We start from the raw sequence: 221584 nt of genomic DNA, 5'->3' as shown, positions 1-221584 counted from the left end.
TCTCCCCGTGTCTGCGTGGGTTTCACCCCCACAACCCAAAGATGCGCAGAGTAGGTGGATTGGCCACGCTAAATTGCCCCGTAATTGGAAAAAATAATTGGCTAATCTAAATTTATAAAAAAAAGAAAGTAACGTTAAAATGTAAAGTGCTGGATATTGAAGCATTGGAGGTGATTCTCCGTTAGTCCTACTTGGGATTCCCACTATCATGTCAAATCAGGTGTGAGGCCCAAAACAGGTTTCTTGCAGGGCTTCAAACTCATCGCAGGTCTCCTGGCTTGCACCCCTCACCCCTGGCAAAATCAGATTCTCACCCAGGAACAGTGAGAACCCAATCAGAACTCACCAGTATCCATTTCAATCTCAGATGTAGGAGTGTTGCGCTATCCCAGGATGCTCCTGCCTGCTCCCCCCCTCCCCAGCTAGGTGTAGATGGATTGTGATCTGGATCATGCTGATCCACCCAGCAGGGATTATACCCAATTTCCCAGTGGAGACCACACTAAGACCTGTTTTGGGAGGATTCCGCCCAATGGCTGCAACGGACAGGCCCAACCAAAATACGGGATGGGTGAAGTATCATAGGCCAGTCTGCAACCACTGCAGATAAATTGCAAGTGACAGAGGGAGTGTCAAGAACATTTTCAGCCGAGGAAATGGGCTGAAAAGCTGGGCTCTCTTTCCTGTCTCTCATTTGGAAACAGTATGTGTCACTCGGTTCAAGAAGTCAACTATCAGAAACCGATCAGCGAACTGAGATCTCGTATATTAATTACAAGATCTTCTACATCTGACTGCATCCACAAAACCAGCTAATCCAAATTGACCGAAATGTTTAACAATCTATGCCTCAAGGACAGGCAAAGGATATTTAACTGTACTCTTTTATTTTTAATTGGACTCTAACTTCACTTATTCTGCTTTTCTTGCATTTAGTAGTTAATAAATTTACCTTGTTTGATTGGTTCCTTATTGCTCACTGCATAAGCTGTTACTTTTACTCTTACTATACCCTTAATATCCAGAATTAACAGGCAAATTGTGTGAAATATAAACTACAAATTGCACATTAATTGGGAAATACAACTAAGATTGATCTTACTAATTGGCTCAGCAGTCCATTCAGATATTGGTGATTATTCTCAGTCACAAAGTCCTTCAAACTCTGCCTTCTTCACAAAGAATTTCACCTCTTCTCCTTCTAGGAGCTAGTTTGATCTCCAGCTGATGACAGTGCATAACCAACTGAGTTCCACAGGCAGGGTCTTCATCACAAATGGCACTTGTCTGCTCAACTCAGTCTGGATAGGATAGACCCACCAATGTTATCTTCTGCTAACAAAAGTAACTGCAGCGACTTGCTCTTAGCTCCTGAATTTGGATTCTGTCTTGTCCGGTTCGGCATCACTGCACTTACCAACTGATACTGCTCAGGATGGACTGATATGCACCCTTTGATATTTTTCAACCAGGGTCAGTTTGCCCAAACCTCAGTTTGTTTTTGTGTCCTTAGAAACTGGGTGGGTCAATTTTCCTTCGATGGTTACCTATTCTGTTTCCCTTTACCATGCAGATTCTGTTTTCGTTAGGGTCTGCCGCAGAAAATAACAAATTACATTTAAAAACAAAGATTCCCTCACAACATGCTTTTCACAGTAACTTCATTGTGGTGTTGATGTAAGCCTACTTGTGACAATAAAGATTATTAACATGCAGGATATGGGCTCCCCCAAAGGCTGAAAACTCGGAGAGCTCTGAGACATTGTATAAAACCATCCCAGACAGAATTTAATTCAGGAGATTTGGTGCATCAGAAATGGTCATAGGTTATAAATGACCATCGGGAGCAGCACGGTGGTGCAGTGGTGAGCACTGCAGTCTCATGGAGCCGAGGTCCCAGGTTCAATCCCGGCTCTGGATCACTGTCCGTGTGGAGTTTGCGCATTCTCCCCGTGTTTGCGTGGGTTTTGACCCCAAAAGATGTGCGGGGTAGGTGGATTGGCCAAGCTAAATTGCCCCTTAATTGGAAAAATGAATTGGGTACTCTAAATTTATATTTTTTTAAAAATGACCATCAGGAACGGAAAGGCCATGGTAAGTCATGGGTCATGATGGTAAGGCAGTACTGATCAAGCATGCGATTAATTGTCATTAATTAATTAATCTTGGGCCCAGAGCAGCTTATAAAAATAATCAAGGCACCTTGTGCCACAAATAATTATGTGCTTTAAGATAGAGGTCCATAGGAACAGAATATGCTTGATAAAGGCCCAGCGGGTCAAATGATTGGAGGGATGCAACAACAGTGGGATGTGCTGGAAAATATGTTGAAAGGTTTAAATATCGGTTGAACGTTCAGGATGATGGCCAAGAAATGGAGAAAGATCTTCAAAAGTGTGATAGGATGAGATAAAAGTGCAAGTAGAGATGATAGGTTGAATAGCTTGAACAATAAATAAAAGCTAAACTAGAAGCAAAAATCCTCATGATCGTGCAGTTTTGGAGGTTAAAGTAATAAGAGAGGTAAGACAAAAGGATTGGATGATAGGTGAGAGTTTGGGTTTATTCTGGAGTAGCTGTTATGGGTAGTCCATCCACATAGACGGCACTGTAGCACAGTGGTTAGCACTATTGCTTCACAGCTCCGGGGTCCCAGGTTTGAATCCCGGCTTGGGTCATTGCCTGTGCGAGCCTGCATGTTCTCCCTGTGTCTGCGTGGGTTTTCTCCGGATGCTCCAGTTTCCTCCCACACTCCAAAGATGTGCAGGTTAGGTGGATTGGCCATGCTAAATTGCCCTTGGTGTCCCAAAAAAAGGTTAGGTGGGATTACTGAGTTTTGGGGATAGGGTGGAGGTGTGGGCTTGGGTTGGGTGCTCTTTCAGAGGGCCGATGCAGACCCGATGGGCCGAATGGCCTCCTTCTGCACTGCAAATTCTATGATTAGAATGAAAAATTATTTACAGATATGTATTAACTTGAGGGAAGAGCAGATAAACGTAACTTTTATTGCGAACACGCATTACGATGCTTGTTGCATCAAAGCCACATTTTTAGTGTTGCCTCCCTGGGTGATTGACAGGAGGTTGGGACAACTAATCCAATGACTACAAGGGACTTACAAGGCAAATAACTAGGGGTTTTGATGAGCCAATGGATGGATTCCAGGTTCGATTCCAAGTTTGGGTCACTGTCTGTGCAGAGTCTGCACGTTCTCCCCGTGTCTGTGGGTTTCCTTCGGGTGCTCCGGTTTCCTCCCACAAGTCCCGAAAGACGTGCTTGAAATTGGACATTCTGAATTCTCCCTCTGTGTACCCGAACGGGCGCCAGAGTGTGGCAACTAGGGGTTTTTCACAGTAACTTCATTGCAGTGTTAATGTAAGCCTACTTGGACTTCCGGTGGTGGCTATGAAGGAGTAGGTTGCAGATTTGGTGGCTCCCGCTCGGGTCAGACCTTTGAACGTTTTGCCTGATTTTTTCTCGGATTTTACTCGGTAAATTGATGGTGGACGTAATTGTAAGGAGGAATCCTACATCAGTGCATGGAAAGGCAGACCAGGAGAGCTCACAAAGGAAGAAATAGGCGAACAGAGAAGGCTTGGGCTGAGGCTACAGCGGGAGAAAGCATGGCAGACGACCGGGATCCTGGCTCGACGACCCAGCAGTCGACGGAGCAGCTGATGCAGTTCATACAGGAGGGTTTCGCCAAGCAGAAACAGGAAGCCGATTAAGGAATCGATCGCTCGGCTGGAACATAGACTGGATGCTCAAGATGGGGCGATCCAGAAATTGGAGAAGGCACTGACTGAGTAGGAGGAACATCAAACAGCAATGGTGGTGGAGGTGGGGATGTTGAGAGAGCGAAAGAAAAGGATCCAAGAGCAGGTGGAGGATCCAGAGAGTAGTTCCCGCCGGCAGAACTTGAGAATCGTTAGTCTCCCGGAGGAGTCCGAAGGAGGAGACGCAGGGACATATATAGCGGGCATGTTCAAGAAGTTAATGGGGGATTGGACGTTCACCCGACCCTTGGAGGTGGACAGGGCTCACAGAGTGCTCGCGAGGAAGGTGCATGTAGGGGACACCCAAGGGCGACGGAGATTCCACAGGTACCTGGACAAGGAGTGTATTTTACGGTGGGCCAGGCAGGCACGGTACTGTAAATGGGAGAATAGCGCCCTGCATATATACCAAAATCTGAGCGCGGACGTAGCCAGGAGAAGAGCAGGGTTCAACCAAATAAAGTCGACCCTTTTCAAGAAGAAGGTGAAGTTTGGACTGCTGTATCTGACCCGTCTTTGGGTCACTTATGAGGAGCAACATTTTTGCTTTGAGTCGCCCGAGGAAGCGATGGATTTTGCCAGAAGGAAAGGGCTGATAGCGGACTGAGGTGTCTGAACTTTGCTGCAGCGTTCATGTTAAAAAAGTTTTTGTTTTTGGACTTTATCTGTAATGCCTTCTGTACTGATCCTGGTGCTGCCACATATTTGTGTGAGTTAAAAAGTTTGCATTTGTACTGATGGGGGATGGAGGTGTGAATTTTTGATGTGGGGTTTTTGATTTTCTTTGTGTTTCTTTCGGTCAACTGGGGGCTGGGATTGTTTTCTTTTGCATATGTGTGGCCGAGCGGGGGAGGGGGAAACAATAGGTGGGAAAATGTCTGGCGCCATGGGCGGGGGCTGCCAAGCTAGCTGGGCAACTGGGTCACGGAAGCGCAGTGGTGAGCAGATGTTATGCTTGTTGAAGGGCGCCGAGGTCCCAGGTTTCGATCCCGGCTCTGGGTTACTGTCCGTGTGGAGTTTGCACATTCTCCTCGTGTCTGCGTGGGTTTCACCCCCACAACCCAAAGATGTGCAGGTTAGGTGGATTGGCCACACTAAATTGGAAAAAAAAGATAACTGGTTACTCTAAATTAAAAAAAAAAATGCTTGTTGAAGAAGGCGGTTTGCATAGTGCTATTATTCGGGGGGGGGGGGGGGGGGGGGGTATGCTCTGCTGACGGGGAGGGACTTTTGCTGAGGAACAAAAGGGAGGTCGCGGACGGAGGCTGCTGGGGGGTGGGCCTGCGGATGCGCGTGGCGCGGGCTGGAGACTGGCCCAAGAAAGGAGATGGCTGATCGGCGGGTGGGGGGGGGGGGGCAAGAAGCCCCCAACCAGGCTGATCACATGGAACATTAGAGGGCTAAATGGGCCGGTTAATAGGGCACGTGTATTTGCGTATTTGAGGGGATTGAAGGTGGACGTGGCAATGTTACAGGAGATGCACCTTTGGGTAACCAATCAGATTAGATTAAGGAAGGGATGGGTCGGACAGGTGTTTGACTGGGAACTGGACTCTAAGACTAGCAGGGTCGTGATCCTGATTAATAAGCGAGTTTCATTCGAGGCGGGAAGAATAGTTGCGGTTGGACGTTACATTATGGTTAGTGGGAAGCTGGAGGGGCTGCTGGTGGTACTCGTGAATGTGTACGCGCCAAATTCTGATGATGTGGAGTTCATAAGGAGGATGTTGGAGAAGATCCCGGCCCTGGATTCGCAGTAGTTGGTCATGTGGGGGGGGAGGAACTTCAACACAGTCATCAACCTAGGGTACACTGGTCTAGCTCAAGGCAGGGTGCCAGCAATGGCAAAGGAGCTAAAGGGGTTCATGGAGAAGATGGATGGGGTGTGATGTGACCATCAATTCACTAGAGATACGATTGGAAGTAAACCATGGTTTTAATAGTCTTACAACTGAGCCAGCCTGCGACCAGAGGAACTGAGAGCAGGGCTTACGGCTCCAGCACTTTATACTTCCGGTAGTGGGAGGGGCCATGGGCAGAGCCATGAGCGGGGCCAAGGGTGGAGCCCTGTACAAGCTCCTCATCTCCCCCTATGGGCAGAGCCACGCAACGGCTCACATACAGACCCCACAAGGACATAATACAATGTAATGCAATACAGTGTGAATTACAATACAGTATAATTCACCACATTCACCCCCTGAAAAAAAATCAAGTCCAGCGGGGGTGATGGGTCTACAAGTTGAGCCGGTCCGGTGGCCGAGTTGTCCTTTGGGATCGGCGGAGCACCGGGGTTGCAGCCTCTTCGGGTGGCTGGGTGGTGACGATCGGTATGGGTACGAGGGTGGACTCCGGGGGTGTTTCGGTCCGAGTTTCATACCTGACTGACGCGACGTGCAACGGGTGGGGGGGGGGGGGGGGGGGGGGGGGGGGAGGGGCAGGAAACCTATAGGCGCGGGGGCGCAGGGCGTGGGGGTTGGGTGGGGTGTAGTGTGAGGGGTACCTCGGCGGCCGTGGTAGTGGTGGATCCTGCAGGCGCCAGGTCCCGGAGGGAAACGGTATCCTGACAGCCGTCGGGGTATTCAATGAAGGCGTAGTGTGGGTTCGAGTGAAGCAGTAGCACTCTCTCCACTAGCGGGTCTGTTTTGTGTGTCCGGACGTGTTTCCGGAGGAGAACCGGGCCCGGTGTCCTCAACCAGGATGGGAGCTAAGCCCCCGTGGTAGTGCCCCTAGAGAAAACAAATAGTCGTTCGTGAGGGGTCTGGTTGGTGGCGGTGCATAGGAGGGACCTAATAGCATGGAGCGCGTCGGGGAGGACCTCCTGCCAGTGGGAGGTCGGGAGATTCCTGGACCGTAGGGTCAGTAGGACGGTCTTCCAGACCGTTGCGTTCTCCCTCTCCACCTGCCCGTTCCCCCTGGGGTTGTAGCTGGTAGTCCTGCTCGAGGCGATGCCCTTATCAAGCAGGTACTGACGCAGCTTGTCGCTCATAAGGGACGAACCCGTGTCACTGTGCACGTAGCTGGGGAAACCGAACAGGGTGAAGACACTGAACAGGGCTCTGATGACTGTATGAGAGGTCATATCGGGGCACGGGATGGCAAAGGGGAAGCAGGAGAACTCATCGATGACGTTAAGAAAGTACACATTTCGATTGGTCGAGGGGAGTGGCCCTTTGAAATCGATGCTCAGGCGTTCAAAGGGCCGGGATGCCTTTACCAGGTGGGCCTTGTCTGGTCTATAGAAGTGCGGTTTGCGCTCCGTGCAGATCAGGCAATCCCTGGTGATGGCTTTGATCTCCTCGGTGGAGAAAGGCAGATTTCGGGCTTTGACGTAGTGGGTGAGCCGGGTGACCCCCGGGTAGCAGAGGTCATTGTGGATAGCTTTCAGGCGGTCGTCTTGCGCGCTGGGGCATGTGCCGCGGGACAGGGCATCTGGGGCTTGTTGAGCTTCTTCGGTCGATATATGATGTCGGAATTATAGGTGGAGAGTTCGAATCTCCACCGCAAGATTTTATCATTTTTAATTTTGCCCCTTTGTGAGTTGGCAAACATGAAGGCAACCGATCTTTGGTCGGTGATGAGGGTAAACCTCCTACCTGCGAGGTAGTGCCTCCAGTGCCGTATGGCTTCCACAATGGCTTGAGCTTCCTTTTTGACTGAGGAGTGTCGAAGTTCCGAAGCGGAGAGGGCTCGGGAGAAGAATGCGACTGGTCTCCCTGCCTGATTCAGAGTGGCGACGAGAGCGACCTCTGAGGCGTCGCTCTCCACTTGAAAGGGGACGGATTCATCCACTGCCCACATGGCGGCTTTGACGATGTCCTCCTTAATGCAGTTGAAGGCCTGGCGGGCCTCAGCCGACAGTGGGAAGAGTGTGGTCTTAAATAGTGGGCGGGCTTTGTCCGCATACTGGGGGACCCACTCGGCATAATAATAGAAAAATCCCAGGCACCTCTTGAGGGCCCTGGGACAATGAGGGAGAGGGAGTTGTAAGAGCGGGCATACGGTCCGGGTCGGGGCCCAGGACTCCGTTTTCCACGACATAGCCAAGGATGACTAGTCTGGTAGTGTGGAAAATGCATTTCTCCGTATTATAGGTGAGATTGAGTTTCTGGGCGGTTTGGAGAAATCAGTGGAGGTTGGCGTCGTGGTCCTGCTGATCATGGCCGCAGATGGTGAAATTGTCCAAGTACGGAAACGTGGCCCGCAGCCCGTACTGGTCCACCATTCGGTCCATTGTTCGTTGGAACACCGAGACCCCATTCGTGACGCCAAAGGGAACCCGGAGGAAATGGAAGAGGCGGCCATCGGCCTCGAATGCCGTGTAGTGGCGGTCCTCCGGGCGGATTGAGAGCTGGTGGTATGCAGACTTCAGATTCACCGTGGAGAATATGCGGTACTGGGCGATCTGATTCACCATGTCTGCAATTCACCACAGGGTGGACCCATGGAGATTTGGGCTGCCGAGAGTGAAGGAGTTCTCCTTTTACTCACACGTGCATAAAGTGTACTCCCGGATCGACTTTTTCATCTTGAACAGGGCTTTACTGATGCGGGTAGTGGACACGGAGTATTCAGCGATCACGGTCTCGGATCATGCCCCGCACTGGGTGGACCTACAGGTGAGCAAGGAGGGTGGCCAACGCCCCCACTGGCGATTGGATGTCGGACTGTTAGCGGATGAGGAGGTGTGCGGGCAGGTGAGGAAATGCATCCAGAACTATCTGGAAGTTAATGACACGGGGGAAGTCTCGGCTGCAATGGTCTGGGAGGCTCTGAAGGCGGTGGTCAGGGGGGAGCTGATCTCGATACGGGCCCACAGGGAGAAGGTAGATGGAGCAGAGACGGACTGACTAATAAGGGGAATACTTCAGGTCGACAGGTGTTATGCGGAGACCCCAGAGGCAGGGCTTTTAAGGGAGTGACGGAGGCTACAGGCGGAGTTCAGCTTGTTAACTACAGGGAAGCTGGTGGAGCAGCTGAGGAAGGCGAGGGGGGTGATTTATGAACACGGAGAGAAGGCCAGCAGAATGCTTACACAGCAGCTCAGAAAGAGGGAGGCAGCCAGGGATATTGGGAAAGTAAGGGAAGGGGATGGGAACCTGGTCGTAGATTCAGCAGGGGTTAACAATGTGTTCAAGGAGTTTTACAGCAGGTTCTATGAGTCAGAACCCCCAGCTTGGTCGGAGGAGATGAGGCAATTCTTAGGGGGCTGAGGTTCCTGAAGGTGGACAAGGGGTTGGTAGAAGGGCTGGGGGCCCCGATCGGGTTGGAGGAAATAGCAGATGGGCTGAAGGCCATGCAGTCGGGTAAAGCCCTGGGACCGGACGGGTACCCAGTGGAGTTTTATTAAAGGTTCTCTGGGATACTGGGGTCGCTACTGATGAGGATATTTAATGAGGCAAGGGAGAGGGGGGGCTTCCCCCGACAATGTCACAGGCCACTATCTCACTGATCCTGAAGTGCGACAAGGACCCGGAGCTATGCGGGTCCTACAGACCGATCTCCATATTAAACGTAGACGCCAAGCTGATGGCCAAAATCTTGTCCTCTAGGATCGAAGACTGCATTTCGGATGTGATTGGGGAGGACCAGACGGAATTCGTTGAGGGCAGGCAGTTGGTGGCCAACGTTAGAAGGTTGCTGAATGTGATCGTGATGCCCCCAGAGGGTAGGGACGTGGAGATAGTGGTCGCAATGGACGCAGAGAAGGCCTTTGATTGGGTGGAATGGACCTATCTGTGGGAGGTGTTGGGGCGGTTTGGGTTTGGACAGGGCTTCATCGACTGGGTTCGGCTGCTGTATCAGGCTCCCGTGGCGAATACGTTGAAATTTTAGGCTGCACAGGGAGACGAGGCAGGGATGCCCCCTCTCCCCACTGCTATTTGCGCTGGCCATAGAGCCGCTGGCAATTGCACTGAGAGCCTCAAGGGGCTGGAAGGTGCTGGTTCGGGAAGGGGTGGAACAAAGAGTCTCGCTGTACGTAGATAGAACATAGAACAGTACAGCACAGAACAGGCCCCTCGGCCCTCGACGTTGTGCCGAGCAATGGTCACCCCACTCAAACCCACGTAACCCACAATCCCCCCATTAACCTTACACTACGGGCAATTTAGCATGGCCAATCCACCTAACCTGTGGACCTGCTCCTATATGTTTCGGACCTACTAGAGGGGATGGAAGCAATTATGAGCATTCTGGGGGAATTTGGCCGGGTTATAAATTGAACATGGGGAAACGTGAGATGTTTGTGACCCAGGCAACGGGGCAGGAGAGGCGAATGGAGGAGCTGCCATTTAGAGTGATAGGGGGAAGCTTTCGGTATCTAGGCATCCAGGTGGCACGGGAATGCGAACGGCTACATAAGTTAAATTTGACCTGACTAGTAGACCAAATGAAGGAAGATTTCCGAAGGTGGGACATGGTCCCGTTATCACTGGCAGAGTGGTGGGTACATACAAAAATGACGGTCCTCCCGAGATTCCTGTTTGTGTTTCAGTGTCTCCCCATCTTTATTCCACGGATCTTCTTTAAACGGGTCAACAAGGTGATCACTGGCTGTGTATGGGCGGGTAAGACGTCGCGAGTAAAAAAGGGGATGCTGGAGCGCCCAATTATTATTGGGTGGCAAATATAGCCATGATTAGGAAGTGGGTGGTGGAGGGGGGGGGGGGGGGGGGGGGGGTTCGATGTGGGAGCGAGTAGAGGCAGCATCATATAAGGGCACGAGTTTGGGGGCATTGGTAACGGTGTCTCTGCTGTTCCCGCCGGCATGGTACTCCACCAGCCCCGTGGTGGTGGCGATCCTGAGAGTCTGGGGGCAATGGAGGAAAACATGTGGGAGCATCGGGAGCATCGGTCTGGTCTCCAATCTGCAATAATCACCGGTTTGCCCCGGGGAGGCTAGATGGAGGGTTCCGGAGATGGCAAAGAGCAGGGAGCGAGAGGATGGGGGATCTGTTTATAGAGGGGAACTTTCCCAGCCTGAGGGAGTTGGAGGAGAAATTTGAACTGACGGGTGGAAATGAGTTTAGGTACCTGCAGGTGCGCGATTTCCTACGCAGGCAGGTCTCAACTTTCCCGCTCTTCCCACCAAGGGGAATACAGGACAGGGTATCTGTCAGAATGTGGGTGGGAGAAGGGAGCATTTCGGACATTTACAAGGAACCCATGGGGTCAGAGGAAACACAGGCTGAGGAGCTGAAACACACATGGGAAGAGGAGTTAGGTGGAGAGGTAGAGGATGGTCTCTGGGCGGATGCGTTGAGTAGAATCAACACGTCCATAACATGTGTCAGGCTCAGCCTGATACAGTTTAAGGTTGTTCACCGGGCTCACATGACAGTGGCCCGGATGAGCAGGTTTTTTGGGGTGGAAGACAGGTGCACAAGGTGTGCGGGAGAACCAGCGAACCATGTCCATATGTTCTGGACATGCCCAAAGCTGAGGGGACTTTGGCAGGGGTTTGCAGATGTCATGTCCAAGGTGTTAAAAACAAGGGTGGCGCTGAGTCCAGAGGTGGCGATTTCCAGGGTGTCGGAAGATCTGGGAATCCAGGAGGAGAAAGAGGCAGATGTTCTGGCCTTTGCTTCCCTGGTAGCCCGGAGACGGTTACTATTAGATGGAGGGACTCAAAGCCCCCGAAGTCGGAGACCTGGCTATCGGATATGGCTAGCTTTCTCTGTTTGGAGAAATCAAGTTCGCCCAAAGAGGGTCAATGTTAAGGTTCGTCTGGAGGCGGCAACCGTTCGTTGACTTCTTTGCGGAAAATTAACCATCAGCAGAAGGGGGGGGGGGGGGGGGGGGGGGTATGGTTGGCGTTTAGTTTAGTTTAGATTAGGGTGTAAGAAAGGTGGGACCTGTGAGGGAGGAAGACGGCCTTTGCACTATGTTTATATTTGTATGTACACTGTTTCTTCTGTTATTGTTATAAAACCATAAATACCTCAATAAAATGTTTATTAAAAAAATTGTAAGCCTACTTGTGATTATAATAAAGATTACTATTATTATGGATGGCGCCGAGCTTCTTGCATGTTGTTGGAGCTGCACTCAACTGTGTGGAGTTTGTACTTTCTCTCCGTGTCTGCTTGGGTTTCACCAGGGTGCTCTGATTTCCTCCCACAGTCCAAAGAAGTGGAGGTTAGGTGGGTTGGCCGTGCTAAATTGCCCCTTAATGTCCAAAAGATTAGGTGGGGTTACTGGGTTACAGGCTGGGAAAGCTATGGGCTTAAGTAGGGTGTTTTTTCCAAGGGCCAGTGCAGACTCGATGGGCTGAATGGCCTCCTTCTGCACTGTAGTGATTCTATGATTCATAAAAACATAAGAAAGAGGAGCAGGAGTAGGCCATCCGGCCCCCATGCCTGCTTTCTATACAGCTGCAAAATAACCTCCCTGTTTTTAAATTCCATTACTCTAGCAATGAAGGACACATTTCCATTTGCCGTCTCACTTACCTGCTGCACCTGCAAACCAACTTCTTGTGATTCATGCACAACGACACCCAGGTCCCTCTGCACAGCAGCATACTGCACTTTTTCACCATTTAACTGTTTTTTCAATAGATTTTTAACCATGGATTCATCCAGGCAAGTGGAGAATATTCCATCACCCGACTGACTTGTACCTTGTGGATGGTGGACAGGCTTTGGGGAGTCAGTCAGTTGGTTGTAAACATATTTAAATCCCACAAGGATTTACTCTACACTTTCAAAAAGAGCACCAGTGAAATTCAGAAGTCGGCTGGTTTCTGTTGGGTCCGTGATATGGTAGCATTTCTTTGCATCTCTAATTCCCCCAGATGTACTGACACTTCTTGTTCCCTAGCCTGTTTGCACCCACCACACCCCGCCCTCATATCCAGTCTTGAGCACAAAATCCAAGCTGATGCTCCAGTGCAGTACAGATTGGGTGCTGCACCACTGGAGATGCCATCTTTTGGTTGTGATGTTAAATCGAAGCTCTGTCTTACCTCTCGGGTGGATGTCAAGGATTATGTAGCACAATTTCAAAAAGAGAGCGAGGGAGATCTCCCTGGCATCCTGGCCACTGTGCATCCCCCAACCAACATAACTGAAACAGATTACCATGTTGCTGTTTGTGGGATCTTGCTGTGCAAAAATCAGCTGTGAAGTTTCCTACATTGCAACAGTGATTATGCTTCGAAGCACTTCGACTGTAAAATACATTAGACCTCACTGAACTTGTGAAAAGTGCTTTATAAATGTGTATTCTTTCTTTCAGCACTTCTGTGTTAGGACAGGGAGAAATTAGCCGAGCTTCTTAGTGGCTGTCCTGTGAGCATCTTGGCGGAGCGTGTGGACTTGGTTGTCACACTTCTGCAGCCCAATACTGTGGTAGCTCGAGGCAATACCAGGTAGACAGTAAAGAAGAATGAAGTGTTCAGTGGAAACTAACAAGACACAGAGTCTCTACTATAGGTGTTTTGTTAACACTCTGGTTCCATTAGAACAGCCAGAGCTACACATGGGGAAGAGGGCTGACGCCCGAGCTTTCACTTCCCTCATCGCACGCCGGAGAATCCTTCTCGCCAGGATCAGCAGCACCGCCCAAAGCTGCAGACTGACTAGCTGACCTTTCGGAACTTCTCCACCCGGAGAAGATTAAGTACACCATCCGAGGGTCGGAGGAAGGCTTCCTAAACACATAGGGGCAGTATGTCGGCCTGTTCCAAAACCTGTTAGAGGCCAGCAGCAACAAATAAGATGGGGAAACGGGAAAGATAGAAAGAAAAGGGAGAGAAAAATAAAAATAAAGATGGGGGAGAACCATTGGAACACACAATGGGGGGGGGGGGGGGGGGGGGGGAATGGGGGGGAAGAGGAGAAAAGGCTGGAGGGACAAAAAAGGGACAATGTGAGAGGGAGGGGGCAACCCCCCCTCCCCCAATCACAGGGGAAACACAGCCGAAATTGAATGGGGAAGAAAGGAAAGGGGAGAAGGAAGGAGAGAAAAAGGGGAGGGACACCTGTCCCCCAAATACCAACCGGTACCAAACTTTACACAAGGAGGGTGGGGCAAGGAGGGGCGGGCTGCGGGGCGGGGGGGGTGGGCAGGAGGGACCACACGCTGAGCCACAGGGCGGCAGAATGTAAATAGGGGAAACTAAGGGAAGGACAAGATAAACCTTTCTGTATAATACAGTAAATAATCACGGCCAACAATGTACAGAACTGTTTCTAAATTTTGAAAATGCCAAAAAAAATTTAAAAAAAACACTGGTCCCAGATTGACTCCGACTAGATCTTCGCTCCCCGGGAAGTGCGCTGATCCCTTATTGGTCAGAATTCACGCGCTCCAGTGCGATAGACCCCAAGCCAGTCACATGGACTGCAAGGTCACCCCCTTAAAGAGGCCGCGCTACCACAAATAGCCTGCAGCCATTTGCTGCGCGAACCACATTAATGATAAATGGGCCTCCTGGGCGATGAACTGGAGGGTTGTCCCTGCCATGAATTGGTATCTGTTGGTAATGCTTTTCAATTTGCTGAGCATTCTACGGCTGAACTGCTTCACAAAATCATCATTGAATCAGAGAGCAAAGAAGGAGCCCATTCACAGCCCATTGAACCTATGCTGACTCTTCAAAAGAGCTAGCTAATTAATCCTACCCTTTTCCCCTCTAAGATTTCCTTTTCCCCTCTAAGATTTCTTCTCTCGGTATTTATTTAATTCCCTTTTGAAAGTTACTATTGAATCTACTTCCACCACCCTTACAACCAGTGCATTTGAGGTCACAACTCATTGTATAAGAAGTATTCCCCCCAAATGATTCTCCAGTTTTCTTTATTACCTTAAATCTGGGACCTCTGGTTACTGATCTTTCTGTCTGCCTCTCTCCTTGTGTTCTCTCCCTCTCTCCCTTTCTCTCTCTGTCTCTCTGCCTGTCTCTCTCTTGTGTGTTATCCCTTGATGCATTGGAAACATTGATCTGTTTATTAAAGATTTCTGCCTCTTTGAACGATGGAAGAGGATTTATGGCTTTGATCTAAATTCATAAATCCTTTCGCAATCATTTCAATTGCTGCCCTGTTTGTCCTTTAGATTAGAACACTGCTGCGTGAGACAGACTTTATTTATGGTTCCCATAACACCACTAAATAAAAATTAAATCATCTGATGTAATGTTTCTGGGAAGAATAGGTCATTGTTGATGTCCCTTCCTTTGGAAATCTTGTCATGGTTTTTACCCTCACTGCAAAGATAAGCGAGCCATGACATCTTCAGAATGTCATTACTCGGACTCATCTGCATACCACATCAACATACAGGTATTTAAGATAGATGTACTCAGCGGACAGTGCTCCACTCAGAGTTTCTATCACCTGCAGCTATGAACATATTAATGTGATTTTTTTCCCCTAGAGATTGGGACACAACAAAGTGATGGAATCGTGACCTGGCTGTTGGCTTGTTTCATGTTTATTCTGGGTGTGCATGGAGAGGATCTGGCCATCAGCAAGTTTTTTTTTCCTTTATTCTTTCATGGGATGTGTGATTGCTGGTTCGACCAATGTTTATTGCCCATCCCTAATTGCCCTTGAACTCAGTGGCTTTCTGGGCCACTTTACAGGGCAGCTAAGAGTCAACCACAGTTTTCTGATTCTGGAGTTACATGTAGGTAAGGGCAGCAAACTGTGGTGCAGTGGTTAGCACTGCTGACTCACGACGCTGAGGATCTGGGTTCGATCCCGGCCCCAGGTCACTGTCTGTGTGGAGCTTCCGCATTCTTGCAGTGTCTGTGTGGGTTTCACCCCCACTGTTATATTACAGAAATGTAATATAGATATTACTCATTTGTCTTGCCGAGTTGTATTTAACTTGATGATAAACAGTCAAAGTCTTTCAGTTGATGACAAATTATTTATTGAGCAACAAAATAATAAACTTGTGAGTTCTTTCATTTTAATACTTTGACTAGTAATAGAATTAACTAAGATTAGATTAAACTAACAATTAGGATAATACACTCTGAGCTGGTCACGTCTATACTCTAGAGCTGCACTATCATTAACCTACAGAAAGAACGGGAAACTCCTTATATGGTTCATGTTAGTGTTGCCATCTAATGATCATCTGGCTGTACTGACTGCACATTAACTAATCATGTATTAACATACACAGAGATCACTACACCCACTACCCAAAAGATGTGCAGGGTAGGTTGATTGGTCATGCCAAATTGCCCCTGAATTGGAAAAAAATAATTGGGTACTCTAAATTTAACAAAAGGTAAGGACAGCAGATTCCCTTCCCTAAAGGGCATTTAGTGAACCAGCTGAATTTTTACAACAATTGAGTTGTAATAATTCCAAATTTATTAATTGAATTTAAATTAAATGGCAGATTTGAACCCATATCCCCAGTGCATTACCTTGGGCCTCTGGATTACTGATACCATTCTACCCCCCCCCCCCCTCTTACCATTGTTTCAAATGTACTTTTAATATGTTTGAAAAGTAGGAGAAGGAATTTGTTCCTCTTTTTCACAGGGCAGAAAGAGTGGCACGAAAATAGGAAAACACTGACAGGTAAATGGTTAGAAAACTGTGAATGCGACACACATGGAAAAATCAAACAATGTAATCGGACAGGCATGGAGAGAGCAACATACAGCACATTGAGAGAGGCAATGAGATACGTACATGGAAGGAAGAGGGGGACAGACACAGAAACTTCGACCAATCCATAATTAGGGCAAATGGGATGGGATATTTCATGTATGTGTGCTGTTTGTTCAGGTATTTCCTGTACCATTCAGCGCAATACAATTTGCATTATAAGTTGTTGGAAGCAGAAGCCTACAATGGTGAGGGCAATGGGGTATCAGGGACCTCAGTGAACAATGGGGCCAACCGTTTACCTCCTGAACCAAAAAGATTTCAGGATTGTTATAGTTCTTTGTTGCCGCAAAGAGAAAAGGTATGGAGGTGCTCCCACTCAGGATTCTTGGAAAACATGATTAAGCGGTGCTGCTCAATACAATCAAAGATGGAGAACTGCCTAAAACCCACACAAGCACTTTTCGGACATCACTACAAATCATTGATGTGTTGGCTAGTGTAGACTTGAGAGATGAACAGTCACTTCCAACACTGATGAAGGTTCAACTCAATTTTATTAACTACTTCGAACTAACTAACACACAATGACTGTTGGTCTAAATGATGCTAACTTAAACTAGAGACCTAAGCCTTGTCCAAATCAGTTGATTCTTTCAGCACGTGGTGTGAGTCTGTGCTGGGCTGGATGAGTTCTTGTTACACTGAGAGGCAGCACCCAGAATGAGTGGGAACCATGGTGCCCTCTGCCTTTATAATGTGTGTATTCTAACTGGTGATTGGCTGCGGTGTTTGTACACGTTGATTGGTCTCTGTGTGTGTCCATCAGTGTGTGTCTGCACCATGATATATTGGTGTATATTATGACAATCATGTGATGCTAAACCAACAGGCATGTGCTCTCTGATACATAACATCACTTCCCTTTCCTTCATTAGTGTAGCAACAATGATTAACATTTATACAACAGATCACCTTCTGTATTATTTTTATACATATATACAATTCAATAAAACAGTCTTGGTAATGGATGTCTATTCTTTTTTGGTGGAATTCAAGGTTCTGCAACTTGGCTACTTGAGACCTCGGAAGTGTCCTCATTCCCTTCTGTAGATGGTACTTCCTGGCTAATTATTCCAGTATCTGTCACTGTCGGTATTGAAAAGTCCATAAAAACAGAATCGGAACTCGTCACTGTGTCTGGCCTCTGTTACTGCTCTCTAGATTTGCCAAGGGAAGAGCCTCTTAAGAGGTTTCTGCGAACTCAGTTTGTGAAGCAAGTAGCTGATCTGCATAATGTCGCCAAACTCTTTCATCATCCGTCTATACGGTGTCTGATATTGGACCTGTTTTTGCTAGGATCACAGCAGGTACCCATTTCTCATTGGTTGTGTAGCTCCCAGTTAACATGTTCTCTCCCTGGTCAAAAACTCGCATTTTAGCGATTTTCTCCCTCCTAGCAATTTGTGTTTGTTGTTGTTTGACAATCTCTGAAGTATCTGATGGAGTTAACAAATCAAACTGTGTTTGTCGTTTCCTCTTGAACAACAGCATCATTGGTGAACTCTACGTTTGAGCATGTACAGTGTTCCAGCAAGACATTAGAAATTTGTTTACTCTTCTTGATAATGTCCCCCAGCCCTTTGACACTGGATAGAATGTTTAGATGATTGCACAAAACGTTCGCCAATCCATTTGCTGCAGGATGATATGGAGCTAACTTGATTATAGTGTATACTGTTTCCCTTCAAGTCATTCTCAAACACCTTTGAAGTAAACTTAATCACTGACAATCTGCTCTGGTGTTCCAAATCTTGTGAATATTTTGTTTAGTTTCTCAATGGTCTGCTTAGTCGCTGTTGACTTCATTATCACAACCATCCATCGTAGGATGAACTTCACTTCACATCCTGCACACAGCTCAGCCTGATTCAACTCAAGGAGGTACATTGAGTGATACATTATCTAACTAAGGCGAGGATGAGTGGGTTCTTCTTGTGAGTGGACGACAGGTGCGAGCGGTGGTCTCATAGGCCCCCTCACCACACCCACATATTCTGGTCATGTCAGGGGACAGCACAGTAGCGCAAGTGGCTAGCACTGCAGCTTCACAGAGCCAGGGTCCCAGGTTCAATTCCCCGCTGGGTCACTGTCTATGCGGAGTCTGCACGTTTTCCCCGTGTCTGCGTGGGTTTCCTCCGGGTACTCCGGTTTCCTCCCACAGTCCAAAGGCATGCGGGTTAGGTGGATTGGCCATGATAAATTGCTCTTAGTGACCAAAAAAAAGGTTAGGAGGGGATATTGGGTTACGGGAATAGGGTGGACATGAGGGCTTAAGTGGGTCGGTGCAGACCCAACGGGCCAAATAGCCTCCTTCTGCACTCTATGTTCTATGTTCTATGTGTCCAAGGATGGTAGGGTTTTGGGTCTCCTTCTTTAGCACAATGTCAGCGATTCTGAACATTGATCTGGATCCTTGTCCGTTGGTGGCCATTTACAGGGTGTCGGACCCACTGGGGCTGGACACCAAGGTGAAGGCAGATGTTTTTGCCTTTGCCTTGTTGATAGTCCGGACGTGAGTTCAGCTGGGATGGAGATCTTCCAGTGCCTTGGCCTGGTTGGGTGACCTCATGGAATTTTTAGATCTGGAAAAGGTCAAGTACGCCGTTAGGGGGTCGGTGGAGGAAATCTACCTGAGGTGGCAGCCATTAATTTCCTACTTTAAAGAGTTAGTCACCATCAGCTGTTAAGAGTGGGGGTGGGGGGGGGGGGGGTAGTTATTATTATTGGGGGCAAGTTATTTTTGTCTTTCTTTGGGAGGAATTTATATGATCAGTTGTGGGTTTTTCCCCCTTTTTTTGCGATATTGTACTGTGTAATATTAGTTTTCTGGGCTGTTTGATATTGATGTGGTGTTGGTTATAAAATATAAATTTCAATAAATTTATTTACTTTAAAAGAAAGCTTGTTACCATAAATACGCGCAAAGGCTTGTTCCAATATACAAGATTTCCCTTTGGTATTTCATCTCCCTGCACTATATTTCAGCGCACAATGGAGAGAACTTGCAGGGAATTCCGAAGGTTGTTGTGTATCCGGACAATGTCCTAATGGTGGGGGCAACACCAGAGGAACACAGAGAAAATTTGGAAGAAGTCCTCAAGAGGTTTAAAGAAGCTGGTATTCGGTTAAAGTGAGAGAAGTGCTCGTTTCAGGCTGATGAAGTGATGTCTTTAGGTTTCAGAATTGATGCAAAGGAATTACACCCACTTGAAGATAAGATAAAGGCAACAAAAGGTGTACCTGAACAAAGAAATACATCAGAACTGAAGTCCTTTTTAGGGAAGGTCAATTATTACTGCCGTTTCTTTACCAAATCTGACTACCGTTTTGGCACTCCGGTATCAACTGCTGAAGAAGCATCAATGTTGGAAGTGGGAAGATTCCCAGAGGAAATCTTTTGATCAGGTCAAACATTCCCTGCAGCTGTCGGCCTACTGGTCCATTTCAACCCAGATAAACCCATTGTAGTCACTTGCGATGCATCACCATATGGCATTGAGGTGGTATTCGCACACAAAATGGAAGATGGCATGGAAAGACCTGTCACTGTCAGATGCTGAGAGGAAATATTCCCAGATCGACAGAGAAAGTCTGGCGGTCATTGAACTGTCAAAAATGTCATCAATATATTTATGGCCGGAACTTCACCATCTTCTCGGACTATAAAGATCCTTTATTGCCACAAGTAGGCTTACATTAACACTGCAATAAAGTTACTGTGAAAAGCCCCTCGACGCCATATCCCGGCACGTGACATTAAAACATTACTTGATATTTTTTGTGAAGATAAACCCGTCCCGCCAATAGCATTGGTCTAAGTGCAAAGATGGGCACTGATCTTGGTTGGCTACCTGTATAGCTTTCAGCATGGACCAGGAACCCAGATATCAAAAGAGAATGCTTTGAGCAGGTTTGCACTGCCACAAACAATATTCGAGCATCTCACTCCACAGGAGATTGTCCTGACTAAATTTTCTTGACACTCTACCTATTTAATCCGGCCATATTAAGACATGGACCAACAGAGATCCTGCGTTGTCAAGAGTTAAAAGGGCTGGTATTTTGAGAAGTCAGAACACATCAGGCCCTATATGCAATGTAGGGTAAAATCAATTGTGAGGACAGTCACAGGTACATTATCCATGAGGGAGAAATACAAAATACTGGCAAAATATTCTTCAGAGCCATGCCTAACTTGTAATGGCAATTATGGCAAATCATCAACATTTGCATGCTGCTCTGACTTACGATATTGGATATCATAACTTTGTGCTGATAATATCAATGACCATCTTTGCAATCTACGAGTTGCCAAAGAAGGTATACTTTTATATAGCCCAAAGGTTGTAGTCAAGGGTCGATGATCTGTCAAAAGAGTAAAATGCCGGCCATAAAGGTGATAGTGAAGCCTTCTTATATTGAAACTCATGCTCGAACCCTCTTTTTCTAGTTGAGCGTAATTTATTTCTACACTAGTAAGAGTCCATGTAAGCAAATGCTATTGGTCGTTCCTCTCCTGAAGGCATAATGTGCTAGACAACTGCACCAACCCCTTAGGATGAGGCATCGCAAGAAGGCTGCAACTTCAGCTTTGGATTATAACTAACCAACAGCTCTGACTTCTGTAAGCTTCATTTACTTCATTATATGCATTTTCACTTTCTTCTGATCAGTGCCATGCCTGTTTGACACATAGCAAACTATGTAAAGGTTTAAATTTGTGTTGCTAAATTTGGTACAAATTTACCATAATAATTGATCAATCCTAAAAATAACCTTAATTGTGTCATAATTGAGGACTTGGTGCTTCTAAGGTTATTTACATTTTATTTGGCTCCTTGTGTGAACTATCTTTGTTGATAGTATGACCACGGTAATTCATGGATGGCTTGAAAAAGTTGTACTTTTACTTTTTAACTCTCAGATTGTGACTTTGTAATCACTTCAAGGTAGCTTCCAAATTCTCCAATTCTCGAACCGGAGATGAGTATGCCATCTAAATGACATTGCACTCTATTCAACCCACTTAGAATTTGGTCCATGGATAGTTGAAAAAGTGCATGTTCAGATGTTATTCCCAAAAGGAAGTTTTCTGTAATGAAACAGACCTTTGTGCGTCACAGTGCTGAGTGATGGCTGTGATTCAGCAGCCACATTCACCTGCAGATATGCCTGTGAACGATCAATTTTACTGAATTTCTGTCCTCCAGAAAATCCAGCAAACAAGTATTCAATAAGTGGCAGTGGATAATGATCTACGTATGAAACTGGGTTAATAGTTCTTTTAACATCTCCACAAATTCTCACTGAGCCATTGTGTTTTAATACAGGAACTATTGATGTTGCCAAGTCACTTGTAGCAACAGGTTCAATGACTTCTGTTCATACTAGACTTTCTAGTTCTTCTTCAACTTTTGGCCTGATGGTGTATAATACTGTTCTAGCTTTGACACATTTGGGTGTGTTGTCTGGCTTGAATTTTAGGTGTACCTCAACTCCAGTCATAGACCTGAGTGAATCTTCAAACACCTTCTCATACTTCATCGGAAGTTGTTGCAAGTTCCTTTTTGAATCCACCAGTTTATTTACTGCTTCCCAGTCAAGCCTAGTCTTAGCCAACCATGATCTGCCAAACAGAGTGGAAAATGTCCACGGACAACGTGAAGAGGTGTCTTAGCTGTCTCTCCATTTGCCTCTACTTTCACCATAATGCATCCTTTTAATGGTACTACATCTTCAGTGTACATTTTACAGATAGGATTTAAAGACAGGTACTTCAGCTTTTGATGATAAATTATCTCAGGTATTAGCGACACTGCTGTACCCATATCCATTTCCATTTTAATTTCATGACTTTGAGTTTTGGATATGCCCAAAAATGTTGTTGAATACCCTGCATTGACAAGACTCAGCTTTAGCTGTTGCAATAGCTCGGTTACACTGTGTTTTGAGCTATCTTGAACTTCATTCACTAATTGGCAGACACAACTACTCAGTAGCAGCAGTGTGTACCATCTAAGTGATATACTGCAGAAACTCACCAAGGCTCCTTAGGCAGCATCTTCTAAACCCATGACCACTACCATCTAAAAGGACAAGAGCAGAAAGTACATGGGAATACCACCTCCTGGACGTTCCCCTCCAAGTCACTCACCACCCTGATTTGAAACTATATCGCTGTTCCTTCACTGTTGGCGAAGCCCACATCCCATTGAAAAATTAATATGAAAACAACATTTTCTTCGTGCAATTTTTCTGCCTCAATCCTCGTCGCCGGTTTTCTCTTCTGCTCTATTTCTTTGTCACCGTAAAGAAAAAAAGTATGGAGGTGCTCACAATCTGGATTCTTGTAAAATACAATGAGAGGTTTATTAAGAGGCGTTACTCATACAATCAAAGATGGTGTACTGCCTAAACCCCACACAAACATTCTGCTGAAGTCACTACACATCGCATGATGGAAAACGGACAGAAATGCATTCCCAGATACTTGACAAAGATCAAGAAAGTAACAGGAACATATTTGAGTCTAATCAAGAGCCAAAGAGAAATAGAGACACCAAAATCTAAGACAAAAAACATTTAAATTTAAATTTACCTTTCAAAAAATATTTAAGAGTTTTAGACCTTAAGGAATGAGGTTTAACATTTTAAATTGTTCCCATTCCCTGCAGGAGAGAATGATTGGCATTGGATTAATAATTGTTACATCATTAAAAAGGTACTTACGCTGTTAAGTATAAGCCCTGTGGTGAGTTTAATGAGCAATTAATGTTGAATTAATTCAACAAGTACTTAAAAATAATGGGGCAACTGAGAGTCAGATGCCCTATCTTTAACAGGCAAACAACTGAGGAATGTACATTACCCAGCAAGTTCTAGAGATTTATAACTCACATTGTACCTCTTAAACACCTGGATTTGCTGGCTAATTTGCACATCAAAGTAGTGCATATCATGAACTCCCAGTTCTTTTTCCTGGAGGATTTGGCCTATTTCTGTGCCCACAGATGTAGGATTCTCATTAACTGGACTTATCTTTTCCTGGAGATGGTTAATGGTCAGCATCACCCTCACTAAAAATAGCACAGCTTTGTTGAAAAAAAAATGAGGCCAGTGGAGAGCAAAATGGATTTGGTCCTTCATTCATTTTGTTCAATGTCTGTTCCTTGTTATTCAATTCAACACAGCTATTGGAATATATGCCAGGCAGGACTAAAGATCATCTTCCTCCTGCCAGGTGCAGCACGACAATCATGAACTCGGAATTTCTATAAATAAAACCAAATCAACAATATCCTGTTGCAATTGATCTTTTTATTGATTTTTTTGTGTGGCAGAACAATATTGAGATATATGAGACCAAGATCGAAATAGGAAGTCAGTTTAAAAACAAGAGAGAACAGGAAATTCATTCCTTAATTCATTAATGTGGGCAATTTCAGCCACTCGCTTTGAGGACAGTACCAGATGGCACACAGCATCTTCTTTTATCTGGAAGCTGTAAACCATTTTTAAAAATCAGTTTTCATGACTAAAATTGAATTTGAGAAAATGACAGGCTTTCACTGATAGAGCAGCTTAAAGTAATTCAGGCAACAGCGCGCTGGGAATAAAAAAAAACACAAATCCCCAACAACATTTTAAGGGATTAGTAAACCAATCAAAAATATTAAGCTTACAGCAGTCCCAACTGGGTATTCTGGCACTTGCTGATAGAAAGGAGCAAGGAGAGGACATTGTCAGGCGGAAATCGAGGAACAGTCAGCAAAATCATGAACTTTGTATAGTGGAGATACTGATCCATTAATGTGTCTAAATTGCCAGATAGGGTGTTGAAAGCCTCGCGTTGGTAGGTGTTTAAATGCCTTTCGAAAACCCCTCCTCCCACTACCTTAAAGCAGCCGTATATGCTCAACAACTCGGGGGTCACAGGAATGGAGGAACCATACTCTCCCTGGATGTGAGATTCCCTGAACCCTCTGATCAACTGTTGATCAAGCATTGACCCACCATCCATCAAGAGGTGTTCAAGAGCTGTGTTTCGGGTAAGTGAGGAACTAACATGTTAGAGTTTACGGATCTGTCGTGATATGTGAAACCACTGAAAGTTGCCCTAGCTCCATTTTTCTTCATTGTGGTGCCTACATTATTGTACTGCCAGATGTAACCCCGGAGAACGTAGAGGACGCCTTAATTTTCTGCATGCCGTGAATGGCTCGGGCTGTAAGATTTTCCTAAGTTAGACGTGATATCACTGATGCTTGAGTGAGCTTTGAGAATTTATTTGCAACGAGAGTCTAAAAAAAGCTGAATCTTCAAGTGATATCTGTGAATGAAATGGCTGCACAACTGAGCTTTCTGTGCTGGTCATTGACTGCGTAAGAGCCTTGACCTCATCTTTCACATCTCTTTACTCACAGCATTGATGTTTATCTTTGTACCTTGTTGGGAAGTGACGAAAGTGAAAGCAGACAGATCAGAAACCTGGCTTGAGAGACCCCACCACAGGGTAACTCTTGTCCTCTCTGCCAAAGAATAGTGGCTCCAGGATTAGCCTGTTGAGCCACCTGAGGACACACGAATGGTGAAGCCTGGCAGATGATATCCTCATCTCCAGGGACTGATGGCTACGATGATGACCTCAGGAGCCCAGTGCCAATTGGTATATTGTTATGATCCCAATGGAGACCAATAACGTTTAAAAAGATATTTGAACTTCCAATGGCTGACTGAAGGGATTACATGACAAGATTTCTCTTGAGACTTTTACTGTAACAAATGAATCAAAAACAACATTGCAGGCAACATATACTTTAACCCAAAGAAAAGGAGGTGTGGGCTTAGGTAGGGTGCCCTTTTCAAGGGCCGGTGCAGGCTTGATGGGCCGAATGGCTTCTTTCCGCACTGTAAATTCTATGATTCTATGATTATAATATTTAAAACAACGAAAAATCCCATGTTACGTTCGTATTTTTCTCTCTTAAGTGTACACTCCTTTTACCTTTTCAAGCTAGGAAACTTTTAACCTCCAAACTGGAGATTAGCTGGAGACTCCTCCCTCTAGCCAAAGCTAGGCAAATCTTTCAGCCTTGTTTAAATCCCCACTAACTAGGGCATAATTCTCCAACTCCCTCGCAGTGAGTTTTACCACTACGGAGAAGCTCGCCATCAACTGCTGGTAGGATCTTCAGTTCCGTAAAAGTCGATGGCAATGTACATTTCATGCCTGTGCTGTCATTGGGGTACCCATGGTGAGGGTCAACTGCAACAGGACCGGAAGATCCTTTAATAAGGACACGGGGAGGATACACCAGATGAAAATAAGAATAATTTACAAGCGATATATAAATACTTCCTGGTTGACTCCTACCGAATTTCTGCTTGGTCGGTGCCTTATTGGCCAACCTTGTATACTTGAGGTAATTGGAATAATCCGTCTCTAGCGGGGGAGCTCCTACCCCGCAAGCAGTATGGGAAGACAAACATTCCCACCCCATAGGTCCCATGCGGATATTACATTCCTCCTCCCCCCCCCCCCCCCCCCCCAAAGTCCAAAGACCCCCTTGATGAGCGGTGAGACAATGAAGGAGGAGCAGGCAGAGGACATTTGAGCCTCTTCGGCTCTGGTGAGTCCTCATGAAGCTGATGCACTGGATCACCTGGTGTATACCGTGCTGGTGAATGCCGTCTCCGCAGGAATGACGTGGCGGATGATCGTCAGGAGGCGGTTGAACTACAGAGTTGGCATCCGAGACCTCCAAGGTCTGCATCTCCATCGTGGAGTTGGACAACACAACGTCGGATATTTCGATGTCAAGAGAGACCGGAGGCATTACAGCAGGCTTGTTCGTCAATGGAGCTGGAGGTTCCAGGGCAGGCCTCTTTCGAGACCCAGCACGAGGCAACCTCCGTGAGCGAATGTGATCCAGGTGTCATTTCAGTAATTGCCCCTGGACCAGAACATGGTAAGAGACTGGTCCCATTTGACAGCGGACAATGCCAACGAGCACTGTCGTTGAAGTTAGGAATGAACACGCATCGTTGGGTGCGAAGCATTGAAGAGGATGACGTTGAACTGGGCAACGCCCTTGCAAATTCTGGTCACGGCGCACTTTCACGCTGATGTCTGGTGGAATCAAACTCAGTCGTGTACGAAGTCTATGACCCATTAACATCTCAGCAGAGGCTACCCTAGTGACTGCATGTGGCATGGTCCTGTACGAGAACAAAAATCTTGCCAGTTTTGCGCCCATTGAGCCGGACGTCTGTTTCTTGAGTCCCCGTTTAACCGTCTGCACAACCGTCTCTGCCAAAACCATTCAATGCCGGATGGCATGGGGTGGTGCTGATGTGGCAAATCCCATTGCTCTTCACAAAAGTGGCAAACTCTTCACTCGTGAAAGAGGACCTCTGGGATTCTATGGGTAGAAAATAAAATGCACAATCGCTCGATGGTCACCCAGAAGGTGATCAATGCCATCTTGTGGACCTCCAGCCACTTGAGTGGGCTTCCACCAGGACAAGAAACATTGAACCCAAGAAGGGACCAGCAAAATCAGTGTGCATGCCGGCTCAAGAGTGCCCCGGACACTCCCAAGAATGTAGGGGTGCTGTCGCAAGGAGCTTCTGGTGCTCTTGACAGATGGAGAACTGTTGGGCCAATGTCTCATTATCTGTGTCCAAACCCGGCCATGAGACATAGCTTCTCACCAGCTTAATTTTGGACACTCCGGGATGTCTGTTGTGAAGAACCTTTGCCGGGACTACAAATCTGGTGTCCTACAGGAGGCTGCCGTCCTCCACAGTCAGCTCTGACAATTTTGTGGTGAACACTTTCAACTCCCCTGGTAGCTGCCCACTGTATTGCACAAATGACGCACCTTGGCAAGTACAAGGTTGGTTTGTGTCTAGTCGCGCGCACACGAGACAGTGATGGGCAAGAAGTCCAGCACGGTAGCATGGTGGTTAGCATAAATGCTTCACAGCTCCAGGGTCCCAGGTTCGATTCCCGGCTGGGTCACTGTCTGTGCGGAGTCTGCACGTCCTCCCCGTGTGTGCGTGGGTTTCCTCCGGGTGCTCCGGTTTCCTCCCACAGTCCAAAGATGTGCGGGTTAGGTGGATTGGCTATGCTAAATTGCCCTTAGTGTCCTTAAGGTTAATGGGGGGGTTGTTGGGTTACTGGTGTAGGGTGGATACGTTGACTTGAGTAGGGTGATCATTGCTCGGCACAACATCGAGGGCCGAAGGACCTGTTCTGTGCTGTACTGTTCTATATCTATATCTAAAGTCAGGACAGCAAAAATGTAGGAGAGTTTGTGGATTAGATCTGCAGGGGAAGACGGCTCAATGCATCAGCATGTGCAATCTGGGTCCCTGGGCGGTGAATGTCCAAATTACCTAACACACACCTTTCAGAACTTGTGGGAGGAAACAGGAGCAGACACAGGGAGAACGTGCAGACTCCACACAGGTAGTCACCCAAACCGGGAATCGAATCTCGGAACCAGGAGCTGTGAAGTAACAGTGATAACCACTGTGCTACCGTGCCGTCCAAAATCTAGCACAATTCGTTCAACCTATGTAACTTTGTCAAGAACGACACTTACTTGCTGACAGTTCGATTAGGTGAAAACTGTAACCTGAACATAGAACATAGAACATAGAACAGTACAGCACAGAACAGGCCCTTCGGCCCTCGATGTTGTGCCGAGCAATGATCACCCTACTTAAACCCACATAACCTGTGTACCCGTAACCCAACAATCCCCCCATTAACCTTACACTACGGGCAATTTAGCATGGCCAATCCACCTAACCCGCACATCTTTGGACTGTGGGAGGAAACCGGAGCACCCGGAGGAAACCCACGCACACACGGGGAGGACGTGCAGACTCCACACAGATAGTGACCCAGCCGGGAATCGAACCTGGGACCCTGGAGCTGTGAAGCATTGATGCTAACCACCATGCTACCGTGAGGCCCCTGAACAATGGTAAACCTCAAGAGATGAAACCTGAGATGAAACCTTCCATGACAACGTGTCTTTTGGCTTCAGTAGGTCTTTTTGTTCTTATTTAGAATACCTCTCCATTCACCTGAGGAAGGAGCTGCGCTCCGAAAGCTCGTGTTTGAAACAAACCTGTTGGACTTTAACCTGGTGTTGTAAGACTTCTTGCTGTATTTAGAATAAGGCATTGCCTTATCAACAGGGTGTTGAATTTAAATATAGCGTGCTCAGGGTTTCACTCTGGAGCTCTATTCACTTTCATGACTTGAGGTTTACCATTGTCCAGGTCGGTCAAAAAAGTGTCAGCAAGAGAAAGCAATTGAATTGTTCTCCTCCTGTTTAAATTCAGGATTATGGTTCGCTTGCTGCTTTAAGAATATGCTTAAAGTCATGTTGGTGATTGTTGTTCTGGTGGGGCCATGAAGTAAGCGGTCACATAAAAGGTGGTTCCCATCTGGAAACTCATTTTTTGCACCTTCTTAACCCGAGCAATGGACACCAAATCTGAAAAAAAACGTACTAACCTGACCCTCATTGATAGCTCGGCCAGTTTGGTGTGCCAGTGGCTACCAAGCGAGATGCAAAGGAAACAAAAACAGACAGAACGAAACCCCCGCATTGGAATCAGTAAACCCATGTGGCAGTGTGAATCTGAACATGTTGGATCTTGCTGAGTTGTTGATGCAATCCCAGTCTTTGATGGAGAGGCTGATGGAAATCATCATAGTGAACTCCCAGAGCACAGAAAGGTGAAGGAAACCTGTTGTCAGCAATGCAGTTGGCTATCGAGGCTGCAATGGCCCCTCTATGTGGGCAGATGGACAGGGTAGAGCAGCGGCTGGAAGCCCAACAGGCAATATCCAAGAAATGGGGAAACCGGTCATGGAGTAGGGCGAACAATGTTAGCGGCGAACTTAAAAATTCCTGAAGCACATAGTAAATGACCAGTAGAGCTGGTTGCGGCACCAGAACCTCCGGATCGTCAGGTTGCCCAAGAGCACAGAAGGTGAGAGCCCAACCAAGTATATCTCAAAGATGCTCGAGAAGCTGGTCAGGGAGGAGGGTTTATTGACCAGGCCCACAAGGCCCTCTGCCACAAGCCAGGGAACCATCGCAGACAGTAATTGTGAGACTGCACAGGTACCAAGACAAGGAATGTATCCTAGTTTGGGCGAAAACCACACAGACCTGTGACTGGGAGGAACACTCCATTCACGTCTACCTGGACATTGGGGCCGACCTAGCTAAACGGTGAGCGGAATTTGACAAAGCTAAGGTGGTTCTTTTCAAAAGCAAAGTACGATTTGGCATGCTGCGCTCGGTGAAAGTTTGGGTCACTTATAAAGACAGGGACCATTTCTTTAACACGCTGGAGGAGTCAAAAGACTTTGTACAAAAGAATAGATTGGAAATGGGAAAGAACAATGCGGAGGGGTGTGAAACCATGGATATTTCTCCATCCTGTTGTTTTCCTTTCACCTGTATTTGTTCTGGTTCCTTTCCTCTAGAGTCTAGATTGTGTTGTTTTTTGCTTTCTGAGGTTACAACTGAACCCTACAGTTATCAGCGCCAGTCCATCTGGGTGAAGGGGAGTCTGCCACTTCTGGAGTATTCCTCTGCCAACACAGAAAACCTTAAATGGCAAGAGAGGAGGTACGGGGCGGTTGGCGATCGACCAGGTTGGGGTGAATGGGCTTTGTTTCCAGGTGTGGGGGGGGGGGGGGGGGGGGGGGGGGCACCATGCGACCGAGCAAACTAGTAAACAGGAGTAATGTGTGAGGGAGGGGGAATGGTGGGGGGGGGGAAGTCAGTGGGTTGGGGCCTTTGGGAACTGGGGGGAGAAAGGAAGGGCCTGCACAGGGAGGGGTAATAGACTGTCTGATTGAAGGGGACAAGGGGGGGAGCGGTGTAGCTGAAGGGGGGTGAGGGTGGAAGGCTGGTCACACAGGTTTCGTGGCTGAACAGTGTGAATGCGGTCAGTGGCAGTGCCCATCTTGAATGGACCGAGGACAAAGGTGAGCCCGGGCATGCAGGGACAGGCCCACGAGGTGACCAGGGCTGACCCTAAAAGGAGGGATGCAGAGACAACCCCCCTGCCTCAGAATAGTCACCTGGAAAGTGAGGGAGCTCAACGGCCCAGTCAAAAGTTCCTGAGTCTTCTACCACCTGAAATACCTGAGAGCTGATGTAATCTTTCTGCAAGAGACACACATGAGTATCAAGGACCAGATGAGGGTCAGGAAGGGCTGGGCGGCACAGGCGTATAAATTGAATTTTCATGCGGGGGCAATCCTTTTTTAAAAAAGTAAATTTTGAGTATCCAATTCATTTTTTTTCCAATTAAGGAGCAATTCAGCATGGCCAATCTACCTACCCTGCACATCTTTGGGTTGTGGGGGTGAGACCCACGCAGACATGGGGAGAATGTGCAAACTCCACACGGACAGTGATCCGGGGCCGGGATCGAACCCGGGACCTCGGTGCCGTGAGGTAGCAGTGCTAACCACTGCGCCATTGTGGATAATCTTTACGGTGACCAATGTGGTGATGGACCCGTGGGTTGGGGGGATGGTACATAATGGTGAGTGCGGTTCTGGTGGGGTCTCCGGTGGTACTGGTGAATGTGTACCCCCTGAACAGGGAGGATACAGAGTTTATTCAGAACACACTGGCAATGATCCCCAACCTTAACTCCCACCAACTGATCATGGGGAGTGACTTTAACTGTGTCCTGGTCCCAAGGGTGGGATCCCAGGTCATTTGCAAGGTTGGGAATGGCGAACGAACTGACAGGCTTCATGGGACAGATGGGGAATGGTTAATCTTCAGGAAGTTCAGCCACCAAGGGAGAAGGAGTTCTTCTCACACGTCTGCAAACTCGCTCACCAATAGCCTTTTTTGTAGTGGGAAAATCAGTGCTTCCAGGGGTAGTAGGGATGGAATACTCAGTAATAGTGATCTCAGACCATGCACCACACTATGTGGATGGGAGGTTGGGCACAGGCCGCCCCCAGCTCCCCCCCCCCCCCCGTGGAGGTTGGACGCCATCCTTCTCGCTGACAAGGCATTTTGTGAAAAGATGGCACTGGCCATCGACAAATACGTGAGTTGCAACCAAAACGGGGAAGTATCACCCTCCACATTCTGAAGTGAGGCACTGAAGGCTGTGGTCAGGGGAGGGGGGGGGGGGGGGGGGGGGAGATAGTAGCTTACAGGATGCATAGGATGAGAGGAGAGGGCAACTAAACAGTGGTTGATCGACTCCATACTGGAGGTGGATTGGCAGCACTCTGCAGCACCGACGTTGGAGCTGCTAACGGAGAGGAAGTGTTCAAGATAATCTCAACCGGCAAGGCAGTGAACCAGCTCTGCCGGACACGGCGGGCATTTTATGAATATGGGACAAGGCCAGCCGTCTGCTGGCCAACCAGCTGCAGAAGCAGATGGCCGCATGGGAGGTAACATGGACAAGGGACGAGGGGGAACGGTTGGTCACAGCTCCAGAGGAGTTCAATGGTGCCTTTGGAACCTTCTATCGAGGGCTGTACACAACTGAGCCCCCGGAGGAGGAACTCGAAGATGATGCAATTTCTGGGTGGACTGGACTTCCCGGTGGTAGAGGAACATAGAACATAGAAAAATACAGCACAGAACAGGCCCTTCGGCCCACGATGTTGTGCCGAACCTTTGTCCTAGATTAATCATAGATTATCATAGAATTTACAGTGCAGAAGGAGGCCACTCGGCCCATCGAGTCTGCATCGGCTCTTGGAAAGAGCACCCTACTCGAGGTCAACACCTCCACCCTATCCCCATAACCCAGTAACCCCACCCAACACTAAGGGCAATTTTGGACACTAAGGGCAATTTATCATGGCCAATCCACCTAACCTGCACATCCTTGGACTGTGGGAGGAAACCGGAGCACCCGGAGGAAACCCACGCACACACGGGGAGGATGTGCAGACTCCGCACATACAGTGACCCAAGCCGGGAATCGAACCTGGGACCCTGGAGCTGTGAAGCAATTGTGCTATACACAATGCTACCGTGCTGCCCTTAAGAACAAATTAATCTACACTCCATTATTCTACCATAATCCATGTACCTATCCAATAGCCGCTTGAAGGTCCCTAATGTTTCCGACTCAACTACTTCCACAGGCAGTGCATTCCATGCCCCCACTACCCTCTGGGTAAAGAACCTACCTCTGACATCCCCCCTATATCTCCCACCATTCACCTTAAATTTATGTCCCCTTGTAATGGTTTGTTCCACCCGCGGAAAAAGTCTCTGACTGTCTACTCTATCTATTCCCCTGATCATCTTATAAACCTCTATTAAGTCACCCCTCATCCTTCTCCGTTCTAATGAGAAAAGGCTTAGCACCCTCAACCTTTCCTCGTAAGACCTACTCTCCATTCCAGGCAACATGCTGGTAAATCTCCTTTGCACCTTTTCCAAAGCTTCCACATCCTTCCTAAAATGAGGTGACCAGAACTGTACACAGTACTCCAAATGTGGCCTGACCAAGGTTTTGTACAGCTGCATCATCACTTCATGGCTCTTAAATTCAATTCCACTGCTAATGAACGCTAGCACACCATAGGCCTTCTTCACAGCTCTATCCACTTGAGTGGCAACTTTCAAAGATCTATGAACATAGACCCCAAGATCTCTCTGCTCCTCTACATTGCCAAGAACCCTACCGTTAACCCTGTATTCCACATTCATATTTGTCCTTCCAAAATGGACAACCTCACACTTGTCAGGGTTAAACTCCATCTGCCACTTCTCAGCCCAGCTCTGCATCCTATCTATGTCTCTTTGCAGCTGACAACAGCCCTCCTCACTATCCACAACTCCACCAATCTTCGTATCATCTGCAAATTTACTGACCCACCCTTCAACTCCCTCATCCAAGTCATTAATGAAAATCACAAACAGCAGAGGACTCAGAACTGATCCCTGCGGTACGCCACTGGCAACTGGGCTCCAGGCTGGAAACGGGGCAGGAACTGGAAGTACTGTTGGGTCTGGAGGAGGTCATGGAGTGCTTCAACTCCATGCAATCCAGGAAGGTGTCGGGAGCGGATGGGTTCCTGTTGAATATCTATCAAAGATTTGTGACGGTGCTGGCTCCACACCTGCTGGAGATGTTTTACGACTCGATGTCGAATGGGGCCTTGCCATCCACATTGGCACAGGCTTCAATCTCATTGATAACCAAAGGATGACAAAGACCTGATGGAGTGCGTGTGATACAGACTCATCTCACTCCTGAACACTGATGCTAAGGTTCCAGTGAAGGCTTTGGTGAGATGACTGGAGAGTTGCTTGTCAGAAGTGATTGTGGAGGATCTGACTGGGTTTGTCAAACGCTGCCAGCTGTAGGCTAACATCAGATGACTGCCGAACGTGGTCATGTCCCCACCCATGGAAGAGATACCTGAGGTGATCATCTCCTTGGACGCAGAAAAGGCCTTTGACTGGGTGGAGTGGAAATACCTCTTTGAGGTACTGGAACGGTCTGAGCCAATGTTCACCTTGTGGCTGAAACTGCAGCGATCCCAATGCAAGCGTCAGGATGAACGCCACAAGCTTAGAATACTTCCGGCTGCACAGAAGCACGTAACAAGGATGCCCGTTGTCCTCGCTGCTGTTCACTCTGACAATTGAGCCACCCGGCTACTGTGCTCATGTCATCAGGTGGCTGGATTGGCACTGATAGAGGAGACAGGGAGCATAGAGTCCCTGTATATGTGGATAACCTGCTGCTCTACATCTCAGACCCCCTAGCCAGCATGGAAAAGATAATGGACCTCCTGAGGGGGTTTGGAGCCTTCTCTGGATACAAACTAAACCTGAGTAATAGTGAAATTGTCCTGGTCAGCCCCCAGGGAGAGGAGGCTGAGCTGGGAGCACTGCCGTTCAAGTTGGCCCAACCTAAGTTTAGGTATCTGGGGATCCAGATAGCCCACAGCTGGACCTGGCTCAACAAATTAAACCTAACTAATTTGGTGGAAGGGGTGAACGGGGGTCTGTGAAGGTGGGACTCCCTCCCACTCTCCCTGATGGGGAGAGTGCAGACGATAAAAATGAACGTTCTGCTTTTGTTTCAGTCGCTCCCAATTTTCCTCCCCAAATTATTCTTTGCCAAGGTGGATAGACTGATCTTGGCCTTTGTGTGGGCGGGAAGAATCCCAGGATACATAGAACCATCTTGCAGAGGGGACAACGCTTGAGAGGTCTGGCACCACCAAACCTTCTGTATTACTATTGGGCTTCGAAAGTAGAAAAGGTGCGGGGTTGGCTTGCGGAGCTGGGGGCCGAATGGGTGCAGATGGAGGAAGCATCGTGTCTCGGGACCTCTCTGCGGGTATTGGTTACTGACCCTCTCTGGTTCTCTCTGACCAAGTTCTCAACGAGCCCGGTCGTGGTAGCATCACTAAAGGCCTGGAACCAACTCAGACACCACTTCAAGCTGAGGGGCATGTCCGTCTCAATCTGTAACAACCACAGATTGATAACAGCGGGAATGGATGCAACCTACAAAACCTGGAAGTGGGAGGTGCAATGATGAGGTTTAGGAACATATACATGGACGGCGTGTTGGCAAATCTGGTAAACTAACGGAAATGTTTCAACCGTGAAAGAAAGCGAGTTCAGATAACTCCAGATATGGGACTTTCGCCGCAGGGAGGCCCCTTCGTACCCTCAGCTGCCTAAGCACACCCTGCTGGGCAGATTGATGTCGCCGGATGAGATGGGAAAGGGAAGGAGCTCAGACATATATGGGTGACTGCTGGGCTGGTTTAGCACAGTGGGCTAAACAGCTGGCTTGTAATGCAGAATGATGCCAGCAGCACGGGTTCAATTCCCGTACAGGCCTCCCCAAACAGGCGCCGGAATGTGGCGACTAGGGGCTTTTCACAGTAACTTCATTGAAGCCTACTTGTGACAATAAGCGATTATTATTATTACTAAAGCCCTAACTGGACAAAACAAGGAAGAGGTGTGGAGGAGGAGGAAGGGGGGGAGGGGGGATACAAACTATTTGCACTACATGTACCTGTTTTATTGTTGCTCACGAGTTGTTTGGTGTGTGTTTGCCATGCTTAGAATAAAAATATATATAAAAAGAAATGTTGATGATAGTCAGAGAATCCTGAAGCTCTTTTCTATCATGCTCCCAAATTATTTTAAATTCTTTCTCCCACTCAGCATGAATTTTGTTCGATTCCTCCCTCACAGGAGCAACAGCTTCATCATTCTGAAGTTTTAATTTGAATTCTAGAGCTCTACTTTTTCCCTCGTAGTTCCACAGTATCAGCAATAGTTACAACCAAGTCATTTTGTTCAAAGCATGCCTTGCTTTGTTTATTATCAGCCTGGAGTGCCACTGTCACATTCTACCTTGAAACCTTTGACTTAGTTTCTACCAGCAAGCTGAATTCAGACAACGTCAATTCATTTCGAGCCCTTTTGAACCATTTGTTGTCTGTCTGAGGTTTCAGTGTCTTTTTAATCCCAGAAGTGGAATAGTGCCGGAAGACTGGAGGATAGCAAATGTTGGCCCCTTGTTCAAGAATGGGAGTAGAGACAACCCTGGTAATTATAGACCTGTGAGCCTTACTTCGGTTGTGGGTAAAATGTTGGAAAAGGTTATAAGAGATAGGGTTTATAATCATCTTGAAAAGAACAAGTTGATTAGCAATAGTCAACATGGTTTTGTGAAGGGTAGGTCATGCCTCACAAACCTTATTGAGTTTTTTGAGAGGGTGACCAAACAGGTGGATCAGGGTAAAGCTGTTGATGTGGTGTATGTGGATTCCAGTAAGGCGTTTGATAAGGTTCCCCACGGTAGGCTATTGCAGAAAATAAGGAAGTATGGGATTGAAGGTGATTTAGCGGTTTGGATCAGTAATTGGCTAGCTGAAAGAAGACAGAGGGTGGTGGTTGATGGCAAATGTTCATCCTGGAGTTCAGTTACTAGTGGTGTACCGCAAGGATCTGTTTTGGGGCCACTGCTGTTTGTCATTTTTATAAATGACCTGGAAGAGGGTGTAGAAGGATGGGTTAGTAAATTTGCAGATGACACGAAGGTCGGTGGAGTTGTGGATAGTGCTGAAGGATGTTATAGGTTACAGAGGGACATAGATAAGCTGCAGAGCTGGGCTGAGATATGGCAGATGGAGTTTAATGCGGAAAAGTGTGAGGTGGTTCACTTTGGAAGGAGTAACAGGAATGCAGAGTACTGGGCTAATGGCAAGATTTTTGGTAGTGTAGATGAACAGAGAGATCTCGGCATCCAGGTACATAACATAGAACATAGAACAGTACAGCACAGAACAGGCCCTTCGGCCCTCAATGTTGTGCCGAGCCATGATCACCCTACTCAAACCCACGTATCCACCCTATACCCGTAACCCAAACCCCCCCCCCCCCCCTTAACCTTACTTTTATTAGGACACTACGGGCAATTTAGCATGGCCAATCCACCTAACCCGCACATCTTTGGACTGTGGGAGGAAACCGGAGCACCCGGAGGAAACCCACGCACACAGGGGGAGGACGTGCAGACTCCACACAGACAGTGACCCAGCCGGGAATCGAACCTGGGACCCTGGAGCTGTGAAGCATTTATGCTAACCACCATGCTACCCTGCTGCCTCATAAATCCCTGAAAGTTGCCACCCAGGTTAATAGGGCTGTTAAGAAGGCATATGGTGTGCTAGCCTTCATCAGTAGGGGGATTGAGTTTCGGAACCACGAGGTCATGTTGCAGCTGTACAAAACTCTGGTGCGGCCGCACCTGGAGTACTGCATGCAGTTCTGGTCACCACATTATAGGAAGGATGTGGAAGCTTTGGAAAGGGTTCAGAGGAGATTTACTAGGATGTTGCCTGGTATGGAGGGAAGGTCTTACGAGGAAAGGCTCAGGGACTTGAGGTTGTTTTCGTTAGAGAGGAGAAGGCTGAGAGGTGACTTAATAGAGACATATAAGATAGTCAGAGGGTTAGATAGGGTGGACAGTGAGAGTCTTTTTCCTCGGATGGTGATGACCAACACGAGGGGACATAGCTTTAAATTGAGGGGTGGTAGATATAGGACAGATGTCAGAGGCAGTTTCTTTACTCAGAGAGTAGTAGGGGTGTGGAACGCCCTGCCTGCAACAGTAGTAGACTCGCCAACTTTACGGGCATTTAAGTGGTCACTGGATAGACATATGGATGAAAATGGAATAGTGTAGGTCAGATAGGTTTCTGATGGTTTCACAGGTCGGCGCAACATCGAGGGCCGAAGGGCCCGTACTGCGCTGTAATGTTCCATGTAAGTCTGATCTTTTGACTCTTTCGACATCTCTCCAGTCAAGCCATTGGTCTTCACATGAGATTCAAAGGCTGGCATATGTTTTTCCAAGTTCATTGATCCAGCTGAAACATCCTTATCTTTAACAATCTCAATGGATTTTGAGGAAATGCCCGGTGGCAGAAAGTCATTTTAGTTAGTTGGTTCATTAACTTAAGATCAACATCATTAATAAGCAGTTTTTAAAAAATGATTTTATTGAGCTTTCATATTTTATATCCAATAATTTATAAAATGAAAAACCGTGCCGAAAACCATCACATATATTCACAAGAAAGTATCTTCACTACAACTATGGCCGTGACCCACACTTTAGTCAACATACATATTATACATTGCCCAATATGGCTAAAACACTATTTACAAGCGTTTATTTACACTTTGGTTTGGGCCTTCGCTTGCCCTCGGACTAGTCCCTTGCGGCTTTGTCCCTCCCGCTTGTCCCTTGCGTTCTTTTATTAAATAGCAGTTGTGAAACCACTCGCACAATGACACAACCACTGACTAAAGCACAGTTTAAATTGACTAAATGGAACATACATCATATGAACAAGGAGCAGGAGTAGGCCACTCGGCCCCGTGAACCTGCTCCATCATTCAATAAGATCATGGCTAACCTTTCGCCCCTTTGTTAATCAAGAATGTATCTAACTCTACTTTAAAAATATTCAAAGATTCTGCTTCCACTGCCTTTTGAGGAAGAGAGTTCCAGAGGCTCACAACGCCCTGAGAGAAGACTACTACTTATCTCTGTCTTAAATAGATGACCCTTTATTTGTAAAGAGTGACTCCTCGTTCTAGGAAATCCTCTCCACATTCATCCTGTCATCCCCCTCAAGTTCTTGGGCGGAATTCTCTGCAAGGCCCGACGCCGTCATGAAACCCAGAGAGGTTCACGACGGCGTCGGAGGCCGCTCCTGGCCCCCCCCCCCCGGGGGGGGGGGGGGGGGGGGGCTAGGAGGGCCGTGCCGTGAATCTCGGCCGCGGGGCCTTGTCGCTGGCGTCAAAGCGCGGTACGCCGAGAATGACGGGGCCGGCGCGCCTAATGACGTCAGCCGCACATGTGCAAGTTGGCCGGCTCCAACCCGCGCATGCGCAGCTGACGTCACGACGGATGACGGCTCAAACCCGCGCATGCGCGGTTGCCGTCTTCCCGTCCGCTTCCCCGCAAGACGCGGCGGCTTGATCTTGCAGGGCAGCAGAGGGGAAAGAGTGCGTCCCGTTGAGACGTCGGCCCGACGATCGGTGGGCACCGATCACGGGCCAGTCCCCTCCCGAGTACGGTTGTGGTGCTCATTCCCCTCTCCGCCCCCCACAAGCCACAAAACAGCTGTTGGTGCCATGTTCACGCTGGCAGCGATCACGTGCGGTTGCCGCCGGCATGAACCGGTTGGGAATGGCTGGCCGCTCGGCCCATCCGGGTCGGAGAATTGGGATGGGTGGGTGCCAGAGCGGCCCTCCCACGTTTCTCCCACCCGGCGTGGGAGCGGAGAATCGCGCCCCTTATGTTTCAATCATAATCCGCCTTTTACGCTTCTAAACTCCAGCGGATATAAGCCTCTCTTGTCCAAACTTTCCTCATAAGATAACCCACCCATTCCAAGTGTTAGTCTAGTACTGGGCGCGATTCTCTGCCCCCCACGCCGGGTGGGAGAATAGCGGGAGGGCCTCCCGCCATTTTTCACGCCCTCCCGCTTTTCTCCCCCCCCCCACGCTCGACCCACGCCACGAATCGCCGCTCGCCGTTTTTTATGGCGAGCGGCGATTCTCCAAGGCCGATGGGCCGAGCGGCCGGGTCTTCACGCCCGTTTCAACACGGCAGCAAACACACCTGCTTGCTGCCGTCGTGAAACGGGCGCCAGATGTCCGTTTGGGGCATCTGGGGGCCCGATTACCACGGCCGTGCCAAGGGGGGCATAGGCCTGCGATCGCAGCCCACCGATCGCGGGCCATGCATCCGTAACGGACAAATTCTTTTCCCACCGCCGTCCCGCAAGATCAAGCCGCCACGTCTTGTGGGGCGGCTGAGGGAAAAGACGCCAACTGTGCATGTGCTGGTTGGCGTTGTCCAACCTGCGCATGCGCGGCTGATGTCATCGGCCGCGTCAGCCGGCGTGACGCTTGGCGTGCGGCCTTGACGGCTGTCGTCAAGGCCACGCCGCCGTGACGCACGGGGCCGCGCTCCTAGCCCCGCCCGGGGGGGAGAAACGGCCCCGGAAGTGGGCGTGGAGGCTGCCGTGGGTCACGGCCTGTCCCACGGCAGCCTTTACGATTCTCCACATTTGCGGAGAATCTCGCCCATTTTTACCAACCGGCCAAACTTCGGTTGATACAACCCGCCTGACCTTCGTGACCCACACTTGCAGACCTTCGCGACCCACGCCGGCCGACCTTCGTGACCCACCATTTTCTCTTACCTTGTTTGTTGCTGACAAAAATGGAGGAAATAGTTTTGGGTCCCTTTGGCCCCAATCCCAATGGTCCCTTTGTCCCTTTGGTCTCCTGGGCCCCCCAAACTTGAAAAAAAACGGTTGCGACCATATTAAAAAAAAATGCGGTCGCACAGCGCATGCGTGCCCGATCACCAGTGCGCATGCACAGATGATCGGGCACGCATGCGCAGTGCGGCTGAATTTTTTTACTCTGTTCCTGGGCATTTTTTGGCCACTCACAGCCTACATTATTAAAAGCTAGCTGCTGCGGTTGTTGCGCGCGGATTTGCACGATCGGGATCGCCACGATGGACGGCTCCACGACCCTCCCGACACCCGCCCACGACCCACCCGCGGGTCGCGCCCCTGAGTTTAACAATGCCTGGTCTATTAAACGTTCTCTGAACTGCTTCTAATGCATTTACATCTTTCCTAAAATAAGGAGAGTATATGGTACACCAAATGTGTTTTCACCAGTGCCCTGTACAACTGAAGGAGAACTTCACAACTTTTGTAATCAATTCCCTTCACAATAACTGATAACATTCTATTCACTTTCCTGATTACTTGCTGTATTTGCACACTGGCCTTTTGTGATTCACACACTAGGATGCCCAAATCTCTCTGCATCTCAGAATTCAGCAATTAGATATTATGCTTCATTTTTATTCTTCCTGCCAAAATGTCAAACCTCACATTTTCCCACATTATACGCCATTTGCCCGATCTTTGCACACTCACCTAACCTAACTATATCCTTTGTAACCTTCTTATATCCTCTTCATAACTTACTTTCTCATCTACCATTGTGCTATCAACAAATTTAGCAGCCATTCCTTCATTCCCAAGTCATTGTGTGTATTGTATAAAGTTGAGCTCCAGCACTGATCCCTATGGCATAACTCTCAACACCTTTTACCAACCATTAAACAACCCATTTATGCCTCCTCTCTGTTTCCTGTTAGTCAATCAACCTTCTATCCATGCTATTCCACCTTTGCATAATTATATGCTTCTTTCATGCCCTCATAACAACTCATATTTAAATTTAAAATATTAGTCTTGGATCCTTCTGAATGTAAAATTCAGTCATATTATGATCACTGTTACCTAGGGGCGTCTTCGCTATGATGAAATTAATTAATCATATCCCTTTGCACAATACCAGATCTCGTAGCCTGCTGTCTGGTTGTCTCCAGAATGTGCTGTTCTGAGAAACTATCCCCATGATAGTTCTATGAACTCCTCATCTAGGCTACCTTTGCTCATTTGAGTTTTCCAGCCTATATCTAGATTATCACCCCCATTATGTCTTCCTAGAATCATAGAATTTACAGTGCAGAGGAGGCCCTACAGCCCACTGAGTCTGCACTGGCCCTTGGAAAGAGCACCCTACCTAAGACCACACCTCCACCCTATCCCAGTAACCCCACCCAACCTTTTTGGACGCTAAAGGCAGTTTATCATGGCCAATTCACCTAACCTGCACATCTTTGGACTGTGGGAAGAAACTGAAACCGGGAGGAAACCCACGCAGATACGGGGAGAATGTGCAGACTCCACACAGACAGTGACCCAAGCGGGAATAATCGAACCTGGGACCCTGGAGCTGTGAAGCAACAGTGCGAACCACTGTACTATCGTACCGCCCATTCCGAACATGTGATTACTGTTAGTGGCCTGAACACCGCTCCCACAAGTGACTTCTTGCCTTTATTATTTCTCATCTCTGCCCAAATTGCTTCTCCATCCTGCTTTCCTGCACTAGGTCATACCACTCTATTACGCAAATACAATCATTATTTAACAGAGCCACCTTTTCCTAGCTTCCTGCTGTTCCTAAATGTCATATTCATTATTCAGATCCCAGTTGAAGTCATTCTGCAGTTTCTGTAATGGTTGTCAGATCGTACTTATTTATTTCAATTTGTTTAGTTCACTTATTTAGTTCACTTGTTTTCTTTCAAATGCAATGTGCATTCAGATACAGAGGGCGCAATTCTCCGCACTCACGACGGTGCGGAGAATAGCGGGGTTCGTAAAATTTTACGGCCACGCTAGTCTGACGCCCTCCCGCTATTCTCCCCCCCCCCCCCCACGCCCGACTCCCGATACGAATCGCTGCCGCCGTTTTTTTACGGCCAGCAGCGATTCTCAGCTGGCCGATGGGCTGAGTTCCAAGCCCTTTACGGCTGTTTTTACGAATGGCAAACACACCTGGTCTGGCCGTTCGTAAAAACGGCCGTAAAGTGCCAATTTTTAAAACCATGGCACCGATTGGCACGGCAGTACCACGGCCGTGCCAAGGGTGCCATGGGCCCGCGATCGGTGGGCACCGATCGCGGGCAGCGGGTCCGATACCCGCGCACTCTTTGTCCTTCCGCCGCCCCGCTGTATCACTTCGCGGGGCGGCTGAGGGGCATCCCGGCCCGCGCATGCGCGGGTTTCGCGCAAATGCGCGATGACGTCATCCGCGCATGCGCGGGTTGGAGTCTTCCAATCCGCGCATGCGCGGCTGACGTCATGTGACGCGTCAGCCGGCGCAAACTCTGGCAAGCGGGCTTAACGAAATTCGTTAAGCCCGCGATGCCGGAGTTTACGGCGGCGGCATGCTAGCCCCGACCGGGGACCAGAATCGGTTCCCGGTCGGGGAGGGGGAGGCTGGCGTCAAACCCGCCCGGATTTGATGCCAGCCTTACGATTTCTCCCTCTCTGGGAGAATCGCGCCCAGAGTCTTTAGTTCTTTCCTGTTATTATTTTTGTAACCTGCAGTCTTATCTGCTGATTTACTCAGATAAATAATTCCTATCAATGTCCTGTACTTAGCCCTTTTACTCAGCAAATATTCTGGGAAGAAATTCATATCTTTTGCTGACATCAAACATCGGCCCGAACCTGTATTTCTAAGAATAACGATCCCTTTGGTCCTATTATCAGACAAGAATAGAGTTACTTCACCCTCAAATATAAAACTCCCCAAATATTTTATGTTCTGATTTACACCCACTGACAAACATTAGATGATATTTCGTTTATCACACGCTTCACTCATTGCTACAACATTTTCTGGAAAAAACACCAAACATACCTAGAAACTTCACCAGCTTTGTCTTTAATTTATGGCAGTCTGCTTTTGCATGCCCTGTCCTCAGGCAAAAATAACATGCTGGTCCCATGAATACTTATCTCACATATTGCCCTTTTTTTACTACTCTGATGTCATTGATTATTCAGTTCTCTGTGAATTTGATCTGTGCAGCTCACAAGAGTTCATTATCTCTTGTCTCTCCAGCTTATGTGTGCGGGGGGTGGTTGCAAAATAATGGTTTTCTGCCACCTACGTGTTTGTTGGATAGTTCGTAACCATTAGTAACAACTGCAGCTTCTTTTATTTTAGAGGTTTTATAGACTTTTAGGCGGCATCTTATTTCTGAAGGAATACTGCTTTGAAATTCTTCCATTAACATCACAGGTGAAACTCCCCAGTCCCCCAGCGCATTTCTTGGTGGCGCACCGTTCGGCAATGGCGGGATTGTCTACTCCCACCGCTTGTCAATGGGATTTCCCATTGAAACCGCCCCACGCCACCAGGAAACCCACGGGCAGGGAGTTGTTGCCGGCGGGTAAAGAGAATCCCAAATGCCTGAGAATTCCGGCCCACACCTCTAAGTTTTCAAAATCTTGCTCAAGGTCCATAGCTCTGTACAATTTATCACATAGCATTTATTTTTCTCTCATAAATCCTTAGAGGTCTTCCTCAGAGTTCTAAAATTGTGGCTGTGGCCTTCTGGATTTCATACTTACCCATCAAGCACAACAGCCGCAAGCATATCATAATTGGTCAAGAAGGGATAAACCAGGAAACTGCAGGTCAGACAGTCTAACGTCAATGGTGGGGAATCTATTGGACACAATTCTGAGAGACAGAATGAATCTGTGTTTGGAGAGGCAAGGATTAATCGAGAGCAGTCAGCATGGTTTTGTTAGGGAGAGGTCCAGATTACAATCTTTTGGCAATTTTCTCAGATGATACAAACTAAATTTGAACTCCATCCTTACTGAAATTAGACACTAAACAAATATTCCTTGCCAAATTTTGTCCCAAGGTTACGGCTGACTCATCTTCCAGTCTGCCTCACTCATTCGCGTAATCAAAATCTGTCTCCATCCAGTCCAAATTTTTGACTTCCCTTTCTCTTTGAAATTCGACAACTTACTTTTCTAATTGTTCCTTTTCCCTTTATTTTTCTCTCTGAATTTTGCTCTTTGGAATTCTAATTCAAGTTTTTGCATCTCCCATTCTTTGTTGAGTTCCATTTTTAACTCAATCCTAGGCAGCGCAATCTGAGTGCTATCTGCATTAATCTTTTCCGCCTCAGGGTCCAGAAACTGAACCAATTATTGCCTTTTTGCACCCATTTTAAAATCTATTTTCAACTTCTCTGCAATTGCCTTCAAAATAACCTCTGTTAACAGTTGCAAGGAACTTGCAGAATTGTCTCTCTCTCAGAATGCAATAGATAGGGCAGCACGGTAGCATGGTGGTTAGCATAAATGCTTCACAGCTCCAGGGTCCCAGGTTCGATTCCCGGCTTGGGTCACTGTCTGTGCGGAGTCTGCACGTCCTCCCCGTGTGTTTGTGGGTTTCCTCCGGGTGCTCCGGTTTCCTCCCACAGTCCAAAGATGTGCGGGTTAGGTGGGTTGGCCATGCTAAATTGCCCGTAGTGTCCTTAAAAAAGTAAGGTTAAGGGGGCGGGGGGTTGTTGGGTTACAGGTATAGGGTAGATACATAGGTTTGAGTAGGGTGATCATTGCTCGGCACAACATCGAGGGCCGAAGGGCCTGTTCTGTGCTGTACTGTTCTATGTTCTGTGTTCTATGATAGCCTTTTGAACTTTTCAATACAGACAGCAATGTTCACTGTAAAATCTTGTTCGTTTAAACTCTGGAAAATTGCAGTGCACTCATCTCAGCCTGATTTGAGATCCCAACAAGTCTCCAATTTGTTGCGAGCCCCATTCAGACGGGGCAGCATGGTGGCACAGTGGTTAGCACTGTTGCCTCACAGCTTCAGGGACCTGGGTTCAATTCCAGCCTCAGGTGACTGTCTGTGGAGTTTGCACTTTCTCCCCGTGTCTGCGTGGGTTTCCTCCCACAGTTCAAAGATGTGCAGGTTAGGTGGATTGGCCATGCTAAATTGCCCTTAGTGTCCAAAAGATTAGTTGGGGTTACTGGATTATGGGGATAGGGTGGAAGCGTAGGCTTGGGTGGGGTGCTCTTTCCAAGGGCTGGTGCAGACCTGATGGGCTGAATGGCCTCCTTCTGCACAGTTACTTCTGTGAAATCTGTGAAAAGAAATTAGAACATCCAGTGACTGATTGACTGGAGCATACAACAAGATTTCAAGTCTTGAGACTTTTTACTGCAACAAAGAAATTAAAAGCAACATTGAATAAACACTATTTTCATAGGCAATTTATACACTAAACTACATTTAACTTTTAAAATGAGCAAAAAAATCCATGTTACAGTTGTACTTTGCACTATCACTTAGGTGAACACAGCAGTCTCCCGAAACCAGTCCAAAATGATTCTTAGCTCATGAGGGGTTACTTCTTTTTTTTCCTTTTCTAGCCAGGTAGCATTTAATCCACAAACTATCTTTCACAATAAGGGATTACCTGTAAATACCTCCCTCTCGCCAAAGGAAAATATTCCGGCCTCTTTTAAATCCTCACAAATTTGGTCTCTTCAATCCGAGTATGAGATTGACCTGCATTGCCTTGTGAATAATAGAGACTACTCTCTATTGCCTCTCTCTCTCCTTTTCTCTTTCTTTCTTGTTTTCTCTCTCTATCTGATGATTGCAGTTTGGCCATCTGCATGGCAACGTGAATTACATGCATCTTATATCCAGGTTCAAGTGCTAATTTATTATCACCGAAATCCACAATTCCATTTTACTCTGGAATTAAATAGGCAGTTTAAAGCTTAACCTTTTATAGAGCCTGGTATTCATAACATCTTTCTGTGAGACTTGAAGACTAACACTCTGCCTGGATGATACATAAATGACCTTGCTATTGTCTATTGATGGACAATAAAATGACCAGGGCCTCACCATTCCCAAAGCAACAAAGCCACTGAGGCAACTTGTTGGGCAGAATTCAGTACAGGTTACAGGTTCCTCCATTTTACCCTGAAATAAATACACTCCTAAAATACAACAATCTTACAAATTTCATATTTGTAAAAATAATCCAGGAGCACTTCCATTAATACCTTTGTTGGATTTGATTTAATCCAAAGACCACTCTATTGAATCAAAATTACTAGAAGCCCAGAGAAGCTCGTCAAATAAGAGCTTGGATTTCTGACAATGCTGCCAGGCGTACATCAATTAATAACCTTGCAACAACATTAACCCTGCATCAGCCCTGGCAGCTGAAGTTCCTGTAAGGGGACTAAGAACCTGTAAATTTAAAAAAAATAGACATTGATCCCCTCATATCTATTTCTAAAATTATAAAAATTGGTGAAAACCCTGTTAAAATGACCAAAGCTATGTCTGTCTGTGACTCTTGAATGAAAGGAGCTCCCCAGCAGTAGCGAAGAAACTTGCACCTCGTTATCTCTGAAGAGACACTAACGACCTCCCTGTGGGCTGCACAGACCAAATTCACAGAAAACTATAAAAAGGCCTTCTGCATTTCATAACCCAGGTTGGTCAATCAGAGTCTACCCATCTTCTAGGCAGAGGACCCCACCACCTGCCATTCTTAATGGTTGAGACATTTAACCATCTTGAGAACAGAGACGAGGGATACACATCCCTTGTCAAAGGCAATGTCTCATGCCCCTCATGTATGCCTAACCTGAGAACCTTTTGATAACGGTAAGAGAAATGCTATCACTGTTGTAACTTGGAGATCTGGGGCGGGATTCTCTCAGCCCGTGACCGGCGCGAATCGCGCAGAGTGGAGAATCGGCGCCGTTGGCGCTGGCGTGGTTGGCGTGGGGCCGGTCGTGGGCCACTCTATGCGTCTAGCCCGCAGATTCTCAGGCCGGGCTAGTCCAAGCGGCCGTCGTGAAAATGCAGAGTCCCGCCGCCGCCGGCTACACCTGCTCTCAGCCGGCAGGAACTCAGCATTGAAGGGTCTGGTGGTGGCATGTGGGGGGTGAGGGGGGTCCGGCTCCGGGTTGGGGGGGGGGCTCCGATGTGGCCTGGCCCGCGATCGGGGATCGGTGGGCCGGCCTCTCTGTCTCCCGGCCTCCTTTCTTCCACGCCGGCCCCTGTACTCCTGCATCATGTTGCGTCGGGCCGGGGCGGACAAGGGAGACCCCGTGCATATGCAGAAATAGCGCTGGTGGGACTGCACATGCACGGGTTCGCGCCGGATCTACTGCACATGCGCGCATCCCCCACTGCCCATTCCACGGCCGGATCAGCAGCTGGAGTGGTGTGAACCTCTCCAGTGCTGTGCTGGCCCCCTGTTGGGGCCAGAATTGCTGATCCGGGGGCCGTGTTGACGCAGTCGAGAAACGCGACAGCATATCCGACGGCGTCAACACTTAGCCTCAGGATCAGAGAATCCCGCCCCTGGAGATGCAGATAACTGATTAAATAGCCAGTGTTTATGTGCTTGTTGGAATTGGAATGACTTTTCACTTTGTGAACAAAATGCCATTTTGCAGTATTGATCAATTCTTGAATTTTTCTTGGATGCATTCAAAGCATAGCACGATTATGGTTATTTCTAGATAACTCAATGCTTAAGGTAAAAGAAGACCAGCTTTTAGGGCCAAATTGATCAAAATTGGCCAAAAGAGTCAATGAACATTCGTCTTGAAAGACGTGCTGTTAGGTAATTTGGACAGTCTGAGTTCTCCCTCAGTGTACTCGAATAGGCGGCAGAATGTGGCGACTCGGGACTTTTCACAGTAACTTCATTGCAGTGTTAATGTAAGCCTACTTGTGACAGTAAAGATTATTATTATCATAACATTTTTGATCACGAATTCCAACCACTGCCTAAAAGCTGATAGAAAATCATTTATACAATCCCACATGTAGCTGAAATGGGTGGGTATTCATATTATGGTGGAGGCGCAGGAAACAGAGAATATCTACGAAGGTTTTTTAAATAAATATTTTAATTCAAATTTTCAATGTACAAACATATAAAATATTCAACCAGCCCCGAACCCATACCCCCAATGAAGAAAATATTATTTTGATAACAATTTTCCAGAAAAACATCAATACTACCATTTATGTACAACAGTAAACAGTATTCCAACCTCTTCATCCACCCCCCCCCTCACAAACCCAAAACAGGCAGCAATCAATCCCCAAAGCCACCCCCCCCCCAACATCTGATGGTGACCAACTGTCTGAAAAATGAAATAAACGGCTGCCACCTGCGGAAGAATCCCTCACCCGACCCTCTCATTAGATACTTGATTCTTTACTAAGTGTTAAAATTCCATCAGGTCGCAGAGCCAAGCTGCTGTACTGGACGGGGATGAAGACCTCCAGCCAAACAAGATTCCCCAACGGGCTATCAAGGAAGCAAAAACAAGACCATCTGCCTTCACCCTGTCTGCAACTCAGGCAAGTTTGAGACAAAACTAGCCATCAAAGGGCCTGGCTCCAAGTCTACCCAGGAATACCTGACATGGTGCTGAAGAAACAGACCCAAAGGTTTCCGAGCCCAGGGCAGGACCAGAACATATACAACTCCACACGGACAGTGATCCAGAGCCAAGATTGAACCTGGGACCGTGGCACCATGAGGCAGCAGTGCTGGCCACTGTGCCATCGTGCTGCCGTACAAAGAGGGAGAGTTGACTCAATATAGAACCTCACTCCACTCCCCATCCTCAGGTTCCTGGCACAATTCCTCCTCCCATTTTCTTTTGATTTCGTCAAACAGGACCTGATCCGTCGACATCAGCTGACCACAGATCTCCGACACCCCTCCTTCCCCGACACGCTGCCGAAATAACTTCACCCATCAATGAGGGAGGGGGGCCAATGGGAAGGAAGCAACCTCCTTGCGGGCAACGTTTCTAACCTGGTAATATCAAAACTGGTTAGCCCTTGAGGGCTTGCCCCTCTCCAGCCACACCTCAAAACTCAGGAACTTACCACCAACAAACAGATCCCGAAAACCTTTCCGAACCCTCCTCCTTCCAAACCCCAACGGACGAATCCAAAATCGCCGGCACAAAACAATGGTTCCCGCAGATTGGGGCCAACATTGACACAGCACCCAGTTTGAAGTGCCGACTAAACTGTCCCCATATTTTCAAGATGCCCACTGGATTGGCAGTCCATTTCAATGGAGAAAATGGAAGGGGAGCCAAACCAATACCATCAGGCTGGTACCTTTATAGTCATTCCTCTCCATTCGCGCCCACATAGATTCTGTCCCTCTATCCCATTTTATAGAATTTACAGTGCAGGAGGCCATTCGGCCCATCGAGTCTACACCGGCTCTTGGAAAGAGCACCCTACCCAATGTCAACACCTCCACCCTATCCCCATAACCCAGTAACCCCACCCAACACTAAAGGCAATTTTGGACACTAAGGGCAATTTATCATGGCCAATCCACCTAACCTGCACATCTTTGGACTGTGGGAGGAAACCGGAGCACCCGGAGGAAACCCATGCACACATGGGGAGGATGTGCAGACTCCGCACAGACAGTGACCCAAGTCGGAATCGAACCTGGGACCCTGGAGCTGTGAAGCAATTGTGCTATCCACAATGCTATCGTGCTGCTATCCCTGCACCTTTTCAATATTCGCCACCCGATAATAATATAACAGGTTGTGTATTCCTTTATAAAAACCTCCTACGGTTCTGCAGGGGCCTACCCACCCAAATAAAAGTTAAAGTTATTAACTCCAGTAAAAAAAAACTTTGAAAGGAAAACTGGGAGGCACAAAAACAGAAATCTTGGAGGGATATTCATTTTAATCGATTGGATCCTTCCAGCCAGCCAGCAGGAGGCTATCCCATCTCTTCAGGGCCTCCTTCACGCTCTAACCAGGACCCTAAAATTTTGCTTTGTAATGAGGTCCAGTCGTGGACCACCTGGACCCCCCAGACAACGAAAGTTGGACCTGGCCAGGCGTAAAGGTAACTTTCTCATGTCAGTTCCACTTACTGAGGGAGTCACCGGAAAACATTCGCTTTTACCCAGATTCAGTCTGTATCCTGAAAAGGAGCTAAAGTTTCATTATTCCCCCTGCAAGGGAGTAAGGGTCCGGTACATACGGTAACAGGTCATCCGCATATAAAGACACCCTATTTCCTGTCCCCTCCATCTATTCCCCTCCACTTTGCGAACATCTGCAGGGGTTTAATTAATAAAACCAAAGTTAGTGGAAATTCTCAGCAGGTCAGGTCGCATCGATAGAGAGAGAAATAGTTTTAGAGTTGCCTGATATTTGCTGGATTTTCTGTTCTTATACCAGATTTACAGCATCCTCCATAATTTGTAACGAAGCAGGTTGGATTGTTGAGAGATATCTTGATCTGAAACGTATTGCTGAAAATGATGCAGACTATCTTTTCGTGCAAGCTGAAGCCATGGGAAAATTAGTCCAATTTTGAATGCTGTGCTCATTCAGAGTTTCTGACAGCCGTGTTGTGTGTGATGTGCAATTTGTGAACAGTTTTGACAGATGCGCTTTGCAATAAATCCCTAGGTAAAAGCTTTCTGATGGTGGCCTGTCTTGCTCCATGAACCATAATGGCACGTTGGTCGATCATTTGCAGTTGTGAAGTTCGCTTTAGTAATCATAATAAGGCGGCTGCCTGAAGGACTACTCCAGCTATCTGACGGCAGCGAGAACACGGTGGGCGTGAAGTAGTTCAAAGCTGGGATATTTTAGAGATAATAGGGGTCTGGTTTTCAGATCTGCTGAGTCGCTGAAATGGGTGTCGAGTAATAGAATGAAATATTGGCAGGGATCACTGATGCTTGTTCCCTGCCCGTGACCTAATTTCCCAAACAACAGCTGAATGCTTTGTGCAGGAAAATCATTTATTCTTTCATGGGATATGGGCATCCCTTCAACTGAGGTCAGTTTGCTAGGTCATTTCAGAGGGCAGTTAAGAGTAACCGCATGAAGTCACATGTAGGCCAGACCAGGTAAGGACGGCAGATTTCCTTCCCTAAAGGACCAGATGGGTTTTTGCACCAATCACCGATAGTTTCATGGTCATTATTATTGAGGCTAGCTTTCAATTCCAGACTTTATTTGAATTGAATTTCAATTCTACCAGCTGCCACGGTGGACAATGTGATGGATTTCACTCAGTGTTTGCATTGGAAGCTCCGTTGACATGGTAGATCGTGACTCAAGAGAACGCCCTGACTAGAGCGCCAACCTATAAGCCGCTGGAGTGGAATGGACAACCTGCTGACCAAAGGGTGAGAGTGATACCATTGAGCTGCGGCCGATATCATTATCATGGAGTACCCAGGAGGGAAAAGGCAATGATTAGCAGCCAAGAGATCATGTTGGCATAACAGGGTAGGCTGGAAGGGCAGCTGCAGAACTAGGGGCAAAAGAAGCTGGAGTTCTACAACACGTTCTTATTGAGTACACCTTCTCCTGTTTACCCCTTCAGTTCATTGCACTAGCTGTCCACCTTCAAAGCTCCTAATAAATATGCTTTTGTCTATGGCGTCTTCATCTCACGCAGAATACATCAGGGTTTGGCTCCATCGTCCTTTTTCACACTTGCCGGGCTAATGTGTTCTACCACCTAATCTTGCGTTTGTGCCTACCACATGTTCCACCAGAGGCAGGAGTGCATACAGCTGCTGGATTTGACTAAAAAGCACTTTCCAATGAAACATTAAAAGCAGGTTTCTTCATTGCTTCTTGAGTAAATGGTAAAGACCCCGTGGCAGCATTTTGAAGAAGAGTAAGGGAGTTCTCCAGAGTGAACCATTCAATATTTACCCCTCAACCTACAGATTGTTTGGTCGTTATCACAATGCTGACTGTGGGATCTTGCTGTGCACAAATTGGCTGCCGCATCTCGTACATTACAACAGTGACCACACTTTACAAATTCTTCAACTGGCTGACAAGCATTTTATGGTTGTCCTGAAGCTATGAAAGGTTCTATAGAAATGCAAGTTCACTCTCCTTTCAAACTTCCACCTTTTTGCAAGGAACATTCAAGCTGTTTGCTCGGAATTGCCAGGAACTCGATCTCAAATACCCAACCCTGTAATTTCAAGAGGAACTTTCTAGGCTACAGCAGCCATAGCCATCTGACACCAGAGACGAGGATTAGGACAAGTTAATCGATTATTTTTCCAAAGATAGCGTGCTGCAAGATTTACATGACATGAGGCAAACTTCACCACTTTCTCAAACAGGCACCAATATACAGATTAACAGATAGCATTAACATTTAGGAGACGTTGCCTTGTGATGCTCTTGGCGTAGTATAAGCTGCTTCCTTGATGTTCACTCTGACAAAGGAAGGTTCAGACGTGGAGATAGCTTCAACACGTTTATTAAACTATTTACAATTCTCCTACTCGGATTTGCCTCTACTGTTAATCCTTCTATAGCTACTCAGACTGACTAACCAGTCTGCTACAATCCACGTGGTGAGTGTGATATTGAATCAACCCTGTGTCTCTACTGACTGAGTGTCTCCACTGGAAAGAGGAAGATCATGTGTGCTGTGTCCTTTATATATGAGTTGGTGTAATGCCCCCCTGTGGTAGTGTCACCTCTGTGTGTATCGTGAATGCCCATTGGTCGTGTCCTATCTTACTGACCTATTGGTTGAGTGTCTGTGTGTCATGTCTCTGGTGCTCCCTCTAGTGTCTAGCTAGTTTACGTGTACTTACATTAACCCCTTATGTATCTACAGTGATGCATATCACCACAGACTTGACGTGCATTTACACAATAACTTTAATAAAGTAACGAGTCCCAAGATGCTGCACAGGAGTGATATCTGGCAGAATATGACACTAAGCTTGGTCAAAGAAATGGTTTAAAGGGTCATCTGAAAAACTGAGGGACTAAGAGCGGGATTTCCGGAACTTACGGCATGGACAGTTTGAAGACACGGCCGACAATTGTTTGATCGAGGCAATGGGAATGTGCAAAAGACCACAGGCTGGATTCTCTGTTTTGGGGACTGTGGACTTTCATGTCAGAAAAACTGCAGCCATGAGCAGCACGGTAACACAGTGGTTAGCACAGTTGCTTGACAGCTCCAGGGTCCCAGGTTCGATTCTCGGCTTGGGTCACTACCTGTGCGGAGTCTGCACGTTCTCTCCATGTCTGCGTGGGTTTCCTCCAGGTGCTCTGGTTTCCTCCCACAGTCCAAAGATGTGCTGGTTAGGTGGATTGGCCATGCTAAATTGCCTTCAATGTCCAAAAAAAAGGTTAGGTGGGGTTACTGGGTTACGGGGATAGGGTGAAGGTGTGGGCTTAGGTAGAGTGCGCTTTCCAAGGGCCGTGCAAACTCGATGGGCCGAATGGCCTCCTTCTGCACTGTAAATTCTATGATATTCCCAGCCCTACAGGGGGCTAGCAGGGACCCGGCGTAAATCTAGCAGCTTTTGCTGCAGATATGGGTCTCAACACTTCCGGGTCGGAGGCCACACATGCGCACAGCGGTGTGCATCCAGTACCTGCGCCGTGCTCCATGGCGGACTCAGACCGCGGAGCTGGACACTAAAAATAGACCCACCCCCATCGACCGCGTGCCCGACCCTGACTGCCCGGCCAAACATTCCCAGGCCGCATATAAGTCCCCCCCCCCTCCCCCCTCCCCCCCCCCTCCCCCCCCCCCGACCCTCCGATCGGCCTGCCCCCCCGACCCTCCGATCGGCCTGCCCCCTCCGACCAGGGAAACGCTAGTTTCCCGACCGGCAGGACCATGAGTGGTCCACGCCGGCGGGACTTCGGCTGATTGGGGGCGGGGAATGGCGGAGCCGGCCTCCAACAATGGCCGCAGGTAGGTGCGATGCCCGCAGAATTGGGAACCAGCACCGGTCCTGATTCCGTGCGGGGAATTGGATTCTCCGTCCCGGCGCCGGCATCAATTTCGGCATTGAGGGGCGGAGAATCCAGCCCCATCCATTTCCGAGGGTTCTGGGCTCCAGGAGACTACAAAGTAAAAGTAACGATGAAGCCATGGACAGATTGTATGGGAAGTTTAAAATTGAAATGCGGCTTTGTAGTAGAGGTTGATTTAAAATCTGATCGGTCTAAAAGAATAATAATACATTCTATAATGACTGTTGATATTAAAAGAGGACATCGCTGTCAGATTGAAAGTAGAAGTTACTTGAGACATATTAAATCCTCTAATATTGTTCTGTGTGCTATATGGGAAGTTTATATGATTAACCTGCTTCCTTTGTGCTGGGTATGACTCCAACCAGTGGAGAGTTTTCCCACTGATTCCCATTGACTCCAGTTTTGCTGGAGCTCCTTGATGCCACATTCGGTCAAATGCAGCCTTGATATCAAAGGGCAGTTACTCTGGCCTCACCTTTGGCTTCAGCTCTTCTGCCCATGTTTGAACCAAGGCTGTAATGAGACCAGGAGCTGAGTGATCCCGGCAGAACCCAAACTGAGCATCCGTGAGCAGGTTATTGCTGAGTAAGTGATGATGGACTGTAGACTGATGGGGCGGTAATTGACCGGGTTGGATTTGTCCTGCTTTTTCTGTACAGGGCACACCTGGGCAATTTTCCACATTGACGGGTAGATGCCAGATGTACTGGGACAGCTTGGCTAGGGGCATGGCAAATTCTGGAGCATGTCAGGAGGTGAGTTATTCACCACAGAATTCTCAGCCTCTGACCTCTCTGTGTTTTTCTCGCTGGTGCATGTCAGTTTCTGTTCTCCTTGGAGGGAAGGAGATTGAGGGGAGATTTGATAGAGGAGGACAAGATTCTAGCTGTCACCTTATAATGGCACAAGGGCTGGGAGGTGGGGAAAAGTGATTTGCAGTATGAGATGCAGAGGGAAGGTGAGGAAAACCTATTTTTACATGGCGTGTGGTAATGAGCTGGCGCTCGCTACCTACAAAGATGACGGAAGTGGACACAATCAATGATATCAAAAGGAAATTGGATGGGAACTTGAAGGAAATAAACTTACAGGGCGATAGGGAATTGGGATTATATCGATTGCTCCACAGAGAGCTGGCATGGATTCAAGAGGCTGAATGGCCTCCTTCTGTGCCATAAATGACTATCTGATCTAAATAATATCTGTTTGCATGAGCCCCGAAATGTAATTTGGTTGAAATCCAATCAACATTTCAGAGAAGGGACTTCACATATGATCAGAGTTAAGTGCTTTGTTTATGATTGTTGGATTGCTCTGTCACTTATCTGGACAGTAGGCAGATAAAAATTACACTCTGGATCAGAGGCCACACAAGGACATTTGTAGGAATGGCCGGCAATTGGAGCTCAAGCAAACACTTCATGTAAAAAGGTGATACTGATATAAAGTGCCCTTATTCCCAAATGTCTGAATGTGGGCGAAAGAGGATGAGAGGCAACTTAATAGAGGTTTATAAGATGATGAGAGGGATAGGTAGAGTGGACGTTCAGAGACTATTTCCTCGGGTGGATGTAGCTGTTACAAGGGGGCATAACTATAAGGTTCCGGGTGGGAGATATAGGAGGGATGTTCGAGGTAGGTTCTTTACTCAGAGAGTGGTTAGGGTGTGGAATGGACTGCCTGCTGTGATAGTGGAGTCGGACACTTTAGGAACTTTCAAGCGGTTATTGGATAGGCACATGGAGCACACCAGAATGACAGGGAGTGGGATAGCTTGATCTTGGTTTCGGACAATGCTAGGCATAACAGCGAGGGCTGAAGGGGTTGTTCTGTGCTGTACTGTTCTATGTTCTACATGTGTTGGCATCTCTGACCTTGTACCAATTCCTGTTTGTTCAGAGGCATAGCTGAAATGTTTTTGACTTTATAATCCTGAAGCCTGGACTAATAAATTGGAGGTATGGGTTCAAATACCATCATAGCTGGAGAATTTAAACTTGATGAATTAAAACTAAAGTCTTGCATAATTTTTAAAAACCCAGCCCGGGTAATGGTGACTGTCTCATGTAAAATGGCTACTTCCCTCAAAGCCTTTATTTACAAAAGATGACATTAATGGTCACATGAGTACGGCACGGTCAACGTGTACTAAGACATTTCTCCAAAAAGTGATCAGAAAATGTTTGGATTGGTGTAAAAACGCATCTGATTCACTGATGCTCTTCAGTGAAGAAAACGTGTTCTCCTTACCCATCCTGTATACAATATATAGGACATTCCAGCCCACAGCAAGAATAAGAAATGGAGAATCAGGAAGAATTCATTGGTGCTGTTCAGCTTTTTTTTTGATACAGCTGAGGATTTGGGAAAACAAAGACAAACAAAGATTCCACATCAAAATAGAACATAGAACATAGAACGATACAGCGTAGTACAGGCCCTTCGGCCCTCGATGTTGCACCGACATGGAAAAAATCTAAAGGCCATCTAACCTACACTATGCCCTTATCATCCATATGCTTATCCAATAAATTTTTAAATGCCCTCAATGTTGGCGAGTTCACTACTGTTGCAGGTAGGGCATTCCACGGCCTCACCACTCTTTGCGTAAAAAACCCACCTCTGACCTCTGTCCTATATCTATTACCCCTCAATTTAAGGCTATGTCCCCTCGTGCTAGCCACCTCCATCCGCGGGAGAAGGCTCTCGCTGTCCACCCTATCTAACCCTCTGATCATTTTGTATGCCTCTATTAAGTCACCTCTTAACCTTCTTCTCTCTAACGAAAACAACCTCAAGTCCATCAGCCTTTCCTCATAAGATTTTCCCTCCATACCAGGCAACATCCTGGTAAATCTCCTCTGCACCCGTTCCAAAGCTTCCACGTCCTTCCTATAATGGGGCGACCAGAACTGTACGCAATACTCCAAATGCGGCCGTACTAGAGTTTTGTACAACTGCAACATGACCTCATGGCTCCGGAACTCAATCCCTCTACCAATAAAGGCCAACACACCATAGGCCTTCTTCACAACCCTATCAACCTGGGTGGCAACTTTCAGGGATCTATGTACATGGACACCGAGATCCCTCTGCTCATCCACACTACCAAGAATTTTACCATTAGCCAAATATTCCGCATTTCTGTTATTCTTTCCAAAGTGAATCACCTCACACTTCTCCACATTAAACTCCATTTGCCACCTCTCAGCCCAGCTCTGCAGCTTATCTATGTCCCTCTGTAACCTGCAACATCCTTCCGCACTGTCTACAACTCCACCGACTTTAGTGTCGTCTGCAAATTTACTCACCCATCCTTCTGCGCCCTCCTCTAGGTCATTATAAAAATGACAAACAGCAACGGCCCCAGAACAGATCCTTGTGGTACGCCACTCGTAACTGAACTCCATTCTGAACATTTCCCATCAACTACCACTCTCTGTCTTCTTTCAACTAGCCAATTTCTGATCCACATCTCTAAATCACCCTCAATCCCCAGCCTCCGTATTTTCTGCAATAGACGACCGTGGGGAACCTTATCAAACGCTTTACTGAAATCCATATACACCACATCAACTGCTCTACCCTCGTCTACCTGTTCAGTCACCTTCTCAAAGAACTCGATAAGGTTTGTGAGGCATGACCTACCCTTCACAAAACCATGCTGACTGTCCCTAATCATATTATTCCTATCTAGATGATTATAAATCGTATCTTTTATAATCCTCTCCAAGACTTTACCCACCACAGACGTTAGGCTCACCGGCCTATAGTTACCGGGGTTATCTCTACTCCCCTTCTTGAACAAAGGGACCACATTTGCTATCCTCCAGTCCTCTGGCACTATTCCTGTAGCCAATGATGACCTAAAAATCAAAGCCAAAGGCTCAGCAATCTCTTCCCTGGCTTCCCAGAGAATCCTAGGATAAATCCCATCCGGCCCCGGGGACTTATCTATTTTCACCTTGTCCAGAATTGCCAACACTTCTTCCCTACGCACCTCAATGCCATCTATTCTAATAGCCTGGGTCTCAGCATTCTCCTCCACAATATTATCTTTTTCTTGAGTGAATACTGACGAAAAGTATTCATTTAGTATCTCGCTTATCTCCTCAGCCTCCACACACAACTTCCCACCACTGTCCTTGACTGGCCCTACTCTTACCCTAGTCATTCTTTTATTCCTGACATACCTATAGAAAGCTTTTGGGTTTTCCTTGATCCTACCTGCCAAAGACTTCTCATGTCCCCTCCTTGCTCGTCTCAGCTCTCTCTTTAGATCCTTCCTCGCTTCCTTGTAAATATCAAGCGCCCCAACTGAAACTTCACGCCTCATCTTCACATAGGCCTCCTTCTTCCTCTTAACAAGAGATTCCACTTCTTTGGTAAACCACGGTTCCCTCGCTCGACCCCTTCCTCCCTGCCTGACTGGTACGTACTTATCAAGAACATGCAATAGCTGTTCCTTGAACAAGCTCCACATATCCAGTGTGCCCAACCCTTGCAGCCTACTTCTCCAACCAACACATCCTAAGTCATGTCTAATGGCATCATAATTGCCCTTCCCCCAGCTATAACTCTTGCCCTGCGGGGTATACTTATCCCTTTCCATCACTAACGTAAAGGTCACCGAATTGTGGTCACTGTTTCCAAAGTGCTCACCTACCTCCAGATCTAACACCTGGCCTGGTTCATTACCCAAAACCAAATCCAATGTGGCCTCGCCTCTTGTTGGCCTGTCAACATATTGTGTCAGGAAACCCTCCTGCACACATTGTACAAAGAATGACCCATCTAATGTACTCGAACTATATCTTTTCCAGTCAATATTTGGAAAGTTAAAGTCTCCCATAACAACTACCCTGTTACTTTCGCTCTTTTCCAGAATCATCTTCGCCATCCTTCCTCCACATCCCTAGAACTATTAGGTGGCCTATAGAAAACTCCCAACAGGGTGACCTCTCCTTTCCTGTTTCTAACCTCAGCCCATACTACCTCAGAAGAAGAGTCCCCATCTAGCATCCTTTCCGCCACCGTAATACTGTCCTTGACTAGCAGCGCCACACCTCCCCTCTTTTGCCCCCTTCTCTGAGCTTACTAAAACACCTAAACCCCGGAACCTGCAACAACCATTCCTGTCCCTGCTCTATCCATGTCTCTGAAATGGCCACAACATCGAAGTCCCAGGTACCAACCCATGCTGCCAGTTCCCCCACCTTATTTCGTATACTCCTGGCATTGAAGTAGACACACTTCAAACCACCTACCTGAACACTGGCACCCTCCTGCGAAGTCAAATCTGTGCTCCTGACCTCTATACTCTCAATCTCCCGTACCCCAAAACTACAATCCAGGTTCCCATGCCCCTGCTGAATTAGTTTAAACCCCCCCAAAGAGCACTAACAAATCTCCCCCCCAGGATATTGGTGCCCCTCAGGTTCAGATGTAGACCATCCTGTCTATAGAGGTCCCACCTTCCCCAGAAAGAGCCCCAGTTATCCAGAAATCTGAATCCCTCCCGCCTGCACCATCCCTGTAGCCACGTGTTTAATTGCTCTCTCTCCCTATTCCTCATCTCACTATCACGTGGCACGGGCAACAACCCAGAGATAACAACTCTGTTTGTTCTCGCTCTGAGCTTCCATCCTAGCTCCCTAAAGGCCTGCCTGACATCCTTGTCCCCTTTCCTACCTATGTCGTTAGTGCCAATGTGGACTACGACTTGGGGCTGCTCCCCCTCCCCCTTAAGGACCCGGAAAACACGATCCGAGACATCACGTACCCTTGCACCTGGGAGGCAACATACCAAACGTGAGTCTCTCTCGCTCCCACAAAATCTCCTATCTGTGCCCCTGACTATTGAGTCCCCAATTACTAATGTTCTACTCCTTTCCCCCCTTCCCTTCTGAGCAACAGGACAGACTCCGTGCCAGAGGCCTGTACCCCATGGCTTACCCCTGGTAAGTCGTCCCCCCCACAAGTATCCAAAACGGTATACTTGTTACTCAGGGGAACGACCGCAGGGGGTCCCTGCACTGACTGCTTCTTCCCAGTCCCTCTTACAGTTACCCATCTATCTCCAGTCTTTGGTGTAACTATTTCCCTGAAGCTCCTATCTATGACCCCCTCTGCCTCCCGAATGATCCGAAGTTCATCCAGCTCAAGCTCCAGGTCCCTAACACGGTTTTTGAGGAGCTGGAGTTGGGTGCACTTCCCACAGATGAAATCAGCAGGGACACTGACGGCGTCCCTCACCTCAAACATTCTGCAGGAGGAGCATTGTACTGCCTTCCCTGACATCACCTCTAGATTTAAAAAATAACAAGAAAAAGAAAAAAGAAAGGAAGAGCTTACCTGATATTACCTCAAACCCTGCTCCCGCTCAAAGGTAAGCAAATTTAAAGGCACTCACTCACCTTCACGACAGGCCCCTGCTCCCGCTTCCCAACCACCGTGGGGTGGGGGGGTTGGTTGGAGGAGGAGGTAGGGTGGGAAACACTCACGAAGTGTTTCGGGTTTAACTGTCACTTGCCAACAGCCTCTCCACAAACCACCTTCAACTTAGGCTGACCGCACTGCACGTATGCAAATTTCCCCAGAACAGCTGATCAGTAGCTCTGCTCTGCTGCCCTCTGCTGGATGATTGCCTTCACTCAAACTCCTCGGGTCCCCTTCAACTTAGGCTGACCGCACTGCACGTATGCAAATTTCCCCAGAACAGCTGATCAGTAGCTCTGCTCTGCTGCCCTCTGCTGGATCCTGCTGCCCTCTGCTGGATGAATACAATGCTTGTATTTGAGAGACAAGCGAACTACTGTTGATGCTGGAAATCTGAAATAAAAACTCAGTCATGCGAACACGAAACGTTAATACTGCTTCCCTCTCTGCTGCCAGGCCCGCTGAGCTTTTCCTGCATATGAGAGGCTGTTCTGGCAGTCTGCTCTCTAGCTCCTACACCCTTGCTCAGTCACAGTCCTTCTTCTCTCTTACACAATGAATACCACTGGAATAAAACCATGGTGATGAATCTATTAAGTGGTTTGTAGTAAACCAGAAGACATGAAGATAAATAACAATACATCCCTACAGGGCAGAAGGAGGCCATTTGGCCCATTGAGTCTGCACCGACCCTCCGAAAGAGCAGCCTACCTGAGCCCACTCCCCTACCATATCCCCATAACCCACCTAACCTAACATCTTTAGATTGTGGGAGGAAACTGAAGCATCCGGAGGAAACCCACGTACACACAGGGAGAACAAACAAACTCCACACAGACAGTCATCCAAGATCAGAATTGAACCCGGGTCACTGGTGCTGTGGAGCAGCAGTGCTAACCACTGTGCCGCCGTGATGCTGTGAACCCAAATTTATTTTCACTCAAAAGGAAAGCCGCACTCGAGACATACAACACTAATGTCCCAGCCCGGGATTAACAGGAACTCCCAGTCAGGATCTGGGACCATGTTTGAAAGGCTCGATAACAAGTCCCAGCTGGGCAGGCCTCAGCCCGTTACCATGAAAACTCGTACCTAATGAGCCCCACAGAGAGACCAATGAGTGATTCTTCATGATGGTCATGAGGGTTATCACAAAGATCAACAGAGTTTAGTTTGGAGGAATGGTTTTATTCCAGTGGTATTCATTGTGTAAGAGAGAAGAAGGACTGTGACTGAGCAAGGGTGTAGGAGCTAGAGAGCAGACTGCCAGAACAGCCTCTCATATGCAGGAAAAGCTCAGCGGGCCTGGCAGCAGAGAGGGAAGCAGTATTAACGTTTCGTGTTCGCATGACTGAGTTTTTATTTCAGATTTCCAGCATCAACAGTAGTTCGCTTGTCTCTCAAATACAAGCATTGTATTCACTGGTTGCAGGGAAACTTCAAACATAGATCAGACTGGGACATAAATTGTCGAGCACGCAGCTGTTAAAATGAGATGTCTGTTTGTGTGATGGGTTATTCAGTGCACGGTGAAAAATACATTCATCACTGTCCATCTCATAACTTTGACCCACAGCATATTTCTCACTGATACATTGTGTGCCCTCCAGTACAACATAAATTAATATGTACTAAATCAAATGTTTGACATTCTGCTGTACTATCTCACAAACTTTGATACAACACAATTTCTATGGTTTCTTTTTAAATACAGTGATATTGAATGAATGAAAGAAGGGCCTTTCCTGTCACACAGACATTCCAAAGTTCTCCACAGCCAGCGAAATACTTTTGAAGTGCAGTGTCACTGTTCAGTGTGGGAAAAGCGAAAGGCACAATCCCACATAAGCAATGTGATAATGACCAGATAATTTGTTATAGTAATGTTGTTTGCCGGCACATTAGAAGAATCCACTTTGCCCTCATTGGGGATTCCTTCCGCCATGGTTTGACCCTTGATCATGTCTGTTCTGTTTCCCGCACGTGTATTCTCACCCCTTCCCCTCGCTCCCTGCCATGATAGGGTTCCGCCTATTCTCACCGTATTTAATGGACTATCCTCTGTCATTTCTATCACCTCCACTAAAATGAAAAACACACCTCGACTCCCCTTCCCTCTCAGGGACTGATCCCATTGCGACAACTCCAACATCGCCCCCGGCACCCCACCCCGCTCCTTCCAGCCGGATGATGGTGAAAGGCAAAAGGGGGATGATAATAGCACAAGTAAAGAAATGAAAGCTGTGGCTCTAGGTGGTGGCAATGGGAAAATCAGAATGAACACCGTTGTTGCCGCCCAAACTCACACAGTATAAAAAATAAATGGGGACAGAGATTACAGTCTGAAATTGTTGAACTCGATGATGAGTTTGCAACAATGTTAAAATGTCGAATTGAAAGATAAAGTATTGTTTATTGATTTTCATTGGAACAGCGTCACAGACTGAGGATAGAGAGGTCAGTGCGGGAGTGGGGTTGTGAAATAAAATGGCAGGTGATCAGAAGTTTCAATGGAGTGTATGGCGGTGTTTCGCAAAGTGGTCGCCCAATCTACATTTCGTCTCCCCCATGTGGAGGGGACCACATTGTGGGCAACGAGTTCAGTCCTCTTCACCCACCATGGCAGCCCTTCAATCCCTCCAGCCAGGGCAGCTTAGTTTGTGGGCTCCCCCTACCTTCTGCTGCTTTCTGAACTCCATGAACTGTGACCCCCCCAAACCCAGCTGCCACCATTAATGACACCAACCATGCTGTCTCCTTCTCTCCCTAATCTCTCCAGCCAGAGTAACTGTTGGACTCCCCTTACCCTCTTCTATTTTTCTCCATCAGCATCACTCCTCACATCACACATCATCATCAACCATTGGCAGCTGCCTCCCTGCGCCCCACATGGCTCCGTGTGTGCTGTCGCACAGACTGGAAAAAGAAATTGTGAACAAGGTAGTGTAGTATCATTGAAGGACAGAAAAGAGACTGTGTGTAACACAGGCGGCGGTAGTCTCCATTTCTGAGACTCTGTTGACGCCAACGCAGAATTTGTGGACTTTCATGACAGCACCTGGGCCAATTCCGCTACCTTTAAGGGGCTGGCCAGGCGTCACATGGAACACAATCGATTCTGATGAGAAACGGTACCAGATTCGCCAGGTTTAGGTTGACCCTCAGGAGGCTGACAAGCTGCAGCCGCATATTCACACTTCACTCCCCACACACACCATCCCAGCCAACAAGATGGCAGCAAGGAGAGCAGCTCCATGCTTCACCGACACCAAGCTGGAGACCCTCCTGGACACCGTGGAGGAGAGGCGGATGACCCTGTACCCCGGCCTGGGAAAGAGGCTGCCAACTGCCACCGTTTGTCGTGTCTGGACGCAGGTGGCAGAGGCGGTCACCACCACCAGCGCCACCAGCAATACCATCCGGACCGGCCAGCAGTGCCGGAAAAAACTGCACAACCTCCGCAGGGTGGCCAGGGTGAGGAGGCAGCACTGTGTCCCTGGCATTAACCCATGTCCCACACACCCGTAACCCTACCCTTCGCCCCCCGCCCAACCCGGAGGGTGGCCAAACGCCCACTCTGTCCCACTTGCGAATACCCATACCGGCCACCATGGCCGGGTGCCCTGGTCACTGAGGGCACCAGCTACCCACACCCTGGGCCGCATGAAACGGACTATCTAAAACTGCCCCCCCCCCCCCCCCCCCCCCCCCCCCAGGAGCAGGCCATGCACAACCGCCAGGAGCAGGAGAAGACAGGAGGGGGACCACTGGACCTGTGATCCCTCACCGTGGGCGAGCAGTGGGTCCTGGACGTTGTTGGTAGCCCAGAGGAAAGGGAGGTCACCGAGGTGGAGCTCGGCCGCAGGTGAGGAAGTGAGATCCCGCTTAGTTACGGTTCCCCATCACACGTGTGCCAACCCCTGCACCACCCTCACCCCAACACCACACTCACCCCAACACCACATTCACCCCCACACCACCACACCCCACCCCTACCCACGCGCCCACTACCACTCCCCGCCGGCCCGGGGTTTAATCTCGCGTCTTGTCTTGTATCTTACAGGACCAGCTAGAGATGGGGCGGGTCTATCTGGCGTCCCCCGCCCTCGCCAGTGCCACAGTTGGAGATTCCCTGTGAGCCGGGCACCATCGCTGAAAGCAGCTCGGACACGGCCTCCGCCCGAGACGCAGGACACCTCGGAGCTCGGGTCGGAGGATGACAATCACAGCTGTCCCGTCACAGCTGTCTCCAACACCCTCCACCAATCCAGAGTCATTTACCTCCATCTGGCACTTTAGTGAAGAGGCTCCTGGGACATTCTCTGGTGCACACCAGACAGCTGACCCGGTACAGCAGGTGGAGGTAGGAACACCTGGGGGGGGGGGGGGGGGGGCGGAGGGTCAGAGGGTGGGCTGACCCTAGGAACTAGCTGCCATACAGATGGGTCTCAAGCTTCTGGAACAACAGTCTCATCGATTGAGGAGATGCAGACGCAGAGCCAGGGACGACATGAGGGGTTGTCGGCGAGCATCCAGCACCTGCAGTTGGAGGAGTCCAGCCACGTGCAGGTGCAGGAGGTGGTGCCGACCATGCGTGCCACCAAACCAGCACCACACGGGTGGTGTCGGCGGTGGAGGTATTGGAGACAACGGTTTCGGCTATGGGTTAGCATGCCCGAGGCCTGGGGCATTCTGTGCAGGTGCTGGCCAAGGGCCAGGACATGTCCCACAGCCACCTGGACATCGCAGCGGCGCTTCTGAGCATGGCCCAGTCACAGTAGCCCATGGCTGGGAATGTCGGTGGCATTGCCCAGGTGCTGGCCAATGTGGCACAGATGCAGAGGGAGATGGCGCCACTTTGAAGGTGGTGGCACAGTCGCAGTGTGGTGTGGTGCAGTCCCAGACGGAGATGGCCCACTCCTGGTGCTCCATGGCCGTGAGTGTACAGACCCTGGTCATGACTAGAATGGGCCTCCAGGACTGACAGTGCCAGATGGCGGGGGAGCCCCAGGACATATCCCCCTCGCATCCCCCACCCCATGGAGTAGCCGGTGGACCATGGGGCACCCTGAAGGAGGAGAAGGTGATGGGGTCTGTGCCCAGTCTAGGCACCTGAACCGCATCTTCAGGAGGCAGAAGCACGATCACGCTCCTGGGCGCTCTATGGGCGCCGTTGTAGTGGGTCTCAGAGTTGGTCAGTGATGGATTTAACAATTCGGTTACCAGCAGCACTTTGCGATGACTGGAACTCAGTAGAAATTTAAGTTAAAACTTCTCAGGTGCAAATAAGAATTGTTTTATTTGTATTACAATTTGTAGACAATTTGAAGCTTTCAAAGAATCACAGAAATTATCTTCTTTGCTGAGGCAAACAGCTCGACAATAACTTTAAAAGTCAAAGTCTGAAACTGAAATATGAATACAGAGAGACAGTGAATAGTTCAGATCAAAGTATAGATGTCTATGTTCTATGTTCTATGATTCAAGAAAAAGAGAGAGAGAAAGAAATCCAGCTAATCTTCAGCTTCAAACCAACACCACCAACTAAAAATGGTTGAACGAAACTTATAGCTGTACTGTTTCATATCTGTCTTAAACCATCTAATCACACCCTAATATAATCCTAATTGGTTTGGGTTAGACTCAAACACATCTGATTTGACGGCAAGCCGTCCATCTTTAATATGCAACATTACTTCTAATTGTTTCGTATCTGCAGACTTGTGTATGTTAAAGAATGCGATATTGTGCTTTATCAAGGCCAGCAAAACCTGGTTTTCTGCTGGCTTAGCTGTTATAACAATGGAGCCTTCATGTCATCTTGTCGTGCAATGCTGTTGCTATGGGTCCTGCTCTATCCTTGGATACTGACTTGAAAAATGTATTCATTAAATCAGTTAAACTGCCTGTTTTCATCTAGTAAGTGAATTATGCTGCTTCTATGAAACTGTTACGTTTTGAGAGTGTTGAAATCCTTAATTTAAAATGGGTAAAACTGGGGTTTAATATTTATCCTAAATAACTATCCTCTACCTATTAGGTGTGTCAGGAAACAGTTGACTTCTACAGTCAGTGGCCTCTGGATTGATGTCATCAGCCACGACCACAGTGGATAACCCCTGTCACCCAGTAGCCACTCCTGGGTGGGTGTCTCGAATGTGTCAAGAATCATTGAGTGTGCCAGGATGAAGACTGCCCGGGTATCGAGCACAGACCTGCATGATGCGCAGCTGATGGTCACACATCAGCTGTATATTCATCGAGTGTAATCCCTTTCAGTTTGCGTAGAGCGGCCTGTCATCTGCTGGTGGCTCGTAGGGGGACATGCCTCCCGTCGATCTCCCCCTGGACCCGGGGCATCCCAATGGTGACAGTGAACCCCGCTGCCCGGGCAACCTGGTGGGCTCGATCCATATTGAAATGGATGTATTGATCCGCCTGGGCATATAGGGCCTCTGTGATGGTACGGATGCACCTGTGCACCGAGGCCTGTGAGGTCCTGGACAGGTCCCCACTTAGAACCTGGAAGGACCCTGTGGCGTAACGGTTCAGGGCGACTGTCATCTTGATGGCCACTGGGAGCGGGTGCCCTCCGCCATTCCCCCGCAGTGCCAGGTGTGCCATCATTTGGCAGCTATGTCGCACTGTCCTCCTGCTCAGCCGGAGTCTTAGATGGCATGCCCGGTCCAGCAGGTCTTCGAATGACAAGTGGTGCCGGTACACATGAGGCCTCCTTAGCACCTCCTCCTCATCGGCCTGTTGGGCGGCCGGCTCTCCAACCTGGGAGAATGCCACCTGTCCCTCTGCGGCAGGCTCCGCTGCTGCCGCTACCTCCTCCTCCTCGAGCAGCTCCAGCTTGTACAGCCTTAGGGCTGCGGCGACCAGCAGGAAGGCCTCCATTGCTGGTTATATTCCAATATCCATTGTCTGCAGGGGGTGAAAGGCTGAAGTATTCAGAGCTTGTGGTGTTGGTCTGAACGCTCACCTTGTGGACATTGTACAGACATTTTACCCACGAGGTGAACCCATCCCAAGCGCAAACCACTCCAGTACCTCTTCCATTGGACTCTGTCAAAGGCCTTTTCTGCGTCCAGGGGGACGATCACCTCTGGTGTTCTCTCCCCGGATGGGATCATCATTACATTCAGCAGTCGCCTGATGTTCGCTGTGAGCTGCCTACTCTTGACAGAGCCCGTTTGATCCTCTGCAACCACCTCTGCAGTCTCTCAGCCATGACTTTCGTGAGTAGTATTGGTCCACATTGAGCAGTGAAATGGGTCTATATGATTCTGTCAGGTCTTTGTCTTTTTCGAGTATCAGAAATATCGTGGCCTGTGTTAGTGTTGGAGGCAGGGTGCCCCTCGTTAGCGGTCTGCGGAATTCTCCCCCATGTGTAGGGAGGGTGCCGGTGCAAAACGTCGACCAGGATCTCATCGGGTCCCAGCGCCTTCCCCGCCTTCATGGAGCTGATGCTCTCCATGATCTCTTCCAGTCCTATTGGTGCTTCCAGCTCCCCCCCCCACCTATCCTTCCCCATGACTGGCATGTCCAGTCCATCGAGGAACCGTTTCTATCAGGTCCCCGTCGGGGGTCTCGGAGATGTACGGCCTCAAATGCTTGGTACACCTATTTTGGTTCGACTACCAGTCCGCCTCTGCTGAACGTTTCCTGGGCTATCTCCCTCGTGACTGCCTGCTTTCTCAGCTGGTGAGCCAGCAGGCGGCCAGCCTTGTCCCCGTGTTCTTAGAAGATCCCCCATGTTTGGTGGAGTTGGTGCACTGCCTTCCTGGTGGATAGTTGGTTAAAGTCCATTTATAGCTTGTTCCTCTCTGCCAGAAGCTCTATGTTCGGGGCCCCAGAGTATTTTCTGTCGACCTCCAGGATGGAATGGATCAGTTGTTGCCTGGTCGCCCTCTCTTCTCTACATGCCTTGTAGGCTATAATCTCTCCCCCAGCCACCGCCTTCAGTACCTCCCAGAACATGGAAGGCAAGACTTCCCTATTCAGGTTGTTAGTGATGTTCTCACCTATGGCCTGTGATGTTTTCTAGCAGAAGACCTTGTCTGCCAAGAGATCCATGCCCAACCTCCACGTGGGGTACTTGGCACGGCCAGCCTCCAACCTCACATCCATGTAATGTGGAGCGTGGATAGTCGGAGATGACTATCGTGGATTACTCCGCTCTGACTATTTCTGGAAGCACCGATTTCCCCACTGCAAAGAAGTTAATACAGGTACACACCTTGTGCATCTTTGAAAATAAAGAGAATTCCTTCTCACCGGGGTTTAGGAACCGCCATTGGTCCACTGCCCCATCTTCACTGGTTTATTCTAGTCTGACTGGGTATACATACACGCACAATTACCACAAGCGGGTGCTATTGCAAGTAGTTTTTTTTTATTGCAACAAGACTTCTTTATTTCCAGTTAATCTTTGATCAAAGAATTAACAGAATCAACCTTCTACACCTGGAAAATGCTACATAAAGCTGTACACATGAAAATATACTGTGTTTAAAATGACACCAAAATGTAAGCAAGCCTCAAATAGATAATACTCATATATCTCAGTTTATTGAATGCAATCAGGTTTAAAAACAAATTGAGGTTTTAAAATTGCAGTTAGCAACCACTTCACTTCACGTTTTTCACCTCCATCAGTTTGCCACATGAATCTAAGGTGATTTTACAGCTTTTGTACTCAGCTGGCCAGTCAGTGCCTTCCTTAGAAGATTCCTGGCAACATGAGAGGAAGTGTAATATGGAAAGGCCATTAATCCCCTGTAGTTTGCAGCGTTTCTAACTCTTCCTGAATACAAACTAGATTTGCATCTATCAGCATTCGCTCGTGACTTTCAATTGTTTCAAAGCACATAGTAATGATCAAATAGTAATTAGATAGCACGGTAGCACAGTGGTTAGCACTGTTGCCTCACAGCGCCAAGGGCCCGGGTTTGATTCCCAACTTGGGTCACTGTCTGTGCAGAGTTTGCACATCCTCCCAATGTCTGCATGGGTTTCCTCTGGGTGCTCCGGTTTCCTCCCACAAGTCCCAAAAGCCGTGCTTGTTCGGTGAATTGGACATTCTGAATTCTCCCTCTGTGTACCCAAACAGGCGCCGGAGTGTAGCGCCTAGGGGATTTTCACAGTAACTTCATTGTTTATGTAAGCCTACTTGTGACACTAATAAAGATTATTAGGCGACACTGTGGCACAGTGGTTAGCACTGCTGCCTCACAGCGGTGAGGACCCGGGTTTGATCTCGGCCCCAGGGCACATTCCGTGTGGAGTTTGCACATTCTCTCCGTGTATGCGTGGGTCTTACCCCCACAACACAAAGATATGCAGTGTTGGTGAATAAGCCATGCTAAATTTCTGCTTAACTGAAAAAAATTTTTTTTAAATGATCACATAGTAATTATTACATTGCTATTATCACATAGTATTTACCAGTACAGTTCTCGGAGTTAAAATGGTAACCTTGTTGTGCACAGCAAGATTCCACAAAACACAGTGAAGAGTTTTAAATGCTGCTGTCAGCAACCACCTCATGACTTGCATGGTGAGGATTTGCAGAGCTATACAGGGATTTAAGCAACAACACCTTCCAAATCCATGATCTCTACCATTTAGAAGGACAAGGGTAGCAGATACCTGGGAGCACCACCACCTGGAGGTTCCCCTCCAAGTCACTCACCATCCTGACTTGGAATATATCACCCTTCCTTCACTATCACTGGGTCAAAATCCTGGAGTTCACTCCCTAACAGCACTGTGGGTGTACCTACACCTTAGGGACTGCAGTGGTTTAAGAAGGGGGCTCACCACCACCTTCTGAATGGCAACTAGAGATAGGCAAGAAATGTTGGTCTTGCCAACGAGGCCCATATCCCGTAACTACATTTAAAAAAAACTTAAAGCAGAATTATTGCTGGAGCTGAGGAAATTGGAAGGGTCTTTGTGGTGGACACCACCAATCATTTCTAACAGGACACCGACAGGAGAATCTGCATTCTTCATCTACACTGTTTCACCCGTCCGCCCCTCCATAGACATCTGGCTGCTTCATCTGCTGGAAGGTGCGGGGGAGGGATGGGTGGTGCAGTGGAATTGTGGTTTCATTACTAAACTTGTAATCCAAATGCTCGGACGTAATGATCTGAACGTGTGAGTTCAAATCCTTCCTTATGAGCTGAGGAATTTAAATTCATTTAACTCAATTAATTTGAAATTAAAAAGCAGGTATCAGTAATAGTAACCATAAAATAGCCGGATTGTGGCCAAAATCCTATCTGGTTCACCATCGTCCATTTGGGGAAGAAATCTGTAGTCCAAACTTGGTCTGGTCTATATGTAATTCTGAACTGCCTTCTGAGATGGCCTGCCACGACATTGGCCGGAATTCTTTGACCGTTGGGATTCTCTTCCCCCCGGCAGCACACCCCCACCCGCAGGTTCCCCGGTGGAGTGGGGCGTCTTCAATGGGAAACCCATTGACAAGCGGTGGGAAATGGCGTGCCACCGAGAAATACATGGCTGGGGGACCGGAGAATGAGCCGTCCTGCTGTGTTCAACAAGCACCTGCTCAAGGACAATGAAGAATAGATGATGGTGTTGCCAGTCACACCCACACTGTCAGAATGAATTTAAAACATTCTCGTCCTGACCCCACCCCCTTAACTATCCCCGCCTCTCTTCCACCTGTCGGGTCAAGGTAATAACACCACGTTCTGTGTCCTATAAACATTTTTTAGCTCATTGTTTTTTTCTAGCTGGAGGTCATTTTGAATCTGAACAAAAGAATAAAATAATATTGATTTGGTTGAATGTTGCACATCATGCTTGACAAAAGAAATGAAAGCAGCCAAGTTGTATACTGGCCGTCTGAATCAATATCACCCATTTCACATTATTGTACAAAGTCCAATTTACTGCCTTCTGCACCTTCTGTTTTCTCATGTGCAGGTCACTACTGCCATTTAATCATTCCCTCCCGTCCATCTCAGTATTGTTCACGCCCCCACCACCCTTCCCCTTTATTCTTGTCCCTATTTAAGTCCCATTCATTGGCAGTATCTTCCAGTACGAGGGAGGGCCTCTTGTACCTAAATATTCTCCTTGCCCACACAGGCAAGAACAGAAGAACAGAGTAGACTATTCGGCCCATCGAGCTGCTTCATCATTCAATACGATCATGACCGATCTTGGGCTTCAATTCCATTTTCCCGCCCACTCCCCGTATCCCTTAATTCCCCGAGAGATCAAAAATCTGTCCAATCCTAGCCTGCAATATATTCAATGATGGAGAATCTAGAACCCTCTTGGGTCAAGAATCCCAAAGCTCTCAACAAGTGCAGCCTCACAGATCAACCAAGTGGCTCTGGAGTAGATGGTCAGTATCTGCAATATTCATTTCTATGTTCAAGACACGCTGGTGTTTGGGATATATTCCGATCATCCAACAGGAAGGGAAACAACAGAGCGAGACCAAAGCACATGTTTTCTGTCATCTTTCATGACGTCCGGGCATTCCAATGTGTTCTTCAGCCAATGTACAAGGCTTTGGACTGAGTGCTGGAAAGTGGGATACAAATAAATAGGTGCTTGATGGCCAACACAGATACAATGGGACAAAGGGCCATTTCCGTGCTGTAAAAACTCTATGACTACTTTTGGAATGCAGTCACTGTCGTAATGTAGGAAACACAGCAAGCTCCCTGAAACAGCAATGAGACATATGACCAGTTAATCTGTGGCAGTAATGATGATCAGTGAGATTAATATTGGCCACCAAACCCCCCCCCAGCCCCTCTTTAAAATAGTGGATTGGGACCTTTCAGCTCCACCTAGGAAGGCCGATGCATCTCGGTTTAATATTCCATCCAATAGATAGCACAATACACAGCCCAGCCCTCCCTCAGTACTGTACTGGAATTGACAGCCTGGATTTTGTACTCAGGTCTTTGGAGTTAAGCTCAAACCCTGGGCGTTTAGAGTCAGGGTCAGGTGTGCTAGCACAAAGTGACTGGCGCCGTGGGAGTTAATTGGTAAAAAATATTACATGGATTAATCGAATAATTTCATACCCACTTCTACGAAAAAAATCTTCTGAAAGTACATTGATTTTGCGACTTCTTGACATGTGGAGAATGCTTGTTAATTAGTTGGAATTGGCCTTCATTAGTTGCTTTAAGATAATGGCGTGATTTAACCGAGATGTTTCTAATTGTGGTAGCGGCTGGAAATGCCGCAAGCTTCCCGACGCTCGGACCAGTGAGGCCGTCACTGCTTTATAACGTTAATGGGTCCACTTATCGAGGCCCCACGGACTTCATGCCACAAATGATGGTCCCACCAGCTGATTCCCCGGGAACACGTTCATCAGCCCCCCACTAACGAGGAGGAGCAGCACTGAAACAAACCCTGCAGAGCAAACCCCACACAACTCGGAGCTATGACACCGAGGAGACCAGCCCCCTAATTCGGGGATGCCGACCTGGGCAGATATTTGGACATGGCCGGGGTCAGATGGAATGTTCCCCTGAGGGTCTCCGAGAGTCAGCCACAGAGCAGCCAGTGCCACCTGGGAGGAAGTAGCAGCGGCCGTCAGCTCGGGGAATGTGACCAGGAGGACCAGCACCCAGTGCCACAAACAAGATCAACCACCTCCATCGGGCCGCACGTGTAGGTTGGTACCGGAACCCCCCCCCCCCCTCTCCGGGAACGCGCCCAGCACCGCCCTCGCCCAGCACCGTTCTGTTATCTGTCCACCCATGTCCAACAGTGCCGCCCACACCGGCCCAAACCTCATATCCCCCATTGCCAAGTGTCCCAATACCCCATACTCCCCACCCTCCCAAATGCCCCATCCCTCCCCCACCCCTGCATCGAAACCACCCCCCCCTCCAACACCTCCGCGATGTACGACATCTGCAACTCACGATGCCCCCTCTGTGCCCCCAGGAGAAGTTGATCCACAACAGATGGGAGAGGATCCAGACGGGCGGCCGGGTGCTGGACATCAGAGTCCTCACCCCTATGAGTAACAGCCCCTAAAGGTCACGGGGTTGGCCGAGGACAGATCACTGATGTAGAGGTTGGCATGTGGCGCAGAGGTGAGGATCCACAGGCCTCATCCAGATGACCTGTCACACGTGAGCTGTTAATGCCATACAGAATGACCCATCCCTCCCACTGACCACATGTCCATTCTCCCGCTGGATCCTCATCCGATGGTGCCAGCCCTTCCAGGAGGGGGCCCCCTCTCCCCTGCCTCCCATGGGAGCACCTTGGAGGGGAGCCCCCGTATTTGTGACATAGCTGTCATCCCCACCCTCCAACAGCGCAGGGGTTCACATCTTGGTGGGTGACAGTAGTGGTCAGGCTTCCGGGGCACATTCTGGTGAGCACCTCACAGTTGCTGATACACATTAGGTGGAGACAGGAACGCCCGGCGAGACATCAGTCAGAGGTCTGCTGGATTCCAGGCCCCAGCTGGGTCCCAGTCAGATGCTGAGATTCTAGACCAGGTTTACCCGGAGCTGATGCAGACGTTCGGCTGCAGCCATGATATGTTAGAGGGGGATGTATACGACACTTCAGCAGGTCCATAGCCGATTGGAGGAGTCCCAGAGGCTGCGGGCGCAGGAGATGGGGCCAGAAATGCTTAGCACTGAGGCCAACACTGCTAGGATGGTGTCCACAGTGGAGAGCCTGGAGCGCGATGAGTGGAGGTGCCCAAGGCATTGCTCAGTCAGTGAAGGCCATGGCTCAGGGCCTCAACTGCATGTCCCAATTGCTGGGGGATGTGACCCAGTACCAGATGGACCTTGATGAGGCGCTGCAAGGCATGTCCCAGTCTCAGGTGGGCATTGCCGAGGCGATGCAAGGCATGTCCCAGTCTCAGGTGGGCATTGCCGAGGCGATGCAGGACATGTCCCAGTCTCGGGTGGGCATTGCCGAGGCGATGCAGGACATGTCCCAGTCTCGGGTGGGCATTGCCGAGGCGATGCAGGACATGTCCCAGTCTCGGGTGGGCATTGCCGAGGCGATGCAGGACATGTCCCAGTCTCGGGTGGGCAATGCCAAGGCGATGCAGGACATGTCCCAGTCTCGGGTGGGCATTGCCGAGGCGATGCAGGACATGTCCCAGTCTCGGGTGGGCATTGCCGAGGCGATGCAGGACATGTCCCAGTCTCGGGTGGGCAATGCCAAGGCGATGCAGGACATGTCCCAGTCTCGGGTGGGCAATGCCAAGGCGATGCAGGACATGCCCCAGTCTCGGGTGGGCATTGCCGAGGCGATGCAGGACATGTCCCAGTCTCGGGTGGGCATTGCCGAGGCGATGCAGGACATGTCCCAGTCTCGGGTGGGCATTGCCGAGGCGATGCAGGACATGCCCCAGTCTCGGGTGGGAAATGCCAAGGCGATGCAGGACATGTCCCAGTCTCGGGTGGGCAATGCCAAGGCGATGCAGGACATGTCCCAGTCTCAGGTGGGTCTCCCTGGGAAGCGTGCACACACGTGTATGATCTTCATGTGGTGGTCGCACACGAGCTGGACGTTCAGGAAGGAGAACCCCTTCCTGTTGACGTAGGGCACTCCCTTAAGGCACGGTGAGCCCAAGGTGATATGCATGCTATCCACTAACCCCTGGACCTGGGGCATCCCAGTGACGATGGAGAATCCTGCTGCCTGGGCATCTTGTTGGGCCTGGTCCATGTCAAAGTTTATACAGTTCGCTGCCTGGGCAAACAGGGCATCTTTGACCTCACAGATGCACTTGTGGGCTTTAGCTTGTGAGATGCCATACAAATCCCCACTCGGGTCCTGGAATGATCCTGAGGGGTAGAGTTTCAGGGCTGTGGTGACTTTGACGATCACAGGAAGTGGGTGTCCGCCTCCTCCATGTGATGCCAAGTCGGCAAGGGCATGGCACAGGTGCCACACCGTCCCCTTGTTGAGGTGGAGCCTCCTGTAGAACACGCAGTCCATCATCTGTTAGAAGTGCCAGCGGCGCCTGTACACCTTGGTCCATCGTTGGCCTCCCCCTCTGGGTCCCTGCATGGCCTGATGGGCGGGGGTCCCGCACATGGGCCGCCGCCCCGGGTCTCTGTCAACGCTGCTGCTGCCGCCTCCTCCATCGTCTGGCTGCCTGACCTGTCAGCAACATCACAAGGTCAGCTTCTGCAGAGTCCAAGATATCATCTATTGTATGTAATACCTGTGAGGAACTGGGAGAGATGAGAGACTGACGACCGGGCACTGCATGTTTTTAAAATGGAGTACTAATCAGCGCCGTTTGACACTTTCTGGGGAGGCAGTTAGATCACGGGAGGCCGTTAGATAGGGGGCCACTCCCGTTAATGGCATGGAGAATGGCCTTGAGTGGTGATTATTGGGTGTTCACCACGCTGATTTCAGCAACGAGGGCGGGCTGGTTAGATCGCAAACAGATGGGCGCCGGGTGCGGACCTCGATTTTGGACTCTCCCACGATCTAATGGCCTCGTTGTGCTCTCAATTAAGCGCAACACGACCATTAAATAGCTCCCAAAATGTGGAAACCAAACTAGCTCTTTATTAATGCATGCGCCCCATTCAGTCAGAGATCAGCACTGCCCCACAGAGGACAACATAGGCAGTGTCTCAAAACAATTCATATAGTGTTCACTCCTTCCCAGTTTGAGAAAAATGTATTCATTCATAATCTCAATCATTTTCAGGATATGGCCATTAACTGGAAGGCCCAGCATGTATTGCCCATCACTACGGGGAAGGTGGTGCAGTGGTCTGGTAATCCAGAGGCCCAGGTTAATGCTCTAGGAGCATCAGTTCAAATCCCACCATGGCACAAAAAGCTAGCCCCCATTACAGTATCCATGAAGCCATTGTCAATTGTTGCAAACAACCATCTCATTCACTAATGTCCTTTAGGGAAGGAAATCTGCCATCTTTACCTGGCCTGGCCTGCACCGCAATAAGACTCTTGGCTGTCTTCTAGAATGGTTTAGCGAGCCTCTTGGTTGTATCAAACCATGACAAAGTGTAAAAGGAATGAGACCGGGTGGACCACTCGGCATCAACCTCAGCACCTACAATGGCAATGTCCTCCTTACTAACATCTGGAGGCTTGTGTCAAAGTTGGGAGAGCTGTCACACAGACTAGTCAAGCAACAGCCTGACATAGTCACACTCATGGAATCATACCTTACAGACAATGTCCCAGACGCTATTCCCTGGAATGTCCTGTCCACTGGCAGGACAGACCCAACAGAGGTGGCTGCACAGAAGTATACAGTCAGGAGGGAATTGCCCTGGAGTCCTCAACTTTGACCCTGGATGACCACCGGGTGGCGACATGTAAGAGGAAGCTCACACTTTTGGTAGCGCCAACCGGGATCTGCAATTTTTTGGCATTTTCGCCTTTTTGTTTGGGTGATCTTTGTTAGAAAACATTTTAGACCGGTACAACAGGCCAAATTCATGCTAAAATGGGGAACAACCCAGGAAACCTGGAGTAGATATTCCTTCGATGGTCTTGGGGGCCTCATGGAATCCTTGATAGCTAAGATCGCGACGGCAGAGATGCAGTCATCGGCTGTCCCGATTACAATGGACATGCTCTCGGACACGCTGGCTATTTAATATACACTTTGACAGACAGTGGAAGCTGGTCTCGGAGAGATTATATAAGTCAATTAGTAAGGTTAAGGGGGGGTTGTTGGGTTACGGGTATAGGGTGGATACGTGGGTTTGAGTAGGGTGATCATGGCTCGGCACAACATTGAGGGCCGAAGGGCCTGTTCTGTGCTGTACTGTTCTATGTTCTATGTTCTATGTTCTATGTTCAATTGAAGAAGCATAGGGCCTGGTCTGAGCTTGATAAAGCCGTTGTGACGGTGACAAACATGGTGAGATTCTGGAAGGTGTCGAGGAGGCACTCACGAAGCAGCTTGCGTAGTTAGAGGCCGAGATAGCAGTGGCGGCTGATGAAAATAAAAGGTTGAAGGCAAAGGTTGGCGACCCGAAAAAATGGTCAAGGAGGCAGAACCTCCGAGTTGTGGGGCTGCTGGAGGGGGTGGAGGGCCTGAATTCCACCGAATATCTCACACGGATATTTTGGAAGATGTCGGGCAACAGTGGTCTCTCAATAGGGCCCATCGGACGCTCAGGAAGAGCCTCGACCAAATGAGCCGCCTCATGCGATGATCATCCGGTTCCATAGCTTTCGGGATAAGGGGAAGGCCCCGCGGTGGGCCAAGGGGCAGCGCAACACGAAATGGAAAGGAAATCTGATAAGGATCTATCAAGACGTGGGGGCAGAACTGGCATGGAAGTGGGCAGCCTTTAACAAGGTGATAGCAGCTTTCTACAGGAAGGGCGTTCGATTCGGACTGGTGTACCCAGGGAGGTTGCAGGTCACACATGAGGCTAAGGATATATAGTTCTAGACACCTGAGGAGGTGGAGGATTTTATTAACAAACATGGACTGAGGTCCAAATAAACGAAAGGTGTTGTATGGGGGATTTCTTTGCAGTTTCCTGTGAGGGTTAGGGGCTAAAGGGGGTAGTAGAGATATTCTTTGTGTAGTTATTGACATTCTGTTGTTGAAGTCTGTTTTCTCTGTTTGTGGGGATGATGGGGGATTCTCGAAGTTGTACGGTTTATGGGTCCCTTTTCTTTTGAGGAATAGTTGATCCCCATGTTGAGCAATGCTGTTGTCCTTTTCATTGTCCTGGTGGGAGCTACCTTGCTGACGGTGTATAATGTTGGTGAGCGGGAGTGAGGCGGGGGGGGGGGGGGGGGGGGGGGGAAGGAGCTGCAGTCGTAAATCTTGAAAGTCGTGCTGTTAGGTAATTTGGACATTCTGAATTCTCCCTCTGTGACCCAAACAAGCGCCAGAATGTGGCGACGAGGGGCTGTTCACAGTAACTTCATTGCAGTGTTAATGTAAGCCTACTTGTGGCAATAAAGATTATTATTATTGTTATAAAACCAGTTCGATCTTATTTGGCGTGCTTAGTGTCGGGGTTGGGGGGGGGGGGGGCAGGGCGGAGAAAGAGTGCTGAAGCTGTGGGTCTGTTTCCAGTTTGGGGATTTGGGGGGAATCAAGGGGGATGGGTAAGGGGTTAGCTGGCTGGTGGTTGATCAGGAACATTCTTTTTCTGGGTGTGGAGTAGGCTGCCATCTTGGGAGGATCTTTGACTCATACCTTTGAAAGATTTGTTTGTTTGTTCCTGACAGTGGAAATGGCTGATCAATTTGGCTTGTCGCCTGGTACATCAGGGGTTAGGGTGGCCCAGTGAAGAGATAGAGAGGGTTTTCTCATCTGAAGAACATTGATGCAGGAGACCCATTAGCGGGTGAGGGATCAGACCAAACTCCGGAAAGGGTGGGAGGGGCGCGTGTTCCACTGAGGCTTTGCTGATAGAGCCCAAGGCAGCAACTTTGATTCATAAATGAGTGGCCCTATCGGCCATCAGAATTGTGGCGGACCCGTGGTAGGTATGTGATAGTAAGTGGGTCCTTGGCAGGTACTTTGGTAGTTATGATAAATGTATATGCCTCTAACTGGGACGATGTGATATTTATTAAGGGTTTGCTGGCTTCTGTCCCCTATTTGGATACACACCAGTTGGTCTTGGTGGGGGGGGACTTCAATTGTGTGCTGGAACCCAAAATGGATCAAGCGAGGCCTAAGTCCCGCAGGGTTGACGAAAGTGCTTCAGACCCTCGTGGAGCAGACAGGGGGAGCAGACCCATGGAGATTCCTGCACCCACACGATCGCCAATTCCCATTTTTTTCACATGTGCACGGGGTTTACTCAAGGATAGGCTATTTTTTGTTGGGTAAGTCCCTGCTCCTGGGGGGGTCTGAGAGTCTGATCATGCCCCACATTTTGTGCACCTTGAGCTGGGGACAGATCCCACCCAGTGGGCACCTGGAGATCAGATGTGGTGCTACTGGCGGAGGAGGGGGTCTGTGAACACAGAGCCGTAGCCATAGAAGAGTACATTGGTTTTAATGGGAATGGATTGGTCTCTCCCCCCAAATTATTTAAGTTGGTGATTAGAGAAGTAATTTGGTATAAAGTGCATTTAGACATGGCAGTGAGGGTGAATGGCTGCAAATGGTGGGGACGATCCTGAAAACACGTCGCTACTCGGAGGATTCTACCCCAGAGCTGCTTACAACTAGGAAGCAGCTGCGCCGTGTGAGCGGTGTAGTGTATGAGCATGGGGAGAAGGCAGGCCGTCTACTGGTGCACCAGCTGAGGCAGCAGGTGGCCTCCCGGGAGAGTGTACAGGTCAGGGACTCGAGGGGCAGCTTAGTGACCATGCCGAGGGAAGTCAATGCGGCATTTGAAGCTTTCTATTGGTATCTTTATAAGTCAGAGCCTCCAGAGGGTGGGGGGGGGGGGGGGGGGGGGGGGGGGTCAGACATGGTCGGGTTTCTGGACAGGGTGTCCTTCCCGAACGTAGAGAGGGAGGAGGTGGAGGCACTGCTAGGCTTAGAGGTGGTGCTAAGGGCGATTGGGTTGATGCAGATGGATAAGGCTCCAGGCCCTGATGGGTATACTGTTGAGTTTTACAAAGCATTTTCAGACCAGCTGGTGCCATTAATGGTAGATATATAATGACTCTTTAGCGCAAGGTTCCCCTGCCTGATCCAGTATCACAGGCCTCCATCTCCCTCATCTTAAAGAAAGATAAGGATCCCATGGAGTGTGGTTCTGACAGGCCCATTTCGCTGCTGAATGTGGATGCCAAGGTATTGGCTATGGTGCTGGCTTTGCGGTTAGAGCCATGTAGCCCGGGTATAGTTGCAGAAGACTAGACAGGATTTGTGAAGGGTAGGCAACCGTTGGCTAATATACAGCGGGTTCTGAACGTTGTCCTCCCACCTACTTCAGCCTCTGAGCTGGAGGTGATAATATCTATGGATGCAGAGAAACCATTCAACAGGGTGAAGTGGGAGTACCTCATTGAGGTTCTTGGGAGGTTTGGATTCGGGCAGAAGTTCATTTCATGGGTGCATGTAACTTGGAATGTGAGGGGGTTAAATGGCCCAGCAAAAAGGTCCCGGATGTTTGCGCACCTGAGAGGTTTGAAGACTGATGTTTTTTTTTACAGGAGACCCATTTGACAATGAAAGATCAAACAAAGTTGCGGAAGGGCTGGGTGGGGCAGGTATATCATTCGGGTTTGAATGTAGGGCAGGGGGTACCTCTGTGTTGACCAATAAGAGGGTGTGATTTTCTGCGGTTAATATTTCATCAGACCCGGGGCAAATCCAGAATTGCCTGTTCCCTAGTACGCTCTGCTCCAAAAAAACATCTCTTCGACATTCCACAAATCTGATTTTCCCAGTCCACCTGCACACTGAAGTCCCCCATGATTATTGCAATATTGCCTTTTTTACATACCTTTTCTATCTCCTGATTTATTTTCTGCCCCACATCCTGCCTACTGCTTGGGGGCCTGTACGTAACTCCCATCAGGGTCTTTTTACTTTTGCAATTCCTCAACTCTACCCATAGGGATTCTATGCCTTCTGATCCTATATCACTTCTTGCTATCAATTTAATTTAATTCCTTACTAACAATGCAACCCCGCCCCCTCTGCCCATCTGCCTGTCCTTTCGATAGGACACATATCCTTGTATATTTAGATCCCAGCCTGATCCCCTTGCAGCCACGTCACTGTGATGCCCACAACATCGTTCCGGCCAATTTCAATGTACGCAACAAGCTCATTTACCTTGGATAAAAGCAAATTACGGCAGATGCTGGAATTGGAAACCAAAAGAGGAAATGCTGGAAAATCTCAGCAGGTCTGGCAGCATCTGTAGGGATGAGTTCTGGTAGATAGAGAGGTTGTTCCCTGCATTAGAAGTACCAGGAACAACCCCTCTATTCCCACCCAGACGGACTCTTTGGACTTCCGTTGATAGTGATGTGCTGCTCCAAACCAGAACCAAACAGGGCACTTTTAGTCAAATTTTGCCCAAAATCCGAAGACTAAACTACCTCAACAACGAGAAGAAAACAACCACGTATGCTAGCAAACAGGATCTCAAGGGACCTAAAAGTTGCAAAAGTGGTGGAAAAAGCCACGAGCAGCATGCTGGCGAGGTGATAGACCCACGAGGTGAAGGCGCCCGGCCCCCCCAGGAGAGAGGGAGACCAATGACCCGAGCATCAGCCTTCCCCCTCCACCCCTTGGAGACGGATGGAAGAACTTCCTTATGAAGGAGCTGACCGCCATGAAGGAGGCAATCAGGACAGAAATCCAGGTGGCGGTTAAGGTGGTGGTGGCAGTGGCGATGGCCATCATGGGCTGGGTGTCGTGTGAGAGTACCTTTAAGAAATGGGTGTTTAAGAAATGTACCTTTAAGAAATAGAGCTGCTCATGTTACTGGAGTGATGTCAGAGTGTGGGTGGAGCTGAGCTCTACTTCTGCTTTTTAGTTTCAGTTTGAGAAAAAAGCTTGGGTGTGTCTGTGTTTTTCAGTGAGCTGCATCTGAAGTCTGCCATCCAAAGACTATCTATTGATCAATTGGTGAACCCAGAATTGTAAAAGGTTTCAGTATTGAATGTAAACCCTGATGTGCTTCTGTTTAGAGATTTGTTAAGTCTTTTGGATGTTAAAAGAACAGCATACAGATTACTTAGTGTTGTATTCTTTGGGGGGTGTATTTGAATTAATGGTTGCTAAGATATTCGCTGTTTGTTTTAAAAAGGTTAACTTGAGTTCATAGAATAAACATTGTTTTGTTTTTAAAAAATACTTGTCCATTTCTGCTGTTCCATACCCGTAGAGTGAGCTGTATGCTCCCCATACCACAATCTAGTAAAAGTTGTGGGTCAGGTGAACTCCATGATACACTTTGGGATTCTCTAAACCCCGACCAATAACAATTGGGGGCTCGTGGGGGTTAAAGTCTATTTATTGGATTGGCTTAGTGAACCTCAAAACAGTGAAGGGTGAGCATATTGTGATATTGTGGTTGCTTTTCAGGTGCGGTATTTTTGTTTAAGTGGGGAGTGAGTTGTGGACAATGGCTCTTTCAGAGGCTCAGAAGTTTTTGGGGGTGGAGACGATCACACGCAGTACCTTACGGACAGACACTAAAAACAGACTGTTAGATTTGGCAAAAACATTGCAGTTAATATTACCTGACAAAATGCAAAAAGATGAGGTAATTATGGTGGTGGCTAAGCATTTACATTTGCCTGAGATACAGTTTGTCTCATTCAAATGGCAAAAATTCAGTTACAAATTAAACAAATGGAACAGGAGAAAGAATTAAAGCAGCTTAAATATGAAAGAGAGAGAGGAAAAAGAAAAGGAGTGAGAAGAAAGGAGAAAAGAAAGAATAGCCCAAGCAGAACAAAAAGAAAGAGAAAGGGAGATACAGATCAGGGAAAAGGATAAAGAGAGAGAGTTTGAACTTCAGAAAATGGCCATGAAACATGACAGTCAGTTAAAATAGGCAGGCATAAAGGGAAACGTACAGTTGGATGATTGTGATGAGGATGGTGAGAAAGAGCGTCAAAGTCGAAGGCTTGGTGGGGATCTATTTAAATATGTCCAAGCATTGCCAAGGTTTGATGAGAAGGAGGTGGAAGCCTTTTTTATTTAATTTGCGAAGGTAGCTAAACAAATGAAATGGCTACAGGACATGTGGGTGTTACTGATTCAAACAAAGCTGCTAGATAGAGCTAGTGAAGTGTTTGCATCACTATCAGAGGAGGTATCTAGGACGTATGAGAAGGTGAAAAAATCGATCTTAGGTGCATATGAACTAGTGCCAGAAGCCTACAGACAAAGTTTTAGAAATTTAAGGAAAGAATTTGGTCAAACATGCATGGAGTTTGAAAGGCTCAGAGTAATTTTGATTAGTGGATAAGGGCTTTAAAAATAGATCAAACGTATGAAACTCTCAGAGAAATTATACTTTTGGAGGAGTTTAAAAATTAAATTCCGGATGTAGTGAGAACTCATGTGGAAGAACAGAGGGTTAAAACTGCGAGATTAGCAGCAGAAATGGCAGATGATTATGAATTAGTTCATAAATCAAAGCTTGGTTTCCGACATCAGTTTCAGCCTGTGAGGGATAGAAATTGGGGACATGAGAAATACTCAAGGTAAAGGTGATCTGATGGGAGATAATAAGGAGAGTGTACCCCAGATTTAAAAAAATATCCAGGAGTATGAAAAAGAAATCAAAAGTTTCAAATGTTTTCACTGTAATAAAATAGGCCATGTAAAGTCACAGTGTTGGTGGTTGAAGAAAAGCACTGGGAAGGCTGATATGGTAAAACAGGATAAGACAGTGGGGTTTGTTAAAGTGGGAAAGGAAAGCCCAAGTGAAGCGAAGGAAGTGCAAAAGATTGTACAGCCTGTTCAAGAGGTGATTGATAAGAAGGTGCCAGAGGTCTTTAAAGAATTTACTTGTGTGTGTAAAGTTTACTCATGTGTATCGGAGGAGCAGGTAAAGAAGTCACAATTTTAAGAGATACGGGAGCTAGTCAATCTTTAATGGTAAGAGATGAGGAGTTATGTAGTTTGGGAAGATTGTTGCCAAAAAAGGTGGTAATATGTAGAATTCAGGGTGAGAGGAGTAGCATTCCATTATATAAGGTAAGGTTGGAAAGTCCAGTGAAGAGTGGTGAAGTGGTAGTAGGAGTAATAGAGAAACTATCTTGTCCAGGAATACAGTTTATCTTGGGTAATGATATAGCTGGATCGCAGGTGGGAGTGGTGCCTCCTGTGGTTGATCAGCCAGTGGAAAATCAGACAACTGAAGTGTTGAAGGACGAATATCCTGGGATTTTTCCGGGATTGTGTAGTAACAAGGTCACAAAGTCACAGGTTAAGACAAGAGGAGAAATCAAAGAGTGAAGATGAAGTTGAAGTGCAATTATCAGAAACGATTTTTGATCAGGTGGTTGAAAAAGAACAAGAACAGGTGGAGGATGAGGTGGATATTTTTAGTTCAGGAAAATTGGCAGAGTTACAACAGAAAGATATAAAAATAAAACGGATGTATCAGAAAGCATACACGGAAGAGGAATCTAAGTGCATACAAGACTGTTATTACCGTAAAAGTGATTTCTTGATGAGAAAATGGAGACCTTTACATATGCAGGTGGATAAAAAGTGGGCAGAAGTTCATCAAGTAGTATTGCCGGTAGGGCATAGAAAGGAGGTGTTGCGAGTTGCACATGAGATACCAGTGGGACGTCATTTGGGAATAAGGAAAACTCAAGCTAAAATCCAGAAACATTTTTATTGGCCCAGACTACATAAAGATGTAGTTAAATTTTGTCACTCATGTCACACATGTCAAGTGATAGGGAAACCTCAAGCAGTGATAAAACCAGCACCCTTAATACCCATTCCAGCATTTAAGGAACCTTTTACAAGGGTCCTAATTGATTGCGTAGGACTGCTTCCTACGACAAAAAATGGGAATCAATATCACAATAATGGATGTGGATGTGTCTACTAGGTTTCCAGATGCCATTCCAGTACGTAATATTACAGCTAAAAAGATTGTGGAAGAATTATTTAAACTCTTCCCTAGATATGGACTACCCACACAAATACAATCAGATCAAGGATCAAATTTTACCACAAGGTTATTCAAAGAAGTTATGGATAGCTTCGGAATAAAACAATTTAAATCAGCTGCATACCATTCAGAATCGCAGAAAGCGCTAGAAAGGTGACATCAGACAATAAAGACAATGTTGAGGACTTATTGTCAAGATTATCCAGAGGATTGGGATAAAGGAATTCCATTTGTACTGTTTGCAATTAGGGATGCACCTAATGAGTCAACCAAATTTAGTCCTTTTGAACTAAGTTTGGTCATGAGGTAAGAGGACCACTTAAATTGATTAAGGAAAAATTGGTGGGTGAGAAATTGGAAATTACATTATTGGATTACGTGTCAAATTCTAGGGAATGATTAAATAGAGCAGATGAATTGACTGGACAACATTTGAAAGTTGCACAAAATGTGATGAAACGGGTAGCGGACAAGAAATCCAAAGGCCGTATTTTTGACAGTGGAAATAAAGTTTTAGTGTTGTTACCAGTGGTAGGTGAACCTTTAAAAGCAAGGTTTTGTGGACCGTATCAGATTGAAAGGAAATTAAGTGAGGTGAATTATGTGGTAAAAACACCAGATAGAAGGAAGAATCACCGAGTGTGTCATGTGAATATGCTTAAAAGGTACTTTGAAAGGGAAGGAGAGAAAAAGGAGGTTTTAATTATTCTAACTCAAAGTGACGAACCAAATCCAGATGACTGTGAATTTGACATACCTCAAATTAAATTGGAAAATGAGGATGTTCTTAAAAAATAGGATAAATTGTTGATTTATCTTAGAGGAAAAATGAACTGACCTGAAAGAGTTATTGATATCACATGGGCAAGTTTGTGGAGATAAATTGGGAAGTACTAAAATGGCTATGCATGATGTAGATGTGGGAAATGCTGTTCCAATAAAACAACATCCATATAGACTTAACCCTTTAAAATTAGGCACAGGTTAACAAAGAGATTGAGAGTATGCTTTAAAATGGCATAATTGAAGTGGGTTGCAGGTAATGGAGCTCACGCATAGTGATGGAGCCTAAACCAGACGGTACCCAAATGTTGTGTGTGGACTATAGAAAGGTTAATGCAGTTACAAGAACAGACTCTTATACTATCCCACGTTTGGAGGATTGCATTGAGAAAGTGGGACAGTCCGCTTTTATTTCCAAATTGGATTTACTTAAAGGTTACTGGCAGGTACCTTTATCCGAAAGGGCAAAGGAGATTTCAGCTTTTGTGACTCCAGATGGTGTATACCAATTCAAAGTTATGCCATTTGGCATGAAAAACGCCCCAGCCACATTTCAATGATTACCTAACAAAGCCGTTTCAGGATTACCCAATTGTGCGGTATACTTCGACGATCTGGTAATTTTCAGTCAGACATGGAAAGACCATTTAAAACATCTGATGGAGTTATTCGATCGACTTCAGCAGGCGGGTTTGGTGATAAACCTAGCCAAAAGCGAATTTGGAAAAGCCGAATCACTTTCCTTGAGGAGTTTCCGAAACACTCGCGACAAAGGGAAATAATGCGATTTCTTGGCATGAGTGGATTTGATCGAATATTTGTGCAAAAGCTTTGTCATGTGATTGCTCCACTGATGGACTTGCTGAAGAAACATCAAAAATTTCAATGGACAGCAGAGTTTCAAGAGGCATTTGACTGCCTGAAAGCTGTGATAACCAATGCGCATGTGTTGGATAATTGCAAGGGACTCTGATCAGATTGAACTGAAGTATCTGACTTTAAAGAGAAATGCCGAGGCGTAGAGAAATGGATGGATCGTGCAGACACCTTCTTGTTCAAGGAGACTGTTAATCAAGAAGAATTTCAGTTGGAGGACGACGAATGAAAAAAAAATGGACTATATTATTGTACCTGTTTGCATGTGTTGTTTTTTGCAACGATAAAGTATATTTACTGTGTGCATTCCTTAAAGAATGGTGAAAAGGTGAAAAATGAAACCATATTGAAGTGGATGGTTTATTTTTTTTTCTTGGGGTGATTGTCCTGTGAGAGTACCTTTAAGAAATGTGTGTTTAAGAAATGTACCTTTACGAAATGAAGCTGCTCATGTTACTGGAGTGATGTCAGAGTGTGGGTGGAGCTGAGCTCTACTTCTGCTTTTTAGTTTCAGGTTGAGAAAAAGCTTGGGTGTGTCTGTGTTTTTCAGTGAGCTGCATCTGAGGTCTGCCATCCAAAGACTATCTATCGATCATTTGGTGGACCCAGAATGTAAAAGGTTTCAGTATTGAATGTAAACCCTGATGTGCTTCTGTTTAGAGATTTGTTAAGTCTTTTGGATGTTAAAAGAACAGCATACAGATTACTTAGTGTTGTATTCTTTGGGGGGTGTATTTGAATTAATGGTTGCTAAGATTTTCACTGTTTGTTTTAAAAAGGTTAAATTGAGTTCCTAGAATAAACATTGTATTGTTTTTAAAAAATACTTGTCCATTTCTGCTGTTGCATACCCGTAGAGTGAGCCGTGTGCTCCCCATACCACAATCTATAAAAGGTTATGGGTCAGGTGAACTCCATGATACACTTTGGGATTCTCTAAACACTGACCCATAACATGGGGAAGAAAGTGGAGACACAGGAGAAGACAATCCTCGACATGGGGAAGGCCTCGATGGACCAGAGTGACAGAATCGTCACCCTAGAAGCAGAAGTGAAAAGGTTGGTGGCGGCCCAGGGGAATTTGAGGGGAAAGTCGAGGACCAAGAGAACAGGTCCCGACGACAGAATATTCGGTTCATGGGCCTGCCGGAAGTATCGAGGGCAGTGATCCAACGGGCTACATCGTCCAAATGCTGGCTGACTTAATCAGGAGAAACAACCTCCCCAACCCCCTTGAACTCGACAGAGCGTGCAGGTCACTTAGGCCGAAGCCCAAAGCCGAGGAGCAGCCGAGGGCGATCATTGCAAACTCCATTGATAGCAGAACCGTGAGGGGATCATACGGTGGGCACACCAGACATAGAACATAGAATTTACAGTGCAGAAGGAGGCCCTTCGGCCCATCGAGCCTGCACCGGCCCTTGGAAAGAGCACCCCATTTAAGCCCAAAACTCCGCCCAATACCCATAACCCAGCAACCCCACCCAACCCCTTTGGACACTAAGGGCAATTTATCATGGCCAATCCACCTAACCTGCACATCTTTGTACAGTGGGAGGAAACCGGAGGACCCGGAGGAAACCCACGCACACACGGGGAGAATGTGCAGACTCCGCACAACAGTGACCCAAGCCGGGAATCGAACCAGGAACCCTGGAGTTGTGAAGCGACATGCTAACCACTGTGCTACCGTGCCGCCCAGGCAAAAGTGAGCGCCTGGGAAGGACATAAAACTCTTATCTATCAGGACATTGGGGCAGACCTAGCAAAATGAAGGGCCGAGTTCAACCAGGCGAAGTTGGCCCTCCACAAGAACGGGGTACGTTTCGGTCTGCTGTTCCTGACCAAACTCTGGATCACATACCAGAAGAAAGAACATTACTTTAACACCCCAGAGGAAGCGAACAAATTCGGAAAAAACAACAACCTGGACAAGGGCCAGGCAAGGCAGCGGTGAGAGGGAAAATCAAAGACCCATTGGACTATGAGCCCTGCTCTGGTAGTAAGGGGAGGACTGGGTTGCGGAAGGAAGCGAGGACAGGGGAAGGCAGGTGATGGGTTTAAACAGGGAAAATGGGCAGTCAGCAGGTATAAGGAAGGGGTGAGACCAGCCCCGGTAGGGGGGGGGCTACCACACTAGCAGAAATAGATGGCAGAGGTGGAATGGGGAAGGGGCTGGGAGGGTGGGCATGGGGGATTGGGGGAGGAGCTGGGGGGGAATGGGGAGGGTGGGCAGGGGGGAATGGAGAAGGGGCTGGGGGGGAATGGGGAGGGTGGGCTGGGGGGGAATGGGGAGGGTGGGCAGGGGGGGAATGGAGAGGGTGGGACAGGGGGGGTTGAGCACAAAATAAATAGACCAGGGAGAATGAGTTGGTTTTCACATCGGCTTCAGCGAGTGAGGAACGGGTTGAGGAAACAAGATGGTGCCACAAACAGTAACTTTGGAGGGTCCCTGGGAAAAGGGAAACACCAGAGCGCAAGGGCCTGACCTCATGGTGAGGCTGGTAACCGTGGCCATTTTGGATGGCCCCGAACAAAGGGAGACCCCAGAGTCCAGGGGCACATCCACCAGGTAGGTATGGTTAATCCCACAGGAGCAGGAGGGACAGAACCCCCCCCCCCAAACCAGGATTATCACCTGGAATGACAGGGGATATAACGGCCCAGTGAAAAGATCCAGAGTCTTCACCCACCTCAGAGGTTTGAAGGAAGACAGTCTTCCTGCTGGATATACACCTGAGGGAGAAAGACGAGCGTTCGAGGGAGAGGGAGAATATTCCTCAATAGTTATCTCTGACCATGCTCCACTCTACATGGATGTGAGGCTTGAGACTGGCCGTGCCCATGCCCCACGTGGAGGTTGGACAGGGACCTACTGGCCGATAAGGGCTGCTGCCAGAAAACATCACAAGACATAGGCGAGTACATCACAAATAACCAGAGCGTGGAGGTCTCACCTTTCATGTTCTGGGAGGCACTGAAGGCGGTGGCTAGGGGAGAGATTATAGCCTACAAGGCATGTAGAGACACGGAAGAGAGGATGGCCAAGCAGTAACTGATCAACTCCATTCTGGAGGTCGACAGAAAGTACTCCGAGGTCCCGACCGTAGAGCTTCTGGTGGAGAGGAAAGAAGCTGCAAATGGACGTTAACCTGCCATCCACCAGGATTGGATTGGATTGGATTTGTTTATTGTCACATGTACCGAGGTACAGTGAAAAGTATTTTCCTGCAAGCAGCTCAACAGATGGTTAAGTACATAATAATAAAATTAAATACATAATAAGGTACACAAGGTAACGACATAGACACTGACATCGGATGGAGCATAAAGGGTGTAGTGTTAATCAGGTCAGTCCATAAGAGGGTCATTTAGGGGTCTGGTAACAGCGGGGAAGAAGCTGTTTTTGAATCTTTTCATGCGTGTTCCCAGACTTCTGTATCTCCTGCCCGATGGAAGAAGTTGAAAGCGTGTATAAGCCGGGTGGGAGGGGTCTTTGATTATGCTGCCCACTTTCCCCAGGCAGCGGGAGGTGTAGATGGAGTCAATGGTGGGAGGCAGGTTCGTGTGATGGACTGGGCGGTATTCACGACTCTCTGAAGTTTCTTGCGGTCTTGGACTGAGCAGCTGCCATACCAGGCTGTGAAGCAGCCCGATAGGATGCTTTCTATGGTGCATCTATGGTAAGAGTTGATGTGGACATGCCAAATTTCCTTAGTTTCCTGAGGAAGTAGAGACACTGTTGTGCTTTCTTGGTGGTAGCATCGATGTGGGTGGACCCCTAGGAATTTGAAACTGCTAACCATCTCCACCTCGGCCCCGTTGATGGTGACAGGGGTGTGTACAGTGCTTTGCTTCCTGAGGTTAATGACCAGCTCTTTAGTTTTGCTGGCATTGAGGGAGAGATTGTTACACCACTCCACTAGGTTCTCTATCTCCCTCCTGTATTCTGACTCATTATTATTCGTGATCTGGCCCTCTATGGTCGTATCATCAGCAAACGTGTAGATGGAGTTGGAACCAAGTTTTGCCATGCAGTCGTATGTGTACAGGGAGTAGAGTAGGGGGCTAAGTACGCAGCCTTGCGAGGCCCCGATATTGAGGACTATTGTGGAGGAGGTGTTGTTGTTTATTCTTACTGATTGTGGTCTGTTGGTCAGAAAATCGAGGATCCAGTCGCAGAGTGAGGAGCCAAGTCCTAGGTTTTGGAGCTTTAATATGAGCTTGCCTGGGATTATGATGTTGAAGGAGGAGCTGTAGTCAATAAATAGGAGTCTGATGCAGGAGTCCTTGTTGTCGAGATGCTCTAGGGATGAGTGTAGGGCCAAGGAAATGGCGTCTGCTGTGGACCGGTTGCAACGGTATGCGAATTGCAGAGGATCAAGGCGTTCTGGGAGTATGGAGATGATGCGCTTCATGATCAACCTCTCGAAGCACTTCATTATGACTGAAGTCAGTAGCATTGCTGCCTACGGCACTGAGGACCCGGGTTTGAATCCCGGCCCTGGGTCACTGTCCCGTGTCTGCGTGGGTTTCACCCCCACAACCCAAAAGATGTGCAGGATAGATGGATTGGCCACGCTAAATTGCCCCTTAATTGGAAAAAATAATTGGGTACTCTAAATTTTTTTTTAAAAAATGACTGAAGTCAGGGCCTGGTTCTTCTTTGGCACCGGTATGATGGTGGTCTTCTTGAAGCAGGTGGGGACCTCGGAGCGGAGTAGGAACAGGTTAAAGATGTCCGCGATCACATCTGCCAGCTGGTCTGCGCAGGCTCTGAGTGCACGACCAGGGATCCCGTCCGGGCCCGTCGCCTTCTGAGGTTTCACTTTCAGGAAGGCCGATCTGACTTTGGAAGATGTGATGGTGGGTATGGGTGTGTTATGAGCTGCTGAGGTACTCGGCAGCGGATTGTTGGTTGCCTGCTCGAACCGAGCATAGAATGCATTGAGTTCATCGGGGAGGGGTGCGCTGCTGCTGCAGAAACTACTTAGCTTCGCTTTGCAGCCCGTGATGTTGTTTCGGCCTTGCCACAAACACCGAGAGTCTGTAACGCTAGTCTGTGACTCTATCTTTGTCTGCTATTCTCTCTTGGCATCTCGGATGGCTTTGCGGAGGTCATATCTGGATTCCTGTCTAGGTCAGGGCTGCCTGATTTGAACGCCTCAGACCTGTCAATCTTGCGGAGTCAATCTTGCGATTGAACCATGGTTTCCGGTTGGGGAACGTACTTTCTTTGGCATGCAGACGTCCACAAATTTTCTGATGATGTCTGTGACGGTGGTGGCATACTCATTTAATTTGATTTGATTTTTGATTTGGTTTATTATTGTCACATGTATTAGTATACAGTGAAAAATATTGTTTCTTGCATGCTGTACAAACAATTCATACCGTGCATAGGGAAGGAGAGACTGCAGAATATAATGTTACAGTTAGAGCAAGGTGTAGAGAAAAGATCAACTTAATACGAGGTAGGTCCATTCAAAAGTCAGATGGCAGTAGGGAAGAAGCTGTTCTTGAGTTGGTTGGTACGTGACCTCAAACTTTGGTATCTTTTCCCTGATGGAAGAAGGTGGAAGAGAGTATGTCCGGGGTGCGTGGGGTCCTTAATAATGCTGCTGCCTTTCTGAGGCAGCGGGATTTGTGGACAGAATCAATGGACAGGAGGCTGGTTTGCGTGATGGACTGGGCTACATTCACAACCTTTTGTAGTTTCCTGCGGTCTTGGGCAGAGCAGGCTCCATACCAAGCTGTGATACAACCAGAAAGAATGCTTTCCATGGTGCATCTGTAGAAGTTGGTGAGGGTCATAGCTGACATGCCAAATTTCTTCAGTCTTTTGAGAAAGTAGAGTCATTGGTGGGATTTCTTAACTACAGTGTCGGCATGGGGGGACCAGGACAGGTTGTTGGTGATCTCTACACCTAAAAACTTGAAGCTCTCGATCCTTTCTACTTTGTTCCCATTGATGTAGACGGGGCATGTTCTCCACTACGCTTCCTGAAGTCGATGACAATCTCCTTTGTTTTGTTGACATTGAGGGAGAGATTATTGTCGTCGCACGAGTTCACCAGATTCTCTATCTCATTCCTATACTCGACATTGTTTGAAATCTGTCATCAGCAAATTTGAAAATCGAGTTGGAGGGGGATTTGGCCACACAATCATAGGTGTATAAGGAGTATAGTAGGGGGCTGAGGACACCAGTGTCCTTGTGGGGCGCCGGTGTTGAGGATGATCATGGAGGAGGTGTTGTTGCCTATCCTTACTGATTGTGGCCTGTGGGTTAGAAAGTTCAGGATCCAGTCACAGAGGGAGGAGCCGAGGCCAAGGCCACGGAGTTTGGAGATGAGTTTCGTAGGAATGATGGTGTTGAAGGCTGAGCTGTAGTCGATAAATAGGAGTCTGACATAAGTGTCTTTGTTATCTCGGTGTTCCAGGGGAGAGTGCAGGGCCATGGAGATGGCGTCTGCTGTGGACCTGTTGCAGCGGTAGACAAACTGTAGTGGATCAAGGCAATCCGGGAGGCTGGAGTTGATTCGTGCCATGACTAACCTTTCGAAGCACTTCATGATGATGGATGTCAGAGCCACTGGACGATAGTCAATGAGGCACGCTGCTTGACTTTTTTTTGGTACAGGGATGATAGTCATTTTCTTGAAGCAGAGAGGGACCTCAGATTGTTGTAAAGAGAGGTTAAAGATGCCTGCGAATACCCCCACCAGCTGATCCAGCACAAGACCTGAGTGCTCGTCCGGGTACCCCATCCGGGCCAGTGGCTTTCCGAGGGTTGACCTTCGAGAAGGCTGCTTTGACATCTGCAATGGTGATCTCAGATACAAGTTCATCCGCGGCTTCTGGGGTGGAGGGCTCGCTCTCGCTGACCTCTTGCTCAAAGCGGGCATAGAATGCGTTGAGCTCATCAAAGAGGGGTGCGTTGGAGCCGACGATTTTACACACCTTCAGCTTGTAGCCTGTTATGTCTTGCAGACCTTGCCATAGACGGCGGGAATCCGTGTGGCTAGCCTGGGACTCGAGGTTGGTCCGGTACTGTCTTTTGGCATCTTTGATGGATTTCTTTAGATCATATCTGGCTTTCTTGTCGAGGTTAGGGTCGCCTGATTTGAACGCCTCAGACCTAGACTTCAGCAAGCAGTGGATATCCCTGTTCATCCAGGGTTTCCGGTTGGGAAACACGCGGATTTGCTTCTTTGGCACACAGTCTTCTACACTTACTAATGAAGTCAGTTACTGTAGTGGCGTACTCGTTCAGACTGGGCGCAGAGTTTTTAAATACTGACCAGTCCACAGCAGCGGCCCTAGGGTTGCTGGCGCCCCGGGCAAGCTGAACTTCTGCGCCCTTACAAGTGCCAATTTTAAAGGCCTCCAGCGCTGCGCTCCATCATCTTTCCCCACTGCAGATAGCCTTTTCCTGCTCCCCTCGGCGGCCCTCCTCCTGCCGAGGACCCTCCGTGCAGCCACTGCCTCACACAGGCACTGAGCAGCCGCCAGCGGCTGAACCAGACCGGCAGGCGGCCGAGGCCAATCAACATGGCGGCCGCACAGGGGGCGGGGCCGGGGCTGAAGGAGCACCCCACGTGACTCCGGGCTGCGCGTGGGCAGCTACTGAGCATGCGTAGCTGCCATCAAGCGGAGGCAACATGTTGCAAATGCGCAGATCGTCCTTAGAATCTTACAACCTCAGTACTGATGGCGCCCCCTAGCACATGGCGCCCCGGCCGACTGCCCGAGTTGCCGGTACCTTGAGCCGGCCCTGCCAGTCCACTGACTCTGAGCAGTCCCGTAGGAGATCATCTGATTCCTCAGACCAACAATGCACGACTTTCTTTGACGGATTCTCCCGCTTCAGTTTTTGCTTATAAGCCGGGAGCAGGAGCACAGCCTTGTGGTCAGAATTGCCAAAGTGTGGGCGGGAGATAGAGTGGTAGGCATGTTTGATATTTGTGTAGCAGTGGTCCAGGATGTTTGGGTCTCTGGTGGAACGGGTGACGTGTTGGTGGTAACTTGGTAGCATGCTATTGAGCTTGGCCTGATTGAAGTCTCCAGCTACAATGAACAAGGCCGCGGGATGTTTTGTTTCAAGGCTGTCTGTGTGGAGTTTGCACATTCTCCCCATTTCTGCTTGGGTCTCACCCCCACAACCCAAAGATACGCAGGGTAGGTGGATTGGCCACGCTAAATTGCCGCTCCATTGGAAATATTTGGGGGAAAAATCAGTAAAACTTATTATAGCACTACCACTACGACAGATAGTAGATGACATAAATTCATTTCAGGGAAAGCGAGATCAGCACATTGGGAGAAAGGAATTTAAGGCTATACTGACAGGCAAGTTAGTGGCTCACCTTCATTCCTGGGCCTCTGCCCAACCTTACCCCTCCTTCCCCCCACCTCCCAACATCACCCCTTCCCCCCCAACCCCCAAACTCACACCTCCTCCCTCACTCCACAGAACACAAAGGCAGAAGCCATAAAAACAGTACAATACTTAGAGCTTTTTCAAATAAAGTGACAAACTCTCAAAAAAAAAGAACGGACTCCATGGTTAGATTGCTGCCAGGATGCTGGTATGCCCATAAATTGTCAGAAGTCTGACTTTCTGCTCGTCTTCCTGTGATATCTCATTCGCTGTGAAGAAATCGCAGAGCCGTTCGATGTACTGTCTCCAGTTTTCGGCTTCCTGGTCGAACGGTCCTAATTTTCTGATCAGTGGCACTTTACACACTTTTTGGGTGCTACTGTTGATGGTTTCCAATTCTTGTCTGTCTTGTCTGGGCGGCACGGTGGTTAGCACTGTTGCTTCACAGCAGGATCGATTCCCGGCTTGGGTCACTGTCTGTGCGGAGTCTGCACATTCTCCCTGTGTCTGCGTGGGTTTCCTCCGGGTGCTCCGGTTTCCTCCCACAAGTCCTGAAAGACGTGCTGTTAGGTGAATTGGACATTCTGAATTTTCTCTCAGTGTACCCGATCAGGTTCCGGAGTGTGGCAACTAGGGGCTTTTCACAGTAACTTCATAGCTGTGTTAATGTAAGCCTACTGTGACAATAATAAAGATTATTATTATACTTTGGCGGTTTCTTCCTTCCTCCCTCAAATCCTGAACAGCTGAAGATTAATGATCAAACTGTTTACCTTGTTGCCAATGTGTTTGCTCAATACACTGGAGACTTCTAGTAACAACTGTGATGATATGCATAAGCAATCTTGTATTTAATAATGTACACAACCTCAGACCAGCAGGTGGCAGTGTAAACCTACCATGTGACTCCTGGGGAGTTGAGAGTAAGTCGTGTTGGTGGATAGTCATACTAGCAGGAGCTCTAGGATAATTGGTTAGTGTTAGTAGTTTGTAATATATTTATGCCAGTTATCTTTATCACACATTTGTTTTATAATAACTTATTTTAACTAGTCAAGAACTAGATGTTCTTGTTCTATTACTTGAAGTAATATATGTTACTCATTTGTTTATGCCGAGAAGTTCGTAACGTTGATGATGATGAATACTCAAAGTCGTCCAGTGATAACAAATAATTTATTGAGTTACTAATCAACTAACTTGTGAATTTGATTCTTCAATACTTTTACTAGTAGTTAAATTAAACAAGATAGAATTAGATTAACTATGAATATTATACTTGCACTCTGAGCTGACTATACACTTCTGTTCTCTAGCCACAACACACCCGAAGAGTGCGGGAAAACAGATTGAGGTTGTATTTATACCCCCTGTTAGTGTTGCCCTCTAGTGAGCATCCGACTGTACTGACTACACATTAACCCTTTATGTAATTACATATACAGAGATCACTACAGTTCTGTTGTGCATTATTCCTACCGGCCAGTGTACAAGAACATGACAACTAAAAGAGGTTTATCAACAACTGGCAAAGGGAACTATATACAGGCATAGAGCAATGTTGGATAAGTCTCGACTCTCCAGCTCCGGTGTCCACACTGCCTGAGCCCCTGCTCCCAGGACCCTGTGCTTTTTCTCTATGGGTTGGGGTTTGCTTGCTGCTGCGTGATTAGCCCCAGGCCAGTCACATTGACCGCAAAGGGATCACACTACCATAGATTCATCAGCCTGTTTCCCTCTCCTTTGATATTTTATAATCAATAAACAGAAACCTGCAAAGAAATTAAAATAAGCACTTAATTGCTATCCAAGCACCAGCAAGTTTTCTCTCCCTGGGCGAGATTCTCCGACCCCCCGCCGGGTCGGAGAATCGCCGGAGGGTGGCGTGAATCTCACCCCCTGCGTTTAGTTTGGCCTACAGAGTTGTCCAAGAGATTGACCTTTATTCCTGCAGGTTCCGGGTCTATCCTGCAGACTTGAAATGAAAATCGCTTATTGTCACAAGTAGGCTTCAAATGAAGTTACTGTGAAAAGCCCCCAGTCGCCACATTCCGGCGCCTGTTCGGGGAGGCTGGTACGGGCCTATTGCCGGCTCCGGGTCTATCCTGCAGGCTCCGAATAACAATCAGAAGAGAAAGTATGAAATGTGTCAAAAACCTCAGTTGCGTAACCCAGTGAGCTTTGTGACAAAGGCGGGATTCATTTGCATAGCAATCTCAAAGTGTAGCCCCTTTTAGATCGTTGCTAGTAGCAAACTCGGTCCGCAGGTATAGAATTACAACAACACCACTCCTTAAACTGAACCTCAGCAGTCTCAGGAAATGAATTGGTTGGCAGCTGAACTTTTCAGGCTGTTTCTGGGCTGCCTCCAATCGTCTGGCCGTGTCAGTTTTGCCTGTCACCATGGAGACCAGTTAGATTTACACACATTTTTGCCTTTTATAGTCAGTAGGTTTTTCTTCCCCTTTGGGTATTAGTTGGGTGCGTTGGTATGCAGTTTGAACTAATACAGCTACTCTCTCTCTCTCTCTCTCTCTCTCTCTCACACACATGCATTGCATGCCTGCAGCCACTGGGAAAAAAGTTTTATTTGAAAAGAAACGATTGTTGGTAATGGTGAGGGATCCGCTGAAAGATGGCCGTGCACAGGAGCTGAAGGTGAGATGGCTTTTACTCAGGTGTGTGTGTGCGCGGAACACGAAGAGAAAAATCTGCAAAACGGAATAGCTGGCGTGACAGTAACTGAGGCTACAAACTGCAGCTTGTGTGAGCGGATCCAAATGTTGACTTGGCTGTTCACCAGAAATCTCTCACGATCAGGAGTCAGTGGTCACGAGCACCACAGAAACAGCAGAAGGCCCAGGTAAAGAGCTGGTTTGGCTTCTTTTTAACAAAGGTATTTGCATGTGTACGTGCAGTCAAACATTGTACTTCTTTGATCACGCCGTGCCTAGTCTTCCCTCAGCAACATTTATAAATCACTTCCAATTGGGCTGGCCAGATTTTCAAAAGGCAAACCCAGAACAACATTGAAAAAGTCTCGGGAAGGCAGGGCTCCGTGATGATTGACATGGCAGGAGGCCAACGGCGGGAGTCTGGGGGAGGAGCCGTTAAAGGTGGGAGGTCATGTGATTACATCTACTGGACTATACCCAGTCAGAGTTGGCGACGCTCTTCTGTAGATCGTTTAAAAGACGTCATCAGCACTGGGGCCAAAAGGGGTAGTGACAACTCCCTTGGAGATGTCAAGGGGGTTGTGGTGGGGGCTGGGATACAGGCCTACAGCATCAAAACCAGTGTTGGGTGTTTACAAGCACAACCTTTCACACAGACTTTCTTCCTCCCCAGGCCCAGATTGTATCTGACAATTGGGAAAGGGTGAAAACCGGGACATTTGACTATTTTGAGGAAAACGTGGGGACATTTAATTAAAAACCAGGATGCCTGCTCAGCCTATCTCTAACATTGAAATGTATCCCGGGGAACCCCTCACAAGTTCAATGGGATATAAAATGCATTGCCAAGTTGGAAATGGAGTTGTTAGGGCAGACAGATTAAACTCCTGCTCAAAGACATGGCTTCGCAAGGAAGGTTCTTAAAGAAACAAATGAAGGTAGAAGGGGTTTAGGAAGGGAATTCTAACTCAAGGCTCAGCAGCCGCTGTTCGAGTGAAGGCTAGGAGTAAATGCACAGGAGAGTGTCAGAGATAGGATTACATTAGAAATAGGAGCATGAGTAGGCTATTCAGCCCGTCAAGGCCACTCCACCATTCAATGAGATCCTGACTGATCTCCATGTTCCTGCTCTATCGCGATTCCCTTGATGTTTTTAAAATGCAGACACTGTTGATCTCAGTTAGAGGTGGTCATAGAGATAGAGAGTCAAGGCTATGGGTGAGGGGGATTTAAAATATCAGAATTATAAAGGTGCAGTTTGATGGAAACATTGAGATAGAAATTGGGCGTCATTGTGTGACCCAACTCACGATTGTGTTGGGCCATATTAACAGGCATTGCTGATGGAGGTGTAAGTAAATGAAGGACCCAGCTCCTGTTTTCAGGCCCATTCACTGATATTCAACACTATAGAAGCTGGGCCTGCTCTGGTTGGGGTTCATAAATGGTTGCTGGGTGACCGTCACCAGAAGTAAATCTCAGGTGTGGGAGCGATCTTCCTGGGAAATAAACTTGGAGAGACAACTGGCTTGAAATTCATTTCTTCAAACAGGACAATCTCACTGTGGAGAAGCTATAGGCCTCATAAACCTGCACCATTAATTTTAACAAGGACTGAGGCTTGAATTCGGGCCTAGTGCTAAAAGTGGGTTATTTTGTTGAGGTCAAAGGAAACATACATTTATGGGATGATGCTGGGCTACCCACTCATAACACTGTTGTGACGATCTTTAACCCAGGTAGTACTGTAAGGAAAATTTGTAATTTCTTTAAAACTTCTGTGGAAAATATAACAGATTTGAAGAATGTTTGAAAATAACTTTTAAGAGTTTGTATCAATTGTAAAAAGATCGACCATAACCTTGTTTGATAATAAGAAATATTGGCCCATCTGTCACTTGACATGGAAGCAATATGAACAGGAAGGGGGTTCCGACCAAAAGGTTTGTGGCCAGACATAAAGGAGAGCTGCAGACAGAGGAGAATAGAGAAGGCACGTTTAAAAGGAGCTTGTGCATGTGCGCATAATACAGTTAAAACAGGACAGAAGCGGAAGAAAGGATGAGAGCGCAGGGATTGCCAATTGGATACTGCTGCTCCTTCAGTTTGACCAGAGCCACCCAGATAGTTTAATGGCATTAAAGGGGTCAGATAGAGGAATTTCTGGGTAATCTGTGCCATCGAGACTGCTGTGAACATAGCTAAGGAAGTTCTGTAGGAATGTGCCATTCGGGTAACAGCCAAGGATTTCAGATGGACTTTGATTGCCAGTGAATGAGACTCAAGTGCCGAATCAGTGTATAAGTGTGAGATCCAATGTACCAGAGAGTAAGTTAGAAAACCTTGGAGCTGCTCATGGTGTCACATGTCCATGGAGTGATGCAGGTGCTTGCTGTGGCATAAGATATATCATCGTTGTATCAACAATTTAAAGTGAAATTTACCTTTTTATTTGAAATATAATTTGCCTGTTAATTCATGTGGAGCTTGCATTGGTTCTGATTTGTGTTGAAGTAAAAATTGCAAAAAGTGAAATCCTGTAGATAATCTCTTCTCTTCAATAAATTTTGTTATTTTGGTCATTGTTTCCTCATTGGGATTATAACTGCCCACTTAATATTTAACCTTAAAATTCACCTCCTTTTGAGAGTTTCCATCACTGATAAACTGCTGTGTAAAGGCAAGTATTTCTTTCTGAAAACCCTGGATCTTAATATACGGAACACAAATCAACATTTGAATTGCATTTCAATAAATGTCTGAATCGAAAGAGGTAGGCGTTTGAGGTCATCATCGATCCCAGGTTCTGAGGCCGACCAAGGTTTGAACTATCTGAATTCCTTTAATTAATAAGATGGTGGCTCGGAACATAGGAACAGGAGTAGGCCATTCAGCCCCTCGAGTCTGTGCCGCCATTCAATGAGATCATGGCTGAGTTGTGACCTAACTCCATATACCTGCCCATATTACTGAATATTTTTGCTTAACAGAAATCTATCTATCTCAGATTTAAAATTAACAAGTGTTAAGAACAAAGAACAAAGAAAAGTACAGCACAGGAACAGGCCCTTTGGCCCTCCAAGCCCGTGCCGACCATGCTGCCCGACTAAACTACAATCTTCTACACTTCCTGGGTCCGTATCCCTCTATTCCCATCCTATACATGTATTTGTCAAGATGCCCCTTAAATGTCACTACCGTCCCTGCTTCCACCACCTCCTCTGGCAGCGAGTTCCAGGCACCCACTACCCTCTGTGTAAAAAAAACTTGCCTGGTACATCTACTCTAACCTTGCCCCTCGCACCTTAAGCCTATGCCCCCTAGTAATTGACCCCTCTACCCTGGGGAAAAGCCTCTGACTATCCACTCTGTCTATGCACCTCATAATTTTGTAGACCTCTATCAGGTCGGCCCTCAACCTCCGTCGTTCCAGTGAGAACAAACCGAGTTTATTCAACCGCTCCTCATAGCTAATGCCCTCCATACCAAGCAACATCCTGGTAAATCTCGTCTGCACCCGCTCTAAAGCCTCCACATCCTTCTGGTAGTGTGGCGACCAGAATTGAACATTATACTCCAAGTGTGGCCTAACTAAGGTTCTATACTGCTGCAACATGACTTGCCAATTCTTATACTCAATGCCCCAGCCAATGAAGGCAAGCATGCTGTATGCCTTCTTGACTACCTTCTCCACCTGTGTTGCCCCATTCAGCACCTGTGGACCTGCACACCTAGATCTCTCCGACTTTCAATACTCTTGAGGGTTCTACCATTCACTGTATATTCCCTACCTGCATTAGACCTTCCAAAATGCATTACCTCACATTTGTCCGGATTATCTCTCCAAAGTTTCCAAACGATCTAAATCCTGCTGTATCCTCTGACAGTCCTCATCGCTATCCGCAATGCCACCAACCTTTGTGTCGTCTTCAAACTTACTAATCAGACCAGTTACATTTTCCTCCAAATCATTTATATATACTATGAACAGTAAAGGTCCCAGCACTGATCCCTGTGGAACACCACTAGTCACAGCCCTCCAATTAGAAAAGCACCCTTCCATTGCTACTCTCTGCCTTCTATGACCTATGATGTGGAGATGCCGGCGTTGGACTGGGGTGACAACAGTAAGAAGTCTTACAACACCAGGTTAAAGTCCAACAGGTTTGTTTCAAACACGAGCTTTCGGAGCACGGCTCCTTCTTCAGGTGAATGGAAAGGCTTGTTCTGGAACATTTCTGGAACAAGCCTTTCCATTCACCTGAAGAAGGAGCCGTGCTCCGAAAGCTCGTGTTTGAAACAAACCTGTTGGACTTTAACCTGGTGTTGTAAGACTTCTTACTGTTCTATGACCTAGCCAGCTCAACCCTGATCCCGTGTGACTTCACCTTTTGTACCAGTCTACCATGAGGGACCTTGTCAAAGGCCTTACTGATGTCCATATAGACAACATCCAGTGCCCTACCTGCATCAATCATCTTTGTGACCTCCTCGAAAAACTCTATCAAGTTAGTGAGACACAATCTCCCCTTCACAAAACCATGCTGCCTCTCACTAATACGTCCATTTGCTTCCAAATGGGAGTAGATCCTGTCTCGAAGAATTCTAGCTTTAACGGCTGTGTTTGTGGGAGAGAGTTCCAAACCTCTACCACCCTTTGAGTGAAGAAGTCCTTCCGAACATCTCTGAATGGTCTCGCCCTAGATTTTAGACTCTGTCTCCTTGTTTTAGAATCTCCGACCAGTGGAAACAGTTTGGGCGCGATTCTCCGCACTCACGACGGGGCGGAGAATAGCGGGCGGCGCAAATTTTTATGGCGACGCTGGTCCGACGCCCTCCCGCTATTTCCCCCCCCCCCCACGCCCGACCCCCGACACGAATCGCTGCTCGCCGCTTTTTTACGGCGAGCAGCGATTCTCCCCTGGCCGATGGGCCGATTTCCAAGGCCTTTACGGCCGTTTTCACGAATTTGACTACACCTGCTATACCAGTTCGTGAAAACGGCGCCAAAGTGCCGTTCTGCACAACCATGCCACCGATTGGCACGGCCGCACCACGGCCGTGCCAAGGGTGGCATGGACCCGCGATCGGTGGGCACCGATCGCGGGCAGCGGGTACTTACCCCGTGCACTCTTTCTCCCTCCGACACCCCGCAGGATCAGTCCGCGGGGCGGCTGAGGGGCATTACGGACCGCACATGCGCGGGTCTGACGCAAATGCGCGATGACGTCATCCACGCATGCGCGGGTTGGAGCCGTCCAACCCACGCATGTGCGGCTGACGTCATCATGCGCGTCAGCCGCCGTGAGTCTTGGCGGCCGGGTTTAGCGAACGTTCGCTAAGCCCGCGCTGCCGTTCTTCCCGGGGCCGCGATGCTAACTCTGACCGGGGGGGTGAATCGGGTTAAGGCTGCCGGTAAACACGGCCGGTTTCACAGCAGTCTTTACGACTCTTCGCATTTGCGGAGAATCGCGCCCCTTATCTTTATTTACCCTGTGTTTTCCTGTTAATATCTTGAAGACTTTGATCAGATCACCTGTTAACCATCTACATTCCAACGAAAACAGGTCTAATTTGAGTAATCGCTTCTCGTAACTCAACCCCGTAATCCAGGTGTCATTTTTGTAAACCAACGTCGCAACCCCCCCAAGTCCAAAATATCCTCCCTAAGGTGTGGTGCCCAGAAATGCTGACAATACTCCAAGTGGGGTCTAACCAGGGTTTTGCAGCATAACCTAACCCCTGTGTCTTTATATTCCAATCCTTTGGATATAAAGACCAGCATTGCATTAGCATTTTTGATTATTTTCTGCAGTTGCTCCTGGCATTTTAAGGACCTATGCACCTGAACCCCCAAATCTCTTTGGACATCTACTGTACTAAACCTCTTTCTGTTGAGAAGTTCTGTGCTCTGTCCATTTCGGGTCCAAAATGGTGGACCTCACACTTGCTTACATTAAATTCCATCTGCCACAAATTTGGCTATTCACCTACTCTGTCAGTATTTTCTTGAAATTTAATGCTATCATCTAGGCTCTCTACAATGCCACCTAAATTTGCATCGTCCACAAATTTGGATATATATGCCATCAATGAATAGTGTGAATAATTGAGGCCCCAACTCAGATCCCTGTGGTACCCCACTAATCACCCCCTGCCAATTTGAGTAATTACCCACACTCTGTCACATCTTTGGTGTCTGTTTGACCTCAGACAGCAGCCTGTGTCTGTCTACCATCTTGCCATTGAACAGGTAGCAGAAGAAGTTCTTCCCAGGTACAATCTCCTGGCCCTCAACCACTCTGTGAACTACTGGAACATTGGAAACTGGTGTCGTGGTATAAGAGGCCGGTTTAGCTCAAATGGCTGGACAGCTGGCTTGTGATGCTGAGCGAGGCCAACAACGCGGGTTCAATCTCCATACTGACTGAGGTTATTCCTTCTCAACCTTGCCCCTTGCCTGAGGTGTGGTGACCCTCAGGTTAAACCACAACCAGTCAGCTCTCCCCCTCAAAGGGGAAAGCAGCTGAAGGCCATCTGAGGCTATGGCGACCTTACTTTATTCATAAATGATTGGAACACTCCAAACTGAAACATGAGGGAACATAATTATATTTACAATTATACAGGGGATACGGAAAATCAAAAACACCTTTTTCTTTACACACGGGTAGTGAGAGGAGACATCAGGGCTGTTTAAATTAATACCTACTCCTGTCAGTAACATAATCATAGAATTTACAGTGTAGAAGGAGGCCATTTGGCCCATCGAGTCTGCACCAGCTCTTTGAAAGAGCACCTTAACCAAGCCCGCACCTCCACCCTATCCCCATAACCCAGTAACCCTACCCAACACGAAGGGCAATTTTGGACATTCAGGGCAATTTAGCATGGCCAATCCACCTAATCTGCACATCTTTGGACTGTGGGAGGAAACCAGAGCACCCGGAGGAAACCCACGCACACACGGGGAGAAATTGCAGACTCCGCACAGACAGTGACCCAAGCCAGGAATCGAACCTGGGACCCTGGAGCGGTGAAGCAATTGTGCTAACCACTATGCTACCGTGCTGCCTAAGAAAGAGTTTGCATTTATATAGCACCTTGCACAACTAGAGAAAGTCCCAAAGCGTTAGGGGCTGGTTTAGCACAGTGCGTTAAACAGCTGGCTTGTAATGCAGAACAATGCCAGCAGCGTGGGTTCAATTCCCGTACCAGCCTCCCTAAACAGGTGCTGGAATGTGGCGACTAGGGGCTTTTCACAGTAACTTCAGTGAAGCCTACTTGTGACAATAAGCAATTATTATTGGCAAATTACTTAAGAAGTATAGATGCTGTTGTAATTTGGGCTCAACAAGGCCCTGCAAACAGAAGGCCGGTATTTCCTGCAGTGCAGCACACCCTGAGTGCTGCGCTGTGAGCTTTAGAACATAGAACATAGAACGATACAGCGCAGTACAGGCCCTTCGGCCCACGATGTTGCACCGACATGGGAAGTCAAAAACTAAAGGCCATCTAACCTACACTATGCCATTATCATCCATATGCTTATCCAATAAACTTTTAAATGCCCTCAATGTTGGCGAGTTCACTACTGTTTCAGGTAGGGCATTCCACGGTCTCACCACTCTTTGCGTAAAAAACCTACCTCTGACGTCTGTCCTATATCTATTACCCCTCAATTTAAGGCTATGTCCCCTCGTGCTAGCCACCTCCATCCACGGGAGAAGGCTCTCACTGTCCACCCTATCTAACCCTCTGATCATTTTGTATGCCTCTATTAAGTCACCTCTTAACCTTCTTCTCTCTAACGAGAACAACCTCAAGTCCATCAGCCTTTCCTCATAAGATTTTCCCTCCATACCAGGCAACATCCTGGTAAATCTCCTCTGCACCCGTTCCAAAGCTTCCACGTCCTTCCTATAATGAGGCGACCAGAACTGTACGCAATACTCCAAATGCGGCCGTACCAGAGTTTTGTACAGCTGCAACATGACCTCATGGCTCCGGAACTCAATCCCTCTACCAATAAAGGCCAACACACCATAGGCCTTCTTCACAACCCTATCAACCTGGGTGGCAACTTTCAGGGATCTATGTACATGGACACCGAGATCCCTCTGCTCATCCACACTGCTAAGAATTTTACCATTAGCCAAATATTCCGCATTCCTGTTATTCTTTCCAAAGTGAATCACCTCACACTTCTCTACATTAAACTCCATTTGCCACCTCTCAGCCCAGCTCTGCAGCTTATCTATGTCCCTCTGTAACCTGCAACATCCTTCCACACTGTCTACAACTCCACTGACTTTAGTGTTGTCTGCAAATTTACTCACCCAACCTTCTGTGCCCTCCTCTAGGTCATTTATAAAAATGACAAACAGCAACGGCCCCAGAACAGATCCTTGTGGTACGCCACTCGTAACTGAACTCCATTCTGAACATTTGCCATCAACCACCACCCTCTGTCTTCTTTCAACTAGCCAATTTCTGATCCACATCAGGGCAGCAGGGTAGCATGGTGGTTAGCATAAATGCTTCACAGCTCCAGGGTCCCAGGTTCGATTCCCAGCTGGGTCACTGTCTGTGTGGAGTCTACACGTCCTCCCCCTGTGTGCGTGGGTTTCCTCCGGGTGCTCCGGTTTCCTCCCACAGTCCAAAGATGTGCGGGTTAGGTGGATTGGCCATGCTAAATTGCCCGTAGTGTCCTAATAAAAGTAAGGTTAAGGGGGGGGGGTTGTTGGGTTACGGGTACAGGGTGGATACGTGGGTTTGAGTAGGGTGATCATGGCTCGGCACAACATTGAGGGCCAAAGGGCCTGTTCTGTGCTGTACTGTTCTATGTTCTATGTTCTATCTCTAAATCACCCTCAATCCCCAGCCTCCAAATTTTCTGCTTTAGCCCAGATTATGTGGTTGAGTTATATCCACAACTTTCAGAATCAGAGGTGAGATTGCTGCCTACTGACACACGGCTGTTAAATCTAAGGGAATATTTGCTCTGTGAGCTCGGTATGACAGAACCCAAAGTATGCTTATCAAGATGATGCTTATAGACTCAGAACATTGAGAAAATTCTTTCTGTTCCTGTGCAGTTCCGATGAACTCAACATTGTCCCTCGGCAGGAGGAATCCAGCAGGAAATGTTTTTAAAATTATTTATATAGGAATTGCCAGTCAACAAAAGAGCAAGGTCGTCTAGTTCACCGTCTGACCATCCTGATAGATGCACAATACAACACTAACAGAACTGTTAACTAATCATGATACCTGCCTAAAAGTGATAAAGGCTAGGAGAGCTCCCAGAATTTGTAACTCTGGAAACAGGAATCTCCAGCACTTACCACATGTCGTCTCAAATCTCTCATGCATTTTATCCCAAAACATTTTTTGCAGCAGGTATTTCTATCTGATTGGTATCGGATGATTCAATACTAACTGCCTCCATACTACCATACTACCACCAGCCTGCTTCACTTGCTAACTGAAATCCGCAGATCAAAGACAAATGCTGAAAACCAGAAACAAAACAGAAAATGCTGCAAATACCCAGCAGGTCCTGGCAGCATTGGCGAAGAGGGAAACCTCCCAGGTTTAATAATCTTTCATCAGAAAAGTTCTGATGATGGGTTACTGACCTGAACTCTGTTTCTCTCTCTCCACATGACCGCATGTATATTTCCCCTATTTTCTGTTTTTATTGTTGTGCTGTTTTGAATTTACCTCCTGTCAATCCACAAGCCGGGTCCTCGGGTCCTACAGTGCCAAGCATTTAGTAAGTATTATAAGGAAGTGGTTCCTGAAAACCAGCAGCTATAAACTATAAGAGAAGTAACATTTTTCTTCGCCCGTACCTCATTTCTATCTGTTTTCTTTTCAGGTACATTTAAACTATTCTAAGCCTTGTCATTATCAGAGACTGTGGGATATCAAGATGGCAGAGAGTGGTGTCTCGCCCAATGGGCAGCTTCCAAGGTCACATGACCGAAGGGGTACCATTGGGATCGCTCCTCGCAAAGGGAAGAAAGTGACAAATTCTGCCAGCGAGCCAGAGATGAACCCATCCTGGGGGTTCTCCGGAAACTACCCCGGAAGCTGCCAGAGGATGCCGGGTCCAAACGTCTTGGCCCTGCAGCCCAGTCAGCGGCTCGAGAAAGCTAACTCGTCAGCAGGCAGAGCTGCCAACCAACAGTCAGAGAATCGAGGCTGTCCTGAACCGGGCAAACCAGGAGACAGTATCCCTTCGGGAGTTGGTCAGAGGGACAGGTGCCAGGAGGGAGAGCTTCCACCCTGTTTACAGAAACGGACCCTTCGCCGAGAGATGGGTCCACCCGAAGGAGGCAAAAATGCCTTAAGGAAGTGCACCACACAGGGTGAGTTGAGAGGAGCAGCGGAAATAGTCAACTCGGAAAACCTTCCTCCTCGAAATTCTAGTGCCAAGAATTGGAGTCCGCCAAAAGGGTTCTGGAAAGTTCTCGGATCGGAAAGCGCAATGTCACGTGACAGGGCGGACCCTTTTAACAATCAAATTCTCCAGAAGGAAACTTGGAATGCCAATGGCCCAGACCATCCCAATGTAGATTACAGCAATGGATCTGGTCCAGCACAGAAGCTGACGAGGGCTGATAGCTTTGACAGTTCCGGACTCAGATATGGAGAGTGCACTGCAGAGAACTGGAATGCACGCAAACTCAGCCATCTGGAGGGTCTGTGGAGGACAGACAGTTGGGAGAGTGTCAGCAGTAATGCTAGTCTGTTATCTCTGACAGAAAGAGTGGAGCTGAACCGCTCCATCCTCAAGCGTACACTGAGATCCGCTCCTCTCCAACCGGGCTCTGATGGTGAAAGTCTGCCCCAGGAGAAACACGTAGCACCTGGCTGCCAATTCCAACCCGGTATACTGGATGACATCTTACCTGGGAACACATGTATAAAGCAAGGTAAATAGTGCTTGTCAGGGTCTAGAACATTCAAGCCTTCTTCAATGGATTAGCTGGGTTTGTGGACAATATGTCTACTGTACTACGACCATGCAATCATTTCAGTACTTTTATATGAGTCAGTATCCTGGGATTCCCTACCTAACAACGTTACTGAAGACCCATTGCTACAATTTTCTGCCTTTGACTCAGTGGAAATTGATATTGCCTTTCAGTGGCCCTTGGGATCTTAAATAATCTAGAGAGTCAACAATAGTGCAGATTATGGATGTTAAAATTGGGCAAGGTTCCACACATGTTCAAACTGTAATGCAAGGTGAAAATCTAACTTTACAAAAAGGTGAGTTTAAGATATTACTCCTGCATTTCAGCCATTAGTAGGATACTCCCCATGTGCCTGGATGAGTGCAGCTCCCACAACCCTCAGACTCGACACCATCCAGATCAAAGCAGCCTCTTGATTGGCTCCCCAAATGCTGGTCGAACCAGCGATGCCTACATCGAATGAAAAGAATTAAAAAGATTAGTGCCGAACTGAACCCATTCACTCAGCCCCACAGAGGTCTCCACTTATTTGGAAGAAAGCTTTTAATTTCTTTCACAACCTTGGGACATCCCAGAGAGCTTCACAGCCAATGAAGCACTTTTGAACTGTTGTAAGGCGGGAGATGAAGCAGCCAATGTGAAGACAGAAACATCCCGCAGCCAGCATTGAGTTAGAGACCAGACTGATGTTTGTTGAGGGACAAATATTGATGAGGACACTGGGGATAATTGCTCTACTCTATTTTAAAATAAATTTAGTGTACCCAATTCATTTTTCCAATTAAGGGGCAATTTAGCATGGACAATCCACCTCCCCTGCACATCTTTGGGCTGTGAGGGCGAAACCCACGCAAACACGGGGAGAATGTGCAAACTCCACACGGACAGTGACCCAGAGCCGGGATCGAACCTGGGACCCCGGTGCCGTGAGGCAGAAGTGCTAACCACTGCACCACTGTGCTCCCCGAGGATTCCTCTACTCTTAGTCAAGTGAGAACCATGTTATTGTTCATAATGACCTGACAGGGCCTTGGTTTAATGTGTTATGGGAGAGGTGTTTTCAGAACCCCAAAATGTATCATGGAGTTCAACCAACCCCCACCTTTAATGGATTATTGCTTTTGAAGTACATGGCTTGTTCCCCAGGTGTAGTATTACAATTATGGACACGTGGTTTTTAAAACAAAACAATGTTTATTCCATGAACCCAAATTAACCTTTTAAATAAACATTGGATCTCTTAACACCCCTTACTTCAAAGATAACCCTGAAAATAATACAACACTACCCAATCCTGCAAATTGTTCCTTTACACATCCAAAAGACTTAACAAATCCTTCAAACAGAAGCACATTAGATTTATATTCAATACTGAGACCTTTTTACAATTCCGATTTCACCAAAGGATTAAGAGATAGGCCTTCATTGCAGAGATCACCAGCAATACAGACCATAGCCGCACCCAAGCTTTCTTCAAACTAAAACTCAGAACTAACCTCAAAATGGCCGAACTGAGCTCAGCTCCACCCACTCTCTGACATCACTATTTTCTTAAAGGTACATTGCTGAAACATCCATTTCTTAAAGATACTCTCACATGACAAATGAAAGATGGCACCTCCGACAGTACCGCACTACATCAGTAATAAATTCAGAGACTCTCAGCCTGGATTATGCACTCAAGTCTATAGAGTGGAACTTGAGTTCAGGATCTATCTAGCTCAGGGGTGAGAGTGGTACGTACACTGAGCCGCCGCTGTCACACTCTCTGTTGTTTATCTTTGTACTGCATTCCCATCTACATCTGAGCCTCATTATGGTGACTGTCCTATTGGCAGCTGTGGTCTCCATTATGGGGGTAAGGGACTGGCAGACGGTCAGTCTCCCTGTAAGTGAGAATGTGAAGCTGCAGCTACCTCATCTTCGAGATGAGATAGTCAGCCCACGCCTTGCAAATTCTTCCCCCTCAACTATTTATTCAATATTGAATCTGCCTTTACCTGCAGGGCAGTCCAATCAGACAAACTCACTGTGTAAAAGGAACATTCAAGTAGGCTTACATTAACGCTGCAATGAAGTTACTGCGAAGAGAACCTAGTTGCCACACCACGGCACCTGTTCGGGTACATAGATGGAGAATTCAGAATGTCCAAATTACCTAACAAGCACGTCTTTCTGGATTTGTGGGAGGAAACCAGAGCACCCGGAGGAAACCCACGCAGACACAGGGAGAACGTGTAGACTCCGCACAGACAGTGACCCAAGCCAGGAATCGAACCTGGGCCTCTTGCGCTGTGAAGCAACAGTGCTAACGACTGTGCTACCATGACCCCAGTAGTTGCCAGTATACAGGAATTGACGGAAAACTTTGGGCTCTCGGGTTCAAATGCATTCAGATATCCCCAGGTTTGCAACTTTGCGAGGTGTATTTTCCCAACATTCCCCCTTGGCGCAGCCTACATCTCTTATGGAGAGGGTCATTTCGCTTGCAGGGTTGGAGGAAGTGGGCACTGCCGGTATTTATGGATGCATTTTGTCAGAAGATTCGGTGTCAGTGGAGAGGGTTAAGGCTGGGTGGGAGGAGGACTTGGGGCCCATATTAGATGATGAGGATGTGGAGTGAGGCCCATCGCTGGGCGAACTCCACATCCTCATGTGCGGGTCTTAGTTTGATCCAATTTAAGATAGTTCTGGGGGCATACCTGACCGAGTCCAGAATGAGTTGCTTCTTTTTAGGGGTAGAGGACAGGTGCAAGCACTGTTCAAGAGGTCTGGTTAACCACGCGCACATGTTCTAATTCTGCCCCAAGCTCGTGGGTTTTCGAGTCTCCTTCTTTAGCATCATGTCGGCAATTCTGGAGATTGAGCTGGAGCCCTGTCCTTTAGTGGCCATATTTGGGGTGTCAGACTCACCGGAGCTGCAGGCAGGCGCGGGGCCCGATGTCCTGGTCTTCGCCTTGCTGATTGCCCAGAGGGAGTACCGCTGGGGTGGAGGTCTCCATCTCCACTCAGTGCCTCGGTGTGACTGGGGGACATGATGGACTTCCTAGACCTCGAGAAAGTCAAGCACACGGTGAGGGGAGCAATCGAGGGGTTTTACCGAGATGGCAGCCGTTTATTGTTTATTTCAAGGAATTGGTCACCATTAGTTGTTTAGGGAGGAGGGGGAGAAAGAAAAGGGGGGTTTGGTTCTGTGAGGGGCTGTTGTATTTTTCTATTTTTTATGGTTGATATATCATAGAATTTACCGTGCAGAAGGAGGCCATTCGGCCCATCGAGTCTGCACCGGCTCTTGGAAAGAGCACCCAAGCCGACACCACCCTATCCCCATAACCCAGTAACCCCACTCAACCAAAACTAAGGGCAATTTTGGACACTAAGGGCAATTTATCATGGCCAATCCACCTAACCTGCACGTCTGGACTGTGGGAGGAAACCGGAGCACCCGGAGGAAACCCATGCAGACACGGGGAGAACGTGCAGACTCCGCACAGACAGTGACCCAAGCCGGGAATCGAACCTAGGACCCATGAAGCAATTGTACTAACCACTATGCTACCGTGCTGCCCATATGTACATTTGTTTATTTTTTTCTATAAATTAAAAAATGATAAGAAAAATGTAATGCACAAGGTATTGTTACTGTGTGGAATAGGTTTGATAAAATATTAGTTATTATTCATTTTGGGCCACACGGTGGCGCAGTGGTTAGCACTGCTGCCTACGGCGCTGGTGACCCGGGTTCAAATCCCGGCTCTGGGTCACTGTCCGTGTGGAGTTTGCACGTTTTCCCCGTGTCTGCGTTTCACCCCCACAACCCAAAGATGTGCAGCGTAGGTGGATTGGCCACGCTAAATTGCCCATTAATTTTTATATTGTATATTGACGAAACTGCAGCTATCATTTTTTGATGAACTCAAATTTAGAAGTGTGAGCAGTGAGTCCTCCATAGGTTGATGTATTTTGAATATATTAATGCTGGGACACATGGAGTAGGGTCCGACCTGGGAGGAGACAGATGGTATGTTCAATGTTTTTATTAAAGTATTTTTATTAAGGTTTTGCAGAATTTTTCATTATAAAACAGTAGTAACAATAATAATAAAACAAACTAGAGTGAACATTAACATAGTGCAAAAAGAGAGAATGTACAATAACAATTAAATAGACATTACCCCACACGACCCAGTCTTCCCACACCATCCCAATGAAGCTCTCAACCCCACCCCCCAACCCCTCCCCACCCCACGGATTGCTGCTGCTGCTGACATTTTAATTTTCCCCGCGAAAGTCGACGAACGGTTGCCGCCTCCGAGAGAACCCTAGCGTAGACCCTCTTAAGGCAAACTTTATTTTCTCAAGGCTGAGAAACCCAGCCATGCCGGTAACCCAAGTCTCTACACTCGGGGGCTTCGAGTCCCTCCATATTAATAAAATCCGTCTCCGGGCTACTAGGGAGGCAAAGGCCAAGACGTCGGACTCTTTCGCCCCCTGAACTCCCGGGTATTCTGACACTCCAAAGATCGCTATCTCTGGACTCGGCACCACCCGTGTGTTAAGCACCTTGGACATTGCCCTCGCGAACCCTTGCCAGAACTCTCTAATCTCCAGGCATGCCCAAAACATGTGGACATGGTTTGCAGGGCTGCCCTTGCTCCTCATACAACTGTCTTCTACCCAAAAAAACCTGCTCATTCTCGCTGCCGTCATGTGTGCCCGGTGGACCACCTTAAATTGAATTAGACAGAGCCTGGCACATGAGGTATTAACCCTGCCCAGGACCTCTGCCCACAGACCCACTTCCAACTCCTGACCTAACTCCTCCTCCCACTTGCCCTTGAGCTCCTCCACCGGGGTTTCCTCCGCCTCCTGTAGTTCCTGGTAGATATCCGACACCCTCCCCTCCCCCACCCAGGTGCCGAGACCACCCTGTCCTGTATCCTCAGTGGCGGCAGCGTCGGAAAGGCCACAACCTGTTTTTTCAGGAAGGCTCGTACTTGCCGATATTTAAAGGCATTTCCTGGCGGCAGATTAAATTTGTCCTCTAGCGCCTTCAAACTGGGAAAGCTTCCATCTATGAACAGATCTCCCATCCTTCTGATGCCTGCCCTCTGCCAGCTCTGGAACCCACCATCCATCCTACCCGGGACAAACCTGTGGTTGTTACATATCGGGGTCCAGACCGACTGTCCCTCCACCCTCTTGTACCTCCTCCACTGTCCCCAGATCCACAGTGTCGCCACCACCACCGGACTTGTGGAGTAACGGGTCGGCGAGAACGGCAAAGGAGCTGTTATCAAAGCTCCCAGACTAGTACCTTTACATGACGCCGCCTCCAGCTGCTCCCACGCCGCCCATCGCCCACTTCCTAATCATAGCTATATTGGCAGCCCAGAAGTAGTTGCAAAGGTTCGGCAGCGCCAAACCCCCCCCCCCCCCCCCCCCCCCCCGACTGCGCTCCAACAGCGATCTCCTTACTCGCGGGGTCTTATTCGCCCACACAAAGCCCGTAATGATCCTACTCACCCACTTAAAAAAGGCCTTGGGGATGAAGATGGGGAGGCACTGAAAGACAAACAGAAGTCAGGGGAGGACAGTCATTTTCATGGTCTGCACCCTCCCTGTCAGTGACAGCAGGAGCATGTCCCACCTTTTAAAGTCCCTTTCTATTTGCTCCACCAACCGGATCTGGTTTATATGCACGAACACACGCGCTCTTTTGGCCGGCCCATTCAAACCCCTCACATTCCACGTGATCAGCCTGGAAGGGGGGCTAACCCCCCCCCGCTGCCGACTAGCCATCGCCCTTTCTTGGCCAACCTCGAGCCCGCGCCCTTCGCTTCCTTGAGCGCCCCCACAGGGAGCCGCCGCCCCCGACCCTCAATTGGTACCCGAAATTGATACCTCCTCTGTCAGCAAAGCAGCATCCGCCCCCCTCTCCTCCCCCCTCAACAGCCCCATGACCCAAAACCCCCGCCAGTATGTTCAATGTTGACACTGCCGGGATCTCTTCTTTCATATGTGGGAGGGTAACAAGTTAGATTTTTAAAGATGTTTTCTCATCAAGCATTTTCATTTAAGCCACTAATGAGCTTTGTAAACCAACAAGCAACCTGTCTTTATTTATGTTTGAAATAAATAGACACTCATGATTTTTATCCCAAATCTCTTGATTTTAAGATTTCCCCATGAGTTGAGTTGGTGGGGTTGACATTTACTGTATGGGGTATCTTAAAAGAAGTGAGGAAGATCGAGAGGTACAGAGGTTTGGGGGGGAATTCCAGAGATGAGGCCGGCCTAGGTAGCTGAACGTACAGATCAACTAACAACTGGGCCTAACAACTTCAGCACTGGGGTAAAAGCCTGTGAGCCCACATTGCCCATTGTACACTGAATAAATGGGCATGATGCACACTGATTTCTACCTCTCTGTAATGAGATCTCAGCTCTCTGTGCTCATTCACACGCCTCTTGACATTGAGTGTCTACTTCCATTCTTGTGTTCACCCCCAAACTGTAGACTTCTCCTCATTGACTTGTCGTTGCCACCAGCCTGCCCACTCTCCAACCTGCCTTTGTCCTCCTGAAGCCTTTCACATGCCCAGCCACTCTGCTTTCTGAAGCCGCATCCTACCTTCATAATAAGAAGTCTTCCAACACCAGGTTAAAGTCCAACAGGCTTGTTTGGAATCACTAGCTTTCGGAGCGCAGCTCCTTCATCAGGTGAATGAAGAGGGGGGTTCCACAACCACATATATAGACAAAGTCAATGATGCAAGATGATATTTTGAATGTGAGTCTTTGCAGGCAATTAAGTCTTTACAGGTCCAGACGGTGCGACTGGAGAGAGGGATAATCACAGGTTAAAGAGGTGTGAATTGTCTCGAGGCAGGACAGTTGGTAGGATTTCTCAAGCCCAGGCCAGATGGTGGGGGGTGATTGTAATGAGACATGAATCCAAGGTCCCGGTTGAGCCCGTACTCATGTATGCTAAACTTGGCTATAAGTTTCTGCTCGGCAATTCTGCGTTGTTGCATGGAGAACGCTTACCCGGAGATCAGAGGTTGAATGCCCTTGACTGCTGAAGTGTTCCCCGACTGGAAGGGAACATTCCTGCCTGGCAATTGTCGTGCAACGTCCTTTCATCCGTTGTCGCAGCGTCTGCATGGTCTCGCCAATGTACCACGCTTCGGGACATCCTTTCCTGCAGCGTATAAGGTAGACAACGTTGGCACAGTCGCACAAGTATGGGGAGTCTAATGGTGGGAATGCACCTCAATACGGCAACATCTTCATGCACAAGTTTGAACAAGATCTCCTCACCGCATAGGACCTTCAACCAACGCTATACACCAGATAGATCGATGACATTTTTTCCTTTGGACCCACGTGCACTGAAACAACTACACAATGACATCAATAAGTTCCATCCCACCATCAGACTCACAATGGACTACTCTCCAGAATTGGTTGCATTCTTGGACTCACATATCTCCATCAAGGACGGTCACCTCAGCACTTTGCTTTAGCGCAAGCCCACGGATAACCTCACAATGCTCCACTTCTCCAGCTTCCACCCTAAATACATTAAAGAAACCGTCCTCTATGGACAAACCCTCCGTATACACAGGATCTGCTCAGACAAGGAGGAGCGTAACACACATCTACAGACGCTGAAAGACACCCTCATAAGAACAGGATATGGTGCTCGATTCGTCGATCGACAGTTCCAACGTGCCACAGCAAAAAAACGCACCGACCTCCACAGAAGACTAACACAGGACGCAACCGACAGAGTAGCCTTCGTTGCCCAGTACTTCCCCAGGGCGGAGAAACTACGACATCTTCTTCGCAGCCTTCAACTCATCATCAATGAAGACGAACATCTTGCCAAGGCCATCCCCACACCCCAATACTTGCCTTCAAACAACCGCGCAACCTTAAGCAAACCATTCAGGAGAAACCAACCTTCAGGAGAATACCGACCAGGATACCACACAACCTTGCCATGACAACTTTTGTAAAAATTACCAGAGCATCGACATGTGTACCACCATTACACATGAGAACACCACCCACCAGGTGCACGGTACATACTCGCAGAATCGTCGAGCAGAAACTGATAGCCAAGTTCCGAATGCATGAGTATGGCCTCAACCAGGACCTTGGATTCATGTCTCATTACCTTCAGCACCCCCCACCCCCTCCACCACCACAACCACCATCTGGCCTGGGCTTGCGAACTTCTACCAACTGTCCTGGCTTGAGACAATTCACACCTCTTTAACCTGGGATTATCCCTCTCTCCAGTCCCTCCGTCTGGACCTGTAAAGAATGAATTATCTGCAAAGACTCGCATTCGAAGTATCATCTTGAATCATTGACTTTGCCTATATATGTGGTTGTGGAAACCCCCTCTTCATTCACCTGATGAAGGAGCTGCGCTCCGAAAGCTAGTGATTCCAAACAAGCCTGTTGGACTTTAACCTGGTGTTGGAAGACTTCATACTGCGCCCATCCCAGTCCAACGCCGGCATCTCCACATCCTGCATTCATAATGGCAGGTGTTTTTCCACTCTGTGATCCTCAATGCCGGCTTCAAGTTGTTGATCTGAACAATGCATTTTTTTTCTGTGTTCTTTCCCCCTAGTTTGCGGGGCGGAGCAGAGTGACAGTGACTGGGATTCAGGGATTTCACTGCAGGAGTCGAATCGAGGAATGAGGTATGGAAAATATTGCTGTTGACCTGTTGATGCTATTTTCAGGGTTTGAAGTGCACTCTGCCAGATGTTTAAATCTTTCTAATGGGATCACCTACAGGAAGTGAAGCAGATGGTTCATACTCATAAGCCTGTTCCACAAAAATATGGGGCGCGATTCTCCGCACTCACGACGGGGCGGAGAATAGCGGGCGGTGCAAGTTTTTACGGCGACGCTGGTCCGACGCCCTCCCGCTATTCTCCCCCCCCCCCACGCCCGCCCCCCGACACGAATCGCTGCTCGCCGTTTTTTTACGGCGAGCAGCGATTCTCCCCTGGCCGATGGGCCGATTTCCAAGGCCTTTACGGCCATTTTCACAAATTTGAATACACCTGCTATACAAGTTCGTGAAAACGGCGCCAAAGTGCCGTTCTTCACAACCATGCCACCGATTGGCACGGCCGTGGTGGCATGGGCCCGCGATCGGTGCCCACCGATCGCGGGCAGCGGGTACTTACCCTGCGCACTCTTTGTTACTCCACCGCCCCGCTGGATCAGTCCACGGGGCGGCTGAGGGGCATTACGGACTGCGCATGCGCGGGTCTGACGCATACGTGCGGATGCCGTCATCATATGCGTCAGCTGTCGCTAACTTTGGCGCGCGGGCGAACTTTAACGAAATTCGTTAAGCCCGTGATGCCGTAGTTCACGGGGCCCCGACCGGGGAGCAGAATCGGGTCCCGGGAGGGGGCGCGGAGGCTGCCGTGAAACACGGCCGTTTTCATGGCAGCCTTCACGACTCTCCGCCTTTGCGGTGCATCGCGCCCATGAACTAACTTTTACTCCATTTATCTTTATATCCTGACGCAACATTATCTGATACCCATCTTGGAAGATGGTACATAAGGTAAAGTCTCACGGGATCGAGGGTCAGGTAGCCATTTGGATACAAAAGTGGCTTGACAACAGAAGACAAAGGGTTGTTGTAGAGGATTGATTTTCAATCTGGAGGCCTGTGACTAGCGGTGTGCCTCAGGGATCGGTGCTGGGTCCACTGTTATTTGTTATTTATATTAATGATTTGGATGGGAATGTGGGAGGCATGGTTAGTATGTTTACAGATTAGACCAAGTTTGGTGGCATAGTGAACAGTGAAGAGGATTATCGAGGATTGCAACGGGATCTTGGCCAATTGGGCCAGTGGGCCGATGAATGGCAGGTGGAATTTATTTTAGATGAATGTGAGGTGATGCATTTTGGTAGATAGAATCAGGACAGGACCTACTCAGTTAACGGTAAGGAGTTGGGTAGAGTTACAGAACAAAGAGATCGAGGGGTACAGGTTCATAGCTCCTTGAAAATGGAGTCACAGGTGGACAGGGTGGTGAAGAAGGCATTTAGCATGCCAGGTTTCATTGGTCAGAATAGTGAATACAGGAGTTGGGATGTCTTGTTGAAGTTGTACAAGACATTAGTAAGGCCACACTTGGCATACTGTGTACAGTTCTGGTCACCCTATTATAGGAAGGATATTGTTAAACTAGAAAGAGTGCAGAAGAGATTTACTGAGATGCTACCGGGGTTTGATGGTTTGAGTTATCAGGAGAGGCTGGATAGGCTGGGACTTTTCTCTGTGGAACGTAGGAGGCTTAGGAGTGATCTTATAGAGGTCCATAAAATAATGAGGAGCATAGATAAGGTATATAGTCAACATCTTTTCCCAAAGGTAGGGGAGTCTAAAACTAGAGGGCATAGGTTTAAGATGAGAGGGGAGAGATACAAAAGGGCCCCAGAGGGGCAATTATTTCACACAGAGGGTGGTGTGTCTGGAACAAGCTGCCAGAGGCAGTAGTAGAACCGGGTACAATTTTGTCTTTTAAAAAGCATTTAGACAGTTATAGGGTTAAGCTGGGTATGGAAGGATATGGGCCAAATGTGTGCAATTGGGACTAGCTTAGTGGTAAAAACTGGGCGGCATGGACAAGTTGGGCTGAAGGGTCTGTTTCCATGCTGTTAACCTCTATGACCTCTAGTTAGAGCACTTTATTAAATATACCATCATTTGTCCAGCAGCTCACTCCCTCTTCCATTCTGAAAATGTCCTTTTCTTATGTGGGATATAGGTCCTTCATCATTGTGTACACAATATTGTGTGCAACAGTATTTTTTAAACTTTTTTTCCTGGGACCCACTTTTACCAACCGCCGACCTTTGCGACCCCCACCAGCTGACCTTTGCGACCCACACTGGCCGCCCTTCGTGACCCACCATTTTCACTTACCTTTAATGCGGCAGGCAAGCCTGCTTGGTCCTCACGATCTCACTTGCTTTGTCATTCAATGTCCGCTAAAGACTTCAGCTGACGATTTAAGTTCTTGCTGCATCCTTTGAAAAAAATCAAGAGGTTTGTCCTGTAACTCACTGTTTAGTCTTCAAATACCCTTGAAGTTTTGAGGGTATTAAACTTCCATTTACCAGTACTTCCCTGCATATAACACACATGGGCTTTACACCATTTAAAAATAAATTTTGAGTACCAAATTATTTTTTTTCAATTAAGGGACAATATAGCGTGGCCAGTTCATCTACCCTGCGCATCTTTTTGGGTTGTGGGGGTGAGACCCACGCAGACACGGGGAGAATGTGCAAACTCCACACAGACAGTGACCCGGGGCTGGGATCGAACTCGGGTCCTCATGGGCTTTGCATCCTGATTTGCATTGGCAAAATTAACAATGCCATACCTCAAGAAATCATCTTTATACTGGTTTGGTCCTGATATCGGTTTCTTCTTTTTTAAAAAATATTTCTATTGGTTTTCACATTTTATATTACATATTTATAGTTTGAAAGTTAAGTTACAGGTGTCATACCCTTGTGTAGTATTTTACAATGGCAATCAAGGTATTGTTCTGGTTTATACACGAGAGAAAATTAAAAAGTCAACCCAGTACCAACAGGCCAAGCTCACGATACATATTTACGTATCGTGCTTTGTCTCGCTTTGGTGGCTGTGGGCCTCATCTGGCCAGTTTGCCTCTGCTGCTCTGCCTGTTGTTGGCCCTGGCTTGTGCTTCCCCACTTGCTGCTACTCCCTCTGCTCTTCATTTTATCCTTGGGTCCACCTAATGTGGCTGTGCCTCTTGTGTTTCAGGGTCTTCTTGTGGGTTTTTGCCCCCCTCCCTGTCTGCCCGGTTTCCCGACCCCCCTTCCCCTTCCTTTCTATCTGTGGCTTGTCTGTGTCCTCCAACCACCCCCCCCCCCCCCCCCCCCCAGCCCCGCTCTATTGGCTGTTGGCTGCAAACAGATCCTGGAACAAGTTGGTGAATGGCTCATTGTGGAATGTGCATCTTCTAACAGTCGCTCATACAGGTCCCCACAGTTTCCCTTCCATGGTCACCCGCATCCAACAGTTCCTCTATCATTGAGTGTACTGGCGCCATGGGTATTTTGGTGTCTCCTTACAGCGGAAGTTTGTGTCATAGTTCATTCCCTTTGGGCAATTACAACCACTCCGTCAGCTCCTCTTATGTCGCTAGTTTGCTGTCCTTGCAGAAGTCCCTAACTGTCAGCGTCCCCCTGTCCTGTCTCCACCTTTTAAAAGTGGCATCCACTATGGCTGGCGCGAACCTGTGGTTGTTGGAGATGGGGGCCGTGTTGGATATTTAGTTCAGACCGAAGTGTAGCCTTAACTGGCTCCATGTCCGTATCGTGGCTATTACGACTGGGATTGTAGAGTGCTTGGCTGGTGGGGATGGGGGTGTTGCTGTGGTAGTATTGTAGGTTTGCAAGGGCCAGACCTTGGCAATACACACCACACACACAAAGCAAACACACACACACACCACACACACAAAGCAAACACACACACACACCACACACCACACACAAACGCACGCACACACCACACTCAGAAACACACAAACACACACACCACACACACACACACCACACACACAAACACAGACACACACACCACACACAAACACACAAACCCACACACAAACACATACACACCGCACAAACACACACGTACACCCCACAAACACCACACACCCCACCCTGCCTGGATTAATGCTCTCCATCATTTCCCCCAGTTCTAATGGTGCTTCCAGCCCCCATTTTCTATCCTCCCCCACGACTGGCATGACCAGTCCATCGAGGAACTGCTTCATCCTCGGGTCCCCTTCGGGCTCGGAGGTGTACAGTCCCCGGGGGAAGGCCTTGAACGCTTCGTTGACCTTTTTCTGCTCGGTTACTAGCCTGCCGTTATTATCCCTAATCTGTACTATTTCCCTGGTGGCTGCCTGCTTTCTCAGCTGGTGGGGCAGCAGGCGGCTGGCTTTGTCTCCGTGTTCATAGAGGGTCCGCCATGTCTGGCGGAGCTGGTGCACTGCCTTCCTCGCGGAGAGCAGGTCAAAATCCATTTGTAGCTTTTTCCTCTCCACCAGAAGCTCTACGGTCGGGGCCTCGGAGTGTCGCCGGTCCACCTTCAGTTTGGACCTGGCCAGTTGTTGCCTAGCCACCCTCGCTTCACCCTGATCACAGCCTTCAGTGCCTCCCAGAATGTGGAGGATGAGACATTCCCATTCTGGTTATTGGTAATATACCCATCTATGGCCTGTGAGATGTTCTTGCAAAATGCCTTATCGGCAAGGAGGACCGTGTCCAACCTCCATGTGGGGCGTTGGGCCAGGCCAGTTTCCAACCTCACATCCATGTAATGTGGAGCTTGGTCGGAGATTACATTGCAGCGTATTCCGCTCCTCCTGGAAGCACTGTATTCCCCTCTAAGACAAAGACATTGATGCACGAGTATACCTGGTGTACCTGGGAGAACTCCTTCTCCCCTGGGTGTGTGAACTTCCAGGGGTCTACTGCTCCCAACTGCTCCATAAATGCATTTAGTTCTTTCACCATATGAAATGAAAATGAAAATTTCTTATTGTCACAAGTAGGCTTCAAATGAAGATACTGTGAAAAGCCTCTAGTCGCCACATTCCGGCACCTGTTCGGGGAGGTTGATACGGGAATTGAAGTCGCACTGCTGGCCTGCCTTGGTCTGCTTGAGGTCTTCCTCAGTTTGGGGTTTGATCTGTCCTTTCGTGGGTCCTGTACACAGTTAAAGCCCCCATATTAGTCGGTGGGTATCTATGACCGGTTGGCAACCATGGAGTGAGTGCTCTCACATTTGGTAGCTCCCGCTCATGGTGGACCTTTTGGACCTTTCCCCCGATTTATCGTGGATTTGATTGACAACACAAGGGACTGGTGAAGTAGAAGAGGAGGGTTCCCCACCAGTGTATGGATTTGTGGACCAGAAGTGGTCTGAAAAGAAGAGAACGTTGATCGAAGACGGGAGTGGAGCCTGCGACTCAGGGGAATATGGTGGAGGGTCAGGGACCAAAACTGACGGCCCAGTGGTCAACGGAACAACTGTGGCCTTTCTCCATAAGACATTTGCTCAGCAGAGGAAAGAATATCTGGATCCGATAAAGGTAGAGATTGATCGTGTGGAGCAGACTGGAAACTCAGGGCCAGGCGATCCAGAAGGTGGAAGAGTCGGTGGCTGAGCACGACGATCAGCTAACCATGATGGCGGTGGAAATGGGGCTGATAAGGGACCACCAGAAGTGGCTGCAAGATAAAGTGGAGGATCTGGAGAACAGATCATGTAGACAGAACCTGAGGATCATTGGCCTGCCGGAGGGCAGCGAGGGATAGGACACAGGGACGTATGTGGCGCGTATGTACGAGAAGCTGCTGGGGGAAGGTGCGTTTGCTCGGCCCTTGCATGTGGACAGGGTGCACGGAGCGCTTTTGATGAAGCCGCTAAAGAACGAGCCGCCGAGGGTGATGGTGTTACACATGCACCGGTTCCTGGACAAGGAACAGATCTTGAGGTGGGCCAGGCAGATGATGAGCTATTTATGGGAAGGCAACGAGCTGCATGTCCATCAGGACCTGGGTGCGGAACTGGCCAAAAGAAGGGCGAGTTTTCAGAAAGTGAAATCGACCCTCTTTAAGAAGAGGGTGAAGTTCGGCATGCTGTATCCAGCACATCTGTGGGTCACCTGTGAGGGCCAGGAAGTTTACTTTGGATTGGCAGAAGAGGTAATGAACTTTGTCAGAGACAGGGGACTGGCAGGAGATGGAGGACATTGAACTTGGGGATGAGTAGTTATGTCCTTGATCTGCTGTTAAACTTCCTTTTTTCTTTTGGTTTTGAATGTATTATTTTGTATTGTTTGGGCCCGTTGCTCAGTTTTGTTTGCGGGTGAACTTTGTTCTTCATGGGCAATGGAATTTTCTTCTTGGTGTTTGTTGGGGATTGTTATGTTTGCATATGTATATTCGAGCGGGGGGGGGGGGAGTGTCAATGTGGGGTAGGATGCTTGGCACCATGGGCGGGGGCTACCAGTCTAGCTGGGCGGGCTAGCTCACGGAAGCGCAGTGGGGGCCGAGCAGGTAATGAGTTTGTTGAAGTGGGTTGGGATTGTTATTTCGTTATGGGGGGAGGGGAAGGGAGGGGGGTAATGATCTGCTGCTAGGGGAGGTAGCGGCGTTTGGCGACAGAATGTGGGGCACTTGGGGCGGGCCTGAAGAGGCATGGGACGCTGGCTGGAGGCTGGCCTAAGAAGGGAAATTGGGGGGGTTATCACATGGAACGTAAGAGAGCTGGATGGGCCAGTCAAGAGGGCTCGCGTGTTCGCTCATCTGAAGAGCTTAAAGGCGGACGTGGCAATGCTACAGGAGACACACCTGAGGGGTGGATCAAACTAGGCTGAGGAAGCAGTGGGTTGGGAGGTATTTCATTCGGGGCTAAACTCTAAAACTAGGGGGGGTAGCGATCTTGATCAATATGCGGGTGTCATTTGAAGTGGGAAGCATAGTGGCGGATCCGGGGGGGGTTGGTATTTTATGGTGTGTGGGAAATGGTGGCATTAGTGAATATTTACGCACCAAACAGGGACGACGCAGAATTTATAAGGCGGGTTTTGGGGAAGATTCTGGACATGGACTCGCATCAGCTGATCATGGGGACGGTGGGGGACTTTAATACGGTTATAGATCCGAGGCTGAATCGATCAAGTTTGAGGACAGGGTGTGTGCCAGTGGCTGTGAAGGAACTAAAGGGGTTTATGGAACAGATGGGAGGGGTGGATCCTGGCAGTTTGGATGGCCGAGATCGAAGGAGTTTTCTTTTTTCTCCCATGTTCACAAAGTGTACTCCCGGATCGACTTATTCATCTTGGATAGGGCTTTCCTGGCGGGGGTGGTAGACGCTGAGTACTCGCCGATTGTAGTGTCAAACCATGCCCCACACTGGGTAGATTTACGGATGAGCAAGGGGGGGGGGGGGGGGGGGGGGGGGGGGGGGGGGGGGGCAGCACCCGCACTGGAGAGTAGATATAGGACTGTTAGCAGAGCAGGAGACATGTGGACGGGTGAGGGAGGCCATCCAGAACTACATTGAGATAAATGACACAGGGGAAGTTTCAGCAGCAGCGGTATGGGAGGCACTGAAGGCAGTAATTGGAGGGGGGAGTTGATTTTGATACGGGCACATAGGGAAGAGGTGGAGCAGGCAGAGATGGATAGGCTGGTTAGGGAGATTCTCCAGGTGGACAGGAGGTACCCGGAAGCCCCGGAGGCGGGCTGTTGAAGGAACAGCAGAAGTTGCAGATGGAGTTTGGTCTACTGTCCACAGGGAAGGCGTTGGAGCAGTTGAGGAAGGCGAGAGGAGCGGTGTATGAGTACGGGGAGAAGGCCAGCAGGATGTTAGCACATCAGCTCAGGAAGCAGGAGGCAGCTAAGGAGATAGGAAGAGTGAAAGATAGAGGGGGGAACACGATCTTGGACCCAGCAGGGGTGAACGGGTTGTTCAAGGAACTTTATAGTCGGCTCGGTGAGTCGGAGCCCACAGCTGGGGTGGAAAGGGTGAGGTGATTTTTGGAAGGTGGAGGAAAGGTTGCTGGAGGTTCTGGCAGCCCCGATCGGGCTTGTTGAGGGATTGGAGGGCACGCAGTCGGGCAAGGCCCCGGGGTCATGCCAGTTCTCGGGGTATAAATTGAACATGGGTAAGAGCGAGGTTTTTGTGATCCAGGCGAGGGGGCAGGAGAGGAGACTGGGGGAGTTGCTGTTTAATGTGGTGGGAGGAGTTTTCGATGCTTGGGAATTCAGGTGTCACGGGGATGGGAGCAGCTCCATCAATTAATTCTGGCCCGGTTGGTTGAGCAAATGAAGAAGGACCTTCGGAGGTGGACATGCTCCCGTTATCACTGGCGAGGAGGGTACAGACCGTAAAGGTGGCGGTTCTCCGGAGATTCTTGTTTATTTTTCAGTGTCTCCCTATTTTTATCCCAAAAGCTTTTTTTAAGGGGGTCAATGCAGTGATCTCTGGGTTTGTGTGGGTGGATAAAACCCCGCAAGTAAGGAAAGTGTTGTTGGAGCGGAGCCGAGGTGGGGGGCCGCGGGGGTTGGCCTTACCAAACTTTAGGAATTACTGCTGGACGGCAAGTATAGCCATTATCAGGAAGTGGGTAGTGGGGGAGAGGCCAGTATGGGAGGTGGCTGGAGGCGGCATCCTGTAGGTGCACAAGATTAGGGGCAATGGTAACGCACCTCTGCCATTCTCGTCGGCCCAGTACTCCACACAAGCCCGGTGGTGGTGGCAGCTCTGAGGGTGTAGGGACAGTGGAAGACATATGGGAGTGGAGGGGGCGTCGGTGTGGGCACCAATTTGTGGTAATGACCGGTTTGTCCCGGGGAGGATGGATGGAGGGTTTGGAAGGTGGCAGAGAGCAGGGATTGAGAGGCTGGTGGATCTGTTTATTGACGGCAGCTTTCATTGTTTGGAGGATTTGGAGGAGGAGTTTGAGTTGCCGGGGGGAATGGGTTTTCGTTAACTGCAGGTGAGGGACTTTGAGTGGAGGCAGGTTTCGACCTTTCCGCTTCTACCTCCCCAGGGGCTACAGGAAAAGGTAGTTTCAAAAACGGGAGTGGGGGAGGGGAAGGTCTCGGAAATTTATAAAGAACTCATGGAGTGGGAGGAAACCCAGATAGGGGAGATAAAGCGTAAGCAGGAAGATAAGCTGAGTAAGGAAATAGAGGCGGGTCTGTGGGAGGATGCTCTGAACAGAGTCAACGTGTCCTGATCACGTGCCAGGCTCAGCCTGATACAGTTTAAGGCGGATTTAAGGTGTACACATGACGGTGGCCCGGATGAGCAGATTTTTTGAAGGGGTGGAGGATAGATGGGGGAAGTGTGCGGGAGGGCAGCAAATCATGTCCACATGTTTTGGGTATGCCCGGAGTTTAGGGGATTCTGGCAGGGATTTGCTGCTGTCATGTCCACGGTATTAAAGGCATAGGTGGGGTTCCGAGTTCAGAGGTGGCGACTTTTGGAGTGTCGGAAGACCCGGGAGTCCAGGGGACGAGAGAGGCTGACGTTTTGGCCTTTGCCTCCTTGGTAGCCCGGAGACGGATATTAGCAGTGTGGAGGGACTTGGAGCCCTCGAAATCGGAGGTATGGGTTAGTGACATGGCCGGGTTTCTCAGGCTTGAGAAAATCAAGTTCGCCCTGAGAGGATCAACTTTAGGGTTCGTCCGGAGGTGGCAGCCATTTACCGACTTCTTCAGAGAAAACTAATCTGTTAGCAGACACAATAGGAGGTGGGGGAGGGGGGGGGGGGGGGGAGATTGTTCGATTTAGTTCAGGCTGAATTCGCTAGAGGAGAAGGGGGATTGGGGGTGGGATTCTCCAACCCCCCCCCACTGGGTCGGAGATCGTGGGGGCCGGTGAATCCGCGGCTGCCGAATTCTCCCGCGGCGGTTTTTTTGGCGGGGGCGGGGATCGCGCCACGCCGGTCAGGGGCCGATAGCAGTGCCCCCCCCCCCCCCCCCCCCCCGGCGATTCTCCGGTCCGATGGGTCGAGCGGCCGCCCGTTTTCGGCCAGTCCCGCCGGCATGGATTACATCAGGTCTGTACCGGCGGGACCTGGCTCTGAGGGCGGCCTGTGGGGGGGGGGGGGGGAGGCCCCCACAGTGGCCTGGCCCGCGATCGGGGCCCACCGATCTGCGGGCGGGTCTGTGCCGTGGGGGCACTCTTTCCCTCCACGCCAGCCTGTGTAAAGCTCCGCCAAGGCGGGCGCGGAGAAGAAACCCCCTGCGTATGCGCGAGAAACACGCCAGTGGATCTGGGAAAACGCTGGCGCTCCTGCCAACTCACGCCGGCCAGCGGAGGCCCTTCGGCGCCATTTGGCGCATGCGCCAACCACTCGAGTGCCGGCCTAGCCCCCAAAGCTGCGGAGGATTCCGCACCTTCCGGGCGGCCCGACGCCAGAGTGGTTCACGCCACTCCTTGGCGCCGGTACAGCCCACCCTGCCGGATAGCGGAATCCCGGCCTGTGTGTATTTTTTTTTAATTTAGAGTACCCAATTATATTTTGCAATTACGGGGCAATTTAGCGTGGCCAATCCACCTATCCTGCACATCTTTGGGTTGTGGGGGTGAAACCCACGCAGACACGGGGAGAATGTGCAAACTCAACACAGACAGTGACCCAGAGCCGGGATTCGAACCCGGGTCCTCAGCGCCGTAGGCAGCAATGCTAACCACTGTGCCACCGTGCTGCCCCCGGCCTGTGTGTATAAGCCATGTTGGTCGGGTATGGATGTTGGTTGGGGGAAGTGTTATTTACTGAGGTATGTTTACATTTGTATTTGCTGTTATAAAATCATAAATGTCATAATAAAATGTTTTTTTTTAAAATCTATGTCGGGGATTTCCACCATGATTGTCTTTATAAACTCCGCATCGTCCCAGTTAGAAGTGTACAGGGCCCCACTGACCATAACATACCGTCGCCCTGGGTCTGGATCCTTTCTCGTCTCTGTGAACTTCGTCCACTTATTAAGCAGTATGGCTCCCCTCCTAGCTCTCATCCCATAGCAAGGCTGTTTGTCCCACTCAGCCCTTTCTTACGCACAGTCGGCCCTTCTCCCTTGGGTGTGTCTCTTGGAGGAAGTCTACTTTTCAGGTGGGCGAGGATTCTGGATCTTTTCACTGGGCGGTTAAGTCCCCTGACTTTCCAGGTGACTATTCTTTTTTTTTAATAAGCATTTTATTGAGGTATTTTTGGTTTTACGACAAAATAAACAGTATACATAAGTCTATAAACATAGTGCAAAAGCCGTCTCCCTCCATTACAGGTCCCACCTTTATTAACCACCTACTCTAAGCTAAACTACTAACCCCCCCCCCCCCCCCCCCCCCCCCCCCTCCCTTCTGCTGACCATTAATTTTCCACAAAGAGGTTGACGAACGGCTGCCACCTCCTGGTGAACCCTAACATTGACCCTCTCAAGGCGAACTTTCTCCAAACACAGAAAGCTAGCCATGTCCAATAGCCAGGTCTCTGACTTCGGGGGCTTGAGTCCCTCCAAGCTAATAGTATCCGTCTCCGGTCTACCAGGGAAGCAAAGGCCAGAACGTCTGCCTCTTTCTCATCCTGGATTCCCGAGTCTTCTGACACCCCGAAAATCGCCACCTCTGGACTCAGCGCCACCCTTGTTTTTAACACCGTGGACATGACGACTGCAAACCCCTGCCAGAATACCCTGAGCTTTGGGCATGTCCAAACCATGTGGACATGGATCACTGCCCCCCCCCCCCCCTCCACCCCCCACGCACACCTTTCACACCCCTCTTCCACACCAAAGAACCTGCTTCCAGGTGACTATTCTGATGGAAGGTTTCGTCCTTCCCCCTCCTGCAGGATCAACCATAATTACCTTGAGGATGTGCTCCTGCATTCCAGGGTTTCCCTTTGGTCAGGGGCCATCCGAAATGGCCACGGTCACCGTACACACCATGAGGCCAGGTCCCCTGCGCCCCGGGGTATCCCGATGTCCAAGGGCCGCTCAACACGGCCGCCAACCCTGACTTTCCAGGTGACTATTCTTTGGACACCTTTGGTCTACGCCATGTGGGTGAGCCCCTGCACTCCAGGGTTTCCCTTTGTTTGAACCTGTGTCCCCAGAGAATGAGCCTGGGCCTCTGGATTACTCATCCAGTGGCATTACTCCCCAACTCCCTCCTCCTGATATCTGGGCCCTGCAAATAACTGCTGCCGGGCTATGACTACATCCCTTGCCTTGACTGAACCACTCTGATTGCAGCATGGATGGTGAGATGAGACCTGGGCCACCTAGCCACCCCATCACCAAAGACTTATTTTTAATCATTTATGAGATGTGGTCATCACTGGCCAGGCCAGCATTTATTGCCCATCCCCAATTGTCCCTTGAGAAGGGGATGGTGAGCAGTCTTCTTGAACCTCTGCAGTCCACGTGGTGTAGGTACACCCACAGTGCTGTTAGTGAGGGTGTTCCAGAATTTTGACCCAGTGACAGTGAAAGAACAGCAATATACTTCCTAGTCAGGATGGTGATTGGATAATGGGGAATTTGGAGGTGGTGGTGTTCCCAGGTATGTGCTGTACTTGTCCTGCTATGTGGTAACTCCCGATATCATGGGCAAAATTCATCAAACACGAGCAACCCGAAACAGATCCTCTGATGAATGCATTGCTGTTTGCAGGATCATGCGGTGCACACCTTTGCTGTGGCATTCCTTACATTGCAAAATTCTAGGGGGCGATTCTCCGAGCCCCACGCCGGGCCGAAGAATCGCCCCAACCGCCCGACAACGCCCCGACGCCGGCGCGCGATTCTCCGAGGTGCGGAGAATCTGCGCCATTTGCGCCAGGGCGGTTGGCGCGGTGACGTCCGCGGGCCACTGGAATCGGCGGGGTCGCTGATTCTCCGGCCCAGGTGGGCCGAGTTGCCGCGTGGATACGACAGAGTCCCACCAGTGCCATTCACCCCTGGTCGCTGCCGGCGGGAGCACTGCGCGAACGGTCGGGGGCGGCCTGTGGGGAGGGGGGAGGGGGCCTCCGATGGGGTCTGGCCCGCGATCGGGGCCCACCGATCGGCGGGCTGGCCTCTCCCCCCCGGGCCTACTTTCCTGCACGGCCGGCCCCTGAACACCGACGCCATGTTGAGACGGGGCCGGTGCGCTGAAGAAGTCCCCCGCGCATGTGCAGGTTGGCGCGGCGCCCATTTGGCGCTGGTAAGGGAGGCTGGAGCGGTTCCAGCGCCGTGCTGTCCCCCTGTGGGATCCAGAATTGGTCATCCCCGTGCCCGTTTCGCGCCGTCGTGAAACGCGACGATGTTCACGACGGCGCAAACACTTGGGCTCCATTTGGGAGAATCGCCAACCCTAATCCCAGTCTGGCTGTACATAGTCTAATCCAAGATTTTGTGTTAGTGTACACAGTCTAATCCCGGTCTGGGTATCAGTGTACGTAGTCTAATCCAGGTCTATGTATCAGTGAACCCAGTCTAATCCAGGATTTGTGTCAGTGTAGACAGTCAAATCCAGGACTGTGGATCAGTGTACACAGTCTAATCCAGGATTGTGTGTCAATATACATAGTCTAATCCAGGACTAGGTGTCAGTGTACACAGTCTAATCCAGGACAGGATGTCAGTGTGCGCATTATAATCCAGAACTGTGTATCTGTGTACTCAGTTAAATCCAGGACTATATATAACTGTATATAGTATAATACAGGATGGATGTCAGTGTACACAGAGTAATCCAGGACTGCATGACAGTGGACATAGTCTAATCCCAGATTGAGTGTCAGTGTACACATTCTATCCAGGTCTGCGTATAAGTGTATACAGTTTAATCCAGGACTGCGTATCAGTGTACACTGTCTAACCCAGGACTGTATATCAGTGTACTCAGTCTAATCCAGGACTGTATATCAGTGTATTCAGTGTTATCCAGGACTGTGTATCAGCGAGCACAGTCTAATCCAGGACTGGGTGTCAGTGTGCACAGTCTAATCCAGAACTGTGTATCAGTGTACTCAGTTAGATCCAGGAATGGGTGTCAGTGTACTCAATGTAATCCAGGACTGCATGACCGTATACACAATCTAATCCCAGGACTGCATATCAGTGTACTCAGTCTAATCAGGACTGCGTATCAGTGTATATAGTTTAATCCAGGACTGCATATCAGTGTACACAGTTTAATGCTGGACTGCATATCAATGTACACAGCCTAATCCAGGACTGTGTATCAATGTACACCGTCTAACCCAGGACTACGTATCACTGTAAACTATCTAATCCAGAATTGAGTGTTAGTGTATACAATCTAATATTGGACTGGATCTCAGTGCACACATTCTATTCAGGGACTGTGTTTCAGTGTATACAGTATAATCCAGGATTGCATATCAGTGTACACAGTCTAATGCAGGACCGCATATCAACATACACAGTCTAATCCAGGACTGCGTATCCATGTACACAGTCTAATCTAGCACTGCATATCAATGTACACAGTCTAATCCAGTACTGAGTATCAGTGAGCTCAGACTAATCCAGGACTGGGCGTCAGTGCACACAGTATAATATTGGACTGGGTGTCACGTACGCATTCTATTCCAGGAATACGTATCAATTTACCAGTCTATTCCAGGATTCTGTATCCATGTGCATAGTCTATTCCAGGACAGTGTATCCGTGTACTCAGTCTAATCCAGGACTGCGCATCAATGTACAGAGTTTTATCCACGACTGGGTATCTGCGAGCACAGTCTAATCCAGGACTGAGAATCAGTGTGCACAGTCTAATCCAGGACTGGGTGTCAGTGCACACAATCTGATATTGGACTGGATATCATGTTCGCATTCTATTCCAGGAATACGCATCAGTGTACACAGTATATTGTAGGACTGCGTATCAGTGAGGACAGTCTAATCTGGGACTGGGTGTCAGTGTGCACATTCTAATCCAGAACTGTGTATCAGTGTACTCAGTTAGATCGGAGACTATATATCAGTGTATACGGTATAATCCAAGAATGGGTGTCAGTGTACACAGCGTAATCTAGGACTGCGTGTAAATATACACAGTCTAATCCCAGGACTGCATATTGACAGGATTGAGTGTTGAAATACACAATCTAATATTGTACTGGATCTCAGTGTACACATTCTATTCAGGGACTGCGTATCTCTGTATACAGTCTAATCCAGGACTGTGTATCCATGTACACAGTCAAATCCAGGACTCCACATCAATGTACACAGTCTAATCCAGTACTGCGTAGCAGTGAGCTCAGCCTAATCCAGCACTGGGTGTCAGTGCATACAGCATAATATTAGACTGGATTTCATGTACGCATTCTATTCCAGGAATACGTATCAGTATACACAGTCTATTCCCGGACTGTGCATCCATGTACACAGTCTAATCCAGGACTGTGTATCTATGTACACAGACTAAATACAGGACTGCGTATTAATGTACACAGTCTATTCCAGGACTGCATAACAGGGAGCACAGTCTAATCCAAAACTGTGTATTAGTGTACACAATCTAATCAAGGACTGGGTGTTAGTGTACACAGTCTAATATTGGTCTGGCTGTCAATGTACACAGTCTAATCCAGGACTGGGTCTCAGTGTACACAGTCTAATCCAGGACTGGGTCTCAATGTACGCAGTCTAATCCAAGAGTGGGTCTCAGTGTACGCAGTCTAATCCAGGACTGGGTCTCGGTGTACGCAGTCTAATCCAGGACTGGGTCTCGGTGTACGCAGTCTAATCCAGGACTGGGTCTCGGTGTACGCAGTCTAATCCAGGACTGGGTCTCGGTGTCCGCAGTCTAATCCAGGACTGGGTGTCAGTGTACACATCCTATTCCAGGATAATGTATCAGTATACACATTCTATTCCAGTACTGAGTATCAGTGTATACAGTGTAATCCAGGATTGAGTGTTCGGAGACCCTGAAATGTGTGAATGCTCACTTCTGGATTTGCTCCACACCCCACCATGCTGCTGCTTTTCCCAGTGCCATTACCGTAAATTCAGGCAGCCTGTTAACTCACTGGGCAGTGATGGTTTCCTGGGTTTTCGGCTAAATCCTGAGTGTATCCACTTCTAAATCCAGCTCATTCCACCACCGAGAATTCAGCCGAGGGCTGATGAGGCCTGAGTGCTGCGGTGTTAACAGGCTGGCCAATAGAAAGCAGCCAGTGTGATGAATCTCTCCTGCAGTCTGAGGCCTGTTTCTCTGTGTGTAATGCTGCCTGTTTGTCTTGCTTTTCTCTGACCTGCTGCCTTTCTTTATTTAGATAAGTAACGTTTATCGGCAATTAAATCGTCCTCACCTTTCTCCAAGTTGAGCCCCTGGTTCTCTCTTTAGCTCTCTTCTGCCTGTAAGGTTTGTTGAGATTGTGTGTCTGTGTGTGTGTGTGTGTTTATGCTGCCTTGTAGCTTTGTTAACTCTGCTAATCACTGTGTGTACCTAATCTTCCTGACAGAGTCTTTGTGTCGTCCAGCCAGCTGCCACTGAGTCGCAGACACGAGCAGGCCAAGCGACTCCTGGAGAGAGCTCGAATGAAGGCCCGAGCCAGCCCTCTCAAAGCTGACCACAGCATCCGACCCATAGAGAGGAGCCATCTGTAAGTGCCAGTCTTAGCTTTCTTCAACCAGTGGGCAGTACGGTAGCATTGTGGATAGCACAATGGCTTCACAGCTCCAGGGTCCCAGGTTCGATTCCGGCTTGGGTCACTGTCTGTGCGGAGTCTGCACATCCTCCCCGTGTGTGCGTGGGTTTCCTCCGGGTACTCCGGTTTCCTCCCACAGTCCAAAGATGTGCAGGTTAGGTGGATTGGCCATGATAAATTGCCCTCAGTGTCCAAAATTACCCTTAGTGTTGGATGGGGTTACTGGGTTATGGGGATAGGGTGGAGGTGTTGACCTTGGGTACGGTGCTCTTTCCAAGAGCCGGTGTAGACTCGATGGGCCGAATGGCCTCCTTCTACACTGTAAATTCTATGAATCTATGAACCCCGCTGAACTTGTCAGGTTTAGTAGGCGGGCCCCAGTAAGATTACTAACATCAGTCGACCAATCGCTAACCACAAGCTAAAATTGAGCAATCTCTGGGCTATAACCTAGGAACGGGAGGAGGCCATTTTAAACTGCTGAGCCCCTCCCCCTAGATGGAGGACGATATTGAGAGAGCCACATGTGTACTACCCTCCTCACCCCCACTGCCCGATCGCGACGCTGTGAGGGCGGCTTCACAATTAACTCCGACTGACAGCTTCCATGCTACTGTGTTACCTGAGGGGACTTGATTGCAGCGCATGATCGTGAACAGTAACCTTTCACTTAGGGTGATGATCTCTCCCCATCAGAGATTCTATTAAAGTTGTGGACAATTATTTTTATTCTTTACTTGGTTGCGGTGCATCGCTGGCAAGGCAAACATTTATTGCCCATTTCTATTTGCCCTTGAACCTCGCTTGGCCATCTCAGAGGCAGTTAAGAGTCAACCTCATGTAGGCCAGACTAGGTAAGGGCAGCAGATCTCTTTCCCTAAAAGGAACCAGATGGGGTTTATTTTTAAATCAGAGTCACCACTGTCTTTAAATCCCAGATTTGTATTCAGTGAATTTAAATTCTACCAGAGCCATGGTGGGATTTGAACTTGTGTCCTCAGCCTCTGGATTCCTAGTCCAGTGACGTTCCCACTGTGGCAGAAGCTGGTACCCTGGTGACTGAGGGGATAGAGTTTGGGGAGGATGCAGGAAACAGAAAGTAAACTCTGAGGGAACTGTTATCCGTTAAATCACAACCTGATTGACCAAATTGATAAGACTGCTGGGAAGAGGTCTGCAGGCTGCAACACGATCATAGCAACACGCTTGATTGACCTTTCTTCTGAGTCACTGACTTGTTTAAGCTCGTGGGTCCTTTAAATGTTTTGTTCAAGGCTCCTCACATGCAGCAATTGAAAGGGGCTGATTTGTATGTGGCCTGTCGTGGAAGACACAAGGCCACACAGCTTTGAGTGAATATTGGCGATGTGCCTTGTTACAACAATCTGGAACAGAGTACCTGAACGTAGGTTCAGTAATAACTTTCAGATGGGTTGGATGTTCAGTTGAATAAGAAAGCCATTTCGCAGATCGAGTGGTGACATTATTGAAAGGTATAAGTGCGGTGAATCACAATCCTAGTAATTCACACTGTGTTATATTGTATGTGTTATGTCTATGTAAGCTCGGTATACGAGCAGTTGCGAGGCTCTGCCCATAGGGGGCGATGAGGAGTTTGTACTGGGCTCCACCCTTGGCTCCGCCCATGGTTCCGCCCATGGCTCCTCCCACTAACCGGAAGTATAAAGATCTGCAGTTGTGAGCCTGCTGCCAGTTCATCTCGTCGCAGGCAGGCTCAGTTGTAAGACTATTAAAACCACTGTTCACTTCCAACCATGTGTCTTGTGAATTGATGGTCACATCAATAAGATCCTGAGGGGTCTTGACTAGGTGGATGTTGAGAAGATGTTTCCCCTCATGTGGATGTGTGGAACCAGGGTACAGGCACCATTTAAAAGGAGGGGCCTCCCTTTGAAGATGGAGATGAGGAGAATTTATTTTTACCTCAGTAGGTCTGTGGAATTCTCTCTCTTAGCGAGCAGTGCGGGCTGGGACATTGAATTGATTCAAGGCTGAGTCAGAAAGATTTTTAATGGTCTGGGGAGGCAAGGGTTATGCCGGGGTGGGGGGGGGGGGGGGGATGGGGATGGAGCTGAGAACATAATCATATCAACCATGCTCTTACTGAATGGCAGAGCAGGCTGGATGGGCCGAATGGCCTCCTGTACTGTTTTATCCCATGATTCTAGTTGTGGCCATTTACAAAGTTCTGGTGTATCAGCACACAAGCTGTGGGGGCGGAAACTCTATTTATGAGCTTTCTGTCCTTCCTCTACTCCATGTCTGAGATATTCCAAGATGCATAAGTTAGGCTGATACCTGTGGTGCAGTACTGAGGGAGTCCTGCAATGTCTTTCAATGAGATGTTAAACCGAGGTCCTGTGCTCCCCAATGAGCATCAGCACCTTCAGAAAGAGAGGGGTCCATGGAACTGTACCCCAGTGAGAGTCAGCACCTTCAGGAGAGGAGGGGAGTGGTGTCTAAGGAACTGTACCCCAGTGAGAGTCAGCACCTTCAGGAGAGGAGGGGAGTGGGGTCCATGGAACTGTACCCAGTGAGAGTCAGCACCTTCGGAGAGGAGGGGACTGGGGTCCATGGAACTGTACCCCACTGAGAGTCATTGGATGACAGGGAAAGTCATTAAGGGGAAGACAATCCATACTTTGGGGGTCCCTGGCTCTATAAATGGGTTGTGTTCATTTTGTTTTCTGCCCATTCTCTTCCCTGATGCAAATTAAATATTTCTGATTGAACAAATGGGAACTGGAGATGTGTGTGACTCTGTACACAAAAGTAAATTTCTGCAATGAGCAGGATGATGTTGTTTACATAGATTTAAAAATGGGATAATTGAAATGTGAATAGGTACATTTTTTGTCTTTACATTCCAATTATCATTGCCACTATTGTTCCCTCACACGATGGAAAGCTGAATGAAGATAATCAGACTGGCAGACAGAGGGCCTTACTTTCAAACTCATTCATCTTTGAATTAGTGGCTCAGGATCCACGTTGACCTGTGAGGTTAGACGGGCCTAGTTTTGATGTTTAATTTGGAAGATGGCACCTCTGACAGTGTAGCACCTCCTCAGTACTGCAGTGTGAATTTAAGCCTAGCTTCTGTGCACAAGCCCCTGGAGTAGTGGTGGGCATTCTGTGGCCCGGAGGCCTCATGTGGCAAATCTGGGTCCAGAGTGCCGCCCACGAGACATTTTTTGATCGTTGCCCTTGCACAGGGTTGTCACATTCTGCTGATTTCCATTCATGTAATTTTGTCCCTACTGGTATGATCGAACTGATTCACACATAGAACAAGGGCAAGTGAACTGAGGTGCAAGCTGATTGCTCACAGCATTTACTATGGGAGCCGTGCACTTGCTCTCCATCCAAAGTGTAAATATTTATTTTGTTTTTACTATTTGAAGTTGATGACAGTTCTAATAATATAGAAATAATTAAGCATTTTCTATAACTCAGCTAGTAAATATTCAAAGAACAAAGAACAAAGAAAAGTACAGCACAGGAACAGGCCCTTCGGCCCTCCAAGCCTGCGCCGACCCTGCTGCACGTCTAAACTACAATCATCTACACTTCCTGGGTCCGTATCCCTCTATTCCCATCCTATTCGTGTATCTGTCAAGATACCCCTTAAATGTCACTATCATTCCGCTACCACCACCTCCTCCGGCAGCGAGCTCCAGGCACCCACTACCCTCTGTGTAAAAAAACTTGCCTTGTACATCTCCTCTAAACCTTGCCCCTCGCACCTTAAACCTATGCCCCCTAGTAATTGACCCCTCTGCCCTGGGAAAAAGTCTCCGACTATCCACTCTGTCTATGCCCCTCATAATTTTGTAGACCTAAACATTCAACATGTATTAAATGTATTTAATCTTATTCATGGGGTCATGGTTAGTGAACGTGCCCGATTTCAATCTTGTGACCCACTGAGATGAAGGAGGGCCATTCATGCGGCCCAATCACTAGCCTAGGTTGCCCATCACTTGTCTGGAGTGAGTACATGATGCCATGGCCTTCTAAGTCAGAGGGAAGAGAAGTGCCATGACTAATGAACAATAATGGTCTTTCCATTCTCTATTCCATTAGTCCCAGTTGATCCTGTGACTTTCCAAGAGAGTGCGAGGGAGTAACCATCACAAGCAATGTATTGCCACTTTGTGGCACTGTGTGTTGTCACCCACATTATACCACCGACCTGCCCTGGTACTTCCCCAATCTGGACTCTTGGTTTAATAATGGTGCAGCCTGGTAAAATAACCATTTGTTTCCACTCACTCCACAGGGAAACCAATATAAATGATACCTCTTCACCCAAGAAAGGTCCATTCTCCAGAGATGGATTCTCTTCAAACCTCCACAACAACGGCAACCTCAGCGACTCCTCCAGTGGTGAGTCGCATTGCAGACTGCAGACGAAGCGAAGCCAGTCGCCGAGTCGCGTGAGGTTCGAGGACGAGTCCACACAGGAAGCCGAAGTCCGCTACCAGTTGCGAAGGAAGTGCGGCATTGAGTACTCAGTCCGTCGTGGCCCAAGGGGGTTGCTACCAAAGCCGGGCCTTCCAGCCTATGGGTTGCCCAGGAAGGAATGCTTGCTGAAGGCTGGCTCAGGAGATGTCAGCAGACCTTACTGTAAAAATACACAGGGACAGATGGCCTGGAGAGGTGGGAGCAATCCAGTAACCAGTGGAGAAAAAGTGACTTATAGGGCAAATATCCCCCAGGTCAACACAGCAATCTGCATTGATGGCAAGTGCAGTTCTTGTGGGTCTTACATCATATCAGATTCCAAAGCTGGGAGCTATGAGCCTCCATCTTATAAATTTCCAGATGTTAGGATCATCCCCCAAGACAAGGAACTCCACCTACCCAATCAGCATGAACTTCCCCAAGATACTGCTTTAGGCTTGAAGACTAACCTGACAGTGGATACTGGAGATGTTGGGTCTTTTACTCCCAGAGCCATTCCATGCTGGGTCCTTCCATCGGAGCACAGGGTCAGAATCGAACCCATTAAGGAAACGTATATTGGAGATGTGACCTCCATTGATGACATCTCTGTGATTGATGGTGGAGCAGCGTCTGTTTCTTGCCAAGACAATGTTACTGAGAGAACAGGCACTCAGGTCTCAGCGTACTACTACACCATAGTGTCCGGCAAGGTTGGGAGGACTACAGATAGTTTGGAGCCAAATGCCAAAGACATTGATTGTCCATGGGGGAGCACTGGGGAGGACAGTGTCACCTTTGAACCTGTAAGCACTACAGCTGATTGTAAGTCAAAGTCTAGAAGGAAAATCATGGAGAAAGGGGGAGATTACGCCCAACAAATCCACTGTCAAAGAGAGGGACCTGTTGAGAGCAGGCAGGAGCTGAGGAGCTCTGCTGATCCCAAGGCAGTTGTCAGTGTTTGTGTGTCAAAGGACAGCCACGGAGCAAATCCAAGCTCAGGGCAGGTTCCAGAGATCTCCTCTGGGCTCCAACCTACTCCGCATTCCCCAACTCAAATGTCACATCAAAACTCTAGGCAGAGTAGGGAAAGTTCCACTGTACACAGCCCAGTGATTCCTCAGAGAAAGGGTCAGGTCAAGGAAAACCCACCCTCTCTCCATTCCCAAGACAGATCCAGGGTGCTCAACTCACATCTGACCGACCCTCAATTTATAGACGAGACTTCCTGTCAACAGCCACTTCTCAAAAGGCCGATGATCAACAAAGCTAACCTGACAATCCTATCCACTGCCCATCAGACCAGGATCCCAGTAACCCTGAGGAGCCAACCTGTAACACACCTTGATGCCTGCCCATCTCCTCAGTACCGGCTCGTTCACTTAGATCCATCCGATGATGGAAGGCCAGCTGTTCCGGAAACTTCTTCCCTCCAACCTCTGCAACCAATGCCAAATGACAATTCAGTTGCCTTGTGTGCTTCAGAAATTCCTGCTCATTGTCCATCAAATCCTGCCATTCGACTGCCAAGGAGTACAGTGACCAATGGCACAGGTCAAAGTTCAGGAAACTGCAGGTCAGAGGTCAGGGTGAGAAACTCACAGGTAGCCAATAAATTAATCAAACCAAATGGGAGGCTGTCGCACTCTGAGCACCATGATGCAATCAGTGCCAGTGCAGAGACAATCTCCTCTCTTGAAGAGGAAGCTCGAAAACAGAATGAAACAACAGGTAAGTGGACAATTGGTACCACATCTGCTGAATGATCGATGCAAAAATGGAGCTTGTGGCCTTGAAATTAAATGTGAACTACCTGTTTGGGGTTTTGAATAGCATCCTGTATTTCCAAGGTGGCAGCTAGGAAGTGGGTGGTCCACTAATTTGGTGTACACAGGTGTCTATTCCCAGTACCTGAAACAGATGTTACATTCCTTGTATATGTAAATAATAGGGCCTAACCATTGTTTGAGGCCCCCTCTGCCACATTGAGTTGCCATGACGCCAGCTATGATCAGGAAACTATGCTAATCGAAAAGCCAAATGGTCGTCACCTCGACCGCCATGTTCCTTTCTTTCCAATTGCCCTCTCAACTCAGGGAAAACAGGACCTGCTCCCCCAGTTTCTCCACGTAACTGTAGTCCTTTGTGCCTGGTGTCATTCTGGTAAATCTCCACATCACCCTTCCCGAGCATTGACACCTGTGTGCTCAGGCTCAAACACAATAACCCAGTTGAGAAGGTAAATCCAAAAGAACTTTAATTCAACAACAAAAGTAAAGACCGCAATGCAGCTCATCGTTCCAAGGTCCCAGTCGGGACTTCCGACCACGCCGGTCCCAGCCTGGGCTGGCTTTTCTGAGGCGATTTCTACGATCCCCAGCTGATGGGCCTCTGCCCACTAGTGGGAGAGCTCGTATTCCATGAGTTCCCCAAAGAGATCAATTAGGGTGTCCCCATGGGTCTCGTGAGGGTATTACATCAAGATTGGCGAGTTAAAGATTGCAGCGTGGAAATATGATGTTGTGGCAAAATCAGAGACCTAGCTCAAGGAATATTCCTGGGTATAATGTGTTCAGAAAAAGATAGGAAAGTACGACAAGGAGGGGGCGGGGTGACGGTATTGTTCAGGGAGAATATTGCAGTGCTGGAAAAAGTGGAGGTCCCAGAGTGTTCAAGGACAGAATCAATTTGGCTGGAGCTAAGAAACAAAAAGGGCGCAATTACATTGCTCAGTGCCGTCTATAGACCACCAACCAGCGAGGAGGATGTAGAAGAACAAATCTGCAGGGAAATTACAGAGAGATGCAAGCATTATTGTGTAATGATAATGGGGGAACTTTAATTACCCAAATGTAGACTGGGACAGTGATATTGTAAAGGGCGGGAAGAGGCAAAGATTCCTAGATTGTGTTCAGGAACCGTTTCTACAGCACTTAGTGTCCAGTACAAAAAAACAGGATGCACTGTTGGAGCTGGTTCTTGGAAATGAGGTCGGCCAAGTAGATCACGTGTTAAAGGGGGAACATTTAGGAGACAGTGACCAATGTTTTGCAAGGTTTAGGATGATGATAGAAAAGGAAAATAAGGGCGGCACGATGGCGGAGTGGTTAGCACTGCTGCCTCACGGTGCCAAAGACCCGGGTTTGATCCCGGCCCCGTGTCACTGTTCATGTGGAGTTTGCACATTCTCCCTGTGCCTGCGCAGGTGTCACCCCCACAACCCAAAGATGTGCAGGGTCGGTGGATTGGCCACGCTAAATTGCCCCTAAAAAGGAAAAAAACGAAAAGTTAGCAATCCAGAGTAAACTAATTGACTGCAATGGGGCAAGAACGGAGCTTGGTTGGATAAGACTGGAATGAAGGGTTGGTGGGAAACACTGTAACTGAACAATGGGCTAACTTCAAAACAGAAATGGTCTGGACGCAGTCAAGGAATATTTCCTTAAAAAGCAAAGGTAGGACAAACAAATCTAGAGCTCTCAGGATGAAAAGGGGGATGGAAATTAAGATAAGGAAGACAAAGTATGCTTATGACAGATGTCAGGTAGAAAATACAGTTGAGAACCACAGTCCGCAGCCGCCACGCTGGGTTCCTGGCCGCTGTGACCACACGTCAACCTAGTGGTCGGAAACTCGGCCCATCGGGGGCGGAGCATCGGGGGGGAGAGTCTTCAGGTGACATCGGAGGATCCACGGGTGATTCACGTGGTAAAATCGGTGCGAACCCCTCACCGATTCTGGTACCGGTGAGGGACTAGCACAGATGCCACGTGGAACACCCGTGGAGCGAGCGGAAAACGGTCGCAGAATTGCCGAGTCCAGGGCCACACATGTGTAGCAGCACCGGTCGCACCGGAAAACATGGTGCCGGCCATGCTGAAACCCTAACCTGCCCACCCCAACCCCAGAGCCCACCCCCTGGCTACCCCCCACCACTCCCCCAGCCCTAGCAGCAGCATCCTGGCCAGCAGCACAGATCCTGGAATGTGCCGGCGCTGGGCACTGTCCGCAGCTGGCACGCCAGGTTCCCGACCGCTGGGACCACACGTGGCCCGCGCCGTCGAAAACTAGGCCAATCTGGGACGGAGCATCGCAGGTGGGCCGGCTGATGATGCGCCAATGGCCTTGCAGCTGTGTGCGGAGCGTGTCCCGATAACGCCGATTTGGCAGGGGTGGAGCATTGCCAACCGGTGTCAAACTGCCACCTTTCCCGAATCCAGCGTCAGAAGCCATTCTCCGTCCGGTCGCTGATCCTGATTTCAGCGTCGGGCTACGGAGAATCCGTCATATGTTTAACTAACTTTCTGGAGTTTTTGAGGAGGTGATAGAAAATTCAATGAGGGTATTGCTGTTGATGTGGTGTACAGGGACTTTCAGAAGATATTCGGTACAGTGCCACACCCCACCCCACCTCGGACTTGTGAGAAATGTTCTAGGCCATGGAATAAAAGGGACAGTAACAACATGGCTACAAAATTAGCTGAATAATAGAAAGCAGAGAATTATGGTCAATGGATAATTTCAGGCTGGAGGAGGATTTGTAGTGGTGCTCCCCAGGAGTCGGTGTTGGGACCCTTGTTTTTGCTGATATGTATTAATGATCTAGATATTGGGGTGCAGGGGACAGTTTCAAGGTTTGTGGATGATAAACCTTGGAAGTATTGTAAACGAAGGGGATAGTGTAGAACTTCAAAAGGACATAGACATGTTGGTGGAGTGAGCAGATAGGTGGCAGATGAAGTTCAATGCGGAGAAGTTTGAGATGATGCATTTTGGCAGGAAGAACATGGAGAAACAATATAAACTAAGGGGTAAAATTCTTAAAGGGGTATAGGAGCAGAGAGACAGGGGTGTATTTGTGCATAGACCCCAGTGTCAGTGCTGGATTACAGTGTACCCCAGTGTCAATGCTGAATTACGGTGGACCCCATAGTCAGTGCTGGATTGCGTTGTACTGCAGAGTGACTGCTAGATTGCAGTGTGCCCCAGTGTCAATGCTTGTTTACAGTGTAGCCCAGAGTCAATGCTTATTTACAGTGTAGCCCAGAGTCGGTGCTGGATTACATTGTACCCCAGTGTCAATGTTGGATTATGGAGTACCCCAGTGTCAGTTCTGGATTATGGTATACCCCAGAGTCAGTGCTGGATTACAGTGTGCCCCAGTATCAATGCTGGATTAAGGTGGACCCCATAGTCAGAGCTGGATTGCATTGTGCCCCAGTGTCAGTGCTGCTAGATTGCAGTGTGCCCCAGTGTCAGTGCTGCTAGATTGCAGTGTGCCCCAGTGTCAGTGCTGCTAGATTACAGTGTGCCCCAGTGTCAGAGCTAGATTACAGTGTGCCCCCCCAGTCAAGGCGTGTTTACAGTGAAATTAAAATGAAATTAAATGAAAATTGTTTATTGCCACAAGTAGGCTTCAAATGAAGTTGTTGTGAAAAGCCTCTAGTCACCACAGTCCGGCGCCTGTTCGGGGAGGATGGTATGGGAATTGAAACGTGCTGCTGGCTTGCCTTGGTCTGCTTTAACAGCCAGCTGTTTAGCCCTGTGCTAAACCAGCCCCTTGCCCAGAGCCGGTGCTGGATTACAATGTATCCCAGTGTCAGTGCTGCACGATGGAGTACCACAGTGTCAGTTCTGGATTACAGAGTACCACAGTGTCAATGCTGGATTATGGTGTATCCCAGTGTCAGTGCTCCATTACAGAGTACCCTGTATCAGTGCTAGATTACAATGTACCCCAGTGTCAATGCTGGATTATGGTGTATCCCAGTGTCAATGCTGGATTACGATCTACCCCAGGGTCAGTGCTGGATTACAGTGTATCACAGGGTCAGTGCTGGATTACAGTGTATCACAGGGTTGGTGCTGGATTCCAGTGTATCACAGGGTCAGTGCTGGATTACAGTGTATCACAGGGTCAGTGCTGGATTCCAGTGTATCACAGGGTCAGTGCTGGATTACAGTGTATCACAGGGTCAGTGCTGGATTACAGTGTATCACAGGGTCAGTGCTGGATTATGATCTACCCCTGGGTCAGTGCTGGATTACAGTGTATCACAGGGTCAGTGCTGGATTGCACTGTATCACAGGATCAGTGCTGGATTAAGGTTTGTGTCCCAGGGTCTATGCTGGATTACAGTGTATCACAGAGTCAGTGCCAGATTACAGTGTGCCCCAGAGTCAGTCCTCAATTATAGTATATTGCAGAGTCAGTGCTGTTTACAGTGTATCACTGAGTCAGTGCTGGATTATGATGTACCCCAGTGTCAATGCTGGATTACGATCTACCCCAGGGTCAGTGCTGGATTACAGTGTATCACAGGGTCAGTGCTAGATTGCACTGTATCACAGAGTCAGTGCTGGATTAAGGCTTGTGTCCCAGGGTCTATGCTGGATTACAGTGTATCACAGAGTCAGTGCCAGATTACAGTGTGCCCCAGAGTCAGTCCTCAATTATAGTATATTGCAGAGTCAGTGCTGTATTACAGTGTATCACTGAGTCAGTGCTGGATTATGATGTACCCCAGTGTCAATGCTGGATTACGATCTACCCCAGGGTCAGTGCTGGATTACAGTGTATCACAGGGTCAGTGCTAGATTGCACTGTATCACAGAGTCAGTGCTGGATTAAGGCTTGTGTCCCAGGGTCTATGCTGGATTACAGTGTATCACAGAGTCAGTGCCAGATTACAGTGTGCCCCAGAGTCAGTCCTCAATTATAGTATATTGCAGAGTCAGTGCTGTATTACAGTGTATCACTGAGTCTGTGCTGGATTATGATGTACCCCAGTGTCAATGCTGGATTATGATGTACCCCAGTGTCAATGCTGGATTACGATCTACCCCAGGGTCAGTGCTGGATTGCAGTGTATCACAGAGTCAGTGCTGGATTACAATCTACCCCAGGGTCAGTGCTGGATTACGATCTACCCCAGGGTTAGTGCTGGATTGCAGTGCATCCCAGGGTCAGTGCTGGATTATGATCTACCCCAGGGTCAGTGCTGGATAGAAGTTCATCTCAGGGTCAGTGCTGGATAGACGTTCATCCCAGGGTCAGTGCTGGATTACGATCTACCCCAGGGTCAGTGCTGGATTGCAGTGCGTACCAGGGTCAGTGCTGGATTATGATCTACCCCAGGGTCAGTGCTGGATTGCAGTGCATCCCAGGGTCAGTGCTGGATTACAGTGTATCCCAGGGTCATGCTGGATTGCAGTGTATCACAGGGTCAGTGCTGGATTACAGTGTACCCAGAGTCAGAGCTGGATTAAGGCTGTGTCCCAGGGCCTATGCTGGATTACAGTGTATCCCAGAGTCAGTGCTGTATTACAGTGTGCCCCAGAGTCAGTGCTGGTTTACAGTGTATCCCAGAGTCAGTGCTGTATTACAGTGTGCTCCAGAGCCAGTGCTGGTTTACAGTGTATCCCAGAGTCAGTGCTGTATTACAGTGTGCCCCAGAGCCAATGCTGTTTTTCAGTGTATCCAAGAGTCACTGCTGGATTTCAGTGTATGACAGTGTCAGTGCTGGATTACAGTGTGTGCCTGTGTCAGTGCTGGATTACAGTGTATGACAGTGTCAGTGCTGGATTACAGTGTATGACAGTGTCAGTGCTGGATTACAGTGTATGACAGTGTCAGTGCTGGATTACAGTGTATGACAGTGTCAGTGCTGGATTACAGTGTATGCCTGTGTCAGTGCTGGATTACAGTGTGTGCCTGTGTCAGTGCTGGATTACAGTGTATGACAGTGTCGGTGCTGGATTACAGTGTGTGCCTGTGTCAGTGCTGGATTACAGTGTATGACAGTGTCGGTGCTGGATTACAGTGTGTGCCTGTGTCAGTGCTGGATTACAGTGTATGACAGTGTCAGTGCTGGATTACAGTGTGTGCCTGTGTCAGGGCTGGATTACAGTGTATGACAGTGTCAGTGCTGGATTACAGTGTATGACAGTGTCAGTGCTGGATTACAGTGTATGACAGTGTCAGTGCTGGATTACAGTGTATGACAGTGTCAGTGCTGGATTACAGTGTATGCCTGTGTCAGTGCTGGATTACAGTGTATGGCTGTGTCAGTGCTGGATTACAGTGTATGACAGTGTCACTGCTGGATTACAGTGTGTGCCTGTGTCAGTGCTGGATTACAGTGTATGACAGTGTCAGTGCTGGATTACAGTGTATGCCTGTGTCAGTGCTGGATTACAGTGTATGACTGTGTCAGTGCTGGATTACAGTGTATGACAGTGTCAGTGCTGGATTACAGTGTATGGCAGTGTCAGTGCTGGATTACAGTGTATGACAGTGTCACTGCTGGATTACAGTGTGTGCCTGTGTCAGTGCTGGATCACAGTGTATGCCTGTGTCAGTGCTGGATTACAGTGTATGCCTGTGTCAGTGCTGGATTACAGTGTATGACAGTGTCAGTGCTGGATTACAGTGTATGACAGTGTCAATGCTGGATTACAGTGTATGCCTGTGTCAGTGCTGGATTACAGTGTATGCCTGTGTCAGTGCTGGATTACAGTGTATGACAGTGTCAGTGCTGGATTACAGTGTATGCCTGTGTCAGTGCTGGATTACAGTGTATGCCTTTGTCAGTGCTGGATTACAGTGTATGCCTGTGTCAGTGCTGGATTACAGTGTATGACAGTGTCAGTGCTGGATTACAGTGTATGCCTGTGTCAGTGCTGGATTACAGTGTATGCCTGTGTCAGTGCTGGATTACAGTGTATGCCTGTGTCAGTGCTGGATTACAGTGTATGACAGTGTCAGTGATGGATTACAGTGTATGACAGTGTCAGTGCTGGATTACAGTGTATGACAGTGTCAGTGCTGGATTACAGTGTGTGCCTGTGTCAGTGCTGGATTACAGTGTATGGCAGTGTCAGTGCTGGATTACAGTGTATGACACTGTCTGTGCTGGATTACAGTGTATGACAGTGTCAGTGCTGGATTACAGTGTATGCCTGTGTCAGTGCTGGATTACAGTGTATGCCTGTGTCAGTGCTGGATTACAGTGTATGCCTGTGTCAGTGCTGGATTACAGTGTATGACAGTGTCAGTGCTGGATTACAGTGTATGGCAGTGTCAGTGCTGGATTACAGTGTATGACAGTGTCAGTGCTGGATTACAGCGTATGCCTGTGTCAGTGCTGGATTACAGTGTGTGCCTGTGTCAGTGCTGGATTACAGTGTATGACAGTGTCAGTGCTGGATTACAGTGTATGCCTGTGTCAGTGCTGGATTACAGTGTATGGCTTTGTCAGTGCTGGATTACAGTGTATGCCTGTGTCAGTGCTGGATTACAGTGTGTGCCTGTGTCAGTGCTGGATTACAGTGTATGACAGTGTCAGTGCTGGATTACAGTGTATGCCAGTGTCAGTGCTGGATTACAGTGTATGACTGTGTCTGTGCTGGATTACAGTGTGTGCCTGTGTCACTGCTGGATTACGGTGTATGACAGTGTCAGTGCTGGATTACAGTGTATGACTTTGTCAGTGCTGGATTATAGTGTATGACAGTGTCAGTGCTGGATTACAGTGTATGACAGTGTCAGTGCTGGATTACAGTGTATGACAGTGTCAGTGCTGGATTACAGTGTATGACAGTGTCAGGGCTGGATTACAGTGTATGACAGTGTCAGTGCTGGATTATAGTGTATGACAGTGTCAGTGCTGGATTACAGTGTATGACAGTGTCAGGGCTGGATTACAGTGTATGACAGTGTCAGTGCTGGATTATAGTGTATGACAGTGTCAGTGCTGGATTACAGTGTATGACAGTGTCAGTGCTGGATTACAGTGTATGGCTGTGTCAGTGCTGGATTACAGTGTATGACAGTGTCAGTGCTGGATTACAGTGTATGACAGTGTCAGTGCTGGATTACAGTGTATGACAGTGTCAGTGATGGATTACAGTGTATGACAGTGTCAGTGCTGGATTACAGTGTATGACAGTGTCAGTGCTGGATTACAGTGTGTGCCTGTGTCAGTGCTGGATTACAGTGTATGACAGTGTCAGTGCTGGATTACAGTGTATGACAGTGTCAGTGCTGGATTACAGTGTATGCCTGTGTCTGTGCTGGATTCCAGTGTATCCCAGTGTCAGTGCTGGATTACAGTGTATGACAGTGTCAGTGCTGGATTACAGTGTATGCCTGTGTCAGTGCTGGATTACAGTGTATGACAGTGTCAGTGCTGGATTACAGTGTATGCCTGTGTCAGTGCTGGATTACAGTGTGTGCCTGTGTCAGTGCTGGATTACAGTGTATGACAGTGTCAGTGCTGGATTACAGTGTATGACTTTGTCAGTGCTGGATTACAGTGTATGCCTGTGTCTGTGCTGGATTACAGTGTATGACAGTGTCAGTGCTGGATTACAGTGTATGACAGTGTCAGTGCTGGATTACAGTGTATGACAGTGTCAGTGCTGGATTACAGTGTATGACAGTGTCTGTGCTGGATTACAGTGTATGACAGTGTCAGTGCTGGATTACAGTGTATGACAGTGTCAGTGCTGGATTACAGTGTATGACAGTGTCAGTGCTGGATTACAGTGTATGACAGTGTCAGTGCTGGATTACAGTGTATGACAGTGTCTGTGCTGGATTACAGTGTATGACAGTGTCAGTGCTGGATTACAGTGTATGACAGTGTCAGTGCTGGATTACAGTGTATGGCAGTGTCAGTGCTGGATTACAGTGTATGTCTGTCAGTGCTGGATTACAGTGTATGACAGTGTCTGTGCTGGATTACAGTGTATGACAGTGTCTGTGCTGGATTACAGTGTATGACAGTGTCAGTGCTGGATTACAGTGTATGACAGTGTCAGTGCTGGATTACAGTGTATGGCAGTGTCAGTGCTGGATTACGGTGTATCCCAGGGTCAGTGCTGGATTACAGTGTATGTCTGTCTGTGCTGGATTACAGTGTATGACTTTGTCTGTGCTGGATTACAGTGTATCCCAGGGTCAGTGCTGGATTACAGTGTATGCCTGTCTGTGCTGGATTACAGTGTATGACTTTGTCAGTGCTGGATTACAGTGTATGACACTGTCTGTGCTGGATTACACTGTATCCCAGAGTTTGTGCTGGATTATAGTGTACACCGAGTTTGTGCTTGAATACTATGTACCCCAGAATTTGTGCTGGATTACAGTGTGCCCCAGAGTTTGTGCTAGATTACAGTGTACCCAGATTCTGTGCTGGATTACAGTGTATGACAGTGTCAGTGCTGGATTACAGTGTATGACAGTGTCAGTGCTGGATTACAGTGTATGACAGTGTCAGTGCTGGATTACAGTGTATGACAGTGTCAGTGCTGGATTACAGTGTATGACAGTGTCTGTGCTGGATTACAGTGTATGACAGTGTCAGTGCTGGATTACAGTGTATGACAGTGTCAGTGCTGGATTACAGTGTATGGCAGTGTCAGTGCTGGATTACAGTGTATGTCTGTCAGTGCTGGATTACAGTGTATGACAGTGTCTGTGCTGGATTACAGTGTATGACAGTGTCTGTGCTGGATTACAGTGTATGACAGTGTCAGTGCTGGATTACAGTGTATGGCAGTGTCAGTGCTGGATTACGGTGTATCCCAGGGTCAGTGCTGGATTACAGTGTATGTCTGTCTGTGCTGGATTACAGTGTATGACTTTGTCTGTGCTGGATTACAGTGTATCCCAGGGTCAGTGCTGGATTACAGTGTATGCCTGTCTGTGCTGGATTACAGTGTATGACTTTGTCAGTGCTGGATTACAGTGTATGACACTGTCTGTGCTGGATTACACTGTATCCCAGAGTTTGTGCTGGATTATAGTGTACACCGAGTTTGTGCTTGAATACTATGTACCCCAGAATTTGTGCTGGATTACAGTGTGCCCCAGAGTTTGTGCTAGATTACAGTGTACCCAGATTCTGTGCTGGATTACAGTGTACCCCAGGGCCAGTGTTGGATTGCAGTGCAACCTAGGGTCAGTGCTGGATTACACTGCGGTCGAGATTGAGTGCTGGATTTCAGTGTTTTGCAGTCAATGCTGGATTGCAGTGCATCCCAGGGTCAGTCCTGGATTGCAATGTATCACAGGGTCAGTCCTGGATTGCAATGTATCACAGGGTCAGACCTGGATTGCAATGTATCACAGGGTCAGTCCTGGATTGCAATGTATCACAGGGTCAGTCCTGGATTGCAATGTATCACAGGGTCAGACCTGGATTGCAATGTATCACAGGGTCAGTCCTGGATTGCAATGTATCACAGGGTCAGACCTGGATTGCAATGTATCACAGGGTCAGACCTGGATTGCAATGTATCACAGGGTCAGACCTGGATTGCAATGTATCACAGGGTCAGACCTGGATTGCAATGTATCACAGGGTCAGTCCTGGATTGCAATGTAACACAGGGTCAGACCTGGATTGCAATGTATCACAGGGTCAGTCCTGGATTGCAATGTATCACAGGGTCAGTCCTGGATTGCAATATATCACAGGGTCAGTGCTGGATTATAGTGTACCCCAGAGATAGAGCTGGATTACAGTGTATCCCAGAATTGGTGCTGGATTACAGTGTATCACAGAGTCAGTGCTGGATTACAGTGTATCCCAGGGCCAGTGCTGGATTACAGTGTGTGCCTGTGTCAGTGCTGGATTACAGTGTATGACAGTGTCACTGCTGGATTACAGTGTATCCCAGGGTCAGTGCTGGATTACAGTGTATGGCTGTGTCAGTGCTGGATTACAGTGTATCCCAGGGTCAGTGCTGGATTACAGTGTATCCCAGGGTCAGTGCTGGATTACAGTGTATTACAGGGTCAGTGCTGGATTACAGTGTATTACAGGGTCAGTGCTGGATTACAGTGTATGACAGTGTCAGTGCTGAATTACAGTGTATCCCAGGGTCAGTGCTGGATTACAGTGTATCACAGGGTCAGTGCTGGATTACAGTGTATGACAGTGTCAGTGCTGGATTCCAGTGTATCACAGGGTCAGTGCTGGATTACAGTGTATTACAGGGTCAGTGCTGGATTACAGTGTATTACAGGGTCAGTGCTGGATTACAGTGTATTACAGAGCCAGTGCTGGATTACAGTGTATCCCAGAATTGGTGCTGGATTCCAGAGTATCCCAGGGGCAGTGCTGGATTACAGTGTATCACAGAATCAGTGCTGGATTACAGTGTATCCCAGGGTTGGTGCTGGATTACAGTGTATCAGAAAATCAGTGCTGGATTACAGTGTATCACAGGATCAGTGCTGGATTACAGTGTATCGCAGAGTAAGAGCTGAATTACAGTGTATCCCAGTGTCAGAGCAGGAGTGCAGTAAACCCCGAGTTTGTGCTGGATTACAATGTACCCCAGATTTACTGCTGGATTACACTGTATCCCAGGGTCAGTGCTGGATTGCAGTGTGCCCCAGATTTACTGCTGGATTACAGTGTATCCCAGGGTCAGTGCTGAATTGCAGTGTGCCCCAGAGTTTGTGCTGGATTACAGTGTACCCAAGAATTTGTGTTGGATTAAAGTTTACTCCAGAGTTTGTTCTGAATTGCAGTGGGTCCCAGGTTCAGAGCTGGTTTACACTGTACTCCAGGGTCTGTGCTTGATTACAGTGTACCCTAGAGATTGTGCTGGATTGCTGTGTGTCCCAGGGTCTGTGCTTGATTACAATGTACCCCAGAGATTGTGCTGGATTGCAGTGTGTCCCAGGGTCAGTGCTGGATTACAGTGTACCCAGAGTTTGTGCTGGATTGCAGTGTACCCCAGAGTTTGTGCTCGATTACAATGTACCCCAGAGTTTGTGCTGGATTACAATGTACCCCAGAGTTTGTGCTGGATTACAGTGTACCCCAGGGTCAGTGCTGCGTAACAGTGTACCCCAGAGTTTGTGCTCGATTACAATGTACCCCAGAGTTTGTGCTCGATTACAATGTACCCCAGAGTTTGTGCTGGATTACAGTGTACCCCAGAGTTTGTGCTGGATTACAATGTACCCCACAGTTTGTGCTGGATTACAGTGTGCCCCAGGGTCAGAGCTGGATTACAATGCACCCAGAGTTTATGCTGGATTACAGTGTACCCCAGAGTTTGTGCTTGATTACAGTGTGCCCCAGGGTCAGTGCTGGATTACAGTGTACCCCAGAGTTTGTGCTTGATTACAGTGTGCCCCAGGGTCAGTGCTGGATTACAGTGTACCCCAGAGTTTGTGCTTGATTACAGTGTATCCCAGAGTTTGTGCTTGATTACAGTGTGCCCCAGGGTCAGTGCTGGATTACAGTGTACCCCAGAGTTTGTGCTTGATTACAGTGTGCCCCAGGGTCAGTGCTGGATTACAGTGTACCCCAGAGTTTGTGCTTGATTACAGTGTATCCCAGAGTTTGTGCTGGATTACAGTGTACCCCAGAGTTTGTGCTTGATTACAGTGTGCCCCAGGGTCAGTGCTGGATTACAGTGTACCCCAGAGTTTGTGCTGGATTACAGTGCACCCCAGAGTTTGTGCTGGATTACAGTGTACCCCAGAGTTTGTGCTGGATTACAGTGTACCCCAGAGTTTGTGCTGGATTACAGTGTACCCCAGAGTTTGTGCTGGATTACAGTGTACCCCAGAATTTGTGCTGGATTACAGTGTACCCCAGAGTTTGTGCTTGATTACAATGTGCCCCAGGGTCAGAGCTGGGTTACAGTGTACCCCAGAGTTTATGCTGGATTGCAGTGTGCCCCAGGGTCAGTGCTGGATTACAATGGACCCCAGAGTTTGTGCTGGATTATAGTGTGTCCCAGAGATTGTGTTTGATTGCTATGTACCCCAGAGTTTGTGCTGGATTGCAGTGTACCCCAAAGTTTCTGCTGCATTACAGTGTTTCCCAGGGTCAGTGCTGGATTGCAGTGTTTCCCAGGGTCAGTGCTGGATTGCAGTGTTTCCCAGGGTCAGTGCTGGATTGCAGTGTTTCCCAGGGTCAGTGCTGGATTGCAGTGTTTCCCAGGGTCAGTGCTGGATTGCAGTGTGCCCCTGAGTTTGTGCTGGATTGCAGTGTACCCCAAAGTTTCTGCTGCATTACAGTGTTTCCCAGGGTCAGTGCTGGATTGCAGTGTTTCCCAGGGTCAGTGCTGGATTGCAGTGTTTCCCAGGGTCAGTGCTGGATTGCAGTGTGCCCCTGAGTTTGTGCTGGATTGCAGTGTACCCCAAAGTTTCTGCTGCATTACAGTGTTTCCCAGGGTCAGTGCTGGATTGCAGTGTTTCCCAGGGTCAGTGCTGGATTGCAGTGTTTCCCAGGGTCAGTGCTGGATTGCAGTGTGCCCCTGAGTTTGTGCTGGATTGCAGTGTACCCCAAAGTTTCTGCTGCATTACAGTGTTTCCCAGGGTCAGTGCTGGATTGCAGTGTTTCCCAGGGTCAGTGCTGGATTGCAGTGTTTCCCAGGGTCAGTGCTGGATTGCAGTGTTTCCCAGGGTCAGTGCTGGATTGCAGTGTACCCCAAAGTTTCTGCTGCATTACAGTGTTTCCCAGGGTCAGTGAGGTTATGGTTTGTCAGGAGGTTTAAGTAGCGGCCTGGTCCATGGTTTGTGGAAGCATCATTATTTGATCCTGATGTCTTCATCTGTTGTTGGGAGGTCCTTTTGTTGGATTCACAGCCCATCTCCAATTACTCTTGAGAAGGTGGTGGTGAGCTGTCATCCTGAACCGCTGCAGTCCATGTGGTGTAGGGCTGGTCCAGTTCAGTTTCTGGTCAATGGTAAGCTCCAGAATATTTATTTTGGGGAACTTGGTAAAGGCATCGAATTGGCAGGATGTGTTTGAATTGAAAACCACATACCAAACTCATGCTGTATTCAGGTGGGTTCGCCAACTTGTTGGAGCAGAGTAGGAACCGATATAACAGGTGTAATCTTCATTAGAGATTGTCTGAGGGAATTTTGCAAATGTTACACTAAATTACAAATTACGTGTTGCAATTAGCACTGATTTAGTCACAGCACAATTAGCTGGCAAGGGGCCCATTGCTGACAAATTGGCTGTGGCTCATTTTGCGTGGGATGTGTTTGAGCTAAACCTCTGCCCACCTACTTACATTGTTGATGTTTCGGAATTCCTGGTAGACACCTCGATGTCTCCCCCCCCCAACCCCAACCCCCACCTCCCCACCTACACTCCCCACCTGGTTTAGCTCACTCGGCTAAATCGCTGGCTTTTTAAGCAGACCAAGCAGGCCAGCAGCATGGTTCGATTCCCGTACCAGCCTCCCCGGACAGGCGCCGGAATGTGGCGACTAGGGGCTTTTCACAGTAACTTCATTGAAGCCTACTCGTGACAATAAGCGATTTTCATTTCATTTTCATTCATGTGACTCTGGCTGAGGTACAGTTCCTTTTCTTACCGGCCGCCTCATGATACTTTGCTCCAGTTAGATGAATCCTTGTGCGATCAGTAATCCGCCATTTTAAATACTCGCACTAGTTTGGATCATCAGATCCTACCAGGATTATCCCTGTTTCCTGCAAAATTGATCTCCATGTCAATGCTGTGAGAAATGCAACAGAATTCATAACTTGTTGGCTGATGTGGTTTTTTAATCATTTTTACGGTATGTGGGCATCACTGTCTAGGCAAACATTCATTACCCTTCCCGAATTGCCCTTGAGAAGGTGGTGGTGAGCTGCCTTCTTGAACTGTTACAGTCCATGTAGGTACACACACAATGCTGTTCGGGATGGAGTTCCCTGATTCTGACCTAGCAATAGTGAAGGAACAGCGATATATTTCCAAGTCAGGATGGTGAGTGACTTGGAGGGGAGCCTCCAGGTGGTGGGGTTCCCAGGTAAAGGTAAAAAAAGGGATGAAGTCCGAAAAGCAGAATACAGGGAGCTCGGAAGGAAGTTAAGAAATCGTACCTCAAAGGTAGTGATCTCAGGATTACTACCGGTGCCACGTGCTAGGATATATGGGATGAATACGTGGCAGAAGGGATGGTGTCAGGGGGAGGGTTTCAGATTCCTGGGGCATTGGGACCGGTTCTGGGGGAGGTGGGACCTGTACAAACTGGACGGATTACACCTGGGCAGGACTGGAACTGATGTCCTATTTGCTAGAGCTGTTGGGGAGGGTTTAAACTAATGTGGCAGGGGGATGGGAAATGATGCCGGAAGCCGGAAGGTAGTAAAACAAGGGCAGAAACAAAAGGCAGTCAGGGGGAAAGTATAAGGCAGAGAAGCCAGAGTCAAAAATCAAAAAGGGCAACAGTACAAGGTACAGTGACTGAGGGTAGCTCAGTGGATAGGCCCAGTAATATTAAAAGGAATAAAATGGGAAGTAAAACATAAATGGAAAGTGACACGGCAGGTTGTTACATGAAGATATGGGTTCAATGACAAGGGAAATTAGGAGAAACGTTAAGAGGAAAAATAACTTGGGAGAGGTTACTGATCAAGGTGTTAAGATTCAAAACAGAGGTATAAAAGCCAACATAAGTGTACTTTACCTGAATGCTCGTAGTATTCGGAATAAAGTAAATGAGTTGATAGCGCAAATCATCGTGAATGACTATGATTCAGTGGCCATTACCGAAACATGGTTAAAGGATGGCCAAGGCTGGGAGTTTGATATCTGAGGGTATCAAACTATTCGGAAGGACAGAGTGGATGGTAAGGGAGCTGGTGTAGCTCTGTTATTTAAGGATGACATCTGGGCAATAGTAAGGGATGACATCGGTGCTATGGAGGATACGGTTGAATCCATTTGACTGGAAATCAGGAATAGTAAGGCGAAAAAGTCACTGATAGGAGTAGTCTATAGTTCACCAAATAGTAATATTATGGTGGGGCAGGCAATAAACAAAGAAATAACTGATGCATGTAGAAATGGTACAGCAGTTATCATGGGGGATTTTAATCTACATGTTGATTGGTTTAACCAGGACGGTCAAGGCAGCCTTGAGGAGGAGTTTATAGAATGTATCCGCGATAGTTTCCGAGAACAGTATGTAATGGGATCTACGAGGGAACAAGCGGTCCTAGATATGGTCCTATGTAATGAGACAGGATTGATTAATGATCTCATAGTTAGGGATCCTCTCGGAAGGAGCGATCATAATATGGTGGAATTTAAAGTACAGATGGAGGGTGAGAAGGTAAAATCAAACACTAGTCTTTTGTGCTTAAACAAAGGAGATTACAATGGGATGAGAGAAGAACTAGCTAAGGTAGACTGGGAGCAAAGACTTTGTGGTGAAACAGTTGAGGAACAGTGGAGAACCTTCCAAGCGATTTTTCACAGTGCTCAGCAAAAGGTTTATACCAACAAAAAGGAAGGACGGTAGAAAGAGGGAAAATCGACCGTGGATATCTAAGGAAATAAGGGAGAGTATCAAATTGAAGGAAAAGGCATACAAAGTGGCAAAGATTAGTGGGAGACTAGAGGACAGGTAAATCCTTAGGGGGCAACAGAAAGCTACTTAAAAAGCTATAAAGGAGAGGAACATAGATTATGAGAGTAAACTTGCTCAGAATATAAAAACAGATAGTAAAAGTTTCTACAAATATATAAAACAAAAAAGAGTGGCTAAGGTGAATGTTGGTCTTTTAGAGGATGAAAAGGGAGTTTTAATAATGGGAGATGAGGAAATGGCTGAGGAACTGAACAGGTTTTTTGGGTCGGTTTTCACAGTGGAAGACACAAATAACATGCCAGTGACTGATAGAAATGAGGCTATGACAGGTGAGGACCTTGAGATGATTGCTATCACTAAGGAGGTAGTGATGGGCAAGCTAATGGGGCTAAAGGTAGACAAGTCTCCTGGCCCTGATGGAATGCATCCCAGAGTGCTAAAAGAGATGGCTCGGGAAATTGCAAATGCACTAGTGATAATTTCCCAAAATTCACTAGACTCTGGGGTGGTCCCGGCAGATTGGAAATTAGCAAACGTGACACCACTGTTTAAAAAAGGAGGTAGGCAGAAAACAGGTAATTATGGGCCAATTAGCTTAACTTCGGTAGTAGGGAAGATGCTGGAATCTATCATCAAGGAAGAAATAGCGAGGCATCTGGATGGAAATTGTCCCATTGGGCAGACACAGCAGGGGTTCATAAAGGGCAGGTCATGCCTAACTAATTTAGTGGAATTTTTTGAGGACATTACCAGTGCAGTAGATAACGGGGAGCCAATGGATGTGGTATATCTGGATTTCCAGAAAGCCTTTGACAAGGTGCCACACAAAAGATTGCTGCATAAGATAAAGATGCATGGCATTCAGGGTAAAGTAGAGCATGGATAGAGGATTGGTTAATTAATAGAAAGCAAAGAGTGGGGATTAATGGGTGTTTCTCTTTTTGGCAATCAGTAGCTAGTGGTGTCCCTCAGGGATCAGTGTTGGGTCCACAATTGTTCACAATTTACATAGATGATTTGGAGTTGGGGACCAAGGGCAATGTGTCCAAGTTTGCAGATGACACTAAGATGAGTGGTAACACAAAAAGTGCAGAGGATACCGGAAGTCTGCAGAGGGATTTGGATAGGTTAAGTGAATGGGCTAGGGTCTGGCAGATGGAATACAATGTTGAAAAATGTGAGGTTATTCATTTTGGTAGGAATAATAGCGAAAGGGATTATTATTTAAATGATAAAATATTAAAACATACCACTGTGCATAGAGACCTGGGTGTGCTCGTGCATGAGTCGCAAAAGTTTGGTTTACAGGTGCAACAGGTGATTAAGAAGGCAAATGGAGTTTTGTCCTTCATTGCTAGAGGGATGGAGTTTAAGACTAGGGAGATTATGCTGCAATTGTATAAGGTGTTAGTGAGGCCACACCTGGAGTATTGTGTTCAGTATTGGTCTCCTTACCTGAGAAAGGACGTACTGGCACTGGAGGGTGTGCAGAGGAGATTGACTAGGTTAATGCCAGAGTTGAAGGGGTTGGATTACGAGGAGAGGTTAAGTAGACTGCGACTGTACTCATTGGAATTTAGAAGGATGAGGGGGAGAGGGTGGGGAGGGGGGGGGGGGGGGGTGGATCTTATAGAAACATATAAAATTATGAAGGGAATAGATGCGGGCAGGTTGTTTCCACTGGCGGGTGAAAGCAGAATTAGGGGGCATAGCCTCAAAATAAGGGGAAGTAGGTTTGGGACTGAGCTTAGGAGGAACTTCTTCACCCAAAGTGTTGTGAATCTATGGAATTCCTTGCCCAGTGAAGCACTTGAGGCTCCTTCATTAAATGTTTTTTAGATAAAGATAGATAATTTTTTGAAGAATAAAGGGATTAAGGGCAGCACGGTGGCCTAGTGGTTAGCACAACCGCCTCACGGCACTGAGGTCCCAGGTTCGATCCCGGCTCTGGGTCACTGTCCGTGTGGAGTTTGCACATTCTCCCCGTGTCTGCGTGGGTTTCGCCCCCACAACCCAAAAATGTGCAGAATAGGTGGATTGGACACGCTAAATTGCCCCTTAATTGGAAAAAATAATTGGGTAATCTAAATTTATTTAAAAAAAGAATTATGGTGTTCGGGCCGGAAAGTGGAGCTGAGTCCAAAAAAGATCAGCCATGATCTCATTGAATGGCGGAGCAGGCTCGAGGGGCCAGATGGTTTACTCCTGCTCCTAGTTCTTATGTTCTTATGTATCTGATACCCTTATCCTTCTGGATGGTCGAGGTTGTGGATTTGGGAGATGCTGTCGAAGAAGTCTTGGTGAGTTCCTGCAGTGCATCTTGTAGATGGTACACACTGCTACCACTGTTCGTCGGTGGAGGGAGTGAATGCTTGTGGATGGGGTGCCAATCAAGTTACTGCTTTGTCCTGGGTGGTGTTGAGCTTCTTGAGTGTTGTTGAAGCTGCACTCATCCAGGGAAGTGGAACGTATTCCATCACAGTTCTGACTTGTGCCTTGTAGATGGTGGACAGGCTTTGGGGAGTCAGGAAGTGAGTTGCTCACCACAGGATTTCTCACCCCTGACCTGCTCTTGTACCACAATATTTATACGGTTAGTCCAGTTCAGTTTCCCCGTGATGTTGATGGTGGGGGGTGCAGGGATGGGGCAATGCTATTGAATGTCAAGGGGTGATGGTTAGATCCTCTACTTTTGGAATGGTCATTGCCTGGCACTTGTGTGGCATGAGTATTATTTGCCCCTTATCAGCCCCAGCCTCGACATTGTCCAAGTCTTGCCGCATTTGCACATGGACTGCTTCATTATCTGAGGAGTTGTGAATGGTGCTGAACATTGTGCAGTCATCCGCAAACATCTCCACTTCTTATGTTGGAAGGAAGGTCATTGATGAAGCAGCTGAAGATAGTTCAGCTTTGGGAACTACCCTGAGGAACTCCTGCAGTGATTAAACCCGGGACTGAGATGACTGACCTGCAACAACCACAACCATCTTTCTTTGTGCCAGATATGACTCCAACCAGCAGAGGGTTTCCCCCCTGATTCCCATTGACTCCAGTTTTGCTTGGGCTCCTTGCTGCCGTATCTGACCAAATGACTGATGTCAAGGGCCGTCACTCTCACCTCACCTCTGGAGTTCAGCTTTTTGGTCCATGTTTGAACCAAGGCTGTATTGAAGTCAGAAGCTCAGTGTCCGTGAGCAGGTTATTGCTGAGTAAGAGGTGCTTGACAGCACTTTTGATGACCTCTTCCACCACTTTGCTAATGATTGAGAGTAGACTGATAGGGTGAGAATTGGCTGGATTGCATTTGTCCTGTTTCTTGTGTGCTGGATATACCTGGGCAATTTTCCACATTGCTGGGTAGATTCCAGTATTGTAGCTGTATAGGAACAGTTTGGCTAGGGGAGCAGCAAGTTCTGGAGCACAAGTCTTCAGTGCCATTGCCGGAATATTATCAGGAGCCAAAGCGTTTTCAGAAGCCAGTGTCTTCATTTCAGATATCACGTGGAGTGAATCAAATTGGCTGAAGATTGGTGTCGGTGATGCTGGGGGCCTCAGGAGGAGGCCGAGATGGATCATCCACTCGGCATTTCTGGTGAAGATTGTTATGACTTCTTTAGCCTTGTGTTTTGAACAGATGTGTTGGGGTCCCCCGTCATTGAGGATGAGGATATTTGTGGAGCCTCCTCCTCCAGTGAGCTGATTAATTGTCCACCAACTTCCCAACTGGATGTGGCATGTGCCTGCATGCCATTGTCATGTAAAGGTGCTCGGCAGAGCAAGGGTTAATGTGGGACTGAAGAATAGCACTGTCGATAGTATGATGTATAGATTCACATGGTAATAGACTGATAGAACACTCTAGAAGCAGCCTGCATGGCAGTAGCAGCACCATGAATGATATTATCTGGGAACTGTACGTAATTAAAGATTAAAAATAAGTGATTGATGTTTAAACATACAAGATTCAAGATCTGATCAATTGACACATCAAACAAGCCCATAATGCATCATAAGTAATGAAAACAGAAACATAAAAACATAGAAATTAGGAGCAAGAGGAGGCCATTTGAGATCCGAGCCCGCTCCGCTATTCATTATGTTCATGGCTAATCATTCAACTCAGTTACCTGTTCCCGCTTTCCCCCCCATATCCTTTGATCCCTTTAGCCTCAAGAGTTATATCTAACTCCTTCTGGGAAACTCAACTGCTTTCAGTGATAATGAATTCCACAGGCTGACCACTCTCTGGGTAAAAAGATTTCTCCTCATCTCAGTACTAAATGCATGTTCTCCCTGGGCTGAATTCTCCGCAGCCCCGTGCCGAAACCGCGTTCGGTGTGAGGGCGGAGAATCCAATTTCACACCGAAATCGAAAGGACCCGAGAATCGGCATGATCGCGGAGTACTCCGCGCGGCGGGGGAGCCGTTGCCAGAGGCCTGCCCAGCGATCCTCCACTCCCGACCGGCCGAGTTCCCGATGACGTGGAACTAACCTATTGCTGGTCGGGATGCTCGAGTGGCGGAGTCCGCAGCCGCCCTGGTGGGGACCGGACACCCGGGGGGGGGGGGGGGGGGGCCTTATAGGCAGCCGGGGGATAGATCCACACGGTCAGACCTTCGGGTGAACGGCCTATCGGGGGACTCTAATTGCTATATTTGCCTCGGCAGACTGAATCCGCAATGGCGCTCGGCACGGTCGCGGGAGGCCACCGCTGTGCGCCTTTGTGAACTCAAAACTGGAAGTGCGGGGTCCCGTACCCGTGAACTACTCTGGGTCCCTGCTCGCCACCTGTAGGGTGTTGAATCTGCTCCACTTTTTCCCAGGAATCTTCAGAGTAAGACGCCAGCATTCTTACACTGGCGTGGAGACATACTCCCATTTTGGGAGTCTTTGTGGGTTTCACCCCCACAACCCAAAAAGGTGTGCAGGTAGGTGGATTGGCCACGCTAAACTGCCCCTCAACTGGGGAAAAGGAATTGTGTACTCTGAATCGTTTTTTAAAAAATCTCAGTACGAAATGGTTTACTCCATATCTTTAGACTGTGACCCCTGGCTTTGGACACCCCCACCATCAGAAACATCCCTCCTGCATCTACCCTGTCTCGTCTTGTTAAAATTTTACAGGTTTCAATGAGATTCCCCCTCATTCTTCTGAACTTCAGCGAATATAATCTTAACTGACTCAATCTTTCCCCATACGTCAGTCCCGCCATCCCAGGAATCAGTCTGGTAATTGTTGGCTGCACTCCCTCCACAGCAAGAACATCCTCCCTTAGATAAGGAGACCAATATTCCAGATGTGGCCTCACCAAGCCCCTGTATAATTACAGCAAGACATCCCTGCTCCTTCTACTCAAACCCTCCCACAGAGGCCAACATACCATTTGCCTTCTTAACCGCCTGCTGCACCTGCATGCTTACTTTTCTGTGACTGGGTACACAATGACACCCAAGTCTCGCTGCACATTCCCCTCTCTCATTCTATAACCATTCAGATAATAATCTGCCTTCCTATTTTTGCTACTAAAGTGGATAACCTCACATTTAACCACATTATACTGCTTCTGCCATGCATTTTCCCACTCACTCAACTTGTCCAAATCACACTCTCCGCATCCTCCTCACAGCTCAAATTTGGAGATATTACATTTAGTTCCCTAATCAAAATCATTAATATAGATTGTGATTAGATAGGTTCCCAGCATCAATTCTGCCGTTCTCCAAAAAGGAAACTGCTGGGAAAGCCCAGCAACATCTAGGTCAAGGTAAACATAGTTAATGTTTCCAGTTGATGACTTTTCAATACAACTGGGACCCATTAGAAATGTAACAGATTTGAAGGCGGTGAAAAGTGTTATGGGTCAGGGTTTAGAGAACCCCAAAGTGTATCATGGAGTTCACCTGACCCACAACTTTTAATAGATTGTGGTTATGGGGAGCACACGGCCCACTCTACAGGTGTGATGCAACAAAAATCAACAGTACTTTTAAATGAAAACACTGTTTTTTTGTGAAACCAGTTAACACTTCATAAACCCACAGTAAACATCTTAACAACTATCAACACCAATAAATCCCCAAAGAATACAGTACTCTCTAACTTTTTCTTTTTCCTCTCTCTCTCTTTCATATTCAAGCTGCTTTAATTCTTTCTCATGTTCCATTTGTTTAATTTTTAACTGAATTTTTGCCATTTCCAATGAGTCAGACTGTATCTCAGGCAATTTCAACTCTTAATCTTTCCTTGCAACATCCATAAGACAAAAATTTTTTTTATAAATGTTTTTATTCAGTTTTCGTATTTTATATTGAACAAATTACAAATTGTTAGGAGAGAGAAAAAAAAACAAACAAAAACAAACACGCAAAAATTAACATACATATTTACAGGTAAGCATCTTCGTAGTAGTAACTGCGCCCCCCCCCCCCCCCTCCCCCCCTCAACATGTTTATTTAGCTTGGTTTTGGGCCTTAGCTAGCCATCGAACCCCCGTAACGAACCTGTAGCCCCCCCCCCCCCCCCCCGCTACCTTCCCCCGACTATTCTTCCTCTTGTACATTGGCCACAAATAGGTCCCGGAACAGTTGCATGAATGGCTCCCACGTTCTGTGGAAGCCGTCGTCCGACCCTCGGATGGCAAATTTGATTTTCTCCATTTGGAGAGATTCCGAGAGGTCGGACAGCCAGTCCGCAGCTCTGGGCGGTGCTGCTGACCGCCAGCCAAACAGGATTCTACGGCGGGCGATCAGGGAGGCAAAGGCAAGGGCATCCGCCCTCCTCCCCAGGAATAGATCTGGCTGTTCTGAAACCCCGAAGACCGCCACTATCGGGCATGGCTCCACCCTCACTCCCACCACTTTGGACATTACCTCGAAGAAGGCTGTCCAGTACTCCACGAGTCTGGGGCAGGACCAGAACATGTGGGCGTGGTTGGCCGGGCCTCTTTGGCACCGTTCACATCTGTCTTCCACCTCCGGGAAGAACCTACTCATACGGGTTCTTGTTAAGTGGGCTCTATGTACCACTTTTAGTTGCGTCAGGCTGAGCCTTGCGCACGTGGAGGTGGAGTTGACCCTATGCAGTGCTTCGCTCCAGAGTCCCCACCCGATCTCCATCCCCAGGTCGTCCTCCCATTTCCTCCTTGTTGCGTCCAGTACGGTGTCGTCCCTATCTACCAGTCGGTCATACATGTCACTACAGTTCCCTTTCTCTAGGATACTTGCGTCCAGTAGGTCTTCCAGTAGTGTCTGTCGTGGCGGTTGTGGGTACGTCCTTGTCTCCTTTCGTAGGAAGTTTTTGAGCTGCAGGTACCGTAGCTCGTTCCCCCCAGCTAGCTGAAATTTCTCTGTCAGTTCGTCCAGTGTTGCGATCCTGTCGTCCGTGTATAGGTCCCTGACTGTCAGTGTCCCCCCGTCCTGCCTCCACCTTTTGAAGGTGGCGTCGGTCAGTGCTGGTTTGAACCTATGGTTGTTGCAGATGGGAGCCCTGTTCGACATTTTGGTCAGGCCAAGTTGCTGCCGCAGTTGGTTCCAGGATTGGAGGGTGGCTGTCACCACTGGGCTGCTGGAGTGTTTTTTGGGTGGGGAGGGGAGTGCTGCCGTGGCGAGGGCCCGGAGGGAGGTTCCCATGCAGGAGGCCTCCTCCGCACGCACCCACTCAGCTTCTGGCTCCTGGATCCATCCCCTTACTCGCTCGGCTGTTGCTGCCCAGTGGTAGAATTGTAGATTCGGGAGGGCTAACCCTCCCCTGGTTTTTGTTTTTTGTAAGACCTTCTTTGGGATCCTAGCATTTTTACCCCCCCATACGAACGCCATGATGAGTTTGTCCAGCGCTTTGAAAAAGGCCTTGGGGATGTAGATCGGAATGGATCTAAACAGGAAGAGGAACCTGGGCAGTACGTTCATTTTGATCGTCTGAACTCTCCCCGCGAGGGAGAGCGGGAGTGTGTTCCATCTTTGCAGGTCCTTTTTAACTTCCTCCGTCAGGCTGGTGAGGTTCCATTTGTGGATCCCTTTCCAGTCATGGGCTATTTGGATCCCCAGGTAGCGGAATTTATGTCGGGCTTGTTTGAACGGCAGCCCCTTTAGTGCTGCCCCCCCCCCCCCCCCCCCTTGCGGGTGTAATGGGAAGATCTCACTTTTGCTCATGTTGAGTTTGTAGCCCGAGAAGGCTCCAAACTCTTTCAGGAGCGCGATGATTCCGTCCATGCTGCTTTGTGGGTCCGAGATATAGAGGAGCAGATCATCCGCATAGAGTGAGACTCTGTGCTCTCTACCTCCCCTTCGGATCCCCCTCCAATTTTTTGCTGCCCTGAGCGCGATTGCTAGCGGTTCGATTGCTAGTGCGAACAGCAGCGGGGACAGTGGGCATCCTTGTCTGGTGCCCCTGTGCAGCTGGAAGTATTGGGAGTTGGTATTGTTGGTCTGTACACTCGCCATGGGAGCGTTGTACAGGAGCTTTACCCAAGCTGTGAACCCTGTTCCAAGCCCGAACCGCTCCAGTACCTCTATGAGGTATATCCATTTGACTCTGTCGAAGGCCTTTTCTGCGTCCAGGGAGACGATCACCTCTTGTGTTCTCTCCCCGGAGGGGGTCATTATCACGTTCAGCAGGCGCCTGATGTTCGCGGTCAGCTGTCTACCTTTGACAAAGCCCGTCTGGTCCTCTGTGACCACCTCAGGTACACAGTCTTCTAGCCTTTTGGCTAGGATTTTGGCCAGTATTTTGGCGTCTGCATTCAGCAGAGATATGGGTCTGTATGACCCACATTCCGTTGGTCTTTGTCTTTCTTAGGTATCAGCGAGATTGAGGCCTGTGCTAACGTGGGTGGCAACGTGCCCCTAGCTAGCGAGTCTGTGAACATCTCCCGCATGTGCGGGGCCAGCGCTGTCGCAAATTTTTTGTAGAAGTCCGCCGGGAATCCGTCCGGTCCCGGCGCCTTCCCCGCCTGCATGGAGCTAATGCTCTCCATGATCTCTCCCAGTGCTAGTGGTGCTTCCAGATCCCGTTTTCTGCCCTCTCCCACAACTGGTATGTTCAGTCCGTCAAGAAACCGGTTCATCCCAGCCTTCCCCGTTGGGGGCTCTGAGGTGTACAGCTCTTGGTAGAAGGCCTTGAAGGTTTTGTTAATCTTCTCTGGTTCTGTTTCCAACGTGCCTCTGGTATCTCTGATTTGCGCAATTTCTCTGCTGGCTGCCTGCTTTCTCAGCTGGTGGGCCAACAGGCGGCTGGCTTTGTCTCCGTGTTCGTATAGGGCCCCGCGTGCCTGGCGGAGTTGGTGTACTGCTTTCCTGGTGGAGAGCAGGTCAAAGTTCCTTTGTAATTCTTTTCTCTCCGCCAGGAGTTCTACAGTCGGGGCCTCGGAGTATTTATGGTCTACCTCCAGTATGGAGTCGACCAGCTTCTGCCTAGCCACCCTTTCCTCCCTATCTCTTTGCGCTTTGTAGGCTATGATTTCCCCTCTTAGTACGGCCTTAAGCGCTTCCCAGAACGTGGAGGGTGAGACCTCCCCGTTTTGGTTGATCTCAGTGTACTCCGCTATGGCCTGCGCTATCCTTTCGCTGAAGGCCTTGTCAGCTAGTAAGGCACCGTCCAACCTCCATTTGGGGCGCTGGGCCCTTCCCGTCTCTAGCCGCACATCCATGTAGTGTGGAGCGTGGTCTGATATCACAATTGCGGAGTATTCCACCTTGTCTATCTCTGGAAGCACCGTTTTCCCCACCACAAAGAAGTCAATTCTGGTGTACACGTTGTGTACTGGGGAGAAGAAAGAGAATTCCTTCTCCCCCGGGTGGGCGAATCTCCAGGGGTCTACTGCTCCCATCTGCTCCATATAGTGGCTGAGTTCCCTTGCCATGTTTGAGGTTTTCCCCGTTCTGGGGTTTGATCTGTCCGTCGTTGGGTCCTGTACACAGTTGAAGTCCCCCCCCATGATTAGTCGGTGCGTCGCTATGTCCGGGATTTCTGCCATGGTCTTTTGGATGAAGCTCGTGTCGTCCCAGTTGGGCGCGTACACGTTAACTAGAACTACCGGCGCCCCATCCAGGGCCCCGCTGACCATGACATACCGTCCCCCTGGGTCCGTAACCGTCTTTGTCGCCCTAAACATTGTCCTCTTGCCAATCAGGATCGCCACCCCCCTGGCCCTTGCCCCATAACAGGAATGATAGGTTTGTCCCACCCAGCCCTTTCTTACCCGCAGTTGGTCCTGCTCCCTCAAGTGCGTCTCTTGGAGGAAGACTATGTCGGCCCTCATGTTTCTAAGGTGGGTGAGGACTCTAGATCTCTTCACTGGGCCGTTAAGTCCCCTTACGTTCCAGGTGACTATTCTGGTGGGGGGCTTCTGCCCCCTTGCTCCTGTGGGGTTAACCATATTTGTCCGGTGGACGCGCCCCTGCCCTCTGGGGTTTCCCTATGTTAGGGGGCCGTCCAGGATGTCCACTATCACTGCTCTCCCCATGCGGTCGGGTCCCTGCGCTCCGGGGTTCCCCCTTGTCCCGGGGACACCCGCCATGGCCGTCCACTTTGTGTCCGCCACGCGGGTAGTCCCCTGCACTCCGGGGGGCCCCTTCACCCACAGACCGTACTGGGTGGGTGCTTGCAGCAGTTCCCTGTTTCGAGCCCTTGTCTGTGGCACTTTGTGGCCCTATTCCCTTACTGGCCTCTTTTGTCCCTTCGTCCCTGCGTTTCCCCTCCCTGGTCTCTCGCCCCCCGGGTGCCCCCCCCCCCGCTCTATCCCTTTCGGGGATACCCCTGTGTACCCCTCCATTGCCCCTCTCTCCCCCATTCCTGTCCCCATTTGCTCTCCCACCTTTGATGGGTGATCCCCCCCCTCCCCTGCCTGGCGCCTTCCCCCCTGTTGGGGGTGCGCTGCGGCCCTGCTCTGTTGCGCGCCCCCTTCGCTAGCTTTCCTGCTAGCACGGTGGCTCCCCTCTCGGAGGTTGCTGTCCCGCTTCCCCTCTCCCCTCTCCAGTACTCCCGTTCCCTCGTGCCGGGGCCTGGCCTCCCACCTGGAGCGGGCCCTAGGGCATTGGGTTGTTTTCCGTTCTGGGTGTTTCTGCCAGGGGGGAGGGGGCTGGCTTTGCCTCGCCCCTCCCCACCCCCCCGTCGGCATGACGTGTCTCCTTGCCATGGGCCCCTCGTCCCTACTTCCCATGGCGTTTTTCCAGCCCGTGCTCCTCGACGAATCTATTCGCCTCGGCAGGGGCTGTAAAGAAATATTCCTTGTGTTGGTATGTGACCCAGAGTTTTGCTGGGTACAGCATACCAAAACGTACTTTGTTCTTATAGAGAGCTGCTTTCGCTCTGTTGAACTCCGCCCGTCTCTTAGCTATGTCCGCTCCAAAATCCTCGTAGATTCGGATGGCGTGCCCGTCCCAATTGCAGGCTCTATTCTCCTTGGCCCAGCGCAGGATTGTCTCCCTATCCCGGTACCGGTGCAGTCTGGCTATAACTGCTCTCGGTTTTTCCCCTTCCTTGGGCTTCGGGCGCAGTGACCGATGAGCTCTGTCCATTTCCGGTGGGGTGGGAAAAGTTTCCCGCCCCACTAAGGAGCCCAGCATCGCAGCCACGAATGTTGTGGGATTTCTACCCTCTATCCCCTCTGGCAGGCCCACTATCTTGATATTTTGCCTTCTCGAGCTGATCTCCTGGTCGTCTACCCTGCCCTTCAGGCTCCCCTGTGTTGCACTCAGTTTCACCATTCCCCTCTCCAGGGATATGACCCGGTCGCTCGCGTCAGTCGCTGCCTTCTCCAGCTCTTTAATGGTTGCCCCCTGGGCTTCCAGTATCTTCCCTTGGGCTTCCAGTATCTTCCCTTGGGCATCCACTTTCTTCTCCAATCTGGTCAGAACCTGCTGCACCCCTGACATGGCCCTGGTCACTGCTGCCTGTGCTGCGGCCTCTGCGTCTGCTTTTAACTCTGCCTTGAATGCCTGCAGCTGCTCCCTCACCACCTCGGCAAAGGCTTCCTTCCAATTCACGCCCCCCTCTAACCCCAGGGGAGAGGTTGCCCGCCCGTCCAGCTCTTCTGGATGCGGCGAAGCATCCTTCCCGCCGCTTCGCGTGTTGACTCGTTCGCCCGAGCTGGCTTTCCCTTTGCCCAGTCTACTTCCGGTGCCCCCTTTCTCTTGGCTCCTTTCTGGCACTTTTTTCTCCCCCTTCCCCTTCATCTTTTCTTCTCTCCTTGTTCTTCTTTTTCCCCCTTTTCCGCACCCTATTTTTATTTTATTTATTATTATATATCTATATATGTATATATATATATATATATATATTTTTTTTTTTTAAATTTATTTCCCCTACCCCTTTTCTCTTTACCAGTTTTCTTTTGGGAAGAACAGAAATACAAGTCTCTTTTTTCTTTTTTCCCCACTCAACCAGGAGAGAGAGTCCCTTTGTCTTTGCCACGTGGTGGTCACAGAAGTTGGGGGGGGGGGGGGGAGGGGCGAGTGGGCCGGTGGTCGCTGCTGGTTGGGGGGGGGGGGGGGGTCCCCGCTGCTGGCTGGGGGGGGGGGGGGGGTTGTGTCCCCGCTGCTGGCTGGGGGGGGGGGGTTGTGTCCCCGCTGCTGGCTGGGGGGGGGGGGGGGGTTGTGTCCCCGCTGCTGGCTGGGGGGGGGGGGGGTTGTGTCCCCGCTGCTGGCTGGGGGGGGGGGGGTTGTGTCCCCGCTGCTGGCTGGGGGGGGGGGGGGGGGTCCCCGCTGCTGGCTGGGGGGGGGGTCCCCGCTGCTGGCTGGGGGGGGGGGTCCCCGCTGCTGGCTGGGGGGGGGGGGGGTTGTGTCCCCGCTGCTGGCTGGGGGGGGGGGGGGGTTGTGTCCCCGCTGCTGGCTGGGGGGGGGGGGTCCCCGCTGCTGGCTGGGGGGGGGGGGGGGAAGAGAAGAGGGGGCCGCCGCCGCCGCACCGCTCCTGGCCCGCGTGGGGGGGGGGGGGGGAGAGAAGAGGGGCCGCCGCCGCCGCACCGCTCCGGGCCCGCGTGGGGGGGGGGGGAGAGAAGAGGGGCCGCCGCCGCCGCACCGCTCCTGGCCCGCGTGGGGGGGGGGGGGGGAGAGAAGAGGGGCCGCCGCCGCCGCACCGCTCCTGGGTCGCGTGGGGGGGGGAGAGAAGAGGGGCCGCCGCCGCCGCCGCACCGCTCCTGGCCCGCGTGGGGGGGGGGGGGGGAGTGAGAGGGGATGGACCTGCTGCTGTTGGGCCCCCCTGTCGCCGCTCCGGCTCCTCCGCTCCGGCTCCTCCGCTCCCGCTCCGGCTCCTCCGCTCCCGCTCCGGCTCCTCGGCTCCTCCGCTCCGGCTCCTCGGCTCCGGCTCCTCGGCTCCGGCTCCTCGGCTCCCGCTCCGGCTCCTCGGCTCCTCCGCTCCGGCTCCTCGGCTCCTCCGCCCCGGCTCCTCGGCTCCTCCGCTCCGGCTCCTCGGCTCCTCCGCTCCGGCTCCTCGGCTCCGGCTCCTCGGCTCCCGCTCCGGCTCCTCCGCCGGCGCTCCTCCTCCGCCGTCCGGCCTGTCGGGGGGGGGGGGGGGGGGGGCTGTTCCTCCTGCTGTCCACCGCTTGCGGGAGCCCCTCTCCCTGCGACCTCCTCGCTCGCCGCCCGCCTTTTATCAGTTGTCTCCATAAGACAAAAATAACCCTTTTTACAGAAAGACATCGGGCGGAATTCTCCACTCCCCACGTGGTGTGGGAGAATCGTGGGAGGGCCTCCCGACATTTTTTACGCTCCCCCTGGTGCCCCCAGCGATCCCCCCCCGCTCGGAAAAATCGCCGCTCGCCATTTTTCACGGCAAATGGCGATTCTCCGAGCCCGATGGGCCGAGCGGCCGGCCCTTCACGTCCGTTTCACCATGGCAGCAACCACACCTGGTCGCTGCATTCGTGAAACGGGCGCCAGATGCCCGTTTGGGGCATCTAGGGGCCAAATTTGGACGGGAGCACCGCGACTGTGCTCGGGAGGGGACAGGCCCGCGATCGGTGCCCACCGATCGTCGGGCCAGCGTCCAAAACGGACGCACTCTTTCCCCTCCGCCGCCCGGCAAGATCAAGCCGCCACGTCTTGCCGGGCAGCGGTGGAGAAAGACGGCACTGCGCATGCGCAGGTTCGTGCCATCTGCGCACTGATGTCATCCGCGCATGCGCGGGTTGGAACCGGCAACCCACGCATGCGCGGATGACATCAGAAAAGCGCCGTTTTCGCGTCATTTCCGGGGCGACGAGGTCGCGGCCGGGAACGACAGGGGCGCGCTCCTAGCCCCCGGGTGGGGATGAATTAGGTGCGGGGAGCGGGACCGAGGCCATCGTGAACCTCGGCCGATTTCACGACGGCCATCCCGATTTTTATCGGGAGCGGAGAATACCGCCCATCAGGTTTAACTTCACTACTGAGAACAGTTACCAGTTTGAAATCATCAAATGAACATTCTTTAGCTTGCAGAGATTCACACACATCTTGCTGTGACTGCAGCTTCTCCAAATCTAAAGCGAAACTAAACCCTGTAGCTGCGAGCCCAAAGTGAAAGTAAAAGCAGACAGACAGCCCAGCTCCACCCACACTCTGACATCACTGATAAACACCCATTTCTTAAAGGTACACCCGCTACAGCTATTTTATAAACCCCCATTTCTTAACGGTACTCTCACATGACAAAAGCAGGAGGTGGGAAAAAAGGGCAGAGGGAAATTCTGATATGATGGAAGATTAGAGATATTAAATGGCAAAAGAGTTGGTGGGGATAGCCAAGGGGGGATGTGAACAGGACTAGTGAAGAAACACGAGGAGGGGTGAATGGAAGAATGATGAACAATAGTTGTCCAAAACCTAAAACAAGATTATCTTTCTTTTTATTTGCATGTTTCAGCCTTAATGTCATTATTCACATGGTGTGGTGCGTGACATGAAGGGTTTTAAGGTGCACTGGCGTGTTGGATATGAGGGAGCATTGAGGAGGCATGGGGGAGAGCTGTGTAGGCGGTGAGGGGAAGGACGGAAGAGCTTTAGAGGCCATTGGAACGACATTGGCGGCTGTCCTCTTCAGGCTGACCTTCTCACCAGGCCACCTCAGCATCCAGACTCCTCCCGTACTGTATCACAGCTTGCACACTGCTCGATGCCCTCGCGTGAAGGAACCAAAACCCCAGTCAAAGTCAGCACGAGTTGAGTCTGCATCTCTGAAGTCGCTAAAGGGCCCAACACGCATCTGACGAGTCTGAGGCGCAAATCCGGCCTGTTACCTCTGCCTCGCTCCCCACAGATGCTGCGGAGTCTTTCCAGCATTCTCTGTTTTTATTTCAGATTTCCAGCACCTGCAGCGTTTTGTTTATTAGAAACCTGTAATGGGCTTTACAAAGAACCGTTTTGTTTATTAGAAACCTGTAATGGGCTTTACAAAGAACCGTTTTGTTTATTAGAAACCTGTAATGGGCTTTACAAAGAACCGTTTTGTTTATTAGAAACCTGTAATGGGCTTTACAAAGAACCGTTTTGTTTATTAGAAACCTGTAATGGGCTTTACAAAGAACCGTTTTGTTTCTACACAATTCGTCCTAATGGAGGGTGGCAGGAAAATGCGGTTTGCCCGACGATCCAGGTCCATTCCTGGAGGGCCATTAGCTTTCCGATTGGCCATGAGAAGGTGGGACATCACAGACACGGACGTGTCATTGACCAATGATGGGCGGATGGATGGAGGAGGTGGCTGAAATATAGATTCCTCAGCACAGAGGGAGGCCATTCAGCCTATTGTACCTCTGCTGGCTCTTTGAAAGACTAACCAACCTACTCCCCCACTCTTTCCCCCATCCCCTGTTCTGTGATGAAACCTTGGGGAGTACATTCAGTCAGAGTTGGGGACCTCAGTGAGAGGATGAAATATTATTGTGGCCCAGAGGGAGGTTTAGTCGGGTATCGAGTGTTAAATTGCTTCTACTCCATTTGCCCGCCATGTATTTCCATTGTCAATAAGTTAAAGTCACGGGATCCTGATCACATTTTGTTACAGTCTCTCGCTCTCTCTCTCTGTTTCCCTCTTTCCTTTAAGCAGAAAGTCATACCACGATGGTGAAAGCTCAGCTCCAGGACAACGCTACCTGTCAGGAGGATCCAGCTCCAGACTCGGGAGAGCACCGGAGGTTGGCCCGGCCTCCTGGGCTAGGACCCAATGCCAGTGAGCCCGAGGCCCGAGCAGGCGGCTGTGGGGAGGGGCCCAGCCAGCACCCAGCCAGCGGGCCCTCAGAGGGCCACCGGGTACCAGTGTGAGTCTCAGTTCCAATTCATTCTCCCCAGACCCACATGATGAAGATCATAGATCATAGAATTTACAGTGCTGAAGGAGGCCATTCGGCCCATCGAGTCTGCACCCTACCCAAGGTCCACACCTCCACCCTATCCCCATAGCCCAGTAACCCCACCCAACACTAAGGGCAATTTTGGACACTAAGGGCAATTTATCATGGCCAATCCACCTAACCTGCACATCCTTGGACTGTGGGAGGAAACCGGAGCACCCGGAGGAAACCCACGCACACACGGGGAGGATGTGCAGACTCCGCACAGACAGTGACCCAAGCCGGGAATCGAACCTAGGACCCTGGAGCTGTGAAGCCATTGTGCTATCCACAATGCTACCATGATGCCCATAGATGGTCAGTCTGTTACCTGGGTAGGCCCCAGGCTCCATCCCGGGCCTATCTTAAGGCTCAGAAGCGGTGGATGAGTTAATATTGGTGTAGAGTCTGGAAAAAGCAGGGGTAAAAGGAATGGATTATAAATAAACGTGGTTCACGATCAACGGCCCTGTCTGAATGGGTCGAAGCAGACTTGGCTAGGATACCCCTTTCACGGTCAGATAGATACTTGCTGCCCTGGCTGATGGATGATAATGGACACTTGGCTGAGGTACTGGAGAGAGCCCTGTGCGAAACACACCTCAGTGAAGGTGAACACCATCCAGAACTGGGTCAGCCCTGCCTCGAGCAGGGAGCGCTCTCGCCTCTGAGTCACAGTGCCACGGGGTTCAAAATCCCACTCCAGAGACTTGAGCGTGTAATCCAGGCTGAGGCCCCGGTGCAGTATTGAGGGAGGGCTGTACTGTCAGTGGGGCTGTGTCTCAGATAAAGCATCAAAACTCTCTGCCCTCTCAGGTGGATGAACATGTTTTGGAGAGCGGGGGGGATGGCTCCGGGGCCTGTCGTTAGTCCCCTGACACAGCGTCTCGTCAAATGAGATAGCTCAGTGCTGGCTGTGGGATCTTGCTGTGCACATATCGACTGCCATGTTTCCTGAATTACGGTAGAAACTACACATCGAAGAGTACTTCATTGGCTGGAAAGAGCTTTGGAGGCGTCCTGGTGTTGTGAAAGGCGTTACAGGAATGCCAATCCTGTAATTGGGGGGTGGGGGTTGGAGGGGGGGGGGGGGGGGAGTGGGGGGGGGGGGAGTGGGGGGGGGTCAGGCGGTCTTCCTGACAGGTACGTCGAGAGGGAATTTAATCGAGGCGTTCACAAATATTGGCCACCCATGCTCAGTGGCAGCCCATGTGTACCATCTACAAGATGCACTGCAGGAAATCACCAAGGCCCCTTCACAGCACCTTCCAAACCCACAACCTGTACCAGCTAGAAGGACAAGGGTATCAGATACCTGGGAACCCCACCACCTAGAGGCTCCCCTCCAAGACACTCATCACCCTGACCTGGAAATATATCGACCGTTCCTTCACTATCGCAGGGTCAGAATCCTGGAACTCCCTCCCTAACAGCACTGTGGGTGTACCTACACCAACTGGACTGCAGCGGTTTAAGAAGGCAGCTGACCACCATCTTCTCAAGCGACAATTAGGAATGGGCGATAAATGCTGGCCTGGCCAGCGATTCCCACATCCCGTCAAAGAATTAACTTCCGAAACTTGTATTGGGAATCCTGACTGAGTGGGCCACACTCTGATGTATCAGTGCTACACAATGAAAATATCCCTTAATTCCTTCACAGTCACCAAATGTAAAAATGTGTTTCAGATTTCCACACTGTGTTCGCAAGTCCTACATTTATTGCTCATTCCTAGTTGTCCCTGAAAGGATGCAGGTGGACCTTTTTCAACCAGCGGTAGTTGTTTGATACAAATGAGTGGGTCGGCCATTTCAGAGGCAGTTAACAGATAATCACGTTGCAGTGGGTCAGGAATCACGGAGATGGTAGGGATGGCAGAGAGTGAGGGAGAGGGTAGGGATGGCAGAGAGAGAGAGAGGGTAGGGATGGCAGAGAGAGAGGGTAGGGATGGCAGAGAGAGAGAGAGAGGGTAGGGATGGCAGAGAGAGAGAGAGATGGTAGGGATGGCAGAGAGTGAGGGAGAGGGTAGGGATGGCAGAGAGTAAGGGAGAGGGTAGGGATGGCAGAGTAAGAGAGGGTAGGGATGGCAGAGAGTGAGAGAGGGTAGGGATGGCAGAGAGTGAGGGAGAGGGTAGGGATGGCAGAGAGTGAGAGAGAGGGTAGGGATGGCAGAGAGAGAGAGGGTAGGGATGGCAGAGAGTGAGAGAGGGTAGGGATGGCAGAGAGTGAGGGAGAGGGTAGGGATGGCAGAGAGTGAGGGAGAGGGTAGGGATGTCAGAGAGAGAGAGAGGGTAGGGATGGCAGAGAGAGAGAGAGGGTAGGGATGGCAGAGAGTGACAGAGAGGGTAGGGATGGCAGAGAGTGAGAGAGAGGGTAGGGATGGCAGAGAGTGACAGAGAGGGAGGGATGGCAGAGAGTGCGAGAGAGGGTAGGGATGACAGAGAGTGACAGAGAGGGTAGGGATGGCAGAGAGTGAGAGAGAGGGTAGGGATTGCAGAGAGTGAGAGAGAGGGTAGGGATGGCAGAGAGTGACAGAGAGGGTAGGAGTGGCAAAGAGTGAGAGACAGGGTAGGGATGGCAGAGAGTGAGGGAGAGGGTAGGGATGGCAGAGAGTGAGGGAGAGGGTAGGGATGGCAGAGTGAGAGAGGGTAGGGATGGCAGAGAGAGAGAGAGGGTAGGGATGGCAGAGAGAGAGAGGAGGTAGGGATGGCAGAGAGTGAGGGAGAGGGTAGGGATGGCAGAGAGAGAGAGAGGGTATGGATGGCAGAGAGAGAGGGTAGGGATGGCAGAGAGAGAGAGAGGGTAGGGATGGCAGAGAGAGAGAGAGGGTAGGGATGGCAGAGAGTGAGGGAGAGGGCAGGGATGGCAGAGAGAGACGGAGCGGGTAGGGATGGCAGAGAGTGACAGAGAGGGTAGGGATGGCAGAGAGTGACAGAGCGGGTAGGGATGGCAGAGAGTGACAGAGAGGGTAGGGATGGCAGGGAGTGAGAGAGAGGGTAGGGATGGCAGAGAGTGAGAGATGGGTAGGGCTGGCAGAGAGTGAGAGAGAGGGTAGGGATGGCAGAGAGTGAGAGAGAGGTAAGGGAAGGCAGAGAGAGAAGGTAGGGATGGCAGAGAGTGAGAGAGAGGGTAGGGATGGCAGAAAGTGACAGAGAGGGTAGGGATGGCAGAGAGTGACAGAGAGGGTAGGGATGGCAGAGAGTGACAGAGAGGGTAGGGATGGCAGAGAGTGAACGAGAGGGTAGGGATGGCAGAGAGTGACAGAGCGGGTAGGGATGGCAGAGAGTGACAGAGCGGGTAGGGATGGCAGCGAGTGACAGAGCGGGTAGGGATGGCAGAGAGTGACAGAGCGGGTAGGGATGGCAGAGAGTGACAGAGCGGGTAGGGATGGCAGAGAGTGACAGAGCGGGTAGGGATGGCAGAGAGTGACAGAGTGGGTAGGGATGGCAGAGAGTGACAGAGAGGGTAGGGATGGCAGAGAGTGACAGAGAGGGTAGGGATGGCAGAGAGTGACAGAGAGGGTAGGGATGGCAGAGAGTGAGGGAGAGGGTAGGGATGGCAGGGAGCGACAGAGAGGGTAGGGATGGCAGAGAGTGAGGGAGAGGGTAGGGGTGGCAGAGAGAGACAGATAGGGTAGGGATGGCAGAGAGTGACAGAGGGTAGGGGTGGCAGAGAGTGACGGAGAGGGTAGGGGTGGCAGAGAGTGACAGAGAGGGTAGGAGTGGCAAAGAGTGACAGAGAGGGTAGGGATGGCAGAGTGACAGAGAGGGTAGGGATGGCAGAGAGAGAGGGAGGGATGGCAGAGAGTGACAGAGAGGGAGGGATGGCAGAGAGTGACAAAGAGGGAGGGATGGCAGAGAGTGACAGAGAGGGAGGGATGGCAGAGAGTGAGAGATGGGTAGGGATGGCAGAGAGTGAGAGAGAGGGAGGGATGGCAGAGAGTGAGAGAGAGGGAGGGATGGCAGAGAGAGAAAGAGAGAGGGTAGGGATGGCAGAGAGTGAGAGAGAGGGAGGGATGGCAGAGAGAGAAAGAGAGAGGGTAGGGATGGCAGAGAGTGAGAGAGAGGGAGGGATGGCAGAGAGAGAAAGAGAGAGGGTAGGGATGGCAGAGAGAGAGAGAGAGGGTAGGGATGGCAGAGAGTGAGAGAGAGGGAGGGATGGCAGAGAGAGCGAGGGAGGGATGGCAGAGAGTGACAGAGAGGGTAGGGATGGCAGAGAGTGAGAGAGAGGGTAGGGATGGCAGAGAGGGTAGTGATGGCAGAGAGTGACAGAGAGGGTAGGGATGGCAGAGAGTGACAGAGAGGGTAGGGATGGCAGAGAGTGACAGAGAGGGTAGGGATGGCAGAGAGAGAGGGTAGGGATGGCAGAGAGTGAGAGCGGGTAGGGGTGGCAGAGAGTGATGGAGGGTAGGGATGGCAGAGAGTGCCAGAGAGGGTAGGGATGGCAGAGAGTGACAGAGATGATAGGGGTGGCAGAGAGTGACAGAGAGGGTAGGGATGGCAGAGAGAGTGACAGAGGGGGTAGGCATGGCAGAGAGAGAGAGAGGGTAGGTGTGGCAGAGAGTGACAGAGAGGGTCGGGGTGGCAGAGAGTGAGAGAGAGGGTAGGGATGGCAGAGAGTGTGAGAGAGAGGGTAGTGATGGCAGAGAGTGACAGAGAGGGCAGGGATGGCAGAGAGAGAGAGAGGGTAGGGGTAGCAGAGAGTGACAGAGACGGTACTGGTGGCAGAGAGTGAGAGAGAGGGTAGGGATGGCAGAGAGTGAGAGAGAGGGAGGGATGGCAGAGAGTGAGAGGGTAGGGATGGCAGAGAGTGACAGAGAGGGTAGGGATGGCAGAGAGCGAGGGTAGGGATGGCAGAGTGGCAGAGGGTAGGGATGGCAGAGAGTGAGAGAGAGGGTAGGGATGGCAGAGAGTGAGGGAGAGGGTAGGGATGGCAGAGAGTGAGGGAGAGGGTAGGGATGGCAGAGAGTGAGAGAGAGGGTAGGGATGGCAGAGAGTGAGAGAGAGGGTAGGGATGGCAGAGGGTGACAGAGAGGGTAGGGATGGCAGAGAGTGAGAGAGGGTAGGGATGGCAGAGAGTGACAGAGAGGGTAGGGATGGCAGAGAATGAGAGAGGGTAGGGATGGCAGAGAGTGAGGGAGAGGGTAGGGATGGCAGAGAGTGAGAGAGGGTAGGGATGGCAGAGAGTGAGGGAGAGGGTAGGGATGGCAGAGAGTGACAGAGGGTAGGGATGGCAGAGAGTGAAAGAGAGGGTAGGGATGGCAGAGAGTGAGAGAGAGGGTAGTGATGGCAGAGAGTGACAGAGAGGGTACTGGTGGCAGAGAGTGAGAGAGAGGGAGGGATGGCAGAGAGTGAGAGGGTAGGGATGGCAGAGAGTGACAGAGAGGGTGGGGTGGCAGAGAGTGACAGAGAGGGTACTGGTGGCAGAGAGTGAGAGAGAGGGTAGGGATGGCAGAGAGTGAGAGAGAGGGAGGGATGGCAGAGAGTGAGAGGGTAGGGATGGCAGAGAGTGACAGAGAGGGTAGGGGTGGCAGAGAGCGAGGGTAGGGATGGCAGAGTGACAGAGGGTAGGGATGGCAGAGAGTGAGAAAGGGTAGGGCTGGCAGAGAGTGAGAGAGAGGGTAGGGATGGCAGAGAGTGAGGGAGAGGGTAGGGATGGCAGAGAGTGAGAGAGAGGGTAGGGATGGCAGAGAGTGAGAGAGAGGGTAGGGATGGCAGAGAGTGAGAGAGAGGGTAGGGATGGCAGAGGGTGACAGAGAGAGTAGGGATGGCAGAGAATGAGAGAGGGTAGGGATGGCAGAGAGTGAGGGAGAGGGTAGGGATGGCAGAGAGTGAGAGAGGGTAGGGATGGCAGAGAGTGACAGAGAGGGTAGGGATGGCAGAGAGTGAGGGAGAGGGTAGGGATGGCAGAGAGTGAGAGAGAGGGTAGGGATGGCAGAGAGTGAGAGAGAGGGTAGGGATGGCAGAGAGAGAGAGAGGGGTAGGGATGGCAGAGAGTGAGGGAGAGGGTAGGGATGGCAGAGAGTGAGAGAGAGGGTAGGGATGTCAGAGAGTGAGAGAGAGGGTAGGGATGGCAGAGAGAGAGAGAGAGGGTAGGGATGGCAGAGAGTGAGAGAGAGGGTAGGGATGGCAGAGAGAGAGAGAGAGGGTAGGGATGGCAGATTTCATGTGGGTCTTCCCCAGAACATGACAACTGAATGATCACTTTACAAACCGTGGATCTAAATTTTAAGATCTATTTTTTAATTTTATATTCACAAACAGCCATCGCACTACGTCAGGATAGTTCAATGACATCGTCATGGCAATTCTTGCATTTAAATAATGGATATGTATTTTTTGCCTTTCATAACCTCAGGACGATCCAAACTAGTTCATAGAAAATTCATTACTTTTCACATATGGTCACTAGTTTAGGGTCAGAGATCGGGGCAGCAAATCAGTGCACAGCAAGATCCAACAACAATGAGATGGTGACCACAAGACCTGTCCTACTGACCTCCACTCCCTGTGTGACCCACCCTCCATCCCTCACTACCCGCGTAACCCACCCTCGGTCCCTCACTCCCTGTGTGACCCACCCTCCATCCCTCACTACCCGCGTAACCCACCCTCGGTCCCTCACTCCCTGTGTGACCCACCCTCCATCCCTCACTACCCCGCGTAACCCACCCTCGGTCCCTCACTCCCTGTGTGACCCACCCTCCATCCCTCACAGCCCGCGTAACCCACCCTCCATTCCTCTCCCTGTGTGACCCACTCTCCATCCCTCTCCTGTGTGACCCACCCTCCATCCCTCTCCCTGTGTGACCCACTCTCCATCCCTCTCCCTGTGTGACCCACCCTCCATCCCTCTCCCTGTGTGACCCACTCTCCATCCCTCTCCCTGTGTGACCCACCCTCGTCCCTCACTGCCCGCGTAACCCACACCTCCATCCCTCTCCCTGTGTGACCCACCCTCCATCCCTCTAACCCCTGTGTAACCCACCCTCCATCCATCTCCCTGTGTAACCCACCCTCCATCCATCTCCCTCTGTGACCCACCCTCCATCTCGCTCCCCGCGTAACCCACCTCCATCCATCTCCCTGTGTAACCCACCCTCCATCCCTCTCCCTGTGTGACCCACCCTCCATCCCTCTCCCTGTGTGACCCACCCTCCATCCCTCTCCCTGTGTAACCCATCCTCCATCCCTCTCCCTGTGTGACCCACCCTCCATCCATCTCCCTGTGTGACCCACCCTCCCTCCCTCTCCCTGTGTAACCATCCTCCATCCCTCTCCCTGTGTGACCCACCCTCCATCCATCTCCCTGTGTGACCCACCCTCCATCCCTCACTCCCTGTGTGACCCACCCTCTATCCCTCTCCTGCGTAACCCACCCTCCATCTTCTCCCTGTGTGACCCACCCATCCATCCCTCACTCCCTGTGTGACCCGCCCTCCATCCCTCTCCCTGTGTAACCCACCCTCCATCCCTCACTACCCCGCGTAACCCACCCTCCATCCCTCACTCCCTGTGTAACCCACCCTCCATCCTTCACTACCCGCATAACCCACCCTCCATCCCTCTCCCTGTGTCACCCACCCTCCATCCCTCTCTCTGTGTAACCCACCCTCCATCCCTTACGGCCCGTGTAGCCCACCCTCATTCCCTCACTCCCTGTGTATCTCACCCTCAGTCCCTCACTGCCCGTGTAACCCACCCTCCATCCCTCACTCCCTGTGTGACCCACCCTCCATCCCTCACTCCCTGTGTGACCCACCCTCCATCCCTCACTACCCGCGTAACCCACCCTCCATCCCTCACTCCCTGTGTAACCCACCCTCCATCCCTCTCCCTGTGTAACCCACCCTCCATCCCTCTCCCTGTGTAACCCACCCTCCACCCTCTCCCTGTGTAACCCACCCTCCATCCCTCTCCCTGTGAACCCACCTCCATCCCTCTCCTGTGTAATCCACCCTCCATCCCTCTCCCTGTGTAACCCACCCTCGGTCCCTCACTCCTGTGTAACCCACCCTCGGTCCCTCACTCCCTGTGTAACCCACTCTCCATCCCTCTCCCTGTGTAACCCACCCCCCATCCATCTTCCTGTGTGACCCACCCTCGGTCTCTCACTCCCTGTGTGACCCACCCTCCATCCCTCACTGCCCGTGTAACCCACGCTCCATCCCTCTCCCTGTGTGACCCACCCTCCATCCCTCACTGCCCGTGTAACCCACCCTCCATCCCTCACTGCCCGTGTAACCCACCCTCCACCCTCTCCCTGTGTAACCCACCCTCCATCCCTCACTGCCCGTGTAACCCACCCTCCACCCTCTCCCTGTGTAACCCACCCTCCATCCCTCTCCCTGTGTAACCCACCCTCCATCCCTCTCCCTGTGTAACCCACCCCCCATCCCTCTTCCTGTGTGACCCACCCTCGGTCCCTCACTCCCTGTGTGACCCACCCTCCATTCCTCTCTCTGTGTAACCCACCCTCCATCCCTCACTCCCTGTGTGACCCCGCTCCATCCCTCTCCCTGTGTGACCCACCCTCCATCCCTCACTGCCCGCGTAACCCACCCTCCATCCCTCACTGCCCGTGTAACCCACCCTCCATCCCTCTCCCTGTGTAACCCACCCCCCATCCCCCTCCCTGTGTAACCCACCCTCCATTCCTCTCTCTGTGTAACCCACCCTCCATCCCTCACTGCCCGTGTAACCCACCCTCCACCCTCTCCCTGTGTAACCCACCCTCCATCCCTCTCCCTGTGTAACCCACCCTCCATCCCTCTCCCTGTGTAACCCACCCCCCATCCCTCTCCTGTGTGACCCACCCTCGGTCCCTCACTCCCTGTGTGACCCACCCTCCATTCCTCTCTCTGTGTAACCCACCCTCCATCCCTCACTCCCTGTGTGACCCCGCTCCATCCCTCTCCCTGTGTGACCCACCCTCCATCCCTCACTGCCCGCGTAACCCACCCTCCATCCCTCACTGCCCGTGTAACCCACCCTCCATCCCTCTCCCTGTGTAACCCACCCCCCATCCCCCTCCCTGTGTAACCCACCCTCCATCCCTCTCCCTGTGTAACCCACCCTCCATCCCTCACTACCTGTGTGACCCACCCTCCATCCATCTCCCTGTGTGACCCACCCTCGGTCCCTCATTCCCTGTGTGACCCACCCTCCATCCCTCTCCCTGTGTAACCCACCCTCCATCCCTCTCCCTGTGTGACCCACCCTCCATCCATCTCCCTGTGTAACCCACCCTCCATCCCTCACTCCCTGTGTGACCCACCCTCTATCCCTCTCCCTGTGTAACCCACCCTCCATCCCTCTCCCTGTGTAACCCACCCTCCATCCCTCTCCCTGTGTGACCCACCCTCCATCCATCACCCTGTGTAACCCACCCTCGGTCCCTCACTCCCTGTGTAACCCACCCTCCATCCCTCACTGCCCGTGTAACCCACCCTCCATCCATCTCCCTGTGTAACCCACCCTCCATCCATCTCCCTCTGTGACCCACCCTCCATCTCGCTCCCCACGTAACCCACCCTCCATCCATCTCCCTGTGTGACCCACCCTCCATCCCTCACTCCCTGTGTAACCCATCCTCCATCCCTCTCCCTGTGTGACCCACCCTCCATCCATCTCCCTGTGTGACCCACCCTCCATCCCTCTCCCTGTGTGACCCACCCTCCATCCCTCTCTCTGTGTGACCCACCCTCCATCCCTCTCCCTGTGTAACCCACCCTCCATCCCTCACTCCCTGTGTGACCCACCCTCTATCCCTCTCCCTGTGTAACCCACCCTCCATCCCTCTCCCTGTGTGACCCACCCTCCAGCCCTCACTCCCTGTGTGACCCGCCCTCCATCCCTCTCCCTGTGTGACCCACCCTCCATCCCTCACTACCCGCGTAACCCACCCTCCATCCCCCACTCCCTGTGTAACCCACCCTCCATCCTTCACTACCCGCATAACCCACCCTCCATCCCTCTCCCTGTGTCACCCACCCTCCATCCTTCTCTCTGTGTAACCCACCCTCCATTCCTTACGGCCCGTGTAGCCCACCCTCATTCCCTCACTCCCTGTGTATCTCACCCTCATTCCCTCACTCCCTGTATAACTCACCCTCCATCCCTCTCCTGTGTGACTTACCCTCAGTCCCTCACTGCCCGTGTAACCCACCCTCCATCCCTCTCCCTGTGTAACCCACCCTCCATCCCTCACTCCCTGTGTGACCCACCCTCCATCCCTCTCCCTGTGTGACCCACCCTCCATCCCTCACTCCCTGTGTGACCCACCCTCCATCCCTCACTACCCGCGTAACCCACCCTCCATCCCTCTCCCTGTGTAACCCACCCTCCATCCCTCTCCCTGTGTAACCCACCCTCCATCCCTCTCCCTGTGTAACCCACCCTCCATCCCTCTCCCTGTGTAACCCACCCTCCATCCCTCTCCCTGTGTAACCCACCCTCCATCCCTCTCCCTGTGTAACCCACCCTCCACCCTCTCCCTGTGTAACCCACCCTCCATCCCTCTCCCTGTGTAACCCACCCTCCATCCCTCTCCCTGTGTAACCCACCCTCCATCCCTCTCCCTGTGTAACCCACCCTCGGTCCCTCGCTCCCTGTGTAACCCACCCTCGGTCCCTCACTCCCTGTGTAACCTACTCTCCATCCCTCTCCCTGTGTAACCCACCCTCGGTCCCTCACTCCCTGTGTGACCCACCCCCCATCCATCTTCCTGTGTGACCCACCCTCGGTCTGTCACTCCCTGTGTGACCCACCCTCCATCCCTCACTGCCCGTGTAACCCACCCTCCATCCCTCTCCCTGTGTGACCCACCCTCCATCCCTCACTGCCCGTGTAACCCACCCTCCATCCCTCACTGCCCGTGTAACGCACCCTCCATCCCTCACTGCCCGTGTTACCCACCCTCCATCCCTCTCCCTGTGTAACCCACCCTTCCATCCCTCTCCCCGCGTAACCCACCCTCCATCCCTCTCCCTGTGTAGCCCACCCTCCATCCCTCACAGCCCGCATAACCCACCCTCGGTCCCTCACTCCCTCTGTGACCCACCCTCCATCCCTCTCCCCGTGTAACCCACCCCCCATCCCTCTCCCTGTGTGACCCACCCCCCATCCATCTCCCTGTGTGACCCACCCTCCATCCCTCACTGCCCGTGTAGCCCACCCTCCCTGTGTAACCAACCCTCATTCTCTCACTGCCTGTGTAACCCACCCTCTGACCCTCACTCCTTGTGTAACCCACCCTCTGACCCTCACTCCCTGTGTAACCCACCCTCTGACCCTCACTCCCTATGTAACCCACCCTCTGACCCTCACTCCCTGTGTAACCCACCCTCTGACCCTCACTCCCTGTGTAACCCACCCTCTGACCCTCACTCCCTGTGTAACCCACCCTCTGACCCTCACTCCCTGTGTAACCCACCCTCTGACCCTCACTCCCTGTGTAACCCACCCTCTGACCCTCACTCCCTGTGTAACCCACCCTCCGACCCTCACTCCCTGTGTGACCCACCCCCAACCCTCACTCCCTGTGTAACCCACCCTCTGACCCTCACTCCCTGTGTAACCCACCCTCTGACCCTCACTCCCTGTGTAACCCACCCTCCGACCCTCACTCCCTGTGTAACCCATCCTCCAACCCTCACTCCCTGTGTAACCCACCCTCCGACCCTCACTCCCTGTGTGACCCATCCTCATTCCCTCACTCCCTGTGTGACCCACCCCCCGACCCTCACTCCCAGTGTGACCCACCCCCCGACCCTCACTCCCAGTGTGACCCACCCTCTGACCCTCACCCCCTGTGTGACCCACCCCCCGACCCTCACTCCCAGTGTGACCCACCCCCCGACCCTCACTCCCAGTGTGACCCACCCTCTGACCCTCACCCCCTGTGTGACCCACCCCCCGACCCTCACTCCCAGTGTGACCCACCCTCTGACCCTCACCCCCTGTGTGACCCACCCTCCGACCCTCACTCCCTGTGTGACCCACCCTCTGACCCTCACTCCCTGTGTGACCCACCCTCCGACCCTCACTCCCTGTGTGACCCACCCTCTGACCCTCACTCCCTGTGTGACCCACCCTCTGACCCTCACTCCCTGTGTGACCCACCCCCCGACCCTCACTCCCTGTGTAACCCACCCTCCGACCCTCACTCCCTGTGTAACCCACCCTCTGACCCTCACTCCCTGTGTGACCCACCCCCGACCCTCACTCCCTGTGTAACCCACCCCCCGACCCTCACTCCCTGTGTAACCCACCCTCCGACCCTCACTCCCTGTGTGACCCACCCCCCGACCCTCACTCCCAGTGTGACCCACCCCCCGACCCTCACTCCCAGTGTGACCCACCCCCCGACCCTCACTCCCTGTGTGACCCACCCCCCGACCCTCACTCCCTGTGTGACCCACCCTCTGACCCTCACCCCCTGTGTGACCCACCCCCCGACCCTCACCCCCTGTGTGACCCACCCCCCGACCCTCACTCCCTGTGTGACCCACCCTCTAACCCTCACTCCCTGTGTGACCCACCCCCGACCCTCACTCCCTGTGTGACCCACCCCCCGACCCTCACTCCCTGTGTAACCCACCTCTGACCCTGACCCACTGTGTAACCCACCCCCTGACCCTCACTCCCTGTGTAACCCACCTCTGACCCTGACCCGCTGTGTAACCCACCCCCTGACCCTGACCCACTGTGTAACCCACCCTGACCCACTGTGTAACCCACCCCCTGACCCTGACCCACTGTGTAACCCACCCTGACCCACTGTGTAACCCACCCCGACCCTGACCCGCTGTGTATCCCACCCCCCGACCCTGACCCGCGGTGTGACCCACCCCCCGACCCTGACCCACTGTGTAACCCACCCCGACCCTGACCCGCGGTGTGACCCACCCCCCCGACCCTGACCCACTGTGTATCCCACCCCCCGACCCTGACCCGCTGTGTATCCCACCCCGACCCTGACACGCGGTGTGACCCACCCCCTGACCCTGACCCGCTGTGTAACCCACCCCGACCCTGACCCGCTGTGTAACCCACCCCCTGACCCTGACCCACTGTGTAACCCACCCTGACCCACTGTGTAACCCACCCCCTGACCCTGACCCACGGTGTAACCCACCCTCTGACCCTGACCCGCTGTGTATCCCACCCCCCGACCCTGACCCGCTGTGTATCCCACCCCCCGACCCTGACCCACTGTGTAACCCACCCCGACCCTGACACGCGGTGTGACCCACCCCCTGACCCTGACCCACTGTGTAACCCACCCTGACCCACTGTGTAACCCACCCCCTGACCCTGACCCACTGTGTAACCCACCCTGACCCACTGTGTAACCCACCTCTGACCCTGACCCGCTGTGTAACCCACCCCCTGACCCTGACCCACTGTGTAACCCACCCTGACCCACTGTGTAACCCACCCCCTGACCCTGACCCACTGTGTAACCCACCCTGACCCACTGTGTAACCCACCCCGACCCTGACCCGCTGTGTATCCCACCCCCCGACCCTGACCCGCGGTGTGACCCACCCCCCGACCCTGACCCACTGTGTAACCCACCCCGACCCTGACCCGCGGTGTGACCCACCCCCCGACCCTGACCCACTGTGTATCCCACCCCCCGACCCTGACCCGCTGTGTATCCCACCCCGACCCTGACACGCGGTGTGACCCACCCCCTGACCCTGACCCGCTGTGTAACCCACCCCGACCCTGACCCGCTGTGTAACCCACCCCCTGACCCTGACCCACTGTGTAACCCACCCTGACCCACTGTGTAACCCACCCCCTGACCCTGACCCACGGTGTAACCCACCCCCTGATCCTGACCCGCTGTGTATCCCACCCCCCGACCCTGACCCGCTGTGTATCCCACCCCCCGACCCTGACCCACTGTGTAACCCACCCCGACCCTGACACGCGGTGTGACCCACCCCCTGACCCTGACCCACTGTGTAACCCACCCTGACCCACTGTGTAACCCACCCCCTGACCCTGACCCACTGTGTAACCCACCCTGACCCACTGTGTAACCCACCCCGACCCTGACCCGCGGTGTGACCCACCCCCCGACCCTGACCCACTGTGTAACCCACCCCGACCCTGACCCGCTGTGTATCCCACCCCCCGACCCTGACCCGCTGTGTATCCCACCCCCCGACCCTGACCCGCTGTGTATCCCACCCCCCGACCCTGACCCGCTGTGTAACCCACCCTGACCCATTGTGTATCCCACCCCCCGACCCTGACCCGCTGTGTATCCCACCCCCCGACCCTGACCCGCTGTGTATCCCACCCCCCGACCCTGACCCGCTGTGTAACCCACCCCGACCCTGACCCACTGTGTAACCCACCCCCTGACCCTGACCCGCTGTGTAACCCACCCTGACCCATTGTGTATCCCACCCCCCGACCCTGACCCGCTGTGTATCCCACCCCCCGACCCTGACCCGCTGTGTATCCCACCCCCCGACCCTGACCCGCTGTGTAACCCACCCCGACCCTGACCCACTGTGTAACCCACCCTGACCCATTGTGTGACCCACCCCGACCCTGACCCGCTGTGTAACCCACCCCGACCCTGACCCGCTGTGTAACCCACCCCGACCCTGACCCACTGTGTAACCCACCCCGACCCTGACCCGCTGTGTAACCCACCCCCTGACCCTGACCCACTGTGTAACCCACCCTGACCCATTGTGTGACCCACCCCGACCCTGACCCGCTGTGTAACCCACCCTGACCCTGACCCACTGTGTAACCCACCCCCCGACCCTGACCCGCTGCGTAACCCACCCCCCACCCTGACCCACGGTGTAACCCACCCCGACCCTGACCCGCTGTGTAACCCACCCCCTGACCCTGACCCACTGTGTGACCCACCCTGCTGCCCACTTGCCTGGGTTGTGGGACCACCGCCTTTCTTGTCTCTAATGTATAGTATTGATGAGCGTGTGTGTATGAGCATCATGTGGCTGACACTCTGCCTTCTTGTTCAGTGTTGCTGAGAGTCAGTCTGGAGCTCGGCACAGTCCAAAGAGCCACCTGAAATCCAGCTCCTCCCTGAAGGCACTCTTCTCCACCATTAGACACAGCACGGTCAGTAAACTGAACAGACTCCGTTCATCCAGCCTGGAGCAGATTAACAGCCGGTCAGCAGACAGTACGTCTGGGGGACTAAGGTGCGAGGAGATTCAAGCCACCCTGAGGAAAACCCCGTCCCTACAATCTCTTCGGCTGGTTGGTAATCCAGACTTCTCACCTTCACCTATTCGTAGCATTAAAGTACAGACAGATTCTGTTAAACTGGGTTTGGATCTTAGTTACGCCACACTTGACAGACAATGAGCTCTTCTCATTAGAAATAGGACACTGAAGTACTGGAGAAGGTAATAAACAAGATTGACAAGTGTTACACTGAGAATATGAAATGAAATGAAAATCGCTTATTGTCACGAGCAGGCTTCAATGAAGTTACTGTGAAAAGCCCCTAGTCGCCACATTCCGGCACCTGTCCGGGGAGGCTGGTACGGGATATATAACGATCAGGAACATTTGGAGATCTGGGCAAGGGAAGAATGTGAGGTAACCTGTTTCCACTTGTGCAGTGGGAAGGGGCCATAAACATTAAATAGGATCCTAGGGACAGGAGGAGGCCATTCAGCCCCTCAAGCCTGTCCCTGCATTAAATTTGATGATGAAAGATCTGCAACTTAACTCTCTGCAGCCGGCCTTTGGCAGTCCTGAATAAACCCCATTGGGGAGTCGGAGAGAAACGTCTTTACCCTGAGAATGGTGAGAATGTGGAACTCGTTATCACACAATGCACAGCATTGATCCAATAGATGAGATAAACAGAGAAGGAAGAAAGAAATAGAAAGATATTCTGAGAGGGCGACAGAGGGAGGCGGTGGGGGGGGGGGAGAAGGCTTGTGTGGATTATAAAGGCTGAATGGCCTGTCCCTGCTGTTAATTTGCTCGCCTTGAATATAAATAGCACAGGAGCTCCACCTGCTGGATATTATAAGAACAGGCACTCTTGCTTTATAATGTAGTTGATCATCAGGCAGCTAGGATGGAGGTCTCTGTTAGGGAGTCTCTGATAGGGAGTTTGTTGGGGGGGGGTCTCTTTTGGGGGGTATCTTTTGGAGAGGTCTCTGATGGGCGGTCTCTTTTGGGAGGTTTCTGATTGGGGGGTCTGATCAGGGTCTCTGTTCATAGAGTCATAGATATTTACAGCATGGAAACAGGCCCTTCGGCCCAGCTGGTCCATGCCGCCCACTTTCTATCACTAAGCTTGTCCCACTTGCCCACATTTGGCCCATATCCCTCTATACCCACCCCGCCCATGCAACTATCTAACTGTTTTTAAAGGAAAAAATTGTACACACCTCTACCACTGCCTCTGGCAGCTCGTACCAGATGCTCACCACCCTCTGTGTGAAAACATTTCCCCTCTCGTCTCTTTTGTATCTCTCACCTCTCCCCTCGCACCTTAAACCTATGCCCTCTAGTTCTCGACTCCTCTATCTTTGGGAAAAGATGTTGACTATCTACCTTATCGATGCTCCTCAGTATTTTATAGACCCCTACAAGATCACCCCTCTAGGCTCCAGGAAAAATAGTCCCAGCCTGTCCAGCCTCTCCTTATAACTCAGACCATCAACTCCTGGTAGCATCCTGGGAAATCTCTTCTGCACTCTTTCTAGTTTAACAATATCCTTCCTATAATAGGGTGACCAGAACTGAACACAGTATGCCATGTGTGGTCTTACTAATGTCTTGTACAACTTCAACAAGACGTCCCAACTCCTGTATTCACTATTCTGACCAATAAAACCTAGCATGCTGAATGCCTTCTTCACCACCCTGTCCACTTGCGACTCCACCCTCAAGGAGCTATGAACCTGTACCCCTAGATCTCTTTGTTCTGTAACTCTCCCCAACTCCTTACCATTAACTGAGTAGGTCCTGCCCTGATTTGATCTACTAAAATACATCACCTCACATTTATCCAAATTAAACTCCGTCTGCCATTCATCAGCCCATTGGCCCAATTGGTCAAGATCTTGTTGCAATCTAATATAACCTTCTTCACTATCCACTGTGCCACCAATCTTGGTGTCATCTGCAAACTTACTAACCATGCCTCTTACATTCTCATCCAAATTATTAATATATATCACAAATAACAGTGGACCCAGCACCGATCCCTGAGGCACACCGCTGGTCACAGGCCTCCAGTTTGATAAACAACCCTCTACAACCACCCTTTGGCTTCGGTCGCCAAGCCAATTTTGTATCCAATTGGCTATCTCACCCTGGATTCCGCGAGATGTAACCTTTTGCAACAACCTCGCATGCAGTACCTTGACAAAGGCCTTGCTAAAGTCCATATAGACAACGTCAACTGCACTGCCCTCATCTACCTTCTTGGTTACCCCTTCAAAAAACTCAATCGAATTTGTGAGACATGACTTTCCCCTTACAAAGCCATGCTGACTTTCCCTAATTAGCCTTTGCCTGTCTAAATGCCTGTAGATCCTGTCCCTCAGAATACCTTCTCACAATTTACCCACTACAGAAGTACGGCTAACCGGTCTGTAGTTCCCAGGCTTATCCCTCCAGCCCTTCTTAAACAAAGGCACAGCATTTGCTATTCTCCAATCTTCAGGCACCTATCCTGTGGCTGTCAATGATTCAAATATCTCAGTTAGGGGGCTGACAATTTCCTCCCTAGCCTCCCGCAGCGTCCGAGGATACATTTCATCAAGTCCCAGGGATTTATCTATTTTGATGCGCTTTAATATCTCCAGCATCTCCTTCCCTGTAATATGTACACTCCTCAAGACATCACTTTTTATTTCCATAATTTCCCTAATATTCGTGCCGTTCTCAACGGTAACTACTGACGAGAAATATTCATTTAGGACCTCTCCCATCCCTTGTGGATCCGCACATAGATGATCTTGTTCATCCTTAAGAGGCCCTACCCTCTCCCTAGTCACCCTTTTACCCTTTATGTATCTGTAAAAGCTCTTTGGATTTTCCTTTGCCTTATCTGCCAAGCCAATCTCATGTCCCCTTTTTGCCCGTCTGACTTCTCTCTTACCTCTACTCCAACAAGCCCTATACTCTTCAAGGGATCCACTTGATCCCAGCTGCCTATGCAAATCATATGCCTCCTTCTTCCTTTTGACCATGGCCTCAATATCCCGAGTCATCCAAGGTTCCTCCTTCTATGAGCCTTACCCTTCACTCTAAGAGGAATGTGCTCACCCTGAACCCTAGTTAACACCTTTCTGAAAGACTCCCACTTACCAGCTGCCCCCTTGCCTGTAAATAGGCACACCAATCAACTTTTGAAAGCTCCCGCCTAATACCCTCGAAATTGGCCTTGCCCCAATTTAGAATTTTAACTTTGGGTCAGAAATATCATTCTCTATAGCTATCTTAAAACTAATGGAATTATGGTCACTGGTCCCAAAGTGATCCCTCACTAACACTTCTGCCACCTGCCCTTCCTTATTCCCCAAGAGGAGGTTAGGTTTTGCCCCCTCTCTAGTCGGGCCATCCACATATTGAATGAGGAATTCTTCCTGAATACACTCGACAAATTTATCTCCATCCAAACCCCTAAAAGGTTGATTGGCAAATGAAGTTTAATGCAGAAAAGTGTGAGGTGATTCATTTTGGAAGGAATAACAGGAAGACAGAGTACTGGGCTAATGGTAAGATTCTTGGTAGTGTGGATGAGCAGAGGGATCTCGGTGTCCATGTCCATAGATCCCTGAAAGTTGCCACCCAGGTTGAGAGGGTTGTTAAGAAGGCGTACGGTGTGTTAGCTTTTATTGGTAGAGGGATTGAGTTCCGGAGCCATGAGGTCATGTTGCAGTTGTACATAACTCTGGTGCGGCCGCATTTGAAGTACTGCGTGCAGTTCTGGTCGCCACATTATAGGAAGGATGTGGAAGCATTGGAAAGGGTGCAGAGGAGATTTACCAGGATGTTGCCTAGTATGGAGGGAAGGTCTTATGAGGGAAGGCTGAGGGACTTGAGGCTGTTTTCATTAGAGAGAAGAAGGTTAAGAGGTGACTTAATTGAGGCATACAGGATGATCAGGGGATTAGATAGGGTGGACAGTGAGAGCATTTTTCCTCGGATGGTGATGTCTAGCATGAGGGGACATAGCTTTAAATTGAGGGGAGATAGATATAGGACAGATGTCAGAGGTAGGTTCTTTACTCAGAGAGTAGTAAGGGCGTGGAATGCCCTGCCTGCAACAGTAGTGGACTCGCCAACACTAAGGGCATTCAAATGGTCATTGGATAGGCATATGGACGATAAGGGAATAGTGTAGATGGGCTTTAGAGGGGTTTCACAGGTCGGCGCAACATCGAGGGAAGAAGGGCCTGTACTGCGCTATAATGTTCTATTGACAGAGCAAACAGAAATGAATGTATATGATATGGGGCTAGATTCTCTTTTCTGGAGACTAAATGCTCCCGCCAGCAGAGACCCATGATTGGCCTCCACTGGCGCCAGGAGCGGCGTCCAGGTGCAGTTCAATCTACTTTTCCATGCTAATTGATGGCGGACTCCCAGCAATGGGCCGCCATCGTGCAAATCCTGCACTCCCCCCTGCGCTGACAAGTAGGGGTATCCTTCCCTCCCCCACCACCACTGGAATAACAGGTCAGCACACATGCATGAGGGTGACTCAACCCCTCCCCAGCCATCCTATCAGAACCCCCATCAAAGAACCCCCAACAGAGTTGGGAGGTCCAAAACGCAGGACCTCAAAGGTAGTAATCTCAGGATTGCTACCAGTGCCATGTGCTAGTCAGAGTAGGAATGACTGACAGGATAGGCAGGACAGGCAGCTCAATGTTCCAGGGTACAGATGCTGTAGGAAAGATAGAACAGAAGATAGGAGAGGAGGGGGAATTGCGTTATTGATTAGGGACAGTATCACGGCAGTGCAGAGAGAGGATATATCCGAGGGTTTGCCCACTGAGTCTATATGGGTAGAACTGAAAAATAAGAAAGGTGAGACTGTACTCTAGGACTGTATCATAGGCCCCTAAATAGTCTGCGGGATATTGAGGAGCAAATATATAAGGAGATTACAGACAGCTGCCAGAAAAATAGGGTGGGAATAGTTGGGGACTTTAACGTGCCCAACATTAACTGGGACAGCCATAGCACTATTTGCACGTTCCCAGTGGGTTGGGGCAGGAAGCTCGTCGGGGACATTGCGAAACCCGTTATGGTGGGCGGGTGGGCTGGGAGTCTCGGGACCAGTTTGATGCCCGAATCCCACGGCTAGCGGGTGGGCCTCGAGAATCCCTGCCTATGACTCGATGAATGAAAATGCATGGAATGGCTGGATAACTGCGGTTCCGTTTTCTCCCACTAGGTGTCCCCATTGGCCCAGTTGAGGAAAACTGCATCTTTTCAGTCTCTTCACTTCCTGCAGAAGAAGAATCGATATAGTTCATACGTGGTGAGGGAGGCGGCAGAGACCAGCCTGGGACACAGGTAGGTCGGTGGTGCCAGTAAAGGTTGAGTCGTGTGAAGGCCTGGGAAAGGCAAAGATAAAAAGGGAGACTTTTTTAAAAAATTTAGAGTACCCAATTATTGTTTCCAATAAAGTGGCAATTTAGAATGGCCAATCCACCTAACCTGCACATCTTTGGGGTTGTGGGGGTGAAACCCACGCAGACACGGGGAGAACGGGCAAACTCCACACGGACAGTGACCCGGAGCCGGGATCGAACCCAGGCCCTCAGCACCGGAGGCAGCAATGCTAACCACTGTGCCACCGTGCTGCCCACGAAATAGGAGCCCTTGAGGATTTCAAATCCCCCCATGGCATCTGTAATTGCCTCTATCTCTGTCTATATATTTCTATCTCCACCTCTATCGCCTAAAGCCCAACACATCTCCAAAATATCTCACACTCCAATTCTTACACTTCCCCAATTTTAAAGTTTGCATTGCCCAGTTCAAGCTTCAATGTGAAGGGGGCATCATCCCTATTGAGGCCTTGTCAGCACCGTTTTAATTTAACATCCACAATTCAATTTTGACCAGTTCCAACGCCTTTTTTCAGATACTCAATGGCTGGGGTGAGCTGCAGCTTTACCTGGCACCTCCTCTTGTAGATTTGAGCCCAGATGGTGAGAGTTGATGGGTTATCAACGGCAAGGAGATGTTTTTTTTTAAAAACCCGGGGTTCAGTAAAGTAAATTAGAATATTTTCCTGCGGGGGATTTCCTAGTTGCATCTGTCCATGAGGTTGAGATTTTCTGAGAGAGTGTTTCCTAACTCAAGCTCTGATTGGCTGAAACTTCCTCTTGCGAGTGGATCCATGGTACTGGTGTCAGCTGTTGGTTCAGTGATAGCACTCTAACCACCCAGTCAGGCGATTGTAGGTTCAATTCCCACTTTGGAGACTTGAGTATAGGATGCAGACTGCCGTTACTGAGGATTGGCACTCTTACCCCATCTGCCATTGGCATATTTAGAAGGATTTGCAGGTTGATAATCAATCTGTTTGACCGCACCGTCCTTGGCCATCAAGTCCTGAACCCGGAGTTCTTGGTTCAGGGGCAGGGGCGCAACCCACTGTCCCTCACTATGCTAAGACTAGTACCTAATAACTCCATTTATTTAACGTAAGGCAGGAGAATTACAGGCTTAATCAGCCCACTGTGACTATTTACCCTCATTATTTCTCTTTTAGTTTCCCTCTTTAGGGGTGGGGCGGCACAGTGGCACAGTGGTTAGCACTGCTGCTTCACGGCACCAAAGACCTGGGTTCGATCCCGGCCCTGGGTTACTGTCTGTGTGGAGTTTGCACATTCTCCCCGTGTCTGCATGGGTCTCACCCTCACAACCCAAAGATGTGCAGTTAGGGTGGATTAGCCACGCTAAATTGCCCATTAATTGGAATAAAAATAGTTTCTCTCTTGAGCGTGTTCATTGCTCCAGAGGTACAAACAGTTCAAGAGGAAGTCCCACCACCACCATCTCTAGGGATTCAGTTCAGCCTTCATCCCAAAGTTTTAAATGTATCACAAGAATTAGACAAGTTGTGTAGAAGAGGCTTGTTTTTCTGTGAGGTTAGAAGATTGAGGAGGTGACCTAATTGAGGCGATTATGATGTGAGGAATGTGGCAGTCTGTTCGGTTCATGTACAGCAAGTTGTGAGGCTGTTACCTCACAACAATGAGGTAATGGACAGGTAACCATTTAGTGAGTGAGGGATAGGTATTGGTCAGGATACCAGGGAAAAAACTCCCCAGCTTTTCTTCCAATAGTCATAGAATCATAGAGGTGTACAGTACAGAAAAGGCCCTTCGGCCCATTGCGTCTACGCCGGTCAAAAATAACCACCTGGGCAGCAGCTTAGCACAAGTAGTTCGCGCTGTGACTTCACAGCGCCAGGGTCCCAGGTTCGATTCCCGGCTTGGGTCACTGTCTGTGTGGAGTCTGCACATCCTCCCCGTGTGTGCGTGGGTTTCCTCCGGGTGCTCCGGTTTCCTCCCACAGTCCAAAGATGTGCAGGTTCGGTGGATTGGCCGTGAATAAATTGCCCTTAGTGACCAAAAAGGTTAGTAGGAGTTATTGGCTTACGGGGTAGGGTGGAAGTGAGGGCTTAAGTAGGTCAGTGCAGACTCGATGGGCCGAATAGCCTCCTTCTGCACTGTATGTTCTATGTTCTAGCCATTCTAATTCCATTTTCCAGCACTTGTCCCATAGCCTTATATGCCTTGGCATCACAAGTTCACATCTCAACACTTCTTAACTGTTATGAGGGTCTCTGCCTCCACAACCCTCTCAGGCAGCCAGTTCCAGATTCCCACCACCCTCTGGGTAAAAAGGCTTTCCCCACATCTAATTTTTATCTTAAATCTATGCCCCCTTGTCACTGACCCCTAGCTACTGACCGGTAGTATTGTGGATAGCACAATTGCTTCACGGCTCCAGGGTCCCAGGTTCGATTCCGGCTTGGGTCACTGTCTGTGCGGAGTCTGCACATCCTCCCCGTGTGTGCGTGGGTTTCCTCCAGGTGCTCTGGTTTCCTCCCACAGTCCAAAGATGTGCAGGTTAGGTGGATTGGCCATGATCAATTGCCCTTAGTGTCCAAAATTGCCCTTAGTGTTGGGTGGGGTTACTGGGTTATGGGGATAGGGTGGAGTTGTTGACCTTGGGTAGGGTGCTCTTTCCAAGAGCCGGTGCAGACTCGATGGGCTGAATGGCCTCCTTCTGCACTGTAAATTGTATGTATGTATGTAAAGGGAAACCTTTATTCCTGCCAACTCTATCTATGCCCCTTATAATTTTATTCATCTCAATCATGCTCCTCTGCTCCAAGAAAAACAACCCCTGTCTATCCAATCTCTCTTCAGAGCTAAAACTCTCCAGACGAGGCAACATCCTGGTAAATCTCCTTGGCACCCTTTCTAGTGCTGTCACGTCTCTCCTATAATGTGGATTCCAGAACTGCCACAGTATGCCAGATGTGGCCTCACTAACGTTTTATACAGTTCAAGCATAACCTCCCTGCACTTAAACTCTATGTCTCAGCTAATAAAGGCAAGTATACCATATGCCTTAATTACTGTATCCGCCTGCTCTGCTACCTTAAGGGACGGGTGTACATGCACAACAAGGTCCCTCTCTGATCCTCCATGCTTGCCAGGGTCTTGCCGTCTATCATGTATTCCATTGTCCTGCCCAAATGCTAACCTCACACTTGTCCAGTTGAATTTCATTTGCCACTGTTCAGCCCACCTGACCAGCCCGTCTATATAATAATAATCATTATTGTCACAAGTAGGCTTACATTAACACTGCAATGAAGTTACTGCGAAAAGCCCCCAGTCGCCACGTTCCGGCGCCTGTTTGGGTACATGGAGAATTCAGAGTGTCCAAATTACCTAACAGCATGTCCTGTAATTAATTCCCTGATCAAAATTGCATCACCCCCTCCTCTTTTCCCTCCTTCCCTATCTCGCCTGTAGATCCTGTATCCTGGAATATTGAGCTGCCAATCCTGCCCCTCTCTCAGCCATGTCTCAGTGTCAGCAATGATATCATATCTCCATGCTTTAATTTGCACCCTCAATCCATTGGCCTGAGAAACATTGGCATAGAAACATAGAAGATAGGAGCAGGAGGAGGCCATTCGACCCTTCAAGCTGTTCTGCCATTCATTATGATCATGGCTGATCATCCAACACAATAGCCTAATCCTGCTTTCCCCCATAGCCTTTGATCCCTTTCGCCCTAATTGCTATATCTAACTCTTTCTTGAAAACATGCAGTATTTTGGCCTCAACTCCATCCCTGTCCTAAATGGTCTACCGCGTATATACTCAGACCTTGTTCGTCAGACACCTTGCATCAAAATAAATACCATCCAATCTTGCCAATCTTCCTGGTGACTTAAATGGTCTGGACATTCAATGCCTTCCTGACTCACTGGATGTTTCTTCTCATTTTGGCTGTGCATCTCTTCCTGCCGTACCTTCTCTCAGGATCCCAGCGCCCTGACAAGTTAGTCCCATCGGATGTGTCATGGGAACTTTTACATCCACCCGGGAGGGCAGAGGAATCATTGTTTTATCATTGCATCTGAAAGACAGCATCTCTGACTATGCAGCACTCCCTCACCACTGCACTGGAGGGCCGTCCTGGGTCATGTGCATGAGTCTGTGGGGGCCAGCCTGAACCCGTGACCTTTCTACTCCAAAGCAAGAGTATGACCCATCAAGCCACATAGCTTCACAGTTGGGTTTACATTCTCAACCTTTCTGTTGCTCCCTGAGGCCAGCTGCTGCTGTTAGCATTATTGGAGTATTGGACAGGGAATGGCTTCACCATCCTTCTGCTCTTCCGCTTTGTTACCTTGCAATTCCAAAGGTAAGGCTTGAAACGCAACAGGAAATGATGTAACTGTGCCAATGTGGGTTGTGTCCGTGCAACAGAGACACCAACACCTTTGTGTGGTTCTCTTTCATAAGACGGTAATGTTTTGTCAGGTGGGTCTACACAGGACATTGGAGGTGGGCGTAGTTGTGTTGTGATGTGTATGCTTTGTGCAAATGTCTACTTTCCATTGTTGACAGCGAGGTCAAGCCTACTGGCCACAGGTCAATCACATCGCTCAGCGTAGAAGACACTAGATTGCCCAATCACCCAAGGGTCATTGGACAGGTGACTCAGACATTCGCTGATGCCAGCTTCATTCTTGAACTGTCCAAACCGGCCCATGGATCTTTTGGATTTCTCATCTCTAGATCGCGTGGACGTGAGTACTGGGATGCGGGGTTAAAGACCTAAGGTGTTCTTTTCATTTATAGGACCAACTATCAGCTATGAATGGCCTGAGGTTTTCTTGGCACTGATTCATTCCACCATAGTAACCTGACTGGGAAGTGTGATACAAATCCTGTTTGTCCATGGCCCCTTGAGCCTGTTCTGCCATTCAATAAGAACTTGCATATTCAAGTTGTGAGCACGTTTCTGAGGAAGAACACTCTGGCAAAATTCTGCGCTGATATCTCCACTCCACACTTCCGGTTATTTTATGACTTCTCTCTTAGATTCCACGGTTATGGATACAGCCTGCAGAACGAGCACCCCTCCCAGAATCTTGCAGTTCTTTGGTACACGGTCTGATTAGTGCCATCTCCTCTTTCCCCAATTTCTGTGGGAACTTCTGTCTGATTTTGCAGGCATCATGTCCTTGCTTTGAGGGTAATAGGGGTCTCAGCGACACTGCCCATTAATTGTTGAAGTTGATGTATCAGAATGCCTCTCATTATAATTGGCAAGTAAGATTTGTGCTACACAAGCACCAGGCATTTACCATCTCCAACATGAGAGAATCCAACCTTTGCCATTCAATGGAATTACCATCGCTGAATCCCCCACTATGACTATCCTGGGGGATTACCATTGATCAGAAATTGATCTGCAGCAGCCATATAAACACTCGCTACAAGGGCAGGTCAGAGGCTGGGAATCCTGCGGTAACTCACCTCCCGATTCCCCAGAGCCTGTTCACCATCTACAGGGCACAAGTCAGGAGTGCAATGGAATACTCCCCACTTCCCTAGATGAGCGCAGCTCCAACAACACTCAAGAAGCTCAACACCATCCAGGACAAAGCAGCCCGCGTATTGGCATCCCGCCCACCAACTTAAACATTCACTCCCTCCACCACCGACACATTGTGGCAGCCATGTGTACCATCTACAAGAGGCACTGTAGGAACGCACCAAAATTCCTTCGAAGGCACTTTCCAAACTCGTGACTTTTATCATCTAGAAGCACAATGGCAGCAAATGCATAGTAACACTTCCTGGAGGTTCCCCTCCAAGTCACTCACTATCCAGACTTGGAAATAACTGGCCGTTCCTTCACTGTCACTGGATCAGAATCCTGGAACTCCCTCTCTAACAGCACTGTGGGTGTACCTACACCACAGAGACTGCAGCAGTTCAAGAAGGCAGCTCACCCACCACCATCTCAAAGGCAATTAGGGAAGGGCAATGAATGCTGGCTTAGCCAGTGATACCCACATCCCAGAATAAATATAAATTTATAAAACCAGTCATTTCATTTATGTACCTCTTGTAGAAATATATCAGAGCATTCAACACATTTTTAAATTAATTTGAACTGCCTGCAGTTCCATCTGTAAATATGGCAGGAAGCCAAATAGCAGTGAGGTGAATGCTCAACTGATCAGCTTTTGTTGCTGTTTGGTTGAGTGAGGAACCTTGGCCAGGCACCAGGAGATCTCCCAACTCTCTTCCGATTAATGTGTTAAAATATTTACGTTTCCCAGATCCGGACATTTATCCTATGCTGCGAGTCTTGCTTATATTGAGTTTGCAGTGCCCTATCATGGTGATTAAAACATTTTCCCACCAGCTTCTCGTCCTCCCACACCCCATGTACACACTACCCTGCCATAGACTCTACCCACCCATTTAATCCCCTTCCACACCCCATGTACACTCTACCCTGCCATAGACTCTACCCACCCATTTAATCCCCTTCCACTCCCCATGTACACTCTACCCTATCATAGACTCTACCCACCCATTTAATCCCCTTCCACTCCCCATGTACACTCTAACCTATCATAGACTCTACCCACCCATTTAATCCCCTTCCACACCCCATGTACATTCTACCCTATCATAGTCTCTACCCACCCATTTAATCCCCTCCCACATCCCATGTACACTCTACCTATCATAGACTCTACCCACCCATTTAATCCCCTTCCACACCCCATGTACACTCTACCCTACCATAGACTCCACCCACCCATTTAATCCCCTTCCACATCCCATGTACACTCTACCTATCATCGACTCTACCCACCCATTTAATCCATTTCCACACCTCAAGTACACTCTACAGCTGTGTGATCTAGATTGTTCATCTACCGTTACAACCAAAGGCATTCCTCACTGACCAGTTGCCTGACTTTCTATGAAATTATTTTACACCCAGAAATTGCTGAAGCAGATTTTATTTAGTATTAGCGATTAGTATTGTGACCCTTAAAATCAGTTACTAACTAGATTTTTTGCAATGCTTTTGTTACATTTTTCATTTCCACTATCATCTCCATTACAAATGTAAATATCAAACAATACCCACTGCAGGCCTCACACAGGTACAGTCTGAGAAACACATATTGGTGTGGAGTTTTACTCCTGAGGTGGGTAGCTGGAGCCGGAATGGCACCCGAACAGTGGGACCTTTGCTTTTGGGGAGGACTGGGGGCAGGATGGAGTCAAGCCTGCTGCCCCTAGATGCAGATCGGAGGTGGCCATATGGTCTGCCTATGGAGGTGGGCTGCTTAAAAGGCCTGCCTCAGTTCTCAGTCTTGGTCCCAGTTGTTCTGCTAAATATTAGGCCCTCGAGCTCTCACCCATTACACCCACTCACCTCCCACCCACTCCCCATGCCTCATCCATGCCAACGTATGCCCCACACCCACCCTGAACGGCCCCTCATATTCTCCTTGCCAACTCATGCCTCGCACACAACTCCCATGGCTACATGTAGCCTGATTGCCAATTTAATACCAATGCATGCAAATCGGCCCACCACTACCCTTTGATGTTACACCCCCTGTGTCATCTCACCCAGAATCCACCATGGACAGAACTCAGGGGCATGTTGAGATAAAATAAAATTGTTCTAAATATCTATAACAGCCTTTACTATATCTTTTTTAAATATTTAAATGTTCCAAGTACTTAATCCGTTATAAAAACAAGCAAACTTATATTTATAACCTCAAATCAAAGACAGCTAATCTTTTAAAAACCTCTTTATGCTGTCAATCAAACTGTGAATTTAGGACCCCCTACTGGTATAATGATAGGGAAAATGTGGAAAGCAGTCATGTATTAATTATGGCATAACAGGGAGGCTGTAGCGTAGTGGTTTTGTCACTGGACTAATTAACCAAAGACCCAGAGTAATGCTGTCGGGACTCAGGTTTAAATCCCTCAACTACAGATGGTGTAATTTGAATTCAATAAAAGTCTGGAATTAAAAGTCTAATGATGACCATGAAACATTTTCAATTGTTGTAAAATCCTATCTGGTTCACTAATGTCCCTGAGGGAAGGGCATCTGCTATCCTTACTTGGTCTGGCCTCCATGTGACACCAGATCCACAGCAGCAAGTGGTTGACTCTTAGCTTTATGGGCAGCACGGTAGCACAGTGGTTAGCACTGTGGCTTCACAGCTCCAGGGTCCCAGGTGCGATTCCCGACTGGGTCACTGTCTGTGCGGAGTCTGCACGTTCTCCCCGTGTGTGCGTAGGTTTCCTCCGGGTGCTCCGGTTTCCTCCCACAGTCCAAAGACATGCAGGTTAGGTGGATTGGCCATGCTAAATTGCCCATAGTGTCCAAAAAGGTTAACTAGGGGCTGCTGGGTTGCGGGGATAGGTTAGATACGTGGGTTTAAGTGGGTGCTCTTTCCAAGGGCCGGTCTCGATAGGCCGAATGGCCTCCTTCTGCACTGTAAATTCTATGACTATGACAACTGCTCCTTAAGGACAAATAAGGGTGAGCAATAAATGCTGGCACAGCCAGCGATGGCCACGTCCCATGAATGAATTAAAAAATTAATCCTCTGGGGTAATGTGAACAAACATAACTGCGGGAACAGATTTTTTTCAACTCTCAATTTTAAAGGACTGATGATTTAAATAACTCCACAGCTTGAGTGTTTTTAACCTCTCACTGACACAATCATCCTGTTTATTTTAATTTTAAAGGGCTGGAGATTTGAAAAAGTTGACAGCTGGACAGTTCTACAGAATTTACCCACCCTTCAACAGAATTTATGTTTACTCCATAAATGCGCACCACCTATACTCTGGGATAAGGCCCCAGCTCCAGTGAAAATGGGGTCTGATAGAATTCAGCACCGAGTTCAAATCATAGAAGCCCTACAATGCAGAAGGAGGCCATTCAGCCCATTGGGTCTGCACCCCCTCGAACCTGGGACCCTGGTGCTGTATACAGCAGTGCTAACCACTGTGCAGCCGTGCCGTCCAGTGGCCCTGCTGAATTTATGTTTGGGTGAATCACATGAGGGAAACCTCCTTTCCACAACCAGTGAGAATGGGGTCCACTGGAAATTGTGGTGGGACTTACAGATCCGGGTCTCATGCACCATTTTTAAAGGTCCGTGGCGTCTCCACGACTCAGCGGAAATTCGGGCACTGGGCTGCACCTTTTTTGTCGCAGTTAATTTGTGTTTTTGTTTGTCTCCTGCCTCTAGGTTTATTTATTCACCAAATGGCAGACCAATATGCTGAGAAACTGTACGCTGGATTGCTGGAGCTGGGAGATGAAATTCTGGAGGTCAACAGGGAACCTGTTGAAGGTCTCAGTTTCAATGAGGTGAACACTTTGATGCTACAGGACAGCACTGTGTCCCTTTGGATCAGAAGACACAACGGGACCAGGGAACAACATGAAGAGTAACAATAATGCTCCATGGCTTGGATTTACAGCCACTGCAAGTTGTTCATTAAAACTACTAGCAGTGTTCACAACATACAGATGCACAAGGATAAAAATCACTTCTAACCTGACCACGTGCCCTGGTGCTTCTAAATCCAGTATTTATCTGCATTAATTCTCCTACCCGGAACATGGGAAAGAGACAGTAACAGTTGCCATTCCGGCTGCCCTTCCAAAGGCTAGGACTCTGAGTAGGTAACTGAATTATCTCCTTTTCCTAACCTCTGAAACCTTCCTCAATGTCTGATTGCGCAGACAATTCTGATTTCTCAGTTCTGAACATCATCTTCCAATTCTGGAGAATTGGGCCTTTTCTTTGCACTCCCCACTCAGACAGGACCTTGTATTTCCCAAGCATCTTTTCTGTTACTCTCCTGGCACTGGGGATTTTAATGAACCCAAACACAGAATGGACCAGGATTGTACCTTCCTCACTGACTACGTGGCAAAATTAGTGTTGGGCTAAACACTAGGGCCGGTCAAAAGCACTGAGCTCTCATCCTCCTCAGAATCCCTACAGTGCAGAAGGAGGCCTATCGAGTCTGCACCAACTCTCTGGAAGAGCACCCTACCCAGCCCACTCCCCAGCACTACCCCAATGACCCACCTCACCTGCACATCTTTCGACACTAAGGGGCAATTTAGCGTTGCCAATCTACCTAACCTGTACATCTTTGGACACTAAGGGGCAATTTAGTATCCACCCCCCCCCCCCCCCTCCCCTTACATTGGTACTGAGGGGAGGGTACCCTGTTTCTCCAACACAAAATTAGTGTTTGTACCATTTGGCCTTGTATATATTTTTTACTGTTTTAATAAAAAGATATGGCCAATCTACCTAATCTGCCCCTCTTTGGACTGTGGGAGGAAACCGGAGCATCCGGAGGAAACCCACACAGACACGGGGAGAACGTGCAAACTCCACGCAGACAGCCACGGTCGGAATTGTCAAAGAGGGACATTGATTTACTGTGAAGCATCATTTCCATCCTTTTGAATGTGATAAAAGAAGAGATCCTCACACATTCTCACCTTCAGACTTTGCTCCTTTATGCATACAGTCGGAGTAGTTTCGTTGTTGAAACTGCCTCTCCATTCGCAGTAATAAATCCAAATACATTGAAATAAAACAGCTATTTATTCAACAGCAATGGCGGCAGCTTCTTATTCAATGAATGGAAAGAAATAGTTGTACTTCTACAACAGCAAATTACTGCAGATGCTGGAAGGCTGAAATAAACACAGAAAATGTTGGAAACACGGACCAGGTGAGGAATTCCCACGCACTCCCCATACATGCAGATGATTTGGACATGGGCGAATGGGACACTAGGCTGGATTCTCTGCTGCCCGCCGCCGGTAATGGGGTCCCTGATGCGGCGCAGAATTGGCCGTCCAGGGTAAAAACGGGTTCGATGCCCGTTTGTGATGCTCTAGCCCCCTGTTGGCGGCGGGATCAGGGGTTGCAGCCGCATGCCAGCTGGAAGATCTGAATGACCCATTTGCATCCACTTAGCAGGCCGGCACTGATACACCATCAAAAACACATGACGAGTGATGAACGTAACTGAGGCTTTAATACACTAAACAGCAAGCCTCCTGCCTCTGGACCCGAACAGGGTCCGGAGGCGGAGACTTGTCACCTTTATACATAAGCCCGAGGGGAGGAGCCACAGGTGGAGCCAACCTGGACAAGCCTAAGCATGCACAATACAATGCAGTACATATAATGCAATAACGTGGTCGAGACCTGTGCGTCCGGGAGCATGTTTTCTTCTTCTTTGCCCAGGTGTTGAGTCGGCGAAGTGGGGTGCGGTGTATGGGCGGAGGTGGTGGTGCTTGTCGCCGGTGGGCCTGTGGGTGTCAGTTCGTGAGGGAGGTGGGCAGGGGTGGGGGAAGACGGTGAAGGGTGGAGGGTGGTGGTGATGATCGCTTGGGAACCTGCAGGTGCCAAATCCCGAAGGGAGACCATGTCTTGCCGCCCGTCCTGGTGTGCCACGTAGGCATATTGGGGGTTTGCATGGAGGAGTAGGACCTTCTTGACAAGGGGGTCGGTTTTATGACTCCTCGCATGCTGCCGGAGAAGGACGGTCCCCGGGACTGTCAGCCAGGGCGGAAGCGAGACCCCGCAGGTGGATTTCCTGGGGAAGGCGAACAAACGTTCATGAGGAATTTTGTTGCTGGCCGTACATAGGAGTGACCGGATGGAGTGGAGAGCGTCGGAGAGGACCTCCTGCCAGCGGGAGACCGGGAGACCTTTTGACCATAGGGCCAGAATGACGGCCTTCCAGACTGTCGCGTTCTCCCTCTCCACCTGCCCGTTTCCCCGGGGGTTAGAGCTGGTCATCCTGCTGGAGGCGATACCTTTGCTGAGCAGGAACAGACGCAACTCGTCGCTCATAAAGGAGGAGCCCCGGTCACTGTGGATGGAGGCGGGGAACCCAAACAGGGTGAAGAGACTGTGCAGGGCCTTGATAACGGAGGCAGAGGTCATGTCAGAACATGGGATGGCGAAGGGGAAACTTGAGTACTCGTCAACGATGTTGAGGAAGTACACATTACGGTCAGTGGAGGGGCGGGGCCCTTTGAAGTCGATGCTGAGGCGCTCAAAGGGGCGGGAGGCCTTTACCAGATGTGCTGTCTGGCTGATAGAAGTGCGGTTTGCACTCCGCACACACCTGGCAGTCCCTGGTCATGGACCTGACCTCCTTGATGGAGGAAGGCAGGTTGCGAGCCTGCAGGTTGTGGAGGGCCCAGAGTCGGTCTACCTGTGCGCTGGCACATGTACCGCGGGAGAGGGCATCTGGGGGCTCATTGAGCTTCCCGGGTCAATACAAGATATCATAGCTGTAGGTAGAGAGCTCGATCCTCCACCTCAGAATCTTGTCATTCTTGATCTTGCCCCGCGGTGTTTTATTGAACATGAAGGCAACCGACCATTGGTCAGTGAAGAGAGTGAATCGCCTGCCGGCCAGGTAATGCCTGCAATGTCTCACAGCGTCTACGATGGTTTGGGTTTCCTCTTCGACGGAGGAGTGTCGAATTTCAGAGGCATGGAGGGTACGGGAGAAGAAAGCCACGGGCCTGCCCGCCTGGTTGAGTGTAGCGGCCAGAGCAAAGTCCGACGCATCGCTCTCCACCTGGAATGGGACGGACTCGTCCACAGCGTGCATCGCGGCTTTGGCAATGTCTGCCTTGATGCGATTGAAGGCCAGTCGGGCCTCAGCCATCAGGGGAAAATGGTGGATTTGATCAGTGGACTGGCCTTGTCCGCATAGTTGGGACCCACTGGGCATAGTGCGAGAAGAACCCCAGGCATCTCTTCAGGGCCTTGGGGCAGTGGGGGAGGGGGAGTTCCAGGAGGGGGCGCATGGGGTCGGGCCCTAGGATTGCGTGTTCCACGATGTAGCCGAGGATGGCTAGGCGGGTTGTGCGAAAGACGCATTTCTCTATTATAAGGTAGGTTCAGGAGTTTAGCGGTGTGAAGGAAGTGCCGGAGGTTTTCGTCATGGTCCTGCTGGACATGGCCGCAGATGGTGATATTGTCTAAGTACCGGAACGTGGCCCGCAGCCCGTACTGGTCAACCATTCGGTCCATTTCTCTTTGGAAGACCGAGACCCCGTTGGTGACGCCGAAGGGGACCCTGAGGAAGTGGTAGAGGCAGCCATCAGCCTCGAAGGCAGTGTATTGGTGGTCCTCTGGGCGGATAGGGAGCTGGTGGTACACGGACTTCAGGTCGACTGTGGAGAAGACTCGATACTGGGCAATCTGATTGACCATGTCAGATATGAGGGGGAGGGGGTACACATTGAGCTGCGTGTGCCGGTTAATGGTCTGGCTGTAATCAATGACCATCTGGTGCTTCTCCCCAGTCTTGACGACCACCACTTAGGTTCTCCAAGGGCTGTTACTGGCCACAATGATCCCCTCTCACAGGAGTCGCTGGACCTTCGACCTGATAAAGGCCCTGTCCTGGGCACTGTAGCGTCTGTTTCTAGTAGCGACGGTCTTATAGTCCGGGGTGAGGTTTGCGAAGAGGGAGGGTGGGGCGACCTTAAGGGTCGTGAGGCTACAGATGGTGAGGGTGGGCAGAGGTCCACCGAACTTTAAGGTAAGGCTCTGGAGATGGCTCTGGAAGTCGAGCCCCAGTAATAGGGCGACGCAGAGATGGGGGAGGACGTAGAGCATAAAGTTGGTGTATACTACACCTTGTACAGTAAGGGTTGCGACATAGTACCTCCGGATTTCTACTGCGTGAGATCCGGAAGCCAGGGAGATTTTCTGGCCAGTTGGGCCTCAGCCGTCAGAGGAAAAATGGTGGATTTGATCAGTGGATGGGCCTTGTCCGCATAGTTGGGGACCAACTGGGCATAGTACGAGAAGAACTCCAGGCATCTCTTCAGGGCCTTGGGGCAGTGGGGGAGGGGGAGTTCCAGGAGGGGGCGCATGCGGTCGGGGTCGGGCCCTAGGACTCCTTGTTCCACGACGTAGCTGAGGATGGCTAGGCGGGTAGTGCGGGTAGGATTGAGAGGGAGCAGCGCCTTACCGTATCTGGGTCTATGAAGCTGTCTGTGCTCCCAGAGTCGAAAAGGCAAGCCGTCCCGTGCCCGGTCATCGTGAACTTCACGAGGTGGTGCGGCCGGGACTGGTCGAGCATGATGGAGGCGAGCTTCGGAAGGCGGTCGATAGGCCAGTCGGAGTTAGCGGCGGCCAACATACGGTCGGTCGTGCTGGGCTCCCGGGAGGCTGTGGAGTGGTCCCAAGATGGCGTCCAATATGGCGGCCCCCATGGGTCGCACATGGCGGGTGAGGTGCAAGATGGCATCCAAGATGGCGGCCAAGATGCACGTGTTGGCCGAAATTAAAGATGGCGGCACCCACGGGTCGCACGTGGCAGGTGGCACGGCAGCTGGGGGAGGCCCCGACAGGCAGCTGGCAGCGCTGCTGGGCCTAGAAGGTTTATGGGGAGATCGGGCCTGGCAGCAGAAATAGCACCTCGGGCCTCTGGCATTAGCGGGCCGCAGCGCGGCGCAGGCTTGTGGTTGCACCCAGGTCGGTTGATGGCTACGCCCACGAGGCCCACGAGGGTGCCGCGCAGTCGGAAGTGTAGGCACCCATGTTCTGGGAGGCCACCTCTAGTGAGTTGGAGAGTTGTACTGTCTCTGGGAGGCCGTGGTGTCCCCCCTTCCAGTAATCGCTGGCGGATATAGTTAGAGCTCATGACCGCGACATAAACATCCATGACCAGCAGTTCCGCGTGCTGGGTAGCCGATATCGCCCGGCAATCACAGTTCCGGCAGAGTATGCGCAAGGCACGCAGGAATTCTGTGAGTGATTCCCCAGGGCATTGCCCTCTCATGGCGTGGAGGTGCCTAGCATATACCTGGTTAACGGATTTCACGTATTGTCCTTTTAGCAGCGTTATTACCTCTGCGTACGAGGGGGCATCCCTGATGAGGGGGAAGACTCTTAGGCTCACCCGTGCGCGGAAGACCTGCTTCTTCTGGAGGTCTGTGAAGTCTTTGTTGAAGGATGCGCGGTACGCCTTGAAGCAGCTTAGCCAGTGTTCAAACGTTTCTGTAGCGTCGGCTGCTTGTGGGTCCAGTTCCAAGCGATCAGGCTTGAGTGATGAGTTCACCTTTAGGCGTTTAGTGTATTAAATTGGTACACCATCAGTAACACACGACAAGTGATGAACGTAACTGAGGCTTTAATACACTAAACAGCAAGCCTCCTGGCCTCAAATCCCAAACTTGTGTGCAGCTGCATCAAGCTGTGCGTGGACCCCCGGTATGCAAACACCAAGTGTTACTACATACTGAGGTTCTGCCTGTCTCCGGTGTTACGAAGGATGGACCTGGCCTCATTGCCGCGGAACGCTCCAAGTAGTTGGACCATGCCGTACCACCTGTCCCTCGTGGAAAGATTTTTGAAGGAAAACACCTTTGACCACAAGGCAATGAAGCAGTGGTCAGCACGTAATGTCCTCGAGGCCCTTAGGGAAAAGGAGACTGTGGAGGACGTTGGATGGTTCCCTGAGCAGACTGTCAGTGCCATCTGACAGAATGCCTCATCACCAGAACTTACAAACAAGCACCAAGACCTAGCTTGGCTGGTGGTGAGAAGGGCCCTCCCAGTCAGATTCTTCATGTACACCCGAAGGCTCAGCGCCATTGCACGCTGCCCTCGGAGTGGCTGTGGGGGAAATGAGACAGTCGCACACCTCCTTGTGGAATGTGCCTTTGCAAAGAAGGTCTGGAGAGAGATGTAGTGGTATTTGTCAAGGTTCATCCCGAGCAGCTCTGTGACACAGGACTCTGTGCTCTATGGACTGTTTCCAGGGACACACACCGAGACAAACATCAACTGCTGCTGGAAGGTCATCAACTCGGTGAAAGACGCTCTTTGGTCTGCCCGAAACTTGCTAATCTTCCAGTGCAAAGAATACACTACTGAAAGAATATACTTGCCACTTTTATACAGAAGCCCGAGGGGAGGAGTCACAGGCGGAGCCAACCTGGACAAGCCCAGGCATGCACAATACAATAAAATACATATAATGCAATAACGTGGTTTACCACTGGCACCATACTCCAGGCCCGTGTGATTCCCCAGTCCTCTGGGCTGGGAATCACGTGGGTGGGATTTACTCCTGGTATTCCCCAACGTGGCCCTGACATGGTGGATCTTGTGGTGGGCGGAGGGAATAACTCCGTAAGGGGGTTGCCCCCAAAGTCTACCCCCCCCCAATAATGCCAGACCAATCCCAGCGGGAGCGCAAATCAGGTGCAATTCATCTCAGGTGAGAGAAAATACAGCTGGATTCTCCATTCCTGAGACTAAACATTGACGCTGGGGCAGGGTCCCCACCACTGCCAACCCAGTGATCTGATGACACCAGCTCGCATGCAGGGGTTCCCCAGGTGGACGGTGGAAAGTGCTACCGTGGGCAGGAGGCAGACGTTGTCAAACAATGCGGAGCTCCAGAATGCATCATCCTCCATCCCATGGAGCAGACCGGTGTTGCTACCAACCCAGGGCCCGCCCTCTGTAGTGCGGCAGGTATGTATCACAGAGGGGGTTGGAGGCAGGGGGGTGGCTGGGAGTGGAGAGGGGAGGGGAGAGGTGCAGGGCTGGGATGCAGTGTCCGTGCCCTTGGCCGATCCCCCCCTCCCCAAGTCGGTGAACCTGGTGGCGATCAGAGCGTCCCATGCACGTTGGCTCAAACACACATGTTGTGCTGCCTCCCGTGCCTACCTGGGCTCCATGTCCTGTACATCCACCCCCTCCACCGCATCCTCCTTGTCGGATGAGGCCTAGTGTTCCTCCTCCTCCTTGCCCCTCTGCTGCCTGATGTTGTGGAGGACGCAGCAGGCTACCACGATGCAGACGGGCCTCTCAGCCTCATACTGGAGGGCCCCTCCAGAGCAGTCGAGGCACCTGAACCACACCTTCAGAAGGTCAAAGCACCGCTCGATCACGTCCCTGACTGCAGCATGGCCTTTGTTGTAGCGTCGGTCTCCTCGTCGGTCTGTAGCCTTCGGATAGGGGTCACCAGCCATGCCCACAGAGGATAACCCCTGTTGTCCAGGAGCCAACCCTCCAGCAAAGGGGCGGGGGGGGGGGGGGGGGGGGGGGGGGGGGGAGAACATGTCAGGAATCGTCCAGTGTGCCAGGATGAAGGCGTCGTGCACACTGCCCGGGACAGACGTGCATGATGTGCAGCTGATGGTCACACCTGGTTTAGCTCACTCGGCTAAATCGCTGGCTTTTAAAGAAGACCAAGCAGGCCAGCAGCACGGTTCGATTCCCGTACCAGCCTCCCCGGACAGGCGCCGGAATGTGGCGACTAGGGGCTTTTCACAGTAACTTCATTGAAGCCTACTCGTGACAATAAGCCATTTTCATTTCATTTCATTTCAACAGGTTATGCCCTTCATTAACAGGATCCACTCTCTGAATGTTCTACTCGTGTGCGACCATCACCTCCGGATCATGTACCTGTGTGCACACTTCCCAGGGAGTGTGCATGACAACTATACCCTGGGACACTCGGAGATCTTCGAGGACCACCCCAGGATGACAGGTTGGTTCTTGGTAGATAAGGGGTACCCGCTGAGGTCCCGGCTAATGACACCCGTACAGAGGCTAGAGACTGAAGAGTTCCCCCCCCCCCCCCCACAGCAGGTTTCTTGCTTTGTGGTGGTCTGCTGTGTCCACAACCTGGCACAGCAGCAGGGCAACGTGCTGGGATGTGTGGCCTTTTCTGAGGGGGACGAGGAGGTGCCAGACAAGGAGGGTCTGGAGGACTAGCCTGAGAGGACCCGAGGGAGAAGCCGGTGGATGGAGGACAGGCAGCGGTATCTGGCATGCCTGGAGGACCAGGGAGGCCGTCATCATCACCCGCTTCTCATAGAACGCAGCTTTGTCTGTCATCGCTCCCCCTCCAACCCCCTTCCCACCCGTCTCCATCCCTACCCTCTGACCCATTTTCCCGCACCTCCCAACCATTCCCCACCCACCCACCCCCACCCATTCCCCCCTCTCTACCCGACTATCCTGTTTCACCCTCCCAGGGTCACATCACTCCAGGGTGATGAGCCTGTGTCAGCACTGTCTGTGGGTCATTATACAAGGCAGAAGGATGATGATAACCCACTGTGAGCAAAGTTCTGGTGATCCCTGTCTTCCTGCTGACAATGCGCGCACATCCATCACCTGCACATGGTGTGTCTCAGGGGCTCCAGATCTAGGACCCCTGCGCCGAGGTGGCGGGGGCTGGGAGAGAGCAGAGGGCAAAAGGCGAGGGGGGGTTGTGGGCCGGCCTACAGTATGGAATCACGTGACAGAGGCTTCACAGGTCTCAGGTGTAACGTGTTTTAATGGTGAAAACCGAAACCCTATCTGTCCCGAGCTATCGATGCCCCCCGCCCCACCCCCTCCGCCCCGGTGCCTACTCAGCGATCCTCAATCTTCTTAACCCTCCGTACTCTGCTGCTATAATGAGGTGTCACCCCAGGATACACATCAGAGGTGGAGACTGCCTGCTGCTTACTGCGCCCTGTCGCCTTTGATGCCCCTGGTGGGCACCCTCTGGGGGGCCTGGGGCCAGACGGCACCGGCTGCCTTATCGGTGGCACCTGCCCCCCTATCCCACCCGCTGACCCTGGGCCCAGACACGATTGGATCTTTTTAAAATTAAAAAGGTGTTCAATTAGCGTAGGTGTGGAGAAGGAATTTCTATCTGTGCAGAGACCAAAACTGGGCAGGGGGTAAATATATAGCACCCACGAATAAATTCAATCGGGAATTCAGGAGAAACATCCTGACCCAGAGTGTGGTGCGAAGCTGGGACTCACAGCCAGAAAGAGCAGCTGGGGTAAATAGGTGTATTTACAGGGAGGCCGGACAAGTAGATGAGGGAGAAGGGAATATAAGGGTATGAGTTGAAGTGGGGTTGGTGGAGGCTGGTGTGGTGGGTGTAAATACCGGAATAGAATGGGGCTTCTGGCTCGGTTCTGCATTCTTCATTCTATGTTATTCTGTGATTAATGGTTACAACGGTCCGTATATTGTGATACCCTGGTGAGAGAAGGAAGCAGGCGACAGATGTGTGGGAGCCCGAGGTGCTGGGACTGAAGAGACACTGACAATGTCTCAGGGTCAGAGGCTGGAGTGTCAGTGAAGTGGCTCTCAGCGAATGCCATGCAGCGTCTCTGAGCCACCCCCTCCGGCTACATAACAATGCCAATAAACCCAGCTGGCCTGACAGCTTGTCCTGCTGTCTCGGGAGGATGTGAGGTAGGGGGGGTGGGTAGGTGGCTGTTGCCTGGGCCCCAGCTGCTGACTGTCGATCTCACCCGACGATCCTGATGCTTTGCAAGTCCGCCCTCACCTGCTATGGGGCATTTCTATTTCAGGCATTGATATGATTGGCAAAGCCAGGCGTCCTTATTTCATGGTTAACCCTTTGCATGCTGTAAACAGTTGCGACAACTCTGCAAATGGTCAAATGAACGCTCCATTAAATTATGTACAGAGGCACCACTCGTATAGCTCCTGTAAGTTTGTGAAACATGACTTCTGGTGGCGGCCATGTGCTGAGTTGTCGCACAAAAGGTGGCTCTCGCTGAGGAACTTTGGATGAGATGTTTCAACCCCGCCAAGTGGGCACCAAAAGGGCAAAAGTTTCCCCAAATTTACCCCCCATCCACTGCTGTATCAACCAGGATGTCGACGAGCCAGCCATCAGGCCGCAAAGGCAGGAAGAGCAGGGAGAGGAAAACGTCGGTATCTGAACAGGGAGATCCATGGGAGCTAAGCCTACAGGATCCCTAACACTGACCCAGACAATGATGGAGAAAGTGCTGGAGTTCATCACAACAGAACTACAGACGCACAAGGAAACAATGATAGAGGACCTCATGGCGATGGTGCGGTCATTGGTAGAGGCCACGATGGTCCCCATAAAGGAGGCCCAACAGGCAATGGTGTGGGACCTAGAGAAAGCCGCCATGGATCAGGGAGACTGAATCATCTCACTCGAAGCCAAGACGGCGAGACTGGTCACAACCCAGAAGGTAGCGAAGGGAAAGGCCGATGACCAAGAGGTAGAACCGGTGGATTGTAAGGCTACTGGAGGGCACAGAGGGGAGGAACCCGACAGAGTGTGCAGCATCGATGATTGGAAAGCTGGTCAGGAAGGAGGGCTTCGCCAAGCCCCAGAGGTGGACCAGGCCCAGAGGACACTACGGCAGAGGGCCAAATCGGAGGGAGCACTGTGAGTGATGAAAGTGAGGCTCCATACATTCTCAGATAAAGAGTGATTCCTGAGGTGGGCAAAATACAGGTGGTCAATCAAGAGGGAAGGACACACATCCGTTTGTACCAAGCATTGGAGCAGATCTGGCCAAGCGCCTGGCAGAATTTAGCAGAGCCAAAGCTGCACTGTTCAAGAGTAAGGTGTGGTTTGGTATGCTGTACCCGGCCAGACTATGGGTCACACACCGGTAAAGTGACATTACTTTGACTCCTAGGAAGAGGCTAACGAGTTCATTCAGAAGAACGAGCTTGGGAACCAACCATAAAAGACAACAAACTAAACGTAGACTTCAACAATCCAGGCGGAAAAAGGATACTTGGCGATGTGGAGGGGAGGGAGAATCAGACGGGGAGGTAGAAATTGAAATTTGGTTCAGGGGGGCCACTACACTAGCGAACAAGCTGGTGTATGAAAATAAAAGGGAGAGGGTGCTGTGGCGTACCACCCGGGAGTGAGGGAGCACCAGTAAAGAGTGGGTGGGTTAAAGCGACAAACCAGGGGGCACAAGGGGCGCAGGCAAGGGAATGGGATGGGGGGCTGGACATACCAGTTGTGGGGGAGGAGAGGAGACAGGAGCTAGAAGGGCCGCGAGGGCTGGAAGAGATCATGGAATGTATTAATTCATGCAGTCAGGGAAGGCACCGGGACAGCATGGGTTCCCAGTGGACATCTGCAAGAAATTTGCGGCAGCACTGGCCACATACCTGTGGAAGATGTTCATGCTCACTGTCAAGGGTGGTGGGGGGGGGGGGGGGGGGGGGGGGGGTGAATCATAATCCTAGTAATTCACACTGTGTTATATTGTATGTGTTGTGTCTTTGTAAGCTCGGTATACGAGCAGTTGCGCGGCTCTGCCCATAGGGGGAGATGAGGAGTTTGTACTGGGCTCCACCCTTGGCTCCGCCCATGGCTCCTCCCACTAACCGGACGTGTAAAGATCTGCAGTTGTGAGCCTGCTGCCAGTTCATCTCGTCGCAGGTAGGCTCAGTTGTAAGACTACTAAAACCACTGTTCACTTCCAATCACATGTCTTGTGAATTGATGGTCACATCAATTTAATAGTCTTAGGAAACTTGAAGAAAACTACTATGGAATCAGCCCTCAAACCTGACCGACTAGAACTCAACCCGCAGGCTGCAGAGGCGAAATAAATCTTTCTCCACTGGCTCAGATGTTTCAAGGCCTACCTGGCTGAATCAAGCACTTCAGAAACTACAGAGGAGCAGAAACTCAGCCTACTGGACGCAAGGGTGAGCCACTGTATCTCTACTCAACTTAACTGTACTACCTCGTATACGGAGGCCCTGGACATGCTCGATCGAATGTACATGAGGCCCATCAACGAGATCTACGCGCGCCACATTTTTACGACCCGCTGCCAGCGCCCCGCGGAGTCATTGGATGAATTCCTGCGCGATTTAAAGGCTTTAGCTCGGGACTGCAATTATCAAGCTGTATCAGCCGCCCAACATATGGAGCTCTCTGTCCGAGATGTATACGTGGCAGGGATCAGGTCCAACTATGTGCGCCCGCGGTTGCTTGAAAAAGGGGCCCAGAACTTGGAGGACACTGTAGAGTTAGCCACAACAACGGAGGTCTCGTTCCGCAGCCACACCTCGTTCCCCACGGACCAAACGACCCCATCATGGGCCCCCGACCAGCGACTGCCCCAGGCCTGCGCCGCGTGGCCACCCACCCACTACGCAGCTGCAGTGTGCCATTTTTGTGGGCAGCCCCAACACCCACGGCAGTACTGCCCGGCCCGCAACGTGACCTGCAGCAGCTGCGGTCGCAAAGGACACTATGCCCGGGTCTGCCTGGTGAAGAAAACCCCCACTCTAAACTCTCCCGCAGCCCAGAGCACTCGCTTCCCAAACTCGCACGCCCGCAGGCCCTGAAATGCTGCAGCCTGTACTCTGACTCCGCCCCCACCCGACACGTGCGACCCATGGGGGCTGCCATCTTGTACGCCATCTTCCTCGCCGCCCACCACGTGCGATCCACAGGGGCGGCCATCTTGGGATCCATCCTCTTCAAACTCTGAAACTCACCTCGAAAACTACGACCTCAGCAGACAGTCATCACGGGGCCACTCCAGCACAGCTGATCGAGCCGCCGACTACCCGCAACTCAGCGCGGTCACGTTGGACTAGTCGCATCCGAAACACCTCCGCAACTCGATGATGACCGTTAAAATCAATTGGTACAGTACACCGTGCCTCTTTGACTCCGGGAGCACCGAGAGCTTCGTACACCCAGATCTGGTAAGACGCTGTTCGCTCCCTATTTTCCCTGCATGGCAAACTATCTCCCTCGCTTCGGGCTCACACTCTGTTCACCTCCAAGGGCGCTCCGCCACGACCCTAACGATTCAGGGCGCAGGCTACTCGAACTTCCAGCTATACGTACTCCCCGAACTCTGCGCCCCACTCTTACTGGGACTCGACTTCCAGTGCAACCTCAAAAGCCTCACACTCAGCTTCGGCAGGCCCCTGCCCCCACTCACCATCTGTAGTCTAGCGATGCTAAACATCGGCCCCCCTCCATTCTTTGCTAATCTCACTCCGGACTGCAAACCCGTAGCCACTCGCAGCAGGCGGTACAGCCTGCAGGACAGGGCGTTTATCAGAACCGAGGTCCATAGGCTTTTACGTGAGGGGATCGTAGAGGCCAGTAACAGCCCCTGGAGAGCTCAGGTAGTGGTCGCCAAGACCGGGGAAAAATTCCGAATGGTAGTGGACTATAGCCAGACCATTAATCGGTTCACACTCCTCGATACGTACCCCCTTCCCAGGATTGCAGACATGGTGAATCAGATCGCCCATTATCGCATCTTCTCCACGGTGGATCTGAAGTCTGCATACCACCAGCTCCAATCCGCCCGGAGGACCGCCACTACACGGCATTCGACGCCGACGGCCGCCTCTTCCACTTCCTCCGGGTTCCCTTTGGCGTCACGAATGGAGTCTCGGTGTTCCAACGAGCAATGGACCGAATGGTGGATCAGTACGGGCTGCGGGCCACGTTTCCGTACTTGGACAACGTCACCATCTGCGGCCATGATCAGCAGGACCACGACGCTAACCTCCATCGATTTCTCCAGACTGCCCAGAACCTCAACCTCACGTATAACACGGAGAAATGCGTTTTCCGCACGACCAGGCTAGCCATCCCCGGCTATGTCATGGAAAACGGAGTCCTGGGCCCCGACCCGGACCGTATGCGGTACACCTCCCTCTCCCTCACTGTCCCAGGGCCTCAAAAGGTGCCTGGAATTTTTATCTTATTATGCCCAGTGGGTCCCTCAGTGTGCGGACAAAGCCCACCCACTATTTAAGGCCACACTCTTTCCTCTATCAGATGAGGCTCGCCAGGCCTTCATCTACATCAAGGAGGACATCGCCAAAGCGGCCATGCGGGCAGTGGATGAATCCGTCCCCTTCCAGGTAGAGAGCGACGCCTCAGAGGTCGCTCTTGCAGCCACACTAAATCAGGCATGGAGACCAGTCGCCTTTTTCTCCCGAACCCTCTCCGCTTCGGAACTTCGACACTCCTCAGTCGAAAAGGAAGCACAAGCCATCGTAGAAGCTATACGTCACTGGAGGCACTACCTCGCAGGTAGGAGGTTCACCCACATCACCGACCAAAGATCGGTTGCCTTCATGTTTGACAACTCACAAAGTGGCAAAATTAAAAACGATAAGATCCTACGGTGGAGGATCGAACTCTCCACCTACAAATACGATATTATGTACCGACCGGGGAAGCTCAACGAGCCCCCTGTTGCCCTGTCCCGCGGCACATGCGCCAGCGCGCAAGACGACCACCTGAAAGCTATCCACAATGACCTCTGCCACCCGGGGGTCACCCGGCTCGCCCACTACGTCAAAGCCCGAAATCTGCCTTTCTCCACCGAGGAGGTAAAAGCCATCACCAGGGATTGCCCGATCTGTGCGGAGTGCAAACCGCACTTCTACAGACCAGACAAGGCCCACCTAGTAAAGGCATCCCGGCCCTTTGAACGCCTGAGCATCGATTTCAAAGGGCCACTCCCCTCAACCAATCGAAATGTGTACTTCCTCAACGTCATCAACGAGTTCACCCGCTTCCCCTTTGCCATCCCGTGCCCCGATATGACCTCCCACACAGTCATTAGGGCCCTGCACAGCATCTTCACCATGTTTGGTTTCCCCAGCTACGTACACAGCGACCGGGGTTCATCCTCCATGAGCGACGGGCTGCGTCAGTACCTGCTCGACAAGGGCATCACCTCGAGCAGGACTACCAGCTATAACCCCAGGGGGAATGGGCAGGTGGAGAGGGAGAACGCAACGGTCTGGAAGACCGTCCTACTGACCCTCCGGTCCAGGAATCTCCCAACCTCCCATTGGCAGGAGGTCCTCCCCGACGCGCTCCATGCTATTAGGTCCCTCCTGTGCACAGCCACTAACCAGACCCCTTACGAACGGCTATTTGTTTTTTCCAGGTGCACTATCACGGGGTTTTGCTCCCAGCATGGTTGAAGACACCGGGCCCGGTTCTCCTCCGGAAGCACGTCCGGGCACACAAAACTGACCCACTCGTAGAGAGAGTGCTCCTACTCCACTCCAACCCCCAATACGCGTTTATCGAATACCCTGACGGCTGTCAGGACACTGTTTCCCTCCGGGACCTGGCGCCTGCAGGATCCAACTCCAACACTACTACCGCCGAGGTTCCCCTCACAGTACACCCCACCCAACCCTCCGCGCCGTGCGCCACCGCACCTACAGGTTCGCTGCCTGTGCTCCGCGCCCCCGCGCCTATGGGTTTCCGGCGCTCCCCGTCGCCAGTCGAACCAGTCGGGTACGAAGCTCGGACCGAATCACCCCCAGAGTCCGCCATGGTTCCCTCGCCGACCGCCACCACCCAGCCACCAGAAGAGGCTGCAACCCCGGCGCTTCGCTGATCCCAGAGGACGACTCAACCGTCGGACCGGCTCAATTTGTGGACCCATCACCCCCGCCGGACTTCATTTTTTTTACAGGGGGTGAATGTGGTGAATCATAATCCTAGTAATTCACACTGTGTTATATTATATGTGTTGTGTCTTTGTAAGCTCGGTATACGAGCCGTTGCGCGGCTCTGCCCATAGGGGGAGATGAGGAGTTTGTACTGGGCTCCACCCTTGGCTCCGCCCATGGCACCTCCCACTTACCAGAAGTATAAACATCTGCAGTTGTGAGCCTGATGCCAGTTCTACTCGTCGCAGGCAGGCTCAGTTGTAAGACTATTAAAACCACTGTTCACTTCCAATCACGTGTCTTGTGAATTGATGGTCTAATCAGGGGGTACTGCCGTCCACGCTGGCATAGGCCTCGATCTCACTGATATCCCAAAAAAAGACAGCATCCCGGTTGATTGGGTTCCCTCAGGAGGAACTTGACCTTTTCCAGTCTCAGGAATTTCCAGTCTCAGGTCACTCACACCCCTGCTTTTGGTGGCTCCGAGTCCCTCCATCCAAGTATGATCCGTCTCCAGCCTATCTAGGAGGCAATAGCCAAGACATCAGCCTCTCTCACCCCCTGGACTCCCGGGTCTTCCAACACTCCAAATATCACTACCTCTGGACTCGGGGCACCTTCACCCCCAGCACTTCAGACATTGCGTCCGCAAACCCCTGCCAGAACCTCCTTAGCTTCGGACATGCCCAAAACACGTGGATGTGATTCACGGGCTTTCCTACGCACCGCCCACACCTATCCTCCACCCCTTCAATAAACCTACTCACCCATGCTACCGTCATATGTGCTCTATGAATTACCTTAAACTGAGTACGGCTTAGCCTCGCACACGATGAGTACTCATTCACCCTCCGCAGGGCCTTAGCCCACGTCCCCATCTCCACTTCTGCACCCAGCCCTTCCTCCCACTTATGCTTTATATCCCACATCAGGTCCGCCTCCCAATCCATCAACTCCTTGAAGATCTCTGACACCTTCCCCTCCTCTATTTCCTCCTTTGATAGTACCTTATCCTGCAACCTCACGGACGGTAGTCCAGGAAAAGACGCCACCTCTCTCCTCACAAAATCCCGGTCCTGCAGGTACCTAAAACTAGTCCCCCTGGGCAACTCATACTCTTCCTGAGGTCCTCCAACTTTGCGAATCTGCCCCCTATCAATCCCTGCCTGCTGCCACCCCCAAAACATTGCATCCAACACTCCCCCGGTGCAAACTTATGGTTGTCACAAATCGGTGCCCACACCGAGGCTCATCCCTCCAAATGCTGCCTCCACTGCCCCCACACCCTCAAGGCCGACACCATCACTGGGCTCACGGAGTGCCTGGCCGAAAAGAACGACAGAGGCACTGTTCACAATGCCCTTAAGAGTGGACCAATGTCCTCCAAAATCCCCATAATGCCGCCATTACCACCCAGTGAGTCCGAAATGTATAACAGCAGGTTGTCCGCATACAGAGAGATCATATGCTGAACAAAGTAAGCTCCAGGGAATCCCTGTGGTGCAGAAGGAGGCCATTCGGCCCATCAGGTCTGCACCAACCCTCTAAAGAGCACTCTACCTAAGCCCATTCCTCATAATCCCACCTAACTTCTACATCTTTTGACACTAAGGGGCAATTTAGCATGGCCAATCCACCTAACCTGAACATCTTTGGACTGTGAGAAGAAACCAGAGCACCCGGAGGAAACTCACGCAAGCATGGGGAGAACGTGCAAACTCATACAGTCACCCAAGGCCGGAATTGAACCTGGGTCCTTGGCGCTGTGAGGTAGCAATGCTAACCACTGTGCTGCAGAAAACTGTGTAGGAATGAGGGGAATTGACTAAGATAGATATCAGGAAACAAAATTAATATTTGTAACAGTAGTTAGACAATGGAAAACCTTTAAAGAAATAATTCCTAATCTGCAACAAATTAACTTCCCTTTAGAAGTTAAAATGAAGGAAGTAAAAGTTTTGTCAGTTATGTAAAAAGGAAGGGATTTGCAGAAGTAAACATAGAAGAGACAGCAGAGGTTAGAATGGAGTATATGGAAATGGCAAGGACATTAAACTAATACTGTGTTTTGGTCTTCTTCGTAGAAAGCATACAACAGTTTGGAAATATGGGGAAACACATGTCCAGTGAGATTGAATAACATTAGTAAAGAAATAGTACTGGCGAA

General features: G+C 49.8%; 1 protein-coding gene across 8 annotated transcripts; it reads left to right on the top strand.

Annotated features, from left to right (window-relative positions):
• The first annotated feature begins 24137 nt into the window (after positions 1–24137).
• LOC119964940 (uncharacterized protein KIAA1614-like) lies at positions 24138–204315 on the top strand. Of its 8 annotated transcripts, XM_038795151.1 has the most exons (12): positions 24138–24465; positions 97948–98036; positions 107937–108429; positions 108826–108996; positions 117692–117764; positions 134157–134297; positions 138646–140540; positions 173201–173414; positions 188507–188747; positions 193927–194048; positions 198647–198828; positions 203347–204315. In XM_038795151.1, the coding sequence occupies exons 2-12, from the start codon at positions 97992–97994 to the stop codon at positions 203550–203552; spliced, it is 3783 nt and encodes a 1260-aa protein (XP_038651079.1). In that variant the 5' UTR covers positions 24138–24465; positions 97948–97991; the 3' UTR covers positions 203553–204315. The 8 variants fall into 8 exon arrangements, with proteins under 8 accessions (XP_038651079.1, XP_038651075.1, XP_038651074.1 ...); XM_038795147.1 differs by having other exon boundaries at positions 107937–108996; positions 173204–173414; XM_038795146.1 differs by having other exon boundaries at positions 107937–108996.
• Positions 204316–221584: the final 17269 nt, after the last annotated feature.

The sequence above is a fragment of the Scyliorhinus canicula genome, chromosome 4 (assembly GCF_902713615.1).
Source record: "Scyliorhinus canicula chromosome 4, sScyCan1.1, whole genome shotgun sequence".
NCBI lineage: Eukaryota > Metazoa > Chordata > Chondrichthyes > Carcharhiniformes > Scyliorhinidae > Scyliorhinus > Scyliorhinus canicula.
Note: the sequence above shows the minus strand (reverse complement) of the source record. Positions and strands in the feature narration are given on the sequence as shown.

Excerpts from the sequence above, each read along its gene's own strand:
- LOC119964940 (XM_038795146.1), top strand. The coding sequence starts at position 97,992 with ATGGTGAGGGATCCGCTGAAAGATGGCCGTGCACAGGAGCTGAAG. Across the intron at positions 98,037-107,936 it reads GCCGTGCACAGGAGCTGAAG|GTACATTTAAACTATTCTAA; the intron begins GTGAGATGGCTT and ends TTTTCTTTTCAG. Across the intron at positions 173,415-188,506 it reads GAGGGCCACCGGGTACCAGT|TGTTGCTGAGAGTCAGTCTG; the intron begins GTGAGTCTCAGT and ends CTTCTTGTTCAG.